At 44.7% G+C, this 288,358-nt stretch overlaps 2 protein-coding genes across 4 annotated transcripts; both read left to right on the forward strand.

The window, feature by feature from the left end:
* Window positions 1–8,767: 8,767 nt before the first annotated feature.
* Window positions 8,768–201,228, forward strand: CRYL1 (crystallin lambda 1). Its single transcript, XM_073662382.1, has 8 exons — window positions 8,768–8,939; window positions 25,922–26,029; window positions 55,270–55,396; window positions 137,746–137,907; window positions 138,823–139,017; window positions 172,297–172,402; window positions 179,544–179,650; window positions 199,239–201,228. Exons 1-8 carry the CDS (start codon window positions 8,899–8,901, stop codon window positions 199,350–199,352), a joined length of 960 nt encoding a protein of 319 aa, XP_073518483.1. The 5' UTR covers window positions 8,768–8,898; the 3' UTR covers window positions 199,353–201,228.
* Window positions 201,229–253,105: 51,877 nt separating this feature from the next.
* GJB2 (gap junction protein beta 2) lies at window positions 253,106–268,313 on the forward strand. Of its 3 annotated transcripts, none has more exons than XM_073662403.1 (2): window positions 253,106–253,287; window positions 266,660–268,313. In XM_073662403.1, exon 2 carries the CDS (start codon window positions 266,678–266,680, stop codon window positions 267,422–267,424), a length of 747 nt encoding a protein of 248 aa, XP_073518504.1. In that variant the 5' UTR covers window positions 253,106–253,287; window positions 266,660–266,677; the 3' UTR covers window positions 267,425–268,313. The 3 variants fall into 3 exon arrangements, with proteins under 3 accessions (XP_073518504.1, XP_073518496.1, XP_073518506.1); XM_073662395.1 differs by lacking the exon at window positions 253,106–253,287 and adding an exon at window positions 253,533–253,653; XM_073662405.1 differs by lacking the exon at window positions 253,106–253,287 and adding an exon at window positions 254,312–254,467.
* The last annotated feature ends 20,045 nt before the right edge of the window (window positions 268,314–288,358 follow it).

Genomic DNA, 288,358 nt, shown 5'->3' on the forward strand with positions numbered 1-288,358 from the left:
TGAATACAAGTCACTGACTGGTATAGAAGGAAAGAGGACTCTGCCTGCGAGGGCTCAGTCTACAAGGGATGGGTGAGGATACAGTAGGTGAGGGTAGAGCTGGTCGTGCAGCGGTATGGTGGAACGAGGGTTACTGCAGGTTGTAGGCTTGTCGGAAGAGGTGGGTCTTCAGATTCCTTTTATTTAAACTATACATTTTTATTGAGGATTTAAACAATAACAAAAATGTGCATGTTGAAAACCTTATTACCAATATATGGTAAAAAAGGATACGGGGGGGGACATACATATGGTGGACAGGAGTGTATGAAGGGTAAAGGAGGGGTGAAAAGAGCCCAATTAGATGACTTAGGATGAGTCGGAGGAATCAGGAGCATTTAGCTGAAAAAAATGGTGGAGTGGCAAAGGGGGTATGGTTGGCATATTCCGTCCGAGGAAGCCACACTTTCTCAAATTTACGGACGTTATCTGTAAGAATGGCTGATAGCTTTTCGTTGCTCATATACCATGAAAGACGCCTCTTGACTTCAGATAAATCTAGGCCCAATTTTTTTCTATGGTTTGTTTGGCTGCTAAGAATAGAAATTAAATGAGGACTTGGGTGTGTTTAGGGGTGTTGGGGATACGTTTATTAAGTAAAGCTTCCCAAGGGTTTTTTCATTTTAGATTACTATTTGTGACTGAGAGAATAAGGTAGTATACCCTAATCCAGAATCTGCGAACTAAGGGACATATCCACTATATGTGGAACATATCACCGGTAGAGTTACAACCCCTTAAGCAGTTGGGAGAATAGTTAGGAATTGCATTGGCCACTCTAACTGGGGTCAGGTACCATCTAGTTAACACCGTATAGTTTGTCTCCAACATTAAGGTGCTAAATTGTATTAGATACTAAATTCCTTCAGTTGAAGAGGACCAAATCTGGGACCATTCTGAGTTGGATAGAGTAATGCCAATGTCAGATTCCCAACGAGAGGTATAGGTTAGATTACGCCTGTGTGAGGTGTAGTTAATGTGGGAATAAAGGAGTGAAATGGTACCTGGAGCATGTGGGTTTTGATGGCATCTTTGGTTCTTATTAGTGAGGTGATAAAGTGCTTAAGTTGCAGATAACGAAATATTTCTCTAAAGGCCCCGTCACACTAAGCGACGCTACAGCGATCCCGACAACGATACAACCTGTCAGGGATCGTTGCTGCGTCGCTATGTGGTCGCTGGTGAGCTGTCAAACAGTCAGATCTTCCCAACGACGCAGCAGCGATGCAGCGACCCGTAAAGATCTGTATAACGATGCACGCCTATGTGTTTCTGTGTCTGAGTCATCAACAAGGTCGTTGGTAAGGTGTCAAACACACCGATACATGCTACCCAGCGGGGCATCACCGATCAAAGAAATGTCCTGACTATTCCGACACGACCAGCGATCTCACAGCAGGGGCCTGGTCGCTGCGAAGTGTGAAACATAGCGAGATCGCTACTGAGGTCGCTGTTGCGTCACAAAACTTGTGACTCAGTAGCGATCTCGCTAGCGATCTCGCTTAGTGTGACGGGGGGCTTTAGAGGGAGATTGTATTTTTCTTGGAGGGCTGGGAATGGAATAATACCATTGACATTAAATAGGTGGTGGACTCTTGTGATCCCTGCTGCGACCCATGAGCGACAATTCAAGAGGGACTCGTTACCAGGGGGGAATTGTGGGTTGCCCCAAAGGAGGGCAATAAGGCGGAGATTAGATTCAAAGACTATTTTAGGGAGTCACACGTTTTGAGTGAATGTGAAATGATAGGGTTCGTAAGTTGTTTGTGACGACCAGCTGTGCTTGGTATCACAGATCCTAGAAGGGTGTATTGAAGGATTCCTCCACAAGAGGCCCCCATAACCATTCACACATCTCCACCTTCCACCTCAGACCACCAGAGGGAGCCCGTTAGGGATAGATAAATAGGGAAGCTGGAGCCAGGCAGCAGTTAGTTAGTCTATTCTGGTTTAGCAGTGAGTCCAGTGCAGTCTGAGAAGAGTTACGTCAGAGGACAAAAGCCTGTTTCAGCTCCTGCAATTGCTATTCTGCAGTGGATCTTATCCAGATCAAGACTCCGTGTAGCTCAGAGAGGTGAGCTTTAGGTGTGCCGGCGCCATAAGATCGGTGAAGCGCGGCAAGCTGCCGTTAGTGTGAGTAGCCTAGTGAGGGCCCGAGTAGGCCGAAAGCAAGAGGAGAGTTAGTACATAGGGGGCAGAGGAGCTTAATTGGCTCACCCCGAAGAAGTTACCGGACACCGGGTCCGAAGCTTACCGGGATCTCCACGACCCAGTAAGATAAACCGGAATCCCTGGAGAACTACCAGTCCCAGGATCGCTAAAGTGCTGATACGTAACAGAGCCAGGAGACACATAAGCCCCGTAAGTTGGGAGCGTGCACTCCAAGGAAAGGCCCTACCACAAGGTCAGCCAGCGCAGGACAGAGACAAAGTTAGGCCTAGCTCCAGGCAGGTCAGAAACTTACTACGCAGAAGCAAGAAACAGGAGGCCCAAAAACCCGCTCATTGGGGAGGATCCTGACATGCACCCTTCACCCTACAGTGCTCCGGGACGTGCCTGAATTTCCATCAGTAAAAGGTACTGAAGTGACTATCGTGTCTGTCCCTGTTCTTGCTCTGACCCAGCTGGGTCTCGCATGTCCTGCATATCCCCGCCATACACTGCCCTGAGGCCTAGCTCTACCTGTGGGGAGCTGTATCATCTAGCTGCCTTATCATCGACCTCAGTGGACTGCGCAGCGCTGGTGATCCTCACCAGAAGCCAAAGGTGGCGTCACAAACTTTTATAAACTTAACAAATTATCCACCCTTTTTAAAGGAGCGACCCCAGGGTACGGGCCCGGGAGCCGACCACCGCGACATCCCTACAAGGCCAGGCTAAAGGCCCGAGTACCGAGTCATCCCCCATTCCCCTGAGTGAGTCATTTACGTTGGGCTGTAAGGGCATGGAGGGTTACTGGATGGCACTTCCAGGGAAAGCCACAGGGGGGATTCTGTGTAGGCATGATATAAAGTTAGTTGGGCTGCTTGGTAGTATTTGGATAGGTTAGGAACTCTTAGGCCTCCTTTTAGGCGATGTCGATATAGAGGAGTTGCTCTGTTTACCCTGGGGAGGCCACCCGTCTTCAAGTTCCTTTTGAAGGTCTCCGTGGTGGGTGAGAGTCTGATATGTTGGGGTAGAGAGTTCCAGAGTAGGGGGGATGCATGGGAAAAATCTAGTATGCGATTGTGGAAAAAGGAGATAAGAGGGGAGTAGAGAAGGTGTTGGATATGTGTTTTGAAGGAGAGATCAGACTCAAGGATTACCCCGAGGCAGTGAGCTTGCAGCACTCAAAAGAGTGAGCAGCCATTGAGTTTGATGGATATGTCTGTTGGGGGAGTTGAGTGAGATGGGGAAAGATGACTAATTCTGTTTTGTCCATGTTAAGTTTTAGAAATCTAGCAGAGAAGAAGGATGAGATAGCGAACAAACATTGTGGGATTATTGGTAGTAAGGAGGTTATATCGGGTTCAAAGAACTAGATCTGTGTAGATGGAGAAAAGCAGGGATCCTAGAACTGAACCTTGGGACACCGACAGATAGAGGCCGAGATGAGGAAGTGGTGTGTGAGTGGGAGATGCTGAATGTTCGGTCTGTTATGTATGAAGAGATCCAGGATAGGGCCGGGTCTGTGATACCAAGAGATGAGAGAATCTGTAGTATGAGGGAATGGTCCACTGTGTCGAAGGCAGAGGACAGGTCCAGGAGGAGGAGGACAGAGTAGTGTCGCTTGGATTTGGCAGTTAGTTGGCGGTTGATGATTTTAGTAAGGTCGGTTTCAGGGCAGACTGTGGTGAGGTTTGCGATGAGGTTGGATGGGATCGGGTCACGTCCACAAGTGGTGAGATGTGATCTGGAGAGTAGAGAGGACAGTTGATCTTCCATAATGGCGGAGAAGCTGGTTTTGGAGGAGGAGAGCTGAATAGTTATGAGGAGGGGCTATAGGGAAAGGTTGGTCTGATGTTATTAATCTTCAGCTTGAAGAATGAGGCAAAGTCTTCAGCTGATATGAGAGGAGAGGGAGGAGATGCTGGGGGATGGAGGAGAGAATTGAAAGTGTTGAATAGCTGTTTAGAGGTGAGACAGGGAAGATATGAGAAATGAGAAGTAGGTTTGTTTTGCGGCAGTGAGGGATTGTTTGAATGTGATGAAGGGCTTGTTGGAGTGGGATCTTTTCCATCTCCGCTCAGCAACCCTGGAAGCCCTCCTCAATTCTTTAGTCAGGCTGGTGTGCCAGGTTTACCTGTTGATTGTGTGAACTTTAGTGTGTGTGAGGGGACGACCGATTCGAGAGCTGCAGCTGTGGTAGTGTTATATAAAGTGACAGCAGCATCTGCATTGTGTAAAGAACTTACGTCTGCAAGAGGGAGAAGGGATTCAGAAAGTGAGTGTAAATCAAGGTGTTTGAGATTTCTGCGAGGGGGTGTGCTATTTTGTGGACTGGGGATTGTGCACTTGGAGAGGAGAGAGAAGAGAACGTATGTAGGTTGTGGTCAGACGAAAGGAAGAGGTGAGTTGGAGAGGTTAGATAGGGAACAGAGGCGGGTGAAGATTAGGTTCAGTGTGTGGACCTCTTTGTGAGTGTCTTCCGAAGACCATTGAGCAAGGCCGAAGGAGGAAGTGAGAGGTAGAAGCTTAGAGACAACTGAGTGGGAAGTGTCAATAGGGGATGTTGAAGTCACCAATGATGATAGTGGGGATGTCAGCGGAAAGGAAGTAACGTAGTCAGGTGGTGAAGTGGTTTAAAAAGGTGGTGGCTGTCCCTGGGGGGGGGCGGTAAATGACGGCCAGTTGGAGGTTGGAGGGTGAATAGATGCACACAGAGTGCACCTCAAAAGAAGGGATAGTAAAGGAGGGTGGCAGTGGAATTGAGGTGAAGGAGCATTTATCTCACAGGAGAAAACCAACTCCTCCACCATGCTTGTTGCTAGGACGGGGGTGTGTGAGAAAGATGAAATCCACCATAAGAAAGTGCAGCTGGGGAGTCTGTGTCAGAAGGGATGAGCCAGGTTTCAGTGATGCCGAGGAAGGAGAATTTTTAGCAATGAAAAGATTGTGGATGTATGAAAGTTTGTTGCAGGCAGAGTGAGTGTTCGATAGAGCTCCTGTTAGACGGTCTGGGGAAGCAGGGGCTGGGCGGATGGGTATTTTTGGTTTTATGTTAGTTTTACTACACTAATATTTGTATGCTTGTCATCACATTTGGCAAGCTGTATTGTTATTAGGTAACCGATCTACAATTATAATTCCTCTTGTAAGCAGATCAGGCCAAAGAGGCAACAATATGTTACACTCTGAGGTGTTAGTTTTATTTGTACCTGAGAATTTATGATTGACTGACTAAATGTGTTAATTTTAAACACTGTTCTGTGTTTAGTACTATTCTTCACAGACTGACAATCCTTATTTGTATCCATCAGACTATACGCCTATTTATTCAGTAGAATTTTATGTACAACAAAGTTAGACAAGCATTTTCAGGGCTACTTGCCTAATTTCATTCTTATTTGCTTAGTAGTATAATAGAGAACCTGGAGGAACATATAGACTGCTTTTAAAATAGACAAGAAATAAATATCCAAATTTACGTTAAAATGCTAGATGTAGAGATGATTTGCATCTCCATCACTGACACCTTTAATTTTCCACACCACATAAAAAAGAGACGCATGCGCAGTGTAAAAAAGCAGCTCACATAAAGGCTGTAGATACCTTTGAAATTGGTAAAATTATTTTTACATGCTAGTGGTTACCTTTAGTTAATACAATTGCACTAAGTCTCAGGCTGCAATCTTTATTCTCAGACCCCCTGCTATGCAGTATGCAGTCTAATCCAAGTTTCAGATTTTTTTCTTGCGGGAGTGTCTCTTCCAGTAGTATAGGCTGGATGTGAGTGACGTCTGTGTGTACCCAGTATGCTGCTGTCTTCACATATCAGCACAGCGTTATGTGATTCTATCCTATAGGTTATTTTTTGCTCTCCCCGAGAATATAGATCCTTTCTCTCCAATCTCCATTCTGTAGAGATCTGTGTACAACTCTCTCTGGACCTGATGCTATCTCTAGCACTCAGAGAGGGAGGGGTAGAGCAGAGAGGGCTATCAAAACTAAGCAGGAGATTTGACCAATTAGCTAGCACTGGGCTAGATAAAGAACCTACAAACACCATGCTGCAAAATGGTAGACTTTTTTATATGAAGACTATTTAGAAAGTTGATTAACTTGGCATTTAGGAAGCAAATGAACAAGAAAAAATATTCTGTGCAGTGGTGGGCTTAGCTTTTATATTATTATTCCTAATAAGCATCCATATATGCATCTACCTAAAGAAGACCTCTCCCCATTCCTGATACGTCTATTTTAATATATTCTAGTATTTTCCATAAAATCAGAGTTCTGGAGCATCTTTTCATAGAACTTTTTGCTGAACTTATGCACTGTGATTCCTCCTAGAAATATATTGACAACTGGGTGTTACCATTGTCAAACAACATTGTCAAAGATGTGTTTCCCTACAAAGATATGCAAATTGTCTCTTCAGAGAGGAAGAGTACTAGAACTCTAATGTCACCTATAGGAAGTAGCAATGCTAAAAGTCAATATCGACTCTCTAACGAGCCTTGTCACATGACTTAGGATAAAAGCCAGAACCAGAATCTCAATTTGCAGACACTGTGTTTCGGGGTAGTGCACCTCATCAGTGCAAAGTGTGAGATCTGGTTTGGCACTGACAAGGGGCAGTACCCCTAAACACAGTGTCTGCAAATTGAGATTCTGGTTCTGGCTTTTATCCTAAGTCATGTGACAATACTCTTTAGAGAGTTGATATAGATTTTTAGGATTGCCACTTCCTATAGGTGGCACTAGGGTTCTAGTCCTCTTCCTCTCTGGAGAGACAATTTGCATATTTCCCAGAGGAGCAGTGCGGCTTAAAAATCTCCTCATCTTGACATGTTTAACTTGTCACTCTCTGCAAGGAGAAATGTTAACCCTTGGATTCCCTACAAAGATAGGCATATATGAGGCTGTCGAGTTCGGGTTGGGAGACCCGCGGACAGTCCGTGCATTGCAGTCCATTCTCAGACAGAGTTTTACAGATTTTTATATGACGCTGTCATGCTCGTGTCGAGAGACCCTCAGACAGTCCATGCATGATTGGACTGAGTTTCACAGATGTCTATATGAGGCTGTCACGGTCGGGTTGGGGGACGTGTGGACAGTCCATGCATTGCAGTCTGTGCTTGGATCAAGTTTCAAGGATGTTTATATGAGGCTATCATGGTTGGGTCGGGAGACCAATGGACATTCCTTGAATTGCAATCTATGCTTGGACCGAGTTTCATGGATGTCTGAAGCAGCCGAGAGACCCGCACATATTCCGTGAATTTCTATCCATGCCCGGACCGAGTTTCATGGACGTTTATATGAGGCTATCACGCTTGGGTCGGGAAACCAATGGACATTCCGTGAATTGCAATCCATGCTCGGACCGAGTTTCATGGACGTTTATATGAGGCTATCACGCTTGGGTCGGGAAACCAATGGACATTCCGTGAATTGCAATCCATGCTCGGACCGAGTTTCATGGATGTTTGAAGCAGCCGAGAGACCCGCAGACAGTCCGTGAATTCCAGTCCATGCTCGAATGGAGTTTCATGGATCTCTGAATTAGCTCTTACACTGGCAACACTGATTGGACAGTGTCATTCTGTGTTGGAACATCCCCTACTGGTAACACCCAGCTGTCAACCTAAGAGTAACAGCGGAACGTAACAACACAGACTTATAATAAAATATGCTCCAGCATTGTCACATTATGGGAAATACATTTATTACTCGGAGTGGAGATCAACTATGAAGAAGGTCTCTCTGTGGGATCCAGCACATAGGCAAATTACATGTGACAGACCTTTGCTTTCAGTGGGCATCATGCCACACTCCATTTTTACTGTAGTAGCGATGTATGGGGATTGTACATTTCCCTGCAGACTACAAATGATCAGTCTGAGGACACTTTGAGAACCGTTTATCTTAATAATAAGATGCTGGAATAGATTGCCAGCATTCGGTGTTTACTGATGAGAGATGAACACAATCCGATGGGTAGCACGGTGGCTCAGTGGTTAGCACTGCAGCCTTGCAGCGCTGGGTTCCTGGGTTCAAATCCCACCAAAGACAACATCTGCAAGGAGTTTGTATGTTCTTTCCGTGTTTGCATGGGTTTCCTCCGGGTTGTCCGGTTTCTTCCTAAAGACACACTGATAGAGAATCTAGATTGTGAGCCAATTGGGACAGTGCCAATAATGTCTGTAAAGCGCTGTAGAATTAATGGCTATATAAGTGAGTAAAATAAATAAAATCTGATGTCTTATAAATCTAATTATATAATGGACATACACGCATTTAGGAATTGCTGTCTATGCAAGGGCAAATGTACACTTTGAAATCTGATTCAGGTGGATCTTCAGGCCACTCAGGGGTTAACTGACTGGCTCAGTTAGCCTACTTTTTATACTATGCCTCTCATAGTTTGCGTCAGGAAGGGCTGCCCTACAACCATGGAGAGCAATCCTGAGCACTTGTGTTTGCCATACCAGATCTGTATGAAATGAAGGTGGAGCACTGGACTGAATATCAGCACCCAATCCCCATGCACATGTCATGTTTCAGGCTGGAGCCTTTCAGGACAGCCAATCAGAGCACAGATTGTATGAGAGGTCGTGCAGACACCACGTAAATAGTCAGGGTTGTGAAACTGTGCTGCTAGTCTGGATCCTTTCTGCAATCTGCACTTGTAGTCAAAATACACTACCGGTGATCATGCCTGACCCAAAGGAAGGGAGTATTGTGATTATTGGAAGGTAATTATATAAAGCATACTGCTAGAACTGCAATTCCTGTCTGCATTCAGCTTATATTGAAACTGTTTGAGTTTACTGCAGAATTAAGCAATTTTAACTTTTCACAAGCTGCTGTAGAAATTTCTAATTCCAAAAGTGACAATCTGGGTTTTGTAGTCCTACAATATTTTAAGCACAAGAGCCTGTTTATACCCAATGCGGGATAACCTGATATCAAATTTAATACAGGAGCCCAAAGGAAAAACTAATTATTTTAAATATACTTGTAAAACATAGATATTTTAGAGATATTATTTATAGATATTTATGATTTATAGATTTATTATTTTAACTGAATTTATTAATTATTAAAATGATAGTTTTAGATTATACAGAGAATGATATATTGCTTTTGTATGACTCTTGTAAAATTTATTTTAAGCTCAGAGATTCAGTTTTCCAAAATTCCCACCCCCCTCCAAAAACAGGAAGCAAAAACTGCTGATCCTGGCTAATTTTCCACATAATAGTATACGTGTGCCTTTCCATACAGATAGGTTGCGGAAACACATTCTCTGATTTCAAGTTATTCAGCAAATTGAAATTACATTAATACATATAATTAGTATATTGTATTAATGGCAATTCCCTGATATATTAAGTGCATTGCATTTGCTCTTTTTAAATGCGAACATTTCCAAAATAAACTTGAAAGATGTAAAAGAATTTAAATTCCATCATGTTGCCGATGTGTCAGAAAACTGAAGTGTGCCATACCTTATCTAAGGCTAAGTACACACTGCATATTCCTGGTACTTAGACCCCCCCTATTCACATGTATGATTTTTGCATGTTCTATCTGGTTTTATATTGAGGATGCAACACATACTGATTACGGTATATTCTACAGGGCTGTCAGCCAAAAAAAGGACATCCGCAAAAAAATGGACGCTATCCATGTTGCATCCGCGTGCTGTATATTTTCCACCGACATACTTGGAAACGTTTGGGAAACCTTAATCAGTTTCATTCTCTATGAGAAAGATCCTAGTTACTTACCGGTAACGGGATTTTACAGAGCCCATGACAGCACCACCTGAGAGAGGGTATCTGCCCACCAAGGACAGGAACCTTCTGAATAAAAAGGCGGCTCCTATCTTACGCATCAGTTTTTGTTTCAGAGCATGAGAGGGCCTCCGAAAAATAGGTTAGTACACAACTACCACCAAAACATTACTTTATAAAAACATCCTTAGAAGTGCACACCATAAGTGATAGAGGAGAGGGAATTAATAGGGTGCTGTCATGGGCTCTGTAAAATCCTGTTACCGGTAAGTAACTAGGATCTTTTCCCCTTCTCCCATGACAGCACCACCTGAGAGATTTAGAGAGATCAGACACCGGAGGGAGGGATCACCGCTTGCAACACCTTCCTCCCAAAGGACAGATCAGTAGAAGAGGAAAGGTCAAGACGGTAATGCTTGTAGAATGTAGAGGGGGATGACCAAGTTGCCGCCTTACATATGATGTCGATGGGCACATCCGCCCTCTCAGCCCAGGAAGCAGCTACAGCTCTGATGGAGTGGGCCTTCGGGTTCTCTGGAACTGGCAGATTGCTAGAAGAGTATGCTAAACCAATGGTGTCCCTGACCCACCTAGCTATGGTCTCCCTTGTAACCTTAAGCCCTTTCCTAGCCCCCTGAAATGAGATGAATAAGGCGTCACTTTTCCTCCAGGCCTTCGTCACCTCCAAATACTGGACTAATACCCTCTTTACATCTAAAGTGTGAAGCCTTTGTTCCTCAGAATCTCTAGGATCAGGATAGAAGGAAGGGAGAGTAATTACTTGTGTCCTATGGAATTTGGAGGCTACTTTTGGAAGATAGGCCGGGTCTGGTCTTAACGTTACTCTATCCATACACACTTGAGTGAACGGATGGTTTACTGACAGCGCGTGCAGGTCACTAACCCTACGAGCTGATGTTAGAGCTACCAGCATGACTGTTTTCAAGGTGAGAATTTTCTCCGAAACCTTCTCTAAGGGCTCAAAGGGAGGCTGGGTTAGCGCCTCTAGAACCAGATTAAGGTCCCAAGGAGGCATCCTTGGAGTAGGAATGGGTCTAGATCTACTGCAAGCTTTAATGAATCTGATGATCCACCTATTTGCTGTCAAGACGCAATTATATAGTGCCCCCAGAGCTGATACTTGTACCTTAAGGGTACTGGTGGCTAACCCCATGCTTAAGCCCTTCTGAAGGAACTCCAGAATGGTCCCAATAGGAACCCTCCCTTTGGCGGACTGACCCAAGGTAGACAGAAATTTAGCCCAGGTTCTGCCATAAATCCTAGTAGTCACCGGCTTCCTACTCGCCAGTAGAGTAGCATCTAGATCTGGAGAAAACCCCTCCTGTGTTAGTAGTGAATAATACAAAATACAGGCCGTCAAATGCAGGCCCGATCATTGGGGATGGAAGACTGGGCTCTGCCTGAGGAGATCTGGGGTGTCCGGAAGGACCCATGGTTCCGCTTGGGACATTCTCTTCATCCAAGTGAACCATGGTCTCTTGGGCCAAAAGGGGGCGATCAATATAACCCTCGCCTGTTCTTCTCGGATCTTCCTCAGGATAGTAGAAATCAGCATTAGAGGGGGAAAGGCATAGGCCAGGGTAAAGTTCCAGGGAATTTGCAGCGCGTCCACCGCAAAAGGCTTCTCCTTTGGATTCAGGGAGCAAAAGATTTTGGTTTTCCGATTGCATTTGTTTGCAAACAGATCTATCTGAGGTTGTCCCCATCGGCCGACAATATGCTGGAATACCGCTGGATTCCATTCCCATTCTCCTTGTTTCAAGATGTGCCGACTTAGAAAATCGGCTCTTACGTTCTCTTCTCCTCTTATATGCAGCGCCGAGAGCGTGAATAGATGACTTTCCGCAAAATGAAGGATCTGATCTGTCACTAACATCAGAGGAAGGGATCTTGTTCTCCCCTGATGATTGATATAGGCGACTGTCGTTCAGTTGTACGACATTATCCGGATGTGTTGACCCCGAAGAAGAGAACTGAACTCTACTACCGCGTTTCTGACTGCCAACAGCTCCCTCATGTTGGAGGAGAGACCCGTCTCGCTGTCTGACCAGAAGCCCTGTATTGAATGATCTCTCAGGTGAGCTCCACAGCCTTCTGCGCTTGCGTCTGTCGTAATCGTATCCGACACCTGGAAAGACCAAGAAACCCCCAGAGATAGATTTACCGGATTCATCCACCAATCCGGCGAATTGATTACCAAACTTGAAAGGGATATTCTTCCATCCAGGTGACCTCTGAGACGTCTGTCTGCTGTCAGAATCTCCTGCTGTAGACGTCTGGAATGGAACTGGGCCCACTGTACTGCTGGGATACAAGATGTCATCGTACCCAATAGAGACATTGCATTTCTCAGGGTGATGGATGGATTGCTGATTACGCGTGAGATGAGGAAGCTGATCTTCAATTTCTTGTACTCTGGCAGAAGACAAGTCTGGTTTTCTGAGTGTAAAATGAGACCCAAAAAGGACTGAACCTTTTTTGGTTCTAGTCCCGATTTTTCTAAATTTAAAATCCATCCCAGGCTATTTAGACTGGCTATGACTTCCGCCAGAGCCAGTGCACAGAGATGTTTTGAACTGCCCACCACTAAAAAATCGTCCAGGTAAGGGATGACTAGGATATCCTTCTCCCTTAGATGCGCTGTGACTTCCAGGTTAATCTTTGTGAAAACCCTTGGATCCATGGAGATGCCAAAAGGAAGAGCTGCAAACTGTTTTCTTTATTAGGAAGAGAGTAAAACCCTCTCCCTTGCTCGGGTACTGGTGTTTCTACTAGAACCCCCTTCACAACCAGAGCGAGTACTTCCTGCTGCAGGGCCATCTGTTCTCTTAGGCCTCTGGGGGCTGAAATCCTGATGGTGTCTCTGGGAATGGTTTTTACTCCAACTTCAGCCCCCTCCCGATTATCCCTAAAATCCAGGCACTGGACGAGATCTTTTCCCAGGCGGGAAGGAAGTGGGACAACCTTCCGACTACCTGGAGAGGCCCATCACTTAGAGGCTTTTTTATTCTGGGAGGATGGACCCCCAAACATGAAGCCTCTGTTATTCGGCTTCCTGTCTCTCCAACTACTTTGGTCTCTGGAAAATTTGCTCAGATTATATTTCCTCTTCCGAAAGGAGCTCTTATATCGGGGAACAGATACAGTAGGAAACCCATGTTTCTTGTCCGCGGCCTTATCCAGAATGTCATCTAAGGCCTTTCCGAAAAGAAAGTCTCCTTCAGCTGGGATTGAGCAGAGTTTTGATTTTGAACTGTTCTGGGAGCCTTGGCATTGGCAATACCCATAGTTACTCTAATAGCCTTGACTAATCTTTCAGTATTGTCAACCGAAAAACATGGCCTACCCCCTCCATCCTGATGAAGACGATGACGAGAGGTCAGAGGGGGAAGGAGATTCCCTCGCGATACGGGACTCTACTGATTCTTCTGAGTCCGAGGTAACCCGTTTCTGCTTTCTCCTCTTACGTGAGGTCAAGTTCTTTAAAGAATCCCTGACCTCTGTCTGGATTAAGGTTTTTAAATCCATAGAACAGCTAGGGGACTCCTCTGCTACAGTTTTCTGGATACGTCCAGAGCACAAGTTCTTAGCGTAGGAGTTGGGAAGGCTAACTTTACATAACGCACACTCTTTATTCTTATTCTTAGAACTACTCTTTTTAGGTTCCTAACAACCAAAAGAAATGAAAAAGAGAAAAAACAGAGAAGAGCACATTACTAAGGTGAGCTTCCACGAAGATCACTCACCACATTGCCGTTCAGACTAGGGTACTGGAGGCGGTGGTTGTCGTTCACATGAACGCTCCCATCTGGCGGAGGTGGACTCTCGAGATTTCTTCTGACCGGTTCGGCCGGCACTCGTACGACCCCCACTGCTGTGGCTCTGATGATGGGAAGACTCCCGTTGCTCCGGTTGTCTCACATTTTGCTTAAGCTGTTTACGCTTTTTAGGCGCCTGTGGCTGCTGCTGTTCCTCCTGCTGCAGCGGTGACAGCTGCTGCCCAGGTGACTGCATTTCCTCACTCATGATGACGGGGATGCAGACACCGCCATCTTGACTCCTTCCCATCTTTTTAAAGCATATAGGGGCTCCACCTCCTTTGGGCCCCTCCCCTTCCGGCGGCAGCGTGCTCTCTTCCTCTCTTTTTATTTTTTTTCTTTACTTTTTTTTGCTTAGCCTGCTGGCGCGCTACGCTGCAGGATCCCTACTGTCGGTGTGCAGACCCAACGGCTCCCGGCGTTCTTGTGAACGGGGATGTATCATGGTGATCGCACCCCGGGCATGCGCAGACCTGGACTTCCGGCGCACTCGTGCAAGGGCGCGACGTGACCCCGCGCGTGCGCAGCTCGAACTTCCGGCGCACTATGTCACAGGGCGCAACGCGACCTGCACGTGCGCAGACCTGGAAGGCCTGCCTGCCAGCGTGCCCAGCCACGGACCTCCGTGCGTGCGCAGTCCCGGCCTGCTGGCGCGCTACGCTGCAGGATCCCTACTGTCGGTGTGCAGACCCAAAGGCTCCCGGCGTTCTTGTGAACGGGGATGTATCATGGTGATCGCACCCCGGGCATGCGCAGACCTGGACTTCCGGCGCACTCGTGCAAGGGCGCGACGTGACCCCGCGCGTGCGCAGCTCGAACTTCCGGCGCACTATGTCACAGGGCGCAACGCGACCTGCACGTGCGCAGACCTGGAAGGCCTGCCTGCCAGCGTGCCCAGCCACGGACCTCCGTGCGTGTGCAGTCCCGGCCGCAAGACCTGGTGCACGCGGGAGAGAACCCTGGAAGGCGCCCCCCCCCCGCACGCAGACCCAGGCACCAGCAAAATGGGGCTGAGAACAGAGCTGCATCTTCACAGTCTCCAGGCCGCATCGATCACGGGATCCACTCTCCAGACCCCACGATCAGGTAGGCGAGGCACCACCTAGAGAGGCTCCCATCAAGGACAGGAACCAAAACTGATGCGGAAGAGAAGTACCGCCTTTTTAATCAGTAGGTTCCTGTCCTTGGTGGGCGGATACCCTCTCTCAGGTGGTGCTGTCATGGGAGAAGGGGAAAAAAATTAATGACACATAAATGGTAAAAAATGGACACAGGAACTTAAAGCAGGTAGAAATTGAATCTAGCACATTGATGAAAGCTGGTCTGTTTTGTTTGCATACGATAACTTATCTGATGTGTAAATCCTGCTTAGGCTAAATATATACACCAGGAAAAGGTTCTGGCATATACATTAACACTTCTATTACCTACTATTGACCAGAGGAAAAAAAAAACAATGTGAAACCACGAAGAGTATGTCCAACGGGAAAATACAGACAATTTACAGAAAAAGAGCAATGGAAATGGAATTATATTTAGCAGTTTTTATAAATTTTTAGTGCATGTGGAATTATAGTATCCACTATTGGTGCATGTGTTTGAAACAAATCGGTTGCAGAGTAATGTGCACTTCATTTTAAGGCCGGGTTCACACAAGTGTATTTCACGGTTCGTATATGGACTGCAATACCTGGTCTGTGATGGGTCTCCCAACACGAGGTCAGAGGGAAGATCCGCGATCAGTCCAGGTATTGAGGTTCATATAACGACTGTCAAATACAATTGTGTGAGCCTGGCCTTAAGGATATCTTTATTGTGTTCAAAATGTTTTTATTGAAAGTTTTTTCAAATATTATGGGGGAAGGATATCTTTATTGAGCCATCATGTTAAAAAAAATAATAATTTTGTGGCCCTCTCTCCAATGAAGAATCACTGACAGTCAAGTGGTTCATCATAATGGGGGGAAAAAAAAGGAACATAAAGCTAGGAAATTTCTGAAGGTGGTACCGGGAAAAAGGTGGGCCATGAAATGCAGAACCCTGTTGAAAGAAGCCACACCAATGCTTGGGGTAATTTTTCATTAATAGTATTGCTCAAAGGTATCCATGTACCCAGCTCTGTCTTCATGTGCTTTGAAGAATAATGGATCCACACTCCTAATACCAATAGCAGCACGCTAGTTCCAATTTTTTTCAATCATGAAGTAGCTGTTTGTGCAGGTGATGTGAATTTTCTGTGTGTTCTAACAGATGTACATTCATCAGACATGTTATAGTGCAACGTGGCCAAATAACTACCGCAACTCATATCCAGTAACCAATTTAAATACACCACACAGTTCTGCTAATTCTACTCCTTTAACACTTGTGCAACTGACACTCGATATGGCTTCAGGTGAAGTGATTTCCGGACATGTTGAAATGTTGTTCTGCTAATGTCCTGGGATAATATTAGAGTTGAGTTCACCAGGCTTCATGTAATTCTACCCTAGATGTCTGCAATGACAATGTGTGTTGCGTTACACCACTTCTGCACGAAAATATTTAAACTAATAGGACAGGAAGACCTTGAAATTAAATATCAAAATAGTCCTATGTTTCTGTGAATGAGCCTGTGTGTACATCGGCCTCCATTATCACAGTTCTTTGGAGAATCGAATATGGCATGTTAGTCATACAGTGTCACTCTCACCACTGCTTCCAGTCAAGAGTACCACTTGGTTAGCATGGAAGAATACGATGGATATCATTCATTTATACTGCTCTGATTGCCTTTTAAGACCCTACAGAGCCACAAGAACATCATAGCAACTTTAGTGGCGGCATTGTGATGGTATGCTCATGCTTTTCTGCCTTAGAACCTGAGCAAGTTGGCATAATTAATACAACAACAAATTCTGTTTACCTATTGGATGACATCTGGTCATCAATTCATAGTCTGAAGCTCAAGTACTATTGGGTTATGCAGCAAGGCAATCATCCAAAGTATAAAACTCAAATTCCATTTTTTTGTAACTCGAAAGGAACAAATTCAAGTCTAGTTGAAATCTCCTGTTGAATCCAATTCAGTCACTGAATAAAACAATTTTGCAAATGAGAGTGAAGCAGAATGACTCCATAGAAATGTGAGTGTTAACTTCAGCTATTAAAAGTTTTTTGGTTGCATGCAGTCTTTGATGCTAAAGGTGGCACAAGAGGTAAAATATGTATCCTTTTCTTACAGAGTTAGTGCCGTTCACTGTTCACTGGTTTTACCTGGTAATGGGTTGCGCAGCAACACCAACCACAATCTGTGGACAGTGCTGTTATAAACCTTTTGAACACCTTATTTATTACTGAAAATATTTTTACAAACATGAGATTTTCTATTTTTATTAAACATTTTATTTGACTTAGAGAGCTTGCATGTAAGATAGTACTGTGCAGGCTGCTAGATCCCATACTACTGTACTGTCAAAGTATTTCTCTGATGGTAATGCCTGCAGTCTCTTTCTTACCTCTTCTGCAGCCAAGCGAAAATCTTCTTTGATTTATATTTTCTTTTTCTAAAATAGAGCTTAGATTAATTACAGATTTGATGACAAAACTTTGTGATCCAATATCACATGTCTGTGAGTGGTAAATGTATGCAAACCATTAGGATTAGCAGATAATTTGAAGGTGAAATTAGAGCCTGGTGTTTTCAATCAATAGGATGACATTCAAGTATTTTTGTTTAAAGAACAGGGATCTATGAAAGTTTGATCTTCACAATACATTTGTGGAAGTTATGGAGCAAACAAAGAAGATTTCCAAAAACCTCAAAAGAAGAAGAGTTGTTGATGGTCATCAAGCTGGAAAAGGTTATAAATAATCTCAATCTCAGTCAGATTGTTATGGATCAATTTCAAGATCAATATCGCCTTCCCCAGGAGTGTTTGACAAACAAAGATCACTCAAAGAGCAAGGCGTATAATAGACCGTGAAGTCACAAAGGAACCTAAAGTTAGCCTCTAAGCGACTATCAGCATCTCTCATGCTAATGTTATTTTTCAGGAGTCCACCATCAGGAGGACACTGAACAACAATGATGTGGATGACAGGATTTCAAGGAGGAAGCCACTGCTCTTCAAAAATTAACATTGCTGTCTGTCTGCAGTTTGTTAAAGATCACCTTAACAAGCCAAAAGGCTATTGGAACAATGTTTTGTGGTTGAATGAGACCAAAATAAAGCTTTCTGGTTTTAATGAGAATTGTGTGTGTAATGTTAATGAGAATTGTGTGTGTAATGTAGCTCTGTTTGTTATGTCATTGCAGATCTTAATAGGCCTTCCACTGATAGGTTTTGCACTAGCCACTATGTCTATTGGGTCAATGAGGAACCCATGCCTTCACATTTTAACTCCTGTACAAGGATCTGAACTTAGGGCTCCCTGGGTTGGGTCCACAAAGAGGCTGCTGGTGGGTGGAATGGGCTGGTCCGAGAAATGTCGCCTAAACCAGTTCTAAACCAGAGAAGGCATAAAACAATTCAGAATCCTAAGATAAAGGTCAGACAATTCAAGGTCAGAAACTAAATTACCGGGGATTAGGGCATTAGAGGTAAGGAAAAGATCCAGAGTCAGGTATAACCTTCTTTAACTGGTGATTAGAGGCAGAAAGCTAGAGACTTTTATATAGTGAGATAATGAGAAGTCTTTTAGCTCCCTGCCTGGAAAGCATCACAAGTCCCAGAATATTAAACAGAGCTGTGGCATTCTCACCTGCAATAAATTCATGGTGCTGAACAACAATATACACAGAGGGAGCAAGCACACACAGGGAGGTAACAGTACCACCTCCCCCTTACGAGGGGCCTCCAAACCCTTGGGACTAAGATTAGCAGAAAAAGAACAAGAGAGCCTCCTGATTAGGTTGTCAGCATTGATATTAGCCGAAACGCAAGATGAGATATGCTTATTCTGTATTGTCTGTATAAGTCCCCCCCCCTAAAATTTGTAAAGTGCTGCGGAATATGTTGGCGCTATAAAAAATAAAAAATTATTATTATTATTCCTCTGGCCCATAAACCCTCCAATGTGTAAGATATTGCAGGAACCCTCTCACAACCCCACAATCTAGGATTTTTTTGTACATCATACTCTAGGATTGCCTCTAACACAGCAGTAGGAGGGTTACTAACTGGGTGCACAGGTAAATGGTGTGTTTTGTGCAGGAATTTATGGAAAACATTGGAATTCAAAACGAAGGGGGAAGATTCAAACAGATGGTTACTGCATTAATTGCCTCATTTATGACGGATCAAAGAATGAACTTGGGACCAAGTTTAGCAGTAGGGACCTTGAGCCTTAATATAACCACATCTTGTTCCCAGCATCGATGTTTGGCCCACCCATGCGTTTCCTATTCGCAGAGGAGGCCTGTTTGCCTGGTGCCCTTATCAGATTTTCAATGACCTTAGACCAGATACGTTTCAACTTGTTTACGGATTTCCCAGCCTCTGGAGAAAATAATTCAGAAAAGAACTAAAACGAGGATGATTACAGAAGAACACGGAGGTCTTAATTGACTTTTGATGCTAATTATTAATAGCAAGCTCACCTAAAGACAAATATTCTTCCAGTCAGACTGATAATCAGAAACGTAACATTGAAGATGACCATTGGTCTCTGAGTGGTAAGCAGGTGAATTCAAAATTGATTCGATTATAGAATGTCCTCCAGTATTTGGAAACAAACTTGAGTTCCTTGGTTAGAAACAATATTTATTTATTTTACTCACTTTATATAGTGCCATTAATTCCCCAGCACTTTACAGACATTACTGTCCCCATTGGAGCTCACAATGTAAATTCCCTATGTCTTTGGAGTGTGAGAGGAAACCGGAGTACCCAGAGGAATGCCACGCAAACACAGGGAGAACATACGCAGTCCTTGCAGATGTTGTCCTTGGTGGAATTTCAACCCAGGACCCCAGCACTACAAGGCTGCAGTGTTAACCACTGAGCCATCATGCTGCCCTCTAACAATGTTTTGGAATCCCATGTAAACGCACAATGTGTTTAATAAATAACTTAGAGTTTGAGAGTTAGACTTTCTAGCCAGAGTAAAAAAATTACAGTTTACTGAGTCTGTTCAATACCACCCAAATAACAGTCCTACCCTCGGAGGATGGTCGGTCAGTAATAAAGTCCACAGAAAGAGATGGGTGGTAGGACCTGAGCTTTAGTAGTAGGTAAGGACTTGCGAATTCTGGCAAAGCGGGGACGTGACATTTTGGCTCGGGGGCAAATTTCACATGCCATGACATATTCCTTACAATCTCAAACAATGGTTTGCCACAAAATTTCCTAGATGCCAGATGGATAGAATTCTTAATCATGAGATTCCAAATGACTTCCATACAAAACAGGCAAAACAGGGAGAGCGGAAATAATTTTTGAGTAGATGTTTTGTCAGGGACTCACTCTTGAGATCTACGGATCTCCTCCACAAGTTCCACTGACTCAAAAGACACGACTATACCCTTGACCAGTATAGGAATTTGATTATAGTCCTCAGTTTGAGATGGACAGAAACTATGAGACAGACAACTACGAGCGGCGACTTTAATGTTTTTGGCACCGGTTCTAAACAAAACAACATAATCAAACCTAGAAAAGAATAAAGCTCATCTAGCTTGCCTAGTGTTTAGTTTCTTGGCTGATTTGCTATACGTAAAAGTTTTGTGGTATTTGTTAACAGAGACTATGTTTGGCAACTTCTAAAAAGTGACACCATTATTCAAAAGCTCATTTGATTGCCAACAATTCATGATTATCGTTAGCATAATTTCCCTCGACAGATGAAAACTTTAGTGAAATGAAGGCACATGGTCAAAGTTAAGTTATGACAACACCACTCCAACTCCAACATTTGAGGCATCTACCTCCACTACAAAGGGACGCTCCAGGTTGAGTTGGACCAATGCATGGCCAGATAAGAAAATTTCCTTTAACTCAGGAAAACCAGGAACTGCCTCTTGTTTCTAGTTGATCACATCAGATTCTAACAAATTGACCTAAGTAATTAGCGAGTCCAAACAAGGGCTTCAAACGTTTCAGAGATTTCTGTTAAACTCAGCCTTTAATAGTAGCACCTCAGAGGAGTCTATTCATATCTTTAGCAGAGTAATTTTTAGCGTCCCAATGGATACACGTAACGCTCACCACCTTCACAGCAACCAGCCAAACTCCAAAATCCAATAGAGAATAGACCAGTCACTGATACTGAACATGCATATGGCACCTCACCAGGTTACGGGTCAGCACTCCAGGCAGGGTATGCAAAATTTGAGCAACGCTGACCTATGCTGCAGTCCATTGGCTCGGTGGTCGTGGGTCAATGGGCGGCTATCGAGCGTGACACCTCCAACAAACCATGTTGTTAGATGGGGCCTTTGGCAACAACTCAGACGCTTCCTGGGCCCTTGGACTTCCCCCTTAAGTATGGCTTTAGTTCCCTTATTTTGGGAGTTAACCCCCCTTTGGCAACCCCAGTATGGAGATGTTAAGACTCCTTGTTTCCCCAAGGAACTCCCAACCACCTGGTATCTTTCCACTAGGCCCACCAGGTCATCGTCATTCTGGAGATCTCCCTGGGCAACCCTTGGTCTTCACTGACCATGGAATGAAGTGTATGAACCTTACCATGAAGACCCGCTACACCATCTGCACTGGGGAGAAGGATTCTGGTTTCAAACACTTTTGTAATAGGCCGAACATTTTGCATCGGGGAGGTTTGTCATCTTATAAGTTTATAAGGCCGAAAAAAGACAAGCGTCCATCCAGTTCAGCCTATTTCTTGTGCACTGCAGCTATTCCGCAGCGTTGATCCAGGGGAAGGCAAAAAAAAACCATGCAGTATAGGCCAATTTACATCATTGAGGAAAAAATTCACTTCCCGACACCAATCTGGCAGTCAGATTAAATCCCTGGATTAATTAACTAAGCATAAGATGTAATTTTATTGTTCTCAAGAAAGGTGTCCAGGCCTCTCTTGAACTCTTTAAGTGAGTTGGACATCACCACTTCCTCTCCCAGAGAGTTCCAGAGTCTCACGGCTCTGACCGTAAAGAATCCCCTTCTATGCTGGTGCAGGAACCTCCTTTCCTCCAGATGCATAGTGTGCCCCCTCGTCTTTGTTACCATCCTTGGTATAAACAGGTCATGGGAGAGATCTCTCTTGATAGGCCCAGTGATGCACCAGTTGCAAATTGACAGTCACAGTTAATCCTAATTGCGCAAAGATCTCCATTTTCAACTATTTTGTGTCTGGCAAGGCCAGGTCATAATAGTTCTTCTGCGGTTCCCCCATTAGATATGGTGCCAGGACCCACACCCACTGCTGTTTCTTCCATTCCACGGCCATTTCGCACACCGTCAAGAATGATTCAATATCACCAAGGGTCATCTTTTGTAGCGCCCCCCTTATCGACTTCCTTGCCAGGTCTTGCCACTTCTGGTTGGAGACAGTGCGACTTCCTTGACATGGACAGCCTCTGCCAGGCGCGTCATCTGCTGCTGCTGTTGTTGCTGCTGATGTATTTGTTGCTGCTGTAACTGCAACTGCTGCATCAACAGTTTATTCATCTCCAGCTGGCCTTCCTACTGCTGCATATTAGCCTGAACCAGCTGCTTGATTAGCTACTCCTTGGCTTCAGACCGCGCTTTGACTGCTACAGCTGCCATGACCCAGAAAATACAGTTTCCAGGCTGCAATCACCCGTGCTCCTTGGGAATCTTGCCTGCATTCTGCACCAATTGTAAATTTCTGCTCACTCGGCAGTGCTTGAGGTATATATGAGAAGCAATTTCTTAAACAATTTCCAGGCAGGTTTATTCAAACTTTATAAACCGTGCAGTTAATAAATCATATCATGGCCCTAAGGAAAACAAAAATAGTCCAAGTACAGTGGCATCAGTTCACCCAGACAGCGTAACATCCAGCACAAAAATCTCTGGCAAGAGACTTAACATAGGAGGACTTCTCAGCTCCACTCTAAGTCACTGAATGAGACAACTGGTCTCCTTTTTAATTGCCATACCGAACTCCGGGATGGGGATATGTGAGCAGCCAGTCCCACCCATCTCTCTGACTGCTCGTAAATCTGGTGCTTCACATGGCCTATTAACTCTCTTAGCACTATATGTGCTGGAACCTGCTTTTCCGGGCTTACACCACCAAGGCTACCAACTTCGATGATACATATCTCCCCTCGAGGACCTTTCTGGCATTGATCTTATGCCCTTTATTAAGGTTTTGCTATTTTTTTAAGCATTGTCCCCTTTTTTGAGTGTTCTTCGTGCAGATATAAAACAGCATTTTTTTTTGTTTATTTTTGGCTTTATAAACTGTATAACAGTAAAAATTTTTATTCCCTCCTTTCCCCAGCATATTCACAAAGGCTGATAATCAGTAACTATAAGATTGTTATTGTTGTGTGTTTTTATGACCCGGTGGACTTTAGCGATAGATCACAGTTTAAGCAATTAGTAATATAAAGTCTTCATTCAAGTGTCGGCTACTTGCGGAACAAAGACTCTGAAAAGTTCACTTCAGTAATTGAAAGTTTATGTATTCGTTTTATAAATTGCTGGTAGTTTATGACCAAAGTATAGCTGTAAATTGGTTAAAGGGTAGCCAGCAAAACGAAGAAATGTATTGCTGAATTTATATAAGGAAGTGACATTTTCTACTTATTGCTCCTTTACTCACTATAAATTACAGGAGATGAGCTGCAAGATCTTTTCCTGATGGCACAGGATGCCAGATAGACTACATATATTCATGGATCATATATTTGGTGGTCCTGTCTTGGGATTCAACTTCTGTGGCTATCCATTTTGCTCTGTAAAATACTCTTTTTTCAATTAATATTGAATAATGCATTTGACTTATGCATCCCTGATTTAAAAGGAACCTGTCGGGTGATTCATGCTGCCCAAATCGCTGGCACCATGAATTAGGGACTGACTGCACGATTACTGCTTTGTATATTTTTCTCCAAAGTGTTACGGCATTCCAGAGAAAGTATAATTTAAAGATTCTAGGGACCATAGCGAGAAACAAATCCAGTCCGGTGCACCATCCCAGGCCAGCTGCTCCCATCGCTGCTACAGGTCATTGTCTCTTCCATAGGGAGAGACCTGTCAATCACCTAGAGCAGCACTGGGAGAAGCCGGCCAAAAATTGTATCCTCAGAGAATTGTACAAAGATTGCAATTTCCCACCTATTACCAAAAGAGGTGATGTGTCTAAACACTGGGGGGGGGGTCAGCTGATCGCCGTCTGCTCTGTGAATGAAAAAATTTGTCATGCATGCACACTATTTCTCCATTCAAAGTCTATGGGACTGATGGAGTTAGCCGAGTACCGAGTATTCAGTTAACAGGTGAAAAATGTGACCTTGGTACATTTTTAAATCACTTAGTAATAGATTAGTAATCCCTACCCTGTGGAAACTTCTTTCATCTTATGATGTGTGAAGACCCAGTTTTTGTGAGGCCACTAAATACGTTAAGGTCAACCATACACGTAAGATGCCTGTCTGCCAAGATATCGTTTGGCTGACAGCCCTCTCAGCCGACTCTCCCATACACAGGATCGCTCATTCTGCCAAGCGATCCCGTGTTCTCCATGAGAAAGCCATTGACTGACATATCGGCCATCGGCTTATCTCTGGGAGAACAATGCGATCGGCAGTCAGAAATCGGACATGCCTGATCAACATCACTCCCGACCATCATTTTCTCAGCGCCCCCATATACATTAGATGATCGACTAAACCTGTCGATATCAGCCAACATAAGTCTAATATATGGCTAGCTTTAGGCCCCTTTGCCCCTGTTTTTTATCTTGTTTTGTGTGCTTTGCGCATTCTTTTTGTTTATACACAATTCTTCATTCTATTTGTGCCTAATAACATTACAACATCTGAACCTACTTCGACTTGTTTATTATAGAGTCCGTCCCTTGTACAACACCGCAGCGCTTCATCATAACGATAGGTATATCTATGATTCACTTCCAAACTGTATTCTCTGCTGTGTGCCCCCTCTCACTTGCTGTAGTAAATGTAATAGTCAGTGCCCATAGAAATCATAGTAATGCTTTGTCTCCTCATGTAGCCATAGAAACGTTTTCCCCAATAGTCACAGCAGTGCTTCCCCCTTCCTCCTCCTAGCAGTCACATCAGAGTTTCACTCTACCCTCTCACCCCTGTCCCACCACATACCCTCCTTCCCTACTCCCATAATTCAGCCTTAAACTGAATGTTACTTCCTGAACTGGCATTGAAATCTTTTAAAGGGATTGTCCAGGCTTCTAATTCAAGGCTGCAGTCACTCTATGTGACTTGCATACTTCCGACCACATTCTGACTAGACTTATCCGGCCTCGTTCAATTCACTTGTATTGAGCGAGGCTGAGCACGTCTAGTCGGCATGTGACCGCTTGTAATCAAATGACATACTTGCAGTCACGCTCTTGGTGCCAGGCATTGGAGAAATTTGTCAGCGCCCACACTGTGTGCCTTGAGGATTCACAATTCTGCTGTCACATACAGTGACGGCAGACTTACGCTTCAAGCCTGGATAACCCCTTTAATGTTCTTATTATTTAACAGCAGCTAATGGCCCTTTGACACATCCGTGTCCACTCGTGCTGCGGATAGAGGGTTATTGCATATGTGTCTGTGTCGGGGTGAAAAAAAGACATATGGTGAGAATGCAGAAGATTTTCTGCTCCATATGCACTTGAGGAAGATCAACTGCATTTTTCAGTGCCGGCATATGCATTCAGTGGAGAAAATATCTGCCGCGTAAATTGACTAGAACTACAAGTTTCAGATTCTTAGCATCTCAATTTATGCCGCAGATGAGTGCGATGCAAAGGGTGGAATGTGGGCTTTCTCCTGTATCTTCACAATAATCCACTGCGGTAAATACTGCTATGAGTTTTTCTGCAGGACCTCTGCTGCGGGATATTATAAATAGGTTCAATGGGAACATAGTCTTAACATAACTTCAAAGTTTATGGAATACATGAAAATTCGTAATAACTTTTTTTTTTCTTTTTCAGTGGTCTCATTGGTCGCAGCTGGGCCATGGTGTTTGCAAGTGGTGGCTTTAAAGTCAGACTATATGATATTGTGAAAGAACAAGTCACTGCCGCTCTGGAGGATATACGGTATGATGGGATAAAATTTGGGATTTTATAAATACTAGAGATAATCTTTGCTATGTTGTCATAAGTCAAATATATAGAAGCCTACAAAACCGCTTTGGTAAAATCAAAGGGGTGTTGGATCAATATATGGACGAGTTATCCTTATGTAGATAATCATTATCAGATTTGTGGTTATCAGTGTCAGATTGGTGGGGGTCCGGCACCCAGCACTGCCACCAATCAGCTGTTTCCAACTGCAGCAGCCGGGTGTAAACAGTTATGTTGCTGAACAGCACAGCGCCATCTGGGTACTGCTGGGTACTGCAGATCAGCAACTCACTGATCTCATTTTAATGACCCACCCTATAAGGAAAAGTCATCAATATCATAGGAGTGAAGCAAACCTTTAAACTAAAAACAGTTTCTCTTAATGCATGCTGTATGACTTGAGGATTTTATGCTGCCAGGGTATGTGCGTATATGCAGGAGCTAGGGCATGTCTGGCACACCTTACTGGAGTTAAACAAATGCCTTCAATTCCTGCCTCTCTAAACATGCCAGCATTTTGGGTGAGTTACAAGAAAGCCCAATAATACTTTTTGCTTTTGTTTCCATTTTCCAAGACCTGTAACGTTTTCATTTTCTGGGATCTGGGACTGTGTGATGACGTTTTTATTGATTCCATTTTGGGGTAGATACGATGTTTTAATCGCCTCTTATTATATTTTATTGCAATGTTGCAGCGGCCCAAACAATGTAATTCTGGCGTTTCGATTCTCCTGTTATGCCATATACCGATAGGATTAATTTATTTTATATTTTGATAGATCGGACATTTACAACCGCATGATACAAAACGTGTGTTTTTTTTATTGTTTTATTTTTAATGGGTAAAAATGGGGTGATTTTGAACTTCTTTTGTGTGCCACATAAACAAGCCCTCATACTGTACGTCGATGTCGACAGAAAAATGGAAAAAGTTATGGCTCTTGGAAGAAGGTGAGGAAAAAATGAAAGCGCAAAATCAAAAAATTCCCTGTTCCTTATGTAATGTGGGCTTTAGCTGTGGGCAAAGTACTCGTGTCTTACGCTACATGAAGATGGAGGTCCTGGATGGGTGTGTGGGCTCCGTCTATGGGGGCGCTACGCCCTTGCAGGCAGCGTGATGCCGGTGACTTCAGCTGGCCAGGACCGGATCTTGAACAGTTCAATGAGGGAGGTCACCACTCGAAAATAAACAGTCTTTTACTTAACATTAACTTGGGAACTCTGTACAATAGATAGCGGATGTATAATTTCACTAACAATTCCTTTTATAATATAGAGCAATTTCACGCACTGTCTCTCTACCTCTTCCTGGCTTACTTGTTTCTGCCTCAAGTTCCTCTTTCTTCACCACAACCCAGCACAGTACTACAGTCCAGTAAGTGAAACTCCTATACTTAAACCCTCGGTTCTGTGTCCTTTTTTTCTCTCAGGGGAACAAGTTTGCCACTATAGCTGTTACTTAGTGTAACGGGTCCGGGAGGCGGAACCTCTGAGCTACTATACAAGGGGGCGGCCCTTGTAAGGGAGCGGGTGGCAGTCTCTGGATGAACGGACAGGGAGATACGGCAAGTGATCAGGGCAGTCTCTGGGTAAGGGGTAGGTACGACCTGTGATGGCAGAGCCTCCGGGTAGGCTAGCAGGCAGATGGTAGATGGGTGCTCCCAGGTGAGCAGGCGAGAGTCTCTGGAATAGCAGGTGGTCACGGCACGTGACGGCGGAGCCTCCGGGCTGGCAGGCAGGCAGGTAACAGAGAAGCGCTCCCAGGTGAGCGGGCAAGAGTCTCTGGAATAGCTGGTGGTCACCGCAAGTGACAACGGGACCTCCGGGCTGGCAAGCAGGCAGGTAACGGAGATGCGCTCCCAGGTGAGCGGGCAAGAGTCCCTGAGATAGCTGGTGGTCACAGCACGTGACAACGGAGCCTCCGGGCTGGCAAGCAGGCAGGTAACGGAGAAGCGCTCCCAGGTGAGCGGGCAAGCTGGTCCATAGACAGACTGACCGGAGTAGTAAGGCAGACCGTCGGACCTCAGGCAAGCAGGCAGGTAACTGATATGCGCTCCCAGGTGAGCGGGCAGGCTGGTCCTTAGACAGACTGACAGGAGTAGTAAGGCAGACCGTCGGACCTCAGACTGGCAGACAGGTAACAAGTATTCAGGCAGGAATCAGGCAGGTAACTGGCAGGTAACTGGCAGGTAACTGGCAGGTAACTGGCAACGGGACCTAAGGGCTGAAGCACAGGTGAGAGACAGGTGCAAACAACATTGCTCGGGCACCTCCATTTTGGAGGAGGTGCCTTATATATGATGAAGTCCTCCGGCCATTGGCCGGGGACTCTTTAGGGCGGCGTGCGCGGCCCCTTTAAGAGGAGGGAAGCGCGCGCGCCCTAAGCACAGGGGCCGGGAAGGAGCGCGCGCTGAGAGCAGAGCAGGAGGAGGACGCCGGGACGGAGCGCGCGCTGACAGCAGAGCAGGAGGGGGACGCCGGGACGGAGCGCGCGCTGACAGCAGAGCGGGGAGAGGACGCCGGGACGGAGCGCGCGCTGACAGCAGAGCGGTGAGGGGAGCAGCGTCCCTGCCTAGCAGAGGGCAGGGACGCCAGCGCTACAGTACCCCCCCCTTTAGGCCCCCCCTTTTTTAGGCCAGACAGAAATTTAGCTAGGATGAGAGGGGCATGGATATTCTCCCGGGGCTCCCACGTTCTCTCCTCAGGACCAAACCCCCTCCAATCTACCAAGAAAAAGGTCTTTCCTCTTACCCTTTTGGTGGCAAGAATGTTCTCTACCTCAAACTCGTCCTCAGCAGAAACCGGAGCAAGAGGCGTACCTGTAGACTTAGAAAAAGAGTTAAGTACCACAGGTTTGAGGAGAGATACATGGAAGGAGTTAGGGATCCGTAAGTTGGCCGGGAGTTTCAATTTATAGGCCACCGGGTTGATCTGACTGATAACCTCCAGTGGGCCGATGAACCGAGGCCCCAACTTATAGGAAGGGATCTTGAGCCGGACATATTTGGACGAGAGCCAGACTTTATCCCCAGGACGGAATTGAGGAGGATCCAGACGTCCTTTGTCAGCGTGCCTTTTCATACGCTCGGATGACAGAAGGAGTGCGGACCGGGTACTCTCCCATATGGAGGAAGACTCGCTCTTGTGATTGTTGTACGAGAATTCGGCCCTTGGCAGGAGATCCACCCAGTCAGAATGGTGAGCATTAACGAAGTGCCGGAGGTAACTGGTCAGGTTCTGATTGATCCGCTCCACTTGACCATTAGACTGTGGGTGGTAAGCGGAGGAGAAGTCCAGAGTGACGTCTAGCAATTTACAAGTGGCTCTCCAGAAACGAGAAGTGAACTGTACTCCTCGATCCGACACGATGTGACGGGGCAGGCCATGAAGACGGAAGATGTGGCGGATAAAGACTCTGGCCAGCTCGGGTGCAGACGGAAGACCTGGCAGGGGAATGAAGTGAGCCATCTTGGAAAAGCGGTCAGCGACCACCCAAATGACCGTACAACCGGCAGAGACGGGCAGATCAGTTACGAAGTCCATCGCTATATGCTGCCAGGGGGCAGCAGGTGCTGGCAGAGGAAGAAGGCGGCCGGCCGACAAGTGTCTCGGAACCTTGTTGCGGGCACAGGACACACAGGCAGAAACAAAGTCCATAACATCCTTGTGCAGGTTAGGCCACCAGTAGTGCCGGGTAATAAGCTGGAGGGTCTTTTTCTGACCGGCGTGGCCAGCTAGTTTAGACGAATGACCCCAGTGTAGGATCCTCTCCCGATCAGGTACCGATACGAACGTCTTACCAGGAGGGAGACAATTTAGACTCACGGAGGCCACCTGCATTACTCTGGCGGGATCGATGGGGCAGTCACATGGTCTACGAGGTGGTAATGTCTCTGCCTCCTCCATATCAAAGACATCAGCACAAGACCAATAAGGAATCGGAAGTCCAGGTAGATTAGCTGGGATAGGAGAGGGACGGACGGAATGGACGGGAACCAGACAGGTTTTATGACAGTCTTGTCCCCAGCGAAGGACTTCTCCGGTTTGCCAGTCAAGCACGGGTGCATGTCTCTGGAGCCAAGGCAGACCTAGCAAGAGGGCGTGAGAGAGTCCAGGCAGAACGTGAAGGGAGATACTCTCTGAATGCAGCATACCCACTTGCAGAGTAATGGATTCGGTGATGAATTGGATGGGGCGAGATAAGAGGCCCCCATCCACGGCAACAACAGACAAGGGTACAGCCAGAGGTTTGGTGGGGATGCGGTATTTCTCCACCAGGGACAGTGAAATAAGATTTCCGGCTGCTCCAGAGTCAAGTTGGGCTAGTTCGGAATAACGATTCTCCCCGCAGATGATTGAGACAGACAGCAGCAGGGATGGAGAGGATTTATTTTTGTCTAGATCAAGTCCTCTGAGCGAACCTAGACACAGGCGTTCTCCCGACCTCTCCGGGCAGGCACGGATCCGATGCTCCTTACTGCCACAGTAGAAGCAGCTCCCCTCGGCACGGCGAAAGTCCTGACGGGATTTGACCATCTTGGTCTGGTCGACCTGCATAGGCTCAGGAGAGTGTACCTGGGGAGAAACGGAAGGAGTGACGGGTTTCAGAAAAGTAGGACCCAGACGTGGAAGCCCCTTTTCACGGGTGACCTCTTTGGCACGTTCCTGGAATCGTAGGTCAATCCGGGTGGCAAGAGTTATTAGGTCATCGAGAGTGGTAGGAATGTCCCGACCAGCAAGTTCATCTTTAATACGGCTGGACAGACCCTCCCAGAAGACGGATACCAGAGCTTCGTTATCCCAGGCCAGCTCCGAGGCAAGGGTGCGGAACCGTATGGCATATTGACCCACGGTGAGGCTTCCCTGACGGAGGCGTAGCAGAGATGATGCGGATGAGGTCCTCCGTCCGGGTTCGTCGAAGGCTTTCCGGAAAGCCGTGAGAAAGGCAGGCAAGTCGGACACCAGGGGGTCTCCTCTCTCCCACAGAGGATTTAGCCAGGCCAGAGCCTCCCCGGTGAGATGGGACATGATGAATGCAATTTTTGCTCGGTCGGAGTTAAACTGGTGGGACAATAGTTCAAAATGCAGGGTGCACTGATTTATGAAGCCCCGAGCCAGGACGGAGTCGCCTCCGAAGCGAGGAGGTGCAGAGAGCCGGGGTCCGGAAAAGGATACCATGGTACTGGCCGTAGTTGCAGGATCAGACAGGGTGTTCAGGCGAGTATTAACATTCCGCAGATGACCCAGGATGGCCTCCTGTTGGGACTTCAGACGGGACAGTTCAAGACAGAGGTCCGAGAGCGAGGGAGCTTGGGTGCCACCGGGTTCCATGGCCCGAGCAAACTGTAACGGGTCCGGGAGGCGGAACCTCTGAGCTACTATACAAGGGGGCGGCCCTTGTAAGGGAGCGGGTGGCAGTCTCTGGATGAACGGACAGGGAGATACGGCAAGTGATCAGGGCAGTCTCTGGGTAAGGGGTAGGTACGACCTGTGATGGCAGAGCCTCCGGGTAGGCTAGCAGGCAGATGGTAGATGGGTGCTCCCAGGTGAGCAGGCGAGAGTCTCTGGAATAGCAGGTGGTCACGGCACGTGACTGCGGAGCCTCCGGGCTGGCAGGCAGGCAGGTAACAGAGAAGCGCTCCCAGGTGAGCGGGCAAGAGTCTCTGGAATAGCTGGTGGTCACCGCAAGTGACAACGGGACCTCCGGGCTGGCAAGCAGGCAGGTAACGGAGATGCGCTCCCAGGTGAGCGGGCAAGAGTCCCTGAGATAGCTGGTGGTCACAGCACGTGACAACGGAGCCTCCGGGCTGGCAAGCAGGCAGGTAACGGAGAAGCGCTCCCAGGTGAGCGGGCAAGCTGGTCCATAGACAGACTGACCGGAGTAGTAAGGCAGACCGTCGGACCTCAGGCAAGCAGGCAGGTAACTGATATGCGCTCCCAGGTGAGCGGGCAGGCTGGTCCTTAGACAGACTGACAGGAGTAGTAAGGCAGACCGTCGGACCTCAGACTGGCAGACAGGTAACAAGTATTCAGGCAGGAATCAGGCAGGTAACTGGCAGGTAACTGGCAGGTAACTGGCAGGTAACTGGCAACGGGACCTAAGGGCTGAAGCACAGGTGAGAGACAGGTGCAAACAACATTGCTCGGGCACCTCCATTTTGGAGGAGGTGCCTTATATATGATGAAGTCCTCCGGCCATTGGCCGGGGACTCTTTAGGGCGGCGTGCGCGGCCCCTTTAAGAGGAGGGAAGCGCGCGCGCGCGCGCCCTAAGCACAGGGGCCGGGAAGGAGCGCGCGCTGAGAGCAGAGCAGGAGGAGGACGCCGGGACGGAGCGCGCGCTGACAGCAGAGCAGGAGGGGGACGCCGGGACGGAGCGCGCGCTGACAGCAGAGCGGGGAGAGGACGCCGGGACGGAGCGCGCGCTGACAGCAGAGCGGTGAGGGGAGCAGCGTCCCTGCCTAGCAGAGGGCAGGGACGCCAGCGCTACACTTAGCTTCTCTGCTTGCTGAAATCTTGAAACTCCTGCCCGGGGCACTCTCTTCATCTCACGTTCCCTCTTCCGTCCTGGCCCGTTACCTCTCTGTCTTGCAAACTCGGGGCCGTACTGCTATTCCAGGACCCGTCTCCAGTGCATCACTTTGTCCTTTGATCACTTCTCCTTTCTTTACTCCAGATCACGCTATCCACTGCCTGGGTCTCCGCTCATGTCAGGGACACCCACGTCATGCGGCTCTGCTGACTAGTCAGAATTTAGTCTAGGTCTGCTTCTGTTGCACTCTGGGCCCTATATGAATTCCTTATGGGAAACTGTCTCTGTCCCTTTACCTTAGCCCCTCCCACTCTGGGCTAGTACCAAGCATTAAACCTACCTCTCCCTACTGTTGGGCAGAACACAACGCTGTTACCAATAACGCATGTCAAAATACACATTATACATTAAAATAGACTGCAACAATACATGTGTCTTCAAGGGGGAGAGTGGGCAGTTTGTCCATCTCCTTACACTGAAGGGGTTAATCTATATTAGCAATTCTTTTGCCGACATGTTTTATTTCTTTTTCGTAGATTTTCCATGTCACTTTTGTAAGAGGCTTCAAGCCTATGAAAGTGGCCTTCTATTTCCTGCCTAGTAGTCATCATGGATAGGATATGAACTTTCCAGTCCTGTTCTTCCGTTACTGAATGTTGAAGAGGATTGCTATCATTTTTGTTAGTAGTTGAAGGGCGAGCTTTGTGGAGCATATCTGATGAAGACCTGGTGGGGCCGATATTGTTTTCTAAATCAGATGTTGATGCAGGGTAGGATGTCCGCTCCAGGGACAAGAAGAGAGAGAAGCCGCTTGTGTCATCATAGTAATGGGAAGTGGCGATGAGCCACCTCGGATATCGGAGATGAATGAGATGGGAAACTTTCAATAGGACTAGTTTCAGCCATGAATTAATGTTTGGTGGCTGAGTATCTCCTTGTACAGACCAAGCCCGAAGAAGCCAGCTAGATTACTGTGTGTGTGCCTTGTGTCAGGCCGTGGATTTCAGGAGCTGGATAGAATAGTACTCAACGTAAAGTCCACTAAAAGGGGCACAAATAAAAGATTGTCCTGTCTTGTCTTTAAGCAAGTGACACCGGGCCTGATGGTGGGTGGCCCTCCTCTCAGTATTGTTAGATGAGTAATTGTATGGGGCGAGCAGAAACCCTCCCCCCCAAAAAATGCAGATAGCAGAAGCTATGGCTGGTATATCACTAACAATCAATAACCCCATATAATTGTTAAAAATATGTGCACTACCAAGTATCAGCAAAAGATGGCAGAAGAGTACTGCTTATATTGGGCACTATTACAGAAAGCATGGTGGAGGGTTTGTTTGAATTATTTGAAAGAAAGAAAAGGGGTTTGGTACCGTGTTAGCCAGTTGAAAAAAGATTGCTCTCAGTGGGAAAAACAAGATAATCTCATAGTTATGATACCTTTTAATGGCTAACAAAAATAAAATAAATGATGTTGCAAGGCAAGCTTTCGAGACAACTTAGATCGCTTCATCAGACATATTATGGCAAGGTTTATGAAGAAACACAAATATATGTACAGAAAGGAAGAAAAAAAAAGTGAGAAAGCAGATGCAGGGCATAATAAATTGACATTTAAATAAACAAACTGAGCTCAGAGAGGGAATCCTTAATTGGATTAGATTAGTGGTGTGAAAGTTTTATGGTCCCAATATCCATGTAAGATCAGAGGCCTGGTGCCTTCACTGTCTCTGTTTACGGGACACCACGGACCTTTTAAGAAAGCTATCTACCTAAGAGTGCCATCTTAGCCACCATGGCTGTGGAATCCCTATATGCAAACATCCCACTTGAAGATGGATTATCCGCCTGCCAAATGTTTCTTGAAGCTCCCTTCCGAATCGGTATTAAGACTCACCAGTAGTGTTGAGCATTCCGATACTGAAATATCGGGTATCGGCCGATATTCGCGGTATCGGAATTCCGATACTTAATTCCGATACTTTTACAATATCGAATACCGGAATCGGAAGTTCCCATAATGCCTGCGCTCTGCAGTGTCTCTGAAGGATGACAAGCTGAATGGCAGTGCTCAGCTGAGATCCAGCCTGTCATCAGAATGCCATCCCAGCGTGGGAGAATTCTCCTGATCGTTTAAAAGCCGGCGGGCGGTAAAAAGCCGCCGGCTTTTAAACAATCACACAGCCCCATACTGCTTCCCCGCAGCCTCCCACCCCGATCCTCCGCTCCCCTCGCCACCTCCCATCCCGATCGTAAGTTAGGACCGGGCGGGGAGCGCAGCACCAAGGAGCGGGGAGCGAAGGACCCGGGCGGGGAAGCCGGCAGTGAAAAGACTTCACCGCCAGCTTTCCCGTTCTGTGCTTAGCTTTCCCGCCGGTTATTTCAAATGAACAGCTGAGGTATCAGGTGATGCCGATCAGCTGTTCATTTGAAGTAGCCGCTGCCCTCAGAGGGTTCACGTGAGTTCATGCTTGACTGCATTGCATGAACTCACATGAACTTTCCCACGGCCGCACAGGTCAGCCTCACCTCCCAGACGATCAGCCCGTCATGATTGGTGTGTGTGGGTGTCTGTGCGTGTGTCTGCGAGTGTGTGCGGGGTGTCTGTGCGTGTGTCTGCGAGTGTGTGCGGGGTGTCTGTGCGATGTCTGCGGGTGTGTGCGATGTGTGCGGTGTCTGTGCGATGTGTGCGCGGTGTCTGTGCGATGTCTGCGGTGTCTGTGCGATGTCTGCGAGTGTGTGCGGTGTCTGTGCGATGTCTGCGGGTGTGTGCGGTGTCTGTGCGATGTCTGCGAGTGTGTGCGGTGTCTGTGCGATGTCTGCGGGTGTGTGCGCTGTGTCTGTGCGATGTCTGCGAGTGTGTGCGGTGTCTGTGCGATGTCTGCGGGTGTGTGCGTGCAGGCAGACATAGGCCGATGTGACACTACTACTCCCATCGGCCTATGTCTGTCCCCCGTCCACTCGTGCCAGCAGGATCAGCTCGATGGGAGCAGTAGTTCCCATCAGCCTGATCCTGCTATTTAAATTGCCCTACTGTGTCCCCAATAAATTTTAAATACATGTCATTGGTGGCCAGTGGTTGCCTACAATAAATTAGTTTATACATTACCTGTCCCCGCCGATCGCCACCTAAAATAAAGTAAAAAAAAAAAACTACACCTATACTCACCTAGACACCTAATTCCCCGAAGCCATCGATCTCCTGTAATAAAATATAAAATAATAAACCACAACCTTATCCTTACCCCTCCGTAGTAGTCCACGAGTGTCCCACGAAGATCTCCAGTTTAGAGCAGCCACATAGAATGTGACCTCTCTGAACCGCTGCCACCGCTAGAATGACTGGACCGTAAAGCAGCCCCGTCATTGCATAAGCGGGTTCGCCGGAGTTCAGGCAGCGCTGCTCCGGTTAGCTCCTTTACGGCCCTGCTGTATCGTGAGAAATTCCCACGGTACAGCAGTGCCGTAAAGGAGGTCTCCGGAGCAGCGCTGACTGAATGCACTCCAGTGACCTCAGTCAGTGGCTCCCTTCTGCTGGGAGCGGACGTGTTCCCGGCAGCGTGAGCTTACTGTTAGAACCTTGCTCTTAGTTTTTTTCCTTTGCTGGTCACATGACCTTGTTGGCCTATTTAATCCTGCTCCGCCCTTCTGGCTTTGCTGGACTTCATTGTATAACTACTTTCTAGCTAGCCTGTGCTCTGTATCTAACTCTGTTTGCTTGGTCTACGGACCTCTATGTTCTATATATTTTGTTTGTTCGTCTGTCTGCTACTATTTCTGTTAGGAGGTGTCCCATTTTCCTCCCAGTCCTTAGTACTTGTAGGGATTCCTTCCCCATATCTATAGGTCTCCGTACAGACTAGCTTAGGACTTTAGCAGGTCTGATCGCAGGATCAGGTCCCCTGTTACATCGTAGGGATAAAGCTGAGTTCTATCGTAGGGACAGATCTCCTCTCTTTCCTTAGCTCTGGTAGCAAAACATAACAGTAAGTCCAGCCTGCAAATTCTCTAAGGAAAGAGTTTTCTGTTCCATCATGGTGTCGGTTCTGGATTTGGCTAAACGCCTGCAGGGACTCTCTCTGGAGGTGACCGAGCTCCGTCAGCACGTGAGTAACTGTCCTGGAGCACATTTCTTGGAGCCTAAGGTACGTTTGCCGGATTTATTTTTTGGTGAACACCGAGAATTTTTTTCATTTAAAAATGCTTGCTTATTGTATTTTCGTTTGAGACCCAAGTCCTCTGGGGATGAATCCCAGCGCATAGGGTTCATAATGTCACTTTTGCGCAAAGAACCTCAGGAGTGGGCCTTTTCTTTGTAACCTAGTGATTCATGCTTCAGATCAGTGGATAGTTTTTTTTCTGCTTTGGGGCTATTATATGATGATCCTGACCGTGTCTCATCAGCTGAGACTGAGTTAAGACGTTTGAGACAGGGATCAGGTAATGTGGAAAAATATTGTACTCATTTCCGTCGATGGTCTACTCAAACAGGGTGGAACGATTCTGCTCTGAAAAGTCTGTTTCTTGCTGGGCTCAATGAAAGGGTTAAAGACCTGCTAATTGCTTATCCTACACCTGAAGATTTGCAACAGGCTATGCAATTAGCTATACGGGTGGATAGGAGACTGCGTGCAAGGGTTAATGAGAGCAAATCCTCTGCTATGTCAGTTTCTGGTTATGAGAATGTGTGTACTAACAGTGGTGAACCGATGGAGATTGGATCGGTGGCACCTCGCTCTCAAGAAAAAGACCGTAGATTTTCTGAAGGCTTGTGTTTCTATTGCGGAAAATCTGGTCATTTGATTAAAGGCTGTGAGCTTCGTATGAAGAAAGAAAAAAAAATGGTCAGTCATGCCCGTATTGCCTGTTTAAATTCCAAGGGTGTATTTTTAGCTGCTTCCACTATTGCTCAGGAGAAATTAATGGAATTTCGGGTGTTTGTTGATTGTGGGTCTACTCTGAATGTAATTGATGGGGGATTCTTGGAAAGACTCAATTTAAAACCCGAACCTTTATCATCCCCCATTGCTGTGGTTTCTGTGGATGGTTCCCCTTTGAAGAATATTACTCTCAAGGTCTGTGAATTTCCTCTCACTATTAATGGTGTTCACCATGAGAAATTGGATTTGGTAGTTTTGAATAACTTGCCTTCTCCAGTAATATTGGGATTGCCCTGGTTAAAATTTCACAATCCTGTACTGGATTGGTCTACCAGTGAAATTAAATCCTGGAGCCATAAATGTTATGACAAGTGTTGTAACGGGCGTATTGCAGCTTTGGATAGGGGAGAATTGCCTGTTCCTATTCAGGATTTTTGGAGAGTTTTTTCTGAGAAGGAATCGCAGGTTTTGCCTCCCCATAGAGACTATGATTGTTCTATTGAATTTGTCCCTGGAGCGACTCTTCCTAAAAGTCGTTTATTTAACCTTACTATTCCTGAGAGGAAGGCTTTGGAGGAATACATACAGACAAGCTTGGCCGCCGGTCACATTAGGCCCTCTAAGTCTCCTGTGGCGGTTGGATTTTTTTTTGTAAAAAAAAAGGACGGCGGTTTACGTCCTTGTCTGGATTTTCGTGAGATTAACAAAATTACTGTACGCAATCCTTACCCACTGCCATTGATTCCTGATCTGTTTAACCAGTTAATGGGGGCCAAGTGGTTCTCTAAAATTGACCTTAAGGGGGCATACAATCTGTTGCGCATGAAGGAGGGTGACGAATGGAAGACTGCTTTTAACACTCCTGTGGGTCATTTTGCGAATCTGGTTATGCCTTTTGGTCTTACTAATGCTCCTGCATTTTTTCAGAATTTTATTAATGACATCCTTAGACCTTTGATCGGCAAAAATGTGGTTGTGTATTTGGATGACATTTTGATTTATTCGCCGGATCTGGAGTCTCATTGGCGGAGCGTACGTGAGGTATTACAGTTATTAATGGACAATTCGCTTTTTGCTAAGCTGGAGAAATGTGAGTTCGCTGTACAGAGAATTAGTTTTTTGGGTTACATTATCTCCAGCGAAGGTTTTGAGATGGACCCGGTTAAAGTTCAAGCTGTACAGGAATGGCCTAGGCCTATTGGTTTGAAATCGATACAGAGGTTTTTAGGTTTCGCCAATTATTACAGAAAATTCATAAAAAATTTTTCTAGTATTGTCAAACCTCTGACCGATCTCACCAGGAAAGGTGCTGATGCGGTTCAGTGGTCTTCTGAGGCCATTGAAGCTTTTGTGTATCTCAAGGAGAGGTTCACCTCTGCTCCCATCCTTATGCAGCCTGATGTGACTAAGCCGTTTTTGGTTGAGGTGGATGCTTCCTCTGTGGGGGTTGGCGCAGTATTGTCTCAGGATAACGGGGATGGATTACATCCCTGTGCCTTTTTTTCCAAAAAATTTTCGGAGACTGAACTGAATTACGATATTGGTAATCGGGAATTATTGGCTATTAAACTCGCATTTGAACACTGGCGCCACTTCTTGGAAGGTGCGGAATTTCCCGTTCAGGTTCTTACGGATCATAAAAATCTGATATATCTTGATGCTGCCAAGCGCCTGAATGCCCGTCAGGCTAGGTGGGCACTGTTTTTCTCGCGGTTTAATTTCTCCGTTACTTACATCCCTGGTACTAAGAATGTTAAGGCGGATGCCTTGTCTCGCAGTTTTTCTCCCATAGTCGGTGCTGAGAAAGAGGAGAACATTTTACAAGAAGGTGTTGTGATAGCTGCTTTGGACTCCGTTTTGGAGGTGAGATTCTTAAAGCACAGGAGAATGCCCCATCTAACACTCCTCATGGGAGGTTGTTTGTGCCTGGGACCTTTAGGAGAGATTTGTTTGTTGAGTGTCACGAATCTCGGTTGGCAGGTCATCCCGGAATCTCTGAGACCAAGAGACTGGTGGGTCGCAGTTTTTGGTGGCCTGGATGGCAGAAGGAAGTCATTAAGTGGGTGCGTCAATGTACTATATGTGCTAGATCTAAGTCCTCACATACTCCTGCTGCGGGGTTGCTTTGTCCTTTGGAGGTTCCCAGTGCTCCTTGGACACATTTGGCTATGGACTTTATAACTGACCTTCCCCCCTCTGAGGGTTTTACTGTCATCTGGGTGGTCGTGGACCGTTTTAGCAAGATGTGTCACTTGGTTCCCTTCATCAAACTGCCCTGCGCTAAAACTCTCGCTAAGGCCTTTGTCAAGGAAATTGTCAGACTTCATGGCGTTCCTACTGACATTGTTTCTGATAGGGGTCCTCAGTTCGTGGCTCGTTTTTGGCGTGCCTTTTGTGACAGGTTGGGAGTTCATTTGTCGTTCTCGTCCGGATATCATCCTGAATCTAATGGCCAGACAGAAAGGAAAAACCAGGATGTTGAGCAGTTCTTGCGTTGTTTTGTGGCAGACAATCAAGAGGGGTGGTCTGAGTTTCTGCCACTTGCTGAATTTGCTCTGAACAATCATACATCTTCTTCTGCTGGTTGTTCGCCTTTTTTTTGTTGTTCTGGGAGACATCCGTCGTTTGGGTCGTTCTCCAAGTTGGGATCTGCCGTGCCTGAGGAGGAGAATTTTTCCGGTGATTTGGAGAGAGTTTGGACGGATGTGCGTGGTAATCTTCAAGAGGCCAACAGAAAATCTAAAGACTACTTTGATAGGAAACGACAGGAGGTTTTGTTCGCTGTTGGTGACATGGTTTGGTTGTCCTCTAGGAATCTGCGGTTGAGGATTCCTTCTAAGAAATTGGGTCCCAAGTTTGTAGGGCCCTTCAAGGTGCTTCAGGTTGTCAACCAATCTGCTGTTAGGTTGGAGGTTCCTACCTCCTGGAGAATTAATCTGGTATTTCATGTCTCTCTGTTGAAAAAAACTGTTGTATCGGATTGTGACGCCTCTGCCTCTGTTCCTCCGGTGGTGGAGGACGGGGAATATGAAATTTCTCGCATCCTTAACTCTAGACGGTATAGAGGTAGTTTGCAGTATCTTGTGGCCTGGAAAGGTTTCGGACCCGAGGATAACTCTTGGGTGAGGTCGGATGATGTTTCCGCGTCCAGACTTATCAGAGCGTTTCACAGGAGATTTCCTGATAAGCCTGGTCCTAGGGGATCCGGAGGATCCTCTTAGAAGGGGGGGTACTGTTAGAACCTTGCTCTTAGGTTTTTTCCTTTGCTGGTCACATGACCTTGTTGGCCTATTTAATCCTGCTCCGCCCTTCTGGCTTTGCTGGACTTCATTGTATAACTACTTTCTAGCTAGCCTGTGCTCTGTATCTAACTCTGTTAGTTTGCTTGGTCTACGGACCTCTATGTTCTATCTATTTTGTTTGTTCGTCTGTCTGCTACTATTTCTGTTAGGAGGTGTCCCATTTTCCTCCCAGTCCTTAGTACTTGTAGGGATTCCTTCCCCATATCTATAGGTCTCCGTACAGACTAGCTTAGGACTTTAGCAGGTCTGATCGCAGGATCAGGTCCCCTGTTACATCGTAGGGATAAAGCTGAGTTCTATCGTAGGGACAGATCTCCTCTCTTTCCTTAGCTCTGGTAGCAGAACATAACACTTACAGCAGCCATGCACAGCTGTCACCATCTCCAGATGTGACAGCTATGCATGGGATATCAGCGCAGGAACGTGGAAAGGTAACTATTTTTTTTTAGTAAACTAAGAATTAAATAAAATGGTGTGTTTTATTTCAAATAAATTATTTTTTTCTGGGTGTAGTGTGTTTTTTCTTTTTAACACTTTGTAGGTTAGTAATGGGGGTGTCTTATAGACGCCCATCATTACTAACCTGGGCTTCATGGCAGCTGGCGCTGACATGAACCCCATCACTATTACCCCCTGCCACCGCACCAGGGCAGCGTGGAAGAGCGAGGCTAAGTGCCAGAATTGGCGCATCCTATGGATGCGCCATTTCTGGGGCGGCTGACGGCTGGTGTTTCTAGCCTGGGAGGGGGCCAATATTCATGGCACCCTTCCTGGGCTATTAATATCAGCCCCAGCTGTCTGCCTAGCCTTTGCTAGCTATTAAATAGGGGGTACCCCACGTCATTTTTTGGGGGGGTCCCCCATTTTAATAGCTAGTAAAGGCTAGGTATTCAGCTGGGGGCTGATATTAGTAGTCTGGGAAGCTCCGTGAGTATTACCCACTTCCCAGGCTTCAAACATCTGCCCCAGCCGTCTGCTTAACCTCCGCTAGAGCCTAAAATTATGGGGGATCCCACGCCAATTTTTTTTAAAATAAATCCTTTATTTTAACACTAAATGACATTTGAGGAGTTAATAAAGATGCAGTCCCTAAATTATTATTTATTTTTTAATTCATTGTTCCCAAAAATTTTGACGTGGGCTTTGCCATATTTTTGTATGCCAGCCAGGTACAGCATCCAGCTTCTATGAACGCGCCATTTTCCGGGGTGGCTGCGGACTGCAATTTTCAGCGGGGGGGGGGGGGGGGCAGAAAGCTTGGGCCTCCCTGCGCTGCAGATTCCATCCCCCAGCTGCCTAGTTGTACCTGGCTGGACACACAAATAGGGAGAAGCCCCACGTATTTTTTTTTTTTTATTATTTCAGGAAATTCATGAAATAATTAAAAAAAATTGATGTGGGGCTTCGCCCTATATTTGTGTCCAGCCAGGTACAGTTGGCAGGAACGGGCTGCCCCCAACCACCAGCTGCCTATTTGTACCTGGCCGGACACAACAATATAGGGAAGCCCTTTTTTTCTTAATTATTTCATGAATTTCATGAAATAATTAAAAAAAAACAAACGTGGGGCTTCGCCCTATTTTTGTGTCCAGCCAGGTACAACTAGGCAGATGGGGGCTGGAATCTGCAGCGCAGGGAGGCCCAAGCTTTCTGGGCCCCACCCGCTGCAAACTGCAGTCCGCAGCCACCCCGGAAAATGGCGCGTTCATAGAAGCGCCATCTTCTGGCGCTGTACCCAACTCATCCAGGGCCCTGGTGCGGTGGCTCACTGGGTAATAAAGGGGTTAAGGCCAACTTGGCATTATCAGCTGGCCCTAAGCCCGAAATTCATGGGGTCACGCCAATATTAGACATGACCACCATGAATTTCTAGTAAAGTATTTAAAAAAAACACAAACACCCAGAAAAAAGTCCTTTAATTGAAATAAACACACAATTCTTTATTGTTCTAAATTAAACCATACTTACCATCACGCCCATTCCAGCTGAAGCCAACGATCTCCTGCAATAAAAGTAAAATAATAAAGCAACCTCATCCTTACCTTTCCATGGTTCCCAGGACAGTTTCAGCTCTGCTACATCGAGATGACAGGCTGGAACGCAGCAGAACGCTGCCATCCAGCCTGTCATCCCGCAGACACTGAGAAGCGCAGGCTTGCTTGTGCTCCTCAGTGTCTCTCTGTGACGGCATAAAGATGAGCCAAGGTCATGTCCAATGAACTCGACTCACCTCATGCACGTCACTGACAGCGTGGGAAAATTCTCACGCTGAAGCGCTGAGTGCAGCAGAATTCTCCCACGCTGTCAGTGACGTGCATGAGGTGAGCTAAGTTCATTGGACATGAACTCGGCTCATCTGGATGCCGTCACAGAGAGACACTGAGGAGCGCAAGCATGCCTGCGCTTCTCAGTGTCTGCGGGATGACAGGCTGGATGGCAGCGTTCTGCTGCGGTCCAGCCTGTCATCTCGATGTAGCAGAGCTGAAGCTGTCCTGGGAACCATGGAAAGGTAAGGATGAGGTTGCTTTATTATTTTTCTTTTATTGCAGGAGATCGTTGGCTTCAGCTGGAATGGGCGTGACTGTAAGTATGGTTTAATTTAGAACAATAAAGAATTGTGTGTTTATTTCAATTAAAGGACTTTATTCTGGGTGTTTGTGTTTTTTTTTTTAACTTTGACTATGGGGTTAGTAATGGGGGTGTCTTATAGACGCCTCTCCATTACTAACCTGGGCTTGATGTCAGCTGGCATTATAAGCTGACATCAACCCCAACCCTATTACCCCACTGCCACCGCTACAGGGCAGTGGGAAGAGCGAGGCTAAGTGCCAGAATTGGCGCATCCTATGGATGCGCCATTTCTGGGGCGGCTGACGGCTGGTGTTTCTAGCCTGAGAGGGGGCCAATATTCATGGCACCCTTCCTGGGCTATTAATATCAGCCCCCAGCTGTCTGCCTAGCCTTTGCTAGCTATTAAATTAGGGGGGACCCCACGTCATTTTTTTGAGGGGGTCCCCCATTTTAATAGCTAGTAAAGGCTAGGTATTCAGCTGGGGGCTCATATTAGTAGCCTGGGAAGCACCGTGGGTATTACCCCCTTCCCAGGCTTCAAACATCTGCCCCAGCTGTCTGCTTAACCTCCGCTAGAGACTAAAATTAAGGGGAACCCCACGCCAATTTTTTTTTAAATAAATCCTTTATTTTAACACTAAATGACAAGTACAGTAACCAACACTATCACTGTACTTCATATATATGTGACTGACATGTTTCTATCTATCTAATCTATGTGTGAAGCTCTATTCTGTCTGTTATAAATTGTCGGGTACCGCTGCTGAATTGCCGGCCGGCTTTTTTAAAGAGACAGTGCATGAAAACACTATTATTTTTTTAAATAAATCCTTTACACTAAATGACAAGTACAGTAACCAACACTGTCACTGTGCTTCATATATATGTGACTGACATGTTTCTATCTATCTAATCTATGTGTGAAGCTCAATTCTTTCTGTTGTAAATTGTCGGGTACCGGTGTATGCCGCTGATGAATTGCCGGCTTTTCGCGTAATACATTCTACATTATTCTTAGTTGTTTTACTTCATGTAGAATTAACCTACAAGGAAAGAAAGGGTTTATTTTCATTCCGATATTTGTGTCCCATTGACTTGCATTGGTTTCCGGTATCGGAATCGGCGATATCCGATACTTTTTGGGTATCGGTCCGATCCAATCCGATACGATATTTCCTGATATCGGAAGGTATCGCTCAACACTACTCACCAGATTTATCCTCACACACAACTTCTTCTCTTTCGGCGAGGAGCTATAGCTGCAGCGACCTGGAACTGCTATGGGCACCAAAATGGCACACCAGTATGCCAACCTCTTCATGGCGAAACTGGAAAATTACTTTTTTGCATCATGCTCCATCAAACCCATGGCCTATTTTCGTTACATTGATGACCTCTTAATAATCTGGACTGAATCTGAATAAGAACTTCTAAAATTCCATGACAAATTCAATAGATTTCACCCCACCATAAACTTAACATTGGAGCACTCAAAAACGGAAATCAACTTTCTGGATACTACCATAAATATTCAAAATGGTTCAATCCAGACATCAGTGTATCGGAAACCAATTGACCGTCACACATACATCAAAAAGTCCATCGTTTACAGCAAAGCCCTTAGATACAATCGCATCTGTTCCAGTCCAGCGGACAGGGATGAAAACTTAACCCATCTTAAAAAGACATTTTTAAACAAAGGTTATCACCCCACCTCCATTGATGACCAGATCATTAGAGCCACAAGGATCCCTAGAAGTCAACTACTTCAGTACGGGAGAAAAAGAGGAAAACAATTGTGTACCTCTGGTGGTGACCTACAACCCAAAACTTGAGCTACTGAGAAAAACTGCTAAAAAACTTCACCACATCCTACACAAGGATGACTGGTTAAAAACAATATTCAAAGACCCTGCCTTGCTGTGCTACAAGCAACCTCCAAATTTAAGAAACATCATGATCCGAAGTTCAATGCCCTCAGATACACCAAGAGGAACTTTTCCTTGCAATATGAAGAGCTGCAAAACCTGCACCCATGTAGAGACCAAAGACAGGATACAGATTCCCAACACACAGCAGGATTATAAGATTCCCGGGACATTCACATGTTCCTCTTCCGATGTGGTGTACTTAATTCTGTGCACTATATGCCCTATTCGGGGTCTCTATGTGGGAGAAACAGGACAGAAATTGAGGGCAAGGATGAGGTCTCATCGCCACACGATTACGGATAAAAAAAACCCATGTAGGGTTGCCAAACATTTCTGTGGTCCAGGACACAACATCAACAATATGAAAGTTGTCATATTAAAAGGCAACTTTAAATCACAAAAACACAGACGAGTTTGGGAATGCAAATTGATTCGTGTCTTTGACCCCCTCCACACAGGAATAAATCTGTCAGGAAGATTTATGTCTCACTACAAAATTTGAGGAATCTGCTCCAGAGACAGTGAAGGCACCAGGCCTCTGATCTTACATGGATATTGGGACCATAAAACTTTCACACCACTATTCTAATCCAATTAAGGATTCCCTCTCTGAGCTCAGTTTGTTTGTTTATTTAAATGTCAATTTATGATGCCCTGCATCTGCTTTCTCCCATTTTTTTTTCTTTCTTTCTGTGCATATATTTATGTTTCTTCATATACCTTGCCATAATATTGTAAGGGGGAAGACCGGGGTGTAAGTACTTTCAGAACAAGGGATCCGGAACTGCTGGGGCCATGCCTCTGGTTGCAGGGGGAAGACAGACTGCGAGCACAGGAGTCAGGTGACCGGGAAGCTGGGGGCGTGTCCAGAGCTCAGGGGTCAGGTGACCGGGGAGCTGGGGGCATTTCTAGGAAGAGGGAGAGAAAGGAGTTTTGCGCGGGAAAGCAGGCAGTTGACAGTGGGAGTCAAGCCCGACTAGAGGGAGAAGAGACACAGGGTCCGTGGAGCCGAGCAATTGAGGTGCAGTGTTATGGACTAGGGGCTCAGCGGGTCAAACCGGTGACCTGCCGCTGCCGTCAGAAGACGTGGAGCCGAGAAAGTGATGTGCAGTGTTATGGACTAGGGGCTCAGCCGGTCAAACTGGAGACCGCTCGCTGCTGCCAGAAGACGGAGCATTGTTTAGGCGGGGAAGCCAGAAGAAAACACCGGCATCAGCCGGCAACTGCCTTGTTGGGAACAAGAGTCAGCTAAGTGTAAAACTGCCGATTACAACCGTGTCGACTCTGCTACATCTAGCCAAACTGTGAATTGTCGGTTATAGTCTGTTACCTGCTACTCCCCTTGTTGTCCCCATATTTCCCCTGTTACTCCCTGCGTGGAGATTGACCTGTACCTGTGTTACAATATGTCTGATGAAGAGACCTAAGTTGTCTCGAAAGCTTGCCTTGTAACATCATTTATTTTATTTTTGTTAGCCATTAAAAGGTATCATAACTACAAGATTATCATGTTTTTCCCACTGAGAGCAATTTTTGAATTATTTGGCATAGCGGCTTGTTGGTTACTGAATTTTGGATAAATCACAAAGGGTATAGGGCTTTCTGGCTCCAATAGGTTATCAGAAATAAGGTTGCGAACAAGAAGTGTTGACAGTATAAGGGTACTTTCAGGCTCCAATAACCTATTAGAATTACTGTAATAGAAGGATATTTATTAAATCTCCAATAGCCCATTAGAATGGATAGTCTAGAGCAGGAGTGGGCAATTCATTTTTCCAAGAGGCCATATGAGAGACTATGACTGTTGTGGAGGGCCGCACTGAACGGCCAAACATAATTCTGCTTATTATTATTGTTTTATATAAAATTTTATCACTTAATATTGAGCAGAATTAAGTATGATGACTTGTTGCTAATGTTAATACATGTTATAATAAGGCTTATTGTAATCTGTATTCATTCTTACCTATAGCAGCGAATTTACACCATGTAATTGACAGCTTTTTATAAAGTGTATACCCAGCAGTAAATCATACAGCTTCTGTTATGCAGCCCTTGTACTTTGATCAACAACTCCCAACACAATATGATGCCCCCACAGTCCCCCCACACAGTATATGGAAGGTATGGGAAGAACCCAGCTTACGACACCAGGAAAAGAGGGAAAGCCCAGCAACTAGGGAAAGGGTGAGTGGAGACTCCTAAGCAGATCTAACAACACCCTGACTCTCCTATCATCCCTAAATAGGTTCCGCACCTATCGCCGAGCAGGATACCTTAACCCTGGCTGACCCTAGATTTAGGCCCTAGGTTGGGAGGGGGAGGGGTGAGCACTAGTCAGCACCACTGCAACTAAAGACAAGCAAGGGAAACAGACAAGGGGATACACTTAGCTTTGAGAAGACGCCAGAGAGATCACGACTACAATCCACAAAGGAACTCCAAGGAGAATCTAGCCGACTGCTAGAATTCCAGACCTGAACAGAGGAATTAACTCTATCACCAGCAACTCTCTGGAGAAACGGAGTGTATTTAAAGATCCAGCAAGGGTGTGTTAATTAGAAGCTGAAGATGGAGATCACCGCTGGGTCCTAGAGAGGGAGGGATGATGAAAGGATCAAGAAGGTGTCTGCAAGGCCAAGTGTAGTGACCTTCCACAGCCGGATCCAGAATGACTGTCTGTCAAACCTGACACACCTGTGACAGTATGATGTCCCCACATAGTATGATGTCACTACACAGCCTCTAAAACAGTGAGCTGTCCCCTCAAACAGTATGATCTTCTCATAAAACTCCATACAGAGTATGTCTTCACAAAGCCTCACTACATAGTATTATATCCCCACACAGCCCCCTTACACAGTATTATGTCCTCATATAGCCCCCATGTGCAGTATGATGTCCCCCACACAGCCCCCATGCAAAGTATGGTGTCCCCAGCACAGCCTCCATGTGCAGTATGATGCCTCCCACACAGACCCCATGGGCAGTAAGATGTAAAAGAAAAAAAAAAATCACCTCACCCTGTTCCCCAACAGTTCCGTTCTGCGCTGTGTTCTGAGGCACAGCTGGCACGATGTAGTGACGTCTCACGCTTATAGCTCTCTCAGACATACAAGTTCCATAATGGAAGAGGGAGCCTGCACACAATCTCTTTTCTTTATTTTTATTTATTGGGTTAAAGAGGATGATTTTAACTTCATCCCTACATTGGGCGTAATTGTACATGCAATGTTGTTTCCCTGACTTTAATGCGGGCTCAGGAGCTGAGCTTGAATCTTTCTTGGTAGATGATGGCTGTATTATTCAGCTATCATCTGTTTCTAACATCAGCGGCTGGTGCTGAGCTCTGACCTCTGCTATTTACTCCTTTATTTCCGCTGTCAATCTCAGACACTGGTATTTACGTTGCATGGCCTGATGGCCATTCTACGTGCTCATTGGCCTTCCACAATACAATCGCTGGGTACAGATAGTTGCTTTGGCAGCTGGGGGTCTTCTGAAGACCCCACCATTACCTTTATAGTACTCCTATAATGACCAACATGTGGAATTGCAATATATAGTATAAGCGATCGGTCGATCACAGGTTCAAGTCTCCTAAGGTTATAAATCATGCAATAAAAAAATAAATAAAAATGTTTTAAAAAAATATAAAAGTTCTAATCACCCCACTTTTCCTCCACTAAAACTTAAGAAATAATAATAAAAAAATAAAATGTGGTATCTCTGTGTCTGTGAAAATCCTATCTATAAAAATATAAAATTCATTAACAAGATCGATAAACATTGTAAAGAGAAAAAAGCTAAACGTCAGAATTGTGTTATTTTTGGCCACAGCAACATAGCAAAAATATGCAATAAAAAATTATCAAAACTTTGTATCAATAAAAAAGACAATGAAATGCCGTTTCTGAAAGTTGAGACATGGTATATAGAGATGATTATATTTTTGTAAAAAACTTTTTCCAGCAAGTGGACTATTTTTTTCCTGATCAATAAATACAAGTTATTTTATCTCATGGATTTTTTTTTTAATCTCAGCTTTCCTTTGCTGCCTGAAGAAGCAATCACTGATCATTCAATGAGAATATTGGATTACAGAGTTAAATGTATTTTATTTCAGCAGTTGTGAAAGTGTCTTGTACCATTGTAACTATTTTGCAACACTGATGATTACAAAGATAACAGTTTACCTGTCATTTTATCCTCAAAAACAGACATTTTTTTGGCTGACCCACTAGTGACCCATGACTAGGGCTTACAAGCAAGAAAGAGTCAAGAGATCCAAGAGTATTCTTGCCTCTGGGACATCATAGTGAGCTAAGGCCGGCCATACACATTAGATAGCTTTTGACCAAACGGTGCTTCTGCCGATCGTTCGCCCGACAGCCATCTCAGCCGACTCTCACATTCACAGAAGAGATCCTGTGTTCTGTCGGCTGTATTCTCTATGAGAAAGCTGCCGCCTGACATGTCAGCCGGTGGCTTAGCTCATGAGAACAATGCAATCGGCAGTCCAAGAGTGGACATGCCTGATCGACATCATTACCGACCATCCGTTGGCCGGTGCTCCCATACACATTAGACCGTTGGCCGAACCTGTCGATATCGGGGGTTCAGTCAATGGTCTAATGTATATGGGGACTATAAGGCTAATTAGGTATTCCTTGAAAAAACTGCAAAATGGCCACTCTATTATGTCAACTTTCCAAGACACATACAGTACAGACCAAAAGTTTGGACACACCTTCTCATTTAAAGATTTTTCTGCATTTTCATGACTATGAAAATTGTACATTCACACTGAAGGCATCAAAACTATGAATCAACACATGTGGAATTATATACTTAACAAAAAAGTGTGAAACTACTGAAAATATGTCTTATATTCTAGGTTCCTCAAAGTAGCCACCTTTTGCTTTGATGACTGCTTTGCACACTCTTGGCATTCTCTTGATGAGCTTCAAGAGGTAGTCACCGGAAATGGTCTTCCAACAATCTTGAAGGAGTTCCCAGAGGTGCTTAGCACTTGTTGGCCCTTTTGCCTTCACTCTGCGGTCCAGCTCACCCCAAACCATCTCGATTGGGTTCAGGTCTGGTGACTGTGGAGGCCAGGTCATCTGGCGTAGCACCCCATCACTCTCCTTCTTGGTCAAATAGCCCTTACACAGCCTGGAGGTGTGTTTGGGGTCATTTTCCTGTTGAAAATAAATGATGGTCCAACTAAATGCAAATCAGATGGAATAGCATGCCGCTGCAAGATGCTGTGGTAGCCATGCTGGTTCAGTATGCCTTCAATTTTAAATAAATCCCCAACAGTGTCACCAGCAAAGCACCCCCACACCATCACACCTCTTCCTCCATGTAGAGTCCATCCGTTCACCTTTTCTGCGTCGCACAAAGACACGGTGGTTGGAACCAAAGATCTCAAATTTGGACTCATCAGACCAAAGCACAGATTTCCACTGGTATAATGTCCATTCCTTGTACTCTTTAGCTCAAACAAGTCTCTTCTGCTTGTTGCCTGTCCTTAGCAGTGGTTTCCTAGCAGCTATTTTACCATGAAGGCCTGCTGCACAAAGTCTCCTCTTAACAGTTGTTGTAGAGATGTGTCTGCTGCTAGAACTCTGTGTGGCATTGACCTGGTCTCTAATCTGAGCTGCTGTTAACCTGCGATTTCTGAGGCTGGTGACTCGGATAAACTTATTCTCAGAAGCAGAGGTGACTCTTGGTCTTCCTTTCCTGGGGCGGTCCTCATGTGAGCCAGTTTCTTTGTAGCGCTTGATGGTTTTTGCAACTGCACTTGGGGACACTTTCAAAGTTTGCCCAATTTTTCGGACTGACTGACCTTCATGGCCATTTATGATGTAGTAATGATGGCCACTCGTTTTTCTTTACTTAGCTGCTTTTTTCTTGCCATAATACAAATTCTAACAGTCTATTCAGTAGGACTATCAGCTGTGTATCCACCAGACTTCTGCACAACACAACTGATGGTCCCAATCGCATTTATCATGCAAGAAATCCCACTTATTAAACCTGACAGGGCACACCTGTGAAGTGAAAACCATTTCCGGTGACTACCTCTTGAAGCTCATCAAGAGAATGCCAAGAGTGTGCAAAGCAGTCATCAAAGCAAAAGGTGGCTACTATGAAGAACCTAGAATATAAGACATATTTTCAGTTGTTTCAGACTTTTTTGTTAAGTATATAATTCCACATGTGGTAATTCATAGTTTTGATGCCTTCAGTGTGAATGTACAATTTTCATAGTCATGAAAATACAGAAAAATCTTTAAATGAGAAGGTGTGTCCAAACTTTTGGTCTGTACTGTACAAAAATACTCACAGAAATGCCTTATCATAGACTTGTGGTATCAGCTGCCTGTCCTTACTCCAGATTGTCAAATTTATGCCAGCTACCTTCTGGCGAACATTTTTGTAAATTTTTCAGACTGCGGTAGGCCTGCCTCTCCCACTAAACTCTGTCCACTTATTAGAAATATGGTGTGAACGTAGAAAAAGTGAAAAAAAATTGTTTTTTTTTTTAACAAAACAGACATATACCAAATCTGTATTTTTTTTTTTTTTTTTTACTCAAGGGAATGCAAATAAATTCGTAAATTTTCGCTATAGTGTATATTTTCAGTAAGTGACATTGCTCGTGTGGGATGAATTGCTGTGCAGCAACATTTTTCAATATTAGAGGGGTAACCCATTAATTAATGATCGCATATTCGAAGTATCTGTTATAAATGGGTGAACACTAGGACCTCCATCATTCATGAGTGTCGGTTCTTTAGGATTCTCATGATTGTTAGGCCTTCACACTACCACTCTATACAGTGTCTACAAGACTGACGGAGATGGCCAAGTGCTGTGCTCATGACTCTCATTCCCTAGACCACACGCGTCAAACTCTGGCTCTTGGGCCAAATCTGGCCCACAGGGTGATTATATTTGGCTCGTGACACCAGAACAACAATCCCTATGTGGGACCATTATTCTGTATGGAGGACTATGTGGGGCCCATTATTCTGTATGGAAAGCTATGTGGGGCCCATTATTCTGTATGGAGGACTATGTGGGGCCCATTATTCTGTATGGAGGACTATGTGGGGCCCATTATTCTGTATGGAGGACTATGTGGGGCCCATTATACTGTATGGAGGACTATGTGGGGCCCATTATTCTGTATAGAGGACTATGTGGGGCCCATTATTCTGTATGGAGGGCTATGTGGGTCCCGTTATTTTGCATGGAGGACTATGTGGGGCCAATTATTCTGTATGGAGGACTATGTGAGGCCCATTATACTGTATGGAGGACTATGTGAGGCCCATTATACTGTATGGAAAGCTATGTAGGGCCATTATACTGTTTGAAGGACTATGTGAGGCCCATTATACTGTATGGAAGACTATGTGGGGCCCATTATTCTGTATGGAGGACTATGTGGGGCCCATTATACTGTATGGGGGACTATGTGGGGCCATTATTCTGAATGGAGGATTATGTGGGGCCCACTATTTTGTATGGAGGACGGTGTGGGGCCCAATATCCTGTATAGTAGTTGGCCCGCGTCTTTGTCCACGTTTTTCATTTTGGCCCTCTGTGTGTTTTGAGTTTGACATCCCTGACATAGAAACTGAATAGAAAGGTTGTGCTCATGTGTGACCGCGCTCCATTTAAACAGGGGGTCTGGAATTCCAATTCTGAAAATCGTTGGGTTTCCAAGCTGTGGGATACCCTGTGAGTAGGTGATAAATCTGATTTTGATACTCCATTCAGCATACATTTCAGGCGGTGTTTCTGGTACGACCTGACACTGCATAGTGCCAAAGTCCATCAAGTTCAGTTTAATATTACTTTTACTTGAGTTGATCTGAGATAAAATCAATTATGACCCCAGTGAGGTAATTGGCCATTTGTCCAGGAATCCTCAGTGATGAAATAAAAAGTACAGGTACTGTGAAAGTAATATGACAATGACATCTATTACTATTAACATAATACCATTCCAATGTTCAGTGAAGTAGCAAAGCGAGAAGATTTCCCGTGTTGCACTGGCTAATGTGGTTTTCCCAATACCTCAAATGCCGTTAATAAATCCCCTTTTAGAAAATAAAACCCCTTTGTAAATTACATCAATTAAAAACTTTGGGCAAGTGATTTCGAAGGCATGATGCCGTCCTGCTCCTGGTCGAGTGCGCGGTTCTTTTTTCCTTCGAGAGCAGTGTAGATTCTCGTCAAGGGTTCGGTTCAACTCGGCTCTGGAGAGAGAAAAAGTTCCTGTAGACTTCAGGTTTTTATAGTGGTTTTGCCTTTCATTCACAGATTACTGCCATAAACTTCAGCCTATATTCTAGTGTAAAGTTGCCATAACACTCCTGGAAACTAAAAGACAATATTGCGTATAACTCTTTTTGAATTGCAATGACTAATATAAGGGTTTGCCATCTTAAGTAATTAATAGGAGTGTGTCTAGTATTTATTTTGAGTGCAACATAATGTAGAGACAGAGATCCTGATTCCACGGATCTGTCACTTACTGGGCTGCTTGCTATAGTTTTAATTAAAATCACTGTTTTATCAGCAGGAGATTATCACTAGAGGACTAGTAAATCTGCTGCCGCATAGTCCTCAGTATTCATGAGCTCTGTATAACTCCCCCCCACCACTGATGCACAGTGTACACAGAATGCAGCCAATCAGTGGTGTGGGCGGGGTTATACAGAGCTCAGCAGTCAGAGAACTGCTAGATCTGCAGCAGATAAAATAGAGAATTTATCTAAACTACAGCATGAAGCTCAATAAGTGTTACATCACTGGAATCAGGATCTCTGCCCCTACATCATATTGCGCTCAGATGTTGTAGCAAAAATCTGGCGCTACATTCCCTTTAATTAAAATCAAATAGTGAAACACAGCTGCAGTTTTTTTACAGCATTCAAAGAGATGCTTTACGGCAGACACATGTGTCGTCTGGAGATGTTAATTGGCTTGTACAGAAGAGTGGATGCTTTGCCATCTGTGCAGAGGTCACTGTGCAGGGAGAGGGAGGAGGTGAGGTGAGCACATCACATATTGTGAATAGAGTGACCCTGTGTCATCTGTATATGGGTTTTACTTTGTATTCTCATCCTCTCTGTGATGATAATGAGGTATTCTGAGTAGTGATCTCTGAAGAGCAGGGAGTGCCGCCTACTATGAGGTGGACACCAACATTTTTTTAAAATACCTTTAACACTAAAATTTAAAATTGTAAACACGTAATCAATTGGCCATTTGCTTATGATTCGTTTCCCTTGTATGTGGTCACTGCTGTTTCAACAAACTTTCCATAACTCAATAGTACGAGCAAAAATAAGAAAGATTCTGATATATCTTATCAGAAAAATATGTTCCTTTCTCCACTTATGAGCCACTTCTTCCCCTGCCTCCCAAATTCACCATCCACTCTGAAAACTGCTAAATTCCATCTGTCTCAAGACAATACCGTCTACCAGATAACTTAGAGATCAGAACAGATATCTACTGAAATCTATAGCGTGGGGGTAAAAATGATGGTGGAGCGTCACGAAAGGAGAAAGACGCAGAGATACACTAAGGCTCTTTTGCTGCATTCTAGTAAATGTTTTTATCACCCCATCACCCAGTGCTGGATTCACAGCTACACTGATCAGTACTGCTGTATAATGTTCTCCATGATTCTACTGCTTCTGAGGGTGAACTACATAGACACAGGTGAGCAGGAATCCCTCATGTCTGTGAGCTGTGTATGGGAGAAATCATAGCTGCTACTCTCCATCCACCAGCTCAGAGAGAGATGATATCCTACATTGGAGAAAATGTTAATACCGTAGCCAGCCATAGGTATCTCTTAGTACATTGCTGTTGGTAGCTATTCTTATCATAAAATAAGCAATGTCTGGACACAAGAAATAAGAAGCTTATTTTTCAATTTTACAATTTTGTGTTTTTCTTTCCCCCTTTTAGGAAGCAGATGGAAGAACTGAGAATATCAGGAACGCTAAGAGGAAGTCTGAGCTCTGAGGAGCAAATCTCTCTGATTAGTGGTTTCAGTGATCTGAAATCGGCATTAGAGGGCGCCATATTCATTCAAGTAAGTTACTAGATCTGCTATGGTGTGTATATCTACCGACATATAGGCCTCGTTTAGACGTCTGTTACTTGGATAGAACGTGTAGCCATTATAATTTATGGAGCTGTTCACATGTCCGTGTTTTTTTGAGGACCGCATGACCGCAAACAAATCTCCTAAACATGATTTATGCCATGGATCAAAATGACCCTTACCAGTCTATGGGTCCGTGAAAGTCATTGACAGCACACGGATGGCATCAGTCAGTGCGCTGTCTGTGATTAACATTGCAGTGAATAAGAGATGATTTGTCATTTAATTATTTTTTCGTGCGTAAATATCACTGATGAAATTCTGATGGGAAAAACACTGACAAACGGATGAAAGTCAGATCCAAAACGCTGATAAGTAACTGTTTTTGTTTTTAGGTATGTGTGAATGAGGCCTTATTGTTCTATATCAGTGCAGCTATAGTTATTGTACTGGAAAGCTAAAAGGTCAAGGCATCTGTGTCTGACTGAATGGCAGCACATTAGTGGCTTGTATTTGTATAGAAAATCCTTGTCTAAAAAAATATCTAGATGTCTATCCATCTATCTAGAAATATATATATATACTGTATGTATATATATATATATATTTCTGCAATAAAAAAATAAATATAGATATATATATAGATATAGATATATACACAGTCGTGGCCAAGAGTTTTGGCACCTTTGAAATTGCTCCAGAAAAGTAAGTATTTCTCCCAGAAAATTTTTGCGATTATACATATTTTGTTATACACATGTTTATTTCCTTTGTGTGTATTGGAACAACACAAAAAAACTGAGAAAAAAAAGGCAAATTGGTCATAATTTCACACTAAACCCCCAAAATGGGCCGGACAAAATTGTGATGCTCGTTCAAACTCACCTGTGGCAAGTAACAGCTATACTCATCTCTGGTGCAGGTGCCATTCCAGCGATATCGTAGCGGAGTCTCCTGTGACGCTGTTATGTCATGTGAGCCCTGCAGCCAATTAGTGGCCACTTGATGCTCTCCTCCTTTGGACATTACTGACATTCGTAGGAAGTCAGACAGTAGCAGCAGCTCTCACTTCTTCCCGGTGTCTGTTTTGTCTGAATGAAATGAGAGTGAGGTGGCCACTGATTGGCTGCAGGGCTCACATGACATAAGGTCACGGGAGTCTCCGCTACAATATCACTAGAATGGCACCTGCATCAGAGGTGAATATAGCCGTTCTTATTTTAGGTAGGAGAAATATAGTAATTGAAAGGGGGTTGACCGAGTAGTGGGCAACCCCTTTAATTTGGCCAAGAATAAGAAAGCAATGACTTTTAAATCCTGTGACAGATTTTCTCTTCTGTTTTCCCTTTTGTAATACAATGTGTTTCATATCCAATTTGCTGCAGATTTATTGTGAGTTTGCTGCTCATTTGTCCTGGAAAATATCTGCTATATATAAATATCTATTGTATGGCCTTACCCTTAGGCCACATTCACACATATTTTCAGTCTGTATGCTGTACATTTGTGCAAAGAATCAATGAAAGTCAAGATGCTAGTGTGTTGCGCTGGCCTCCCTCACTCCTTCTCACCGCGTGTTTCGCTCTGCTCTACCTAGTACCTGACCATCGCTCTGAGCCGCTTTGTGCTATCTTCCAGCTCTGCTGTTTGTGAATCCTAGGGGTGGGCGGACGAACTCTGCAGGACTTTGTATCCATTCTGTACTGCAGAGATGTGCATCCCTGGCCTATCACCGGCCAGCAAGTGATATATCAAGCGACTCCACCCTCCATTCCTTGCCTGAACTTAGGTTCCTAGAGCTCAGTCTCTAGCTTCCTGTATCGGCATATTCCTGTTTTGTCTTCCCTGTTATCGACCCGACTTGCCTTCTCGTTTATCCTGATCTCTCCTGATCTCTGCTACGAATGCTGAATCTGTTCTGCCTGCCTCGACCTCGAACCGCCTGACTACTCTTCTGTCTCACCTGCCTGTGCCCTGTACCCAAGTCTCTGACCCTCCGGTCAGCTGCTTCAGTCTCAGGGACTGCCCTGGAGTGGTATCTGGTGTCTATTGGCGGCCCAGCCTATCCTCATCATCAAAGGCTCTAGTGGATACCCGGTAGACACTTAATCACGCCCCTCCAGGGTAAGCCCGGCACGTGGCGCAGTGGGTCCACATCCACCAGCGTTACATAGTGCACATGACCGATTGTACAAACAGACCTTTGGTCCATAAGGCAAAAATCGCAGCATGTACTCGTCTCCTCTGATTTGCGGATAGTCAGTGCTAGTTTCAATGACCCTGAGCTCCTGCACTCGTCCACAATATGGATGAGCTCACAAAGCAGCACATGAACTCAGCATGCAATTTGCAGATTTGACTGATTTGAGAATTGCAACTTTTGTGTAGACGTACCCTCAGAAGGCTGGAGATGTTTAGTGCTAGTTTTCTGCAACACATAGAGTTTTGCATTTAGCCCAAAAAATTCTACTTTGGTCTCATCTGACCAGAGCACATTCTTCCACAAGGCTTGGAGAAGAGAATGCTAACATGAAGAAGGTGCTCTGGTCATATAAGACCAAAGAAGAACTTTTTGGGCTAAATGCAAAATGGTATATGTGGCAGAAAACTAACACTGCACATCCCCTTGAAAACACCATCCCCACCATCAAACATGAATTTGATAGGATCATGGATGGAGCTAAATATAGGGCAATCCTGGAGGAAAAGCTATTAGAGGCTGCAAAAGACTTGAGACTGAGGCGTAGCTTCACCTTCCAACAGGACAACGACTCTAAATATACTGCCAGAGCTACAATGGAACGGTTTATATAAAAGCATATTCATGTGTGTGAATGGCCCAGTCGCAGTCCAGACCTAAATCCCATTGACAATCTGTGGCAAATATTAAAAAAATTGCTGTTCACAGATGCCTCCATCCAATCTCACTGAGCTAGAGCGAGTGTGCAAAGAAGAATGGGCAAAAAATTGCAAAGTTGGTAGAGACAGACCCCAAAAGACTTACAGCGAAAGGTGATCCTACAAAGTACTAGGGATGGGGCTGAATACAAATGCACATTACAATTTTCAGATATATATTTTTAAAATATTTAGGAAACCATCTATCATTTCCTTTACGCTTCACAAATACTTGCTACTTTGTGTTGGCATATCACATAAAATCCCAATAAAATACCGTATTTTGTGGATTATAAGAAACACCGGACCTAAGACTCACCACAAATTTTGGGGTGGAAAATAGGAAAAAAAATGTTTTAAAATAAAATGGTGGTGGTACGTCTTATAGTCCTTTTTTAACGGTAGCTTACCTGAGGAGCGGCTGCGGTGGAGCGGGGTCACAGGAGGCAGTGTTGCTGCTTCAGGAGGCCAGCGGCGGCAGGAACGGGGCGATGCTGCGGTGCCCGGGCTCTCGTAAGATGTTGGTGCCGGTGAGCGGAGTCTCCTCTCCCAATGATTTCCCAGCTGTGGGCCTTAGAAAAATGGCCGTCGGGGGCGGCGCATGTGCAGATTGAGATCTTGGGAGACAAGATCTTGTCTCCCAATATCTTGTCTCCGGAGATCTCAATCTGCGCATGCGCCGTCTCTTGCGGTAATTTTCCCGAAGCCCACCGCAGGGAAATCTACAGGAAAGGGGACTCCGCTCACTGGCGCCAACATCTTCTGAGAGCCCAGGCACCGCTCCTTCCGCCACTGGCCTCCCGAGGCAGCGACCCTGCCTCCTGTGACCCTGCTCTACTGCCGTCACCCCCCGGTAAGCTCATTTCGGACTATAAGAGGTTCCCCCACTTCCCTCCCAAACTTAGAGGGAAAAAAAGTGCGTCTTATAATCTATAAAAAATACGGTACATTTAAGTTCCTGGGTGTAATGTGAAAAAATGTGGGGAAGTTTATGGGGTATGAATACTTCTTCAAGGCGCTGTATGTGCCACAGCCTTGGAACTTGGTGTCACACACTAAGCTGTGCCCCTTTTTTGCCAAGTTAGACCCCTTTTCAGAGAAAGCATGACTCCCTGAATTTTGGCGCATTTAGTTGGATAAATCTCCCCCAATGTTTTTGAACAGACGTGGAGAACTGTGTATTTACCTTTGTTTTGATATGTAGTAATGTAAAGGACAATTTGTAACACATAATTTAACCTCAAACGTCCTTGACGTCTAGCATAGACAAGCAGGGGCATATGCCATGTTCTGGATTTTCATAATGTGCCAGCTTGTGCAATCAAGTTTACCTGGGGTTTTCATTAAAGCATCTACGTGAGAAGCTTACTGTAACTTCCTTTGAATGAATTTGTGCCAATTTCTATTTGCTTCGCTTGTTGCAATGTGGTGGATTGTGCCAGTCTAAAATCATGACACCCTGATTACTGTCAAGTGATTTTTACTGTACAAGTCATAACATCTGTAGGAATATTTGTGGAGGGCAAGAATCCTAAAATTTGGGGCAAAATAGTAAATTATAGCTATCTGTCTACTTGTTTTGCTGGCAACTAAAATCCCGTGCTTCTGCGTAGAAAGGCATGCTCAGAGGAGCCGAGCATGAGCGCTTATTTCAGTAGGCAGAAAGTATTAATGCCAGGCATTACTAGTCTCCCAGAAAAACAAAGGGTCTGGCAGCTTAAAATACAACATTATTCTTGGTATCTTTACTCATGGGACAGAGATAGATAGCCAACAAAGCCTCAAACTAAAGGGGCACAGCAATAACTATGGCACAGCTAGACTTCAGTGAAGTACCCTGCACAGTGGCATCCCTACGTTTGTGCTACTGCAACTTAGCTCATTGAATTGCATGGGGCTGAGCTGCAATTTGGCAACTCGGCCGCCGCTCGGGGTAGCCACACTAACAAAGAGGTTGTTGAGTTGAGTTGTGGAGTGAGCAGCTCTGCCCTTTTGTTTTGTTCGGTTATGTGCCTTGATGTTGGGCTTCCACAATCATTTATGGATGACCTGCCCTAAAGGGGCATTTACAATAGCCGATAATAAGTCAGGTTCTAACGCTAACAACTCCACCATTCATGATAAGGACTCATGTAGATGTCCATGCAGCATGGTCTGAGTACAGACCATAATACACAGACTGACTGCGGGACTCGCGACCTGATATAATTCAATGAGGATGTCACACTCCGGTCAGGAGATCCTCGACTAGTCCTCGCATTGTGGTCGGACCGTGCCACACGGACATCTGCATGAGCCCTTATTGTGTAATCTGAATGCGTTGAGCGAATGAGCAATGTGTCCAAAACTGCTCGTTATCGTGCATAAAATTATTTAGGCGAGCAAAAAAATTCTCATTCAACTTTTTAAGATTATACAATTATAATGGAGATTTTTCACTCGTTCAATGGTTTAACTGAGAAAAAGGAGAAGTCCTAAATTGGTATCTGTCTGTGTGACTACAGTGCAGTGTGTCCGATGTAATGATCGTTATTCAACCATTCCATTCACTATCATCGTCCTATATAAACACGCGTCTCCCATTGTTTTCTCACCGTGAGTTATGATCGTATCGTTCATCGCTTGAACGATTATCTGCTTGTGTAAATGAACCATAAGGGATACAAAAGTGAAAAACTCTAGGGAATTTGCTGTCCTACTGCAGGTGAAAAGTAGAATAGAATTGCATACAATGACTCAAAAGTAATCAGGCTTGGACTGGACCACAGGAGAACAGGAGAATCCTCCGGTGGGCCACCATGTTCTTATATGAGCAGTAATTGGAACAATATGCTTGAATTGCTATGTACTGTCAAAGGCAGCATCTTATTCATTTAACAATCTACCCATTTCATTGTTATATAAATTTATGATAATGTCACATGTGCATGTAGCTGAAAAGTGGGGCCCTGGAGTTGGCTACTGGTGGGCCCTTGACACCCCAGTCCGACACTGAATGTAACACACGAACGGACCAGAGCCATCAGAGTTCCTTGGTACGAGCGCTCACCCTCGATGATGGGGTCATATGGAAAGATGTTTTTGAGGCAACCTCTTTAAGTGAGACGTGAATACAATTAATCAAGAATCCAATCAATGTTCTACTCTTTCTGTCGTACTTTCTTTCTAATTTGCACCTTCCCTGCGGCGTATGTGATAATAGTCATGATTACCGAGTATTAAGGGAAGATAATGGTTTGAAGAGATGCGGCTATAAACGCTGGCAGAAATGATGACACAGACTGATCTTAATGTAAATCCTTTCCTGCCCCTGTTCCTGAGGTGTGGTATAAGTAGCAGCAATTGCAGAACTTCTTAGAAACCTGCTTTTATGTTTTATTACGACTTAGTTTGGCTGCAATTTTGTCCTGGATAAAACGTGCCATTACTTGAATAAGTGACACAGGACTGGGACGAGTCTCTGGACCAGCTGATGGGTGCACTTATTGCATAATGGCATTTCCATGTAAGTCGTCACTGTGACAGATAGATTTATGTCAGATCTTTATTGGCTAATAAAATAATAATCATTCTTGATAAATGTGACCAGCGACTAGTGAAGCTTTATAATACAGACAGCGATAGAATAACAACATTATTTCTGTGTCAGGTTCAATATATCTAATATACAACAATTAATATAGATAATGTAACTCCGAGGTGACATCTAAGGTCCTAAATAATTTATAGGCATTATTGCATATCGTGGATATCTCATCTTCTGAAGAACATCTTTTTAGGGCTAGCTCACACGAGCGTATAACATATCCGAGCGCTATCCGATGTTTTATCAGATAGCAATCAGGCCAATGTTATGGGGCAGTACAGATCTGCAATTTTTTTCTACAGACCTAATTGGTCTGAGGGAAAGATCGAAGAATGCTAAGAGTAGCTCCGCAAATCATTCAAGTGTATGGGTACGTGTAAAACATCGGACTGCACTCTGATGTCATCTTAGTGCAGTCCGATTTACATGGACACAGACAATGGAGAAGATGGAGACATTAAGTTCCGAGAGAATCGGATCACAGTAAACTGACACTTGGATCAATCGAATCAATTATGGTAACGACACTAGGCTCAAACTCTGATCAAAGTGTCATTACCATAATTGATCCGTGTCTCTCGGAAGAGAGAATCCTCATTCGTGTGAGTGTCGGCACTCGCGTCTTCATAAAAAACTTCTTTATTCAGTCCAGATTTAAAAGCTGCGATGGTGGACACAAGCGGCACAAAAAAACCTAAATGTCAGGAGGGTAAGACATACAAGCCTCCATGCAACGCGTTTCGGACCTGCATGGTCAGAGTTTTTTTTTATCAAGACGTGAGTGCCGACTGTTTCACTTGGTTTATAGTTCTGCGTAATAGACACTACTGCTGTTTAAAGATGTTTTCCAGAGCCTTTCACTTTTGCATCAAGAGGCGAGAGACACTGCTGATGTGGCATAAAAGTCCTGTCAGGTATTGGTAGGTCTCTTGTATGACGGCGGTTATTTTGCACTTAGAATAGGACAAGACCATGATCCTTGCCGGTCATGCACGAAATCTGGCAAAGTCATGGATGGGGAAGTGAGCGGCACCAGATATCCTTTTTAACCTATTCCTCACCACCCACTGTCTTTTGATGGTTAGCAGTCCAGGTCCTGAGTCTGCAGTGACATCTTCTATAGTCTATCAAGAGCAGATTGGGATTCTGGCCATCAGAGACAGCCAGGGAGCCCAGCTCTGTTCACTATGTAGTGGCCGCTCTGCTCCTATTCTCAACAGCGGGCACTACATAGTGAATGGAGCTGGGCTGTTCTGACCTTACTCACTACTTACGTCCGTCCAACACCAGAGCTGATAACAACTGATCAATTTTTGTAAAATAAAATATTGTAAAATTAAATTTTGATATTTAAATGGGTTGTCCACTATTTGGACAACTCCTTCTCATTACTCATGTGTGGCCCCGTTAAAATAAAAACACTTATACTCACCCCTAGTGCTGGCGGCGTTCCATCAGTGTCACCACTCGCGTTCCTGGGGCTCACTTGAGCCTAAAAAAAAGTGTGGCAAAGTTCTATGCAAAGTGATTTTTGCCTTTAGAGATTTTATTGGAAGCAGCAATTAGGGCGCTGATTGGATGCAGGGTTACTTGCAATCCTGGGGCTCACGTGATGTTATGTCATGTGAGCCCCGGGAATGCAAGTTTTGACAAAGCTGGAACAGCACCTTCACTGGGGATGAACCTGCGTGTTTTTATTTTAATGAGACGGGGTTGTCCAAGTGGTGGATAACCCCTTTAATGTCTTGTCCACTCAATTATCAATACAGTTTTCCAATAAGCTTTCTGTTAGCAAAGGTTTTCCTGATATGTTAATATTGCTTTCACTTATCCATGCATGTGTTGCAAAACGTGAGGTTAATTGCTGCTTCCCATGAAATCTCTCAAGGCAAAAATCACTTTGCATAGAACTCTGCCACACCTTTTTGTAATGTTCTAATCTAAATATAAATGCATAGAAACCTTATATATCAGGTAAGTGAAAGTCTAGTTCACAGTAAAGTATGTTCCAAACTGAATATTGAGCTACTTCTAATATACCTGTGCCTAGAGAACTGTCAAAGGACTGAAAGACAATTTTACCATTTTTGAACTTGAACCAAAACTCAGCCAAAAGGTCAGAAATATCAAAGAACAACAAAACATTTGTAAACCCAGCTATATACATTAGATGACTGTCGAATGAATGATCGTTCGGCCGACAACCATCTTGGTCGTCTCTCCCATACACAGGAGTGCTTGCTTGGCTGAGCACTTCTGTGATCTCTATGAGAAAGCCTCTGACCGACATCTCTACTGGTGGCATATCTCATTGTGATCAATGAACAATGTGATTGGCAGTCTGAAATCAGACAATCTGTTGGCTGGCTCCCTGACACACATTATTTATGTCACAGGTTTACCACAACAGAGAGGGGCCAGAAGACCGCAGCGTCAGATTTCCCGTACTCCTGCACTGATCAGAAGCACCTCTCCTTCAAAATATTAAACGGTGCAGGTTTCTGTTGACGGTGCAGGAGTTAATCTGTTCAGCTTGGAGTCTCTGAAACTTCCCAGCTTGGATGATCTCAGCTGTTCAGTATTGACCACTCTCGTCTCCTATATATACTTGCCTCTGGCAATCTGGATTGCCAGTGTTAAGTCTTGTACTGCCTGGTGAGGAGTGGAGGAGTCAATTGTTGGTAGAGGCGTTTGAAGTATTTATCTTTGACTGTTGCTAGGTGTTTCGGCTGTGTGCCAATCCTCGTCCTCTCCTATTTAGTTTACCTTCCTTTTTTCCCTGGTGTTCCTCTCTGTTGTTTGTGAGTGCATATTTGTATGATTGGTATTTTCATTTATCCCTGTACGTCCTTCCTTGTTTGTCTGGTTTGTGTATTGTAGGGATTGTACTCACTCGGGTGCGATGAGAGGCAAACAGGAGACATGTTCCTTTAAATATATACCTTCATTAAGAAATAAAACTATATAGAGCCATACAGTATCGTTTGAATTATATTGCAAAATTTTATTACGTCAAAGGTTCACACACAACAAAATCCCCACATAAAAACGCCCCTAAAAATTCCAAATTTTTCAAAAGATTAAGACAGTGTGGTCTCTATTAGATTGTATATGACAACTGAGCATATAGTATTATTAATTAATAATCAGTGAGCATAATTCAACTATTATCACATGATCTAGAGGAGTCACTAAAAATATCAGTCTGTCCCAATAATTCATATATATAAAGACATAAATGATCATACACCTGTACTATTATGAACATGATTAGAGGTAGAAAAAACAGTCATTAATGTGATTCCAGTCATGTTACATGATTAAAGTTTCACAGCCCAAAAAGTGCCACAGTAAAGTTATAGAGATGCACAGAGTCCTTCAGTGTAGTATCAATACTTCCATTTACAGTACAGACCAAAAGTTTGGACACACCTTCTCATTTAAAGATTTTTCTGTATTTTCATGACTATGAAAATTGTACATTCACACTGAAGGCATCAAAACTATGAATTAACACATGTGGAATTATATACTTAACAAAAAAGTGTGAAACAACTGAAAATATGTCTTATATTCTAAGGTCTTCAAAGTAGCCACCTTTTGCTTTGATGACTGCTTTGCACACTCTTGGCATTCTCTTGATGAGCTTCAAGAGGTAGTCACCGGAAATGGTCTTCCAACAATCTTGAAGGAGTTCCCAGAGATGCTTAGCACTTGTTGGCCCTATTGCCTTCACTCTGCGGTCCAGCTCACCCCAAACCATCTCGATTGGGTTCAGGTCTGGTGACTGTGGAGGCCAGGTCATCTGGCGTAGCACCCCATCACTCTCCTTCTTGGTCAAATAGCCCTTACACAGCCTGGAGGTGTGTTTGGGGTCATTGTCCTGTTGAAAAATAAATGATGGTCCAACTAAACGCAAACCGGATGGAATAGCATCCCGCTGCAAGATGCTGTGGTAGCCATGCTGGTTCAGTATGCCTTCAATTTTGAATAAATCCCCAACAGTGTCACCAGCAAAGCACCATCACACCTCCTCCTCCATGCTTCACGGTGGGAACCAGGCATGTAGAGTCCATCCGTTCACCTTTTCTGCGTCGCACAAAGACACGGTGGTTGGAACTAAAGATCTCAAATTTGGACTCATCAGACCAAAGCACAGATTTCCACTGGTCTAATGTCCATTCCGTGTGTTCTTTAGCTCAAACAAGTCTCTTCTGCTTGTTGCCTGTCCTTAGCAGTGGTTTCCTAGCAGCTATTTTACCATGAAGGCCTGCTGCACAAAGTCTCCTCTTAACAGTTGTTGAAGAGATGTGTCTGCTGCTAGAACTCTGTGTGGCATTGACCTGGTCTCTAATCTGAGCTGCTGTTAACCTGCGATTTCTGAGGCTTGTGACTCGGATAAACATCCTCAGAAGCAGAGGCGACTCTTGGTCTTCCTTTCCTGGGGCGGTCCTCATGTGAGCCAGTGTCTTTGTAGTGCTTGATGGTTTTTGCAACTGCACTTGGGGACACTTTCAAAGTTTTCCCAATTTTTCGCACTGACTGAACTTCATTTCTTAAAGTAATGATGGCCACTCGTTTTTCTTTACTTAGCTGCTTTTTTCTTGCCATAATACAAATTCTAACAGTCTATTCAGTAGGACTATCATCTGTGTATACACCTGACTTCTGCACAACACAACTGACGGTCCCAACCCCATTTATAAGGCAAGAAATCCCACTTATTAAACCTGACAGGGCACACCTGTGAAGTGAAAACCATTTCCGGTGACTAGCTCTTGAAGCTCATCAAGAGAATGCCAAGAGTGTGCAAAGCAGTCATCAAAGCAAAAGGAGGCTACTTTGAAGAACCTAGAATATAAGACATATTTTCAGTTGTTTCACACTTTTTTGTTAAGTATATAATTCCACATGTGTTAATTCATAGTTTTGATGCCTTCAGTGTGAATGTACAATTTTCATAGTCATGAAAATACAGAAAAATCTTTAGATGAGAAGGTGTGTCCAAACTTTTGGTCTCTACTATATATACAGAAATCCAAGTCACCAATAGGTGATAAATACAATCATTACCAACCATGTGCCATCTCCAGAGACCACACTGCCTCGTACCCCTACGCACGTTTTGCGTTCTTGCTTCTTCATCCCCTGAAGAAGTGATTTTAGTGATTCCTCTGGATCATGTGATAATAGTTGAATTATGCTCACTGATTATTAATTAATATAATTACATGCTCAGTTGTCATATACAATCTAAGAGAGGCCACACTGCCATAATCTTTTTTAAAATTGGGATTTTTAGGCGCATTTTTTATGTGGGGATTTTGTTGTGTGTGAACCTTTTGATATAATAAAATTTTGCAATATAATTCAAACGATACTATATGGCTCTATATAGTTTTATTTTTTAATGGAGGTATAAATGTTAATAGGCTGAATCTTCTTGGATACCCACATGAAATATATAGAAAATGACTTTAATGAGTCGAAATATCCTTTTCTGTATATTAAATGTTCCTTTAAATGTCTATAGCGGTTTATTGGCTTCATAAACTGTCAAAAGCAAAATGCAAACAAACAGCCTTTAGTCCAGGCAAAACCAAAAGAAAACAGTCCTTTAGGCAAAGTCTCTGGTAAACCGGACCTGTGGTCACACAGGCTGCTAAGCATCCAGCCCACAGCTCAGTCTGGAATAACACATAGGAGGCCTTTATTATATAGGCTGTTAACCACTCCCGTAGGTGAGGTATGTGGGTAGCTAGACCCTCCCAAACTACCCCTTAACTTGACTCCCAGGTGCACCAAACGATCCTCTTAGTGCTACACGCACTAGAGAAACACTCCAGCCATCTCTGTGACACATACTTCCTATAGACTGTGCGACCATAAGCCACCTTACTGTATATATGTGGCGCCCCTCCGGGTTCAAGTCGCCACAGAGGTACTGCATCTCATCCAGAGGTGTGGTATCCCACTCTCAGGTAAGGATGGAGTACTGCCCGGGACCCACACACTTGCATCCATTACACTCCACGTCAGAGGGAAGGGCGAGATTGCTCCTAAGGGAGAGCACAGTCCTTGGTCCCTGGCTGGAGGGTGGAACCATGTAGTGGTTGTGGGTGGAGGAAGTAGTTTAGGGGAGCACTTCAGTAGGAGTATAAGAAAGAAGGGGAACCATCTAGAAGGAGTTCAGTTGAGTAAGGGGTGAGTCCTGCTCAGGAGATCAGTGGAGGAGGTCCAGGCTCCTGGCTCCAGTGCTTGGAGCAGGAGTTGAGAGGAGTGGGGCCTAGTAAGAGAGGCCCAGGAAAAAGAGAGAGAGAGGACGGGAGCGGGGAAGGCTCCAGGAGGAACAGAAGGGATCCTAGGGGCACGGGAAGTGTGGATGCCACCCGTGCACCCGAATCTTCAGGAATGTGGAGGGATCAGGCCGCAGAGGGGACCGGCCCCTGAACTAGTGGAGAACTACAAGGCTCAGCTAGGAAATCAGAGGCTTCTGTACTTTCAGGGTGCAATTGCTCATAGCCACAACTACATCGCTAAAATGGTAGCCAAATAGGATTCAGGGAATTGCAGGTTGCTTGCCAAGATCCGAGGTTACCGGCTTGGGACACTGGTTGCGAGGCTCAGGGCAGGAGGGTGAAAGCCAGCGCAGGAAGACAACCGAGGAAGGCACATAGAATGGGGCCCCGTTAAGTACTCCTGAAATACCTGAGGGATTGCTGAACCCCTTCCTTGGTGAACACAGGACGACGTGGGAGGTTACCCTGGTACTGGTAGCCTGGAATTCAACAACTGTGAGTAAATCTGAAGACTGCACCCCACTGTGTCCTAGAATTATTATCTGCGCCATCCCCTGCACTACACAGCAACATCTACCTCATTAATCTTCACTACACCGCCCTGGAGCTTAGCTCTACCTGTGGAGAGCTGTACCAACTCTGCTGGGTCACCATCAGCTCCAGAGGACCTGCTCCGCAGCGGCGGCTCCATATAGCCGCATACCACAGGTGGCGTCACGAACATTAAACTATAAAAATTATAATCCCCTTTTATTGACCGCCCTGGGTCACGGACCGGGTCACTGCCACTGTGACATCCCCTGCACCGACCGGCCCGGCTACCGAGTACCCCACGGCCCAGGGGGCGCTTCATATACATACACTATTCCTCCAAACTTCCCTGGGTGGGGGAGGGGGACAGGTATAGGGCTGATTCAGGAGTTCAGCAAGGTATGTGGCTCCAGCATCTTTACCATCAGAAGTGATGTTCGTATCAGGGATAGCTAAGGCGCCCCTTGCATTAGGGACAGGGAAGGAGGAGCCCCTAACCCTGGGTAATCTGACAACAGAATCGTGACAATTTGGTTCCACATTAGTCTAATGTGTATGGAGGCCCTATGTCAAAGAATAAACTTTTCGGGCACTTGTGGAAAATTTGACACATATCTACAATGTTGAATTTATACTAATGTGTATTTCATATGGCATTTCCTTGCAAATAGAGTACACAATTAAAATTAAAAAAAAACTGTATTCAGTGTGGGTGCAGCAAACATTGATGTAACCGGAGTAGGGAATTTAATGTCACGTTATTGTTTCAGGTGACAATGCAATGAGATTAAACAAAGGAAAACACTCTATGTTTTTACATGTCGTGATAATCTCCTGAAATGACCTAATTATTTAGTAGACTGTAAGACTTTTAACAACGGTTTTATTACCGATTATGCGAATGTTGTGTGTCTCCTAAGAATTTACTTGTACTAAGTACTTCAATTACCAGATTAGGCCATTTTTACCATTTGACGCTTATTAAAAGCTTGCATTCACCAAGCCTTCCCCCTTTTGCATTATTTCCATTTTAGACTCCCTATCTGAGGACTTAATTTAAGCATTTGATGGCTTGGAAATCTTAGTATTCCAGCATATGGACTGAGTAACATCAAGCTCAAGATTTAATACAGACTCAAGTGGTAAACTAGAATTCCCTTGATGGGAATTGTAACCCATTAAGGACCAGACGTTTTTTCATTTTTGCTATTTCGTTGTTTCCTCCCCTGGTTCCAGTAGCCATAACTTTTTTTATTTTTCCATCAACATAGTAGCAAGAGGGCTTGCTCTTTTTTTTGATTAACAAGTTGTAGTTTTGATTGACACAGTTCATTTTTCCTTACAATGTACTGAAAAAAAGGGAAAAAAATTCCAAATGGAATGAAATGGTGAAGAAAAAACGCAATTCTACCATTGTTCATTGAGTTTGTTTTACGGCATTCATTCTTTGGTAAAAAAGTCTTTCTGCCATGTGATTCTTCAGGTTAGAATGATTGCGCGATGATACCAAACTCATAGAGTTTTTGTTCATATATACAGTGCAGACCAAAAGTTTGGACACACCTTCTCATTTAAAGATTTTTCTGTATTTTCATGACTATGAAAATTGTACATTCACACTGAAGGCATCAAAACTATGAATGAACACATGTGGAATTATATACTTAACAAAAAAGTGTGAAACAACTGAAAATATGTCTTACATTCTAGGTTCTTCAAAGTAGCCACCTTTTGCTTTGATGACTGCTTTGCACACTCTTGGCATTCTCTGGATGAGCTTCAAGAGGTAGTCACCGGAAATGGTCTTCCAACAATCTTGAAGGAGTTCCCAGAGATGCTTAGCACTTGTTGGCCCTTTTGCCTTCACTCTGCGGTCCAGCTCACCCCAAACCATCTCGATTGGGTTCAGGTCTGGTGACTGTGGAGGCCAGGTCATCTGGCGTAGCACCCCATCACTCTCCTTCTTGGTCAAATAGCCCTTACTCAGCCTGGAGGTGTGTTTGGGGTCATTGTCCTGTTGAAAAATAAATGATGGTCCAACTAAACGCAAACCGGATGGAATAGCATGCCGCTGCAAGATGCTGTGGTAGCCATGCTGGTTCAGTATGCCTTCAATTTTGAATAAATCCCTAACAGTGTCACCAGCAAAGCACCCCCACACCATCACACCTCCTCCTCCATGCTTCACGGTGGGAACCAGGCATGTAGAGGCCATCCGTTCACCTTTTCTGCGTCGCACAAAGACACGGTGGTTGGAACCAAAGATCTCAAATTTGGACTCATCAGACCAAAGCACAGATTTCCACTGGTCTAATGTCCATTCCTTGTGTTCTTTAGCCCAAACAAGTCTCTTCTGCTTGTTGCCTGTCCTTAGCAGTGGTTTCCTAGCAACTATTTTACCATGAAGGCCTGCTGCACAAAGTCTCCTCTTAACAGTTGTTGAAGAGATGTGTCTGCTGCTAGAACTCTGTGTGGCATTGACCTGGTCTCTAATCTGAGCTGCTGTTAACCTGCGATTTCTGAGGCTGGTGACTCGGATAAACTTATCCTCAGAAGCAGAGGTGACTCTTGGTCTTCCTTTCCTGGGGCGGTCCTCATGTGAGCCAGTGTCTTTGTAGCGCTTGATAGTTTTTGCAATTGCACTTGGGGACACTTTCAAAGTTTTCCCAATTTTTCGCACTGACTGACCTTCATTTCTTAAAGTAATGATGGCCACTCGTTTTTCTTTACTTAGCTGCTTTTTTCTTGCCATAATTCAAATTCTAACAGTCTATTCAGTAGGACTATCAGCTGTGTATCCACCAGACTTCTGCAAAACACAACTGATGGTCCCAACCCCATTTATAAGGCAAGAAATCCCACTTGTTAAACCTGACAGGGCACACCTGTGAAGTGAAAACCATTTCCAGTGACTACCTCTTGAAGCTCATCAAGAGAATGCCAAGAGTGTGCAAAGCAGTCATCAAAGCAAAAGGTGGCTACTTTGAAGAACCTAGAATATAAGACATATTTTCAGTTGTTTCACACTGTATATATATATATATATATATACAGTACGGACCAAAAGTTTGGCCACACCTTCTCATTTAAAGATTTTTCTGTATTTTCATGACTATGAAAATTGTACATTCACACTGAAGGCATCAAAACTATCAATTAACACATGTGGAATTATATACTTAGCAAAAAAGTGTGAAACAACTGAAAATATGTCTTATATTCTAGGTTCTTCAAAGTAGCCACCAAAGTCATTATCTCAGTAAATTAGAATAATTAACAAAAACCAACTGCAGAGGCTTCCTAAGCGTTTAAAAAGGTCCCTTAGTCTGTTTCAGTAGGCTCCACAATTATGGGGAAGACTGCTGACTTGACAGATGTCCAGAAGGCAGTCATTGACAGACTCCACAAGGAGGGTAAGCCACAAAAGGTCATTGCTAAAGAAGCTGGCTGTTCACAGAGTACGGTGTCCAAGCACATTAATGGAAAGTTGAGTGGTAGGAAAACGTGTGGTAGAAAAAGGTGCACAAGCAATCGGAATAACCTCAGCCTTGAAAGGATTGTTAAGAAAAGGCCATTCAAAAATTTGGGGGAGATTCACAAGGAATGGACTGCTGCTGGAGTCATTGCTTCAGGAGCCACCACACACAGCTGTATCCAGGACATGGGCTACAAGTGTCGCATTCCTTGTGTCAAGCCACTCATGACCAACAGACAACGCCAGAAGCGTCTTACCTGGGCCAAGGAGAAAAAGACCTCAGTGGCCCAAAGTGTTGTTTTCAGATGAAAGTAAATTTTGCATTTCATTTGGAAATCAGGTCCCAGAGTCTGGAGGAAGAGTGGAGAGGCCACAATCCAAGCTGCTTGAGGTCTAGTGTCTACAAGTTGGCCCCACACATTAAATTTTCCTTTTTTGGTACAGGCATTTGCACTTGGAAATAGAATTATGTCAGTGGTCATAAAATCTATTATTCAGGTCCAGTGATTATATTTTCTTCACTTTTACATACAGTATTATAATTATTTGATATTTATCAGCCTCACATTTCACATGATTGTTCATATTTTTTAGTTGATCACATTTTGATAAAATGTAATACTTTTGACATTTTTTTAGCACATGTATTTCTAAATATGGAATGTATTCCAATTGTTTACATGTACAGTGTACTATAGGAAAGGATAGTTATCTTCACTTAAAATGCTGTCCTTTGCAATTATAATATGTATATAATAGTATGCGGTGCCTTGAAAAAGTCTTCATACCCCTGAACTTTTGCACATTTTTTCACGTTGAACCCGCAAACTTAAAAGTATTTTATTGAGATTTTATGTGAAATACGAACACAAAGTAACAAGTATTTGTGTAGTGTAAAGGAAATGATAGATGGTTTTATAATTATTTAAAAAAATTACAGCTGCAAGTCTTTTGGCTGAAATTTTTGCATATTCTTCTTTGCACACTCGCTCTTGCTCAGTTAGATTGGATGGAGAAGTCTGTGAACAGCAATTGTCAAGTCTTGTCACAGATTCTCAATGGGATTTAGATCTGGACTTTGACTGGCCCATTCACACACTTGAATATGCTTTGATCTAAACATTCCATTGTAGCTCTGGCAGTATGTTTAGGGTCGTTGTCTTGTTGGAAGTTGAACTTATACCCCAGTCTTAAGTCTATTGCAGCCTCTAACAGGTTTTCCTCCAAGATAACCCTGTATTTAGCTGCATCCATCTTCCCATCAACTCAGACCAGCTTCCCTGCCCCTGCTGAAAAAAAAGCATCTCCACAGCATGATGCTGCCACAACCATGTTTGACGGTGGAGATGGATCAAGGCACTCTATATATTATTTTGCTACTCATTATTAGGAGTGCTTCCAGGATGTAGATCATGTTTAGAAAACAGCCTAACAAAAATGATTTTGGTATAGATGTTCTTAAGCCAGGATTATATTAAAGCAAAACCTGCACCGGACAACAACCTGCTGATATTATGTATCACCTTGGTATGAAAAGAACTCCACCTTCAATTTAGGATCCTACTGAACATTATGGATAAGCTGTGAATACTTGTACTAGTGCCAGAAAACAGCCCGGTAGGACCTTATTTGACCTACTTATCTATCGCTTCAAATGATCTATGTAGGGATCACATTGTTCAGAACTTGACCTATATCACTCTGTACACTTATACCTGTTCTTCTACCATAGTATCTTAAGTCCTATAGTGTGTAGTAGCGTATTATCTTGGGCTGCTCACAACAAGAAGAAAGTGTACAGTAAAAAACGCGTTAGGGGAAGTAAAGTTTGTAGCCAGTCTTACCTGCAAACTAAGATGGTTTTGCACTGAAATACAAAGAAATCTTTACTACATGATTGTCCCTTGTGGGTTTGCGCAGCTGATTATTAAGCCATTACTGCGGTTGTGTCTCACACAACTCTATCAGGCGAGCATCTCCTGCACTTTAAATAATGTCATTATACTTGGATAAGATCCCATTGCACTTTACGTTTTTCTCCCCAGCGTATTCCCTACATTGTACATAGACAAAAAGCAGCAAATCAGTGGTGTTGGTGGGGTTATACAGTTTTCATCATTCAGAGAACTGGTAAATGTGCAGCAGATAAAACAGGGCTTTTATCAAAATGACGGCAGGCAGTCCAGTAACTGATACTTCATTGGAATCAGGGTCTCTGCCCCTACATCATGATGCTCTCAGATGGGGTAGCAAAAATCTTGTGACAGATTCCCTTTGACAGATTCACCCATCAATGACAAATGTTATTCCTCTGGAGCCAACAATGTTCTGGATATGTAAAATCTGCGGCATGTTCCAATTGTAGCAAAGTGGATGAGAATTTGCCAAATCGACCTGTGGAGCAGATTTTTAATTCTGCAGCATGTTAATGGAACCCCTTAACGACCTTGGACATATAGGTGCGTCCAAGTTTGTCTCCCTCCCTTTGGTGCAGGCTCCAGCACTGAGCCTGCATCTCTCCCGGCACATGACAGCTGATCCATTTTCCTTGTGAAAATCATACATTTGGGGCTAAGTGAAGTAGAAAAATACATTTTTAATTTTTTTATTTCAATTTATATTAATGCCTGTGTAGCACCTGAAGGATAAGGCTATGTGCCCACGATGCAGAATTGAACCAGAAATTTTCCCCAGCATTTCTGCATGTCCTTGTCAGTAAAAACGCATGTGGATTTCACACGGGTTTTTTAAGCATTTTTACTTGCTGATTTGCCTCACGTTTTTCAAATGCATTGTGTAATCAAATCCGCATGCGGAAATGCACAAATAATGGACATTCTGCGGATTTTTCCGCAATGATAATCCGCAGCGGAAAATTCCGCAGCATGTGCACAGCACATGCGGATTATCATTGGGGACCATGGGGCACGTATTACCAAGCATTTTTAAAGCGTTTCCGCTGCGGAAATTCCACAGCAAAAACGCTAGAAAAACGCATAGTGGGCACGCAGCCTTGAACACTTTCTGACAGCATTTGTGAAAAATTTGAGGGGTGCAATTTTTAAAATAGTATCACTATTGGGATTTTCCAGTATATAGACCCCCCAAAGTCACTTGAAATCTAAATAAATCCATACAAAAATAGGATTTGTAAATAATCAAAAATTGCAGTTAAATTTTAACCTTTCTAACATCGTAACACAAAACAGGAGTTTGGAAAAAGATGCTGCTGTAAAGTAGACATATCGGAAATGTTATTTATTAACAAATTTCTGTGGTACGACTATCTGGTTTAATGGTGTAAACATTCAAAGTTTGAAAATTGCTGATTTTTAAAAATTTTTGTCGAATTTCCAATATTTTTTATAAAAGAATGCAAAAGATATCAACCTAAAATTACCAGTAACATAATATATAATGTGTCACAACGCAAGATGTCTAGTGTGGAGTATAGAGTAAGACATAGGATAGACTCTGGGAAGCATCTTAAGTATAATATGTGTTGTTAGGCGTCGGGCGTTTGCTGGGTTTGAAATGGGTTCAGAACCTTCTGTGGTCTCCCATTCTGGTCCAGATGCTGCTCAGCATCATTGTCAGGCCCAACGCCTAGCTGGTCCACGAGACGTACAGGTTGTCTCTTGGGTCTTTGTTCCTAGCAACATGTAGGATAGGTTGCGGAGGGAGACAGGGCTGTTAAAGCCTAAGTCCAGGATTCTCTGTACTGAGCATGCCCGTGACATGGCGGTCCGTGATTGGTGGTTTGGGAGTCAGCTGATCCGGTGACCTAGCACCGCCTGATTGGTCGCGGGTGACATCACCAATGGTGCGACGGTGGGCAGGGCTTAATCTTTAAAAAGCCCGCCCACAAACATGGCGGCGCGCTCTGATCATTGAGCTGTGATGGTGTTGTGTGGACGCTTGGTCTCTTGGGCTCCACGTGTGCTTTAGTTTCTGGCAGGCAGGTTTAGTGGAAATAGGCAGGCTTAGATGAAATAGGCAGGTAGCTTAATCTGACAGTCTGGCTCCGCCAAAGGGTCGCCTTACACCCCGAGCAGTCTGCAGACACCCTATGCCCAGTACCACCTGTAAGCCACGAGGAGAGATTCTCCTCAGTCCGGTAGCACGCCGGCTGGGAGCACGTATTCGCCGGCGTGAGTCACACACGCATCCTAGCACCAACTGTGTAGTCCCTGTGCTGCAACAAGACTACAGATACATTATTTATCGCACATCTCTCATGCAGTTAACGGAGATAGTGCGAATCCCTATTCCCGCTCCGGTGTGCTGTAACACGGAGGGGATTGTTATTTAAGTTGGTTGTTTTACCTTCTCACCCGGAAGGTGTTCGGCCGCAGTCCACCAGGCTGCATCGCGGACCCCGGGTTCGGTTGCTTTCCATTATTTAATAAAGTTGTTTGCAACCGTCCCCTTAACAGTGTGTAATGTATACAAATGTAATACATAGTGTTTGTGATGGCGATCTGCCCAGCTACATACTGTAAGCACAGACATGGTTAAAGTTTACGACTGGCCTGTAATGGTAGGAACAGGCCTTAGTAAAAGAGGACTACTTCCTGATAGTTAGTCAGATAGGGAAGTACAGTAACCAAGGACAAGTTCAAGTTGCAGTGGGCAGTCAGCTATCTTTCGGGGCAGTGGGAGGCCTTACTGGAATCTCTTGCCGTCATTCCTGCAACGTCTGGAGCCTAGGGCTCGGTACAGGTACTACAGAGAATGCCTTATCTTCTGGTGTACAGAGGAAGTTGGACGTGGGCCTGCGTTAAAGGAAGGTAACTGATCCAGATTGTACTGCGGACTGGATGGGAAATCCCTGGGGGTGACAGAACCAGTAAACGTGGAGATAGTCCAGGAGGGATGGATAACAATTAGTGTTGAGCGAGCACTAAAATGCTCGGGTGCTCGAAGCTCGGGCCGAGCTCGCCGTGATACTCGGGTGCTCGACCCGAGCAACGAGCCCAATGTTAGTCTATGGGAGACTCGAGCATTTTTGCGGTGGCACCCCCGGCAGTCTTTTAAAAGCCTAACAAGTGCCCAAAACGATAGTGACAGTGCTCAGATGACATGGGGACAGCATGGGGATCGCCCCAGGAAGCATTTCTGATCCCCAGGTCACTGCTGTCAACGTGGTCAGAGGTATTAAGCCACTTTTACAGGCTCACAATAAAACGTTCAAAAACGAAAGTGAAACTTTTTTCCTGTGAAATATGTTAAGGAACATCCTTTCCAGGGTAAAGACTTGTGTATAAGTTAAAATAAATGACCAAAAACAAAAAATACTCCTCCACACCTTCGGCTATGTTCACAAGTAGCATTTTTTATGCGTTTTTGCACTTTTGTATTGCTTTCAACTATGACAAATGCATTCACTGTGAAATGTCATTTTAACATTTTACAACCTTATCTGGCCATGTGCTGTGTGACACATGCATAAAGTGCTGAAAAGACAAGGGAACAGCATGGGGAAGACCCCTGGAAGCATCTCTGACTCCCAGGTCACTGTCTAAAAGTGTGCCCATCATAAGTGATCCTTACCGCATCAGAAGATGCAGACTTGCAACTATCTCCATGCAAGTTCTAGTCCCAGGGCAGTGTTCAATTGTACCTCCCCCATTCCTTTCAATACAAGCTCAAGTATGCAGCCTGCCACCCACCCACCCCCAGGCTGCAATGCCATACTGCTTGCTTGCTTGAACTTGAAATTGGGCTTTTTAGGCATGTGGAGGCGGAATCTGGCCACCACGTCATGGCTGTGTTGGCGGCCTGGAATCCATACTCAGTCCCCAGCCGCCTGGTGGCCCGGTGTCCCCGCTTGCTCCCCAGCCTCCAGGGGGTGGCCGGGTGTCCATACTCAGTCCCCAGCCACCCCTATTTGTCCCGGTAACCTTTCCCACACTTTTCTTAGCCTGGCCTGCTTTAGGGCAGCATTGGCCGAGCCCACCGGACTATCAGACTCCTCCGGTGGGCCCTGGCTTCTCCATCAGGGGAGTTGAGAGTGCCAAGGTGAGGAGCATGATGAGGATGATAGAAGTTAGCATCTGCTTTGTTTTGTTGTAATGCAAGCGCATGTACAGTGCCTACAAGTAGTATTCAACCCCCTGCAGATTTAGCTGGTTGACACATGCGGAATTAACTTGGCATTGTGACATTTGTACTGTAGATCAGCCTGGAAGTGGGAAATGCACTGCAGCAAATTTTTTTTTTTTTGTTTGTTTTTTGTTTTTTTTTAAAACGTTAAAAGTTAATTCAGAGTGTCATTTATTATTCAACCCCTCAAACCACAAGAATTCTGTTTGGTTCCCCTAAAGTATTAAGAAGTAGTTCAGGCACCAAGAATAATGAGCTTCACATGTGTGGATTAAAGATCTCTTTTGCCAGCCTTTTCTGACTATTTAAGACCCTCCCCAAACTTGTGAACAGCACTCAGACATGGTCAACATGGGAAAGAGAAAGGAGCATTCCAAGGCCATCAGAGACAAGATCATGGAGGGTCACAAGGCTGGCAAGGGGTACAAAACCCTTTCCAAGGAGTTGGGCCTACCTGTCTCCACTGTTGGGAGCATCATCCGTAAGTGGAAGGCTTATGGAACTACTGTTAGCCTACCACGGCCAGGACAGCCTTTGAAAGTGTCCTCCCGTGCCGAGGCCAGGCTTGTCCGAAGAGTCAAGGCTAACCCAAGGACAACAAGGAAGGAGCTCCGGGAAGATCTCATGGCAGTGGGGACATTGGTTTCAGTCAATACCATAAGTAACGTACTCCACCGCAATGGTCTCCGTTCCAGACGAGCCCGTAAGGTACCTTTACTTTCAAAGCGTCATGTCAAGGCTCGTCTACAGTTTGCTCATGATCACTTGGTGGACTCTGAGACAGACTGGTTCAAGGTTCTATGGTCTGATAAGACCAAGATCGAGATCTTTGGTGCCAACCACACACGTGACGTTTGGAGACTGGATGGCACTGTATACGACCCCAAGAATACCATCCCTACAGTCAAGCATGGTGGTGGCAGCATCATGCTGTGGGGCTGTTTCTCTGCCAAGGGGCCTGGCCATCTGGTCCGCATCCATGGGAAGATGGATAGCACGGCCTACCTGGAGATTTTGGCTAAGAACCTCCGCTCCTCCATCAAGGATCTTAAGATGGGTCGTAATTTCATCTTCCAACAAGACAACGACCCAAAGCACACAGCCAAGAAAACCAAGGCCTGGTTCAAGAGGGAAAAAGTCAAGGTGTTGGAGTGGCCTAGTCAGTCTCCTGACCTTAACCCAATTGAAAACTTGTGGAAGGAGCTCAAGAATAAAGTCCACATGAGACACCCAAAGAACCTAGATAACTTGGAGAAGATCTGCATGGAGGAGTGGGCCAAGATAACTCCACAGACCTGTGCCGGCCTGATCAGGTCTTATAAAAGACGATTATTAGCTGTAATTGCAAACAAGGGTTATTCCACAAAATATTAAACATAGGGGTTGAATAATAATTGACCCACACTTTTATGTTTAAAATTTAATAAAATTCAACTGAGCAACATAACTTTTTGGTTTGTAAGATTTATGCTTCTGTTCATAAAACCTACTCTTGTTTGCAGTTTGAAGGCTGTAACTTATTTGCATCTTATCAAACCAGCTAAATCTGCAGGGGGTTGAATACTACTTGTAGGCACTGTATGTAGTAGTGGCTAGGCCTGAGGTGGTCAGCGTTTTGGCGCATATCCTACCTCGTCCGAGGATTGCTGGATGTTTTCCTGCTACTATCCAAGTTCTATGACTCCCGTTAAAACAAAGCTTCAGGTGATAAATGATGGATGAGGTGGTGGCAAAGTAGAAAGAGCAGGAGGAACAGGGACCATTCACATCAATATCAGGCCAGTCAACCAGATATGTCTTGTAGGATATGTTTCTATAACAAAAGGAGCGGTTCGGCTACACAGTTATAGGGCATACAGTGAGTGCAATGCCTACCAAAAATTTCGAGCCACTCCAATGCCCCTTGGAAATGACATGGAGGTCAGAGGGCGTTAACTAAACCTTTTTTTCCATTTATAGCAACTGGGTCTCCCGTGCACTGTTGGCCTAAGCAGTGAATGGAAGGCTTTCCAAAAATTATGAGGAACTGCAATGCCCCTTACAAGAGCCATGTGTGGCACCCCAGGGGTCTGGTCACCACAGTAATAGAGATATTACGTCGGAGAGCAAGTGGGAGGTTTCCTGGTCAGGATCCCTTAAACATGCAACATCCTCCTGCCCCAATCCTGGGAGGGGAGAATTCTGCCCTTATAAACTGGATCTGGGGCGGGGTTGAGTGAGTCAGAGAACAGTCAGAGTCAGAGTGAGAGCAAGGGAAAGTAACAGCAAGGAGCTCTGTAGGAGCTAGGAGCTAAAGACCAGGGGCTGGAAGCTGAGCAGAGCTCGCCCTGGCAGAAGACAATAGGAACCGGACACAGGAGTCCGAAGCTGTGAGGACTTATATATCCAGCAGCAGAAACCAGCCGGCAGGGGATTTCAGGTCCTCTGGCCATAGAAGCCCGGAGGCTCAGTCACAAGCAAGGGACCAGCACCGCCGTCGTGGAGCGGAGGCTAACAGAAGGCCCCAAGTCACCAGCCATACGGGTGAGCACTACACGGTACACTCAGGGACGTGGGCTACTTCTACCCGCTTACAGCAAGGTAGCCAGGAAGAGTGCAGACAGACGGGGAGGCCTACAACTCCACCTGGCCAGGGGAACTCCTGCTTGCTCACAGACTGACCAGGCCTCTTATGCTAGCCAGTACTCCCGGGAGGGTCTACCTTATAATCATCAGTAAAGACCCTGAACTGCACTGTAAAGACTCTGAGTCATTCCTGCTGCGCTCGTGCACCATCACCCCCATCATCCACACTCACTGCCCTGAGGCTATACTCCTCCCGAGGGGAGTTATCCCATTCTATGCTGCCTCAGCGACCTGCCTCGCAGCGGTGGTACTCCCTGACCGCAATCCACGGGTGGCGCAGTGGGACAATTAACCTCAAAACCTAAGAAAGAATGCCACTGGTTTGACCAGCCTGAGCCATGGGACCGGGTCAGCGCCACGGAGACTACAGGCCCAGAGACCCGGCACCGGGTATCCCACACACGTGTACACACGGCCCAGGGGGCACGTCACATGCTGTACAGCATATTACAAACATAAGTCCCATTATTGGGGAGTGGGTGTCCCATGGTATTTGCTTATGCTTTTGACGCGCCCCCTGGGCCAGTGCTGTTAGGGATACCCGGAGCCGGATCAGATGGGGGTTGTAGTCTCCGAATGGCTGTGACCCGGTCCGTGCCCAGGGTGTCAAACTCAGTGTGTGGCAGTCCTTATAGATGTTACTAGATGTTCTTTTATGTCGACTACGCCACCCGTTGATTTGCGGTCACTACGGCCGCCGCTGCAGCAGGGTCCGCTGAGGCTGGTGGTGTGTGTGCAGCTTTGGGTAGTATAACCCCCAACGGGAGGGGTATAGCCTCAGGGGGTCAGCCGTGGAGGATGGTGGTTGTGAAGGTGCAGCAAGGAGACTCAGAGGCATAAAATGCAGTTCCAGGGTTTTACTTACTGGTGTTGCTCGGGTTACTGTGTACAGCAGTGACCACCCAAGCCGTGCTGCGTCCACCAGGTCCTGGACTCGGTCAACTCCCAGGCAACTCCGGAGTGTGGTCCTGAGCTCCCTTTCTGACTTGTCCTCCTCTCCGGCCTTCCCCACCAGGGATCCACCTAAGTCCGGCTCCCTCGGGCCTCCTGTTGGTAAACCCTTGTCTCTGGGTTCCCTGACCCTATTCTTGGTTTGCCTTCCGGGTGGATTTAGTGGGTGGTCGTGGCAGATCCTGCCCACGACCTCCGGTTCCTGGCTAAGGTGTGCTGTAGCCTCTGCCAGCTTGGGATCCGGTACCCTTTTGCCGACCCTTCACCCTTTTGTCCTTATTTTGGAATCTTGGGGTCCCCTCTGCGCCTCTGGGTCTCTCTTCCTTCTCCTCTGCTCTGCTTCTCAGGCTCTCAGACAGACTGTCTGACTGGCTGACTGACAACCGACTGACGTCTCACAGACTGACCCTGATCTAAGATGGTGCCCACCTTATATACTCCCTCTATGTGTGAGCTCAGGTGACCAGCACCCAATGAGCTCCTAGCTTTACCCAGGCTGCTCCCCCTATCTGCCCCTACACTACTGGGATGTTCCACCCCCCTCCCACTCCAGCCAGGAACAGACACTGTCGTACCTGCACATTTCTCTAGTGGGAGTACCATCGGTCTGTTCCCCGGAAATGGGATGTGTGTAGTGCATGCAGCTAACTGAGCTCAGTTCCACACTCCATCCTTACCCGGGAGTGGAATATCACACCTCTGGGTTGAGGTGCAATACCCCTGTAGCAGCCGAATCCTCAGGGTGCTACACTTTCCAAGCAAAAGCTGCCAAAAATTAGGACGGAGCAACTTGCAATGCCCCTTACAAGAGCCATGCAGTACAGCATATTACAAACATAAGTCCCATTATTGGGGAGTGGGTGTCCCATAGTATTTGCTTATGCTTTCCCAGCAAAAGCTGCCAAAAATTAGGACGGAGCAACTTGCAATGCCCCTTACAAGAGCCATGCAGTACAGCATATTACAAACATAAGTCCCATTATTGGGGAGTGGGTGTCCCATAGTATTTGCTTATGCTTTCCAAGCAAAAGCTGCCAAAAATTAGGACGGAGCAACTTGCAATGCCCCTTACAAGAGCCATGCAGTACAGCATATTACAAACATAAGTCCCATTATTGGGGAGTGGGTGTCCCATAGTATTTGCTTATGCCTTGCAAGCAAAAGCTGCCAAAAATAAGGACGGAGGAACTTGCAATGCTGGCAACCTGGTGGTATAGTGGTGGTGGAGGTTGAGGATAAGGAGAAGAAGATTAAACAGCCGAAACGAGGAAGCGTATACCCATGTGTGGGTGTGAAGCGGTGCATGTGAATACACCTCCCGAAATAACACAGTGGATTTGACTTTGTTACTCTGCTGTCATTTGGTGGTGATGAGAAGTCTGGCCCAATCCAGCCCTTGTTCATTTTGATAAGGGTCAGCTTGTCAGCATTGTCAGTTGACAGGCGAGTGCGCTTATCAGTTATAATTCCCCCAGCGGCACTAAAAGCACGCTCCGATAACACGCTAGCGGCAGGGCAGGCCAGGACCTCCAAGACGTACAGAGCGAGTTCATTCCAAGTGTCCAGCTTGGATACCCAATAATTAAAAGGCACAGAGGAATCACGGAGGACGCTGGTACGATCGTCAAGGTACTCCCTCACCATCTTTTGAAACTTTCCACTCCTTGTGAGAGTACCCCGCGCCTCAGGGCCTGTAAGCTGGGCGGGTGTCAGAAAACTGTCCCAGAACGTTGACAGTGTTCCCCTGCCTCTGCTGGATTGGAGTTGCATCTCTCTTGCCTGTACGCCTTGGTTGGGCAACGAACTGTGACCTCTGCCGCTAGCTTGTTCAGATGGGAATTTTTTTAAGAGTTCTGCAGCAAGGGCCTTCTGGTATTGCCCCATTTTTGTAGACCTATCCACCTCAGGAATAAGAGAGTGAAAGTTCTCCTTGAAGCGGGGGTCTACAAGTGTCACCAACCAGTAATGACTGTCACCCAACATTTTGACAACGCGAGGGTCACGGTTAAGGCAGCGTAACATAAAGTCAGCCATGCGTGCCAGACTGGTAACGGGCATGATTTCCGTGTCCTCACCGAGATGACGACTGACCATGCTCTCCTCCTCCTCCTCCTCTTCCTCCTCCCCCCTGTCCTCAGGCCACCCACGCTGAACCGACGGTATGACACTTGTACAGGTACTACCGTCTACAAAGCATGATAGCAGCTCCTGTTCTTCCTCCTCCTCCTCCTCCTCTCCCTCATTGTCCCCCAATGCACGTTGGGATGAGATGAGGCTGGGCTTGTGTGTAATCGCCCGCTACGGCTTCTTGATCCATCTCATCATACTCTGGCTGCAATGCCTCCTCTTTAATTCTCTGCAGAGAGCGTTGCAAAAGACAGACAAGTGGGATGCTGACACTAATGATGGCATCATCGCCACTCACCATCTTGGTGGCCTCCTCAAAGTTTGTCAGGATGGTACATATGTCAGACATCCAGGTCCACTCCTGAGGTCTTATGTGTGGAGTCTGACCTGAATATCGACGGCCTTGTTGCAGCTGGTACTCCACAACTGCTCTCTTCTGCTCACAAATCCTTTGCAACATGTGGAGGGTAGAGTTCCAACGTGTGGGGACATCACACACCAGTCGGTGTGCCGGAAGCTGCAAACGCTGCTGCAACACAGCAAGGGCGGCAGAAGCTGTAGCCGACTTGCGAAAATGAGCTGACAGGCGGCGTACTTTTACGAGCAGATCTGGCAACTCGGGGTACGATTTAAGAAACCGCTGAACCACGAGGTTAAGCACATGAGCCAGGGATGGTACGTGTGTGATCTCACCTCGCCTCAGAGCCACCACCAGGTTACCGCCATTGTCACACACGACCATGCCGGGATGTAGGTTCAGCAGTCTCAGCCACAGATCTGCCTGCTCTTTCACAGCTGTCCACAACTCACAAGCAGTGTGAGGTTTATCACCTAAGCTTATGAGTTTCAGCACAGCCTGTTGCCGCTTGGCGGAGGCAGTACTGCAATGCTTCCAGCCTGTAACTGATGTGGTGATATCTGAGATGGAGGCTGAACATGAGGAGGAGGAGGAGGAGGATGCGCAGGAGCTGTACACTGTGGGGGCAACTCTGACTGACATAGGGCCCGCAATTCTCGGTGTGGGGAGGATGTGTTCCGTCCCAAGGTCCGACTGGGTCCCGGCTTCCACTATGTTTACCCAGTGTGCCGTCAGAGAGATGTACCGTCCCTGGCCACAAGCACTTGTCCACGTGTCCGTTGTCAGGTGGACTCTCCCAGTAACTGCGTTGTTGAGGGCACGGCAGATGCTTTGGGACACGTGCTTGTGTAGTGCGGGGATGGCACACCGGGCAAAATAGTGTCGGCTGGGGACCGAGTACCGAGGGACCGCCACCGCCATAAGATTGCGGAAGGATTCCGTCTCCACCAGCCTAAAAGGCAGCATTTCCAATGCAAGCAGTCGTGAAATGTGCGAATTTAGGACTGTGGCCTGTGGGGCGTTAGCTGCGAATTTCCGCTTTCGTTCAAAGGTCTGGGATATGGACAATTGAACGCTGCGGTGGGACATGGACGTGGACGTTGATGCTGTTTCTTGAGAAACTGCCATAACAAGCGAAGACTGAGAGGAGGGGGCATCTTTACATGCAGTATGGACAGGGGATTGCCTTGCACACACAACAGGGGGTTCTATTGCACGCACAACAGTGGAAGAAGCAGTGGTGACACCCGCTGACACTGGTCGTGGACCCTGGGTTTCGCCCCACAAAGTCGGGTGCTTTGCTGCCATGTGCCTGATCATGCTGGTGGTGGTCAGGCTGGTAGTTTTGTCACCCCTGCTGATGCTGGCATGGCAGGTGGAACATATGGCCTTTTTGGGGTTATCAGCAGAGTCTTTAAAAAAATTCCAGGCTCTGGAAGACCTACAGCTTGTACTGGCAACGTCCCTCATGTCGGTGTTACGGGGAACGGTTGCCTGCCTTCTGTCTGCGGCCACCACACTGCTTCTTCCTGCCTGTTGGGGTACTCTGCCTCCCTCCCCCTGTGTGCTGCTGGCCTCACTCTGCATGTCCTCCTTCCACGTTGGGTCAGTTACTAGATCATCCACCACCTCCTCCTCTTCCACTTGCGCACCACGATCCTCCTCCTCACTTCCTGGCAATTGTGTCTCGTCATCGTCCACCTCTTGTGACAGATTGCCAACGTCGACTTCCTGTGGCCGTGGCTGTTCAAATATTTGGGCATTTCAACATTGGATCTCCTCTTCCACCACTTCAAGCGTATCAGGCGAGGGGCCCAAATATGGAAATGGACCAGTGAACAGCTCTTCAAAGTGTCCAAGTGTGGGATCACTTGCTGTCTGACGACACTCGGCATGGTGGGAGGAAGGAGTATCAGGGTGAGGAGGAGTATGCGGTCGAGACTCACGGCTACTAAGAGTTGACCGTGTGGAAGACAGACCGGAGGTGGTGGTGCCCAGGTTACTGGAAGTATTATCTGCTATCCAATTAATAACCTGTTCACACTGATCAGTTCTCAATACTGGTGTTGTTCTGTGCTTCCCTAGTAATTCGGTCAAGAAGTGGGAGCGAGAAGATGTGGCTGTTGGTTGTGGCACATTTTCACCTTGGCCACGGCCCCGTCCTCTGCACGAACCATCACCAGAACGTCCACTTCCACGTCCCTTGCCACGCGCCTTACCCATTGTAAATGAAGTAAAATAGCTTACACTTGCACTATCAATGGAAAAAGGGTAACAAAGAGTAGATTAGAACCGTGGAAGAGTAAAACCACAGTTATTGTTTACTGGGGTATACCACACTTTTTTAAATAGAGATATTTGCGGCTGAACAGTGAGCGACACACTCAAACTGCTTTTTTTTTAGATACCAAAGGCCCAAAACTGGATAGTACAGCGATTTAACCCGTGGAACTGCGAAACCACACTGGGATGTCGGGCCTACACAAGACTATTTTCAACAGATATATTTTTGTGTCACAACAGTCAGGAGACACTACTGTTTTTCTTTACGGAAAAAACTACCAAAACCTGAATAATAGAGATTTTTTACCGTGGGATGGCAAAACCACAGTTATTGTTTACTGGGGTATACCACACTTTTTTAAATAGAGATATTTGCGGCTGAACAGTGAGCGACACACTCAAACTGCTTTTTTTTTAGATACCAAAGGCCCAAAACTGGATAGTACAGAGATTTGACCCGTGGAACTGCGAAACCACACTGGGATGTCGGGCCTACACAAGACTATTTTCAACAGATATATTTTTGTGTCACAACAGTCAGGAGACGCTACTGTTTTTCTTTACGGAAAAAACTACCAAAAGCTGAATAATAGAGATTTTTTACCGTGGGATGGCAAAACCACAGTTATTGTTTACTGGGGTATACCACACTTTTTTAAATAGAGATATTTGCGGCTGAACAGTGAGCGACACACTCAAACTGCTTTTTTTTTAGATACCAAAGGCCCAAAACTGGATAGTACAGCGATTTGACCCGTGGAACTGCGAAACCACACTGGGATGTCGGGCCTACACAAGACTATTTTCAACAGATATATTTTTGTGTCACAACAGTCAGGAGACACTACTGTTTTTCTTTACGTAAAAAACGACCAAAACCTGAATAATAGAGATTTTTTACCGTGGGATGGCAAAACCACAGTTATTGTTTACTGGGGTGTACCACACTTTTTTAAATAGAGATATTTGCGGCTGAACAGTGAGCGACACATTCAAACTGCTTTTTTTTTTTTAGATACCAAAGGCCCAAAACTGGATAGTACAGCGATTTGACCCGTGGAACTGCGAAACCACACTGGGATGTCGGGCCTACATAAGACTATTTTCAACAGATATATTTTTGTGTCACAACAGTCAGGAGACACTACTGTTTTTCTTTACGGAAAAAACTACCAAAACCTGAATAATAGAGATTTTTTACCGTGGGATGGCAAAACCACAGTTATTGTTTACTGGGGTATACCACACTTTTTTAAATAGAGATATTTGCGGCTGAACAGTGAGCGACACACTCAAACTGTTTTTTTTTTTTAGATACAAATGGCCCAAAATGGATAATACAGAGGTTTGAACCGTGGAAGTGCAAAACAACACTTCTGTTTCTCTAGCCTACACCAGACTATTTTCAACAGTTATATTTGTGTCTGAAAAATCAGAGACACGCTTTTTTTTGGGGGGGTGGGGGGACACACCGAAAGGTTAATAAGACGGGTGTAACATACCTGGCGGCGTCCTTGCATAGTGGTCCATCTCCCACTGTGCAGGAGCGCGCACTTGATCTCCTGTCCAGAATGTCTCTCTGGCTTCCCTCCATGCTGTCTGTTTGTGTCTGTCTCTGCTGCTTAAGGGCGGCGCCCGATCACTTCCTGCTTTTTGTACCTGCTGTGGGTCACACCCCTTGTGCGTCCTCAGCCTATTGCTGTCTGTCACTTGGTATATAGCTCAGCAGCTCCCTTCTATCCCTGCCTGAGCATAGTGTTTCCTTCAGTGTGTGCTTGCACTCTGAAGGTGCCAGGTCCCGTCTTTGTTTCCTTGTCTGCCTTTCCTGGAGGCTGTATTTCCAGGCCTGTCTGAACTTAGTCCTGTATGTCTCCTGCTTTGCGGTATCAGCTCCCGTGTCTGAACTGTGTCCTGTATGTCTCCTGCTTTGCGGTATTAGTTCCCATGTCTGAACTGAGTCCTTTCTGTGTATCTTGTCTGTCCTGTCTGAACACGCTCCTAGCCTGTTCCTCCCGCCTTCTAGGGGCCGATTACCTAGACCCGCTCCTGTATCTTGTCTGTCCTGTCTGAACACGCTCCTTGCCTGTTCGTCCCGCCTCTCTGGGGGCAGTATTCCCAGACCCGCTCCTGTATCCCGCTGCAGTGTCTGTCTCCTCCGTACACTCAGTTCCAGTCTGAACTCTCTCCTATCCTTTACCTGTTTTGCCTCTATGTCCGTTCCCTTCCTTTTTCTGCAGAGTCTGAACTCGTACCTAACTCCTGCCTGTTGTCTCTGTACTCCCGTTTGTGAGTTTGTGGTCCACTCGCTACTTCACTGCAAGTACCCTGTGGGTGTCTGGCTCTGTCTTTCCCTTCCTGTCTGTTCCGTGTGAACAGAGTCCTGTCCTGCCCTGCTTCTGCCCGCTGCTCCGGCAGTCCTGTCCTGCCCTGCTTCTGCCCGCTGCTCTGGCAGTCCTGTCCTGCCCTGCTTCTGCCCGCTGCTCCGGCAGTCCTGTCCTGCCCTGCTTCTGCCCGCTGCTCCGGCAGTCCTGTCCTGCCCTGCCTGTACCCCTCTGCCTGTATTGTTCCTGAGTCCCGGTGTGTACTGGGTTCTATCCCGCCTGTGTTCCTACCTGCTAGTGCCTCCCTGTCTGCACTCTAGCTGTGCTTGCCTTTACCCCCCTGCCTGCATACCCGCCTGCCTGCATACCAGTCGTGCCTGCCTATACCCTCCAGTCTGTGTGCCAGCCTACCAGCCTGTTCCTGTATTCCCCTGTGTGGGTCAACAGCCGTGTCCGGGGTCTGTCCTGGAGTAGCACCTGGTCCCTCTGCTCGGTTCCTCCTTGGTGCACTGGCGTCGTATGCCGTCGTGCGACCCTGGTCGGATCGGGTGAATACTTAGTCACGCCCCTCCAGGCATTCACTCTCCGGCACGGTCCAGTGGAATCACTACCAATCCCACGCACACGCCGCTTAGCCCGGGCGTGTGCATAACAGCATGCTCAGGCCATGGTTCCCGTTGAGCCCCACGGCCTTCGCTCTTTGAGAAGTTTTTCCAGCGAATACATGCATTAAAATAAATAAATAAATTTTTTTTTCCCTTAGCTGAGTTCCAGGCGAATTACGCACCGTCCAGATGGATCTATCAGCTCTCGTTCCTGCGGATCCGCCACGTTACTATGGGGATCCAAGACAGTGTCGTGCATTTGTGGAGCAATGCATGCTACACTTTAAGGCCTACCCTCTTTATTTTCCTTCCGATTGGGCTAAAGTGGCCTTTATGATGTCTTACCTGGCGGGTGATGCCTTGGAATGGATCAACCCCCTATATGAAACACAGGATCCGATCCTCCGGGACCTAATGGCCTTCCTGGTGGCCTTTCTAATGGTCTTCGATGATCCTAACCCGGAGGCTCCTGCTGAAGCTTCACTTCCCAATATCCCGGAGCAGCCCCAATGGGTAATGTGTGTGGGTAGCGCAATAGTCCTCCAGCCCAATGAGACTACTGCCCACCCAGAATCCTCACAGGGTGACTACGCTTTCCGGAATACTTCTCTCAACCTCAAGAGGCAGTCCAGACGTGCTAGACTTAGAGGCAAGCCGTCACGCCAGGGTCTGTCCTCCCTGAGACCTCCTGACCCCAACCTTGAAGTCCCTACTGAAGCTTCATCTCCCTGTATCCCGGAGAAACCCCAATGGGTAATGTGCGTGGGTAGTGCACCAGTTCTCCTGCCCGAAGAGACTTCTGCCCATCCAGACTCCACACAGGAGAACTTCCTGCACCCGGCATCAGTTGCTTCTCTCTCTTTAACCGGTGTGCATGTCCAAGGATGCTCCAAAGCTGTGGTTACCTCAGAGTCTGTGCACCTCTACTACCTGGCGGAGGATCCCCTGTTGCCTCCAGAATCCTCCGGGATACCTCTCGATGACAAATGGAGAGAGACTTCTCTACACCCGGTACTCAATACTTTGTCCGCTTCGTCCTGTGAGCCTGACAATGGGTACCCCAAAGTGGTAGTTACTCCCGAGTCTCTACACCCCTCCGACCAGGCGGAGGACCTCCAGTTGTGTTCAGAACCCTTCGGGGTGCCACCTGGTGGTGAATGGACAGAGACTTTCCTATACTCGGTACCCGATACCTCGCCTGCTTCCTCCAGTGAGTCCAACCTAGTGTACTCCGAAGCAGAGGTTACTCCCGAGTCTCTACACCCCTCCGACCAGGCGGAGGACCTCCAGTTGTGTTCAGAACCCTTCGGGGTGCCACCTGGTGGTGAATGGACAGAGATTTTCCTATACTCGGTACCCGATACCTCGCCTGCTTCCTCCAGTGAGTCCGACCTAGTGTACTCTGAAGCAGTTGTTTTCTCTGAGCCTCTGCACTCTTCTGACCCGGCGGAGGACCTCCAGTTGTTTCCTGAATCCTCCGGGGTACCACCAGATAACAAAGAGACAGTGACTTTTCCTCATTATGTACCTGATAACCCGTCTATTTTTTCCTGTGAGCTTGACAAGATGTACCTCGAAGCAGAGATTACCCTCAAGTCTCTGTCCCCCTCCAACCCAGTGAACGACTGGTCCTCGAATTCCCTGCGGAAGATTCTGGCAGGCCTGAAGAAGAGGGGGCGTAAGGGGGGAGGTACTGTAACATACCTGGCGGCGTCCTTGCATAGTGGTCCATCTCCCACTGTGCAGGAGCGCGCACTTGATCTCCTGTCCAGAATGTCTCTCTGGCTTCCCTCCATGCTGTCTGTTTGTGTCTGTCTCTGCTGCTTAAGGGCGGCGCCCGATCACTTCCTGCTTTTTGTACCTGCTGTGGGTCACACCCCTTGTGCGTTCTCAGCCTATTGCTGTCTGTCACTTGGTATATAGCTCAGCAGCTCCCTTCTATCCCTGCCTGAGCATAGTGTTTCCTTCAGTGTGTGCTTGCACTCTGAAGGTGCCAGGTCCCGTCTTTGTTTCCTTGTCTGCCTTTCCTGGAGGCTGTATTTCCAGGCCTGTCTGAACTTAGTCCTGTATGTCTCCTGCTTTGCGGTATCAGCTCCCGTGTCTGAACTGTGTCCTGTATGTCTCCTGCTTTGCGGTATTAGTTCCCGTGTCTGAACTGAGTCCTTTCTGTGTATCTTGTCTGTCCTGTCTGAACACGCTCCTAGCCTGTTCCTCCCGCCTTCTAGGGGCCGATTACCTAGACCCGCTCCTGTATCTTGTCTGTCCTGTCTGAACACGCTCCTTGCCTGTTCGTCCCGCCTCTCTGGGGGCAGTATTCCCAGACCCGCTCCTGTATCCCGCTGCAGTGTCGGTCTCCTCCGTACACTCAGTTCCAGTCTGAACTCTCTCCTATCCTTTACCTGTTTTGCCTCTATGTCCGTTCCCTTCCTTTTTCTGCAGAGTCTGAACTCGTACCTAACTCCTGCCTGTTGTCTCTGTACTCCCGTTTGTGAGTTTGTGGTCCACTCGCTACTTCACTGCAAGTACCCTGTGGGTGTCTGGCTCTGTCTTTCCCTTCCTGTCTGTTCCGTGTGAACAGAGTCCTGTCCTGCCCTGCTTCTGCCCGCTGCTCCGGCAGTCCTGTCCTGCCCTGCTTCTGCCCGCTGCTCTGGCAGTCCTGTCCTGCCCTGCTTCTGCCCGCTGCTCCGGCAGTCCTGTCCTGCCCTGCTTCTGCCCGCTGCTCCGGCAGTCCTGTCCTGCCCTGCCTGTACCCCTCTGCCTGTATTGTTCCTGAGTCCCGGTGTGTACTGGGTTCTATCCCGCCTGTGTTCCTACCTGCTAGTGCCTCCCTGTCTGCACTCTAGCTGTGCTTGCCTTTACCCCCCTGCCTGCATACCCGCCTGCCTGCATACCAGTCGTGCCTGCCTATACCCTCCAGTCTGTGTGCCAGCCTACCAGCCTGTTCCTGTATTCCCCTGTGTGGGTCAACAGCCGTGTCCGGGGTCTGTCCTGGAGTAGCACCTGGTCCCTCTGCTCGGTTCCTCCTTGGTGCACTGGCGTCGTATGCCGTCGTGCGACCCTGGTCGGATCGGGTGAATACTTAGTCACGCCCCTCCAGGCATTCACTCTCCGGCACGGTCCAGTGGAATCACTACCAATCCCACGCACACGCCGCTTAGCCCGGGCGTGTGCATAACAACGGGTATTTGTACAGTGTGAAGGAGGAAAAAAAAAGGAGGATTTAGATGAAAAAAAAAGGATTTTTCCTGGCCCCCGACACCTGGTGCTAAGTCCAGCAGTTTCAGCAACAGGAGCACACAGGACTGTAATGCAGCGTTTGCTGGTATAACCACTGTGTCTCCTGTACAGCCTGCCTGCCTGGTATCTGGGATGGATATTAGTCCTGAAAAGGACTGTTTGTTTGTTCTGGCAGCCTTTACAGACCCTACACTAACTATTTCGCAGTTTATATCTCTCCCTAAATCAGCAGCGCTGTCCCTACACTGTCTAATCCGGAGCGACTGTGTCCAAGATGGCGGCGCCCCGTTTTAAATACTCGAGGTGACGCTGTGCGGCCAGCCAATCACTGTAATGCCCACAACCAACATGGCTGCAGCATTACAGTGACTGGCTGGCAATCCCTGCATGTTCATTGGCTCTGTAAAGAGCGCCAAACATGCAGGGCGGAGACCCGAGCTCCCGCCCGAGTAACCCGGAAATGCTCGGTGCTCGCCGAACATCCCGAGTAGCGTGATGCTCGGGCGAGTACCGAGCAGTGTCGAGCATGCTCGCTCAACACTAATAACAATGCTAGGAATGTCCCGTACTATGTAAACAAGAAATAAGAAGTGTTATTCTAGAAACTGCGTGTTACAGTCTGGTGAAGTTGAACTGTCCAGTAAACGTTTGCTTGTTACAATGAACTGCATGTCCCCTGAGTTGTGGAGGTGGCTCCTGAGGATGGAGACCTGGATATAGTGGAGGCCTGCGCCTACAAGTGTGATGCACCCCACACTTACCTGTGCACTGGGACATGATTTTCCTGTAAAATGCCAGGGCGTGGGGGAGCAGCAGCTTGACCTCTGCTACCGCCTTCGGTCAGTTTACACAGCAAAACAATGTTAATGGTTGGTTACTTTCTCTATTTTTTTTTAATCACCACTTAACAGTTTGTGAGTTGCTTTAAAAAATTATTCAAAGGTGAAAAACAAATATGGCTTCACTCTTGTGGCCTGTGTGTAGGGGGAAACAGAAAAAAAGCCACATTTTGGTAATTGCTCTAGCAACTAATTTTACAATGTGCATATTTTTAAATTGTGTGGTGCAAATATTTTGTAAAGGAGTTTTTCATATTTGACTTATATGGCAATACCCAGTGGTCGTGACATTTTAGTTATGAACAACATTTAAGCTAGTCAACCATTTGAAGTCCTTAAATCAAACTCTTTGTTATGTTATCTGTGTAGCTATAAGTCGGTATTTCAGCTTGGTGTATACAGTATACATTTGTGATTACTAGCAGCTCTCGTTGCAATCACACTTCTGACCAATCCGGGCTTGATGTAGGCTGTGTTGTCCTTTTCCTGATGATTTCAGTGGGATTGGGTGGTGAGGGGTTATACATGATAGAATAGGAGGGTCCTAATAAACAGTTCCGTATGTACTATTAGAGACCACTCATGACTTCTGTCTATGATCTAGAGTAGGGCATCGATGACACAGACTGGCTGGAGCTCTGGCAGCCTTGTCCCATTCTGATTTGCTGCAGTTGACCACGGTATCCACCCATAACTGATCGCTGGGGCTTTCTGATTCTAGACCTGCCGCTATCAGCTATAGGATGGGCTAGCTTCTGTTCAAAAAAATGGTTATCTTCAAGTGATAACATGTTTTACTATCTAAGTTATGGTATCTTTATTGAATAAAGCACAATTCTACTTTATTGAAATGATCACTTTAAAACCGTATGATGAAATGTGCTGGGAATCCAGGGCATGCCGAACTGACAAGGTGTTCCTGCCTTCATTGTCTTTAGATAAAAAATTATGTAAGATCAGATTTTGTCATTTGATAGAAGCCCAAAACTCACACTGTTCTTCTTATCCCAGGCTGGAGTACAAGTATGTCTAATGAAGACATTGCGACATTTTAAAAAAAATTAAAAGGCAGATATCATCAGAAAATGACTCATGTTTCTTTCTAGGCTACGATACAAGTTATGATATTTTCATATTTTCACTAATATTTCAGGTAAAACGAAACGTCCTATGACTAGTTGTATTGGCCAATATTACATAGTTGACGGTTGAAAAAAAGACAAATGTTCATTAAGGTCAACCAAAGGAAGGGAAAGGACAAGGGGAACGGTCATAAGCACAATCATAATACATGATCCAGTCCACTCCAAAAGAGCTAATCTTTCCCTCATGATCCCAGTTGTCGATCCACTGGACCAAATGTTCAGAAAAGAACTTTACACATTTACTTGAGCATTTATGTCATCCAAGTCTTTTTTGAAACCATCGGCGGTGTGACCATTTATGTACAAATTAATCATGTTCTCCTTAGATGCCTCTTTTCATACCTAAATAAGGCTGTGTGCCCACGTTGCAGATTTAATGCGTTTCCGCGGTGGCATTTCTGCCGCGGAAATGCATTAAAATTGCTGGTTAAGACGTCTGCCATGTTTCCCTATGATAAACCGCATGTGCTATGCGCATGCTGCGGAAATTGCCGTTGCGGATTATCATTGCGGAAAAATACACAGCACAACCAATTTGGGCGCCATTTGACTTGCATTGAACTGCATAACATCAGTATGTATACATGTGGATTTTATGCGGTTCAATGCGCGGATGGTACCCAGGTTAGGAGAAGAGGAGACTCTCATCCGACCCGGGTACCATCGTACCTGCAAGTTAAAAAAGAATTATAAAGTAAAAAATATTCATACTCATCTCTCCTCCCGGCAGCGATCCTCTCTCCTCGGCGGCCCGCGGTGTACTGGCAGCTGGCCGCTGATGTCGGCGGTCACGTGACCATCAGCTGACTAAATGACGTCACCCCAGGACCTGCCAGTACACCATGGGCCGCCGAAGAGAGAGGATCACCACTGGGAGGAGACCGGGGGCCGCCAGAGAGGTAAGTATAAGGTTCTGTTTTTCTTTTTACTTTTTAATTCTTTTTATTTACACTAGATGCACGATTTGAAGCAGAAATCTCCTCATAAGTTGGTCACACAATATAAATCCATGCCAGTTGCATGGATTTATATTGTGTGACCAACTTGTCAAGCCCTTTTCCAAGTGATGCTAAAATCGCTTGGAAAACGGCTTGAAAAAAATCGCATGCATAAACGCATGTAAAAACGCTTGAAAAACGCTGAAAAACCGCATGTAAAATCCGCATGCGTTTTTTCTGCCAAGGAGATGCAGAAATGCTCAGGAAATTTCTGCTTCAAATCTGCATCTGGGCACATAGCCTTAATGTAATTATTTTACTCTTTCGTAATAACTAAGATCCTCAATGCCTCTTATCAGTTTTGTGGCTCTTCTTTGTACCTTTTCTAACTCCAAGGCATCTTTTCTTTGAACTGGTGCTCAGAACTCAACTACTATTACATCCCTGGTCCTTAAGTCCATGTCTCTTTTTAATGCATGACAATATCTTCCTGGCCTTAGAAGCCTCTAATTGACATTTCATGCTGTTATTTAATCCAGTATGTTCTACAAGTACACCCAGATCCTTCTCTACAAGTGGCTCTCCTAGTTTTACTCCTCTTAGAATATATGATGTCTGGATATTAATAGTGCCGAGATGCGTAACTTTACATTTATCCACACTGAACCTCATCTGCCACGTGGATGCTCAAAGACTCAGTTTTTCCCTGTAATTTATAAACATATTACTTAGATTACCCTATACTAGAGAGCTTGGTGTCACCGGCAAAAACAGAAATAACCCTATTAGTCCCATCTTCTTTATCATCAATAAATAAGTTGAATAATAGCAGACAAAGCACTGAACCTTGGGGTATACCACGTATAACCAAATCTCAAGTCTTGATGTGAAGTACAATCACCAGAAAATCATATTAAACACAAAATAAACTGAAGAGTTTTAGAATAACAGTGGTACTAGCATGACGGACTTAAACCCTTCAGCTTGTACAAAAATTAAAAACGAGCCCATATAAAGCTCCGTTAAATTTATGTGCATCTTATTAACAGAGGCAAAGATTAACTTGATATGTACATTAGGTAAACTAATGGAATTGATAGATAAAACCCTTAAACAGATTCAGATTTTAGTAGAAGGGAAACCAATCCTGAAACTCTGGTGGAACAATACTAGATGTTAATTAAGGAAAAGAAACACAAACAATTTCTTAAGGAAGTGTCTGACTTCAGACATAAAAGGGCTTTTACTGTTTTAATGAGGGGATAAGGAAGAGGAGGGGACCGATATGTCATTGACCGATACTGACCTCTCAGATACAGAAAGGGATCTGGTAAATAGAGACAAAAGGAGACACAATACTAGATATAGATCAGATGGGAGGATTAAACTCAAGACAACATGGGGAAGACCGAACTACAGATGGTTCCCAAAATAAGAAGAAATACCGTATTTTTCGGACTATAAGACTCACCCCAAATTTTGGGATGGAAAATAGGAAAAACATTTTTTTTATAAGATGAGGGTCCGTCTTATAGTCTGAATAGGTATCTTACCTGGGGGAGGCGGTGGAGCGGGGATCACAGGAGGCAGGGTCCTTCAGGAAGCCGGGCCTGGATCTTGTGGCTTGGGGCTGGGGGCCTGGTGGCTTGCGCTGGGTGCCTGGTGGCCTGGGTGACTGACGCTGGTGGCCTGGGGCTGGAGGCCTGGTGGCTTGCGCTGGGTGCCTGGTGGCCTGGGTGACTGACGCTGGTGGCCTGGGGCTGGAGGCCTGGTGGCTTGCGCTGGGCGCCTGGGGGCTTAAAACCTACACGGTTCTGAAGAAATACCTCCCCCTACATGTTTTATTAAACAATTGAAGGTATTACTCATTGAGGCCTGGGACATTAGGCTTATATAAAAGGAATGAAATTAACTTTATATATACAAAATTACCAGTTATTCTAACTTTCTACACTCTTCCAAAAGTGAACCATTTGTATCTGGAATTGACTCATTAACACAACACTGCGGTTTACCTGGATAAAGTATTGAGACAGTTTGTTACATCACTCCCATCTTAAATTAGAGACATTATAGTGCTGGCGTACCTGCACGCTTCCTCCCTCCCCCGGCAGGGACCCTGACGCCGTCCCGCTCTTCCTCCTGCTGCTGCTGCCCGGGGTCTGTGCATGGCTCGAGGATCCCCGGGCACTGTGCTTACGGTGCGCGCACACCTGCGTCAGGGACAGCGTGCACTGTCCTAAAGTGTCCCCAGCCAATGGCTGGGAGACACTTATTATTTGTGGTACCTCCACCTGTTGGGAGGTGCCTGAGCAATGTGTATACTTTGCCTGTTGCATACTTGCTAGTTCTCAGGTCCCCTGTTCTAGTTTTTCGTACAGTGGATGCCTGCACCTGCCTGTGCCTGCCTGCATACCAGCTATGTTTCCTGTACCTTCTTGTGCCTGCCTGTATATCAGCCGTGTTTGCCGTACCTGCCTGCACCTGCCGTGCCCACCTGTATTCCAGTCGTGCCAGCCTGCATCTGCCGTGCTTACCTGTATACCAACCTACCACTCTGCACCAACCTGTGCCTACCTGTATACCAGCCTGCACCTGCCAGTGCCTACTTGTATATCAGCTTTACCAGCCTGCACCTGCCGTGCTCATCTGTATACCAGCCATGCCAGCCTGCTCCCGCCAGTGCCTGCATGTATAACAGCCATATCAGCCTGCACCCGCCAGTGCCTTCTTGTATAACAGCCATTCCTGCTAGCACCTGCGGTTCCTGTGTTCCTGCCATGCCTGCCTATTCATGCTGTAGTCTCCTTCTGGGCCTTTCCAGCTTCCTTCCCCTTGGGGGTCATCTGCCGTGCATCCGTGGTCTGACCTGGTGTAGCACCTGGTCCCCATCTGGAGCGAAGTCTAACCCCATCATCAGGGGCTCTAGTGAAGAGTCAGGTGTTCACCTAGTTACGCTCCTCCAGGCTCTCTTCGGACCTCAGCACAGTGGTTCCACCACTCCTGTTACAGGCATCCTTGGATTTCCTCCTTAAATTAAAAGTTGTGGTGATTGATAATGAAGCCCTTTTAGCCTTGATCAATGTAGAAGCCCTCTACAGCAGTATACCGCATGTAGGGATACATGCACACGCGGTGCAATATTTTTTAAAGATAAGGGGCATTCATTATTCTGCCTACATTGCTTTCCTGCTGAGACCACTGTTTCATACTTACCCATAAATATTTTGTCTTTGATCATAAGTTTTTCCACCAGCTCAGGGGCACTGCAATGGGGGGACATAGTTATCTTTAAAGAAGACGTATTTTCGTGGTGGTCCTCCCGGATATTGTACTGGGGGCGATCATCAATCATGTGCTTGTCTCGTGGTTCAGGAAAGTCGACTCTTTTTACAAATTTGTGAAACATTTAAACATCAATGACATATGAATCATAGTCACAGGGAAATCAATGAAAAGTTTATTCCCTTCTTTGAGACCATCCTTGAAAGGGATTAGACAAACAGCTGACCACTTAGACTTTCCGAAAACCCATTGCCTATAACAAGCTTTCACATTGGGAAACCCACCACCCCCATAATCTAAAGAAAAGCATTCCTAAAGGCAATTATCTGGTGAGAAGGAATTGTTTATCATTTACAACTTTTCACCTTTAGGCTTGTGACCTCAGGAATAAGTTTAAGGAGATAGGATACCCTTTACCTATTTTGAATGAAACATTCAAATGTGCAGCAACAAGTGTGAGCATGCCGCAGCCTACAGAGAAGGGTGGGCACATAAAAAGACTAATTGGTAATGACTCGCCCCCTGGGCCGTGGGGTACCCGGAACCGGGCTTCTATGCGATGATGGGGGTAGTAGTGGCAACCCGATTCCGTGGCTCAGGGTGGTCAGACCAAATGCTGTGGAAGTCTATTTGTAGAGTTATGAATGTCCGACTACGCCACCCGTGGATTGCGGTCAGGGATGACCGCCGCTGCAAGGCAGACCGCTGAGGCTGATGTTGGTGTGCAGCCCAGGGGTCGGATAACTCCCCACGGGAAGAGTGTAGCCTCAGGGCAGCGTATGTGAATGCTGGGGGTGATAGTGCAGGCCGCAGTAATAAGAGTTCAGAGTCCGCTTCAAACAGTCCAGGGTCTTTATTGTAGGTATTACTACTGACCCAACAGGAGTACCGGGTAGGAATGGGCCTGGGTGAGAGCATTCGGGCGAGCCCCACTGGTCAGGGTGAGTGTGAAGGCCTACCGTTCTCTCTCTGCCCTTGCTGACTATCCCCCTTTTCGTGGTGTAATAGCCCACGTCCCTGAGCTGGCCGTGTACTTCGCCTGTATGGCTTGCGACTCGGGCCTTAGGTACCTTTTGCTTCTCCGTGCTGTACTGGTCCCTCTGTGTGGCGGAGCCTCCAGGCTTCTTAGGCCAAGGGACCTGAAATCCCTCGCGGGTTGGTTCTCTGCTGCTGGGCTTACAACCCTGACAGCCTCGGACCCCAATGTCCGGTAGTGTAGTTCTCTCAGCCAGGACCGGCTCTTGTCGTCTCTGTCCCTGGCTCGCAGCTTCTCCTCTGCCTCACGGACTCCTTGGCTACAGCTGAACTGTCCCTCCTTCTCTAGGACTAGTCTCAGTCCTGAGCTAGGTCGTCCAGTTCTCCCTAACCCTGCCCTCAGTTCTAGCTTTTATAGGGGCAGCCTGCACCCCCTACCGGCCTGGGACAGGAGGTGCTGTATGCTAATTGTCCCTGACCAGGGAACCTCCCTCCTGCTCTCAGACACAGCCTTTAATATTTGTGGCATCCAGGCCTGGGGTGACACAGTAACTTTGGCTATAGATCACAGGAAGTCAAGAAAGTACTAAGAAGAAGTTGCAGCATTTTAATAGCGGACAGACCTTACTGAGTTAATAACCCCCTATCTATCACCTTTAGAAAGGGGAGGTTAATAAGGGACCAATTAGTACATAGCCTCTATAATGAAAAAAGCCCAGTTGGGAATTGGTTGGAAAATGGGAAACGTTTAGCTGTAGTAAATGTAAATTTTGTAGGTTTGTTATCACAACAACAACATTTGCCAGTGATACAACAGGGAAGGGATATGAAATGTTGTCACTTTGCCAACTGTAAGACCGATGCCAGATTCCATGCCAGAGACATACCCATCTTGTGACATATTAGAAAAGTACATTGAAGTGAGCTCATTCCTTAAGTTTTTGTCTAATTGAAGTTATTGCACCGTCTTCAAGGGGAAGTGACTGGGACGAAATTTTTTTTACAAAAGGAAACTAAATGGCTATATTGTATGAACGCGGTTAAGCCACACAGTCTTAAAGGGAACCTGTCAGTAGGATCCACCCTCCTAAGCCTTCTCTATGAGAATGTAGGTCATAAGAATCTGAGTAAAACATATTTACTGTTTTACCCATTCTAACTCCTGGTCCCCAGGATGATCATGTGAATTAATCCATGGATCACCTGGTGATTATTATTAGTATATATATATATAAATACACATTAAATAATGGAAACCTTTTTGTTGTACCTTTCCTCATCTCCTTTAATATTGTCCTTACCAATCCATGGGCTGCCGGACAAAATGCTACTAATAGATTGTGGTGTTCCAGAATGGTTTTCTTAGTATCCGCCTGCAGTAATCTGCGAGTCGCTGGACAGAATGCATAGAAAGGATGTAGTGATTTAAATCACATGATCCATGATTGGAAAACACAATACCCAGTGATGTCATCAGAAAGTACTACAGCGAGTGTGGAAACATCAATGAAGAGAAATACTGGAAAGGACGAAAAGCGCAAATAGGGTCTTATCTGGGTATAAAGATACAGTATAAGAACACATGCACAATGGCGCTCCCACTGGTTCGGTTGTGTGCACACAACCGCTGTTGGAGCTTGAGGCTGCTGCAGACCTACAAAGAAGTTGGACAAAATAGGACTGGAAACCAGTGGTTTTAATCTGCGTTGCCATCGAAAAAGAATGAAGGATGCAAAATCCAAATGTAAGCACTTACATTTGGATTCTGCATCCTTCATTCTTTTTCAACAGCAACGCAGATTAAACTCATTGGTTTCGAGTGTGGAAACATAGCGCATACCGGAGCTGCAACCTGTATCCATACGGGTGGTGTGATGACAATTTAGAATGCATACCCTAAACTGTACCCCATTACACCTTGTGTGATCCCCTGAAATACCTCCAAACCAAGTTCTCCTATTTTGCTTGCTTTTTTGGCATTTGTGAACATACGCTTTAAAAGCGTTGTCCGGGCTTACCACTCTGTGTGAGGATTCTCTGGTGCTGGCGGTGTGCTCAATTTTTTATTATTATTATTATTATTATTATTTATTATGCCTTACTTAAATAACTTGCTGTTCCAGTTGGGGCTCACAATCTATATTCCCTATTAGTACACACGTGGTCAAAATTGTTAGTACCCATCGTTTAATGAAAGAAAAACCCACAATAGTCACAGAAAAACCTTGAATCTGACAAAAGTGATAATAAATTAACCACTTCGCGCCAGAGCCTGTTTTTGCCTTCGTGACCAGGCCAATTTTTTCAATTCTGACCACTGCCAGTTTATGAAGTAATTACCCTGGAACGCTTCAACGTATTCCCCTGATTCTGAGATTGTTTTTTCGTGACATATTGTACTTCATGATAGTGGTAAAATTTCTTCGATATCACTTGCGTTTATTTGTGAAAAAATCAGAAATTTGGCGAAAATTTTGAAAATTTTGCAATTTTCAAACTTTGAATTTTCATGCCCTTAAATCCGAGAGATATGTCACACAAAATAGTTAATAAATAACATTTCCCACATGTCTACTTTACATCAGCACAATTTTGGAACCCAAATTTTTTTTGTTAGGGAGCTATAAGAGTTAAAAGTTGACCAGCGATTTCTCATTTTTCCAACAAAATTTACAAAAACATTTTTTTAGGGACCACATCATATTTGAAGTCACTTTGAGGGGTCTTTATGACAGAAAATACCCAAAAGTGACACCATTCTAAAAACTGCACCCCTCAAGGTGCTCAAAACCACATTCAAGAACTTTATTAACCCTTCAGGTGCTTCACAGGAATTTTTGGAATGTGGAAGAAAAAAATTAACATTTAACTTTTTTCACAAAAATGTTACTTTAGACCCAAATTTTTTATTTTCACAGGGGTAACATGAAAAAATGGACCCCAAATTTTTTTGTGCAATTTCTCTTGAGCGTGCTGATACCCCATATGTGAGGGATAACCACTGTTTGGGCGCACGGCAGGGTTCGGAAGGGAAGGAGCGCCATTAGACTTTTTGAATGTAAAATTTGTCTGAATAATTAGCGGACGCCATGTTGCGTTTGGAGAGCTCCTGATGTGCCTAAACAGTGGAAACCCCCCACAAGTGACACCATTTTGGAAACTAGACCCCTTAGGGAACTTATCTAGATGTGTGGTGAGCACCTTGAACCCCAAGGTGCTTCACAGAAGTTTATAATATTGAGCTGTAAAAATAAAATTTTCACATTTTTCCCACAAAACCGTTTTTCATCCCTTAATTTTGCATTATCATAAGGGTAATAGGATAAATTGCACCATGAAATTTGTTATGCAATTTCTCCTGAACACGCTGATACCCCATATGTGGAGGCAAATTACTGTTTGGGCACATGGCAGGGTTTGAAAGGGAAGGAGCGCCATTTGACTTTTTGAATGTAAAATTTGTTTGAATAATTAGCGGACGCCATGTCACATTTGGGGAGCCCCTAATGTGCCTAAACAGTGGAAACCCCCCACAAGTGCCACCATTTTGGAAACTAGACCCCTTAGGGAACTTATCTAGATGTGTGGTGAGCACCTTGCACCCCCAGCTGCTTCACAGAAGTTTATAATATTGAGCCGTAAAAATAAAATTTTCACATTTTTCCCTCAAAAAATGTTTTTCATTCCCTAATTTTGTATTATCATAAGGGTAACAGGATAAATTGCACCATGAAATTTGTTGTGCAATTTCTCCTGAACACGCCGATACCCCATATGTGGAGGCAAATTACTGTTTGGGCACATGGCAGGGTTTGAAATGGAAGGAGCGCCATTTGACTTTTTGAATGTAAAATTTGTTTGAATAATTAGCAGACGCCATGTCACATTTGGGGAGCCCCTAATGTGCCTAAACAGTGGAAACCCCCCACAAGTGCCACCATTTTGGAAACTAGACCCCTTAGGGAACTTATCTAGATGTGTGGTGAGCACCTTGCACCCCCAGCTGCTTCACAGAAGTTTATAATATTGAGCCGTAAAAATAAAATTTTCACATTTTTCCCATAAAAAATGTTTTTCATTCCCTAATTTTGCATTATCATAAGGGTAACAGGATAAATTGCACCATGAAATTTGTTGTACAATTTCTCCTGAGTACGCCGATACCCCATATGTGGGGGAAAACCACTGCTTTGGTGTACGGCAGGGTTCGGAAGAGAAAGAAGCGCTATGTTGGCTGGGATAGGCAGCAGACACCATGTCACATTTGAAGAGTCGCTGACATGCCAAAACAGCAGAAACCCCCACAAGTGACCCCATTTTCTAAACTACACCTCTCAAGGAATTCATCTAGGGAAGTAGTGAGCATTTTTTAATTTTTAAATTTATACCATTGGGCAGTGAAAAAAGCATAATTATATTTTTACCACAAAAAAATGTTTTACCCTCAGATTTTACATTTTCACACAGGGCAATGGGTAAAAATGGTGCCGAAATGTGTCACAATTTCTTCTAAAAGTGTCAATACCCCATATGTGGCTGTATCGTACCACTTAGCCATACGGTGAGATTTGAGGGGGAAGGAGCGCTATTTGACAATTGGAGAACAAATTATTGTAGAATAGGCATTTGGATTTGGGAGCACAAAATTTTCTGAATTTCTTTTGGGGGGCAAGGACCATTTTGCTTTTCCAGAGCCTTTCTGCTACCAGTAACTTGGAAGTCCCTTATATTTTTAACAGATGATGGACCTGAGTGGGGACTAGCTTTTTTTGAGGACTGAGTTGAAGCTTTTATTCGGAACATATTACGTAACATTTATCCGGCGCTCTAGGCTGAGCACTTACATCGGGGTTTCCATCTAATTTTCCAAGTGATGTAATTCAGATGAAACCCCTGCAGGATCCATTCACTGTAATGAGGCAGCAGAGTTACTCTGGACTCCGTCTGGCCTCTGTTTAGTGGTGTCCTTTTTTTCAGAAGTGCACAAAACTGTGGCCAACCGCACTTTTATGCACGCCTAAAACAAATGACACCGTGGGATCCCAGGCTAGACGGCATCCACAGTGGCCTATATCTGCCTCATTACAGGGAATCTTCCATCATGGGTTCTGGCTGAATCACGTATTTCAGAGATTTACACGGAAACTCTGGTGTAAGTGCTCAGCGCAGAGCACAGGATAAATGTGAGCAGAGCCTTACTGGGATCTTTGGGAGACATAATAAACAAATCAGTAGCAGGTGAATAATATTTGTTTTATTTATTTTTTATGCCGTTCCTAGTGTGATATAACTGATTAGATTACTTTATTCTTCGGGTCGGTGCGATTACAGAGATACCAGATTTATATTGGGTTTTTATGACTGACAGCTGTCACACACTAAAATACGCTTTTTTTGCTAAATCTAGTTTTTGCATCACCATATTTTGAGAGCTATAATTTTTCCATATTTCGGCCGATAGAGTCATGTGACGGCTTGTTTTTTGCGGGACGAGTTGAAATTTTTATTGGAACCATTTTTGGGCACGTGACATTTTTTGATCGCTTTCTATTCCGTTTTTTGGGAGGTAAAGTTAACAAAAACAAACACTTCAGGAATTGTTTTTTGAGTTTTTTTTTATGCCGTTCTGCGTGTGGTAAAAGTGATCAGGCAGCGTTATTCTTCGGGTCAGTACCTTTACAGCGATACTACACTTACTGTATTTTTTTTATGTTTTGGCGCTTTTACACAATAAAACAATTTTATAGAAAAAAAAATATTTTTTTTGCATTGCTTTATTCTGAGCGCTATAACTTTTTTATTTTTTGGCTGATGGAGCTGTATGGCGGCTTTTTTTTGCGGAACAAGATGACGTTTTCAGTGGTACCATTTTTATTTCTATTCTGCTTTTTGATCGCATTTTTTTCCACTTTTTGTTTGGCGATATGATGAAAAAGCATATTTTTTTGCTCCGTTTTTTATTTATTTTTATTACGGTGTGCACAGAAGGAGTTAATTAGTGTGACAGTTTTATAGCTCGGGTTGTTTCGGACGCGGCGATACCAAATATGTGTACTTTTTTTGGTTTTGTAATAATTTACGGATTTATTGGTTTAATATTTTATTTATTTATTTTTATTTATTTTGTGATTTTTTTTTTTAATAGTTTAAAAACTTTTTTTTTACTTTTTTTTACATTTTTACTTATTCCCTGTATGGGACATTAATTTTTATTTTTCTGATCACTGATCTCATGTAATGTAATACACATATATTACATTATATGAGATCTTCACTGACTGTTTCAGTCAGAGTCTCCTGTCTGACTTCAGCTACATACAGGCTGAAGTCAGACAGGAAGGACACCATATATGGCAGAGCTGGAGGCGGTCATGTGACCTCCAGCTGCCATAGCAACCCCAGGTCCTCAAACGAAACGGAGGTCTTCGGAGGTAAGTAAGACGACCCCCTCTCTTCCTGCTGTCTCCTATATGCCGCGATCACTATAGATCACAGCATATAGAAGACAGCAAAGGGTTAACATCACTGGGACCTGATCTAATCAGGTCCCGATGATGTACCCTGTCAGAGCTAACGCTCTGCACCGGAATCGCAGTGCTTGCAGGACCCTGGGGGTCCTGAGCACTGCGAGACCACCCACCGTTTTTAAACGTCGGCACTGCACAGAGCCCGGCAAGCGCCGACGTTTATCTACAGTGGGCGGTCGGGAACCGGTTAAAAATCTATGAAAATGAACAAATGAAAGTCAGACATTGCTTTTCAACCCTGCTTCTACAGAAATGTAAAAAAAATTAAACTCATGAAATAGGCCTGGACAGAAATGATGGTACCCCTGAAAATAATGTGACAAAAGGGACATGCTAAACCAAGTTGTGTCCACTAATTAGCATCACAGGTATCTCCAATCTTGTAATCAGTCAGTGTGCCTGTATATAGGGCCACAGATACTCACTGTGCTGTTTGGTGACATGGTGTGTACCACACTCAACATGGACCAGAGGAAGCAAAGGAAAGAGTTGTCTCAGGAGATTAGAAAGAAAATTATAGACAAGCATGTTAAAGGTAAAGGTTATAAGACCATCTCCAAGCAGCTTGATGTTTCTGTGAGTACAGTTGCACATATTATTCAGAAATTTAAGATCCATGGGACTGTAGCCAATCTCCCTGGACGTGACCGCAGGAGGAAAATTGATGACTAATCAAAGACACGGATAATACAAATGGTAACAAAAGAGCCCAGGATAACTTCTAAAGAGATTAAAGGTGAACTTCAAGCTCAAGGAACATCAGTGTCAGATCGCACCACCTGTCGTTTGATCCAAAGTGGATTTCATGGGAGACGACCAAGGAGAACACCATTGTTGAAAAAAATCATAAAAAAGCCCGACTGGAATTTGCCAAACTACATGTTGACAAGCCACAAAGCTTCTGGGAGAATGTCCTATGGACAGATGAAACAAAAATGGAAGTTTTTGGCATGGCGCATCAGCTCTATGTTCACAGATGGAAAAATTAAGTATATCAAGAAAATAACACTGTCCCTACTGTGAAACATGGTGGAAGCTCTGTTATGTGGACTGGGTGGATCAGGGAAATGCTGTAGATATAGTATGTCTTGACTTCAGCAAAGCATTTGACAAAGTATCTCACACCATCCTTATTGAAAAAATGACCAAGTATGCAATGGACCAGGCAACTGTTAGGTGGATTCATAACTGGCTTAGTGATCGGACTCAAAGGGTGGTTGTAAATGGCTTCACATCCAGCTGGATGAATGTCTCAAGTGGGGTACCACAGGGCTCCGTCCTGGGACCTGTATTGTTCAACATCTTTATCAATGATTTAGATGAAGGAATTGAGGGTAAACTGATTAAATTTGCTGATGACACAAAGCTAGGAGGGATAGCTAATACTAGAGAAGAGAGAGAGAGGATTCAAAAAGACCTAAATAAACTGGAGCAGTGGGCAGCAACCAACAGAATGGTTTTTAACAGGGAAAAATGCAAAGTACTACATCTGGGCAATAAAAATGAAAAAAGCATATACAGAATGGGAGGAATAGAGCTAAGCAACAGTACATGTGAAAAAGACTTAGGTATACTAATAGATCATAGACTAAACATGAGTCAACAGTGTGATGCAGCAGCAAAAAAGGCAAATACAATTCTGGGATGTATTAACAGAAGCATACAGTCTAGATCACGTGAAGTCATTATCGGTCTTTACTCCTCTTTGGTCAGACCTCATCTGGAATACTGTGTACAGTTTTGGGCACCACATTTTAAAAAAGACATAGACAAACTGGAGCAAGTTCAGAGAAGAGCGACCAGAATGGTGACTGGTCTGCAAACCATGTCCTATGAGGAACGGTTGCAGGATTTGGGAATGTTTAGCTTGCAAAAAAGAAGACTGAGAGGAGACTTAATAGCTGTCTACAAATATGTCAAGGGCTGTCACATTGTAGAAGGATCATCTTTATTCTCATTTGCAGAAGGAAAGACTAGAAGCAATGGGATGAAACTAAATGGGAGGAGACACAGATTAGATATTAGAAAAAACTTTTTGACAGTTAGGGTGATTAATGAGTGGAACAGGCTGCCACGAGAGGTGGTGAGTTCCCCTTCAATGGACGTCTTCAAACAGAGGCTGGACAGACATCTGTCTGAGATGATCTAGTGAATCCTGCTTTGAGCAGGGGGTTGGACCAGATGACCCAGGAGGTCCCTTCCAACTCAACCATTCTATGATTCTATGTTCTGGGGCTGCTTTGCTGCATCTGGCACTGGGTGTCTTGAATCTGTGCAGGGTACAATGAAATCTCAAGACTATCAAGGGATTCTAGTTAGAAATGTGCTGCCCAGTGTCAGAAAGCTTGGTCACAGTCACAGGTCATGGGTCTTGCAACAGGATAATGACCCAAAACACAAAGCTAAAAACCATGGCTGTGGAGTCGGTAAGCCAAACCTGCGACTCCAACTCCGACTCCTCAATTTCCATGACTACGACTCCGACTCCCTCATACATGGCTCATGTTTAAGTTATACATTTATTGTAGTACAGATTAGTCTCAGCTAAAAGTCTAGACCCTTAGATCAGGAATAGGACAGACATTTATAGGACATTTCATAACTTTCCCAAATTCTTATGAAAAAATATTCCCCACAAACTGCATTGAACTACTGAACCCAATTTATTATATATTTTAGGAGTCGGAGTCGGTCCATTTTATACCGACTGCAACTCCGACTCCACCAAAATGGACTCCGACTCCACAGCACTTCTAAAAACACCCAAGAATGGCTAAGAGGAAAACATTGGACTATTCAGAAGTGGCCTTCTATAAGCCCTGACCTAAATCCTATTGAGCATCTTTGGAAAGTGCTAAAACATGTCGTCTGGAAAAGGCAACCTTCAAACACGAGACAACTGGAGCAGTTTGCTCATGAGGAGTGGGACAAAATACCTGTCGAGAGGTGCAGAAGTCTCATTGACAGTTACAGGAATTGTTTGATTGCAGTGATTGCCTCAAAAGGTTGTTAAAAAAAATATTAAGTTAAGAGTACCATCATTTCTGTCCAGGCCTATTTCATGAGTTTATTTTTTTAAAAATTCTGTGGAAGCAGAAAAGCAATGTCTGACTTTCATTTGTCCATTTTCATGGATGATTCAAGTTAGTTCTGTGACCATTGTGGGTTTTTCTTTCATTAAACGAGGGGTACCAACAATTTTGACCACGTGTGTAGGTCTTTGGAGTGTGGGAGGAAACCGGTGAACCCGGAGGAATCCCACGCAAACACGGGGAGAACATACAAACTCCTTGCAGATGTTGTCCTTGGTGGAATTTGAACTTAGGACCCCAGCTGCAAAACATAGAAACAGTGCTAACCACTGAGCCACTGTGCTGCTCTGCACTATGTGAGGATTCACAAGTCTGTAGTCACATAGAATGACTGCAGACTTTCGTGATAAGCCCAGACAAACCCCTTTAAGTTTCCATCCAGTTTTCCACATCCACTTTCAGAAATGCTAATTCCTGAAACTTTGTAAACACGTTTATCTTCATTGTTTGTAACACATAAATCTTCCTATACACTGAGCTAATTTTCCCCACACAGTCCACTTTTCCACCCTCCAATATAGTCTGACCTATCTCTAACCTATCTACCTCTTTATTTTCTGACTTGTCCTCCACCCCTTGTCCCTAGTTTAAATATACCGCCACCCATGCTAGAATTCTCTTCCCCAGTACAGCAGACCGCCTTCCATTCTGGTGTAATTTTTCTGCAGAATTCAGATTGTACCCCAATGAAAAGTCAGCCCGCTGTTCTAGGAACCCAAACCCTTCTACTCTGCACCAAGACTTATCCCATCCCACGCATCTAACTCCCTAAGATCAATCTCTCTCCTGTCAAGTGCATGGTACAGGCAGTATTCCAGAGAATACTACCTTGGTGCTCCTTCCCTCCAGTTTGCAGCCTAATTCTTTAAAATTATTTTTCAGGATCCTCCACCTACCACTTATTCTGTCAATGGTTCCACGTGGACAACAATTGCTGGATCATCATCAGCTCTCCGGAATAATTTGTCAACCTGTTAAACCACATGACGAAACCCTGGCACCAGGCAAATAGCAAATCATTATTTTGATGCAGTCTTGGGGACAAGTTATTCTATCCTACTTCCTAAATATAGAATCCTCTATAACTGACAACTATTTAACCCTATTTACAGTACATTACAGTACATTACTTTTCCACCGGTTATTAGGTGATCTGTTAGGAAGAGCAGTATCCACTAGGGTTGCCAGTTTAAAAAATTCCCCATCCTAAGGCCAGAAGGCCTGGAAAAGGGTGTGTGGATGAAGGATGAAATAGTGAAGTGCAAGTACACATACCAAAATTTCATGTGGGGTTCCCAATCCCAGTGAATTAAGGCACCCCAGGGTCACCACTCCTGGGGCACTTCGTACTTCAGGCTTTCAATCTTCCCCGACCTAATGGTGTCGATCCTGGGGGGTCATGCTTTCCACTGGATGACTATATAAGTCACCCGGCGTACTAACAAGAGCACCAAACCCAGTGTGCATAACATATCAATCTACAAGGGTGGCTGGTCCTAAACCGCCTATTTGAAAAATACTACACGGTCATTATTAAAGGGGTTCCCTCATAAAGAAAACTCCAGCTGGGGAGCTTCTCTATGAGTCAGAATGGAGAGCTGCCTATCCTGACAACATCAAATATTCTTGTATTACATAGTCTGCTTTAAATCTACAGGGGAAGTACTTAGCTGGCCACTGAATCAGCTGTTTGGGGTGCTGAGTGAGACCGCAGGGTGATGTCAGAGGGTTGCATTTTGAAAGGGGTTTTCTCTGACATCCGCGTTAACCATATTACTGTACAATTTCAGTCAGTAATTTGTGGCTGCTAGGCAGGAGCCCTGAAGACCCCATCTTATCTGATGACATCCCTGCCTGCTCTTTTGATTAGTTGGCCTGGCTACTCAAAAGAAGACCAGCGGATGCCTTCTGGTATTAGGCGGTTCTCAGGAATCCCGTCCAGCGGGCACAGGTTACCAATATTGCTGCTGGATTGGGTCCTGTTTATCAATTTTCTCCATCTCTACTCTGGCCATTCTATGCTGCTCCATTCATATGGTGGAATTTCAGAGACCTGTTCTCAGCAACGGTGGGAGTTCCAGCAGTTTGACCACCAATAATCCGCAAATTGCCATCTACATTGTGAATAAGTGATAATTTTAATAGTTGGGAGTAATCCTTTAATTATTTGGTGGCCATTCTGCTTGTTATTTATGCAAAAAGTAATGCAACTAAGAAATGGCTTATGTGCAGTAGGTCACTATTGTGCCTCCAAAACAGTTGACCCATCGAATCATGGACTCCACATGTCTTTGTAGATATCCTGCAGTATTTGGCACCAAGATGTTAGCAGTAGCTCCTTAGTGCTAAGGTAAGGCCTCCATGATTCAGACTCGGCACTTCCCTCAGATGCTCGATTTGACTGAGATCTGGTGAATTCAGTGGCCAGGTCGATGCCTTAAAAACTTTGTCATATTCCTCAAACAATTCTTGAACAATTTTTTCAGTATATAATATTGCGCATTATCCTGCAGGAAGAGGGCACTCCCGTTAGGGAATATGACCGGGGAAAACACTGGCTCGGTATTCAAAAGAATAACTATCAATGTGATTCATAGAGAAGACTGGTCCACCAGAAAAGGGACAGTCCTTGTTAGTAATTCAGGCTCATAGACTTATAGTTTTAAGGTGGAAAGAAGACAAAAATCCATCAGGTTCAACCTATAACCTAACAAGTTGATCCAGAGGTAGGCAAAAGCCCCATTAGGACAAGATCCAGGGTTGGGGCCCTTTCTCTCACTGAGGACCATATGCCTTAAAGGCGTTATTCGGCCTTAGGGTACAAATCTGCAGTCACTCTATGTGACTGCAGACTTGTGAATCCTCACAGCGCACATGTGACCGCAGGTATGTGATTTGCATACATATGGTCATGTCGAGATGGTCACAAGACCACCGGCTCCCGGCGCCGTAGAATGCTCACATAGAGTGACTGCAAACTTGTAACCTAAGGTCAGAGAACCCCTACAATAAGGCATTTGGAAAAGGTTTGTCTTGATGAGACATCCCCTCCTAAACATTATTATCTAGTACTGTGTGCTTGTCATCCATAAAACCGGACTGTCCTAGTTACTGAGCCAGACGCTCTAGTTGAATTTCTAGTCACATTTGGATATGTTATTGTATTCCCCTATATTTAATCAAAGTGGTTTAGAAGTCTTCATCTCATAAGAAAACGACTCCATTGCACTTTCATTTGAATCTTTTTGGACAATAAAAATAAAACCTTATATCTTGTGTTAAATATTTGAGTTTTTGTCTTTTAACTTGAACAAATATTGGACTTTGGTGTTGATAAATCTGTCAGTTTTACTGACGTGATAACACCTTTGTGAAAACCAAGCTTCTGGTGCCCAATCTAATCTTCCTGGCGGCTGTGATAAACCCTATGTAATCTCACAGATACACAGGGTTACAATCTAATACAACTAAACTGAGTTTCACCTTTAGTAAAATCTCCGTTTTACAGCAGTAGTTCTATTGTGATTTAATGTTAATTGTCAACCATGGGCCGGTGCATTGTTAAATGGCACAATATTGTCAATAATGTTACATGATGGTGATCACATGAAATAACACAAAAAAAAATCACATAAGTGAATGGCCACTGTAGCAGAACTGTCTAGTTCCAATTTTCAGTGCCCCTTTTTTAGGGCACTGGCATAAAAAATGGCAATTCTAAGGGTATTGCCTGCTTGGCTGTGGTTTTCCACATGAAAGCCCCACAGTTCCTTTTGGAAAAGGTTTGGGCATAGGCAGAATTGGACTGGTTCACTTGAGAGCTAAAGGATCCTCCAGTGGTCTCAGGCTTTTACACAAAAGCTTCAAATTGAAGCAACATTATTTGTAGCTTTTGCAAATAGGGTCTAAGTTCTTTTGAGTTGATTTACACATACTATTTAGACTTGTTCACACCCTGCATTTTGCAGTATGTCTTTGCAACAGAAAAAAACGCAGCGTTTTACAGTGCCAGCAAAGTGAATGAGATTTCTGAAATCTCATGGACACGCTGCTTATTTTTTCCTTGCAGATTTGGACCACCAAAGAATTTTTTCAAATCTGCAACATGTCAGTTCTTTCATCATTTTTTGGGGGAAAAAACACATAAACTCTTCAAAAATGCGTATTTTATGCATTTTTTTTAACGTACTTTTGTTTTTGCTGCAGAAAAATCTGCAGCAAACAATCAACGCGTGCACATTCCCTATCAAATTTGTCCATTTATTTAAAGCACCACTTCGGCAGTTTTTTTTTATTTCAGCGCTGGAGTGGTGCCACTAATGTAAGTTCCTTGACACTAGTATTATACACCCCAGCCGCCGTCTTCAACTGTTCCCGGTGCCGCTCTGGTCCCGATCCGCTATCTTATGACCGCAGTATCTGACTGCTCGGAATTCACAGGAAACGCTCACAAGCTCTCAGTGTAAGTCTATGAGAGGTTTTTCTGGCCTTGTTCTTGCTCTCATACACTTACATTGAGTTTTGACTTCCGGCTTGCCCAGCAAATACTGGAGCGATCGAGCAGGTCACAACTTGGAGCGGCACCAATAGCAAAAGAAGATGGCGTCTGGTAAGGATATGACATGGGGCAGGGAACTTAGATTAGTAGCACCACTCCAGCGGAGCAATAAAAAAATCCCGCCAAAGTGGTGCTTTAAATGCTGCAGTCACCTGTATAAAATAAAGAAAACCTTAGACTTACCTTCACCCCCACTGCTCCAGCAATGTCGGTGCCAGTCTCCTGGTATGCTCATGGGGCATTGTTATACCACATGAGTGCTGCAGGCTATCAGTGGCCACTGATGGCCTGCAGTGCTCACACTTGCCACAGACGAAGCGTGGAAGTCCGACTGAAGTGTGAGCGCAGCTGGACATCAGCAACCACAGCGTTAACATGTAATAACAATGTCATGCAAGTGATTGGAGACCCGGCGCTGACATAGCTGGAACTGAGCTGATGCAGGTGGTGAATATAAGATTTTTTTATCTTATACGGGAGACTACAGCATTTAAGAAAGTGTTGTCCCAGTAATGAAAAGCCTCTTTAAGCATGAATCTCCAAGTACCGGAGAAGTATGTATTGTTCTGCCTAGTGCTAGACTATGCTTCCTCAGCTCCTCGTAGGGTAACCGACGCCTTTCTCCAACCTTGATTTAAAGCACCACTCAAGCATTTTTTTTATGTAAAGCACAGCTGGAGTGGTGCTATAAAGAAGTTGTCCACTACTTATACACTTATTGCCCTCTCCGTAAGATAGGGTGTCAATGTTTGATCAGCCGGGGTCCAGAACTTCCACCTGCCAGCTGCAGCTGTTATTGGATTCGGCGGCAGCCGCCGGCCAGAAGTACTTGCATGCTGAGCTTGGCCGTCTAGTTGTAGTGGCCGCCTCTGGGTACTACACATCCTCCACCCATTGAATTGAATAGGAGGCGGATGTATAGTACCCTGCAACGGCCACAACTAAACGGCCAAGCTCAGCAAGTAAGTACTTCCGGCCGGCGGGGGTGCCGGGTGTCGGACCCTGGCCGATCAGACAGATCAGTTAGGGCATCAAGAGTATTAATGTATAAGCAGTGGTCAACCTTTTTAAATATAAGTCCCCTGCCCCCTGTCTCATACTCACCTTCCGGCATTTTCATCTTTTTTTGACGCTGCTCCCTTGGGTCCAGTGTTTCCTGGAGCTGTGCAGAGGTCACTTTACAATACAAGTCTGAGAGCCTCGAATCTGGCCTCGTTCTGGCTCTCAAAGACTTGCATTGTCCTCTGATGACGTAGCTTCTGACTTCCGGCCAGTCAGAAGCTGCACTTACAAGATGGCGCTGGGGGACCTGAGCGGCGCCAAAATAACTGTGAAGACGCCAAAATAACTGTGAAGACGCTGGAGGTTGAGTATATGACCGGGGCAGGAGGCTTAGATTTAAAGCGCCACTCCAGCGCTGAAAAAAACCCCGCTGGAGTGGTGCTTCAAGTATACCCTAATATAAATTAAAAATAACAACATTTAAAGTGTATTTTTTAAGGGAATCTGTCACCAGGATTTTACTACCCCATTTTAGGGCAGCATGATGTAAGGCCACAGACACTGATTCCAGCTTAATTGCTACAGTTTTGATAAAATCACTGTTTAATCTGCTACACATTTCGCAGTTCTCTGAATGCTGAGCTCTGTATAGTTCCACCCACACCACTGATTGGGAGCTTTCTGTATACACTGGGCATAGGCAGAAAGCTGTCAATCAGTGGTGGGGGCAGGGATATACAGATCTCATGAATATGGAGGACTACCTGGCAGCAGGTTTACTAGTCCTCTAGTGATAATCTCCTTCTGACAAAACTGTGATTTTATCAAAACTACAGTAAGCAGCCCAGTAAGTGATACATCGCTGTAATCAGGGTCTCTGCCGCTACGTTATGCTGCTTTCAGTTTACATATCAAAAACCTGGTGACAGATTCCATTTAATATGGTACGTATTGAAGAATATATAAGAAAAACCTCAGTGAGCTCCATGAAGTATGTCTTATTCTTTTGAGATATGTATTTATAAACAAAATCTAAGACTGAATTAAAGGGGTTTTCTAATATTTTAAAGTTATCCTTAATTTATAGGGTAGTAGATAACTTACTAATCACTGCGGGTCTGACTGTTGGGTCAACCAGTGACCCTGAGGACACAACTCTGCAGAGCCCCATCTGAATAGAAGTGAGGTGCTCATGTTCGACCTGTGATTTTTTGTCAATAGGACTGTTGGAGATAGTGGAGCGCTGTTCTTGACTTTCTCTGCCAGTCCCATAGATAAGTAATAGAGCGGAGATCAAACATGAGCACCTCTGCTTACATGGGGCTCTGTATAGAGTGCCATTCTCAGGATCATGGTTGGACTCTCAGCAATCGAAAAGGAATGTACTATACTATGGATGGGGTATAGATTTTAATTGTGGAAAAAACAGTCATACACATTAGGATAATGTCCACCAAACCCAACAATTTAGGCTAGACTGACCAACTGTCTAATGTAAAATAGCCAATTAACCGAAAAGCGTTTGTGTCTGCTTCTCTATAAAGCTGGTCATATACAGTTATATGAAAAAGTTTGGGCACCCCTATTAATCTTAAGCTTAACGTTCTATAAAAATTGGTGTTTTTGCAACAGCTATTTCAGTTTGATATATGTAATAACTGTTGGACACAGTAATGTTACTGCCTTGAAATAAGGTTTATTGTAATAACAGAAAATGTGCAATCTGCATTCAAACAAAATTTGACAAGTGCATAAGTATGGGCACCCCACCAGAAAAGTGACATTAATATTTAGTAGATCCTCCTTTTGCGATAATAACAGCCTCTAGTCGCTTCCTGTAGCTTTTAATGATTTCCTGGATCCTGGAAGAAGATATTTTTGACCATTCCTCTTTACAAAACAATTCCAGTTCAGTTAAGTTTGATGGTCGCCGAGCATGGACAGCCCTCTTCAAATGATCCCACAGATGTTCAATGATATTCAGGTCTGGGGACTGGGATGGCCATTCCAGAACATTGTAATTGTTCCTCTGCATGAATGCCTGAGTAGATTTGGAGTGGTGTTTTGGATCATTGTCTTGCTGAAAGATCCATCCCCTGCGTAACTTCAACTTTATCACTGATTCTTGAACATTATTGTCAAGAATCTGCTGATACTGAGTGGAATCCATGCGTCCCTCAACTTTAACAAGATTCCTGATGCCGGCATTGGCCACACAGCCCCAAAGCATGATGGAACCTCCACCAAATTTTACTGTGGGTAGCAAGTGTTTTTCTTGGAATGCTGTGTTTTTTGCCACCATGCATAACACCTTTTTGTATGACCAAACAACTCAATCTTGGTTTCATCAGTCCGCAGGACCTTCTTCCAAAAAGAAATTGGCTTCTCCAAATGTGCTTTTGCATACCTCAGCTGACTCTGTTTGTGGCGTGCTTGCAGAAACGGCTTCTTTCGCATCACTCTCCCATACAGCTTCTCCTTGTGCAAAGTGCGTTGTATAGTTGACCGATGCACAGTGACACCATCTGCAGCAAGTTGTTGCTGCAGCTCTCTGGAGGTGGTCTGAGGATTGTCCTTGACTGATCTCACCATTCTTCTTCTCTGCCTTTCTGATGTTTTTCTTGGCCTGCCACTTCTGGCCTTAACAAGAACTGTCCCTGTGTTCTTCCATTTCCTTACTATGTTCCTCACAGTGGAAACTGACAGGTTAAATCTCTGAGACAGCTTTTTGTATCCTTCCCCTGAACAACTATGTTGAATAATCTTTGTTTTCAGATCATTTGACAGTTGTTTTGAGGAGCCCATGATGCCACTCTTCAGAGGAGATTCAAACAGGAGAACAACTTGCAAGTGGCCACTTTAAGTAGCTTTTCTCATGATTGCATACACCTGGCTATGAAGTTCAAAGCTCAATGAGGTTACAAAACCAAAAAAAGTGCTTTAGTAAGTCAGTAAAAAGTAGGTAGGAGTATTTAAAACAAGAAAATGATAAGGGTGTCCATACTTATGCACCTGTCAAATTTTGTTTGAATGCAGATTGCACATTTTCTGTTAGTACAATAAACCTCATTTCAAGGCAGAAACATTACTGTGTCCAACAGTTATTACATATATCAAACTGAAATAGCTGTTGCAAAAACACCAATTTTTATAAAACATTAAGCTTAAGATTAATAGGGGTGCCCAAACTTTTTCATATAACTGTAAGTCAGAAACCTATCACTCTCTCTCCCTCCTCTCAACACATGCACTCTCAGTTCAACAGAGTGTGCATGTGTTCTATACAGAGAGAAGGGCTTCAGCAGCAGCCAAACATTACTGACTGTGGATTATCTCCCCTGGCGGAAAACGGACTATAAAACTGACTATCCGGGGGTGTTGAAATTAAATAAAGTAATGCAGTTTGTAGTGTAAAACTTAGTGCAATGTTTTTATAATTGTTAACCACTTATTAAAACAATAAATACGAAATGTTAAAAATACATAATTTTTTATGTGTCCCACATCACCTCTGCCTATATGTTTAAGACTTAATACATAAAGGTGAGCAGAAACCACAGTGTGTGTGCCAATGTAAATATCTGCATGTTTAGAAAAAGAAAAGCAAGACACGTCAAACTACATGTAACAGACATAATGTACTGAGATGATAATGTATCTGTTAACAGTCATTTTACATAGTGTGTTAAAATCCCTATGTTTTCCCCCAGTAAAATAATAACACTTACATTCACTTTCTGTGCTGTTCCAGCAGTGTGAGCACTGGCTCTCCCAGGGATTGCGTGACATTGTTATGTCACAAGATCACTGTGGCTGATCAGTGCTGGTTTCACTCTCCTCTCCTTTGGACTATTCAAGACATTCAGAGGAAGTGGGAATGCTGCCATAGCTCTCACTTCCTCTGGATGACAATTACATCTGTAAGAGAGGAGAGTGAAGCCAGCGATGATCGGGCGCAGGGACTGTCATGCTTCTGGATTCGAACCCTTGATTCTGTGGTCGGTGTTTCTTTCCGCTGAGCCACAACAGATACACCTTTTCTTTGGGTGTTTTAGTTCTGTTATCTTTCTTTCTGTCGGTTTTGGGTAACAGGTGCGTTTAATTTACTCTGTTTGTCTGTCCTATCACCTTTCGGGTGCAGCTTTAAACACCTTCCCGTACTGGTGTTTCCTGCTGGTGATAGACTTTGTTGGATTCATTCACTGCTACTCGAATGATTCTAGGAGCTGCTAAGAACATTCAGGGTAGGTCGCCATCGAGTGAGGGTGCCATTGCGTTACCTTTGGGTGCCAGCCTCCTCGGTCAGGCAGGGATAGACCAGGGTCAGAGAAGGGCTTTTCCTAGTCAGAATAGGGATCTGTCAAATACTGATTCAGGGCCAGTGCTGACACCGCTGGAACAGCACCAGAGGTGAGTATAAGTGTTATTATTTTACTGAGAGGAAACATATGGATTCATTAGAGGTCGTCCAAGTATTGGACAACTCCTTAAATGAAGGTGTTGCTTAGTAGGTCTCAGATTTTCTATGGGAAATTTTGTAAACTAGGATGAAAGTACAACAGTTTAAAGATTATACACTCCATCTAAAGAAGGCCTTGACGATCAACTAGGTCTTGTACAGATATGGACTTGGCACTTTTCAACAGTTTGGATATTCTGGTTGGTAAAAGCAATGCATGAGGGGGCTTCAGTGATAGATCAGTTTGGCTATAGAGGTTGCTCTGTACAGGACTGTTATTATAAATCTGAAAACATATTGGATATTGCCATGGAATTACTTCATTAGATGCATGTAGTATCCTCCCTGTTCCAAGTGCTGGAGACTGGCACTGATACCAGTACAGAATGATCTGAGCACAAGCAAGACCAAACAAGTCTTTTGCTTCATTTAAATTACACAGTGCGTGTTACATTGATTGTATCATTTTTGGATTGATCTTAATGTTTATCCCAAAATTAAATATTTTCAAAAACTTGGTATGATCACAGATCAGAATCTCATGCTCAGGCACGGATCCTTACTGCCAGTGCCGGATTACTAATTAGGCATAGAGGGCCCTGCACCTCTTGGAGACCCCCTTGCAACAGATGTAGAATAATGTTATTTTAATATTGAAAGAAATTTGCAAACAGCGTGACTTCCCGGAGGCCAGCTGGAGCAACAGAGCTCTGACTTGAGCCTCACAGCAATCAGCAGTGAAATTATGTTTCGGCTGTTATCGGGTATAATCAAGAATTCACGAGTAGTAGAGGATGAGCATCTATGCGATCGGGCTTGACAACTTTGTGATTGGCCAGAACAGGGAGTGGGAGTGGAGGAGGGGTAAGTGGCCATGAGTTCTCTAGATCGTAATAGAACATTCATGCATAGAAGATATATAAGCCTACCTCTGAGGTCCACGTTAGTTAAAGAGTAATCGTTGTTTTAATTTTTATTTAAAAAATTCAATAGAATATGTGAAAATAAAAAACTTTGTAATATATCTTCTATTAACATTTACTATTGATTTATGAAATAAAAATTAAAACGATGGTTACTCTTTAATTACTTTTTCTTAGTTATAATGAAGTTTGATTAACTTAATTTTTGTTCTTTTTTAATAAAATGTAATTGATGTACTAAAATTGTTGTTAGTAAATATAAAAACATATTTGGAAATAATTTGCTTGAGGGGCCCCAAGATTTCGACTGCTTAGGAGCCTCCACGGGGTTTCTTCTGGCACTGTTTACTGCACTACATGAATGCATTGGAGCTCGTTACTATGGAGCCAACTCCGTGCCTTGCCATACAGGCTCCATTCCACTTGGTATGTACAGAGATATTCCTCCCTTAGATATATGTCTTGGTATTTTTCAGAGTTGTATAGAATCAGACCGAAATATCTGTGAATGCCACTATATGAAATCAGCAATATACCAAATCACTGTTGAGGCCACGTGGCTCTGTGCATGAACAGTCTCAGAGTAGTGTAGTGAGGCTCCCTGAATCCGTTCATTTTGTCGTCCTGATTCTGAATCAACAATTACATTTTCTTTTAAATATCTACTTAGAGAAGATGTTACCAATTAAGGCGCTGTTCACATATCACTTTTGGGGGGGTCAGTAAGTCAACTGTATTTATAAGCCAAAACACAGAACTAGTGTCATAATTTCAGTTATACTTTTTTTTTTTCAAGGCTTTGACTTTCAAATACTGCTGAAACTCCAAAATTTGTAAGTAGCCCATTAGTTACAGATTTCTCTAAGAAGACAATAAAAAATATATACAGTACAGACCAAAAGTTTGGACACGCCTTCTCATTTAAAGATTTTTCTGTATTTTCATGACTATGAAAATTGTACATTCACATTGAAGGCATCAAAACTATGAATTAACACAAGTGGAACTATATACTTAACAAAAAAGTGTGAAACAATTGAAAATATGTCTTATATTCTAGGTTCTTCAAAGTAGCCACCTTTTGCTTTGATGACTGCTTTGCACACTCTTGGCATTCTCTTGATGAGCTTCAAGACGTAGTCACCGGAAATGGTCTTCCAACAATCTTGAAGGAGTTCCCAGAGATGCTTAGCACTTGTTGGCCTTTTTGCCTTCACTCTGCGGTCCAGCTCACCCCAAACCATCTCGATTGGGTTCAAGTCTGGTGACTGTGGAGGCCAGGTCATCTGGCGTAGCACCCCATCACTCTCCTTCTTGGTCAAATAGCCCTTACACAGCCTGGAGGCGTGTTTGGGGTCATTGTCCTGTTGAAAAATAAATGATGGTCCAACTAAATGCAAACCGGATGGAATAGCATGCCGCTGCAAGATGCTGTGGTACCCATGCTGGTTCAGTATGCCTTCAATTTTGAATAAATCTCCAACAGTGTCACCAGCAAAGCACCCCCACACCATCACACCTCCTCCTCCATGCTTCACGGTGGGAACCATGCATGTCGAGTCCATCCGTTCACCTTTTCTGCGTCGCACAAAGACACGGTGGTTGGAACCAAAGATCTCAAATTTGGACTCATCAGACCAAAGCACAGATTTCCACTGGTCTAATGTCCATTCCTTGTGTTCTTTAGCCCAAACAAGTCTCTTCTGCTTGTTGCCTGTCCTTAGCAGTGGTTTCCTAGCAGCTATTTTACCATGAAGGCCTGCTGCACAAAGTCTCCTCTTAACAGTTGTTGAAGAGATGTGTCTGCTGCTAGAACTCTGTGTGGCATTGACCTGATCTCTAATGTGAGCTGCTGTTAACCTGCGATTTCTGAGGCTGGTGACTCGGATAAACTTATCCTCAGAAGCAGAGGTGACTCTTGGTCTTCCTTCCTGGGGCGGTCCTCATGTGAGCCAGTTTCTTTGTAGCGCTTGATGGTTTTTGCAACTGCACTTGGGGACACTTTCAAAGTTTTCCCAATTTTTCGGACTGACTGACCTTCATTTCTTAAAGTAATGATGGCCACTCGTTCTTCTTTACTTAGCTGCTTTTTTCTTTCCATAATACAAATTCTAACAGTCTATTCAGTAGGACTATCAGCTGTGTATCCACCAGACTTCTGCACAACACAACTGATGGTCCCAACCCCATTTATAAGGCAAGAAATCCCACTTATTAAACCTGACAGGGCACACCTGTGAAGTGAAAACCATTTCCGGTGACTACCTCTTGAAGCTCATCAAGAGAATGCCAAGAGTGTGCAAAGCAGTCATCAAAGCAAAAGGTGGCTACTTTGAAGAACCTAGAATATAAGACATATTTTCAGTTGTTTCACACTTTTTTGTATATAATTCCACATGTGTTAATTCATAGTTTTGATGCCTTCAGTGTGAATGTACAATTTTCATAGTCATGAAAATACAGAAAAATCTTTAAATGAGAAGGTGTGTCTAAACTTTTGGTCTGTACTGTGTAAGGCAGCGCTAGTCATCATCCTGGGGGATACTCGCTGCGCCGGGTCAATTAACGCACACCAGCCATATTTTCCCATATTTCACCCACCACAGTTTATTAATCTTCATAAGCTGCTGATCACACAGTCCATCTTAGTGGCTCACCGGCATATTACACATATAATATCCAGGAGCCCTGCAACTAGCAGACAGGCCCTCTTGGCTCCAGCTACATCCCTCAACAAAGTCACTTATATCAATGTCCACATCAATGTCCATATCAAGCAGTGGTTTACCTTTGAGGGGTTGTAGCTGCTTCAGTCCGCTTTGTTCCGCCACCACTGTGGCTATAGGGCTTACCACACGTGGTCTCCAGCCCTTATCCCGTCCAAGGCCACTGGCATCTCTCATACGCACAGATCCAGGCTCTGCCTTCCAGGACGCTTATTTTAGTAAGCCTCTGGCCCTCCAAGGCTTACTGGCATCGCTTCACCCTCCAGGAGTCCACCAGGCTTCACCAGGCCTCTCACTCACCCACGGTGTCCGCACGGGAACAGGCGTCATGCCTTTCACGCCGGAGCAGGTCTCATGCCTTTCACAACACGAACAGGCTTCCTGCCTTACACAACACACGTGTCTCAAATCACCCAGGGTTTATATATCCTGTAGCACACACACAGACGGGACCTTGCAGATGTCACAGTCATGTGATCAGACAGACATTCTGTGCGCACAGGACCTGAGCTATGTCACAATCATGTGACCAGTCACCTGAGGGAAAGGTACATGTTCAGCCAAAATACACACTGGATCATTACAATAATGCCGCTGCATTACAACTGTATATATATAATGTGCAGATCTGCTCCCCCATCTTTCTGAGGGGGATCAAAATGAGGATCTAATTTCTGCACGAGAGAGAGAGTGGAAACATTCTCAAGCATTTCCTTAGAAAACGGTTCTCCTCATTGTGCCAGAAATTGATCCTCATTTTGATTAAAAAAATAAGACGTATCGGAGAGCGGATCTCTTGATCCAAATGGGCCTAGCTTAGATAGCAAAAAAAACATTCATAGCACATATTTCAGTGGAAGAACTTGAAGATAATTCCAGTTCCAGCTAAAACCTCTGAGTGCCAACGAAAGTAGCCACCACAGGATGTGCCAGTTAGACCTGTTGGGCAGGTTATTTTATGCAATGTGCATTTGACCATTGACTGTAATTGTTAGTATGCATTTTGTATAAGGACTTAAAAGCCCTTGAGATTCCAGCAGCTCCATTTGCGATTCTAGCTCCGGGAATGGTCCAACTAGCTCATAAAGTCTACATTGTACTTAGCAGAAACTAATGTACAGCGTAAAAGGATTTTCTCACAATAGACATTATCTGTCACCACCACAATGCCACCACCAGTCACAAGATCTAGGAGCCTGAGCCCCCTATTACTCATCAATGCACGACCTTAGCAAGAAGTTTGAAAATCGCGGTTGAACAAGGTGTGGTGCCTCTCCATATGAAGTCCATATGAGACTGCCAAGTACAAAGAATGACTGCATTGAGGAGGACTGGAGGTCTTGGAACTGTAGTTCTAGTCATCAGACATTTATCTCCTGAATGCATCCGCCACATGACTCTGGGACGCCACTTCTCCTTTGTGAGGGCCAGGGCTGTGGAGTCGGAGTCGTGGAGTAGGAGCCCATTTTGGTGGAGTCGGTATAAAATGGACCGACTGAGACTCCTAAAATATATAATAAATTGGATACAGTAGTTCAATGCAGTTTGTGGGGAATATTTTTTCATAAGAATTTGGGAAAGTTATGAAATGTCCTATAAATGTCTGTCCTATTCCTGATTTAAGGTTCTAGACTTTTAGCTGAGATGAATCTGTGCTACAGTAAATTCATCACTTAAACATGAGCCGTGTATGAGGGAGTCGGAGTCGTGGAGTCGGAGTTGGAGTCGGAGTCATGGAAATTGAGGAGTCGGAGTCGGAGGTTTGGCTTACCGACTCCACAGCCTTGGTGAGGGCATAACATCTTGTCTATACGTGTAGCTATGTCTCACACTGTTCACTTATGGAAATTAGGAATACTATTGACTTTATGCTGAATAGGGATGGATTAATTATGTACATAAGTTATGGCACCTTGGTGCATAAGTGAACAGTGTATATCCATAGAGTGATAAGGGGATATCTTATACATGACCACTTTCTGTCGTTTGACGTCTTGATTGATTGGGATTTGGTGCAATAAGAGATTAATATCTAAGAATTGTTTTTGAGGGCTAAGTGCCATATTGATACACCTTTTTACATGTTGTTTTTTTTATATGACCTCTATGTCTACCTATGAATTTTTGATCTTGTGTGCACCTAGCCTTATAATATAATAATAATAATTTTTAATTTTATAGCGCCAACATATTCCACAGCACTTTACAATTTTAGTGGGGACTTATACAGACAATACAGAATATCTCATATCGAAAGGAGTGAGGGCCCTCCTTGCAAGCCTACAGTCTATGAGCCTTGTGGTTCTGTACGTTTATCTAAAATACATTGAAGATCTATTAGCAACTGATCCTCTTTACCCTATTTCCTCACTATAAACTGTTAAAAATTACTTGTTACATAATTGAGTTAACCCATCTCTATGGTTAAAAGAGAGTGACAATATTTGTACTAATGTTCATTGTCCAGTACATTATAGGATATAGCATATCTTTTTCTTGTACATTTGTTATTCTTCTTGCATTTCTCCCTTTTCAGGGCCTTATAGGGTCAGATAGGGAAAGTCGACGTAGAGCGGGGTCGCCACTGCGCAGGTCTAGGGTGCCAACCTCCGCAGCAAGGTAGGGTCTTTTTAGGAAATTATAGGTGTTACGATCTTTTGGTTGTCTGATAGCTATATTGAATTGACTGTCTCCCTATGATACTAATCAAGACAATATAAAGAGACTCTGATAATTAATATTGGATCAGTCTGATTAAGGGACTCTACCAGTATATGTATGCAGTGGGTTATCTCACATTTTTTCTTCTTAGACAAAGGTTTTTATACTTTAAAAAGCCATTGTTGGTTTTGTCCTACCTTCTTCTCTCTGTAGGGCAATACAGGGTCAGACAGGGAGAGTCGACGTCCGAGCGGGGGGCGCCATTGTGTAGGTTCAGGGTGCCAACCTCTGCAGTAAGGTAGGGTAACACTAGAGTTATTATAGAGATTTATCTATCGTTTCACACCTTCGTTGCATGATCTTGAATAACATTTGGCCATTTGATTATAGCAGCTATAGTTGATACTCTAATATTTTAAATAATTGTAATAAAAGAGATTTTATAAGATTAGAATCCTTATATAGTGTTTATGTTGGAATAATACATATTAATCTGTATGTGTATTGCAACAACTACTGTGTGCTGTTTCATATGTTGTGCATATTGTGAGGTTGTTAACAAAGTTGTGTTTTAAAAAAAAAAACTCACACAGACAGGATGCCCCCTCCTTCTCTTCCTGTATTGTTGTTATATGTTTTGATTTCTCCTCATGCTGCAGTAACACCAGACTCCATGCTGTGCCTATGCTGGATATGAATAAACCTACATTCTGTGTTCTAAACTCTGGATGTCACGCGGATTAATCCTCTGCTAACAGTTTAAGTCGGTGATAAATGTTTTTCTTACACGAAACTATTTTTTTGCAATTTCACCGCACTTGGAATTTTTTTTCCTGTTTTCCAGTACACGATATGGTAAAACCAATGGTGTCATTCAAAAGCACAACTCATCCTGCAAAAACAAGCTCTCACACAAACATATTGAGCAAAAAATAAAAAAGTTATGGCTCTGGGAAGAAGGGGTGCAAAAAACAGAAATGCAAACATAGAAAATTCCAAGGTCATGAAGGAGTTAAAGATATAAATCTGAAAATTGTGACTTGCGTTTGTATTCAGCCCCCCTGAGTCAATACTTTGTAGGACCTCTTTTTGCTGCAATTACTGCTGCAAGCTGTGCCCTCTACATGGCATGTGGAAGAAGGTGCACTGTTCAGAAGAGACCAAAGTAGAACCTTTTGGGCTAAATGCAAAGCACTTCACAAATACTTGCTACTTTGTGTTGTTATATCATATAAAATCCCCATAAAATACATTTAAGTTTGTTTGTGTAACATGAAAAATTGTGGAAAAGTTCACGGGGAATGAGTACTTTTTTTCTAGGCACTGAATCTGTAGTTTTCAAATAGTTATTTCACTTTGTAGGGAACTTTATTTTCAAAAATGCATATTATTTCTGCAGCCGGAGACGTGAGGCTGATTACAGTTTTTTATTATTTTTCTTACCGTAAGTATCTCTCTATGAAAATTCTTGTAATGTATTTAATTTCCTTTTGTGCAATGAACTTTCCCAGAAAACAGAGAAACAGGTCGTGACATTTTCTGTAAAGTGCAAGGTTCATATTGTCTATAAGGACTTGGTGTCCCTGATCGGGATGGATGATTTTGTGCCTGACAAAAACTTTATTGGAGTGTTCCAAAACCACACGACAATTATACCTGTGTAAATGAGCCTTTCAGCAAATGGCCCATTCATGCATCCTGGATAATCAGAGCTGGTTGGGTTTCTTGCAACTTTGAGGTTTCTTACTTCAGGTTTTCATACGATCCGGGCTGAAGGGCATTACCTTTCACTATTAGCTGACACAATGGCTCTATTCTTTGGACTCTTTTATGGTTTTGCATAGAAACTCAAACTTTTGATGCCTCTCTTACCATCCCGAAAGTAACTGTTTACACTTGCCTAGTACACACGTTGTCATTACCAAAATGCAAACTATTTTTAATGGATAGCTGTGATTTGAGAAGACCAGTAAAGTAAAGAGTAAAAATACATTTTTCATCACAATGCATTATGAATTTACAGCAATTAAATAATGTTATATTTGATGCACTCAGGATCCTCATTTATCAACCAGAGCAGCATAAAAATATCTTTCCGTATGTAAAATTCAATAATTACGGTGTAATGTCCAAGAAAAAGTAAAGTTGAACGGCACATCCAAAAAATCTATAACGTCTTCAAACTTTATTCCATAAGTGTCAAACAATTAAAATCCACATGTTGGTGATAGAAAAACACTTTAATGCATTTCTGGCTCTTAGTCATATGTCATATGATATGACTAAGGGCTTATAGAGCGCCAGAAACACGACGGAGTGTTTTTCGATCACCAACATGTGGATTTTATTTGTTTGATATTCATGGTATGGATGTAAATACTTGTATGCCAAAAATGACAAAAGTATTCTTGGGGTGATACCTTTATTGGCTAACCAGAAAATATATATATATGCAAGCTTTCAGAAAGCTTGCATATATATATATTTTCTGGTTAGCCAATAAAGGTATCACCCCAAGAATACTTTTGTCATTTTTGGCATACAAGTATTTACATCGATTTTTCTGGCTAACACGGTACCACAATATAACTTTGTATTGTACATCATATTCATGGTATAAAATTTGAAGATTTTATCTACTTTTTGGATGTGCCATTCAGCTTTACTTTTTCTTGGACTTAATTTCCTGACGGTCAGCAGCATTCGAAACGGCATACAAAGGAGAGATTTGGTTGTTTACTGCACGGTAAGCGATTTATTCACTCTTTGTTTAAAATTACTGTGTAATTCTTCATTTTTCCAGGTGTTTCGCTGTAGATGAATTGAACATGAATCGAAGCCCGATTCATCATTTGCATTTTTTTTTTAATTCACTTTTCTATTTTCACCTTGTGGTATTCACTGATGTTTATTTTGCTAAATTCTTCAAAATCGTGGACGTGATTCATGAATTTTGTGCAAATTAAAAAAATGATCTTTTTTTTCAGTCCTTAACCGTTTTTGCTCAAAAATTTCTGGTGTACAAAAAAATCTTTCCAGAGGGTACTGGAGAACATTTGCAAAAAATTTTGCAAGTAGTAAATAATGAATCAGAAGAAAGCATCTGGAAACCATAAACCCCATTCACACTAGAGAACTAAAAAAAAAAAAACTATAGGTGAACACATATAAAATAGACGGCAAAAAAGACGCAAATGGAAAGATGAATTTAGTACAAATAAAAAAAGCCACAAAACAATAAGAACTCAACAAAAAAACAGGCGCAAATGCAGTAATGAGTCAGGCCATTGTTATAATATAATAATAATAATAATAATAATAATAGTTTATTTTTATAGCGCCAACATATTCCGCAGCACTTTACAAATTTTAGGGGGGACTTGTACAGACAATACAGAATAAGCATATCTCATATCGAAAGGAGTGAGGGCCCTGCTCGCGAGCTTACAGTGTATGAGGAAGTGGGGGAGACACAAAAGGTAAAAAGTACATATATTGTATAATGCAGCCTTGATATACTGAATAGGATAAATAATAATACATGGACTGGTCGCCAGCCAGTATGTGTGCAGTCCTGACAGAGGCTTTTATGTGCATGGTTGGTTTGAACCCGAAGTTGAAGAAGATTTTAATATGGGGGAAAGCTGGAATGGACAGAGTGTGTTTAGGCGATACGCCAGTCTAAAGAAATGTGTTTTTAGGGTTCGCTTGAAACTGTGGGTATTGGGAATTAATCGAACTGTCCTGGGTAGTGCATTCCAGAGAATTGGCGCAGCACGCGAGAAATCTTGGAGACGGGAGTGGGAAGTTTGGATTATGGAGGATTTTAGTTTCAAGTCATTTGCAGAACGGAGGGCACGTGTAGGGTGGTAGACTGAGACAAGGGAGGAGATGTAGGGGAGTACTGAAGCATGGAGCGCTTTGTGGGTAAGCGTGATAAGTTTAAAACGAACTCTATATTGGATGGGCAACCAATGTAATGACTGGCACAGGGAAGAGGCATCTGAGTAGCGGTTGGCGAGGAATATGATCCTGGCTGCTGCGTTCAGGACGGATTGGAGAGGGGAGAGTTTAGTAAGAGGGAGACCGATTAGTAGAGCGTTGCAATAGTCAAGACGAGAATGAATAAGAGCGACAGTAAGAGTTTTTGCCGAGTCAAAGGTGAGAAAAGTCCTGATTCTTGAGATGTTTTTGAGGTGTAGATGACATGAACGAGCGAGTGATTTGATGTGAGGAGTGAAAGAAAGATCTGAATCAAAAATGACCCCAAGACAGCGGGCTTGTAGCTGGGGAGTAATGGTTGAGCCACAAACGGAGATGGCAATATCGGGCACAGGTAGATTAATGGATGGGAGGAAAGACGAGTAGTTCAGTTTTTGACAGATTCAGTTTTAGGTAGAGGGAGGACATAATGTTAGACACAGCAGAAAGACAATCACTGGTCTTTTGTAGTAATGCAGGGGTGATGTCCGGAGCAGAGGTGTATAATTGGGTGTCATCAGCATAGAGATGGTACTGAAAACCGAATCTACTGATTGTTTGTCCAATAGGAGCGGTGTATAAGGAGAAAAGAAGGGGGCCTAGGACTGATCCTTGAGGAACCCCGACAGTGAGAGGAAGTAGGGAGGAGGAGGAGCCGGCAAAAGACACAGAGAAGGAGCGGTCAGAGAGATAAGAGGAGAACCAGGAGATAACCGTGTCCTTGAGGCCAATAGTGCGGAGCATAGTGAGGAGGAGCTGGTGATCCACAGTGTCGAATGCTGCAGAGAGATCCAGGAGAATCAGCAGGGAGTAGTGACCATTAGATTTAGCTGTTAGTAGATCATTAGAGACTTTAGTGAGGGCAGTTTCAGTAGAATGTAAAGAGCGGAAACCAGATTGTAAAGGGTCAAGAAGAGAGTTGTCTGAGAGATAGCGGATTAGACGGGAGTGGACCAGGCGTTCCAGGAGTTTAGAGATAAAGGGAAGATTGGAAACAGGTCTGTAGTTGGCCGTGCAGTTCTGGTCGAGGGATGTTTTTTTAAGTAATGGTTGTATGCTGGCGTGTTTAAAAGAAGAGGGAAAGATACCAGATGAGAGGGAAAGGTTGAAAATTTTAGTTAGGTGAGTGGTGACAGCTGGAGCAAGGGACTGAAGGAGATGTGAGGGAATAGGGTCGCTGGTGCAGGTGGTAGGGCGAGAAGATGCAAGGAGCCTGATCACTTCATCTTCCGTGACTGGTTCGAAGTCAGAAAATGAGCAAGATACAATGTGGCGGGGGGGAGCATGCATAACATTTGGGGATTGGGAGAAAATTTCCTGTCGGATATGGTCAATTTTTTCTTTGAAATAGTTAGCCAGATCGTCAGCGCTGAGGTCGGTGGTCGGGGCCTGTGCTGTTTGATTGAGGAGAGAATGAAACGTGTCAAAGAGTCGTTTAGGATTATTGGAAAGTGAGATGATGAGGTTGTTAAAGTAGGTTTGTTTGGAGAGGTGAAGGGCAGAGTTATATGTTTTCAGCATAAATTTATAGTGGAGGAAATCTTCGGGCAGATTTGATTTTCTCCACAGCCGTTCAGCGCACCTGGAGTACCTCTGGAGAAGACGTGTTTGAGGCATGTGCCAGGGTTGTCGCCGTCTATGCCGAATTGTTCTTTGTGTAGGAGGTGCGGCTTCATCCAGGGCGCATAGCATTATTTTGTTATAATGCTTCAATGCAGAGTCGGGACATGAGAGGGAGGAGATTGGGGCCAATGATGATTGCAACCTTTTTATAAATTTCTGGGTGTTAATGGCGCATAAATTTCTATAAGTGTGGATGGTGGGAGTGTCTTGAGTAGAGTCACAGTTCTTGACAGAGAATGAAAGAAGATTATGGTCAGAGAGTGGAAGGGGAGAGTTAGTAAAGTCATGTACTGAGCAAAGCCGGGAGAAGATCAGGTCCAATGTGTTCCCGTCCTCATGTGTAGGAGAATTAGCAAGCTGTGAAAGGCCGAAGGAGGAGGTTAATGATAAAAGATGCGTGGCAGATGGGGAAAGAGGATCGCCAATTGGGATGTTAAAGTCTCCCATGATTATCGTGGGGATGTCGCAGGATAGAAAATTTGTAAGCCAGGCAGCAAAGTGATCCAGGAATTGACGGGGGGGACCTGGGGGGCGATAGACAACCGCCACTCGCAGGGAGAAGGGCCGGTAGAGTCTGACTGTGTGGGCCTCAAAAGAAGGGAAGATAAGGGAGGGTACAGGGGGGATAACCTGAAAAGTACATTTTGTTGACAGAAGCAGACCAACACCTCCACCTGATCTGTTGTCAGGTCGCGGGGTATGAGAGAAATGTAGGCCACCATAGGAGAGAGCTGCAGCGGCGGTGGTGTCCGACTGCTGGATCCAGGTTTCAGTGAGAGCCAGAAGGTTGAGGGAATTAGAGAGGAAAAAGTCATGGATGTAAGAGAGTTTATTACAAGCTGAGCGTGCATTCCAAAGGGCACAGTTGAATGAGACAGAAGATATGCAGGGAATATTAATGAGATTAGCAGGGTTTCTGAATGTAACAGGGAAAGAGTTAGTGTTATTATAACTGGAGGGTCCTGGGTTGGTAGAAATATCACCTGCGACTAATAGAAGGAAGATACAGAGAGTGAGCAGATGATTGAGTGATTTGTGAGAGCGTTTCCTGCGTTGTATGGTGGGAATGAATGGATCTGCGTGGTATAACATTGTGAAGAGAGCATGACAACTGTACATAGGAGAAGAGAGGAGTGAGGGATTAATATGGATGAAGTGTGCCGCATTTGTGGGAGAACGGTGAATGTGGATGATTGTAGCAACCAGAAAATAAATGGCACAGATAGAAATGGTGAATACTGTTTGCCAAAAAGATGACCTGGAAGCAAGTTTGTTGGTTTGTCTTGCATGTCTTACCTGTCTCCTGCCCTGTCCAACTGCCATTTTCTAACTGCCAGGGCACTTTGATAAATTATGGCACTTCGATAAAGTATGCATAAATGCCCCCGCATAAATGCTGCCCCTTAACTAAGTCTCAATATATAGGGACGTATCTGCTTAGATCTACACAGATTTAACTCATTAACAATCAATCACTAGCTTAAAAGACAACAGGAGACCATAAAGTCCAGGGAAAAAAAAAAAAAAAACAGACTAGCAAACTCGGCATGGATCATAAACTCTTAAAGTAAGTGTGATGACCTTTAAGTATCATGGAATAAAAAAGGTAGAGGAGTGAAAAAATATATACCAGAAATTGATAGGCTGCAGAGCATTGCATGGAGATACAAGGCAGTTTTCAGGACAGATCACACAAGCAGTGAAAAATATATACCAGAAATTGATAGGCTGCAGAGCATTGCATGGAGATACAAGGCAGTTTTCAGGACAGATTGTTGTTAGGTTCCCCCAATATTGATAGGTAATTACTGGTGTTCCCAGTGACCTGTGATTGGATGTTGCAGGTCCAAAGCAGATAGTTTTAATAGGAACCAGTGATGAGCGAGTATGCCTCATTAACCCTTTCGGCGAGCACGCTCGGGTGCTCGCCGAGTATTTTGGCTGGCTCAGCATTTCATTCATTGTCGCCGCGCCTGCAAGTGTCACGGCTGTTAGTCAGCTGTGACACATGCAGAGATAGCCTGTTCGCCACTTCAAGAAACTCTCCTTTTTGGGGGTTTGAGTTTTCGGAGGAGTTTTTCTTGAAGAGATTTCCTGAAGCAGTTTCGAAGAGTTCTGAAAGTTTTTTTTTTTCTGAAACTTTCTTTGCAGCCTTTGGTTGGACAGTGCCTAGTTTGGCAAGGTCTCCTTCAGGATCCACTACAAAGACGTGATATACATAATGGTCAGCACTCAATTGAAAGTTGTGGAGGTGCCAGTAAGGAGCATATACTCAGATAATGTCCCAATGATACAGCATTTTCCAGTTGTAGAATGTTTGCAATTAGGAATTAATAGCAAAGAATCTACAACTGGAGACCATTTCAAAGAAGTGACATACACTTTTTTTTTCCATTAGGCGTTTTTCAGAACTCTTGCAAGAAAAAAACATGAAAACTAAAAAAACTCATATGAATAGCAAAGTGGATTTCCCATAGAAGTTCCCAAAAGTTTTTGAAGAGGATACGTTTCCAAAAACTCTTTCAAAAACTCAGTCTGAGCCTTAGGCTGCATTTACACTGACCATTCTTAATTAATGGCCTATCTAAACAATCCGCCAATCACCCAGCAAACTTGCAAAAAGACTTGTTCGTTGGCTGAAGATTTTTAAACTTGCTTAAAGAAGATCGTTCTCTGCTGCACATCAGCTGCACATTCTCAGCTGCAAAAAAATTAACATAATGTACAGTAATGTGAAAACGACATTGCTGTGTACTTTCAAGTCTTATGTCACTTATTTGAATAACTACAGGGTCCAGAAACACTGGAGTGTTTAAACGAATTTACATTTTCATTTTTTGTATGGCTTCCACTCTCTTAATAGCAGAGGCAGGCAAAAGATGCTGGCACTGGAGCAGCTGTGAAAACAATGGCTTAACCGCCGGTGGAGCCACTTCATGAAAAAAGACACCAGCATTTTCCTGAAGCGGTTTTGAAAAGGAACGTTTCAGCGGCTCCAGCATCAGATTAGAGACGCCGTGTGCACATAGCCATTGAGCGGAATGTTTTTGAGGAGTTTTGAGATTTGGAGGAGGATTTGGAGCATTTCCGCTCCAAAAACTCCTTGAAAAATTCTGTGCATGTAACGTGACACGGGGAGGTATTCATCTTTTATACCCAGGTATATTACATGAAGGTGGGGGTCCTGGCTCGGTGTGTGGACTTGTGCTGTGGGGGTGCTATGCCCTTGTAGGCCGCATGTTACCGATGGCTTGTGTTGGCCAGGACCAGGTGTTTGACAGTTCAATGAGGGAGACCACCATTCAAAAATAAACTCTTTATTCAACGACAACATGGTAGGGGTTATATACAGTAGATAGCAGGTATACAGCTTGATGAATGTTTCCTTTATAATACGGAACATTTTTTGCACACATATGCCTTCCTCTTTTATCACTTGTCCTCTATGTTCACCTTTATTCTTTACTTCACCACAGCCCAGTTTGAAAGAGTCCTATTCTCAATGGTTCCACATCCTTTTCCCCTTAGGGTAGCTACTTTGCCAATGTGGCTGTTAGTCATCTCTTCTGTCTTTGACGCTCTGGAACCCCCACCATAGGAACTCTCTTTGTCTTATGTACCAGGCCCGTTACCTCTTGGAGTTATAAAGTCTGAGCTGTACAGCCTGGTGTCCTCTCCTAGAACCTGTCTCCAAACGATCACTCTGTTCTTTTGGTCATTTCTCTCCTCTAGGATCTGGCTATCCTCTGTATCTGTCTCCTCTCTCGTTAGGGACACTATCATGTGTGACTACTCACATTAGCCCTTAGGTCTTTTCTCTACGCACACTGGGCCCTTTTTTACCACTCTGAAAGTAACTGTCTCTTGTCCCTTTAGCCTTTCCCTCTCTCGCAGGGCTGTGGAGTCGGAGTCGGTGTCCATTTTGGAGGAGTCGGAGTTGGAGTCAGTATAAAATGGACTGACTCTGACTCCTAAAATATATAATAAATTGGGTACAGTAGTTCAATGCAGGATGTGCTGGAAATGTTTCCATAAGAGTTTGGGAAAGTTATGAAATGTCCTGATCTGATCAAGACTTTTAGCTGAGATTAATCTGTGCTACAGTAAATGTATGACTTGAACATGAGCCATGTATGAGGGAGTCGAAGTCGCGGAGTCGGAATCGGTGTTATGGAAACTAATGAGTCTGAGTCAAAGGTTTGGCTTACCGACTCCACAGCCCTGCTCTCTCGTTCTAGGCTCGTCCCAACTATTAACTAACTTTTCCTACTGTAAAACAATTCACAATACCAACATTGTTAGTGCACATCACAATTCACATTACACAATATAACAATTCACATGTTCTTCAAGGGGGAACGTGGGCAGTATGTCCATCTCCTTAGATGTACATAGCCTTACTGTTGCCAAATCTGTGTTTTCAGACTAGATAGTATGAGGTGAAAGGTAAGATGAAATCCTTTGTAAAATGCTTTGTGCAGGAATTGAAACTATGGTCAAGTGGGAAAAAAATATGAGAAGTGCCACTTCTGGAAACTAAAAATAATTTTTCAAAAGAGAGATCGAGAACAATCCAGTATATGAACCACTTATGCAAGAACATTGGATGACAGGACACCAAATATTTTTAAGTCGGAGTCGATCATCTAACTTTGTAGGATTTAGCACTCCTAATGAACTTATCTTGAGATCTGGTGAGAAGAAGTAGGTAGAAATGAGAATAAACAGTGCTCACATATCCTAAGTTAGTCCACCATAATCACCACTGTTTGGTCAATTTACTACTGTGGTCCAAGTTTCTATGTGCATTGTATTTGACGCGCCCCCTGGGCCGTGGGGTACTCGGTGCCGGGCCGGTTGTTGCTGGGGGTGATGTCACAGTGGCGGTGACCCAGTCCGTGACCCAGGGCGGTCAATCAAAAGGGGTATATTACTGGGGATTTCATAGTTTTAAATATATAGTTCGTGACGCCACCTGTGATATGCGGCCATATGGAGCCGCCGCTGCTGTGCAGAACCTCTGGAGCTGATGTTGGGGCAGCAGAGTTGGTTCAGCTCTCCACAGGCAGAGCTTTGCTCCAGGGCAGTGTAGACATGTTGTAGATGTTATAGGAGATGCTGGGCGCTGTAGTGCAGGGGTGATGGCGCAGATAATAATCACAGAGACAGTGGGGTGCAGTCTTCAGGGTCTTTACTCACGGTTGTTGCAATCCAAGTTACAGGTACCGGTGTAACTTCCCTCGTCGTGCTGCGCTTACTCAGGGAGGGGTTCAGCCAGCCCTCAGATATCTCCGGCGTACTTAGCGGGACCCCCTTCTGTGTGTTCTCTCTCTCTGGCCGTCTTCCTACACCTCACACCTAGTGTCCCAATCCAGTAGCCGCGAGCCTTCTCGGGCGATGTCTGTTCCGTCCCCTGGGTCCTCTATGGCTACCTTCTTGATGAGACTGATATGGACTATTGTCTGCAGGACTCGAAATACTGCAGCCTCCGGTTTCTAGTTGAGACATAAAGTACTCTGCTAGTTGAGGGACCGGTCCCCTTTGTGCGGCCTGACCCCTCCACCTCCTGGTAGGTTCGGGCATACGGGTAGCCTCCAGCACTGCCCGTACCCCTGCGGTCCCTTCCTTGTTCCTGGAACCTTTTCTGCTCCTTTCCTTCTCCTTCAGTCCTGGCCCTCTCCTCAGGCCCTCCTCCTGAGCAGAGCTCCTACAGAGCTCCTGCTCCCAACTCCTCTCACTGTAGACTGTTCTGACTTCTTCTTTCTAGAATGTTCCACCACCTTTTTATATCACTTCCTTTCATGTGCTCCCCTAACCTGCTTCCTCCACCCACACCCTCTACATAGTTCCACCCTTCAGCTAGGGACCAGGGACTGTGCTCTCCCTTAGGAGCAATCTCGCCCTGCCCCAACTGAAGTGGAATGTGTTGGATGCAGGTGTTAGGGTCCCGGGTAGTAATCCTTCCTTACCTGAGAGTGAGATACCACACCTCTGGGTGAGATGCAGTACCTCTATGGTGACCGAACCCTCAGGGGCGCCACACATTATTTCACTTTCTTTGGTTATCGGCTCCACCTCTCTCAATATATGTTTACTTCATATTGTGAAACTATAACACTGCAAAAAAATATTCTTGCCAGGGCTTGATGGTTCATCTAATAAAAATAATTGAGCTTCTGGTGATTATTTTTATTGTTTTTAGGAATGCGTCCCAGAGAATCTGGAATTAAAGCTGAAGATATTTTCTGACATAGATCGTCACATCAACGATTCAGCCATAATAAGCAGCTCAACATCTTGCCTCTCACCAACAAAAATGTTTAATGGACTCCAACATGTCAAGAACTGCATAGTTGCACATCCCGTGAGTTCCAAACATTTCAACTAGTTTGGGAGATAATCCCTGAGATTTTACATATATTAAAATGGTATAATTTTGTTTAATAGTCTGTCTAGGAGCCGGCGAATTGCTTGATGCTGGGGTGTTTGGTAGAACATCCCAGTGTTGGCCCTTAATGAGTAAAAGGTTAGAATTTAATCCCTGCTAAACCTGCACTGTATGATGTCTAAAGATGCCCATTGAGAGAACTTATACACATTAGATAAAACTCTAATAAAATGATGACAATAACGAACCATCATCGACTGGATCAGTGAAACCGATGAACATTCACAATTGTTTAAAACATTGGTTGGGCTTGTTGTATTTTTTTGGTTGATGATCAGAACTAAAAACATCATTGGCCAAAAAAGCTAGTATTGCTTCATGTAGACTTTAATTTGAAGCCATCGACTAATGTTTGTTTGATCGACAAACGATCATTTATTGGACAATTTTCATCTAGTATATAAGGGGCAATTAAAGGGACATCATGGCAACTTCTTTAGGCGAGGCCGTACTATATCAAGATGCATGTTGCACTTAATACAGTAGGAGTTGATCTACAGTACTCGGCAGCGGCTGCTATACATTAAACTGAGCTATATTGGTCAACTCTATTCAATGTTTACATCCAGCTGCCTCCGCAGCTAATGGCTGCCGATCGGTAGGGGTTCTAGTTGTCGGACACCCTCCAATTTGATATTGGTGACCTAAGGATAGGTCATTAACATTTTATGCCTGGGCAAATCTTTAAGTTAATCCTTAGGGGCTCATAATTATGACAAAACATAGGCCAACAAAGGGGATCCTCTGGTAGTTTAATCTGGCGCTGTGCAAATATGGATAATGAATTTAGAATTAATAACTTGTCTTTTTATTTTTTTTTCTGCTTAACAGGTAAATCCACCGTATTATGTTCCTCTGGTTGAATTGGTTCCCCACCCACAGACAGAACCAGTCACTGTGGAGAGAACATATTCTCTCATGAAGAAAATTGGTCAGTCACCTGTAAAATTAATGAAAGAGACTGATGGGTTTGCGTTGAATCGACTCCAGTATGCAGTGATTAGCGAGGCATGGAGACTTGTCCAGGTACAATAGGTGCACAGTAGACAACATTCAGCGTGTTGCCGGAAGTCATATGTAATATCTCCTCTTACACCGCTCTATGAGGACATATAAGATACTGTAGATGTTTGCTACATGATCCAAAAATATTTGCAGTTCATAGTCATTTTCCAAAGTGATTAATCTGGTATGATTTATTACTGTTGGGTTACAATAGTGGGTTTCTGAGATTCCATCTAGGAACAGCAGCTGAATGTAGTTTGTGTTCTCCTCATGCTTCCATGGGATTTCTCTATGTACTGATATATTTTTATGACATGAATGCCGGAGTTAAGCTCTCTCCTGGCGCCATGCCGGTCTGTCACAGGTCGCACATGTGCACTTGAATGGAGTGGCACTGCACATGCTTGATCGATGCTCCACTGATTCTCTATGGGACGACTGGAGATAGGCGAGCACAGCTGTCCCCCATTCTGGCAATTATTGGGGCTCTTTGTAGTCGAACGTTCAGCTGTCATATTTTGTACTCTCCTAGCTCTATGCCAGACCAGGTGACACATGTGCATTTGAATGCGTATGCTTGATCGCTGCTCCATTGATGCTCTCTCGGATTGCTGGAGATAGCTGGGCACTGTACTTATCCATGGCATGCCCATACAGACTGAATACAGTAGTTGGAAAGCATGTAAAGTATCCCTCTATTTCAATGGGGGACAGAAGTCACTCGGCACATATACAACCTGCAAACAGTCTGGCATAGTGCCAAGGGAGCGCAGAAGATGACAGCAATCTTTGAGGATTTCAGTAGTCGAACCTCTACTGATCTATGAGTTATCATTTATCCTGTGGATTGGTGATGTCTTTTTAATGTCTTTATGGGTAAAAAATGCACAATCCCTTATACTTGAAGTCCTGGTTTAGCCTTAAAGGGAATCTGTTAGAAGGTTTTTGCTATGTAATCTGAGAGCACCATGATGTAGCCGAAGACAGCCCGATTTCTTAGATCTGTCACTTACTGATCTGTGTTTTGCTGTTTGAATGCAAAGAATGTTTTATCAGCAGGAGATGATCACTACAGGACAGCTGGTCTCATGCATCCTAGTCCAACCAAGCCTCAAGCACTGATTAGCAGCTTTCTGTCACTATAGATTCTGTGGTGTTGGGGGGTTACACAGGGCTCAACAGCTGAGCTCTGCTAGATCTGCGGTAGAGAAAACTGTGATTGTATTATAACTGCTGAACCCAGTAAACTAAGTGATACATCACTAGAATCAGAGCCTCAGTCCCTATATCATGCTGCTGTCAGATTACATAGCAAAAACCTGCAGGCATATTCCCTTTAAATTAAATCCATCAGTGAATTAGTAGATGTACGTGTCCAGGTGGTCATTGTTAAGATTTACTCAGCTGATGCTCTACAGTCTGATGTCTACCGAACTCATTCATCAACATTCATGACAGGAAGAGATTTTCCAGCAAAACATCACCGCTCATTTGGAAGCCTTGTCTTCTCCTGATCCTGAGAATTCTGTGGTTCCACCTATTCCTCTTCTGACTTCATTAGTTCTTGTCCATCTAATCATCAACAGTCTATGTTTTCACTCGTCTATATCTTCACATTGAGGGCAATTCCAAAACCTACCAGGAATTCCTGAACCAGTACATCATTCATCCCAAAGTTCTGTCTCCTCATTTTTCTTCTGACCAAGCAAAGATCGCTTGTATCATTTCTTCATTATTTAGTGAAACGTTTGGCTGTTTTACTCACCTCTGGTAATGTAATGATCCAATGATGTCTACACAGTAGACCACTATGCCATACAATTTTGTTCTTTGACCTCATTCGTTGGTGGCAATTTTTTCTCCCTTTTGTAGAATCATTTTTCAGTGTTCCTGGCTTCCCAGAAGTCTCTTGTTTCAGTACAAGCTTTCCTGGACTCTGTTTCTTTCATCAAACCTTTATCTCTGAACACCAGATCCCAGTGACTCTTCTGGGCAAGTCAATCATCCATAAATACCGTCTGCTTTATTACCGTATATTGTTGCTGCAAGTAGAAACAATCCATCAAATTTCTTTTTGCATAATTTAAAAATCTATTAATCCGCTCTTAATTTGGCTCATTTTGGCTTCGGAAACATTCTCCTGTCATCAACTAAACAGTAGAAACTATTTCTTGGGATACTTCCTCTCATTGGAGATGCCTACCTGTCATCTGGCCACTTTTTCAATGTCCTGAAGCTTAGTCGCTGTCCTAGCCTGCCAAAAGTTTTTGCTGGCAATATCTCAAACAACCTTATATAACATCAAAAAAATGGATTCCCTCAAGACCAGCCAATCAAAGGACAGATATCTATGGCAGACAACCTAAAAGGCCAATTGCAGCTGCAATAAAGAAGCCGATCAGTTATAAGCAATTGATTATGAAAGCTGGTCTGTCATACATGTTTAGAGCGCCGAAGAGGATATGCTCTAAAGGTGCGTTTTACGACCCACAATCTGCTACGTACAGGCCAGTTTGAGGTCATGTAATGGCTTTTTTGGACCACGATTGTTTTGTGCGCATAGGGTATCAATGTTAGGCCACATTCACACATTCAGTATTTTGTCAGAATTTTACATCAGTATTTGTAAGCCAAAACTAGGAGTGGAACAATCAGAGGAAAAGTATAATAGAAACACGTCACCACTGCTGCATTATTCACCCACTCCTGGTTTTGTCTTACAAATACTGATGTAAAATACTGACCAAATACTGATAGTGTGAATGTGGCCTTATCAGCGGCTTATCAAGATGATGTGTTGCTGATTATTATTTTAATGCCAAAATGAACAATCCAATCACCAGACGAACAAGTAGTCAGCTTATCTAAATGAGTCTAAACAAGTGGTCTGGGTCTTTAATATTGATGGGTTATACTTAGGATAGGTGGGGTAGGGGTTATACCTGGCACCCGAGCTGATCAACTGTTACCGGTGCCGGCAGCTGCCATAACTGCTCAGTTGCGGAGCTGCACTGCACAGCTCCATCAACGGAATAGTGGCTGTGGTCAGGTACTGCACATCTGCCCTCTATTGATTAGAATAGGGGGCGGATATGCAGTACCCACCTATGGCCACTATACAGTTGACGGAGCTGTGCTGTTCAGCTCTGCAACTGAGCAGTGCATCGGGAACAGCTGATCGGCGGGGATGCCAGGTGTTGCACACCCACCGGTCAGACATTTATGACCTATCCTATCCTATTTATGACCTATTCTAGGCCATCAATGTTAAAGTCCTTGACAGTCCCTTTAACACTAACATGTGAAAAGTATCAGTAATGATGATGCATCTGCGTCCGATCTTTAAAAAGGGAAGGATTTGCTCTCATTGAAACACGTTATTGGCAAAACAGTCATTAAAAAGAGAGTTTTTTTTAAATACTAACTTTTGAAATTACAAAACCAGTATAACTACACAGGGAATATCAATAAATACCAATAAATGCATGTTATTGATCTGTAGTTTGTTCTTCTGGGTTCATAGATCTGCTATAGCAATAAGTCTTTTTAGTTAATAGAAGCACTGATGAGGAAAGCATAAGTGAGGCAGAGAAATATCATAAAATATACAGGGAAGTCTGGTGAGAGCCGCCCAGATGACTAGTTTAGTTCCTTCTTCCTGTCTCATTGATACATTGTTTATGTTGCAACATTTTCAAGTATTAAAGTTGTTCTATGTTGTTCACTTATCTTTGCCTATACCGTAAAAGTGCAGAAAACATAAAATATCAGCCTGTTGTATCTGCTCCATGTGAAAACTGCAATATTTCAAGAGTTTCTTGAATGGATAATCAGATAAACCATGTTTAGAATAGTAACAGGATTTCATTATGTAGTTTCCTAACAATATACAGTACAGACCAAAAGTTTGTACACACCTTCTCATTTAAAGATTTTTCTGTATTTTCATGACTTTGAAAATTGTACATTCACACTGAAGGCATCAAAACCATGAATTAACACATGTGGAATTATATACTTAACAAAAAAGTGTGAAACAACTGAAAATATGTCTTATATTCTAGGTTCTTCAAAGTAGCCACCTTTTGCTTTGATGACTGCTTTGCACACTCTTGGCATTCTCTTGATGAGCTTCAAGAGGTAGTCACCGGAAATGGTTTTCACTTCACAGGTGTGCCCTGTCAGGTTTAATAAGTGGGATTTCTTGCCTTATAAATGGGGTTGGGACCATCAGTTGTGTTGTGCAGAAGTCAGGTGGATACACAGCTGATAGTCCTACTGAATTGTATTATGTTAGAATTTGTATTATGGCAAGAAAAAAGCAGCTAAGTAAAGAAAAATGAGTGGCCATAATTACTTTAAGAAATGAAGGTCAGTCAGTCTGAAAAATTGGGCAGACTTTGAAAGTGTCCCCAAGTGCAGTTGTAAAAACCATCAAGCGCTACAAAGAAACTGGCTCACATGAGGACCGCCCCAGGAAAGGAAGACTAAGAGTCACCTCTGCTTCTGAGGATAAGTTTTATTTGAGATCTTTGGTTCCAACCACCGTGTCTTTGTGCGACGCAGAAAAGGTGAACGGATGGACTCTACATGCCTGGTTCCCACCGTGAAACATGGAGGAGGAGGTGTGATAGTGTGAGGGTGCTTTGCTGGTGACACTGTTGGGGATTTATTCAAAATTGAAGGCATACTGAACCAGCATGGCTACCACAGCATCTTGCAGCGGCATGCTATTCCATCCGGTTTGCATTTAGTTGGACCATCATTTATTTTTCAACAGGACAGTGACCCCAAACACACCTCCAGGCTGTGTAAGGGCTATTTGACCAAGAAGGAGAGTGATGGGGTGCTACGCAAGATGACCTGGCGTCCACAGTCACCAGACCTGAACCCAATCGGTTTGGGGTGAGCTGGACCTCAGAGTGAAGGCAAAAGGGCCAACAAGTGCTAAGCATCTCTGGGAACTCCTTCAAGATTGTTGGAAGACCATTTCTGGTGACTACCACTTGAAGCTCATCAAGAGAATGCCAAGAGTGTGCAAAGCAGTCATTAAAGCAAAAGGTGGCTACTTTGAAGAACCTAGAATATAAGACATATTTTCAGTTGTTTCACACTTTTTTGTTAAGTATATAATTCCACATGTGTTAATTCATAGTTTTGATGCCTTCAGTGTGAATGTTCAATTTTCATAGTTATGAAAATACAGAAAAATCTTTAAATGAGAAGGTGTGTCCAAACTTTTGGTCTGTACTGTATATACATATATATAGTAAACAGGAGGAAACAGAGTCCATAATGGTTTAAAAGGTAATAATGTTTATCAGATAGGTGAGGTGTGTGACAAAGACAATTGCTCAGTAAGTCAACCATAAGCAGTCAACACCACATGAAATACATGATATACAGTATATCTAGCATGTGCTAATATGGCAGGCAGCCTACAAAAACCCATAGTAAATATATTGCAAAGTGCTCAAAAAGCCAGTAGTCAAGGCAAAAATTGCCTGAGAGGTATGGGAAGAGGGAGTAAGCCTTACCACTGTGGGGTTGAGAGCTCAGGTGGACTGGAGGGGAGTATGGATGTAGAAGGAGGTGTCATTCTCACTTGCAAGTGCCCACCTTCTGGCAGTGAAGTGGAATGACAAGAACGACCTCTACATGTCGACCACTCTGCATGCAGACACCACTGTGACGGTCAGAGACAGGGGTGCCACCAGGGACAAACAAAAACCAATCTGCATTACAGATTACAATAAATTCATGTCAGACCAGGTGCTTCAACCATCCCTGGTGAAGTGGAAGACCAGGGCGTGGTACAAAAAGGTAGCAATCTACCTCATTCAGATGACTACATACAACATCTTTGTCCTGTATAAAAAAATCCCACGGAGCACTCACATTTCTCCAGTATCAGGAGAAAATTGTTCAGTGTCTCATATTTAACTCGACGGTACAGGAGGAAGCCTTCAAGTCCAAGGATGTCCGGAGACTTGCAGAGCGTCATTTTATTTGTCCCGTCCTTGCCACTCCCACCAAAAGTATTCACAAAAAAGATACCGGGTTTGTAGTAAGCACGGTAGAAGGAGTGTTTCCCAGTACTATTGCTCCATGTGCCTATCCCAACCAGGCCTTTGCATGTCCCCCTGTTTTGAGACCTACCACACATATTACAATTATTAGGTTGTTTTTTTCAAAAATTTATGTTTTCTTCTTAGTGGGCTTAGTAGAGTAATTTTCTTGGAACAAGTAATGAAGAGAATATTTTCATCAGTAAATCACATTTTACCCCATTTCCACAAATGTTCTTGAAAAAAGTCAGGTCATTTTGTGGGGGTCGTGATGACATTCCACTCGTCCTCCAGTCACTCCAAATTCAAACTATGAGCATGGGTCAACCATTCAAAGAATGAGTCAGACAACAAGCTGGTTCAAGCTCAGAGCATGCTCAGAAGGCTACTACAGACAACGTCCTCAGCAATGTTCTGAGTTTATTTTTTACATGCACAAATCTAAATACACTACATAATGGGAGGGGAAAGGGGTTGTCCGGGGCGGGGTAAGCCATGAAAGTCCAATGTCTGGCCACTCCTGATTGGTCCACATCTCCTTATCTCAGTCTCTGGGCAGATATTGCAGCCGTCAGCTTATAATCTTGTTTCGTTTCTCTGAAATAAGTCTTGGCAACGCTGGAAATGTCTTAGTTTAAGTTTCGATTTGAGTATTACGTAGCAAGGAAAGCTTATTGTTATATGACACAAAATGGTGGTTAGTACATTAGCAAAAAAGCGTATAAAAGTTACAAAAGTATAAAAGTTACAAATATATATATTCTCTTTTTCCCCGACATTCCCCCCTAAACACTAAGCTTTCCTTTGCTTCGGGGCCTTTGAGACTGTCCATGTGTGGGGAGAGGGGAGGTGGATTTCTTCACCCAATCATCTTAGAAGCTGCCCCCTTATGGGACGCCCCCAGACAATCGAGCCCTATCCTGGGTGACACATGGAGTTCTCCCAACTGATCCTAAACTGAATCTTTCAATTGGACTTTATCATGGGGGGGGGTCTGGTCAGGCTTGTTCAAAGGAGTATATTTCTCTATATAAGGGGACTGTGCAGCACAGGACCACCAGGCCCAATACTAGTAGGCCTCCCATTACTAGACAAACTTGTTGGAAGAATCCCTTGAGCCCTCCCAACCAACTTGAGAAGAAGGAGGTATCTACCCCTGTGTGGTAGCTGTCCACTCTGGGACAGACAGTAAGCATATGGAAAGGATATAGAAGAAGGTAGTCATCTTTTATAGACTCGTTCTGTCTCTCTTGCAGTGGGAGGCGTGAATCCAGGTGCTCTTGCCCTCAAGCTTCAGAGCCGTCGGGGTGGTGAGAAGCACAGTGTACGGTCCCTCGAACCGCGGCTGGAGGCAGTCTTTCCGGACAAACTTCTTCACATACACTAGATCGCCTGGGATGAAATCATGTACTGCATCACCTGTAGATTCTGGGAGAGAAGCAGATACTGGAGAGCGGGTGTTAGTCAATTCTCTAGACAAGGCAATCACAAATTTTACCACTCTATCATGTGTTTCAGACAACTCTTGGGGCCTAATCTCTCCTATCTTGGGTGGGGTCCCAAACAAAATTTTATAGGGAGTCAGCCCATGTTTGGCCTGAGAAGTGTGTGTGATGTGATGCAATACTATGGGGAGTGGGTCGGGCCAGGGGAGGGGATGATCTTGGGTCATTTTCAAGAGCTGGGTCTTGAGTGTGGAATTCATCCTTTCCACTTTGCCTGAACTGGCAGGATGGTATGGAGTGTGGAGGCCCAAATCTGTTCCCAACATGTTCCAGAGTTCTTCGTAGATATTTGCTGTGAAAGCTGGTTCTTGATCCGATTCTATGACTTGGGGAACTCCAAATCTGCAGGCAATTTCGGTGATCAGTTTCTTGGCTGTGACTTTAGCAGTCATGTTGACAACCGGGTAGGCCTCGGGCCAGGCTGAGAACATATCCACGGCTACCAAAACGTACTCCTATTTTCCTGCTTTAGGCATTTGGATATGGTCGACTTGTATTCTCTGCCAAGGGTAGTCTGGTTTAGCCAGGTGTTGGAGAGGGACCCGTGCCGTACACGTTGGGTTGCAGGTAGCGCAGACAGAGCAGAATTTTGAGTATGCAGTCACAGTGGAAGAGATTCCGGGTGCAAAGTACAGTTTCTTGATACATGCCAAGGCTTGATTCTTTCCTCTGTGTGTAGGCCCGTGAGCCCATGCTGCCACAGCTGAGTACATGCGTCTAGGCAAGCAAGGCTTCCCATCCACTTGGTAAAGAGTCGAGTTGACCTTTGAATCTTTGCGACCTGCCAGCACGGCTCCTGCCGCTTTCCATTGCTTGACTTCTTCAGTGGGGGGTCTTCCTTTGTTCCTCACACAATTTTTCTTTAGGCATCCTGACCCCCCTGGATTCCACTCGTGTCTCCGCTGGACTTGTATGGTCTTCCGCCGGCTGTTCCTTGGCTCTTGCTCTAGTGAGCGCCACAGCTACGGTTTCCAGAGTCTCTCCCATCTCTTCTTCCTTTTCCTGCCACTTTGATGACACATTCTCCACTGCTGCAGTCTTGGCTGCTTGGTCAGCTAGGTGATTGCCCCTGGCTTCTCTGGATTCTAGTCTTCCATGAGCCTTGACCTTCATAACAGCAACCTAAATGGGTAGTTCCAGGGCCTTCATTAGGGCCTTAATCCATGAGACATGTTTCACTGGTGTACCTGCAGCTGTGATGAATCCTCTAGACTTCCACAAGAGTCCAGAATCATTGCAAATTCCATGTCCATACCTGGAATCGGTATATACATATTCGCCTTTGTTCCTGCTGCCAGGTGGCAGGCCTCTGTGAGAGCCACAAGTTCAGCCTCTTGTGCAGACATGTATGGTGGTAGAGCTTCAGCCTTGAGGACTGTTAGGTCCGTTGTGACAGCATATCCCGTGTGGAACCTCCCTTGAGGGTCTGCGAGCGGATGTGCCACCATATTCTCTGGAGCAGAAGTCTCTTCCTGCAAAATTTTTATACAATCATGAGGTTCCACCAATGGATCTTCACCCTCTTCACCTTCCCCCCTAGAAGGTGGAAGCAAAGTGGCAGGATTGACAGTCAGACATCTGGTCAGCTGACTTGTCAAAGAGGATGTGAGCAGCGTGGACCGCCTTAAGGCACGTGGAGGCAGTTCGGGCGACAGGGTCCAGGCGGGCTGAGTAGTAGCCCAAAGGCCGATACTTATGATCATAGCGTTGTGCTAGAACTCTAGAGGCATGACCTTCCGATTTCGAGACAAAAAAGTGAAATGGCTGAGTATAGTCTGGTAAGCCCAAGGCCGGGGCAAAAACAACAGCCTGTTTAAGGCGGTCAAAACAAAGTCTGTGTTGATGAGAAACACGTGGATCTTCAGCATGAAGCCAAACTGAGCCTTCATCCTTGAAACAATCGTACAGGGGTTGCATGAGCTTTGAGGCATCAGGGATCCATTGCCTGCAGTAAGTGATGAGGCCAAGGAAAGTCTGCATAGCGGAGTAGGTGGTTGGGAAGGTGATATCCATGATGGCTTGTTTTCTTTCTTCAGTCAGATGTCTAGCACCTTGTGATATACAATGTCCGAGGAAAATGACCTTGGGCAGACACCATTGGACTTCGCCTTTCGAGACTTTACAGTTAGCTGAGTGAAGAAACCAGAATAGGGATGCTGACATCTCCGGCAAATTTTCTTCAGTGCCACAGAGTAAAAGATCATCTACATACTGTAGAAGGGTGACCTGAGGGTTCTCTTGAACCCATGGCTCCAGAATAGACTTCATAGAATAAGTGAATTGGTTAGGAGAGTTCTGGGCTCTTTGCGGAGTCCTGGTCCATATAAGCTGTGCTCCTTGAAAGGTGAAGGCAGAAAGAAACCACGAATCTTCATGTAAGGGTATACTGAAGAAGGCGTTGGCCAGATCTAACACCGTAAACAAGGTGGCCGTTGGAGGCACCTGAGACAAAAGGGTGTTTGGGTTGGGTACCACTGGAGTTTCTAAAATGGTAGCTGCATTGACGGCTCTGAGATCCTGAACCAACCGGTATCTTGGAGGCTCTCCCGGAGCGGTTTTCTTTTTTACAGAAAAAAAGGGGTGTATTGCATGGAGATACACATCTGACAAGGACTCCTGATTCCAGGAGGGAAGCGACTTGGGTACTCAAGCTTTGTTCTTGTGCAGCCTTGAGGGGGTATTGTGGCAACCGTGGGTACCTGTGTCCAGGCTTGAGGTGTACTCGGACCGGGGGAACCTGCAGGAGGCCGACGTCCTCTGGCCCACTGGACCACAGAGAATAAGGGAACTGTGAAATATCAAGAAGAGTGTGAGGTTGTATGGTCATCATCATGAGAGGGAAGGCTTTAAGAACACAGCGGTCTTCAGTCCCTTGTTCGGAATGAGGGTCCCGCAAAAGAAGCTCCATACCATGGTTTCCGAAGGTAATTGTTGCCTTCATCCGCTCTAAGAGATCGGCTCCCAACAGATTGACAGGGCAAGTTTCAGAGACCAAGAATCTTGTGAGCACTCCGGTGAACGGTCCTGCAGACACAGGGACTGTGAGTGGAGAGGAAATATGTTGGCCTTCCACCCCAACACAGGTGAGGGTATCCGGTGATAGGGATATAGAAGGAGGGAGCTGTGCAGAGGAAATGACAGATGTGGCCGCCCCAGTGTCCACCAGGAACTCCAGTGGTTGATGGTCCACCTGTAAAGTGACAGTCTCTGAGGATGTGGTCAAGGCTACCACACTCCCAACATAACATTCATCCTTCAGAATCACGAGATTGTCTTCTGTTTCTAGATGATCCCTTGTCATCTCTTCTGTCTTGTTTTCTATATGTGGGAGGAGTATCATCACCTGTGCCTTTAACCATTACCCACTTGATTCCATGTTGGTTGCCAGGGGGTGGGTAGCTTTCTTGAGCTTGATATACCATGGCAGGAGCGGCTTTCTTCTTTGGCTTAGTATCCTTTTCCATTTTTAGCATTGATTTTTGGAAAGCTTTAACGATATCCACCGCGTCGTTGAAAGAAGAAGAACGAATCTCGGGCCGTACTCTCAGGACTGCATCTCTGAGAGCGTCTTGTAGGCCATCTACTAGGGCCTGAACCAACAGAGCGGCCTGCGTCTTGACGTGAAAACTGTATCCGAGATCCTCAAAATGCATGCTGAGTTTTGCAGCATATCTTTCCACAGATTTAACAGGGTCTTGTTGAACATCTTGTACAGACCCAGCTTGATCTGACAAACGATTCTGAGCCCAGGCTTTTAACTGTTTCATGTATTCTAGGCCGGATTCATACGTACTAAGGGGTCCTGCTTTTGTGGAAACCATGGCCTTTTGAAAGCTCTCCGTTTTCGGCTAAGTGAGCCTGGCATTCTGCAGCCAGAGTAGAACCAACAGCAAGGGAAATTTTGCGAGCCAATCCTCCAACATGGCTCATACAGGTGTTTGCAGGGTTGACCATGGCCCCCACCCGATGTGTAAGGATGTCACCATAGCCTATTGACAGAGTGACAGGGCGTCCTGATGGGTCTACTAGATTACGGGAGCGGCAGGGGTCCCAGACTTCTGAGGGGCTGAGGGGTGGTGCTCTTTCAGCAGTTGCTTGGAGCAAGGGCCGGAGTACGGGTAATGGATATGGGGTGGAGGATGCCATAGGAGACGTATGGGGTAAAGGAGGGGGGGGGCTGGAGTATCTTGAGCCCATCCCTCATCTGGCTCCGTATCGTCTTGAGTAACAGTATGTTGGCGGAGGGAGAGCAGTCTGGCCTGAAATTCTGGGGAGTTGAGGAGGATATCCCCAGGGTTGTGGGTGACTCCCATAGGAAACAGGGGAAGCGTCTCAGCATCGTGGACTGGAGCAGAGGGTGTCACATTAGTTTCAGATGGGTGCTCTGGGACTACGGGCTTTTCCACCTGTGCTGGTGGCTGGTAATATGCACCGGACGGATCTAGTAGTGGATATAGGCCGGATTGGGGCTTTCCGGGCCTCCCACAACAAGTAAGAGGTGTAGCAAGATGGCTGTGGGAGGGAGGAGTTGGAATGGAAATGGGATAGTTCTTGGAAGCAGGAAAAGGTGTAGTAAGATGGCCGTTGGAGGGAGGAGGGGGGAGTGGGGGTGGGATTGTTCTTGGGGGCAGGCTGGGCATCGTGCCATGGGCGGCCCCCCCCCCACAGACACAGCAGAACTTCGGGTTCTGCTGTCAGCACATACGACACATCCATCCTTCCGATGATTTAGCGTCGGCGCCATTATAGGGTGGTGGCTGAGGGCTCGGTGTAGTGACAGACATCAACGGGGTTACGGCCAATTTAGGGTCACATAACAAATCACATTCTGCAGCTTTCATGTATCCGAGCAAAGGCTCGGCATTCTCTGTTCCCCCCTGCACCATCTACTCTAAGATGTGCTTGCAGAAATCCTCACCCAACTTTCCCAACTTGTGTGTAACACATTCTTTCTAAACTGAAGACTAAAGCCTGCCTGTACTGGATAAGCTTATCATATTCTACAAATTCCTAACATTCTTCTTGCCTTCTTGCCTTCCCGTAACTCCACTAATTGGCTTAACTCCCACAGCAGCATTCCACAACTTACGAGATCTTTCAAATTTGAATATACTCAACATTTTCTTATAGAATGCAATGATCTGTCGCGACTCAGATCACTGGTGCAGTCCACAGGTCGCCATTCCTCAGTGTAGAGACACCTCAATACACTGATGAGATAGAGAGACACCTCAATCTAACTCCTTTCCTAGCCTTGAATGGCGACTTTACAGTGCGACTCACCACGGCACCCTGACTACAGGTCACCACCCGTCAGTGTAGAGACACCTCGATACACTGATGAGATAGAGAGACACCTCAATCTATCTGCTTTCCTACCACGGTACCACCCGACAGTGTAGAGACACCTCAATACACTGTTTCCTAACCTTGACTTTACAGCAGTCTCTGTGTTAGACGAAGAGCACACCTCAATTCGTCACAGATTCTTTCTCCCTTACACTACAATTCAGGAATGCTTTGTAACCTTGACTATCAGTTACGGGAGGCAGCTATCTAAGAAAAGTACAGTGACCGGGGGAGGAGGAGGTGGTGTGCACACGAGCACGCGCAGGCATGCGACGTCACTCGTTTTAACACTTGCAGGTTCAGGACGTGGTGCGGGACGCCCAAGGTCTCACCACTCGACCGGTCACCCACCCAGATCCAACCCGACAACCCAACAGGAACCGCTGCGGCTGACACACAGGCAAGTGAGACATATAAAATACATCTCAACTTACCGTGTTCGATGGAGGTTGATCAGGCCTCAAATTCAGCCACCGCGGTCACCACCAGGGAAGTCAGCAATATGGGTCCGGGAGGGCGGCGTACCGCTAGCCACGCCGCACGTTGAGCGCCATTTGTGGGGGTCGTGATGACATTCCACTCGTCCTCCAGTCACTCCAAATTCAAACTATGAGCATGGGTCAACCATTCAAAGAATGAGTCAGACAACAAGCTGGTTCAAGCTCAGAGCATGCTCAGAAGGCTACTACAGACAACGTCCTCAGCAATGTTCTGAGTTTATTTTTTACATGCACAAATCTAAATACACTACATAATGGGAGGGGAAAGGGGTTGTCCGGGGCGGGGTAAGCCATGAAAGTCCAATGTCTGGCCACTCCTGATTGGTCCACATCTCCTTATCTCAGTCTCTGGGCAGATATTGCAGCCGTCAGCTTATAATCTTGTTTCGTTTCTCTGAAATAAGTCTTGGCAACGCTGGAAATGTCTTAGTTTAAGTTTCGATTTGAGTATTACGTAGCAAGGAAAGCTTATTGTTATATGACACAAAATGGTGGTTAGTACATTAGCAAAAAAGCGTATAAAAGTTACAAAAGTATAAAAGTTACAAATATATATATTCTCTTTTTCCCCGACAATTTGACAATTCCAGGACTTGATTACTCACAAACATTTTTGACCATTTATTTTAGCTTGACTGTTTTTACGACTATGTCTTACTACACAAAACTTTTGTTTCCATTTATATGACTTATATATTCATGTTGGTGATACGGGCATTTTCATCTTGGAGAATCTCTAATAATGAGGCTGTTCCGTACTTATACACTATGGGCTTTACTGCATGGTTCTTGCCGAACCTCCTGTACCAGACAATACTTTCAGGAGTCAGTAGGGGATTGGTTGTTTTGTGCATATAGCGGTTCCTACCTTGGCGGGCGGGAGCCTGTTATGGTGTACCACGTCTATTGGCACATTCGTCTCTCATATAGGGATTGATGGAGCTAAACGGACATTGTACAATCAGTCTCTGAAAGACAAACCTGTGATTCTAGCCCTGCTGGTGTTGGCTCAGGTTTACCAGATAGTTGGCAGAATTTTCCTCCACATTTTGCCATTCACTCCAGTACAGTTTGTTCTTCCTGCTATAATATACGCAATTGCAGGACAACTGTTTTGTTAGCAAGACTACCTTTTATAATCAGCAAATGCATTTTTAGGGGTATGCGTCCCTCTGTGAGTAATAACTCTTAGAAAGATTTTCTTGTTTGGTAGCTCAAAGTCTCTAAGCTTTGTATGGGTCCTGGAATTCCATCAATTTTAACCTAAAGATCTAATGGTGTACCATCTATTATTATAGGCACAGCCGTGTGTCCAGTACTCACTCGCATTGGTGCCGTATTGGATGTACTTTCAGACACTGAAAAACTAGTGAACTAAAATTTGAGGTGTGTTCCTCAGAACATATGAAAAAAAGATTCATAAAAGAGACAGTGAAAAAAATGCAAATTGTAAATTTTCAAACTAGTGTTGCATCAACTGCATAAAAAATGGTGGTATCAAACTATTTACTACCTACCTAGATAAATACATTACTGGGTATAATTTACAAAAAATATATTTATGGGGGATTTTTGTTGCTCTTGAACCACACAGGCTCTGTAAATATGACAATCTATTCCAAACAGAGCCAAATTTGTGCTCCAAAATTCACATTTGTGAAAAAAATGAACTTTTTCAATATGATGACCTAATGTTATCAAATTCTGTGTCGTACCTGTGGGTTCCAAATGCCGTTCTCGATACCCCTGGATAAAATCCTTGAGGGGTCTAGTTTCTAAAATGGGTTCAGTTGTGTGGGTTTTCCACTTTTAGGCACCTTAACGGCCCTGCAAATACGACATGGTGTCCGCCAAATTTTTGTTCCAAAATTCAAATATTGCTCTTTCTGCTCCGAGCTCTGCCGTTTCTACAAACAGAACTTTTGACAACACGTGGGGTATCTCCGTGCTCGTAAGAAAGTGGGTAACAAATTGTGGGGTCCACTTTTTGGTGTTACCTCTGGAAAAAGTGAGATATTTGGGGCTAACGTAAGATTTTTGTGAAAAATTTAACTTTTTCAACATGATGACCTAATGTTATCAAATTCTGTGTTGTACCTGTGGGTTCAATATGCTCACTATACCCATGGATAAAATCCATGAGGGGTCTATTTTCCAAAATGGGGTCACTTATTGGCACATCTGGGGCTCTCCAAACCCTACATGGCGTCCACTCTTGATTCAAGCCAATTTTGCATTTAAAATGTCAAACAGTGCTTCATACCTTCCAAACAGTGTTTTTCCCCCACATGTGGGGTTTCGTCATGCTCAGGATAAATTGCACAACAAATTTTATGCTCCATTTTTTTCTTGTTACCCTTGTGAAAATAAAAAAAATTGGGGTCTAAAGTAACATTTTTGTGAAAAAAAAGTTAAATGTTAATTTTTTCCTTCCACATTGTTTTAATTCCTGTGATGCATCTAAAGGGTTAATATACTTCTTGAATGTGGTTTTGAGCTCCTTGTGGGGTGCACTTTTTAGAATGGTGTCACTTTTGGGTATTTTCTGTCATATAGACCCCTCAAAGTCACTTCAAATGTGATGTGGTCCCTAAAAAAAAACAAGAAATCGCTGGTCAACTTTTAACCCTAACGAAAAAAAAATTGTTTCAAAAATTGTTCTAATGTAAAGTAAATATGTGGGAAATGTTATTTATGAACTGTTTTGTGCGACATGACTGTATGATTTAAGTGCATAAGAATTAAAAATTTGAAAATTGCAAAATTTTCCCCAAATTTACGTTTTCTTCACAAATAAACGCAAGTGATATCGGAGAAATTTTACCACTATCATGAAGTACAATATGTCACGAGAAAACATTCTCAGAATCAGAGGGATCCGTTGAAACGTTCCAGAGTTATTACCTCATAAAGTGACAGTGGTCAGAATTGTAAAATTTGGCTTGATCATTAAGGACATAATTGGCTCGGTCACTAAGGGGTAAAAACAAACAGCATATGAACCCATAGAGCTTCATTGCTCCATACACACATCAGTTTTAAAGCTGGATCCTAGTGTCGAATCCGTGAGACTAAGAGCAGGTCCTGTTATCATTCATTTAGCAGATCAAACTTAGCCATTAAAGTCTATGAGGATCCATGTAAAATAGAAAGTGAAAGACATCTTTTATGCTTCAGTTTTTCATCCGTATTTCATCGATTTTTAACAGATCCTTAAATTAATTAAATAAATACAAGTTCAGACAGTCTACCTGCTTCAGTTTTTAAAACAGATGAGAAAAAAATCAGATGCATGCAGCCCTGCAGCTCTGGGGTCCTTGGTTCAAAACCCACCAAGGAAAACATCTGCCAGGAGTTTGTATGTTCTCCCCGTGTTTGTGTGGGTTTCCTCCGGGTTCTCCGGTTTCCTCCCACAATCCAAAGACATACTGATAGGGAATGTAGATTGTGAGCCCCAATGTGGATAGTGATGATAATGTATGTAAAGCGCTGCAGAATATGTTAGCGCTGTATAAAAATAAAGGTTATTATTTTATTATTATTAGATGCGGATGAAACGGATGACATGAGAAAAAAATGGTCCATTTTACATGGATGTAAAACTGAAAATGGACATATAAGTGTGAATGTAGCCTTACTCTGAATCTCTACAAAGAATGTCAAGATTTGTATTATAATAGTACTCTATATGTAATGCTTCTAAGAAATAGTAAAGTGACCCACATCCCAGTACTACAGATCGTATCGTGCTCCAATACAGCCCAGAGACAAAGCTCTGTTTTCTTTCACGTGATCTTCCCCACAAAGTTTCTAGAGAAACCGTTTCTACTCATGGAGAATGCTAAGTTGGCATAAGGAGACATAGGCAAGGCGATGATGCCTGGGGAAAAAGATATGCAAATCATCTTTCTTCCCTTTGGAAGTGCATTTCCACGATGTAAAACGTAGCTTTGTCCAATTATTAGTTATATCATATTGACATCAAAATTATTCCAATTCTACCACAGTTCCTATAAAATAATGCTGATCACCTTGTACATTACACAATTTATTCTGCCGAAAACTAGTACCTGTGACTCCTTGCACCCAGTCCCTGCCCTGCACTTTGGGCATGTGCTCTGCCAGCCTGTCTTAGTCCACACCCTGGCACATTTCCATGCACATAAACCTTGGAGAGAAAAAAGTATGACACTGCAAAAATACACACACGCACACACGCACACACACATACACTATTGAGACACGTGTCTTAATAATTTAATTTTTCATTCAGTCCCTCCACTATGGATGCATAAAATCCAGCCCCTCGCCAAGCCGTCTGCCCGTCTGCAATTGTGAAAGAAAGTCATTCTAAAGAGCTCACTGAAGTTGCACACGGTCCTGTAATAGGATGTTACTGACGCGCCCCCTGGGCCATGTTGTTAGGGATACCCGGAGCCGGATCAGATGGGGGTTGTAGTCTCCGAGTGGCTGTGACCCGGTCCGTGCCCAGGGTGTCAAACTCAGTGTGTGGCAGTCTTTACAGATGTTATTAGTTCTTAGTGTCGACTACGCCACCCATTGATTTGCGGTCAATACGGCCGCCGCTGCAGCAGGGTCCGCTGAGGCTGGTGGTATGTGTGCAGCTTCAGGTAGTATAACCCCCAACGGGAGGGGTATAGCCTCAGGGGGTCAGGTGTAGAGGATGGTGGTAGTGGTGGTGCAGTGTGGATGGTAAGAAGACTCAGAGTCGGGCTGTGCAGTTCAGGGTTTTTACTTACTGCTGTTCTGTTGGTCACTCTGGCCTTGAGTGACCGCCAGAGCCGTGCTGCGTCCACCAGGTCCTGGACTCGGCCAACCCCCAAGCAATTCTGGAGCGTGGTCCTGAGCTCCCTTTCTGACTGTCCTTTCTACTGGCCTTTCTCACCAGGGGTCCACTTATATCCGGCTCCCTCGGGCCTCTTGGTGGGTGCACCTCTTCGGGGTTCCCTGACCCTATACCTGGTGTGCCTTCTTAGTGGACTTAGTGAGGGGCTGCTCCACATGTAATGACGCAGCATCCGGTTCTTAGCTGAGGGTTGTTTCTCTCCTCCACTAATTTGGGATCCGGTTCCCTTGCGTGCCAACCCTTCACCCTTCTGTTCTAATTCTGGGTTCTTGGGGTTCCTTCTTCTCCCCCTCTGGGTCCTTCTCTTCTCCTCTCTCTCTCTTCAGGCTCTCCTGGACCTCTCTCAGGACTGACCAACCCTCTACAGAAGACTGACTGACTGACTGACCCTGATCTAAGATGGTTCCCACCTTATATACTCCCTCTATGTGTGAGCTCAGGTGACCAGCACCCAATGAGCTCCTAGCATTACCCAGACTGCTCCCCCTATCTGCCCCTACACTACTGGGATGTTCCACCCCCCCTCCCACTCCAGCCAGGGACAGACACTGTCGTACCTGCACATATAACCTAGTGGGAGTACCATCGGTCTGTCCCTCGGAAATGGGATGTATGTAGTGCATGCAGCTAACTGAGCTCAGTTCCACACTCCATCCTTACCCGGGAGTGGAATATCACACCTCTGGCTTGAGGTGCAATACCCCTGTAGCAGCCGAATCCTCAGGGTGCTACATTCCCCCCTGGTAAATCACAGCACGTCCTCGGGCTGTAAGAGAATAAACATCCATAAACATACAAATTTTTCAAAACAACATCAACATATAAAACATTATATATATATCATAAACTTTCTTGTGCCTCCGGCCACGGTGCTACTTGTGACCGGGTAAAGTGCGACAGTCTCTTGTAACACAGCTTTCCTATAAAACCAGTAGGGGGCGCCTTAAAAAGCGCAACTATATACAAGGGGAATATGGCCGCTCTCAGTCCTCGGCCAGGTATTAGGAAAGGAATGACCGCTCTCAGTCCTCGGTCAGTGGGAATAGGGACACACGGGTTTCAGTTCAATTTGCTGGTCCCAACGGGGACTATATTTTAACTAGCAGCAGTAACAGTTCCTGTACCCCGACGGGTAACTATGTACAGTTTCACGATACCGTACTCTAATGACGGCGTCCTCCTGCTCCTTCTTCAGACCCGTCCGGGTCCTCTTGCTCCTCCTCACACCGCAGCTCCTCCTCCGTCAGGCGATGCACATGGAGGGCGTAGGGTCCTTTGGCACACTTGTGCCGGGTGAACGTGACCTCGTCCCCTACATACAGGTCACGACCTCTGTGTCCCTCCGGCAGATGGCTTTCTACGTCTCTGCGAGTGACAAAGACGTCGCCGGGGGTATGATGGTCTCTTATGAAGCCCCACCCATGCTGCAGGTTGAATTTAATCACAGTCCCGGTGGTACGGGGACCGTGGGCTGCACGGGGGTTCCTCCTGGTCCGGCTCTTCTGCCCTGCGCTCTGTTCCTGCAGCCGCTGCTCACGGATCCGCCTCTCTTTCCGCTCTTGCTCGAAGGCTGCCAACTGCTGGCGGCAGCACTACACTCGCTCTGCTGCGGCTGCCCGCGTTTCTTGAGTGAACCCCATGAGGTCTCCTCCGGTGGGGTCCCACTCGAATTGTGCTTCTTCTAGCGGGAGCGGGGTTCTCCTGACGGGCTTCGGAGCCGGAATCAGGGGCTCGCACAGGGGCCTTGCTCTTTGGAGTTCCAGTTGGTAGTACTCCTGGGGCCATACAAAGGGCTGCCCATCCGGGCACGTGTGCTGGGCAAATAGATCTTCGCCCAGGTGCGGCACTCTAGATGTTGAGGGCGCGGTGGTGGAAGCGGCGCCCGGATTGACCAGGCCTTGCGACCAGGCCTGGGGCACCCTAAAGGTAAAGGGCACCGTGAAGACGGCGGCGCCCGGGTGTTCCTGGCCTTGCGACCAGGCCTGTGGCTCGGCAGAGGTAGAGGGCGCTGTTGGTACTGCGGCGCCCGGGGGCACTCGGCCTTGCGACCAGGCCGGTGGCTCCGCGGAGGTAGGGGGCGCTGTTGGAATTGCGGCGCCCGGAGGTACTAGACCTTGCGACCAGGCCGATGGTATTTCCTGCTTCGCCGCGCTCAGGATTGAGGCGCGTGACGTCACAGGGGTCGCGGCCGCGGCTTCTGCTTGAGGCCTAGTCTGGCACGGTGACGATGCAGCGACGGGCACGGCAGGGGGAATTTCGGGCTCTGCGACGGGGAGCTGGGACAGGTACTCGGTTTCTCGGCTCGGGGTAGAGACGTCCCCTTTACCTGCCTCCGTCCGTTCAGCTCCCTTCTCGGCGCCGTCTCCGGCCTTCATTCCTCCTGCGCCATCCTCAGAGGCGGTCTGTCTCCTCGTCTCGGGCGGCGTGCTCCGCTGACGGGTTCCGGTCTGCTGGGCCATCTCACGGCTCCACTCCGTCAGCGTGTCTTGCTGCACCTGGGCCATCCTCCGTGCGAGGCCCTCCAGCGCGGTCTGTGCACACTTCCGGTCTCGGGGGAGCTGTGCTAGGATCTCCACTAAGCCTAGTGGGGTTGTTGCTTGCAGCAGGCTCCTGACCACTGGGTCGGTGCTGCCTGTCTCTCCCTCCATCTCCGGGTACGCTTTCTCTGGACTCTCCTCCAGACTTCTTGTCTCCGGGTGCGATCTCTCCAGACTCCTCCAGGCTGCACCCATCTTCGCTCTTTTGTTCTGTCTCCGCCCACATCGAGGGTGGTCCCGGGGCAACTTAGTGATTGTCAGTTCCAGGGGCAGTTCTCTCACGCTGATGGACACTTCCAGCATCACAGTCTCTGTTGGTGGGCGCGGTTTCCGCTTTTGGCGCCATTCTTCGACCTGGCCCACGATGGGAGGTGGCCTTTTGCCACCCTCTGGCACGCCCATAATGGCGTCCGCTCTTCCAAGGCGGGAAATCTTTGGAAATGGCGGGAATCGTCTCCCAGTGGCGGGAAACTCCATGGATGGCGGGAAAAAGCTGCAAATGGCGGACAACCGGCGGGAAACGACCTATGATGGGGTCCGTTGGCGGGGACCCTCCGGAACCGGCAGGAGACTTCTTTTTGAGGTAACGGTGAACTTTTCTTCAGGCACGCAGTACCCGGTTGTTGCGGGCACGTTATCCTGCCGACTACGCCAAAGTTGACGCGCCCCCTGGGCCATGTTGTTAGGGATACCCGGAGCCGGATCAGATGGGGGTTGTAGTCTCCGAGTGGCTGTGACCCGGTCCGTGCCCAGGGTGTCAAACTCAGTGTGTGGCAGTCTTTACAGATGTTATTAGTTCTTAGTGTCGACTACGCCACCCGTTGATTTGCGGTCAATACGGCCGCCGCTGCAGCAGGGTCCGCTGAGGCTGGTGGTATGTGTGCAGCTTCAGGTAGTATAACCCCCAACGGGAGGGGTATAGCCTCAGGGGGTCAGGTGTAGAGGATGGTGGTAGTGGTGGTGCAGTGTGGATGGTAAGAAGACTCAGAGTCGTGCTGTGCAGTTCAGGGTTTTTACTTACTGCTGTTCTGTTGGTCACTCTGGCCTTGAGTGACCGCCCGAGCCGTGCTGCGTCCACCAGGTCCTGGACTCGGCCAACCCCCAAGCAATTCTGGAGCGTGGTCCTGAGCTCCCTTTCTGACTGTCCTTTCTACTGGCCTTTCTCACCAGGGGTCCACTTATATGCGGCTCCCTCGGGCCTCTTGGTGGGTGCACCTCTTCGGGGTTCCCTGACCCTATACCTGGTGTGCCTTCTTAGTGGACTTAGTGAGGGGCTGCTCCACATGTAATGACGCAGCCTCCGGTTCTTAGCTGAGGGTTGTTTCTCTCCTCCACTAATTTGGGATCCGGTTCCCTTGCGTGCCAACCCTTCACCCTTCTGTTCTAATTCTGGGTTCTTGGGGTTCCTTCTTCTCCCCCTCTGGGTCCTTCTCTTCTCCTCTCTCTCTCTTCAGGCTCTCCTGGACCTCTCTCAGGACTGACCAACCCTCTACAGAAGACTGACTGACTGACTGACCCTGATCTAAGATGGTTCCCACCTTATATACTCCCTCTATGTGTGAGCTCAGGTGACCAGCACCCAATGAGCTCCTAGCATTACCCAGACTGCTCCCCCTATCTGCCCCTACACTACTGGGATGTTCCACCCCCCCTCCCACTCCAGCCAGGGACAGACACTGTTGTACCTGCACATATAACCTAGTGGGAGTACCATCGGTCTGTCCCTCGGAAATGGGATGTATGTAGTGCATGCAGCTAACTGAGCTCAGTTCCACACTCCATCCTTACCCGGGAGTGGAATATCACACCTCTGGCTTGAGGTGCAATACCCCTGTAGCAGCCGAATCCTCAGGGTGCTACATTACCATTGTAGCAAGTGGTATTATAAGGAACCTGGGAGAATTTAGAAACCACACAAAAGTGGAGACCACATAATGTTACAGAGCAGGGTCAGTGAGTGCTGAAGAGCAGAGGGCAGAAAAGTCACCACCGCTCCACTAACTCCATAACTGCAGAGTCCAGACCTCCTCTGGTATTAACATTAGCACAAGCACTGCGCACCAGGAGCTTCATGACGTGAATTTTTCACTACCCAAGAGCTGCATGCAAGCCTTATATCACCAAGCCCAATTCTAAGTGTTAGATGCGCTGGTGTAAAGCTACCACCACTGGACTCTGGAGCAGTGAAAACCTATTCTGTTCAGTGACTTCTCTATCTGGCAGTCTGAAGGATGAGTCTGGGTTTGGCAAATGCCAGATTGTAATACTTTGCCAACTTTGGTGGAGGACAAATAATGCTTTGAGTTGTTTCTTAGGTGGTGGACCCGGCACCTTTGTCCCAATGAAGGGAAATCTTAATACTTCAACAAGAGATTGTGGACAATTGTAGCTTCAAACTTTGTGGGAACAGTTTGGGGAAGGTTCTTTTCTGTTCCCTTTGACTGCGCCCCAGTGCACACATCAAGGTTCATAAAGATTTGGTTGGGGGACTTTGGTGTGGAAAAATATGATTGGCCACATAGAGCCCGGACCTCAGCCCCATCCAACACGTCTAGAATGAACGAGAATTGAGATTGTGAGCCCAGCCTCTCCTCCATCATCCATGTTGGAACTCACAAATGTTCTTATCGATGAATGGACAAATATTTCCACATATACACTCCATAATCTAGTAGAGTGAAAGCCGTTTTAGTTGCAAATGGAGGACCAACTCTATATTATCCACAATTTTTTCTGCCCTTCTGTTTTTTCTTCTCTTTGTCCAACTTTTTAATTTTTCCATCGACATAGCCTTGAGGTTTTGCTTTTTGCAGGACATTCTGTATTTTTGAATAACACTATTCATTTTACTATACAAAGTACTGAAAACAGGAAAAAAAATCCAAATGCAATGAAATGGTGAAAAAAAATTATTGCAGTTCCGTCATTATTTTTATGCTTTTGTTTTTACGTCTTTCATTGTGATGTAAAAATAATCTTGTAATATCATTCTCCAGATCAGTATGATTATGGCGTTATCAAACATATAACATTTATTTTTTTCATATTTTAGTGATTTAAAAAATTCTGAACTTTGTAAAAAGTTAGTTTGGTTAGTGCTACCATTTTCTGCTAACTATAACTTTTGTATTTTTGTGTCCATGGACCTGTGTAAGGTCTTATTTTTTGTGCGTTGATCTGTTGTTTTTATTAATACCATATTAGGATATACATGACGTTTTGTCTCTTTTTAATTGTATTTTTAGGGGAACTGCTGTTTCCATTCAAAACACGTCAATTCTAGTATTTCAATTTTTTTTCCATTTTGCCATTAATTGTTTGGGGATAAATATTTTTATATTTTAGTAGTTCATGCAACTACGAATGCAGTAGTACCAACTAGATACAAAAAACATTTTTTACAACTTGCTTTTCACATTTGGAAAAAAGGAAGGTGATATAAACTTTTATATTTTTTTTTCTAAAGTTTTTCTTATATTTTTTAAATGTTTTTTACATTGTTGGTTAGTCCCCTTAGGACACTTAATCCTACCATATTGCATTGTATTGTCAATTCATTAGTTTTCGATGAGGTCCACCCATTGGATTGGCTTCATAGTAAATTTCACATGGTAGGCACAGAGGCCATCAGACAGCCCTTGGCTGCCATGGCAAGCGATAAGCCTTCCAAAATTACAAGGCTGAGGGTTCAGTGGCCATCACAACTGATGGCTGCCGTGTTAAAGCCTAATAAATGCTATTGTCAAACTTGACAGCGACATTTAAAAACTAACTAATCAAACTAACTAAACTAACCCGATGGGAGATAGCTCCGATCGCATCATTTACTGCCGGTTGTTGGCTACTTAACAGAGCAGGCACTCGTGCTACATGGATGCCTATAGAATTAGAATAGAATGTCATTAAAGCTCCTGTAGGTATAATGTGAAGGTGTCCCAATACTTTGTATAGCTTATCATATCCAGTCTATATTATATTTGTCATTTTCTAAACAAAGGCAACATTCACCCATCTCTGACAAATGGGAATGTGCAAGTTTTCATTGTGATGTATCAGAAGCTTGAACACAAAACCAGAATTATGCAACATCAAATGATTCAAAGAAGAGACTGATAAAAAAGGAAATCACACCCACTATTGTCCTTTGTGTTAATTTTTGGAAGTGTTATAATAACTGCTTGTCTGTATTTTATTTTTTCCTTACAAATTTTGTAACTCAGAACTGTTAGAAAGTATCTTTGTCAATATGATGAAATGCATAATATGTAACACTGTTCTACATATTTTCAAAAGTTGTCGGGTTCAGTAATGAAATGAGCCATTTCTTAATGATTTTGACCTCCTGACTTCAAATCTGACAATGAAAATGTTTAGTTGTTTCTATGATATCAAAGAGTTTTCCTTTTACTGCTACATATAATTAAAGCATAAATGTTTCAGTACTTTGAAACATTATTATTTTTGCAAAGATAAATATGCAGAATATTGTAGCGTCGGAGTCTCCGCCTCCTGCCGGGCAGAGACGCCGTTCCCCTCACCACCGCGATACCGGTCCGGCGTCCTTCAGCCTTCCTGCTGCTGCTGTTGCGTGCACCGCGCGCAGCTTCCCGGGTATTGTGCTTAGGGCGTGCGCGCTCCCTCTTAAAGGGGCCGCGCGCGCCGTCCTAAAGAGTCCCCAGCCAGTGGCCGGAGGACCACTCCTATTTAAAGCACCTCCTCCAATATGGAGGTGCCTGTGCAAGGTTGTTGTTTGTGTGCTAACACTCTCCTCAGCCCTCAGGTTCCAGTGCCCGCCAGTCTGTCTATCAACCGTGCCCGCCAGCCTGTCTATCAGCCATGTCCGCCAGTCTGTCTACCTGCCATGCCCGCCAGCTTGCCTACCCAGATCACCTGTCTGGCTACCTACCATACCCGCCTGCTTGCCTACCTGGATCACCAGTCAGGCTACCTCCTGTGCTCGTCCGCTGTACCTGTCAGCCTCAGCCACCTGACCCATGGGAATCACCTGCTCTCACACAAGGTCGGTCCCAGAGTGGCACCTGGTTCACCTGCCCGGTCCCTCCTTGGTTCACGGAGTCGACTAAGCCACTGTGTGACCAGGGTCGGTCCGAGTTGGCACTTAGTTACTTCCCTCTGGTCACTCCTTGCATTGCAGCACATAGGTTCCACCACCCGGATCCGTAACAGTTTGCACAGGCCATGGAATCCGGTGGCTCCCAGGCTCCTTCGCTCTCAGACTTGTACCAAGAGGTCTCTCGCCAGAGATCCCAACAGGATATAGAACATCAGATCCGCTCTTGCCCGATGAGACCGGGAGCTCGGAGAGGTCGTCCTAGGCAAGAGTTCTTCCTCTCCGCCTTTGACTCTGTCCGTTTCCGTTACCAGTGGTCAGCCCCTCTTCTTCGACACCGCCCATCTGGATTCCGGAGCCGCTGGGAATCTCATCCAACAGGCCGTTGTGGAGCGTTTTTAGATTCCTACTATACGTCTGGCGGATCCTTTAGTGGTTTCCTCTGTGGATGGAAAGCTTCTTCCTTTAACCATCTTGTTTGTTACTGAGCCAGTAACTCTTCAGGTGGGAATGCTGCACTCGGAGAAGATCTCCTTTTACATACTGTCCGGTCTCTCTCATCCCCTCTTGCTTGGCCTGCCTTGGTTACGGAGACATGAGCCCGTCCTGAATTGGAGCTTGGGTGAGGTGCTCCTTTGGGGTTAGGAATGCCATAAGACCTGTCTGGTTCCGGTTCGTCCTGCTCGACCCAGTCTACTCCGGCTAACCTACCTGACCTGCCAGCACCCTACTGGTCCTATGCGGACATCTTCGATAAAAAAGAAGCAGAGACACTACCACCTCATAGGCCGTATGATTGCCCCATCGACCTAATACCTGGTGCTTCACCCCCCTCGCGGGCGAATCTACCCCTTGTCGCTGGCCGAGACCCGTGCCATGTCAGAATACATAGAAGAAAATCTTGCTAAGGGATTTATCCAGAAATCCACCTCTCCGGCTGGAGCAGGATTCTTCTTTGTCAAGAAGAAAGACGGCTCTCTTCGTCCTTGTATCGACTATAGGGGCCTAAACCAGATTACCATCAAGAATAAGTACCCCCTGCCTCTCATCTCGAAGCTGTTTTACCGCCTAAAAGGCGCTAAGATCTTCACTAAGCTCGACCTGCGTGGGGCGTACAATCTGGTCCGGATTTGCCAGGGAGACGAATGGAAGACGGCATTCAATACTCGGGATGGTCACTACAAGTACCGCGTGATGCCCTTCGGTCTCTGTAATGCTCGAGCCGTCTTCCAGGAGTTAGTAAACTATATCTTTCGAGATCTCCTGTATTCCTGCGTGGTGGTGTACCTAGATGATATCTTGGTGTTCTCCCCTGATCTGCCCTCTCACCGGAGGGATGTTCGTCAGGTCCTACTGAGGCTCCGGAAGAATCGCCTCTATGCTAAGTTTGAGAAATGTCTCTTTGAGCAGACCTCCCTGCCGTTTCTGGGGTATATCATCTCTGAGACCGGACTGCAGATGGATGCCGAGAAGGTATCTGCCGTTTTAAAGTGGCCCTGACCGGAGGGCTTCAAGGCTATTCGGCGTTTTCTGGGATTCGTCAACTATTACCGCCTCTTCATTCCTCGTGTGTCCTCCCGGACAGCTGCCATCTCTGCTCTTACCCGTAAGGGAGCAAATCCCAGGGAGTGGCCTTCCGAGGCAGAGAATGCCTTTATCTCTCTTAAACAAGCCTTCTCCTCCACTCCTGTGCTTCACCGTCCGGATTGCAATAAACAGTTCTTCCTGGAGGTTGATGCCTCTTCCTCCGGAGCCAGAGCAGTGCATACCCATAAATCCTCGTCCAGGCGAATGGTGACCTGCGGCTTCTTTTCCAAACTCTTCTCTCCGTCTGAGCGCAATTACTCCATAGGAGATCGAGAACTGCTGGCCATCAAATTTGCGCTGGAAGAGTGGTGCTACTTGCTGGAGGGGGCTCTGCACCCAGTGGTCATCTACACTGACCATAAAAACCTTGCTTATTTGCAGATCGCCCAAAGACTAAACCCATGTCAGGCCAGGTGGTCTTTGTTTTTTACTCGATTCTGCTTCACTCTCCATTATTGCCCGGCAGACAAGAACATTAAAGCCGAATCTCTATCCCGCTCTTTTCTGTCCTCTGACCTAGAAGAGGAGCCTCTACACATCATTGACCCCTCCAGAATTATGACTGTTGCTCCATTTGATCTGTCTCATCTACCTCCTGGTAAGACCTTTGTGGCGGCCCAGGATCGGAAGAGGGTCTTACTCTGGGGCCATTCGTCCAAACTGTCTGGCCAAGCCGGTCAGAGGAAGACGCTTCTGCTCATTACCCGGCATTATTGGTGGCCCACCCTGCACTAGGATGTTGCGGATTTTGTCGCGGCTTGTTCCTCTTTTGCCCGTAGCAAGACACCTAGGAAACCTTTCAGCCGGTCGTCTCCTTCCTCTTCCTGTGCCTTCCGCTCCGTGGCAACATATTGCAATGGACTTCATCATGGATCTTCCTGTATTGGCCGGTTGTACTGTCATTTGGGTGGTCGCCGACCGCTTCTCCAAGATGGCTCAATTTATCCCTCTGCCTGGTCCTCCGTCTGCATCTGTGCTGGCTAAGAACTTCATCCGTCACATCTTCCGTCTTCACGGCTTGGCCCTCCACATTGTCTCGGACCGAGGAGTTCAGTTCACCTCCCGCTTCTGGAGAGCCACGTGCAAGCTGCTGGATGTCTCTTTGGATTTTTCTTCGGCTTATGATCCTCAGTCTAATGATCAAGTGGAACGTATCAATCAGATACTTACAAGTTTTCTTCGGCAAATGTCAACACTCACCATAGTGATTGGGTTGAGCTCCTGCCCTGGGCCGAGTTTTCCTATAACAACCATGTGAGTGAGTCCTCTTCTAAATCTCCGTTTTTTGTGGTCTACGGTCGACACCCCCGGATTCCGGTTCCCGTCTCCTCTTCAGTGGACAATCCGGCCGCGGAGTCTCTCGTCAGTGAATTTTCTGCGATTTGGGAAGACACCAGATCTGCGCTTCTTCAGTCCTCCCGACGGATGAAGAAGCATGCGGATAAAAGACGTCTGGATCTGCCTCAATTCCGTCCAGGAGATAAGGTCTGGCTTTCCTCCAAATATGTCCGCCTCAAGATACCATCTTACAAGTTGGGTCCACGGTTCATCGGTCCATTCGAGATTCTGAACCAAATTAATCCAGTGGCTTACAATCTGAAACTCCCGGCCTCCCTACGGATCCCCAACTCCTTTCATGTGTCTCTCCTCAAACCGGTTGTCCTTAATTCTTTCTCTGACGATCCAGGTACCACTCCAGCTCCAGTCTCCGCCTCTTTGAGTTGGAAAACATTTTGGCCATCAAGAGGGTAAGAGGAAAAACTTTCTTTATTGTGGATTGGAAGAGGTCTGGTCCTGAGGAGAGGTCTTGGGAGCCCAGGGAGAACATTCATGCCCCTCGTATTCTAGAGAAATTTCTTGCGGGCCTAAAGAAGAGGGGGCATAAAGGGGGGGTACTGTAGCGTCAGCGTCTTTGCCTCCTGCCGGGCAGAGATGCCGTTCCCCTCACCGCCGCGGTCCCAGTCCAGCGTCCTTCAGCCTCCCTGCTGCTGCTGTTGCGTGCAGCTTCCCGGGCACTGTGCTTAGGGCGCGCGCGCTCCCTCCCACTTAAAGGGGCCGTGCCCGCCGTCCTAAAGAGTCGCCGGCCAATGGCCGGAGGACCACTCCTATTTAAAGCACCTCCTCCAATATGGAGGTGCCTGTGCAAGGTTGTCGTTTGTGTGCTAACACTTTCCTCAGCCCTCAGGTTCCAGTGCCCGCCAGTCTGTCTATCAGCAGTGCCTGCCTGTCTATCAGCCGTGCCCGCCTGCCTATCAGCCGTGCCCACCCGCCTGCCTATCAGCCGTGCCCACCTGCCTATCTATCAGCTGTGTCCGTCCGCCTGTCTACCTTCCGTGCCCGCCGGCTTGCCTACCCAGATCACCTATGTGGCTACCTGCCGTACCCGCCTGCTTGCCTACCCGAATCACCCGTCAGGCTACCTGCCGTGCTCGTCTGCTGTACCTGTCAGCCTCAGCCACCTGACCCGTCGGAATCACCTGCTCTCACACAAGGTCGGTCCCAGAGTGGCACCTGGTTCACCTGCCCGGTCCCTCCTTGGTTCATGGAGTCGACTAAGCCGCCGTGTGACCAGGGTCGGTCCGAGTTGGCACTTAGTTACGCCCCTCTGGTCACTCCTTGTATCGCAGCACAGAGGTTCCACCACCCCGATCCGTAACAAATATTTTGTTATGCCAATTTTCTGATAACTAAAATCTGGATAAACACTATTGTGAATTATAAACAATTACAGAAATAGCTCTACAACATTTGGTCCTCATTCAGTGACAACTCTTTTTTGCTTGTCTCTTGTACTTCTGCATCGAATCATCTCTTACAATTCTCCAACAGTAATCTACAAGCATTGATGGGTTCCATTCTCCTTGATATTTTTTCTCTATAGCCGCAATATCTTGGTGAAATCTCTCACCATGCTCGTTGCTTACTGCTCCGCAGTTTGGTGGAAAGAGAGTCTACATGCGAATGTAAGAAATGAATCTTTAAGGACATGTTACAGTCCACATCCTTATATGTTTTGAGTATATTTTCCACCAACTCTTCATAGTTATCTGCTGTTGAGTTTCAGAAAAATCAGTTATCACTAATGCAAGTGCTACCCATGCAGCCTTTTCCTTGCCCTGCTACAAACGGAGAAACTCCTCATCTTGAAGAAGCTTACGAATCTGAGGTCCAATAAAGACTCTTTCCTTTATCTTTGCTTCACCCAACCATGGAAATTTATCAATGAGATACATAAATGATTTTGCATTTTTATCTATTATTTCAAAGTTCTGTATTAGGCCCAACTTGCTATGCCATGGTGGTAACAAAATCTTATGGGGGTCAACAAGTGCTGGATGCAGGACACTTTTACTCCCTGGCTGAATTGAATGTTGGAGAGGCCAGTCTCTTTTATTGTTGTGATATTCTCTTGCAAAACTATCCCACTCAGACAGAAAGCAGCAGTACTTTGTATCTAGAGACCAAGTAAGAGGGCAACCACCTTTAATTCACCACACAGGGGCCACAAATGTTGGTCGTAGTTCAGGCACCTCAACAGCTGTTTCATGTTGTCATAGGTTTCTTTCATGTGGACGGCATAACCAACTGGAATTGAAGGTAGCGCATTGCCATTTTGCAGCAAGATGGGTTTTTGGACGAATCAACGAAATGCCTCCATTCCTATGGATTATGACTTATCTTCAGAGCTTCCATTAAACTATTGATGTTGTTGCATGTCACAAGATCGCCCTCCATGAAGAAGTATTGGACAAGATCTTTGTCATGGTTGCAGAGCAAAGAAATCCGAACATCGCCCGCTAGGAAAATTCACTGCTGTAGCCGGGAACCTAAGAGCTCAGCCTTACTTTTGGGCCAATCCAAATCTCTAACAAGATCACTCAGTTCACTTTATGTTATAAGGTGTGGTTCAGTTGAGGTTGCGGACACCAAGCGCCCGCTTCTTCCTTACGTGCCTAGATTGAAAATGTTTCTTGTGCTTTTGAAACCAGCAGTTCTTCTGTTTTTGGTACTGGACGTATTGGAGATGGAGTGTTTGGATACTGTAAAGTCCACTTCTTCTTCCTTGAAACTCCTTTCCCAATGGGATGGACACCATGCGGAAATAGCAAGTAGTAGTGTGATCTGTTGGCTCTCTCCAGATCATTGGGATTGCAAAAGGCATAGACTGCCTCTTCCCATGCAACCACTGAGTAAGATGTGATGCACATCTATCGCAGCATATGTGTGGAGCCCAACTCGTGTCCTGATCTCCTATTCTGTAGCCAAAATACATGTTGTAGGCTTTCCTTATCAGGGTAGTCAAGTTTGGCCTTTGTGACGCAAAAGTGACTTCTCCGCATATGTAGCAAAAATTATCTGCTTTGTTAATGCAATAACAACGCATATCAGAATAAAAAAACACAGAGAAACGTCAATATACTAAGAAAGTAAGGTAAGAAATCCTAAAACTGTATACCTTACACAAAGCGCTTTTATAAACATAGGTGAGGCAACTGTAATTAGGATTACGTCATCGGAACCAAGTTGGTATTTTTTGATTGGTCACCATAAGATGATAAAATACTGAAGGCTAAATAGAGGATGTAATACACAAGCTACTAACAATGCAATAATGAGGATGAAATAATAAAGATGCAATTTTACTATAAGTCTGCATGAAAGGTGTCATAACTAATTACAACCTCCTTTGGGTCTTGAAAATTAGAGCATCATATTCGTTTTCAGCACCACAAAATTATGTTCCAGCAGCATCCGAGAACTTCAAGTCGGAGATTCTGGGTATCACACCTCCACCAGTCAGATATTGATGTCCTATCCTAAGGCTAGTACTTCACATAATAGATAAAAAGAGAAAGAATGCGGCACTCACCATAAATGCAAAAGAAAAGGCTTGTCAACATGAACCGGCCGTCGTGCCGTGTCAGGAGAAGTGAGCCTGCTCCAGACCTATGTCTAGTTACTCCAGTTTGGACTAATAAAAGCAGTAGTTTTTTTTTTGCATTTATGGTGAGTACCGCATTCTTTCTTTTTTTTCTACTACGTGAAGTACAATTATTTCACTGTTTACTTGCTGAGCACCAATGATTAATTGATTGCCGCACCGACATCATATCACATTTTTTGCTTAAATATTGCATGAGTACTGCCGACTTGGTGGACTCTTTTGAAGCTTATCCTAAGGATTGGTCATCAATAAAAAAGTAGTGGGCGACCTCTTTAAATAAGAAAAACACACATTACCCCGCTGGTAAAAAAAAAAGTCAACATTTTATTTTCATAACCTGCACGTACACAAAAATGTTACAACTTTTAGCATATTTAAAACAGTCCTCCTTTTTTCCAAAGTGGGTGGGATATGGTCAATGGTGGCCTATAAGCTTTATTATAATTTATGCCAGAAATTTGCAGAAATTATACTGGAAATCTTCAACTAATTCCAGATTGGGGTGCACAGACAGCCCAAACATGCTCCAAAATTTATTAAGAGGCATACATCTCCTCCTAATAAATTTGCTACATCTTTCTCCAGCGGGGTTTGAATTAAGAGCGATGTATGAAACTCCAATCTTGATGAATTCCCCCAACTGTTTTCAATTGATTTTTTTTTTACTGGAAAGTATGCATGTCTGAGATGGGAGGCTAGATTGTGAGCAAACAGTGGTACTGTTGTAAGATAATATAATTAGAATACCTTGGTGCAATCTTATATGCATAAAATAATAGAAATAATTGCATAAAAATCTAAAATAAAACCCAGAAGATTTAAAATTGTTAACAGGTTCTCTTTCTTCAATTGCTGTGTTCTTATTAAACAGGATGGAGTGATATCAGCGAGAGATGTGGACACTGTCATGTCTGAGGGTCTTGGAATGAGATACGCTTTTCTTGGTCCCCTGGAAACTGCACATCTCAATGCAGAAGGTAACATCGTGAATCTAATTACAATTAAACCATACCATTCTATAGCAATGCAGCGTCATTGACTTGTTAATACCTTTTCTTTACATCTGGGCTGTGTGTCTCATTATAAACGCTTTTACTACAGCTTTGTAAGTCATAATGTCTAGAAATGAAGATTTACTTGCTCATCTCCACCCACAGTAAAAAATGCAGAGTATTAGAAACCTAATTTATAATGAATGATTGTAGGTATATATATACTTGACTCTTTCTTAGGATATAGGTGTCTGCCCTTCCGTAAAATATATGAGTAAGATTCTTTGTCTCATGTAATGTTTTTATAGAAGTGTATCATTCCCTGTGTTGTCTCTTTTCCTGTTATCCTGTCAAGTCCATGTAGAGCACGTATATAATATACTCCATGTAGCCGAGTCGTATAGTATCACAGGATCCTGAAGATACGAGCATTGTATGTAGATCTTATAAACAGAAAATGCATTTTATAGGGAATCTGTCAAAATGAAAAGGCCGCCCAGTCTGCAGGCACCACGTTATAGAGCAGGGGGACATGAGTAGATTGATATTTAGTTTTGTGAGAGAAGATTCAGTATAATTGTTGTTTTCATTATTTAATCCTCTGCTCTTTCTGGGATTTTTGTTCCAGTGGGCGGTCCTCTCAGTGATTGACCATCCTCAGTCCAGTGGGAGGTCCTATCAGTGATTAACCATGCTCAGTCCAGTGGGCGGTCCTATAAGTGATTGACCATCCTCAGTCCAGTGGGTGGTCCTATAAGTGATTAACCATCCTCAGTCCAGTGGGAGGTTCTATAAGTGATTAACCATGCTCAGTCCAGTGGGCGGTCCTATCAGTGACTGACCATCCTCAGTCCAGTGAGCGGTCCTATCAGTGATTGACCATCCTCAGTCCAGTGGGCGGTCCTATCAGTGATTGACCATCCTCAGTCCAGTGGGAGGTCCTATCAGTGATTGACCATCCTCAGTTCAGTGGGTGGTCCTATCAGTGATTGACCATCCTCAGTCCAGTGGGAGGTCCTATCAGTGATTGACCATCCTCAGTCCAGTGGGAGGTCCTATCAGTGACTGACTGTTTTCTCTGTTGCACACTTATATAAAGAACATTTACCATATGTTACTATAACTTAGGTGATAACTTAGGAAGGGGTTCTGACTACTGAGGCCCCCACGAACCTGAGATCGGGGCTCCAAAATGCCCTGTCTGAATTGAGTGTCAGCCAGAAACGCGTTCCACCTCTCCATTTATTCTCTATGGGACTGCTAACTGTAGCCTAGTACAACGCCTTTTTTTCCGGCAGTCCCATAGAGAATGAATGGAGCAATATTGCACAAGTCTGACCGCCACTCCGTTCTGATAGGACATTTCACAGCTCCGTTCTTGCAATCAGTGGGGGTCCCATCGGTCAGACGACACCAAACAGCAAGTTATCACCCATCCTTTAAGGCTCAATTGACATAATATTTATGGTGTATTGTCAATGAAAATCTCTCAATGTGTGGTGACAAGCCCATAGAATTGGTCAAATATAGTCCTAAATATTGTATTTTTGGCATAAATTTGGGTGAGATACTCCTGACTTCTACAGACCTGAAGTGTTTAAAATAGCAACTGATTGTGCTTTTATTTACAAGTAAAAAAAGTATCCCTTTTTTTTAATAGTGATCAATGGCATTAAAGCGGCAACGTGTAGGTATCTCGGTAAACACATTATGCATATGTCTGTCTCCATATTTGAAACAGTCCCACCAAATGTAAACACAAGGGGTGTAAATCTAGCCAAGAAGTTGTCAAGTACGATCGGAGAATAGATCATATCTGGATCATAGACAGAAATGTCAGTAATATGTCACCACGATGCTACAGGTTGTTCTCCTTTCTTCCTCTTAGTTCAAAAGGTGACCTAGCGAGAAAATCCTGTACATCCTACAGGACCTTTTGGCTAAAAGGTAAATTGGACTGAATCCTAAAGACAAAATAAATAAGACAACGAGAGCACCAGACTCTAGTGAGACGGAAACCTGAGTGCTGAATAGACTATAATGCGGCAACTCACGGAAAGAAGAATCTGCCCATTATTTTAGCAAGAATGGCAGCAGAACATGATAGTAGTGTGAACGTATTCCAGTACTGATGTTGTCTGAAATCCATGTACTGTACAAGTTCCAGAGCTTTTCATTCATGTAACTCAGAAGCACTGATGATCAAAACTGTGTGCTGCACTTACAGGTAATTATACTGAAAGATTTATTTCTTGAATGTTATGTTCACCATTGCAATATTTTATTTTTTACTCCAATGTGTCTAAAGTAAAAAAGTAGAGAAGAGCAGATCAATTCTCGAAGGATCAAGTTTGAGTCTAATTTCCTGAAATGTGCGGTTTCATGTGAATTCAGACACTTTGAGATTTGATTTGTGGTCCCCCCAAAAAACTTGCCCTGCACCATTTCTCACACTGTTACAGCATCAGAGACTAATGTCTTTTTGCATGGCTGCTTGGGCTTCGCCATAATGCTATGAATCTATGACATCTTACAGTTATCATACATTATACAATGGTGGTCAGTACGGGGGCCATCACAGATGAGCATCTCCCAGTGGAGCACAGTTTGATGGCAGAGTCATTTTCCATCTTCATAGTCACTGGGTAAGTCTCTCTCTCCTGTTGAGTATAAGCTCTTATGGTCAGTGGGGTTCTTACTCTTTTCTGTAGAGTGTAAGTGACTCGCCCCGTGGGCCATGGGGCACCCGGAACCGGGCTTCTGTACGATGCTGGGGGTAGTATTGGCAACCCGATCCCGTGGCTCAGGGTGGTCAGACCAAGTTGTGTCAGTCTATCAATCAGTGCTTTAAATGTCCGACTACGCCACCCGTGGATTGCGGTCAGGGATAACCGCCACTGCGAGGCAGACCGCTGAGGCTGGTGTTGGTGTGCAGCACAGGGGTAGGATAACTCCCCACGGGAAGAGTGTAGCCTCAGGGCATTGGAGGTGGATGCTGGGGGTGATAGTGCAGGCCGCAATAGTAAGAGTTCAGAGTCCGCTTCAAACAGTCCAGGGTCTTTATTGTAGGAATTATTAATGACCCAACAGTAGTACCGGTTAGAAATGGGCCTGGGTGCCTGAGAGCATTCGGGCGAGCCCCACTAGTCAGGGTGAGTGTGTAGGCCTACCATTCTCTCTATGCTCTTTCTGACTATCCCCCTCTTCGTGGTGTAATAGCCAACGTCCCTGAGCTGGCCGTGTACTTCTCGCCTGTATGGCTTGCGACTCGGGCCTTGGGTACCTTTGGCTTTCTCCTCGCCTTACTGGTCCCTCTGTGTGGCGGAGCCTCCAGGCTTCTTAGGCCAAGGGACCTGAAATCCCTCGTGGGTTGGCTCTCTGCTGCTGGGCTTATAACCCTGACAGCCTCGGACCCCAATGTCCGGTTAGATTGGTTCTCTGCCAGGACCGGCTCTCGTCGCCTCTGTCCCTGGCTCGCAGTTTCTCCTCTGCCTCACAGACTCCTCAGCTGCTGCTGACCTGTCCCTCTTCTCTGAGAACCCTTCTGAACACTTCAGAAGTGGGTTCTGGTCTCTCTAACCCTGCCCCAGTTCCAGCTTTTATAGGGCAGCCAGCTCCCCCTACTGGCCTGGGACAGGAGGTGCTGCATGCTAATGGTCCCTAACCAGGGAACCTCCCTCCTGCTCTCAGACACAGATTATTGTTTGTGGCATCCAGGCCTGGGGTGACACATAAGCTCTTATGGTCAGTGGTATTTTTTCTCTCTTCTGTAGAGTGTAAGCTCATATGGTCAGTGGGGTCCTCTCTGTCCTGTAGAGTGCAAGCTCTTATGATCAGTGGGGTCCTCTCTCTCTTTGGTAGAGTGTATGCTCTTATGGTTAGTGGGGTCCTCACTCTCCTGTAGAGTATAAGCTCATGTGGTCAGTGAGGTTCTCTCTCTCTTCGGTAGAGTGTAAGCTCTTATAGTCAGTGGGGTCCTCTTTCTCCTGTAGAGTGTAAGCCCTTATGGTCAGCGGGGTCCTCTCTCTTCTGTAGAGTCTAATATTTTATTGTCAGTTGGGTCCTCTCTGTCTTGTAGAGTGCAAGCTCTTATGGTGAGCAGTGTTCTTTTTCTCTCTTCTCTCCCCCAAGTGTATTGTCTGAGAAATTAAAAGTTTTTCAGTATTGAGATTCATGTAAATTTATTTGCCACACAGTGAGGCAAAAGCTTTTGGAGGCTTGCCTTGGGTCAAGGGTGGCAAAGAAGCCACTTCTCTCCAATAAAAACATCAGGAACAGACTGACATTTTTCAGGAAGTACAGGGGTTGGACTGCAGAGAACTGGAGTAATGGTATTTCTCTAATGAAGCCCTATTTAGGCTATTTGGAACATCTAGAAGAATAATTGTCTGGAGATGAAAAGGCGAGCGCCACCACGAGTCCTTTGCCATGCCAACCCTACAGCACCCTGTGACCATTCATGTATGGAGTTGCTTTTCTTCCAAGGCTGTGGGCTCACTCACAATTTTGCCTATCAGCATCACCATGAATAAAGACTGGGATATCCAAACATCTTCCAACATCTTCCAAGAGCAAGTTCACAAAGTGATCCCCAAAAAAAAATTGTGCTGATGTTAAGATACTTGCTAAAATTCTTGCAACTTGGCTTATGTCTGTTAATACTTCAGTAATTCACTGAGATCTGGCTGGCTTCATGCCCTCAAAATCAACTGCTCTAAGTTTGCGTAGGTTGTTTTTACATTTGAAAGCCTCACAGACAGATCCCAGTAATAAAGCTATGCTTTCCCTAGACGCCACAAAGGCATTTGATAGTGTGGAGTGGAAATATATCTGGGCTGTGCTAAGGTAAATGGGGTTTGGCTTCAATTTCATTAAATGCTTACGCTTTTGTAAAAGGCCCTAACTGCTAGAATTAGAGCCAACGGTAATTTATCAGAGAGCTCAGAGCTCTATAGGAGAACAAGACAAGGCTGCCCTCTATCGCCATTATTTTTTGCACTCGCAATAGAACAGCTAGCTTGCACTATTAGAAATCAACCTGGGATTGAGGGTTTTAAAAATGGAGTTAGAGAGGAGCGGATTGCTCTGTATGCGGACGACCTGTTGATATTTGTAGAAAAGTTTGGGGTTTTCTCAGGTTTAACTATTAACTGGTCAAAGTCCACTCCACTTCCCTTGGATAATAGAGATACTTCCCTATTAAATAGTAACTTGGAAATTCTGTGGTACACAAATTTAAATATCCAGGTATTTATATTATGAGAGAGGTTAACGATTATATCCCTTTAAATGTAAGCCCTTTGTTGTCGAAGTTGAGGAATAAAATCGGTGCATGGGATAAATTACTTCTTTTTGCTCCTGTAAGAGCGAATCTTATTAAAATACAGTATGCCTTATGTCCTGTATTATTATTTATTATTATAACGCCATTTATTCCATGGCGCTTTACATGTGAAAAGGGGTATATTACAAGAACAATTACAATAATCTTGAACACAATGTGACAGCGACAGGTACAGGAGGAGCGAGGACCCTGCCCGCGAGGGCTCACAATCTACAACTGTAGATTGTGTATTCTCTATGTCCTTCATAATTCTCCCATTTGGATTCCCAAGTATTGGTTAAAAAGATGCATAACATTTTTAGAGATCTCATTTGGTAAAAGGTATCCCTAAAATAAAATTAGAAAAATTACAGTTATCTAAAGACCAGGGAGGTTTAGCCTTGCCACATATCTGGGTGTATTTCTTAGCCTCTCAGTTCCAGAATTTTAGAGGGTGGGCACTGAAGGAGCCTATTAAATTTATGGTTAGGCAAAAATTTGTTGATCGAACTTAAGGAAGTTCATAAACTACAGGAAAACTACAGAAATGGGGGTGACTTGGAAATTCAAGTACAATTTTTAGCAATCTGTAAAAAAAAAAATTGGCCTCATTTATCAAATTTATTTGAAGCAATGCTTGTCTAAAAACCAGTGTTGGTCTATGTGGTGTGACAAAGTCACTGGCAAAGAAATATGTAGCACTGAGATTAATAGATTATGTAGTTATACATAGGAAAAAGGTTCCAGCACACGAGTGGGTTAAACAGCCATCTTAATGCTAGAGTGATTAAACACCTGTAGAAAGGGAGAAATTCAGATAAAATCACAGCCTTTCAGAGCATTTGGTGTGGGGACGGCCTGGAGGCACAAGCTCTGGAGCTGTGGTGTGCATGTTAAGGAAAGCTAAACCTTGGGTTGTTTTGTTCCTGAAGCGGGTGGTTACCCGTAGAAACAAGGACTGTGCCATGAGTTATGTTTTGTTTCTCCTGTTAGGCCAGGAAGGCCGTGTTTGTTTTTGCTAACATTGCTGTAGTTTATGCAGTGTTCTTAATAAACTCAGCAGAAGATTTAAAGAGACCGTGTTTCTGTGCACCTCTATGTGCAACCAAGTGAGCCGATCTACCACAGTGGTAAAGCAGGAATTGTGCCATTTTACATTTACTATCATTGTTTAGTTAATTGTGCTTCTAACTATTAAATCACATTTTCTTATCTAATTACATTCTCTCCCTGTTGTAAAATTAATAAACTAAAAGTATATAATTTTTTTAAAATAATATTTATACAGCGCCAACATATTCCGCAGCGCTTTACAATTCAGAGCTCATATACAACAGTCATAAGTAACAGTTAAAGATAATACAATAATTAAAGCAAAAATAATGACGAATCTGCTCGTAAGAGCTTACAATCTACAATGAGGTGGGGGGTGACACTAAATACAGGGGCTTATTTACAAAGATGGTCCATCCATCTAGAGGGGATGAGGGATAGTTAAAGGCTCCATGAGCTCATCACCAGCCAGTATCTGTAGTGCTTTTCGGTTATGTGGAGTTTGATGGAGAATTATGTTTAGAGAAATAGTGAATGGGCTATATATAAAAGGACTTTGATTAGGGAACGTGATAGTCCTAATTTCTTTGAAATTCCAAATAATAGGTGCAGCTCGGGAGAAGTCTTGGAGCCGGGAGTGGGAGGTACAGATTAGTACGGATGTTAGTCGAAAATCGCTTGAGGAGCGTAGAGAATGACTTGTTGTTCTCCAAAATAAAATGATGGTATATATTCATTGATATGTTCCAGGCTTTAAAAGTTACTGTGAACGCTATGGAGAAGGTATAAAACGAGTCTTGGGGACTTTTGGACCAATTCCAACTTTTTCGGGTGAAGTTGCAGAGAAAGTTGACCAGGTATGTATAAGGTTCTGAATTCAATGGCTTCCTTGGTCTCATGTTAAACGTAAACATAATGACCACCACTAAACCACAAAAAAATTGTGACCAAATTTCTGTGCCAATTCTTTTTATAATATGCACTAGATATGGACAGAAGTATTGGGACATTTACACATTAATATGTATCAGCTACAGGAGCTTTTATGACATCTCATTCCAAATCCATAAGCATTAATATGGACCCCATCCCTCATTTTCAGCTGTAACAGCTTCCAGTCTTTTGGGAAGGATTTATACAAGATCTTAGTAGTGGGTGTCTGTGGGAATTTTTGCCCATTCATCCAAAAGAGCATTTGTAAGATGAAACACAAAAACCTAAAGAGATGAACTGGAGTATAAGTTGGTGTGCATGCAGCATGTAGACGCATGTTCACACTGGACACTAAACAGACAAAACCTAAGACAAAAAATAAAATAAGCAAATACCCCGCAGTAAATAAATAGCAATAGTGTATGAAAATATAGAGCTCTTTAGTTAACATCACTTTGATCAAAAAATTGTAAAAGCCATCCCACCACATCAATATGACACTATTCAGGACGGTCCTAACCTCTAGTATTAAAACCTTAACATATGTCAAGGTTTTTGGTTCTGTTTTTTTGCGCTCTGTGCAAATAAGGGTGTGGCCTCCCTTTTCCTTGAGCTGGATATTACATTTATATTTATATAGCTGTTATTCACATTACGCCACTTGCCATATGGTAAGGTTTTAATGCTAGAGGTTAGGACCGTCCCAAATAGGGTCACCTTGACGTGGTGGGATGGCTTTTCCATTTTTTTGATCAAAATTATGTTAACTAAGCACCCTTTATTTTCTTGCACTATTGCTATTTATTTTCTTATTTTGGTTTTCGTCTTAGGTTTTAAATGTTTGTAATGAGGCAAACTTCACTTCTGCTGTACTGTGTTAGTTCTGTTCTCACTACAAGGCTGTGTATGATTATGAGAGTCATTCTTTACTTGCTTCACACTAGTAATGCCTCCTTTAATTTAAAATTAGCAATCTTTACCCTCTCTGTCTTGAGGTAGCACTCCAAATATGTCCGATTGTGAGGATATCTCCTATGTAGAGCGCCCTCTTCAGGTCAACCCACAGATTTTCAATTGGATTCCGGTCTGGGCTCTGGCTTGGTCATTCCAAAATGTACATCTTCTACGGTTGAAGCCATTCTTTTGTTGATTTGGAAGTATGCTTAAGGTCGTTGTCGTGCTGAAAGATTAAATGGCTCTTTATCTTTAAGTTTTTACCAAAGTTCCAGCTGCCGAAAGACATCCACAAAGCATAATGCTGCCTCCACCATGCTTCACTGTGGGAGCGGTGTTCTTTTTGTGATGCACAGAGTTGGATTTGTGTCAAACATACCTTTTAGAATTAAGGCTAAAAAGTCTAATCTTGGTCTCATCAGACCATAACACGTTTTCCCACATGCTTCAAGTAGCCTTTGGCAAAACAAAGCTGGGCGATGTTTTTCTTTGTAAGAAAATTCTTCTTTCTTGCTATTCTACCCAACAGGCCGGCACATAAAGAATGTAGGAAATTATTGTCATATGCAGTACACAACCAGTATTTGCCAGAAATTCCTGCAGCTCCCTTAATTTTTCTTGGCAGTCTCCTGGCCCAATTTTTTTCTTAGATTTTCATAAATTTTTGAGGGATGTGCAGTTCTAGGTAATGTCACTGATGTGCCAAATTTAAGTTGCATCTTGATGACCATCTTCACAGTGTTCCTTGCAGCACTGGTGTCCTGGGTTCAAATCCCACCAAGAACAACATCTGCAAGGAGTTTGTATGTTCTCCTAGTGTTTGCGTGGGTTTCGTCCGGTTTCTTCCCACACTACAAAACATACTGATAGGGAATCTAGATTGTGAGCCCCAATGGGGACAGTTCCGATAATGTCAGTAAAGTGCTGTGGAATTAATAGCGCTATATAAGTGAGAAAAATAAATAAGTAAATGCCTTGCAAAAATAAATGATACCCTTCCCCTGACTGATAACTTTCAACAATGAGATCCCTTTTCTGTGTTGTAAGCTGTTTATGGACCATGGCTTTTGCTGTAAATTGCAACTAAGAAAATGTCAGGAAAATCCTGCTAGAACAGCTAAACTTTATATGGAATTAATCAGAATCACTGTAAATTATGACAGCTGAGTACTGACCAGGGGCTAACTTGCAAATTTTAGCCTGGGGGTCAAGCACTGGCCCACGAGTTGCGTCGGACCATCTTTAACCTGCTTACCTCTGGCTGCTGCATAAAACTGCAGGGGTAGCAAGGCTTTAAAAAATGGTGGTTAGTGCTGTTTTCATATTGGGATCATACACATTTGTGATTCTATTACATTATGGAGCTCGATCGTTTAGAAGGACTAAGAATTAGTATTGTCATTTATATCACTTTAGATGTAGTTGGTGCAGCGTATTACAGTGATATAAGACATTACTAATGACTCGCCCAGGGGGGATATGGGGGAAACTCGGTACCCGGGGCTTTGCCTTCTTGGGAGGTCACAGCAGTCGGCTCCCGGGCCCGTACTCTGTGGTCACTCTTTAAAAAGGAGTTTGTTTGCAGTTTTTGTCTCGTGACGCCACCTGTGGTTCCCGGTAATGAGTACCGGCGCTGCTACAGACCTCCGGGGGTGATGGGATGGCAGTACACATTCAATATCATCACTGCTTAAAGCACGGTGCAAAAAAATTGTTTTATTTGGTCATTTAACCAAAAACAAAGATAATTAAAGAAAAACTAGATAATTTAGATAAAGTGGTTTGCTATCTCTGGCACTCGCATTGAGAATGGATGGAGCAGAGGTGCACATGCTCAACCTCCGCTCCATTCAGATGGGGCTCTTTTCAGCACCGTTCTCAGGATTGGTAGGAAGGAGTCCCCAGTGGTCAGTCAGGTGGGGTGGGGAAGGGAGGGCAAAGCATATGAGTGGACCCTAAACCGGGAAACCCTGACTACAACTACAGTGGTGCCCCCTAAACGTGGGAACATCAGCAAATGTTACTGAAAGTAAATTTTTGTACAAAGGCCAACACTTGTATTATAGCCATGGAGATCATATAGTTGTAGATTCCAGTTCTGCAGATCATGTACAGGTATAGATGGTGACTTACAGCTGACGTTCTTTCCCGTCTTTTCCATCTGGCCCAGACCGACTTGGCAACTTCTCCATCCATGATTCATCTGTAAAGATTACAAGAGACTCCTCTGACTTCTCACATTTCCAGCAACCTCCCCATCTATCCATAACCTGCACAAACTCCTCATCCTGCTGATACCCCAATACTGAGCCGCTGCTGCTGTATGTGTTCCTATTACTGCACCTACTGTGTGGTAAAATAACAGGGCTCCTCTTACTGCCCCATATTATAATGCCACCACTGTGCCCCTTACATAGTAATAATTCCCTCTAGAACATATTAATGCCCTGTGCAAGTGTCCTGGAAAACAGTATCCACATTTTGCCCCTAGCATGTAAATGCCCCATGTGCACCTTTGACTGTCGTATGATGGGCCCACAGCTCCCCTATACACAGTATAATATCCCCACAGCTCACCTATACACAGTATAAAGCTCCTATAGCTTCCCTATATGCAGTATAATGCCCCCACAGCTTCACTATAAGCAGTATAATGCCCCATAGCTCACCTATACACCAGTATAATGGGCCCACAGCTCACTTATACGCAGTATAATGGGCCCACAGCTCCCTTATACACAGAATGATGGGCTCACAGCTCCCCTGTACACAATATGATGGGCCCTATACTTACAGTTGTGCTCAAAAGTTTACATAAACCGGCAGTATTTTTCCTTTCTTAGCCTTGTTTCAGAGAATATAAATAATAACAAAAAAACCTTTTTCTCTACTCATGGTTATTGGTTGGGTGAAGCCATTTATTGTCAAACTACTGTGTTTTCTCTTTTTAAATCTTAATGACAACCAAAAACATCCAAGTGACCCTGATCAAAAGTTCATATACCCCATTTCTTCTAACATCAGTGACAGCTTGATGTCTCTTTTGTGGTAGTTGTGGATGAGGTTCTTTAATTTCTCAGATGGTAAAGCTGCCCATTCTTCTTGGCAAAAAGCCTCCAGTTCCTGTAAATTCCTGGGCTGTCTAGCATGAACTGCGTGCTTGAGATCTCCCCAGAGTGGTTCAATGATATTGAGGTCAGGAGACTGAGATGGCCACTCCAGAACCTTCACTTTGTTCTGCTGTAGCCAATGACAGGTCAACTTGGCCTTGTGTTTTGGATCGTTGTCATGTTGGAACGTCCAAGTGCGTCCCATGCGCAGCTTCCTGGCTGATGAGTGCAAATTTGCCTCCAGTATTTGCTGATAACGCGCGGCATTCATCTTTTCTTCAACTTTTACCAAGTTTCATGTGCCTTTGTAGCTCACACATCCCCAGAACATCAACGATCCACCTCCGTGTTTTGCTGTAGGAATGATGTTCCTTTCATCATAGGCCTTGTTGACCTCTCTCCAAATGTAACGTTTATGGTTTTCCCCAAAAAGTTAAATTTTGGTCTCATCACTCCAAATTACCTTGTACCAGAAGTTTTGAGGCTTGTCTCTGTGCTGTTTGGCGTATTGTAGCATTTTGCGCAGTAATGGCTTTATTCTGGCGACTCGACCATGCTGCCCATTTTTCTTCAAGTGCCTCCTTATTGTGCATCTTGAAACAGCCACACCGCTAGTTTTCAGAGTCCTGAATTTCAGCTGATGTTATTTGTGGGTTTTTCTTTGCATCCCGAACAATTTGCCTGGCAGTTGTGGCCAAAATTTTTGTTGGTCTACTTGACCGTGGTTTGTTTTTTACAGAGCCCCTGATTTTCCATTTGTTAATCACAGTTTGAACGCTGCTGACTGGCATTATCAATTCCTTGGATATTTTTTTGTATCCCTTTCCTGTGTTATACTGTTCAACTACCTTTTCCAGTAGATCCATTGACAATTCTTTTGCTTTCCCCATGACTCACAATCCAGAAACGTCAGTGGCTGGATGAAAGATGCAAGAGTCTGTCTGGATCCCAGAAACTCACTCAGTTTTTATGCACACACACTGATTACAAGCAAACAGGTCACAGGTGAGGATATTACCTTTAGTAGCCATTCAAACCCATTTGTGTCAAATTCTGTGCATGTTATCAGGCCAAAATCACCAGGGTATGTGAGCTTTTGATCAGGGTCATTTGGATGTTTTTGGTTGTAATTAAGATTTAAAAAGAGAAAACACAGTAGTTTGACAATAAATGGCTTCACCCAACCAATAACCATGAGTGGAGAAAAAGTTTTTTTGTTATCATTCATATTCTCTGAAACACGGCCAAGAAAGGAAAAATTCTGCAGGGGTATGTAAACTTTTGAGCACAACTGTAGTATGATGGGCCAATACTCCCCTATACATAGTATGATGTCCTCACTGCTCCTCAAAACAGAGTATAATGCCCCCAAAGTAGTCCTCACACTGTATACTGGCCACCAAACTGTATAATGGCCCTCAAGCTGTATGATGGCCCCCTCTGTAGTTCCCACATTTTATGATGGTCCTCACAGTGGTTCTGCTTTAAGGGCCCCCACATTAGCTGCCATATTGTATGAGGGCCCCCACTTCAGTCCCCAAACTGTATATTGGCCTCCACATAATCCTGCATACTGTATGAGGGCTTCCACACTATATGATGGCCCACACATTAGTCCTCAAACTGTATATTGACCTCCAAATTAGCCCCCATCCTATACGAGTTCTCCCACACTATATGATGACCCCCACTTTAGTCCCAAAACTGTATATTGGCCCCCACATTAGCCCCCATACTGTATGAGGGCACACACATTAGCTCCCATGCTGTATAATGGCCCCCACACTTTGAGGGCCCCCAACAGTAACCCCTAAAATTTATATGAGCCCCCCTCCCAACTGTATGAGGGTCTGCCACACTATGATGCCCCAACAGTCACACCAAAAGTTTTAAGTAAAATAAAAAACATATATTCACCTAATCCAGGATCCCAATATGTTGATGTCCCTGCACTACTGCTCTCTGCTATGGCAGGTTGATTTCATCATCCTGCCGTGGCTGAGAGCGGTAGTGCCGGGAGATCAAAGGTAGCGTAGCTCTGAGTGGGCCCCTCTGAGCACGGGGTCCAAGGCAACTGCCTCCTCTGCCCCCCTGGTAGCTACTAGAGATGAGCGGTGTTCGACTAGAACTGTTCGCCAATCTCAAATTCGAGCTGTTTTGGGCGGTGTTCGAGTTGTTCGACGAACCCGAACGATTTGCAAAAAATTCGGCTGTTCAAGGTTATGTTCGATAACTGTTCGTGCACCAAAAGCGTGTCCTGCATGTCTGGCGCTATTTAGAGCACCAATCATGCAGGGATTGTCTGCCACTCACTGTAATGCCACAGCCATGGTGGTTGTGGCATTACAGTGATTGCCCAAATCGATGGGAACAGTGCCAACAGTGAAACATGAAAAGCCGGCAATTCAGCAGCGGCATACACCGGTACCCGACAATTTAGAACCGAAAGAATAGAGCTTCACACATAGATTAGATAGATATAAACATGTCAGCCACATATATACGAAGTACAGTGAAAGTGCTGCTTACTGTACTTGTCATTTAGCGTAAAGGATTTATCAAAAAAAATAATAGTGTTTTCATGCACCGTCTCTTTAAAAAAGCCGGCCGGCAATTCAGCAGCGGTACCCGACAATTTATAACAGACAGAATAGAGCTTCACACATAGATTAGATAGATAGAAACATGTCAGCCACATATATACGAAGTACAGTGACAGTGTTGCTTACTGTACTTGTCATTTAGCGTAAAGGATTTATCAAAAAAAATAATAGTGTTTTCATGCACCGTCTCTTTAAAAAAGCCGGCCGGCAATTCAGCAGCGGTACCCGACAATTTATAACAGACAGAATAGAGCTTCACACATAGATTAGATAGATAGAAACATGTCAGTCACATATATATGAAGTACAGTGATAGTGTTGGTTACTGTACTTGTCATTTAGTATTAAAATAAAGGATTTATTATTAAAAAAATTGGCGTGGGGTTCCCCTTAATTTTAGGCTCTAGCGGAGGTTAAGCAGACGGCTGGGGCAGATGTTTGAAGCCTGGGAAGGGGGTAATACCCACGGAGCTTCCCAGGCTACTAATATCAGCCCCCAGCTGAATACATAGCCTTTACTAGCTATTAAAATGGGGGACACCCCAAAAAAAATGACGTGGGGTCCCCCCTAATTTAATAGCTAGCAAAGGCTAGGCAGACAGCTGGGGGCTGATATTAATAGCCCAGGAAGGGAGCCATGAATATTGGCCCCCTCCCAGGCTAGAAACACCAGCCGTCAGCCGCCCCAGAAATGGCGCATTCATAGGATGCGCCAATTCTGGCACTTAGCCTCGCTCTTCCACGCTGCCCTGGTGCGGTGGCAGGGGGTAATAGGGTTGGGGTTGATGTCAGCTTATAATGCCAGCTGACATCAAGCCCAGGTTAGTAATGGAGAGGCGTCTATAAGACACCCCCATTACTAACCCCATAGTCAAAGTTAAAAAAAACACAAACACCCAGAATAAAGTCCTTTAATTGAAATAAAGACACAATCCTTTATTGTTCTAAATTAAACCATACTTACCGTCACGCCCATTCCAGCTGAAGCCAACGATCTCCTGCAATAAAAGAAAAATAATAAAGCAACCTCATCCTTACCTTTCCATGGTTCCCACGACAGCTTCAGCTCTGCTACATCGAGATGACAGGCTGGACCGCAGCAGAACGCTGCCATCCAGCCTCTCATCCCGCAGACACTGAGAAGCGCAGGCTTGCTTGCGCTGCTCAGCGTCTCTCTGTGACGACATCCAGATGAGCCGAGTTCATGTCCAATGAACTCGGCTCACCTCATGCACGTCACTGACAGCGTGGGAAAATTCTCACGCTGAAGCGGTGAGTGCAGGAGAATTCTCCCACGCTGTCAGTGACGTGCATAAGGTGAGCTCATGTCCAATGAACTCAGCTCACCTCCTGCACGTCACTGACAGCGTGGGAGAATTCTCCTGCACTCAGCGCTTCAGCGTGAGAATTCTCCCACGCTGAAGCGCTGAGTGCAGGAGAATTTTCCCACGCTGTCAGTGACGTGCATAAGGTGAGCTCATGTCCAATGAACTCAGCTCACCTCCTGCACGTCACTGATAGCGTGGGAGAATTCTCCTGCACTCAGCGCTTCAGTGTGAGAATTCTCCCACGCTGAAGCGCTGAGTGCAGGAGAATTTTCCCACGCTGTCAGTGACGTGCATGAGGTGAGCCGAGTTCATTGGACATTAACTCGGCTCATCTGGATGCCCTCACAGAGAGACACTGTGGAGCGCAAGCAAGCCTGCGCTTCTCAGTGTCTGCGGGATGAGAGGCTGGATGGCAGCGTTCTGCTGCGGTCCAGCCTGTCATCTCGATGTAGCAGAGCTGAAGCTGTCATGGGAACCATGGAAAGGTAAGGATGATGTTGCTTTATTATTTTTCTTTTATTTCAGGAGATCGTTGGCTTCAGCTGGAATGGGCGTGACTGTAAGTATGGTTTAATTTAGAACAATAAAGAATTGTGTGTTTATTTCAATTAAAGGACTTTTTTCTGGGTGTTGTGTTTTTTTTAAATACTTTACTAGAAATTCATGGTGGTCATGTCTAATATTGGCGTGACCCCATGAATTTCGGGCTTAGGGCCAGCTGGCCCTAACCCCTTTATTACCCAGTGAGCCACCGCATCAGGGCCCTGGATGAGTTGGGTACAGCGCCAGAAGATGGCGCTTCTATGAACGCGCCATTTTCCGGGGTGGCTGCGGACTGCAATTTGCAGCGGGGGTGGCCCAGAAAGCTTGGGCCTCCCTGCGCTGCGGATTCCAGCCCCCAGCTGCCTAGTTGTACCTGGCTGGACACAAAAACAGGGCGAAGCCCCACGTCAATTTTCTTTAAATTATTTCATGAAATAATTAAGAAAAAAAGGGCTTCCCTATATTGTTGTGTCCGGCCAGGTACAAATAGGCAGCTGGTGGTTGGGGGCAGCCCGTTCCTGCCTGCTGTACCTGGCTGGACACAAATATAGTGCGAAGCCCCACGTCAATTTTTTTTAAATTATTTCATGAAATAATTAAAAAAAAAGTACGTGGGGCTTCGCCCTATTTTTGTGTCCAGCCAGGTACAACTAGGCAGCTGGGGGCTGGAATCTGCAGCGCAGGGAGGCCCAAGCTTTCTGGGCCACCCCCGCTACAAATTGCAGTGGTTCCCACGACAGCTTCAGCTCTGCTACATCGAGATGACTGGCTGGACCGCAGCAGAACGCTGCCATCCAGTCTGTCATCCCGCAGACACTGAGAAGCGCAGGCATGCTTGCGCTCCTCACTGTCTCGCTGTGACGGCATCCAGATGAGCCGAGGTCATGTCCAATGAACTCGGCTCACCTCATGCACGTCACTGACAGCGTGGGAAAATTCTCACGCTGAAGTGCTGAGTGCAGGAGAATTCTCCCACGCTGTCAGTGATGTGCATGAGGTGAGCTCATGTCCAATGAACTCAGCTCACCTCCTGCACGTCACTGACAGCGTGGGAAAATTCTCCTGCAATCAGCGCTTCAGCGTGAGAATTTTCCCACGCTGTCAGTGACGTGCATGAGGTGAGCCGAGTTCATTGGACATGAACTCGGCTCATCTGGATGTCGTCACAGAGAGACGCTGAGCAGCGCAAGCAAGCCTGCGCTTCTCAGTGTCTGCGGGATGACAGGCTGGATGGCAGCGTTCTGCTGCGGTCCAGCCTGTCATCTCGATGTAGCAGAGCTGAAGCTGTCGTGGGAACCATGGAAAGGTAAGGATGAGGTTGCTTTATTATTTTTCTTTTATTGCAGGAGATCGTTGGCTTCAGCTGGAATGGGCGTGATGGTAAGTATGGTTTAATTTAGAACAATAAAGGATTGTGTCTTTATTTCAATTAAAGGACTTTATTCTGGGTGTTTGTGTTTTTTTTAACTTTGACTATGGGGTTAGTAATGGGGGTGTCTTATAGACGCCTCTCCATTACTAACCTGGGCTTGATGTCAGCTGGCATTATAAGCTGACATCAACCCCAACCCTATTACCCCCTGCCACCGCACCAGGGCAGCGTGGAAGAGCGAGGCTAAGTGCCAGAATTGGCGCATCCTATGAATGCGCCATTTCTGGGGCGGCTGACGGCTGGTGTTTCTAGCCTGGGAGGGGGCCAATATTCATGGCTCCCTTCCTGGGCTATTAATATCAGCCCCCAGCTGTCTGCCTAGCCTTTGCTAGCTATTAAATTAGGGGGGACCCCACGTCATTTTTTGGGGGGTCCCCCATTTTAATAGCTAGTAAAGGCTATGTATTCAGCTGGGGGCTGATATTAGTAGCCTGGGAAGCTCCGTGGGTATTACCCCCTTCCCAGGCTTCAAACATCTGCCCCAGCCGTCTGCTTAACCTCCGCTAGAGCCTAAAATTAAGGGGAACCCCACGCCAATTTTTTTAATAATAAATCCTTTATTTTAATACTAAATGACAAGTACAGTAACCAACACTATCACTGTACTTCATATATATGTGACTGACATGTTTCTATCTATCTAATCTATGTGTGATGCTCTATCTTTCTGTTCTAAATTGTCGGGTACCGCTGCTGAATTGCCGGCCGGCTTTTTTAAAGAGACAGTGCATGAAAACACTATTATTTTTTTAAATAAATCCTTTACACTAAATGACAAGTACAGTAAGCAACACTATCACTGTACTTATTATATATGTGACTGACATGTTTCTATCTATCTAATCTATGTGTGAAGCTCTATTCTTTCTGTTCTAAATTGTCGGGTACAGATGCTGAATTGCCGGCCGGCTTTTTTAAAGAGACGGTGCATGAAAACACTAATATTTTTTTTAATAAATCCTTTACACTAAATGACAAGTGCAGTAACCAACACTGTCACTGTGCTTCTTATATGTGTGACTGACATGTTTCTATCTATCTAATCTATGTGTGATGCTCTATTCCTTCTTGTCTAAATTGTCGGGTACCGGTGTATGCCGCTGCTGAATTTGCCGGCCGGCTTTTTTAAAGAGAGTGTCTTCTGAGCAGTTTGTCAGCTTTTGGACACCTTTGCAGGTGTTTTCTATGTGTTTCTATGTGTTTTTGTTTGCCTGCCATTGGTTTTAACGGTGTTCGACGGTGTTCTAAGGTGTTCGACGAACAGTTCCTCGAACATCCCGGTGTTCGACGAACCGAACCGAACCCGAACACTACGGGGGTGGCTCAACACTAGTAGCTACACTCCCCACACACAGTATACATTGTAACACCCCCGGTCCATCAAAGTTCACAGCAGCTCAGGGTGTACAATGATGATGATGTGATCCCCATGCCTCTCACAGTATAACACACACCAGCACAGAAGTATTCAGTGTCACATGCAGTGCTCAGGGTAATATTGGTAAAACTCTCCCGTTAGTTTTTTTTCTATTTTGGTCACGTGACCTGCTGCCTATTTATTCCAGCTCCGCCCTTCTGGCTTTGCTGGACTTCAGTGTTATTTGACTCTCTATCTAGCCAGGTGCTTTTGTACCTATCTCTATAGTTTGTTTGGTCCTTTGGACCTCTAAGTACTTTGTGTCTGTTTGTCTTTTCTCCGCTACAACATCTGCTAGGAGGTGTCCAATTCTGTCCCAGTCCTTAGTTCTTTTAGGGACCCCTCCCTTTATTCTATAGGTCTGCGTTAAGACTAGCTGAGATCGAAGGCGGGTCTGTTCACAAGGAACAGGTCCCCCGCTGCAACGTAGGGAATCAGCTCAGTCTTATTGTGGCAATGGATTCCCTCTCTTTCCTTAGTTCTTGTAGCAGATCATAACAATATGTCCCCAGCCCCTAACCATAAACAGTGCAACACCCCCCTTCATACACACACAGGCATAAAGTGTAGCACACCCCAGGCCCCTCATAATTGATATGGTAGCAGGCCACCAGTCTCATATAATATACATTGCAGCTGACCCCAAGACTTTCATAATATACATACCAACAAACCCCAGCAACCCTCATAATACATGTTACTGCAGACCCCTCCCCCAGCCTGTCATGATATAGATTACTATAGCCCCCCCCATAATATACATTGCTGCAGCCACCACAAAAGTATACACTGCTGCAGATCCCCCCAAAAAATAAATTTCTGCAGACCCTCATAATATTAGCCCTCCAACCAGCCCACCACAGTTCTCAGTATATGCCCTAATCATGGCTGTGACCACCTGACACTACACATCCATTTTACTATTAATTTGCCGTGCAGGAGCTTTTTGTGCAGCAGGAGTGAAGCCTTGAAACATAGCACAGGAAGTGGGAGGCAGAGCCAGCAGTCGTGCCCCGCACAGGGCGTGGACTGCAGAGAGAGGCGCAGCCGGGAATCCCCTTCAACCAGCCGCTCTGACGGGACGTGGCCACGCACAGCGTGCTACGTCAGCACCTCTGATGCAGCCGGGCAGTGACACCTAAAGATACAGTCCGCCCAGCAGCTGCTGAAGCAGCAGACGGCCCTAAATAGCTCCTGAGCGACCGGCCAGGGGGGCATTTGCCCCTCTTCCCCCCGGCCCAGCCCGCCCCTGGAACTAACTACTATTTAACATGAGTTTGAATGGGATTGACTAATTCAGAATACAAACACATCCCCAATTATAAAAGGGTGTTCACACTTATGCACCGCCATTATTTCTCAATAGATTTATACAGATTATGGGTGACATTAAAGGTGGAAAATGTTCTTAAATGATTCTTCCTGGTATGATTTTTTTTACATGACAAAAATCTGGCATTTTAACAGGGGTGTGTAGACTTTTTATAGTGCACTGTAGTGTATCTTGATAGAGGATTGAACTCATTTTGTTTGATGCAGAATTCCAAAAACGCTAAAGATAAAGTTCTGTCTCTCGGTACTTACTATTTGGGGAGCTTATGAGTTTACTTCATATGGATTTCAATGGAATCAGTATTTCTTAAAGAAACAATCAAATGAAAAATGTTATCTTTTATTCCTTTTACAAACTTTATTGTGAACATTGTACAAGTTTTACTTATCAAACGCCTGCTTCTCCCATTATCAGTGCTGAAAGGGTATTTCCACATGGTCTGGATTTGCTGCGGTTTTGACACTGCAGAATTTCTGCACCATTTCCGCACCTAATATGCAAATTAGGTTAATTGCGTTTTTTTGTGCGTTTTTTTACATGCGGTTTAGCCGCATACCTTTTTTTATGCATGCGTTTTTCATGTCTTCATGTCAGTTCTTAATAAAGGCTATTGAAATTTGCAGAGTTTCAAAGAATAGGGTTTTTTTAAACAAACTTTATTGATCACCATGTAGCGTTTTTGTGTGCGTTTCCGCTGAAACACACATGCGGTTTTTACGCATGTGGATTTTTGTCATCTCTTGCAAGTCTATGTGGATAATCTGCATGCTTTTCCGCAAGAGAAATTGACATGCTGCGGTCTGGAAAGACGCGCCGCATGTCAGTTTCCGCGGGTGATCCGCAGGTGCACGGAGACACATAGTGGGCATGGGATTTCTAGAAATCCCATCCACTATGCTGTAACATCTGGCCGCTGCCGTTTTGATGCTGCATAAAAACGCAGCGTCAAAACCGCAGCAAATCTAGACCGTGTGCACATACCCTAAGGGTCTGTTTCTGCACCAAATATCTTCTGTGTGGCCAGGAAGTCACTTTCACAATGTAAGCCTATGAGACTCACATGGAATTTCTTATAGGACTGCATTAAGAAAGACACTTTTGGTCAACCTATTTAGACCAATAGACATATATTAATTAAATCTGCTCACACCCAAATCCAAGAAATAGGCACATTTTATTTCACAAAAATAGAAAAAAAAATATTAAAAACATTTAAAAATAAATAAAAAAAAAACTCCACACAATCAAAACTAATCTGTGATGATTTCCTTCAGTAATAGCCCGTGAAATGTAAGGCAGTGATCTCAAACTACCCAACTTAACAAAATATGATAAAAAATATCATGTAAAGCAATAAATACACAGTAATAAGAAAAAATAATAATTTAATATATAACAATGATTAAGAACAGCAATAGCCAAAAAGAACAATGCTTACATGTACACAGTTTGTAAAGACTGAGCCGTTTTGCTGTTCCCCTGCAAAAGAAAGTAATTATTTTTCAAGCAATTAAAAGACTGAGCTACTAATTGCTGTTGCACACCACAGCAGCACCACTTGGCCTTACCTTTATTTCTTCAACAAATGAGCCAATTTGAATTGAAAACAATCTTCAGGCAAGGCACAACCACAATTTCCACAATCTAGACATCTACGTAATCACTGCTTGTTCTCCTTAATTTGCCGGCTGCCTGACCACTGGGTGTGCATGGAACAGCAGAATCGTGATGTTTATGGAGCGCAGCTATGCTAAGAGGAAAAGAAATACATAGAGACTTGAAAATTAGTAATATCTATCAGGAATTAAAAGCCTTTAGATTTTTGCATAAACTTAACCCCTTAATGAAACAGCCAATTTTCATTTTTTGCACCTTCCAAGACCCATAACATTTTTATTACATTGACATAGCCATGCAAGGTGTGAGAGGAGAGAACAGAATCCATTTTGAGTATGTGGTATTTATTTTGTTTTGTAACTTCTGTGTAATGATGATCAAATAACTCTGATGGACGGGGAAGTTTCACATTTGTATTCACGTCCCTAAAGTTCCTATTGGCGCATAGTTCGGAGGGAACATTTCCTTTGTCTGTGACCCTGCCTACATGTGGTAATCAAGCAGAAGTCCTGAGTACACCATACAAGGCTGTGCTGTATTGATTTCCCGAGCCCTCGTAAAACAAATCTTATTAATTTGAATTTCAAAAGGCATAGAAGAGAGTGTATTTAACTCACACAAGGGCTTGTATTTGATGGACAAATTGTATTTTTGAATGCCTTCATTTATTTTACCACATAACATACTGAAAAATGGGCGGAAAAAAATCCATGTAAGGCCCGCTGCAGACGAGCGTGTGAAAAATTGTCCAAGTTTCATCCAGAAAACATGGCCGATTAACATCCTATTTTCATCCGTGTACCATCCGAGTGTCCGCTTTTACGTCCGTGTGACATCTGTGTGTGGTCCGTGTGATGTTCATGTGTGATCTGTTTTCATACATCTACATTAAAAAATGTGCATGATCAAATACAATTTCTTAAGTTTATAATAGAAATGTATCCTTAAAAATTGGATGCAACATGGATGTTCTATGTGCGATCCGATTTTTTTTCGCACCCATAGACCTGAATGGGTGAATCTCATCCGATATACGCAGGAAAGTAGAGAATGCTGCATTTTTTTTTCTCATGGACAGTGGGATATAGAGAAAAATCATTCATCTGAACAACATTCGTGTGCTATCTGATCAAAACTCAGAATACGTCCAATTTATACGTTTGTCTGCACGAGGCTAAATTCCCACAATGAGCATTTGGAGGTTTTCTGCAGCCTTTTTGCCCCTATTATATTAATTAGGTTATTTGCTTTTTTTTTCATTGTGTTTTTGAGTGTTTTTTTTACATGCGTTTTTTATCGCATGTTTGACACTGCGGTTTTTGCCTCTTTTTGATGTCATGCTTTAACCCCTTCCCGACATGTGCCGTACATGTACTGTGCTGCAGGAGCTGATTTCCCGCAAACCGCTGTACATATACTTCTTCTCTATCGCTCGGGCTCATGCTGAGCGCCACCGCGATCAAGCACGGGTGTCAGCTTTATATGAGAGCTTACGAGCAAACGCCCACAATTGGTGCTAGCACCAATCAGGGGCGTTTATCCGCTCTGATACCGCTGTCAATAGTGACAGCGACATCGAGGAGCATCGCAGAGGGAGTGAGCTCCCTGTCTGCTCCCATCGGCACAACGCGATCGCAATCGCGTTGTACCGATGGTCTACATGGTGATCCCAGGCCGCAAGGTGGCCTTTCAGCCCTTGCTCTGAGCAATAGTTGACACGGCTCCTCCCTGTGTGAGAGACACTGATATAATGCTCTGCAATGCTTAAGCATATTTGGTATCATTCAAATTCCATCAAAATCTAAATTCTAAAAAGTCACTCCTTCCTTTCTGAGCCCTGCCGTGTGCCCAAAAAGTAGTTTTCACCCTCATATGGGATATCTGCGTACTCAGGAGAAATTGCACAACAAATTGTATTGTGCAATTTCTCCTGTCACCCTTGTAACCGGAGCGTGAGCCCACACCATACACATTCAATTATGTCAGGGAAGGGAATTAGCTTAAATCACTGTTGGTGAGGTGTCATCAAATTGTGGATGTTGAAGACCTAGAAGGAAAAAGGGTAAGTTAGAATAAAGTTGGTATCATTATGAAAAATATCTTTCCAGTTTTAGGGACTTGATTTGAGATGTGCCATTAAGTTACTAAAGTTAAGTTCCCACAATGAGTTTTTGGTGACTTTTTTAAGCTGCGTATTAGAAAAAATGCAATTGATCTGTTTTACTTAATAGGTGCAGAAATCGGGCAGAAAATCTGCAACATCAAAAACGCTCATTGTAAGGTTTGTAGCCTAATAGGTGGTGATAGCTTAGACTAGACTGTCTTCAGGTGCATAAACCACTTTGATAAATTGGGAGATTTTAAGACTATCTGATCTAAGTTCACACTAACTTCAATTTATGTATTTATTTATTTTACTCACTTATAGAGCGCCATCATATTCTACAGCGATTTTACAGACACCATCACTGTCCCTATTGGGGCTTCCAATCTATAAATTTCCTATCAATGTCTTTGGAGTGTGGAAGGAAACCAAGAATAAACTCCTTGCAGATGTTGTCCTTGATAGGATTTGAACCCAGGACCCCAGCGCTGCAAAGCACCAATGCTAACCACTGAGTCAAAATTAGGCAGCTTTAGTAAACCGTCCCCAGTGTTCATGGGTAAATGAGAAGCCGAAGATCTCTGCTCCCTGTAGAATTGTTATACCTGTAATACATTGCCTGGATACATACTGTGTGTCATAATGAATACATGTAAAAATTTACCTTAGCATATAAGTAGAAGCGGGAGTTTTAGGATTCCTGCACATGGCTATTTTATGGCTCTATTTACTATAGAGCTGTAATAATGGTGACCCTTTACTGTACTAGATCTTGGTATGCTTCTGTTTTTTTTATGTGACATGCTCTGTTTGACTCCATTAGTACGGCACTACTCCCCTTACTAAAACTACTTCTAATTATGAAGATCACTGAAGCCTGTACAGAAGTGCACAGAGGCTGAATGTCTCTATACTAAGGCTAAGTTCACAGGTCCAGTAATCATGTTTGAAATGGATCCAGTAAGCAAAAAAAAAAAAGGGATCCGTTTCAAATGGATCGTAATTTAATAATTCTGATTTCCATTAGACTTTAATGTTATAAAAAAAAGGATCCTGTTGCAGTACTTTTTTTTTTAGCCGGACAATGAAGTTGTATCTGCACAACTTTTGTTTTTTTTATCTTGCTAAGATAACTGATTGCAGCTGTATCCATTTCCAATGGATGATCACTGGACATGTGAACTCAGCTTTAGGCCAGAGTCACAGGACAGTTTCCTCTCCATTCGATAAAAATGGTCCAATTATGCTGATCAAACTCTGATCAGAGGTTGATTAGAGGTTGATCAGAGTATGAGCCAATTTTATCAGAGGTGGAAAGAAAAAAAAAAGTTACTCCACCTTCTCCATGCAGTTAACCATGCACTCAGTCCGATTTTTTTCACAGACCCATAGACTTGAATGACCCCATAGAATAACATGTGTACGAGGGTTCTCTGTCAAAACCACAAGCCCTCAAGATGGCCATACACATTGGATGGCTTTCAGTCACTTGTTCGGCTAACACCCATCTCAGCCGACTCTCTCATGCACAAGAACTTTCGTTCGACCGAGTGCTCTTGTGGTCTCTATGAGAAAGCCACCGATTGACACGTTGGGAGAACAATGCGATTGCCAGTCTGAAGTCAGACATGTCCAGTCAACATCTCTCCTGTTTATCCATTGACCTTCGCCCCATACACCTTAGTCGGTCGAAGCAACCGTCAATATCAGCAGGTTCAGCTGACATTAGTCTAATGTGTATCGGGGCCTTAATGGGGTATTCTCATCTCCAAGATCCTATCCCAATATCTAGTAGGTGTAATAATAATAATATTAGCAAATACCTCCAATTACAAATGTAGTATAGTTTTTCTGATTAGCCAACTCGCTTTCCCCATGAAGGGCATTGCAGTAGCAGCTTAGATATCCATGGTTATGGCCACTGATATAGTGACATTTAGTTGTTAGTGGTTGAAACCATGGATTCCTAAGCTACTGCAATGCCCTACGCAAGGGGAAAGCGACATAGCAAATCAGAAGAACTATACTACATTTCTAATTGGAGGTGTTTGCTAATATTATTATTATTATTACACCTACTACATATTGGGGTAGGATCTTGGAGATGGGAATACCTCTTTAAGGCTATGTTAACGTGTTGCGTTTTTTTTTAAGCTTTTGTATGCAAATTAAAAACTGCTTTTTACAGTGCCAGCAAAAGCTATGAGATTTCAGAAATCTCATGCACACAATTGTTTTTTTTTCTGAACGAACTGGGAAACTGCAGCGTTTTTACAATCTGCAGCATGTCACTTCTTTCAGCTTTTTTCCAGGATATTTTCACCCATAGAAAGTAATGAGAAAGTGCAAAAACACTGCAAGAATGCTTCAAAAATGTAAATGAAAGTTTTTTGCAACTTTTTTACTGCAAAGAAATCAGGTTTTAGCTGCTGAAAAAAATGCTGCAAATAGACTACATGTGAATATAGCCTAAGAAGCCAAACAGGTTTTGTTCATTGTCGTATAATGTGCAAATGAGCCCTTATCTTTAGTAATCTTGTATGTTTCTCAGTGGCACAACATCAAATACCGACCAGTGTTCATTAGTGATTTTTATGGTGTTTTTTTATGGTGTGCTCAGGCTAATAGTTGTCACTGAAAGAATTTTTACTACAATGCAATGAAGGGAAATTATAAAGAACTCCAATGAACACAGTTTGCCACTAGAACCCTGAAGACCGTGATTCAATATGGTAATACTCGAAAAGACCTGATGGTGACTTTTGATCTTCGCAACACTTGGATTCAATGGAATCCACCGGTGCCCTGCTAATATGTTTTTATGTGTGGACCAAGTATTAGCATCTACATTGAGTTACGTAAAAATGTGTTGCCCACCTTCTTCTGTTGAGTTGCTAATATATGTTCAGATGAAATGTGGATTACTTGTTGCGTCATTCTCTTAGGCGTTTAGGTTTGGCTACTACTCATAAATAGGTTCCACCATGGAGGATGGAGACAGCAGCCTGGGTTGTATCCCTATGAAACAACTTAACAAGGGATGATTCAATCCATATTTCATTCTTTTGCAGGCTTTGTGGGAGGAACAGACTGATAAACCTGACCAGCTTAAGGCACGGAGAGAATGGAGAGATGCCTGTCTGAGTCACCTAGCCAAGCTGAAGAAAGAGCTGAAAAAGAATTAATTCATGTTTGCGTCCAGATGATTCAAAATGTCATTCAGTGCACAACTTGTTAATCCCTGCCCATTGGCTGGAATACATACATGTGCTGCCAAAAAGACACTGTGCTGTTTTAAATTGCAGAGTATACAATGAATATAACTCGAATGAGAAGATCTTATGTTTCTGATATGTTGCTACCATGATTTTATGTGCTCCATGTCTGATTATGTGCTATATGAAGAGGCTATTCCTGTATATTAGCTTATACCCAGGGATCAAATATCAAACTTTTTTTTTTTTTCTGATAGAATTTTTTTCACTGAATTTGTATTTTCTTTACTGGAAAAATTGGTTTTCTCTTTGGAAACCTTCTTGAGCTAGAGCATGACTATGCAAGTGCATTCCCAGCTGGGTGGATAACATCTATCGCTATCACAAGGTGCTAGATTTCCTGACCTAACCTTTTCATAGCTACCAATTGGATTTGGCAATTTAGGGATACTTTAGTCCAGTCCCCAATCCCACTTAGAAACCATTTGTGGGCAGGATTTGTGTAAACTCTGTCTCCAAAAAGCCTTGGACAACACGGATTTGTTGAAACTGTTTCTGAAAACTCTCAACAGTTCAAGCAAATTCGAGACAGTTGGCATGTATTCCTTTCCTGTGGTCAGATAGGGCCCCAATTGTACAGAATTTACCTCTGATAACAGATTATTTGCCCAAGGACAGTGAGAAAGGGCAGTTGAAACCCAACAGCACGATTCTTATTTCTCCCGCTATCTGCTGTCGGTAGCAAATCAGGAGGACCTGACAACTTAGATGGTTGACCAGTTCTGCCCATATCTGAGGGTTCATCCTCTATTTTTGGATTTTTTGGAGTGTGTATCTCTTTCTTCAGATTACACTTTCTCCAAACTAGATGATTAGTTAAACACCTCCCCAAAACACAGTATGATCAAATAAAAGGAATGAATTTCATCTTCATCCATCTGTAATTCTTCTTGATCCGAGAGTACAGCCTCGTTGACAATTTTCTTTTTGAACCTATTTTTTTTAAATTGGGTCAAACATCTACTCACTGTCGCCCCCGGTGGAGTAAGATCATGTTTACCATTTGAACCATGTTCCCACGAGAGAGATTTTTTCCAAAGACATTACCAAATCCCAGTAAAGAAAAATGTAATACCTTCCCTCTTCTGCAATCAAGTATGATTAAGAAAAAAAATATGGTTTACTAAACAATACATAATAGACCTTGCATGGCTTTTAAGAAGATTCGGGAAATGGAGGTGAGCACTGCTCATGACAGATTTTTTGATTTATAAATATTTTAGAGTTTATTCAATTCAAATCTCTTAAATTAGAATGTGTTATCAGAAAATGATCTATTGTCTTAATCAAGTTTTTATGTGAAACACATTTTTACGAATTTTTGGTGCTTTTTCTTTTTGATGTCACTATATTGAAAAAAAAAATCATGAAATCTTGCAGTTTTCGCTCTGGCTCTGAACCTCATATTAGGTTGAATCTTTCTCTTCTGTGGAGATTACATCTCAACAGCAATCTCTTTATCATCTGATTAAAATGATGGGCATAATCTATATACAGATAACACAGATTCCACCATTTACAATAGGTGACAGCCATAGACCATCGCCTCCACCATACTAAGTTTTCGGGAGATTGCAGGACATGACAACACATCTCCCATAAATGTCAGTGAGATCCAGTTATCTCCTATTGTCCATGTCTTTGCTGTAAACCATATCTCTGAATGTTAGCAACTCAGACAAAATTACAGCCTCATAATCAATTACATTCCCTTTGAAATATCGCATTAACTGTATACATTTACTGTATATTGATAACTCTTCCATTAAAGACGAATATGATTTTGCCCTTGTTTGACCTAATGTTTCTCTGCAGCTCACAATTATATGTTCTGTTGTATGTGCGCCTGTGTGACAGTGACAAGTTTTCACTATTTGTTGCACATGATGTGATCAACTGGATCTTCGTCATTTTTGGCCAACAAGTATAACAAGTATAAAAAACAAAATGAATTAAAAAATCTGAGCCTACAGTTTAGCAAGATGCAACCTTTCAGATCCATAAAGTTGAGTTATCTTCTCTCGTTCGAAAGATGGACTGGTACACTTGTGTTTTGTTTTTTTCAGATTTAAAGCAAGAAAAGAGGCTGACTTTTCTCTTCAGGGATAAGATTAAAGTTTATACTGTCCACTTAGGAAGCAACACTGATTGACAATCAATTTCACATGCTGTTGTGCAAATGGAATAGACAATAGATGGAAATTATTGGCAATTATCAGGACACCCTCAATAAAGGAGTGGTTCTGCTGGTGGGGACCACAGACCACATCTCAGTACCAATGCTTTCTGGCTGATGTTTTGGTCACTTTTGAATGTTGGTTGTGCTTTCACACTCGTGGTAGCATGAGACGGACTCTACAACCCACAGAAGTTGCTTAGGTAGTGCAGCTCATCCTGGATGGCACATCAATGCGAGCTGTGGCAAGAAGGTTTGCTGTGCCTGTCAGCGTAGCATCCAGAGGCTGGAGGCGCTACCAGGAGACAGGCCAGTACACCAGGAGACGTGGAGGGGGCCGTAGGAGGGCAACAACCCAGCAGCAGGACCGCTACCTCCGCCTTTGTGCAAGGAGGAACACTGCCAGAACCCTGCAAAATGACCTCCAGCAGGCCACAAATGTGCATGTGTCTACACAAGCGGTTAGAGACTGACTCCATAAGGGTGGTATGAGGGCCTGACGTCCACAGATGGGGGTTGTGCTCACAGCCCAGCACCGTGCAAGACGCTTGGCATTTGCCACAGAACACCAGGATTGGCAAAGTCGGCACTGGCGCCCTGTGCTCTTCACAGATGAAAGCAGGTTCACACTGAGCACATGTGACAGACGTGACAGAGTCTGGAGATGCCATGGAGAGCGATCTGCTGCCTGCAACATCCTTCAGCATGACCGGGTTAGCAGTGGGTCAGTAATGGTGTGGGGTGGCATTTCTTTGGAGGGCCGCACAGCCCTCCATGTGCTCGCCAGAGGTAGCCTGACTGCCATTAGCTACCAAGGTGAGATCCTCAGACCCCTTGTGAGACCATATGCTTATGCGGTTGGCCCTGGGTTCCTCCTAATGCAGGAAAATGCCAGACCTCATGTGGCTGGAGTGTGTCAGTAGTTCCTGCAAGATGAAGGCATTGAAGCTATGGACTGGCTCGCCCGTTTCCCAGACCTGAATCCGATTGAGCACATCTGGGACATCATGTCTCGCTTCATCCACCAACGTCACGTTGCACCACAGACTGTCCAGGAGTTGGCGGATGCTTTAGTCCAGGTCTGGGAGGAGATCCCACAGGAGACCATCCGCAACCTCATCAGGAGCATGCTCAGGCGTTGTAGGGAGGTCATACAGGCACGTAGAGGCCACACACAATACTGAACCTCATTTTGACTTGTTTTAAGGACATTACATCAAAGTTGGATCAGACTGTAGTGTGTTTTTCCACTTTAAGTTTGGGGGTGACTCCAAATCCAGGCCTCCATTGGTTAATAAATTTGATTTCCATTGATGACTTTTGTGTGATTTTGTTGTCAGCACATTCAACTTTGTACAGAACAAAGTATTCAATGAGAATATTTCATTCATTCAGATCTATGATGTGTTATTTGAGTGTTCCCTTTATTTTTTTGAGCAGTGTACATGTACCAGATTAAAAATAGGAGTGATAGTCTTAATCTGTGAATAGAAATCCAAGATTCAAGTGATATATAGGGAACTGTTGTAGCTGTATAGTCACCCAATGTAGCAGGGCAAAGTGTGGCCCGCGGGGCACATCCGGCCCTCTGGCTGTTCCTGTCCCGCCCACGGACTGAGACAGCTGAGGGGTTGGAAAACACTGGCCCACAGGCCTCATTGTGCCATCCCACACCCGCTGTCTCAATGCGCGCCGACTGCATTGGTGCATCCTCCACCAATCAGTGTGTGAAACAGCTCATGCAATGACGTCATTTCATCGCGTTAGCTGTGTATTGCGGAAAGTCAGCACATTGATGACAGGAGCAAAGGCAGAGCACCAGGGGAACGGGACCGAAGTGAGTATGTAGTGTTCTTTTTTTTCATGTGTATGGGATGTTTGGCTGGACATGGAGAGGCTGTGGGGCTGTCATGCTGGACATGGGGAGGCTGTGAGGCTCTCATGCTTGACATTGTGAGGCTGTCATGCTGGACATAGGGTGGCTGTGGGGCTCTCATGATGGACATGGGGAGGCTGTGGGGCTCTCATGTTGGACATGGGGAGGCTGTGGGGTTATCATGCTGGACATGGGGAGGTTGTGAGGCTGTCATACTAGACATGGGGACGCTGTGGAGCTCTCATGCTGGACATGGGGAGGCTGTGGGGCTCTCATGCTGGACGTGGGGAGGCTGTGAGGCTCTCATGCTGGACATGGGGAGGCTGTGAGGCTCTCTTGCTGGACATGTGGAGGCTCTGTGGGGCTCATGCTGTATATGAGGAGGCTGTGTGGGGCTCATGCTGTATATAGGGAGGCTGTGTGGGGCTCATGCTCTATATGGGGAGGATGTGTGGGGCTCATGCTGTATATGGGGAGGCTGCATGGGGCTCATGCTGTGTATGGGGAGGCTGCGTAGGGCTCATGCTGTGTGTAGGGAGGCTGCGTGGGGCTCATACTGTATATAGGGAGGCTGTGTAGGGCTCATGTATATATGGAGGCTATTTGGGGCTCATGCTGAATATAGAGGGGCAGTGGGGAGGCTCATACGATATATAGAAGAGGCTGTATTTAGGTTCAAACGGTAAATAGGGGATGTCAGCATACTTAATTCTTCTCAATATTAAGTGATACAATTAATATTAATATAATTATTAATAATCTAATAATTATATATTGATATGAATATTGAGCAGAATTAATTTCAGCCTATTGGTTCGCCCCTCCACAACAGTCACAGTCTCTCATGTGGCCTCTCGGGAAAATTAATTGCCCACCCTTTCTCTATGCCGAATAATGGACCCCATATAATGCTTCATACAGAATAATGGGTGCCATATAATGCTCCATACAGAATAATGAGCCTCATATAATGCTCTATTCAAAATAATGGAACCCATATAATGCTCCATACAGAATAATGGACCCCATATAATGCTCCATACAGAATAATGGGCCCCATATAATGCTCTATACCGAATAATGGACCCATATAATGCTCCATACAGAATAATGGGCCCCATATATTGCTCTATACCAAATAATGGACCCATATAGTGCTCCATACAGAATAATGGGCCCCATATATTGCTCCATACAGAATAATGGACCCCATACAATGCTCCATACAGAATAATGGACCCCATATAATGCTCCATACAGAATAATGGACCCCATACAATACTCCATACAAAATAATGGACCCCATACAATGCTTCATACAGAATAATAGACCCCATATAATGCTCCATACAGAATGGGCCCCATATAATGCTTTATACAGAATAATGGGCCCCATATAATGCTCCATACAGATTAATGGGCCCCATATAATACTCCATACAAAATAATGGGCCCCATATAATACTCCATAAAGAATAATGGGCCTCATATAATGCTCCATACAGAATGGGCCCCATATAATGTTCCATACAGAATGGGCCCAATATAATGCTGCATACATAAAAAAATAAATTGTCAAATACTTCCCTCTCCTCGTTCCTCGCTGGGCGCAGCTTTGGTCTCCACAATGTCTTCTGGCTCTCTGCACTGCTCTGCGCAGAGGGCGCGCTGTAGTGACGTAATTGCCCTCTGCCCTGAGACGTCACACAGAGTCAGAAGACGCAGAAGAGACTGGGAAAATTCTATTGCAACAGCAAATATCCATCCCTGATTGTGTCGCAGAAACAAGCGTACGCTCCATGTCATCTACTGGTTTTACAACTAGACTCGTATCTTGTCAAGTTGCTGATGGTGCAGTCACTGCCTTACCAGCTTGTGGATTCTGTTGCCTTTCAAGAAATTATAATGTGCGCTCATCCTCATTGGAAGATACCCAGCAGCCATTATTCCTTGCAGAAAGCAATGCCCTCTTCCTTGTTATCATACAGGAGAATAGGCCCCTCTCTGGGCTTAACTTTGATCTCCAAAGTGCATTGCACTCTTGATACATGGTGCAGTAACTATGGTCAGGGACAATACATGAGTTTCATGGTCCACTGGTTGACAGGCAGGAGGATCCGTGACCAGGCGGTGGTTAGTTGTCTCCTCCTACACCTTGTCTTGACTGTGTTCAAGTAACATTACTCCATCCCCCAACAGCCACAGGATACACTAGTGGAACATTTATTTTATTAATATACAGGCTTGAGGAAGGTACTGGCTATGGCCAGAAAAGTGCCAGCCCAATTCAATACATCATATGCAGCTAAGTATTTCCTCGTGGCTTTGTAAAAAGAAAACAGGCGTCAACCTGGTTTTTGACATTGCAGCCTAATGGAATTCAACTATGTATGTGTTGTAGCATTTGTACAAACAGCGTAAAGCCGTGACAGACTACATCATGCAACAATCAAACTGAACATGGGTTACTTTGAGATACGACATTGGCAGCTAATGAGGGATGTGTGCAGCCTACTGAAGCCCATTAAAGAAGCGACAAATTTTGTCAGTAGAGACGTGTAGAATCATTGATGTATTCCTGCTAATATTTGTCCTAGAAAAATATCACTCACCAGCATGCAAATGGGATAGAAGAAGAACACCAATTTGTACCTGTTTTGCACTGCCCTGTATCTATTGGGACCCTCAAGGTCCATGTCTCTTGCTGCAGGATTTGGAGGGGGACAACTGTGAGTGATATTATTGAAAAGTGGAAGGAACCACAGCAACTTGGCCACAAAGTGGAGACCACATAAAGTTAAATACTGAGGTGCTAAATGCATAAAAGTCACAAAAGCTTTGCTGACTCTATAACTGCAGAGCCCAAACCTTTACTGGCACTAACATCAGCACAAAGGTTAGCAACTGGGAGTTTCCATGGTTTAGTAGATGCATGCAAATTTTACATTAGCAAGCTCAATGCCAAGCATTGAATTCGAAAAGCACGCCACCACTGAACTTTGGAACTGTGAAAATGTGTCTTCTAGAGTAACAAATCACACTTCTCAATTTGGCAGTCTGATGGACAAGTCTAGGCTTGGCGAATGCCAGTAAACACTACCTGCCAGACTACATTGAGCCAAATGTGTAATTTGATGGAGGAGGGATAATGCTATAGGGTTGATTTTCAGGGGGTGAGCTAGGTCCCTTAGTTCTAGTAAAAGGAACTTTTAATGTTTCAGCCTACCAAGTCACTTTGGACAATTATATACATCTAACTTGGTGGGAACAGTTTGGGGAAGTACCTTGCAGATATTTTTGCGATGCTCACCCAGTCTTCAACATACACCCGAATTGACCAGTGATGCCTGCTTAGCCAATCACTGACTGTCAAAGGTCACTGCTGTGGACTCTGATTGGCTGAGCAAACATCTTCATCCATTTCTGGTCTGTCGAAGATGGGACCAGCTAGGATTTAGCAGCCGGGAACAGGGAGGTGCCAGAACAGGATCTTTGGAGAATTCCTTCTGTTTTTGTTTTAAAGTCAGTCTTGGGGCAATACAATATAATACGTTTTCTTAACCCCTTTAATGTTGGAACCTTTTTATGTTTTATATAGCTTCCTTACCTTGAAAACCTATAATTTTTACTTTCTGACCTTTAAGCATGTATGGTACGTACCAAAAAGATAATCCTTAACTAAAAACATAATTGTAATAATATTAATTTGTACCTGTCACATCATGTACTATGCAGTTATTCCCATCATAAAGATTTATTTTAGCCTTTGTTTTACATCAGTTGTCAGTGAGAGGTTTTAATATCCAGTATTACCAACAATGTTAGATAGGAATACTGTGTCTGAACAATGTAATATTTGCCGAGAAATTCAATTCGCAGGAATATAATCCCTTTGTCAACTTTTTAAAGGTAACTGTGATGCACATTGTGTTCACTTGTACAAATAGTCCTCCCTGTTCAGTCACGTTCATCAGATTGAGACAAATGATAAAATCTACACGGGGAAATGGATTCAATGTACTTTAAAGTGAACATGTCACTTCCAGAAACGCTATTTACCTGCAGATATAGTGGTAATATGAAGGTAAATAAAATTTAAATCATGTCTGGTAGGTTTACTGGAGCAGTGACTACAAGGAGAAAATGAATTATATCCTCCCTGCAGCTGCTCACTTAGGGTATGTGCCCACGATGCAGAAATGAAGCAGAAAATTTCTGCAGCGTTTCTGCATGTTCTTGGCGGTAAAAACGCTTGCGGATTTTATACGTGTTTTTGACCCGTTTTTACATGCGGATTTGACTTGCGTTTTTCAAATGCATTGAGACCTCAAATCCGCATGCAGAAACGCACAAATAATGGACATGCTACAGATTTTTCTGCAAGGAAAATCCGCAGCTATGTGCCCACGTTGCGGAAATGAATCAGAAAATTTCTGCTTCATTTCTGCATGTCCTCTCCCGGATAAATGCATGCGGAATTCCACACGCGTTTATCGTGCGTTTATCGCGCGTTTTCGACATGCGGAATTGCCATGCGGTTTTTATTGCATTGCAAAGGCAATTCCGCTTGAGAAAACGCAAAATTAATTGACATGCTGCGGATTTTTGCGCGCATCAAAAACGCTGCGGAAAAATCTGCAGCATGGGCATAGAACTTGCGGATTCCCCTTGGGGACCATGGGGGGAGGATTACCTAGCGTTTCACAAGCGTTTACGCTGCTGAAATTCCGCAGCATACACGCTGGTAAAACGCTACGTGGGCACATACCCTTATAATGCTTATTTAGGTAGAATGTAATCTTTTACAAAATTTACTTCATTTGAATCAACAAACGTTTTTCCTTGCTTTATATAGATGTCACATCAGTATTATCTCTGTTTACTTTTGGAAAGACAAAGTTTGAAGTCTAGTGCCAGTGCTTGCCAACCCCCTTCCCCCTTGGACGGTGCTGTTCAGCTGTTTGTTTGTAGCTGCAGGACACTATTCCAAACTCATTGGCTATGTAGATCGCACTATGTGTGCTTTAACTTTTAAAGCACTACTCCAGCTACTTAGTGATTGACAGTGTTCCCTGTATAACTGTGTATGCAAAGACAGCTGTCAATCACTGACTAGTATCACCCACTGGACTTACATGCATACAAACACTAAGGATTTCAGTGAATAAAATACAAGTTATGGCTCATTCAGATGTCCGTTTTTCTCGTACGAGTTCTTTCTGTGTTTTTCACGAATAGCACGCATGCCTATTATAGTCTATGGAGTTTTTCACATGTCCGACGATTTTTGAGGACCAGGAGGTCCAAGCAAAATTGTGGATCCATGAGCAATATTAATCCGTGTCGGTTGAAAATCACTAATGCAAGTTTATGGGTCCCTGAAAAAAAAAACCAACTAAGATGCCATCCGTGTACTGTCTGTTTTTCATGGCATTAGAAGTTAGAAAAACTTTTTTCTCACTGTATGAAACTTGGATGACGCTGATGAAAATCTGAACAAAATAACTGATGAAACTAGGACCGTTTTTGTCGTACAGGACGTGAAAAAATGTACATCTGAATGAACTCTTATGCTGAATCTTTTCCAACAAACCGATGTACGGTGTCCATAGGCGGATTATAATGAGGGCAATCTGGGCTACTGCCCAAGGCCTGAGTCTCCTCATTATGTTTTGTGCGCCACTGTAATCAAAAATCCGAGGACTTCTTGGCTTAAGCCCCGGATCTCCTGTGACTTAACGGTGCCCACCAGAGGGGGCTGCGCCGCTCCCCAACCAGGTGTTGAGGGGCCTGCTGTCTTAGCAGCAGCCGGCTGGCACTGTACATCTGCATGCTGCTGTGCCTGGCCAGCGGCATCATGGACAGTATAGCAGATGCAGTAGCGTGACGCTCCACACTGTGGGCGGTCACATCTGCCTGCCGAGCCTCCATGTCACAGAGCGCGGGAGACTTGAAGAACAGGATCCCAAACAGAAGTGTGGGCCGGACCGAAGGCAAGCCACCCAGCAGGTGTGTGCTATATGTCTTGTATGTATCTGAGGTTGTATATATCTGTAAATGTATGTTTGTGTGTATATATGTGAATATATCTATGTATGTTGAATTGTGTGTATGCAGAATTGTAAGTATGTGTGGCGCCCCCTGCGGGTTCAGTCGCCACAGAGGTACTGAATCTCACCCAGAGGTGTGGTATCTCACTCTCAGGTAAGGAAGGAGTACTGCCCGGGACCCTAACGCCTGCATTCAACACTACACTACTCCAGACCGGCACGAGGGGCAAGATACGCTGCTCCTCTGCTGAGCCCTGTCCCTGGCTGGAGTGGGGGGAACCAAAGCAGGGGGAACCATGTAGTGGGTGTGGGTGGAGGAAGAAGTTCAGGGGAGCTCAGTAAGAAGTGATATAAAAAGGGATGGAACCATATAGAAGGGTTCCAGTCAGAAGAAGAAGTGAGAGAGAGTCAGAGGAGGAGTTGGGAGCAGGAGCTCTGCAGGAGCTCTGTTCAGGGGAAGCGCCGGCCTGAGTGTGGAGGCCCAGGAGAAGGAGAGGAGGAAGGAAAGGGAGCAGAGAGAAGGCTCCAGGAGTGAAGAAAGGATCCTAGGGGTACGGGCAGTGCTGGAGGCCACCCGTACGCCAAATCTACCAGGCAGTGGAGGGATCGGGTCGCAGAGGGGACCGGCCCCTAACTAGTGAGAATTGTAACGTTCAAGTAGGGAACCGGAGGGTGCAGCATTTCAGGTGCTGCAGCCAAAAGCCACATCTATCTCACCGAAAAGGTGGCCATAGAGGACCCAGGGGACAGAGAAGACGTCGCCCGACAAGGTCCGCGGTCACTGGATTGGGACACTGGGTGTGAGGTGCAGGGAGAAGGCCAGAAGGAACACACAGAAGGGGGTCCTGTTATGTACTCCAGAGGTACCTGTGGGTTGGCTGAACCCCTCCCTGAGTAAGCACAGGACGACGTGGGAAGTTATGATCTGCAGTTGTAACCAGGAGCAAAGTGAGAACTGTGAGTAAATCCGGAAGACTGCACCCCACTGTCTCTGTGAATTATTACTGCTGCGCCATCATCCCCTGCACTACACTGCACACCAACATCTATAACATCACCATTTCCTGCCCTGGAGCTAAGCTCTGCCTGTGGAGAGCTGAACCAACTTTGCTACATCAACAACAGCTCCAGAGGACCTGCTCGGCAGCGGCGGCTCCCTTTAGCCGCATACCACAGGTGGCGTCACAAACATTATATAAAAACTATAAATCCCCTGTAAATAACCCTTTTCATTGACCGCCCTGGGTCACGGACCGGGTCACCGCCACTGTGACATCTCCCCTAGCAACGACCGGCCTGGCACCGAGCACCCCATGGCCCGGGGGGGGCGCGTCAATTTGGCGTCACGAACTGGATATGAACCCACCCATTATCACCGGGTATTGTGCGCCTAGAGACTGTGTTGTATACTGAATGTGGCGCCCACCCCAGAAGAACGGGCGCCATTATGTGCGAGACCAAAGACAACAAGAAACCACCTCCCATCGTGCGCCGGGTTGCAGAATGGCGCCAAAAGTGGGGCCCGCCCAGAGCAGCAGTGGTCATGTATGTAAATGTGTCCATCAAGATGGGGGGGCCGCCCCTAGGTGTGGCCGACAGCAAGCTGCCATGGAACCGCCCCCGAAAGGGGAGAGGAGAGAAGAAACCTGGGAGACAGGGCAGAGTCTCCAGCAGTCTAGACAGACCGCACCCGGCAGGCAGCATAGAGAGGAGTCCGGAACAAGCTCCCGTCCGTGGCATGCAGCACGCCGAGATGCCTCTCACCCTGGAGGAGGCAATCTCCAAATTATCTCTGGAGGATACAGAGTTCCTCCACGCTGAAGTACAAGAGATAGGCCGGAGGATGGAGAAGGCCCTACAGGATGCCATCACTAGCTGGAAGGAGGAGCTGCTGGGGAAGATCGTGACCCGGCAGCCGCCAGCGCTGTGTTCCACCAGCAGCGCCCCAGCCCCGGAGTAGCCTGAACGGAGCCAGGAGGCAGAGAGCAGCACAGGAGCGGCGGCGGGAGCAGGCAAGAGGAGTCTCCCTGTCCCGGGCGCTGAGAGTGCTGACCTGATCCTGGGCCCCCTGGCGGAGCCTCCAAACCCGGGCGCCGCCTCCGCAGACATACTTCTAGGCCCCCTACCGGAGCCACCTGCCCCCACACCCGAGTGGGTGTATGGAAGCCCCGTCTATGACTGGTCCGCCAAGTTTGAGGACCAGCAGGGACCCCCGCTGATACCCACACCCGCACCCCCGGTTGCCTGCCAAGGAGGAGAGGAGTTTAGAAGGGACAACCGGGAGGGGAACCTCATGGGGTTCCCGTGGGACACCCAGACCCAGGCCCTCAGGAGGGAGGAGCACTGTAGGCGGGAGCTCCTGCAGTTAGAAAAGGAGAGGCACGACCGGCAGGTGCGTTGGGAGCAGATGGAGGCCCGGAATATGGCGGCCAAAACCCGGGCCCGCAAGATAAGATCAGCCACGTCTAGTCCCCGTCTGGAAGGGATAGTGGTAAAATTTGACCTGGAAGCCAGGTGGGGCTTCATTAGAGAGCTGCAGATGGCCCGGGAGGTCTTCGTGAATCGGCGGGACGTTGAACCCCATCTTCAACAGGGACATCCCGGCAGAGACCTCTACCCCGGTGACGGTGTCACCTTTACCCAACACAAGGGAGAGCGCGGGTGGTATGCCCTTCTGGTGTACAGAGTAGTGAAGGAGGAAAAGGACATGCCCCCGCAGTACAAGGCTGATGACCCGGCTGGGTCAGCCTGCAGGAATCAGATGTTTCCCAGGAGGGAGCACCACTACTAAGCGCAGTATGTGGAACTGAACTGTAAATAGTTACCTGGAGGGGTATAGCAGAGACACTGCAAGTTTGAAAAGTTTTGTGTTTGTTTGCATAGTTACCCGGTAAGGGTAACAAAAAAAAACCTGACAGGCTAAGGACTGTGAGCAGCCAAAAACTTTTAAACTGTATATAGTTTGCACTTATTAAAGTGCCTCTTATTGGTTTTATATTAACAAAACCACTGAACAAAAACCCGTTTGGCGTGGCCAAAGATGTGGTCCAACAGCTGGATCACCTATGCCCTGCAGCCACGTCCAGGGCCTACGTTGAGGGTTTGCGGATGGGTCCTTCATGTTCATCAGAATTGCATCTTGTTTAGTGGAATGGACACCCGGTTACAGATCGCACTGTAGCCTGCTAAAAATGTTTTATATGAGACATGTTTTATATGTGTGAAGAAAAATGATCTTTAAAAAGTTTTATATAGTAACCTGTAACATTTAAGAAAAGTGCCTCCCTTAAAGGGAAGAAAAAGTTTGTTTATAATCTTTACTCTGTTCCAGCCTGCGGACGTGCTGTGTTTTACCAGAGGGGTATGTGGCACCCCTGCGGGTTCAGTCGCCACAGAGGTACTGAATCTCTCCCAGAGGTGTGGTATCTCACTCTCAGTTAAGGAAGGAGTACTACCCGTGACCCTAACACCTGCATCCAACACTGCACTACTCCAGACCGGAAGGAGGGTCAAGATGTGCTGCTCCTCTGCTGAGCCCTGTCCCTGGCTGGAGTGGGGGGAACCAAAGTAAGGTGAACCATGTAGTGGGTGTGGGTGGAGGAAGAAGTTCAGGGGAGCTCAGTAAGAAGTGATATAAAAAGGGATGGAACCATCTAGAAGGGTTCCAGTCAGAAGAAGAAGTGAGAGAGAGTCAGAGGAGGAGTTGGGAGCAGGAGCTCTGCTCAGGGGAAGCGCGGACCTGAGTGAGGAGGCCCAGGAGAAGGAGAGGAGGAAGAAAAGGGAGCAGAGAGAAGGCTCCAGGAGTGAAGAAAGGATCCCAGGGGTACGGGCAGTGCTGGAGGCCACCCGTACGCCCGAATCTACCAGGCGGTGGAGGGATCGGGTCGCAGAGGGAACCCTAACTAGTGAGAATTACAACGTTCAACTAGGTAACCGGAGGGTGCAGCATTTCAGGTGCTGCAGCCAAAAGCCACATCTATCTCACCGAAAAGGTGGCCATAGAGGACCCAGGGGACAGAGAAGACGTCGCCCGACAAGGTTCGCGGTCACTGGATTGGGACACTGGGTGTGAGGTGCAGGGAGACGGCCAGAAGGAACATACAGAAGACAGAAGGGGGTCTCATTATGTACTCCGGAGGTACCTGAGGGTTGGCTGAACCCCTCCCTGAGTAAGCACAGGACGCTGTGGGAAGTTATGATCTGCAGTTGTAACAAGGAGCAAAGTGAGAACTGTGAATAAATCCGGAAGACTGCACCCCACTGTCTCTGTGAATTATTACTGCTGCGCCTTCATCCCCTGCGCTACACTGCACAGCAACATCTATAACATCACCATTTCCTGCCCTGGAGCTAAGCTCTGCCTGTGGAGAGCTGAACCAACTCTGCTGCATCAACAACAGCTCCAGAGGACCTGCTCTGCAGCGGCGGCTCCATATAGCCGCATACCACAGGTGGCGTCACAAACTGTATATAAGAACTATAAATCCACTGTAAATAACCCCTTTTATTGACCGCCCTGGGTCACGGACCGGGTCACCGCCACTGACATGTCCCCTAGCAACGACCAGCCCGGCACCGAGTACCCCATGGCCCAGGGGGCGCGTCATATGCAATTCAAAGTTCAGCAACCAGCGCCACGTATACAGCACATACCTCTTGCCGGGGTCTTGGACTGTGAGTCAATAATGCAACGAAAAGGAGACGAACAGGGTGGCACCCTGTATGAGGTAAAATTCTTCTTTATTCACACAACTTTAAAACCATGGATTCGGGGGAGCGGGTCACAAGTCAGACATTCAGACGACGTATCATAACTGGACTCGTGGAAGCGTTTTTAGCACTCGAAACGGCCATCGTCCGAATGTCTGACCTGTGACCCACTCCCGTGCATCCATGATTTTAAAGTTGTGTGAATAAAGAAGAATTTTACCTCATACAGAATGCCACCCCGTTCGTCTCCACTTCGTTGCAGAATTGTACGCATGTTTGTATTTGTATATGTATTTGTGTATATGTACATGTCTTTGTACCTGGAATTATATGTATGTTTGTAAGATGTGTGTGCATTTAATAGATGTGTTAAACATGTCCACATGCATGGCATTATTGTCACTATATTTAGAGTCACATATTATGCCCAGAATTCTGCATGGATATACCATACTGTAGCGTCGGTGTCTCTGCCTCTTGCTCGGCAGAGACGCCGATCATCTTACCGCCGCGGCCCCGGCTCGGCGTCTGCCTCTCCTCCGCTTGGCTCACATGCTTCGCCTGCCCGGGGTGCGTGCACTCCCTACGTCTTAAAGGGGCCGTGCGCGCCGTCCTAAGATGTCCCCGGCCAATGGCCGGAGGACATCTGCTATTTAAGGCACCTCCCCAAAATGGAGGTGCCTGTGCAAAGTTGTTGTTTGTGCGTTAAACACTCTCTCCAGCCCTCAGGTCCCAGTGCTGCCTGCCAGCCTGTCTGTCAGCCGTGCCCACCAGCCTGTCTGTCAGCCATGCCCACCAGCCTGTCTGTCATCTGTGCCCCCCAGCCTGTCAATCAGCCGTGCCCGCCAGCCTATCAGCTGTGCCCACCAACCTGTCTATCAGCCGTGCCCGCCAGTCAGCCTGCCAGCCGAGCCTGCCCATCTACCAGCGCCGCCTGCCTGCCTACCAGCTGTACTCATCTGCCGTGCCTGTCTGCCTCGGCTGTCGGTCCTGTGGGAGTCGTCTGCTCTCACACGAGGTCGGTCCTAGAGTGGCACCTGGACCCACTTCCCGGTCCCTCCTTCGTTCACGGAGTCAACTAAGCCACCGTGTAGCCAGGGTCGGTCCGGGTAGGCTCTTTGTTACGCCCCTCTGGTCCCTCCTTGTAGCACGGCACAGTGGTTCCACCATCCGGATCCGTAACACATACAGTTCCATACTAGGGAATACTCATATCATATGAAAAAAGGTGTACATCAGAACAAAGACTAAAACAGATATATATTATATATCAAAAACTAGACTTTATTAGAAAAATTAAACACAGTTGAAAAATGGGAAACCACCAAATGGCACCACCATCTGCACCATCAGTATTACAAAATTTTAGAGAGCAGTACTCACTACCATCCAATATAGACTAACTACTGTGCTACCAGGGGAGACCTCTGTATATGTATTCATAGATGTTACTATATCTAAACCCATTCAATCACTGGTTACTATAGAGTATATATTAAAGATATAATTCCATTACATCACCCAAAAAAGTATAACAAATGACTGGTTTACCTGGTGGGAATAGGGGGTGCCACAGCCCAATGCACGTTGCGGCTTGTTATAGCCTTCTTCCGGGGTTTCAATGTACATGTGTGCATAGGTGGATTATAGTGAGGGCAATCTGGGCTACCACCCGAGGCTCCATGGGGGCCCATGGTCAGATTGCCCTTCAATATGTTGTGTGCGCCCCCTGTGCAGCGTACATATCCAGGCAGGGTCCAGCTGGAGAAGGGGCCCTGGGCCGCTCCTCCAGCAGCTGTGCAGGGCCGCCTGCTTCTTCTTTGGTCAGGCCAGCACTGCACCTTTAAACTTGTTTGTGTGCTGGCCTGGCCGCGTCACAGCTAGCATACACAGCCCTGTGTGCAGCCGTGTCTGCTAATGTGACGTCATGCAGTGTGTCCTGCACTGCTGCACAGGAGAGGAGCTGGACAAGAGCTGAGCCGGGGGAAGGTAAGTGACATGTGCGTGTGAGACACAGTGTGTCTGTGTGTGCATGTATGATTGTGTATATCTATCTATGTGTGATATGTCTGTTTATATGTATTTTTGCGTATGTCTTCAAATGTGTTTATGCCTGTATGTACCAGTCCTCGCTCCCTTCAGGTTGTACTTGACTTTTATTGCACTGATTACCATATTGATATACAGCTGCATCTCACTTAATTAGAATATCATCAAAAAGTTAATTTATTTCAGTTCTTCAATACAAAAAGTGAAACTCATATATTATGTAGAGTCATTACAAACAGAGTGATCTATTCCAAGTGTTTATTTCTGTTAATGTTGATGATTATGGCTTACAGCCAATGAAAACACAAAAGTCATTATCTCAGTAAATTAAAATAATTAACAAAAAACACCTGCAAAGATTTCCGAAGAGTTTAAAAAGGTCCCTTAGTCTGTTTCAGTAGGCTCCACAATCATGGGGAAGATTTAGTGAGATGCACCTGTGTATGTATATATATGTATGTTCTGCCATATATAATACCCATATGTATGCCTGTTATGCACTAGCACCATATGATTAATATAACAGCATACTCTTATTTAGGACCTTGTCCTGATTCATAGCAATTTCTTGCCTATATTTATGAATTATACTTGTATACATGGTGGCACTGATCTTGCAGATATATATCTATATGTGAACTGATTATCTAGCTATTTGGGACATGATGTTCTGTGTATGTGCATTTTCTACCTCATTTGCCAATTGCCTATAGACTTTTTGTATACTTACATCTTCAACAGCATACTCCATTAGGATTTTTCCTGCATAAAGTACCTCTTTTGCTGCCATTATTGAAGTTTGTATGTGGCCGCATAATGGTCTTGTTCCTATAGGCTTATGTCCCTATGTGTAGTACAGACCAAAAGTTTGGACACACTTTCTCATTTAAAGATTTTTCTGTATTTTCATGACTATGAAAATTGTACATTTACACCGAAGGCATCAAAACTATGAATTAACACATGTGGAATTATATACTTAACAAAAAAGTGTGAAACAACTGAAAATATGTCTTATATTCTAGGCTCTTCAAAGTAGCCACCTTTTGCTTTGATGACTGCTTTGCACACTCTTGGCATTCTCTTGATGAGCTTCAAGAGGTAGTCACCGGAAATGGTCTTCACTTCACAGGTGTGCCCTGTCAGGTTTAATAAGTGGGATTTCTTGCCTTATAAATGGGGTTGGGACCATCAGTTGTGTTGTGCAGAAGTCTGGTGGATACACAGCTGATAGTCCTACTGAATAGACTGTTAGAATTTGTATTATGGCAAGAAAAAAAGCAGCTAAGTAAAGAAAAACGAGTGGCCATCATTACTTTAAGAAATGAAGGTCAGTCAGTCCGAAAATTGGGCAAACTTTGAAAGTGTCCCCAAGTGCAGTTGCAAAAACCATCAGGCTCTACAAAGAAACTGGCTCACATGAGGACCGCCCCAGGAAAGGAAGACCAAGAGTCACCTCTGCTTCTGAGAATAAGTTTATCCGTGTCACCAGCCTCAGAAATCGGAGGTTAACAGCAGCTCAGATTAGAGACCAGGTCAATGCCACACAGAGTTCTAGCAGCAGACACATCTCTTCAACAACTGTTAAGAGGAGACTTTGTGCAGCAGGTCTTCATGGTAAAATAGCTGCTAGGAAACCACTGCCAAGGACAGGCAACAAGCAGAAGAGACTTGTTTGGGCTAAAGAACACAAGGAATGGACATTAGACCAGTGGAAATCTGTGCTTTGGTCTGATGAGTCCAAATTTGAGATCTTTGGTTCCAACCACCGTGTCTTTGTGCGACACAGAAAAGGTGAACGGATGGACTCTACATTCCATGGAGGAGGAGGTGTGATGGTGTGGGGGTGCTTTGCTGGTGACACTGTTAGGGATTTATTCAAAATTGAAGGCATACTGAACCAGCATGGCTACCACAGTATCTTGCAGCGGCATGCTATTCCATCCGGTTTGCGTTTAGTTGGACCATCATTTATTTTTCAACAGGACAATGACCCCAAGCTGTGTAAGGGCTATTTGACCAAGAGGGAGACTGATGGGGTGCTGCGCCAGATGACCTGGCCTCCACAGTCACCAGACCTGAACCCAATCGAGGTGGTTTGGGGTGAGCTGGACCGCAGAGTGAAGGCAAAAGGACCAACAAGTGCTAAGCATCTCTGGGAACTGCTTCAAGATTGTTGGAAGACCATTTCCGGTGACTACCTCTTGAAGCTCATCAAGAGAATGCCAAGAGTGTGCAAAGCAGTCATCAAAGCAAAAGGTGGCTACTTTGAAGAACCTAGAATATAAGACATATTTTCAGTTGTTTCACACTTTTTTGTTAAGTATATAATTCCACATGTGTTAATTCATAGTTTTGATGCCTTCAGTGTGAATGTACAATTTTCATAGTCATGAAAATACAGAAAAATCTTTAAATGAGAAGGTGTGTCCAAACTTTTGGTCTGTACTGTAAATCCACTGTCCACAAAACCAGGACATCACACCCTATAGTGCATAAATATACGTCATCACTTCATAGATTTTATCCATTTTAGGATTCATTTTTCTGTATTAATTACCTTCAATTGTACTTCCTGAATGAGTGAGGTCTCTTTGTCATATTTATTCCCCTTTTGTTGGTTTACTAGTTTTATTGGTTTTTAACCCCTTAAGGACAGAGCCAATTATGTCCTTAATGGCCAAATTTTACAATTCTGACCACTGTCACTTTATGAGGTAATTACTCTGGAACGCTTCAACGGATTCCCCTGATTCTGAGAATGTTTTCTCGTGACATATTGTACTTCATAATAGTGGTAAAATTTCTTCGATATCACTTGCGTTTATTTGTGAAAAAATTTAAAATTTGGCGAAAATTGTGAAAATTTAGCAATTTTTAAACTTTGAATTTTCATGCCCTTAACTCAGAGAGATATGTCACACAAAACAGTTAATAAATAACATTTCCCACATGCCTACTTTAGATCAGAATAATTTTGGAAACATTTTTTTTTTTGTTCGGAAGTTAAGGGTTAATTTGATCAGCGATTTCTCATTTTTCCAATAAAATTTACAAAACCATTTGTTTTAGGGACCACATCACATTTGAAGTGACTTTGAGGGGTCTATATGAGAGAAAATACCCAAAAGTGACACCATTCTAAAAACTGCACCCCTCAAGGTGCTCCAAACCACATTCAAGTTTATTAACCCTTCAGGTGCTTCACAGGAACTGAAGCAACGTGGAAGGAAAAAAATTAACATTTAACTTTTTTTTTACAAAATGTTTACTTCAAACCCAATTTTTTTATTTTCATAAGGATAACGAGAGAAAATGGACCACAAACTTTTTTGTTCAATTTCTCCTGAGCACGTCGATATCCCATATGTGAGGGAAAACCACTGTTTGGGCGCACGGCAGGGTTCGGAAAGGAAGGAGCGCCATTTGACTTTTTGAATGTGTGGAATAATTACCCTTTATGACCGCCGTAAAAATGCGTTACAGCGGTCGTTAAGGGGTTAATATTGTACCTAATAAAAATCATGATTTTATCTTAAGAGCTGTTTCAGCTTCCTGATTTTTTTGGACCGTCTTTAAGTTGGAAGTGCAGCAATATAGGCTATATATTTATTGGATTTCTTCTGTATGTGTCTTTGTATATCTCTGTATATGTTTGTGTGTGTGTGCACATTTCTGCAACCTGTATATGTGCTAGTCTGCATGTGTATATGTGACTGCGTGTGCGACTACATGTGCCTGACTGTGTGTGTGTGTGTCCGCGCCCGCTGGTGTCTGACTCCGTGTGTGCGTGACTGTGTGTGTGACTGCATGTGTGAGTGTGTATGTCCTTGTGTGTGACTACATGTGTGTGTACAAGACTGCGTGTGTGTGCCTGCTGGTGTCTGACTGCATGTGTGCGTGACTGCAATTGTGTGTGTCTGTGACTGCATGTGCGTGTCTGCTGGTGTCTGACTGCATGTGTGTGTATAAGACTGCGTGTGTGTACTGTATCTAGGAAGCTAAGTGCTGGCTCATACTGTATCTAGGGATCTATTCGGGGCTCATACTGTATCTAGGGAGCTAAGTGCGGCCTCATACTGGATATAGGGAACTACAGTACAGACCAAAAGTTTGGACACACCTTCTCATTTAAAGATTTTTCTGTATTTTCATGACTTTGAAAATTGTACATTCACACTGAAGGCATCAAAACTATGAATTAACACATGTGGAATTATATACTTAACAAAAAAGTGTGAAACAACTGAAAATATGTCTTCTATTCTAGGTTCTTCAAAGTAGCCACCTTTTCCTTTGATGACTGCTTTGCTCACTCTTGGCATTCTCTTGATGAGCTCCAAGAGGTAGTCACCGGAAATGGTCTTCCAACAATCTTGAAGGAGTTCCCAGAGATGTTTAGCACTTGTTGGCCCTTTTGCCTTCACTCTGCGGTCCAGCTCACCCCAAACCATCTCGATTGGGTTCAGGTTTGGTGACTGTGGAGGCCAGGTCATCTGGCGTAGCACCCCATCACTCTCCTCCTTGGTCAAATAGCCCTTACACAGCCTGGAGGTGTGTTTGAGGTCTTTGTCCTGTTGAAAAATAAATGATGGTCCAACTAAACGCAAACCGGATGGAATAGCATGCTGCTGCAAGATACTGTGGTAGCCATGCTGGTTCAGTATGCCTTCAATTTTAAATAAATCCCCAATAGTGTCACCAGCAAAGCACCCCCACACCATCACACCTCCTCCTCCATACTTCACGGTGGGAACCAGGCATGTAGAGTCCATCCGTTCACCTTTTCTGCGCCGCACAAAGACACAGTGGTTGGAACCAAAGATCTCAAATTTGGACTCATCAGACCAAAGCACAGATTTCCACTGGTCTAATATCCATTCCTTGTGTTCTTTAGCCCAAACAAGTTTCTTCTGCTTGTTGCCTGTCCTTAGCAGTGGTTTCCTAGCAACTATTTTACCATGAAGGCCTGCTGCACAAAGTCTCCTCTTAACAGTTGTTGTAGAGATGTGTCTGCTGCTAGAACTCGGTGTGGCATTGACCTGGTCTCTAATCTGAGCTGCTGTTAACCTGCGATTTCTGAGGCTGGTGACTCGGATAAACTTATCCTCAGAAGCAGAGGTGACTCTTGGTCTTCCTTTCCTGGGGCGGTCCTCATGTGAGCCAGTTTCTTGGTAGCGCTTGATGGTTTTTGCAACTGCACTTGGGGACAAATTCAAAGATTGCCCAATTTTTCAGACTGACTGACCTTCATTTCTTAAAGTAATGATGGTCACTCATTTTTCTTTACTTAGCTGCTTTTTTTTTGCCATAATACAAATTCTAACAGTCTATTCAGTAGGACTATCAGCTGTGTATCGACCTGACTTCCGCACAACACAACTGATGGTCCCAACCCCATTTATAAGGCAAGAAATCCCACTTATTAAACCTGACAGGGCACACCTGTAAAGTGAAAACCATTTCCGGTGACTACCTCTTGAAGCTCATCAAGAGAATGCCAAAAGTGTGCAAAGCAATCATCAAAGCAAAAGGTGGTTACTTTGAAGAACCTAGAATATGAGACATATTTTCAGTTGTTTCACACTTTTTTGTTAAGTATATAATTCCACATGTGTTAATTCATAGTTTTGATGCCTTCAGTGTGAATGTAGAATTTTCAAAGTCATGAAAATACAGAAAAATCTTTAAATGAGAAGGTGTGTCCAAACTTTTGGTCTGCACTGTACGTGCGGCCTCATACTGGATATAGGGAGCTGCGTGCGGCCTCATACTGCATCTAGGGAGCTACGTGCGGCCTCATACTGGATATAGGGAGCTACATGCGGCCTCGTACTGGATATAGGGAGCTATGTGTGGCCTCATGCTGTTGTAACACGGGTACTTTAGATGCAGCGGCACAGAAACACAGAGCAGCCAATACAGGGTTAATAAATAGGAGAAGTTTATAACAACAGGTCAATCTCCACTCAGGGAGTAACAGGGAAAAATATTGGGGAAAACAAGGGAAGTAGCAGGTAAAAGTCTTTAACTGACAGTTCACAGTTTAACTAGATATAGCAGAGTTGAACCCGTTGTAATTGACAGTTTTTACACTTAGCTGACTCTTTTCCTCCACAAGGCAGTTGCCAGCTGATGCCGGGGTTGATTTCTTTGGGCTTCCCCGCCCAAACAATGCTCCGTCTTCTGGCGGCAGCGGGCGGTCTCCGGTTTTACCAGCTGAGCCCCTCGTCCATAACACGGCACCTCACGTGCTCGGCTCCACAGACCCTGCGTCTCTTCTTCCTCTAGTCGGCTTGACTCCTCTGGTCCACTGCACTCGGCTCTTGCTCCCAGTACTGGAGCCAGGAGCCTGGACCCTCTCACACTGCTCTCCTGAGCGGGACTCTGCTCTCGCTTTCCCGCGCAAAAGTCCTTGTCTCTCCCTCTTTCTAGCCACACCACCAGTTTTCCGGTCACCTGACCTCCCAGCTCTCACTCTGGACACGCCCCCAGCTTCCCAGTCACCTGACTCATGTGCTGGAAGTCTGTCTTCCCCCTGCAACCAGAGGTACGGCCCCGGCAGTTCCGGATCCCTTGTTCTGAAAGTACTTACACCCCGGTCTTCCCTCTTACACTGTATCCAGGGAGCTATATGGGGGCTTATACTGTATCTATGGGACTATGTGCGGCCTCATACTGTATCTAGGGAGCTACGTGCAGCCTCATACTGTATCTAGGGAGGTTATGTGGGGCTCATACTGTATCTAGGGGGCTATATGGGGGCTCATACTGTATATAGGGAGCTATATGGGGAATAAAACTGTATATAGGGGATGTCAGTGACGCGCCCCCTGGGCCATGTTCAAGGGACACCCGGAGCCGGATCTGGATAGGGGTAGTAGTCCTTGTGGCGGTGACCCGGTCCGTGCCCAGGGTGGTCAAACTAAGTGTGTGGCAGTCTCTTGTAGATGTTGTTTAAGTGTCGACTACGCCACCCGTTGATTTGCGGCTAGGAGGCCGCCGCTGCAGAGCAGACCGCTGAGGCCGGTGGTAGGATTGTGCAGCAAGGATGGTATAACCCCCAACGGGAGGGGTATGGCCTCAGGGCAGCAGATGTGGAAGATGGTGGTTGTGATGGTGCAGCAAGGAAGCTCAGAGACATGCGATGCAGTTTCAGGGTTTTTACTCACAGGTGTTGTTCCGGTCACTCCGGCCTTGAGTGACCACCCGAGCCGTGCTGCGTCCACCAGGTGTGGGACTCGGCCAACTCCCAGGCAGTCCAGAGCGTGGTCCTGAGCTCCCCTCTCTTCCTTCCTACTGGCCGTTCCCACCAGGGATCCACCTTTGTCCGGCTCCCTCGGGCCTCTTGGTGGTAAAACCTTCTCTGGCTTTCCTGACCCTATTCGTGGTGTGCCTTCCTGGTGGATGTGGTGAGGGTCGCGCCAAAACTTGACCACGACCTCCGGTTCCTGGCTGAGGATCATTAGCCTCCACCAGTTTGGGTTCCGGTACCCTTTTCTGCCAACCCTTCACCCTTTTGGTTTACTTCTGGGATCTCAGGGTTCCCTCTTGTCTTGCGTCTCTGGGCCTTTCTTCCTCCTTCTCTCCACTACAGGCCTGGCCCTGGAGCTGGGCCCAGCCGGAGCCACAGCTCCCTGTCAGCCCTCCTGGCTGAACTCTCCCTCTGACTCCCTCAGCTCTGCTCTTCCTGTCTCTAGATGGTGCCCACCATATATACTCCCTCTATGTGTGAGCCCAGGTGACTAGCACCCAATGGGCTCCTACCTCTATGCCCAGAGTCCCTCCCCTATCTGCCCCTACACTACTGGGATGTTCCTCCCCCCCTCCCACTCCAGCCAGGGACAGACGCTGTCGTACCTGCACATCTATCTGGTGGGAGTACCGTTGTTCTGTCCCCCGGAAATGGGATGAGTGTAGTGCATGCAGCTAGCTGAGCTCAGTCCCACACTCCATCCTTACCCGGGAGTGGAATACCACACCTCTGGATCGAGGTGCAATACCCCTGTAGCAGCCGAGTCCTCGGGGTGCTACATTCCCCCCTGGTAAATCACAGCACGTCCTCGGGCTGTAAAAGAATAAAACATACCAAAACATACAATTTTTTTTTTTTTTAAAACATACTAACATATAAAACATTATAAAACATTATCAGAATATAATATGACAGGTAACTTATATATTATTCTTGCAATATAAACTTTTTCATATAAAACGTTCTTGTTCCTCCGGTCACGGTGCAACTTATGACCGGGTAAAGTGCAACAGTCACTAGAAGAAAATCAGTTCTTCCTATAAAACCGGTAGGGGGCGCTTCAGGAAGCGCAACTATTTACAGGGTATGGCCGCTCTCAGTCCTCGGCCAGAGGGGAAAAGGGATGGCTGCTCACAGTCCTCAGCCTGTGGGGAAGAGGGATGGCTGCTCACAGTCCTCAGCCTGTGGGGAAGAGGGATGGCTGCTCACAGTCCTCAGCCTGTTCAGGGATAGGGACACACAGCAAACAGTTCACACTAGTCCCAACGGGGACCACACTCTGATTTGCATCATATAAAGTACCCCTACGGGTAACTATCTACAGTTTCAGTTTATGCTACTTCCCTTCAGCAGCGGTGTCCTCTCCTTATCTCCTCCTGAGGGTAATCTTCAAACCCGTCCGGGTCCTTTTGTTTCTCCTCATACCGCAGCTCTTCCTCCGTCAGCCGGTGCACATGAAGGGCGTATGGTCCTTTTGCACACTGATGCCGGGTGAAGGTGACCTCGTCACCCAGGTAAAGGTCACGTACGCGGTGTCCCTCCGGCAGGTGAGATTCGACATCCCTGCGGGTGACAAAGACGTCGCCGGGGGTTTTGTGATCCCTGATAAAGCCCCAACCGTGCTCCAGTTGGAACTTGATTACAGTCCCGGTGGCGCGGGGTCCGTGGGCTGCACGGGGGTTTCTCCGGGTCCGGCTTTTCTGCTCCGCGCTCTGGACCTGCAGCCGCTCCTCGCGGATCCGCCTCTCTCGCCGTTCTTTGTTGAAGACCTCCAGTTGTTGTCGGCAGCACTCCGCACGCTGGGCTGCGGCCGCCCGGGTCTCTTGGGTGAACCCCATGAGGTTTTCACCGGTGGGGTCCCATGCGAACTGCGCCTCCTCCAACGGGATTGGGGTGATCTTGGCGGGTGCCGGAGCCGGGATCAGGGGCTCACACAGGGGCCATTCCTTCCGGAATCGGGAATTGAGGTATTCCGGTGGCCACTCAAAGGGCTGCCCATCCGGACAAGTATGTTTCGCAAATAGGTCTTCGCCTAGGGGCAGCACTGTGGAGGTCGAGGGCGCGGTGGTGGTAGCGGCGCCCGGATTCACCAGGCCTTGCGACCAGGCCGGTGTCACTTTAAAGGTGAAAGGTACTGTGGAGACGGCGGCGCCCGGGGGCACTCGGCCTTGCGACCAGGCCGGTGGCATTTCCTGCTTGGCCGCGCTCAGGGTTAAGGCGTGTGACGTCTCAGGGGGCGTGGCCGCGGCTCCTGCCGCTTGAGGCCTAGTTCGGAGCGGTGGCGGTGCAGCAACGGGCACGGTCGGTGGGATTTCGGGCTCTGCGACGGGGAGCTGGGGCAGGCTTACGGCTTCTAGGCTTGGGGTAGTAACGTCCCCTTTACCTGCTTCCATCTCTTCAGCTCCTTCCACGGCGTCGTCTCCGGCCTTCGTCCCTCCTGCACCATCCTCAGAGGCAGACAGACTCCTCGTCCCGGGTGGCGTCCTTTGCTGGCGGGTTCCAGCCTGCAGGGCCATTTCTCTGCTCCACTCTGTCAGCACTTCTTGCTGCACTCGGGCCATCTTCCGAGCCAAGCCCTCCAGCGCGGTCTGTGCATGCTCCCGATCTTTGGGGAGCTGTGCCAGGATCTCCACCAGGCCTTCTGGGGTGGCGGCCTGCAACAGGCTCCTGACCAGAGGGTCGGTGCTGCCTGACTCTCCCTCCATCTCCGGGTGCGATCTTTCCAGACTCCTCCAGGCTGCACCCATCCTCTCTCTTTTGTTCTTGTTCCGCCCATCCTGAGGGTGGTCTCGGGGCAACTTGGTGATTGTCAGTTTCAGGGGCAGACCCCTCGCTCTGATGGACATCTCTATCATTGCAGTCTCTGCTGGTGGGGGCGGTCTCCGCTTTTGGCGCTCTTCTGGGACTAGGCCCACGATGGGAGGTGGTCTCTTGCCACCCTCTGGCACGCCCATAATGGCGTCCGCTCTGCCAGGGCGGGAAATCGTCTCAGATGGCGGGAATCGTCTCCTAATGGAGGGAAACTCCGTGGATGGCGGGAAAAGGCTGCAGATGGCGGGCAAACGGCGGGAAACGATCCGAGAAGGCGTCCGATGGCGGGGACCCTCCGGAATTGGCAGGAGACTCCTTTTTACGGTAAATGTGAACTTTTCTTCAGGCACGCAGTACCCGGTGGTTGCGGGCACGTAATCCTGCCGACTACGCCAAAGTTGACGCGCCCCCTGGGCCATGTTCAAGGGACACCCGGAGCCGGATCTGGATAGGGGTAGTAGTCCTTGTGGCGGTGACCCGGTCCGTGCCCAGGGTGGTCAAACTAAGTGTGTGGCAGTCTCTTGTAGATGTTGTTTAAGTGTCGACTACGCCACCCGTTGATTTGCGGCTAGGAGGCCGCCGCTGCAGAGCAGACCGCTGAGGCCGGTGGTAGGATTGTGCAGCAAGGATGGTATAACCTCCAACGGGAGGGGTATGGCCTCAGGGCAGCAGATGTGGAAGATGGTGGTTGTGATGGTGCAGCAAGGAAGCTCAGAGACATGCGATGCAGTTTCAGGGTTTTTACTCACAGGTGTTGTTCCGGTCACTCCGGCCTTGAGTGACCACCCGAGCCGTGCTGCGTCCGCCAGGTGTGGGACTCGGCCAACTCCCAGGCAGTCCAGAGCGTGGTCCTGAGCTCCCCTCTCTTCCTTCCTACTGGCCGTTCCCACCAGGGATCCACCTTTGTCCGGCTCCCTCGGGCCTCTTGGTGGTAAAACCTTCTCTGGCTTTCCTGACCCTATTCGTGGTGTGCCTTCCTGGTGGATGTGGTGAGGGTCGCGCCAAAACTTGACCACGACCTCCGGTTCCTGGCTGAGGATCATTAGCCTCCACCAGTTTGGGTTCCGGTACCCTTTTCTGCCAACCCTTCACCCTTTTGGTTTACTTCTGGGATCTCAGGGTTCCCTCTTGTCTTGCGTCTCTGGGCCTTTCTTCCTCCTCCTCTCCACTACAGGCCTGGTCCTGGAGCTGGGCCCAGCCGGAGCCACAGCTCCCTGTCAGCCCTCCTGGCTGAACTCTCCCTCTGACTCCCTCAGCTCTGCTCTTCCTGTCTCTAGATGGTGCCCACCATATATACTCCCTCTATGTGTGAGCCCAGGTGACTAGCACCCAATGGGCTCCTACCTCTATGCCCAGAGTCCCTCCCCTATCTGCCCCTACACTACTGGGATGTCCCCCCCCCCCCTCCCACTCCAGCCAGGGACAGACGCTGTCGTACCTGCACATCTATCTGGTGGGAGTACCGTTGTTCTGTCCCCCGGAAATGGGATGAGTGTAGTGCATGCAGCTAGCTGAGCTCAGTCCCACACTCCATCCTTACCCGGGAGTGGAATACCACACCTCTGGATCGAGGTGCAATACCCCTGTAGCAGCCGAGTCCTCGGGGTGCTACATCAGCATACTTAAATGTGCTCAATATTAAGTCATACAATTAATGTAAAAAAAAGAGTTATAAGTAATATAATATTATTGAGCAGAATTAATTTCAACCTGTTGGTTCGGCCTCCACAACAGTCACGGTGTCTCATGTGACTCCTCGGGAAAATTAATCTCCCTCCCTGCTTTATTTTATATAGCGCTCTGTTATCCATAGTGCTGTACACAAGGGGAAATTTGCGTGCCGCTATCTCTGTCTTTTCCATCTACAGATGTGCACCAGAGCACCTGTATGATAATCACATGACCTATCAAAAAGGGATCATGTAACACGTCACGTGATCCATTGGGTACCTGGGGGGGGCCCACGCCTTCTAAACTGCCCAGGGCCCTGGCTACTTTTAATCCATCCCTGATGGTGTCCACAGATCGGACTGCATGTAGTACATCATAGGTTCACGTTAAGTGTGATTCCAACCATGTATGAGGACTTCAAGTTGCATTCACTATGGCAGTCACACTACAGAACCTCCAACACCCTTTGTGTCATCTAAACTCAGCCACCTTAAATATCATTTACATTTCCTGCATATAAAAGGCAGCGTGCAGGTATATTTTTCATGGATGTCATAATACAGGGAGTTAAAAAGGAACATTACTATATAATGTACTTAGTCATTGACTAATTTCCATGAAATGAAGAAATATTGCACGGTTGCAAGTGTTGAAAGTGGTGTATCACAAACAATTTGACAGAATTACTTAATGAGTTCACATAACAGGTTCCTGATTTTGCTTCAGAAAAAAAACAAAAACATTTCTGTGCTTGTAGAAAAAGATTTTTTTCTGGACAGCTTATCAAAAAATCATAGACAGATAATATTTGTTATGGACACATTGTAAAACCATAATAAATCATTATGATTATAAGTGATAGATGGCTACAGCCCATAATTCTGATATGAAGAGATCAGCTAGATTAGAGGAATATTCCCATCTCCAAGATCTTATCCCAATATGTAGTATGTGTAATAATAATAACAATAATAATAATAATAATAATAATAGCACATACCTCCAATTAGAAATGTAGCATAGTTCTTCTGATTCGCTATGTCGCTTACCCTATGTGCAGTGCATTGCAGTAGCTTAGGTAACCATGTTTACGGCCACTAACAGCTAACTAACTGTCACTATGAGAGTGGTCATAACCATGGATACACAAGCTACTGCAATGCCCTGCACATGAGGTAAGTGACATAGCGAATCAGGAGAACTATACTACAATTCTAATTGGAGATATTATTATTATTATTATTACTGTTGTAAAGATACAGAAATTTGTCCTTATCACAGCTGTTTGATACTGGCTTTAAAGGGAATCTGTCCATAGGTTTTTGCTACGTAATCTGAGAGCAGCATGGTGTAGGGGCTGAGACCCCCATTTGAGCAATGTGTCACTGGGCTGTGTGTTGCTGTTTCAATACAATCAGTGTTTTATCAGCAGCAGATTATCAGTACAGGACTAGGTGCCTCCTAGTCAACTTGTTCTGTATAACCCCACCCCTACCACTGATGAGCAGCTTTCTTTCAATATATAATGTACACAGAAAGCTGTCAATCAGTGATGTGGGCGGGGTTATACAGGGCTCAGCATTCAGAGATCTGCTAGATCCGCGGCAGAGAAAACGGTGCTTGTACCAAAATGACAACATGCAGACCAGCAAGTGACACATCACTGGAATCTGGATCTCAGCCACTACCTCATTTTGCTGTAAGATTACATAGCAAAAATTTGGTGACAGATTCCTTTAAGAAATCTCATCTGCCAGTGAGGCCCTGGAGTTCAGCAGTAGAATTTATTTGCAGCTCCATTCAAATGGTTACAATTAGTTTACTATTGGTTGTTTATAGTAGAATCAGCATAAAATACAAGAAACTCAATATCTTTCAATGTTCTCTGCTCTCAGTACCGGTCTCCGATTAGCACATTTTTTATTGACTCTTCACTCAGAATCTTGGAACGACAAGAAGCTCAATATACAAACCAACTTCCACACCCAAACCACAGGCTACGTCACTTCTTCCAGGAACCTGGTTTAGATGATGTGCTTTTGTTGTTTTTTCTTCTTCTTACAAATGATTTAACAAATGAAGTCTAATTTGACCTTTTTGGTCATAAAAAATCTCAAACTATTGTCACCCTAAGGGCGCAGTCAGATGGCCATATAAGATGGACGATGATCGCATCGCAGTGTACGGACTGGCCGGCAGCTCTCCTGACCCAAGCATGGCAGCTACATCGAAATACAAGCTGTGATGCTCGGGTCAAGAGAGCTGCCGGCCAGTCTGAGCATTGCAATGCGATCGTCGTCCATGTTATACGGTCGTCTGACTGCGCACTAAGGGTATGTGCACACTGAAAAAGCACAGCAAAAAAATCCCCCAATGAACATGATGCACAGCAATGTCAAAACGACATTTTCGGTCCAAATGGTGTCCATGTAAAAAATGGACACAGACAGCACTCGGACCAATATTAACTTCTGTGCTAGTGCACACGGGCTACTTTTAAACCAGACCTCAGGTCCATGTAAAGAAAATTGCAATCTAATGTACGGAGCAGACTAGTGCACGTAAACTGCAGGCAGCTCCTACACCAATCCGCTATGCAAATGGGCAGAGGGAGCTGCACACAAAGCCAGTCACAAACACAATTTGTGGACAAATATCCATTGGGTGTTTTGATACCGTATACAGAAGATTTATAATACAAATTTTAGCAATCGAAAATTTGTTCCATACATGGCACTGGTGTTGATTGTCCAGCTTGTGCATGAAAAAAATGAAAGAAAGAAAGAAAGAAATATATATATATATATATATATATATATATATATATATATATATATATATATATATATATATATATATATTTATTTATATAAAAATTATATAAATTAAAGACAGCACCATTTCATATTACTCACTAGTGGGTGCCAAGCCTCCAAACAGTCTGTCCAAACTGCTGCATGTCAATAGAAAAAATATAAAGAGGCAGCACACCAAGAAATTTTTGAAAAAAATGGACTTTAATGAGCCCAAAGGCTCATTAAAGTCCATTTTTTTCAAAAATTTCTTGGAGTGCTGCCTGTTTATATTTTTTCTATATCTATATATATATATATATATATATATATATATATATATATATATACATACATATGTTGGATTTGGATTTTATCCTTTCCAATTAATTAAGTAAAGACTGTATAGAAAAATGCATTTAATCTTTGTGCACACAGGGTCTCTTAGACACCACTGCAGCCACCGAGTTTTCCCAGGCAGTTTTGGCTCCTCCGCTGGGGTCTCTTTCTTGAATACTGTTAAATATAGAGAGCATGTCCCTTCTTTTAACCGCTTCAGGGTTCAGAATAATACACATTATGTCCATTTTATGGGTGCTTTTTCAAGGCTTTATCAGGTGGATTCTGAGCAGAATCCACCTGAAAATGACATAGTGTGCACATACCCTAAATCACACTTAGGCTGTGTGCCCACTATGCGATTTTTAAGCGTTTCCGCAGTGGCAATTCCACTGCAGAAACGCTTAAAAAACTCATGGTAGAAGGCCTGCCATGTTCCCCAATGATAATCCGGATGTGCTGTGCACATGCTGCGGAAATTTCCGCTCCGGATTATCATTGCGGAAAAAAAACGCAGCACTACCAATTATTTTGCGTAATCGCGGCTTTCTCTCCGCCATTGACGTGCATTGGAACGCATGGAATCCGCATCACTGCATCTGTACATGAGGAATCCATGCGGTTCAATGTGCGAATGGTAACCAGGTCTGGAGAAGAGGAGACTCTCCTCCGGACCCGGGTACCATTGAACCTGTAAAAAAAAGAATAAAATAAAAAATAAATATTATACTTACCTTCTGATGGCCCCCAGTGTCCTTGTCTCGGCTTGCTGGCATCTCCCGGTACCCTAAAGGACCTGCGCTGACGTCGGCAAGTCCTTAAATCTACCGCGAGCTGCCGGCAAGCAGAGACAAGGATACCGGTGGTCATCAGAAGGTAAGTGTAATATTTATTTTTTACCATTCTTTTGATCACACTATATAAATCCATGCCGGTTGCATGGATTTATATAGTGTGACCAAGTTGTCAAGCACTTTCCAAGTGATGCTAAAATCACTTGGAAAGCGCTTGATAACCCGCATGCGGAAATGCATGTGAAGAACGCTTCACATCCGCTTGTCCCTGGCAGGAAAAATGCATGTACAATCCGCATGTACAATCCGCATGTGCAATCTGCATGTACAATCCGCATGTACAATCCGCATGTACAATCCGCATGCGTTTTTTCTGCCAGGGAGATGCAGAGACGCTCAGGAAAAATCCGGAGCATTTCTGCTTCGTGGGCACATAGCCTCTATCTCTTATTCATTTTTGGATCTGATGTCAATATTGGCTAAAGTATCTGCATTTAAAAACGGTGTCAAACCTGCACTGTGTGAATGCAGCTTGAGGCCGAATTCAGTCGAGCCTATGAAAAATCGTTAGATTTTTAACCATATTGTTATCCGTGTGCCATTCATGTGTCCGTACTTTACATCCTTGTGCCATCCATGTGGCATCCATGTTGATACATAAACATTTTAAAATGTACATGATCAAATATAGTTTCCTAGGGTTAATAATGGCAATGTATCCATAAAAATCGGATGCGTACCAATAGACTTGTATAGGCGAGTCTCATCTTAGAACATTGCAGTTGCATTTTTTGAACTTTGCTGAAAGAATATAGTTCTTGGGCAAAGTTTCCATTTATTTTATTAAAACCATTCAACACAAAAAATGGCAATGTTACAGACAACTCTGGTGTCCTCAAGGGTATGCTCCCTATGGGCAAGCACAAATAATTTTACAGGAGGAAAATCTGCTGCGGATTAGCTTCATTTTGGATGAGATTTGATGAAATTTAATTTCAACTCAATTGAGAATATCTGCATTGTCAATTATTATTATTATTTATTTATTTATATAGCGCCATTGATTGTAAATGGACCAGCACTGCCGATTTAAAGCAAAAGCTATTAACCTGAAGACATGGGGTTAATCTGCAGGTAAATAGCGTTCTGAAGCCGTGCGGCGCCGGCATTGAGAGCCCGGCTGCTGGGAGGAAATGAACTCCGGCTTTAAGTCATAGAGGCACGGCCGGCACGGCTTCAGTCATTGCTCAGTATACAGTCAGCAGCAGCTGTGACATGTCCTAGCACATTGACTGACAGCCGTCTCTGCAGCGTATCAGTGCAGTGTCTGCTGTCAGTCAATGTGCCGAGCATTTTTACATCCACTGATCTCTCCTGGATCAACATGTTAGGCTATGGGTTGAACTAGATGGACTTAGTCTTCCTTCAACCTTAAAAAAAACTATGTTACCATGCACTGAGTGGTAACTGAAGCCGCATCGGCTGCGCCTCTATGATTGAAAGCCGGAGGCTGACTGTAGGAATAAATATCGCATGCTTGCAGTTACATGACCGCTGTTCCTGGCACTGACACCGGAGAATCCTCAAAGCACACAATGCACGCGATGTGAGGATTCACAAGTCTACAGTCAAATAGAGTGACTGCAGACTTGTTGTTTCAGACCAGACAACCCCTTTATGAATAACACCAACAAAGGACAAATGCATGCTATAAATCTCGTAATATTTATTTGAATAATTTAAAATACTAATTGAAAAAAAGGCGAAAAATAAATAAAACAGAGTAACCCAATGGAGGACCACATTTATAATTACTATTATCGACCATATGAAATAAGCTTACCAAATAAATATAATAAATAGAAATTGCTAATCAATACCTAAAGTAATAAACCAGTGAACGAACAAGTGTTCAGGGGAAGTATAGACACAAGTACTTACATTGTGATGAAAAAAGAAGCTAATGTAACATGTGGTCCTTGCGCCCCAATGCGCGTTTCACCCTAGCTTTGTCAGGGGGCGTGTCAGAAAAGAAGCATGAAGGTAAGTATGTGAGTTAATTAACCAATGGTGACTATCAACTTACTATATGTGTGTTTACTAACCCGTTTAACCCCTTCACCCCAAAGCCTGTTTTCACTTTCCTAACCAGGCCAATTTTTTTTAATTCTGACCAGTACCACTTTATGAGGTAATAACTCTGGAACGCTTCAACGGATCCCGTTGATTCTGAGATTATTTTTTATGACATATGATAGTAGCAAAATTTATTTGATATGACTTACATTTATTTGTGAAAAAAATCTAAAATTTGGTGAAAATTGTGAAAATTTTGCAATTTTCAAAGTTTTAATCTTTATGCCCTTCAATCAGAGAGTCATGTCACACAAAATAGTTCATAAATAACACAATTTTGGAAACATAAATATTTTTGTTAAAAGGGTTAAAAGTTGACCAGCGATTTCTCATTTTTACAACAAAATTTACAAAACCGTTTTTTTTAGGGACCACATCACATTTGAAGTGACTTTTAAGGGGTCTATGTGTCAAAAGTGACACCATTCTAAAAACTGCACCCCTTAAGGTGCTCAAAACCACATTCAAGAAGTTTATTAACCCTTCAGGTGCTTCACAAGAATTAATGGAAGGAAAAATAAACATTTAACTTTTTTTCACAAAAATTTTACTTTAGTCCCAATTTTTTTTACTTTCACATGGTTAAAAGGAGAAAATGAACTCCAAAATTTGTTGTTCAACTTCTAATGAGCATACCAATACCCAATATCTGGGGGGAAAACACTGTTTGTGCGCACAGAAGGGCTCAGAATGGAACGAGCGCCATTTGACTTTTTGAATGTAAAATTTGCTGCCATAATTAATTAAAATTTGCTGACCATGTCGCATTTGGAGGGCGCTGATGTGCCTAAACAGTGGAAATCCCCCACAAGTGACACAATTCTTGAAGCTAGACCCCTCAGGGAACTTGTATAGTTGTGTGGTGAGCACCTTGAACCCCCAGGTGCTTCACAGAAATTTATAACATTGAGCAGTGAAAATAAAAAGAATCACATTTTTCCAGCAAGAATGTTTTTTAGCCCAAAATTTTGCATTTTCAGAAGGGTAACAGGAGAAAATAGACTCCAAAATTTGTTGTGCAATTTCTCCTGAGTACGCAGATACCTCATATGTGATCAAAAACTACTTTTGAGACATAGTGCAAAGATCAGAAGGGAAGAAGCACCATATTGGGGTTTAGATTTTGCTGGACTGGTTTGAGGGTGCCATGTCACATTGGCAGAGCCCCTGCGGTGCCAGATCAGGCGAACCCTCATAAGTAACCCCATTTTACAAACTACACTTCTCTCTGAATTCATCTAGGGGTGCAGTGATCATATTGACACCACAGGTGTGTCCCAGAATTTTATACCATTGGGCAATGAAGAAAAAATAATTACATTTTTACCACGAAAATTTTGTTTTAGCCCCAGATTTTAAATTTTCAAACTGGGAAATGGGTAAAAATGGCACCAAAATTTGTCCCACAATTTCTGCTGAATGTAGAAATACTCCATATGTGGCTGTGCAGTACTGTTTAGCAATACGGTGAGTCTCGGAGGAGACGGAGTACTTTTTGCCTCCATCTGCCTTATTACAGGGAATCTTCGGCAGGGGGTTTCGTCTAAATATTTTAGAGATTTACACGGAAACCCCGGTGTAAGTGCTCAGCGCAGAGCACAGGATAAATGTGAGCCAAGCCATACAGCAATCTTTGGGAGGAAGAAAGAACCAATCAACAGCAGGTGAAGGTGGTTTTATTTATTTTTTACACTGTTCCTAGTGCTGTATAAGTGAGTAGATGACTTTATTCTTCGGGTTGGTGTGATTACAGCAATACCAGATTTATATCGGGCTTTTATGATTGGCAGCTGTCACACACTAAAAGACGCATTTTATTATAAAAACAAGTTTTTGCATCGCCATATTTTGATAGCTATAATTTTTCCATATTTCTGCCGACAGAATCATGTGATAGCTTGTTTTTTTGTGGGACGAGTTGACGTTTTTATTGGTATGACAGTTTTTGATCGCTTTCTATTCCGTTTTTTGGGAGGCAAACAAACGGAGTAAATAAAAAACAGCAATTCAGGAAATGATTTTTTGGGATTTTTTTTATGCAATTCCGCGTATGGTAAAAATGATAAGGCAGCTTTATTCTTTGTGTCAGTACAATTACAGTGATACCACATTTACATATTTTTATGTTTTGGCGCTTTTAAAAAAATAAAAACAATCTTATAGAGAAAAATTATTTTTGCATCGCTTTATTCTGAGATCTATAACTTTTTTTTTTCACTGACGGAGATGTATAGCGGCTTGTTTTTTTGTGGGACAAGAAGACGTTGTCAGTGGTACCATTTTTATTTACATTCGTCTTTTTGATAGCGTTTTATTTCACTTTTTGTTTGGCTGTATCATGATAAAGCATTGTTTTTGCCTTGCTTTTCATTTATTTTTTTACACTGTTCACTGAAGGGGTTAACTAGTGGGACAGGTTTATAGGTCGGGTCGTTATGGACGCAGTGATACCAAATATGTGTACTTTTTTTTTTTTACACAGATAAATGTATTTATTAGATTAATATTTTTTCCTTTTTTTGTTCTTTATTTCGTGATTTTTTTTTAAACATTTTTACAATTTTTATTAACTTTTTTTTTTCACTTCTTCAGATTGTCCCAGGATGGGACATCAACTTTACACAGTCAGATCAGCAATCTGATACTCTGCAATGCATCTGCACTGCAGAGCATCAGATCAGCGTCTGACAGGCAGGAAGGAGGCGTCTGACACAGCCACCTTCCTGAAAGCCCCTGAAGGACCCCGCGGCCATCTTGGGACCGGGGGGGGGAGGGGGGTCGCCATGGAGACCATCAGCACAAAGCGATCGCATTGCGTTGTGCTGATGGAATCACAGAGAGAGTTCACTCCCTCTGCGATGTCGAGTTCACTCCCTCTGTGATGTCGCTGTCACTATTGACAGCGGCATCAGAGGGGTTAAACGCCCGCGATCGGTGCTAGCACCATTTGTGGGCGGTGCTGTGGGGTGTCCGCTTTCACATAGCGCTGACACCCGCATGTGATTGTGGCAGCGCTCAGCGTGAGCTCGCGTGATCACTGCGCCGTACATATACTGCACTTTGCTCCTGTAGAGCAGTATATATACGGCGCATGTCGGGAAGGGGTTAATGAGTAGTAGTAGAAGTTTGTTTGTTTTTACTTTTTTTTTTGCATGCAAGTAAAACTACTGCCACACTGACCAAAAACTGAATGAAAATGTGAATCAGCATACGGATTTTGGGAAAAAAAAAAAAAAAAGGATGTGTGAAACTGGCTTTAGGAGCATTTGATTGTCAGACTGCTAGATCTTTACTTTTCTTTTACTGAAGCAGCTTTCTCTATCCTTTTGCTTTACGCCGTGTGCACACATGGTAATAAACCAAATAGGTTTTACTTCCATTGTTAATTATGCCTATATTATCACTTACTCATTGACACTCTATTGTAAGAGTTTGTACAGCAAAGCCCCATAAACCACAATCGGGTGACAAACCATTATGTATGTAACCATGCAATCTAACCGACCATGTGTGATGTGTAAGGTGGCATTGTCTGGTCCATACTTTCCTGTTGACTCTCATTGTTTTTCATTGATTCTCTTCAAATACTAAAGTCTCTTAAATCCTGGATATTCTGTCACTGATTTCCTGGACTGCTTACTTATCAATGCATTTAAATAGCTGAAGCCCAATTTCCTGAATACTTCTAGAGAAGTGCTATTGTGGAAGAAAGAAGATATCACTATTTGTAGTTATTTGATGACTAAGATTACTAAACCATGTTTTAAATGCAAGGAATCCTTAAAGAAACAATGACACCTGACCTGACCATAACAACCTGCAAACAGATGAGTATTCAATGCATGCCAGGCCCACTTTTAGGTTGTGTGTTCTGCCCCATTGTTATGTAAAGGGAATTACTTTGTCTTGTGCAATCTACCTATTTTATCCTTGGGATCCATGCTGCTATTAGGACGCTGAAGGGCCAAATTTCTTATTGCATTTGTGCCTGTTTTTTTGCCTATTTTTCCTTTTTTACACTGTTTTTTTTTGTTTTGCACCATCTTCTTTTAAGTTGCACCTATTTTGAAGTCTATTTTCTACTTGTTCACCTGTTTTTTTTCCTTTTTTTTTGCCACTTGTGAGAGAAATCAAATATCTGTGAACATAATATTTGCTGCAACACAATCTCAATTTTGTTATATTTGACTTCTTACATACATCTAAACTTTGACTATTCATCTGATTTATTTTTCTTTATTCTCACTTCGGCTATTAAAGAAGCACTCCTCCTACCATCAAAGTTTTTATCTTCTTAATATATTGCAATCATCATTATATTATACAGCACTGTGTACTTGCAATTGCTCATTTTGCCCTTCTACCCAGATAATTCTTCTCTTTTCTCTGCATGTGTCACCCCCCTTTAACTCCCGACCCAGCTGCTCCCTCCTCCCACCCTGCCAGGGCCTTTTGCAGTCACCTATGATTTGTGCAGAGAAAATTGACCTCCTGTTTATATAGAGCTTAGAAGGATTCACCTAGTCAGTTTTTAATCATGTAATGTCATAGACCTAATGGAAAAAAGAAGAATTAACTGGGTAGAAAGGCAAGATGAGCAATTGTAAGTACACAGTGCTATATAATATGATGACTGCAATATATTAAGAGGATAAAAACTTTGCTGGGAGGAGTGTTTCTTTAAATATTATAACCATTGCTCTCATTCAGCCATCTTAAACAATTACCATATTTTTTGGATTATGATGCACTCCCCCCCTTCAAATTTTGGAGGAAAATGTAGGTGCGTCTTATAATCCGAATGTAGCTTACTGGAGGAGGGCGGTTGCAGTGGAGGGGAGGCAGGGTCGCTGCTGCAGGAGGCCGGTGGCGGCAGGAGTGGGGCGATGCTACGGGCACTGAGCTAGGAGGAGGAGGGGGTCCTGGCATATTTTACTGTTGGCATGATGTTCCTTTTCTGAAATGCTATATTACTTGTACGCCAAATGTAATGGAACATACACCTTCCAAAAAGTTAAACTTTTGTCTCGTCAGTCCACAGAGTATTCTCCCAAAAGTCTTGGCGATCATCAAGATGTTTTCTGGCAAAACTGAGACGAGCCTTTATGTTCTTTTTGCTCAGCTGTGGTTTTCATCTTGGAACTCTGCCATGCATGCCATTTTTGCCCATTCTCTATATTATGGTGAAGTCATGAACAATGACCTTAACTGAGGCAAGTGAGGCCTGCAGTTCTTTGGATGTTGTTGTGGGGTCTTTTGTGACCTCTGGATGAGTCGTCGCTGCGCTCTTGGGGTAATTTTGGTCAGCCGGCCACTCCTGGGAGGGTTCACCACTGTTCCATGTTTTTGCCATTTGTGAGTAACAGCTCTCACTGTGGTTCGCTGGAGTTCCAAAGCTTTAGAAATGGCTTTATAACCTTTTCAAGACTGACTGATCTCAATTACTTTGTTTCTCATTTGTTCCTGAATTTCTTTGGATCACGGCATGATGTCTAGCTTTTGAGGATCTTTTGGTCTACTTCACTTTGTCAGCCAGGTCTTATTTAAGTGATCTCTTGATTGAGAACAGGTGTGGCAGTAATCAGGCCTGTGTGTGATGAGGGAAATTGAACTCTGCTTCCCAAAGATGTGATAAACCACATCTTTGCAATCACTTTTTTCACACGGGGCCCTGTAGGTTTGGATTTCTTTTTCCCTTAATAAAAAAAAAGACCTTCATTTTAAAACTGCATTTTGTGTTTTCTTGTGTTATCTTTGTCTAATATTTAAATTTGTTTTGTGATCTGAAACATTTAAGTGTGACAAACATGCAAAAGAATAAGAAATCAGGAAGGGGGCAAACACTTTTTCACACCACTGTAAGTGATTTCAACATATCCGAAGCTTTGAACATTGGGTAACTAATTTTGCTATTACTGAATCTCACTAATATGTAGTAGTAAGATGTAGTAGAACATCATTTTGATTGTACAGACCATAACACTGGCACAGCATCATGGCTTGATTATGAAATGAAGCATCAAAGCGTTTGTGAACAAAGCCTAAATTGTGTGCTATGCCATACTCATCAATGCATAGTGCTCATAACAATATCAAACAGTTATTCAAGCAAGTATTATTATTACCCAATTATTATTTTTTTGTCTTTTGAGGTTCCTTTAGCAGACAACTAACTTGGCATTCCCGAGGTAGGCCCGCCACCTATCTGATATTTATGGCATATCCTACAGTTATGGCATAAACGTCTAAGGTCAGAATTCCCGTAATACGTGCTTTACTCTGGCACAAAGTATTGACATCAAAGTTAGATCCACAGCCAAAACAACCCACAAAAACCTTCAAACCTTTATATCACAACACAGAGGTCAGATGGGGGTTTTCCAAAAACACAAGATCGACTTTTTAAAAATGCTGTTGGGTCACTCGTAAAATCTGGACATTTTTCCCAATGTACAAAAATGCAGTTAAAAATTGCACCAAAAAAATAGGTTAGATGAGAACAAGTAATTTCAGCTTAAATAACTGGAAACTGTACCTTCTAATATAACCTCCACAGAGAGCCCATAGTTTTGGTTTCTAGCAGCTGTTCTACATAGAGAAAGACTGGTTCCTTCTCCCTGATATTTCATCCTCATAACAGCTAGTCAATATCCGTGTCATGAAAACTTCTTGGCGCGTAGAAGTTAAAAAATAGAGTAGCGGAACAAATGGTCTTTGTGTCCAATACCATGGAAAGAGTAGATAATTGTGAGCACTCACTGATTCTGGCTTGAGTATAATAACCTGGAGGCAAAGGAAGGGACATTTGATCGCTCGCCTTCAAAACAGATGACTGAGATTCACTGCAGCAAAGACAAATGGAGGATTGAACTGATGGGTACAGTCTGGAAAGTCCTTCACTATTATGATACACATTCATCTTGGCAACAACTAGTCACAAATGGTAACATCTCCCTAATTAAAACTTAGTTACTAAAAGTCTAACTGCACTTTAAAAAAACTTTTCGGTAGGGATCCTGATACTGAGATCTCCCATCGATCGCTAAAATGAAGGAGCAAAATCTCTCCTGTGAGACTGAAGATGGGCTCTAGCGAATGTCTGTGTTAAATGGTCACTGTTATTTCCACGAACTATGTATGAATGCATAGTACAAGCAAACATAAGAAACTTTTCAGAGAAATATGCTTTCTAAGTAAACATATTTCTAAACGTGCTATTAACATGAAATTCTCACCAGATGTCGGTAACAACCCATCCAGGTATAGTAACATAGTAACATAGTTTGTAAAGCCGAATAAAGACTTGCGTCCATCAAGTTCGACCTGTTAGTTCTGTAATTGCTAAAGTTGATCCAGAGGAGGGCAAAAACCCCAAATGATTTGGCCAATCTTCACCTGAGGAAAAATTCCCTCCCGACTCTGAAACCAGCAGTCAGAATAAATCCCTGTATCAACTTACTATTTTATTTTATTTTTTAGTATATGCTGAAATCTGCCTGGTATCTAGAAATGCATCCAGTCCCCACTTGAACTGGTGTAGTGAATCTGACATTACCGTCTCCTCACTCAGTGAATTCCATATTCTCACTGCTCTTACCGTAAAGAACCCCTTCCTATGCTGGTGCTGAAACCTTTTCTCTTCCAGTCTTAGTGAATGCCCTCTTGTTACCGTAATATCTCTCACAATACCATAATATCCACACAAGCAAAGACATCAAACCATAGATGTCCGTAAATTAAGTTATGTGTAATAATGAGAAATGATACAGGAAAAAAGTATTGAACACATGAAGAAAGAGAGGTGCAAAGAGCCATGGAAAGTCATGACACCAGCTGAAATCTATCAGTAATTAGAAAGCAATACAGTCACTTAGTGAAAAATAATATCAACTGGTTCAACTGATGGCCTATAAAAAGGCGTCTCATTACCAAGGTACTGCACAAGCCTGTGAAATACTGGGAGAATATAGTCTGGTCCGATGAGACTAAAATTTAACTCTTTGAATGCCATAATGCACACCATGTTTGGAGGCCAAAATGCACTGCATATCAACCCAAAACACTATACCAACAGTGAAGTTTGGAGGTGGGAACATCATGATGTGGGGCTGTTTTTCAGCATACGGCATTATCAAACTTTATATAATTGAAAAAAGGATGAATAGACAAATGTACCGAGACATTCTTGATGAAAATCTGCTGCCATCTACCAGGATGATGAAGATGAAACAAGGGTGGACATTTCACCAAGACACTGATTCCAAACACACAGCCAAGGAAACTCTCAATTGGTTTCAGAGAAAGAAAATAAAGCTGCTAGAATGGTCCAGCCAATTACCTGACCTAAATCCAATAGAAAATGTATGGAAGGAACTAAATCTCAGAGTTCATAGAAGCAGCCCACTGGACCTTCACGATTTGAAGTATGTTTGTGTGGAAGAATGGACAAAAATCACACCTGAGCAATGCATGTGACTAGTTTCTCCATACAGGAGGCGTCTTGAAGCTGTCATCACCAATAAAGGCTTTTGTATGGAAGATTACCGTATTTTTCGGACTATAAGACGCACTTTTTTTCCTCCAAAATTTTGGAGGAAAATGGGGGGTGCGTCTCATAGTCCGAAAGTTGGGGGGGGGTGTATATTTATGTGTGGTGTGGGGGGAGCGGTATCGGTGGAGGAGCGGGGCACAGGAGGCAGCAGCCGCTTGCTGCAGCCTACACTGTCCCCGCTGCTAAAGAAAATGAATATTCACTGCTTCCCACGCCCATGGGGCGTGGGGAGCACTGAATATTCATGCTCCTTAATAGCGGTATACAGTGTAGCCGTGCTGCGGCTGCTGCTGCCGGCTATCTCCTGTGCCCGCTGTTAAATGGCATGAATATTCAACCTCTCTCTACGCCCATGGGTGTGAGGACGGGGTGAATATTCATGCCCTTTAATGAGCGGGCACAGGAGATAGCTGGCAGCAGCAGCAGCCACAGCGCGGCTCCGCTGTGTGCCGGCTATAAAGGAGAGTTAAGTCACTTCTCCCTCCGCACACAGTCCCGGCGTGGGGAGCAGTGACCTCCGGCAGCTGATCTCTCCTTGTGAGCCACGCATGGCAGTGACGTCATGCACGGCTCACATGGAGAGATCAGTGCAGGCAGACAGGATGCAGCGCTGGAGGAGAGAAGAAAGGTGAGTAGGAGTGTTTATTTTTTTTTAATGTGCAGCATGATGGGGATTAGGGGGACCATGCATACTAGGACAGGGATTAGGGGTGCCATGCATACCAGGACAGGGATTAGGGGTGCCAAGCATACCAGGACAGGGATTAGGGGTGCCATGCATACCAGGATAGAGATTAGGGGTGCCATGCATACCAGGACAGGGATGATGGGTGCCATGCATACCAGGACAGGGATGAGGGGTGCCATGCATACCAGGACAGGGATGATGGGTGCCATGCATACAAGGATAGGGATTAGGGGTACCATGCATACCAGGACAGGGATGAGGGGTACCATGCATACTAGGACAGGGATGAGGGGTGCCATGCATATCAGGATAGGTATGAGGGGTGCCATGTATACCAGGATAAGGATGAGGGGTGCCATGCATACCAGGATGGAGGGATGCCAGGCATACCAGGATGGGGATGGGGACCACGTATAAAAGGAAGGGGGGTGGCATATATACCAGGATGGGGGATATTGTCAGAATTGGGGGACATTACCCCTATACCAGTGTCAGCAGAAGACCCCCTCCCCCTTAAAATCATGACCACATTTTTTGCTTAAATTTTTATTTTTTTATTTTCCTCCTCTAAAACCTAGATGCGCCTTATGGTCCGGTGCATCTTATAGTCCGAAAAATACGGTAATTAAATTTCAGTAAGCATCTTCAATACTTTTTCCCTGTGTCATTTCTCATTATTACACATAACTTAATTTATAGACATCTATGGTTTGATTTCTTTGCCTGTGTTGATTGGAAGGTTTGTTGTCGACATCTGGTAAGAATTTCATGTCAATAGTACCTTTAGAAATATAATAACTTAGAAAATTGGTGACGTGTTCAATACTTATTTGACCCGCTGTATATATTCAGTACTTTATAATATATATATTTAATATATACATAGTATATATTATATATACAGTATATATATTCTATTAGATATTATAGATTTTTAATTCTGATGCAATGCTTTTATTATATGCTTCCAGTCATCAGCGTGTAGAACGTGCTGCTGCTTTGCATCTTCACATGAACTTTAGCACGTAGTGTATAGAATATTATCGTGACTATATTATAATTGTACGCTACGTAAAATCTCAATCATTTTCCCTGATTATGTGGACTTTATAACATGTTGTTGAACTGTAGGTGAGCTTTTTGTAAGTTCATAGTCTCATATATCCACCATATATCTACTAATGAGAATATTTAATCCCCACTGTCTCCATACGCTTCTCTTCTTTGGGCCTACGGCTAAGTAATGAAGATTTTGTGTTTGTATGTGAGAGTGTTATTACTTTAATGACTGTAATATCGTCAAGAAGATATAAAATAATGGCATGGAAAGGGGCGTGATGGGGCCTGAAAGATGCATCATTCCTGCGGATAAATCCGCTTGTCGTGTCTCAGTTTAGGACAATAAAACATTCAGTCATTTAAGTAATCCTAATTATCTGTTTTAGGTGTTGTCTAATGGACCAAAGAAGATACTCTTTGTAATATGTCTACACTGTAAATAGCATTGTTGTAACTGATCAAATGTATCACAGTGGGAAATCACAACAGGACCACCAAGCTGACTTATATTCAATATGTTACGCTATTTATTTAGTATTCATGGAAATGCAGTGTATTTTTGAAGGCTACATCTGGGGCTGTCCAACTTTGGGGACAACTTTTTTTTAAACTTAAGTGCATGTACTTGGGGCTAAAAATCTTTTTTTGCAATTGAGTTTTATAAAGAATTGCATCACTTGACTCTTACAGGCTATTTGCGCCCCTGCGCATTCAACTTTGATGTGATCTATGGTCATAAATCAGCTGAGAGGGGCTCAGAAAAGACAGATAAAAGAGTTTCAGATAGTTATGAGCGAGTATGTTCGGATAACCCTTTCGGCGAGTATGCTCGGGCGAGTACCGAGTATCTTCATCGTACTCGGTGATATGTTTGAATCATTCCCGTGTGCACGATTTGCGACTGTTTGACGGCTTTAATACATGTGAGGAATGCGAAAGAAACAGGCATTCCCTGTCATACCCTTCTCCAGTCATAGTTTTACTCTATTAGATCTTCTAATTAATTGGCAAATAATTGTATTTGGACTGATGCAAGAGACTGGGTAACAGTTGCTTATTGTGATATTTGTATATTAAGTGCACTGGTTGCCTTTGATAAAGGAAACCCCCAGATGAAGCATTTCTAGCGAAGTGCGTGTCGGTGCAGCTGATCCCTGGTTCCATGTGTGTTCATTTCTTCATCACTGATTTCTCTGTACCTGGTATACACAGAGCAGATCTATGGTTGCTTTCATGATCTACTTTCTAGTATTGTTTGTGTACTACTTGGTGTGTGTGGGATATTTGGTGTATATATCAGTGATCCACTCCTCCACACCATATCTCCCACCTCATTAACACTAATATATTTATTTGTATCTCCTGGCTCTACGTTGACATATTTGAGGAATGGTTACAAGGGATGAGTGAATCTTTTGAAATTCAAATTCTCCAACTTCGCTGAATTTTCCCCCAAAATTCAATTTGCAACAAATAAATTGGCGTGAATTTCAATTCTGGAAAGCTTGTAATTGCTCATAAAATACATATGGAGGAAAAGAGAGAGAGAGGACCCCGCTAGCCATAAGAGCTCAAACTTTACAAACTAGAAAGAGAGAACCCTGCTGACCATAAGAGCTTACACTCTACAGAAGAGAGAGAGAGAGGACCCCACTGACCCTAAAAGCTTACACTCTATAGGAGAGAGAGAGAGAGAGAGAGAGAGAGAGAGAGGACCCTGCTGATCATAAATGCTTACACTCTATAGGAGAGAGAGGACCCTGCTGACCATAAGAGCTTACACTCTACATGAGAGAGAGGACTCTGCTGATCATAAGAGCTTACACTCTACAGGGGAGAGAGAGGAGTCCACTGACCATAAAAGCTCACATTTTACAGGAAAGAAAGAAAGGACCCTGCTGACCATGAGTGATTACACTCTACAGAAGAGAAAGAGAGGGGACCCCACTGACTATAAGAGCTTACACTCTATAGGAGAGAGAGAGGACCCTGCTGACCATAAAATCTCACACTCTACAGGGGAGAGGACCCTGCTGACCATAAAAACTTACACTCTACAGGAGAAAGGACCCCGCTGACCATAAAAGCTTACACTGTATAGGAGAGAGAGAGAGGACCCGTTGATCATAAAAGCTTATACACTATAGGAGAGAGAGAGAGAGGATCCTGCTGACCATAAGAGCTTACACTCTACAGATGAGAGAGGACCCCACTGACCATAAAAGCTTACACTCTACAGGAGAGAGAGGACACCACTGTCCATAAGAGCTTACACTCTACAGGAGAGAGAGGACCCCGCTGGCCATAAGAGCTTACTCTCTACAGGTGAGAGAGCAGACCCCACAGATCATAAAAGCTTACACTCTGTAGGAGAGAGATAGAGAGGACCCTGCTGACCATAAAAGTTTACACTCTACAGAAGAGAGAGAGGACCCCACTAACCATAAGAGCTTACACTCTATAGGAGAGAGAGAGAGGACCACACTGACCATCAGAGCTTACAAAATGATAATATATGGCACTCTTGCAGTGACTGATTCTCCTCAAGCGACGTCTGTCGCACACACAAGCGCGTTTTTCTGGGAGTTCCATACCTAAAGCATTCAGTTCTGATGAAGGTCTGTATCAGGACCGAAAACGTTTAACGCTATATGAATGCGAATAAAAGGAACTTAGTTTCAAAGAGTGCCCAGTTTTTCTGCTCTACATAAGAGCTTACACTCCACAGAAGAGAGATAGAGGACCCCACTAGCCATAAAAGTTTACACTCTACAGGAGAGAGAGAGGACCCCACTGTCCATAAGAGCTTACACTCTACATGAGAGAGAGAGGACCCCGCTGACCATAAGAGCTTACACTCTACAGGGGAGAAAGAGTACTCCTCTGGCCATAAAAGCTTACAATCTATAAGAGAGAGAGAGGACCCCACTGTCCATAAGAGCTTACACTCTATATAAGAGAGAGCGAGGACCACGCTGACCATAAAAGCTTACACTCTACAGGAGAGAGAGAACCCAACTGTCAATAAGAGCTTACACTCTACAGGAGAGCGAGGACCCTGCTGTCCATATAAGAGCTTACACTCTACAGAAGAGAGAGCGAGGACCACGCTGACCATAAAAGCTTACACTCTACAGGAGAGAGATAGGACCCAACTGTCAATAAGAGCTTACACTCTACAGGAGAGAGAGAGAGGACCCAACTGTCAATAAGAGCTTACACTCTACAGGAGAGAGAGGACCCCGATGAGCATAAGAACTTACACTCTACAGGAAAGCGAGAGAGAACCCCACTGACCATAAAACCTTACTCTCTTGAGGAGAGAGAGGACCCCACTGACCGTAAGAGCTTACACTCTACAGGAGAGAGAGAGAGAGAGAGAGGACCCCACTGATCATAAAAGCTTACACTCTACAGGAGAGAGAGAGGACCCTGCTGACCATAAGAGTTTACACTCTACAGAAGATAGAAACGTACACAGTGACTCTGAAGTAGGAAAATAACTCTGACGTACAAACTGTGCTCTACTGAGAGCCGCTGATCTGTCATGGCCCAGGTACTGACCACCACTGTACAAGGTATGATAAGCTGCTAGATGTCATAGCTGCAGGGCATTATGGGGAAGCACGCGCGGCAACGCAAAATCAATAGTGTTGAACGAATGTGCTCGGATAAGGTGTTATCCGAGCACGCTCGAGTCCTGAGGTCTTCGGCCTGCTCGTAAAATATGTTGGCGTCGCTGCGGCTGCATGTCTCGTGGCAGTTAGGACTTGAGCGTGCTTGGATAACCCCTTATCCGACCATGTTCGCTCAACACTAAAAATTACATTTGACTGTTCTCTAAAGCTTCTGCAGTGTGGGAAAGTTTTTTTTTTGTGAACCATGAATCAAATCTCAAAGTGCTCCAATTCATGTGAAACAGTGAATTCCAGGAAATTTGACTCAAACTCGATCCTCCGCGAATCGATCCGCTTATCGCTAATGCTTATTTCTATATATGTATCTATTTACACTTGTGCTGAGCATTCGGCATAGTTACTAGGAATTTCAGATGCTGTTTCCAGGTGTATCCCCCCACAACCCAATTTTTTTCCTTGATTCCTCATTTTGTGCTTGTCTTGTTATTTTTATGATGTATTAGTCTTCCATATTTACATGATGTAATAAAGTGATTGATTCACTTAATGTTCTACTTTGCCCTGCAATTTCTTTTGCATTATATGTGCTTATATTAGTGTTACTTATGGGCTATTGGCATATAGATTGAGGCTATAGGTGCTGTCTATTGATTAATTGGTAAATAATTGGATTTCAACTTGTGCAGGAAACAGAGCAACACCTGCTAATTGTGATATTATTTGCATATTAGTGCATTGGTTGCCTTTGGTCAAGGAAAGCAGGAAATTAAAAAAACATTACAAATCTAATTATGTGTAGGAATCAGTATATTGAATGCATTCAATATGCATCAATCTCTTACAAAAACAAGACCTGATTGGCCTCTCAAGCTTTTTTAGTCCTTATTTTTCCTTTTTTTTTTACCACAAATCTGGGCCCAGATATTAGTTCACAGTCCATAATAAAGTAATAAATTGTTGACATAAACAGTTTTTTGCTTTGTGGTTCTTTAGTTCCATTTTTTTTTAATGTCAATTGCATTATTTATCAAAATGCAGCATGCGCTTAGTGTGAAGTTTTTTCTCCATAAGCTTCACAATAGAAATGTAGAAATCCTTAGAAAATGTTTCCACAAAATGTCATAAACTGAAAAATGCCATTAACAACTCTTTAATCTGCTTTTTTTTTATATATATATATTTTAAGAAACGGGAATACAACCTTGTATGAAGAAGAATTTATCCAAAATAAGAAAAATCTGCCACTTTTTCCTGACTGGGTAAGCAGGATCAGAGGTCTCTGACAGCAGCCCACCACCCCTCCACCACGTTCCAAATAAAGCTCTATAGCTCTATGCATGCTTGGCCAAACCATTAGGATGATAGGGAAATTAGGGAATATCAAGAAATGTATTTATTTATTTATTTTACTCACTTATATAGCGCTATTAATTCCACAGCACTTTACAGACATCACCACCACTGTCCCCATTGGGGCTCACAATCTACATTCCCTATCAGTATGTCTATGGAGTGTGCGGGAAACCGGAGAACCCGGAGGAAACCCACGCAAACACAGGGAGAACATACAAACTCCTTGCAGATGTTGTCCTTGGTGGGATTTGAACCCAGAACTCCAGCGCTGCTTAGAGAACACCCATTTCTCCTAGTGGGTGGGTGGGTCTCTGTTTTAATAGACCCTTGCAGGCAAAGTTTTATGAAAAGCCACATACACTCCCTGCCTATCTATACTATATATTAGAGCATCTTATGTAATATGGTTACATTTTGTAGGTGTCTGTATCATCAGACATGCCAAAGTCAAAAGGCATTGCACCCCTTATCACCATCTTCCTTATACTTGCTCCAAAGTTACTCACAAGTTTTGATTCCCATTTACCGATGCAACATTAATCATGCCCAGTGTGCCAAAGAGGCTTGGGAATGTACACCTTGCTTACTGGACATTGCCATGGAGGCAGAGAATTGCAAAAAGCCAGCGGTGGTACCGCTTTTGCAAATCATGTCACTTGCACAAAAATGATTAGTGGGAGGATTAGTCGGAAGAAAGCAACCCTCCCACCCCCCACAACAAGTCACCCACTAATTAGCAGTGTTATAAAATAGATTTTAGGCATATTCAAAAATTAATAATGGGGCTTTTTAGAAAGTATACAAAGGGATCAGTAAATACAGAATGACGGTTTGAGGGGCCTGGGGAAGCTGACAGGTTGCCTTTAAATATGGAATTTTTAAAAGGTGAAATTTGCCCTATTCATGGAATTGTCAAATCTGTAAACAGAACATGACAAAAATGATCTGTTATGTAGGACATTTTTCAGCTTACTAAAGTCCAGGAGTCTCACTTTTATAGTGCCCCCTATCAGAAGAAAGTTTTTACAAGCTTTTAGAGCCTAAAGCCCCTCATACACTTTAAATAGGTATTTATATAGCTATTGTTTGCCTGGCTGAATATAGGTGTGGCATTTGCATTTGGAAGCTGTTGCTGTGAACCCACAACATGAGGTCAAAGGAGCTCTAAATAAAAGAGAACCAGACTATCATTAGGCTGACAAAAAAAAGAAGAAATCCATCAGATAGCAGAAATGTTAGGAGTAGCCAAAATGACAGATTGGACTTTGACTAAAAGAAAAACATCTAAAGAATCCAGCTGAGTTATGGAAAAGCATCCTTTGGATAGATGAAACTAAGATTAACCTACTAGAATGATGGGAAGTAGAAAGCATGGAGAAGGCTTGGAATAGCTCATGATCCAAAGCACACCACGTCCTCTGTAAAACATGATGGATGCAGTGTGATGGATGGGCATGCATGGCTTCAAATGTCACTAGTGTTTATTGATGATGTGACTGAAGGCAGAAGCAGCCAGATGAGTTCTGAAGTGTACAGGGCGATACTTTCTGTTCAGATTCAACCAAATGCAGCAAGGTTGATTGGACGCCACTTCACAGTACAGATGGACAATGATCCAAACCAAAAAGCAACCCAGGAGTTTAAGGCAAAGAAGGGGAATATTCTGCAATGGTCCAATCAATCACCAGATCTCAACCCCATTGAGGATACATTATACATGCTTAAGACAAATCTTAAGGCAGAAAGACCCAGTATTGGCGTGACAAAGCATCACAAAGGAGGAAACCCAGTGTTTGGTGACATCCATGGCTTCCAGACTTCAGGCAGGATATTTTTGTTCAACCTCTTAAATTAAAGCTGAAAGTCTAAAATAAAAATAGTGGCCTGCAGAGCTGAAATCACAAAGATTCAGTCACTGTCCAAATATTTCTGGAGCTAACTGTATGGGCATGATTGCCTTTACTTGAAACGAAGAACTGCAAGGTGAAAAAAAACATTACACAATGCATTAAAATTGAGTGCAACATTTTTCACATAGTATGCCAACCAATAGGTGGTGTAAAAAAAAGATACACTATCTAGCATGAGCAACTTTGATAAATTTGGTGAATTTTTAGAGTCTAGTCTACACAGTAAACATTTTTAGACCATTTTAGTAAATCTGCCCTTGTGTGCCAAAAGTAGCAGAACAATGGTGGTTAATGAACTATTGCTTTGTATTGTAAATTTACTGCACTAAGTTGGAGCTATTAAACAAAAAAAAACCTTCTTCACCCTGGGGTCATCTGTTCCTAAAAAAAAACAACGAATACATTCAATGCAGGAAAATTAAAATATATTAATACATAAATAGTTGTTTTTTTAAATCTTTTGCCAGTTAATATTTTGAGAAAAAAAATGATGTAGAGAAAAGAAAAAAGAAAATCACGAGTATATTTCAAAACTACTCCTCCTAGAACTACCGCTATTACTGTAATAACTGGTAAATATATAATTCTTAATTTATTGATAGCACTGGTGTGCGCCAGTCCTTGTTTGGTTGTTGAGGCACTACAACTCCCAGTCTCAGCCTGCTGTGGATTGGTGGTCTCACAAAGAGGTTACAAACCATTTGTCTATATCATCAAAAAAGCTCAAAACAACCCACATAGATTCACTCTAAACGCTCATTCAGACATTTGTGCAAAGCGTGCAAGATCAGACCGCAATGCATGGACTGGTTGCGTCTCTCCCGACCTGAGCGGGGCAGTCTCATAGAAATACATGAAGCTGTCACGCTTGAGTCGGGAGACCCATGGCAAGTTTGTGCATTTGCGGTCTGATCTCAGACAGATGTGCACGGACGTCTGAATGAGCCTTAGGCTACGGACAGGTGACCATAGATTTTCTCATCCGAGAAAAACGGGCTGATTATGCTAAAGACACTGATCAAACTCTGATCGGAGTTTGCTCAGTGTCAGCTTAGTTTGATCCGATTCTATAGGATGAGAGAATCAGAGCAGACTGTAAGGAGAAGATGGAGAACAAAACTTCTCCATCTTCTCCATTCTGTGAGTCTGTAGAAATCGGACTGCACTCAGAGGTCATCCAAGTGCAGTCCGATGATTTTCACGCACTCATAGACATCGTAGAACGCTGCAATTTTTTTCACTGAGAGTCTGTCAGCGCTGCCCCATAATGTAACATTGTTCCGAGTGCTCTGTGATAAAACATCGGATAGCGCTCGTCCGATATATACGCTGGTGTAAGCCAGCCCTCAAGGTTATATTCAGACAGTGCTTTATTGCATAGTTTTTTTTTGCTGCATGAAAAACACAGTGTTGGCAGGAATGGTTGAAAAAACATGCTGAAAATGCTGAAAGAATTGATATACTGCACTCGTAAAAAGCAAGAAAAAAAATGCACCTTGTGAATGACATTTTAGGTATATAATTTATTTTGCTGCTACTGTAAAAATGAAAGAAAAAAATACTGCAAAAATGCTACGTGTGAACAAGCCCTGGTTTACGAAAATCACATCGGCATTCATTATTTTATCAAACGTATTTTATTCATGTCATTCCGTCAATGATAGGCAGCTAGGGGCCAACGGATTGTCAACTTCTACAAACTTGTGTCTTCCCTTAGTCAGGATAAATGATCAACTGGGTCTGGTGACATAGGTGAATAACTTATGCTGTGTAAGCAAATGGGCGGGCGGGACCAGAGAGGCCGTAATAAATAGTCTGAAGTTTCCAGAGAAGTATCAGATTGGAGAGTGGAGGTGTGACCTCCTACCTGAGCTCCTGAAGCAGGCAGTCATCCTGGATTTCTACTAGATCTCACCTGTGGGACAGTCCGGTGCCCTGTGCTGTGGGCACAGCTTATTGGATACATTAGCCACCCATCTGTGTACAGGTGAGTCCTTCATCTTCCTCATTCCGTTATCATCTGTCATTACTTTGGACTGGTGCTGTGTACCTTATGCTGCATAGACATTCCATTTACAGAAGACACGCTCTACTGGGAGTAAATGCACATGCTATACATAAATATGTTGTGATTCACTCCTTCACGCACGGGGAACAAGATTAAAAATATGATATAATCATTCAAAACAAACAAAGCCTCCAGCACAAAAGTATTTGATGAATATATGGGCTGAAGCTTCTATATAATTCACATGGAAGACTAGCTTCAGAGGAAGAACATCTAGCATGAGGAGGTAGCTGCTAACATTGGGTCTGTGACCATTTCAACCTTCTCAGCATGGACTCCAAGCAGGTACTGATGGTAGAACTCCCTGGAAAGGTCCAGATTATTGGGAAAGGTGGTGGGATTATACTTTTACTGGACTATGTTTCTCTTCTGTGGGTCTACCTAGCATATGATACTTCAATCTCCACTAGCCAATGGCTAGTGTCTTCAGAAAAGTCTTTGCCCATCTAGTTGGAGGCTGTACAAAATGCTGTTGTTTGGGCGAGCTCTACACTGGTCCATAATAGATGGAAATCCTAGATGAGGGTTAATTAAAATATTAAGCTCAATTACTCTTAATTACTCATCACCATCTTAGAAGTCTACTTAACATAAAACTGGTCTACTGAGAAGGTTTTCTTTACTACTTCAAGAAGAGGAACAACAGACCTAAATGTTTTTTTTGTAGGGGCTTTAAGGATCTTTCAATTTTGAGTCCTGGTTGGGGTCTCTGGGACAGTTATCGGTTTATGCACACTGCATGGTTTATAGAATATCACTTTTGGTTTGTATAGGGATTTATAACCTGTAGATCCTTTAATACACGTGATGTAGGGACAGGGTTCATTGCCATTAAAATAGCATCTACACCGGTTCCAGCCTGTGTTCTTCAGCTATATCATACATCCTGTGTTGGATATGGCTGATCCTATTACATGTTTCAACAGAGCTCAACTACTGATTACAAAACTCGCACTCATTAAGGGTGTATGTTGACACACCTGGATTATAATATATAAGTACCATCCTATTGAGGTCACATGGAATTGTCCGTCGCAGATCAGTGAAGTTTTAGTTTTCAAAACTCAGCCCATAACTTTCTTCAGGAAGAAGATCTCAGGTGTGTATGACTGATTCTGGGATGGTGGTGGGTTATCTTCCAATCACTTTTACGTATCTAGGAGATTAATCAAAATCTGTAGATGCCTCAATCCGTGAACAGAAGCATAAGAAGATTTCATCATAGTTACGGAAGGGTGGTTTACACTGTAAATTGAGTAACATCAGTTTCTATCTTTTTAGTAGTATTTGAAGTAGGAGGAAACTAAAGGAGGGCTCTGCTCATGCTTAAATTTTAATAATATGGGAATGTTATACAGTTTTGTCATATAGGTTTTAGAGACTATTCGTGATTGGCATGTGACAAGCCTTTGTCATAGGCATAAAGACTGGACTCTAATAAGATGAACATTTTGGTACTTTACTGCTGTTTACACATGTCAGAATTTATGCAATTTTTGGAGTGGATTTTATTCCTAAATCTCCAACAAAAATCTGCATCAATTGCATATTCTATAGGATTTTTGCAATCGCATTCACATGAATAGAATAGAATAGAATCATGTCACTCAGAAACCCATTGTGGGGAAAACCCTTGGGGCTGATCAGCTGCACATCTGCATCAGAAATCTGAGGGTACATCCTTGGATTTATGTTTCGGAAATGCTCATACATTTTAAATAGATATCATCTTGCGGGCATGTTCACATAGGGATTTTAATATGTCTTTTTTGGAGCGGATCTGCCTCTATATTTGCCACGAAATGCATGAAAGACCCTTCCTATTCGTTTCAAATCCACTTTGTTTTTGATATAGGAATTTTTTTCGTCTTTAAAAAGTTTTTGAAAAATGCCTGTTTTTAAAAAAAATAGATTTGCATTTCTCTAATTTGAAGTGGCTTACTCCTGGAATCTGCTCCAAATTTGAAGGGGTATTCGTTTCCTATCTCCAAGATCCTATCCCAATATGTAGCAGGTGTAGTAGTAATAATAATGATAATATTAGCAAATACCTCCAGTTAGAAATGTAGGATAGTTCTTCTGATTCGCTATGTGCAGTGCATTTCAGTAGCATAGGTATCCATGGTTATGACCACTAACTAGCTACTGCAATGCCCTGCACACGGGGTAAGCGACATAGCAAATCAGAAGTACTATACCACATTTCTATTTGGATGTATTTGCTAATATTATTATTATTATACCTACTACACTGGGATAGGATCTACTACACTGGCCCGACTTTCAATACGGCCATCTGAACCTGGCCTAATAGCGATAATGTCTATTGATCAGCAACATTTTTGTAATGTAAAGAAGACTTTTGTTTCTACAGGCTCATCGATTATATATTTAAAGGGATTGTCCGTTGAAAACAAGTTATCACCTATCTGCAGGATAAGTAGTAACTTGCTGATTGGTGAGTGTCCCACCGCTACAATACGCACTGGGAAAAAGCCAAGTGTGGCTCCATAGGGAATAAATGGGGCATAGTTCACACATGCGCACTGCCATGCCATTCTAATGGGATAATAGTTGGACCTGCATCAATTAACAAGTTATCATCTACCCTGTGGATAGGAAATAACTTGTTTTCACTGGACAATCCCTTTAAGTGCTAATTATCAGTATTTTCGGGGTATTATTGAGTTGTTCATAGCTGTACAAAAGTGTGTATGGGTGTAAAATATGAGGCTGACATAGAACACGGAATTCTGTCTCTTTAACCCCATGAGGAAGCCATTTCCTCCTTCTATAGGGCAGAACAAAGGCTTTAAAGAATTTAAACACCTCTAATAAAACCACAAGGCTTCATAAAGCGACAAGTACGGTAAGTCATATCATTACTAAGCTGTGGGACTTTTTCAGATAAACTGTTTATTGGACTCCTCATGTTGAGCTTGCAAGATAGAAGGCTAAGAGGAGACTTAATAGCTCTCTACGAATATCTGAAGGGATGTCACAGTGTAGCGGGATCATCCTTATTCTCATTTACATATGGAAATGACGTGCCCCCAGGGCCGTGGGGTACTCGGCAGCCGGGCCTCTGCGTATGCCGGTGGGGGATATCACGGTGGCTGGCCTGGTCCGTGACCTAGGGCGGTCAGTGAAAAGGCGGATTGATTTATAGGGGATTGGGAAAGTTCGTGACGCCACCTGTGGTGCCTGGTGAGGATCACCAGCGCTGCAACAGTCCTCTGAGGCAGATGTTAGGGCAGCTTGTGATGGGACGGCTCCCCACAGGTGGAGCAGGCCTCAGGGCAGTAAAGTTAGAGAGCGTGGGTTGCGCTGGGCATTGTAGTGCAGGGGGAACAATGGCGCCGATGAAAGAATGGGCGGAGGCAGTACAGTGCAGTCATCCGAGTTTTACTCACAATTCTTAAGACAGTCCACAGGTACGCTGTACAGGTGAAGGCCTCCCGCGTCGCACTGCATTCACCGGGCAGGGGTTCAATCCTTCCTCAGGCAGCTTGAGAATACCTGGCAGAACCCCACTTTCTCATGTTCCTATTTTGACCGTCTTCACACTGGGTCTTTCTCCCTCCTGCCCTGCGCTGCCCACTCTGAAGTCCCTCCTGTCCATCGGAGTTACACAGACTTGCTTGACCCTCAGGGGACAAGAATGCGGCTACGATCCCTCTGTCTTCTGACAGATGCGGGGCGTACCGGTGCCTTCCTGCACGCGCCGTACCCCCTAGGATCCCTTCTTAGAACGGAGCCTACTCCCTGCTCCCCTCCGGGGCCTCTAGACCAGGCCCTACTTGTGGAGCAGAGCTCCTAATGAGACTTTGCTCCCGGACTGTTCTTCTGAACTGTCCCGAGCTGTTCTTCTGATCTGCTCTCCAGAACTATCTAACCACTCATTCTGTTCTGAAAACCCACCACCCTAAGATGGCTTCCCTATTTTATACTCCTACCAAAGTGCTCCCTCTAACTACTTCCTCCACCCACACCCACTACTGGTTCCCCCTACCTCTGGGTTCCCCCCGCTCCAGCCAGGGTCAGGGCTCAGCATCTGCGCTCTGCATGTTGCCCCTCCAGCTGGCTTGGAGCAGTGTAGTGTTGGATGCAGGTGTTTGGGGTTCCGTGCAGCACTCCCTCCTTACCTGAGAGAAGGGAGACACCACACCTCTGGGTGAGGTGCAGTACCTCCGTGGCGACTGAACCCGCAGGGGTGTCACAGAAACATGAGAAGCAATGAGATGAAACTGAAAGGGACAAGATACAGATTCCATATTAGAGAAAACTTCTTAACAGTGAGGGTGATCAATGAGTGGAACAGGCGGCCACAAGAGGTGGTGAGTTCTCCTTCAATGGAAGTCTGCATACAGAGGCTGGACAGACATCTCTCTGAGATGATTTAGTGAATCCTGCATTGAGCAGGGGGTTGGACACGATGACCCTGGAGGTCCCTTCCAACTCTAACATTCTATGATTCATCACCGCCCCTCTAAAGCATGGTAGCCATACACATTAGACTAAGGGGCCCCACACACAATAGGTAGCTAACCATCATTCGTCCAGCAGCAATCTCTATGGGATTCCTCCATACCCAGTCATCGTCATTTTACTGAGCGTTCCTGTATTCTCTACGAGAGACTGACTGCCAGACTCTTCTGGTAGCTTATTTCAGCAAGAACAAAAGGATCGGCAGTCCCGATCTTTAACTACCCCCATATCAACTGTCAGGATACCACTTTGCCCATTATTCTGTCAGCAAAACCAGCAGATATCCGTGGGTTTGGCCGACAATAGTCTAATATTATGGGGTCGTCCGAACCTGAACATTTTGGTGGGACTAATGTGTATTTGATGTTCGGCTGAAGTCGCTTTAGCCTCAGTGGAGGTTAAGAAGGATCGGCCAAGCTGGGTATCAACATCTCAAATACTTTGTTCTCAAGCTATCAGCTATGGTGTCTGGCCACCTCAAGTTTCCCCACTCTGACCAAATAAAAGTCCTTACTTTGTCTGTCATCCATTAATTACACATTTAATAAGAGGAAGAGCAGAATCTTTAAACGTAGACTGGTTGTATCCAGTTATTACTATTATTAGTCACATTGTGTCACGTTTAGTCACACAGATTATGTACGTAATATATGTTACACACCGTCCGTACACCTTGTTATGTTATTTTTGTTGTGCTACACTTTATTGTTGGCGGAAGATTATTCACAGATGTAGACCACACTATGAGGTAGATTGAAGTATGACTGTCTTTGTTGTCCATAGCAACCAATCACAATGCTGCTTTTATTTCTTATGCTACTCAGTTAAAATGAAAGCTGGACTGTGATTGATTGCTATGGGCGCCCAAGACAGCTTTCATTTTTGCGGTTTTAAATACATCTGCCTCAATGTGCAGAGATCACTGATGGCGTAAAAAGTAACTTTTGTGGTAGAAGCAGATTTCTCACAGGTCACGTTTTACTACAGTGAAGAGAAATCCCTTTTTTTTTACAATGTAGTTACTGTTTTTGCCTGATAGGTTTTCTTCAGTTGTACTATCACCTGTTACCCTGACTCAGATGAAAGTTTTCATGCATCATGTGAATAGTGGGCGTAGAAAGCTTCCCAAAAATCGAAAGTCAATAAGGTTATCAGTCATTTATAGATCTATAGGATAAGTCAGATACTGGTGGAAAATACCAGTAACATTCCTACACACAGGAACATCATTGGCTGTGATGTTGTAGCGCCACCTAGTGGTTAATAGATCGGCACTCTCACTTTGACCCTTGGACTTCCAGCGGCAGCACAATGCACAAATCTGGATGAAACATTAATCCGGAGTGTTTTTGCTCACCAGATTAGCGCAAACAATGAACAAAATGTGTTTTACAATACTTTCTAGTATTGTACGGTGTTTTCCAATACTTTTATATTGATGACCTATCCCTATAAGGTCTAACACCCAGCACTCCCACCTATCAGGTGCTATCACCTTCGTCAGCAGCTCCATACAATGTTTAGTCGCCGCTGCTGGGTACTGCCAGGAAGGTCGTATTAAAATGAATATGAGCAGTACCCCTCAGTGGACACAAAGCAGTGTTCTACTCCGTATACTATTTACATCTGGGTGCCATCAGAGGTCCTACCAGCTGACTGCTGGGAGTGGCGGATTTCAGACTCCCATGATCTTTCAAATCCCCACCGATCATGAAAAGGGGTTTTCAGGGCTCTCGACAAACTTCTGAAGTCTGTTTGAATACATGTTGCCAAATCGTGACAGTGTGCAATGTGCACACTGTCACGATTCCCCTGTATTGCCAGTGTATTGCCAGGAAGTATTCCTCTGCATTGCCAGCACAAGTGGATGGTCATGTGACCACAAGTGTGCGTTTTGCAAAGTTGCCGTCACATGCTGATTATATTCTCCTGCACTTATTTCAATAGATCATTGAAAGAAATTGATGTATCTAGTCGGGATGTGACTGAAAATCACATTATTATGGTCCCTTAACCGCCCACTTGCACTAAAATAACTGCACGTGTCTAATCTTGTATGCATGTCAATAACCTACATATTCCTTATCTGTAGAGATGAGCGGTGTTCGACTAGAACTGTTCGCCAATCTCAAATTCGAGCTGTTTTGGGCGGTGTTCGAGTTGTTCGACAAACCCGAACGATTTGCAAAAAATTCGGCTGTTCGAGGTTATGTTCGATAATTGTTCGTGCACCAAAAGCGTGTCCTGCATGTCTGGCGCTATTTAGAGCACCAATCATGCAGGGATTGTCTGCCACTCACTGTAATGTCGCAGCCATGGTGGTTGTGGCATTACAGTGATTGCCCAAATCGATGGGAACAGTGCCAACAGTGAAACATGAAAAGCGGCAATTCAGCAGCGGCATACACCGGTACCCGACAATTTAGAACCGAAAGAATAGAGCTTCACACATAGATTAGATAGATATAAACATGTCAGCCACATATATACGAAGTACAGTGAAAGTGCTGCTTACTGTACTTGTCATTTAGCGTAAAGGATTTATCAAAAAAAATAATAGTGTTTTCATGCACCGTCTCTTTAAAAAAGCCGGCCGGCAATTCAGCATCTGTACCCGACAATTTATAACAGACAGAATAGAGCTTCACACATAGATTAGATAGATAGAAACATGTCAGTCACATATATATGAAGTACAGTGACAGTGTTGCTTACTGTACTTGTCATTTAGCGTAAAGGATTTATCAAAAAAAATAATAGTGTTTTCATGCACCGTCTCTTTAAAAAAGCCGGCCGGCAATTCAGCACCGGTACCCGACAATTTATAACAGACAGAATAGAGCTTCACACATAGATTAGATAGATAGAAACATGTCAGTCACATATATATGAAGTACAGTGATAGTGTTGGTTACTGTACTTGTCATTTAGTATTAAAATAAAGGATTTATTATTAAAAAAATTGGCGTGGGGTTCCCCTTAATTTTAGGCTCTAGCGGAGGTTAAGCAGACGGCTGGGGCAGATGTTTGAAGCCTGGGAAGGGGGTAATACCCACGGAGCTTCCCAGGCTACTAATATCAGCCCCCAGCTGAATACATAGCCTTTACTAGCTATTAAAATGGGGGACCCCCCCAAAAAAATGACGTGGGGTCCCCCCTAATTTAATAGCTAGCAAAGGCTAGGCAGACAGCTGGGGGCTGATATTAATAGCCCAGGAAGGGAGCCATGAATATTGGCCCCCTCCCAGGCTAGAAACACCAGCCGTCAGCCGCCCCAGAAATGGCGCATTCATAGGATGCGCCAATTCTGGCACTTAGCCTCGCTCTTCCACGCTGCCCTGGTGCGGTGGCAGGGGGTAATAGGGTTGGGGTTGATGTCAGCTTATAATGCCAGCTGACATCAAGCCCAGGTTAGTAATGGAGAGGCGTCTATAAGACACCCCCATTACTAACCCCATAGTCAAAGTTAAAAAAAACACAAACACCCAGAATAAAGTCCTTTAATTGAAATAAAGACACAATCCTTTATTGTTCTAAATTAAACCATACTTACCGTCACGCCCATTCCAGCTGAAGCCAACGATCTCCTGCAATAAAAGAAAAATAATAAAGCAACCTCATCCTTACCTTTCCATGGTTCCCACGACAGCTTCAGCTCTGCTACATCGAGATGACAGGCTGGACCGCAGCAGAACGCTGCCATCCAGCCTGTCATCCCGCAGACACTGAGAAGCGCAGGCTTGCTTGCGCTGCTCAGCGTCTCTCTGTGACGACATCCAGATGAGCCGAGTTCATGTCCAATGAACTCGGCTCACCTCATGCACGTCACTGACAGCGTGGGAGAATTCTCCTGCACTCAGCGCTTCAGCGTGAGAATTCTCCCACGCTGAAGCGCTGAGTGCAGGAGAATTTTCCCACGCTGTCAGTGACGTGCATAAGGTGAGCTCATGTCCAATGAACTCAGCTCACCTCCTGCACGTCACTGACAGCGTGGGAGAATTCTCCTGCACTCAGCGCTTCAGTGTGAGAATTCTCCCACACTGAAGCGCTGAGTGCAGGAGAATTTTCCCACGCTGTCAGTGACGTGCATGAGGTGAGCCGAGTTCATTGGACATTAACTCGGCTCATCTGGATGCCCTCACAGAGAGACACTGTGGAGCGCAAGCAAGCCTGCGCTTCTCAGTGTCTGCAGGATGACAGGCTGGATGGCAGCGTTCTGCTGCGGTCCAGCCTGTCATCTCGATGTAGCAGAGCTGAAGCTGTCATGGGAACCATGGAAAGGTAAGGATGATGTTGCTTTATTATTTTTCTTTTATTTCAGGAGATCGTTGGCTTCAGCTGGAATGGGCGTGATGGTAAGTATGGTTTAATTTAGAACAATAAAGAATTGTGTGTTTATTTCAATTAAAGGACTTTTTTCTGGGTGTTGTGTTTTTTTTAAATACTTTACTAGAAATTCATGGTGGTCATGTCTAATATTGGCGTGACCCCATGAATTTCGGGCTTAGGGCCAGCTGATAATGCCAAGCTGGCCCTAACCCCTTTATTACCCAGTGAGCCACCGCATCAGGGCCCTGGATGAGTTGGGTACAGCGCCAGAAGATGGCGCTTCTATGAACGCGCCATTTTCCGGGGTGGCTGCGGACTGCAATTTGCAGCGGGGGTGGCCCAGAAAGCTTGGGCCTCCCTGCGCTGCGGATTCCAGCCCCCAGCTGCCTAGTTGTACCTGGCTGGACACAAAAACAGGGCGAAGCCCCACGTCAATTTTCTTTAAATTATTTCATGAAATAATTAAGAAAAAAAGGGCTTCCCTATATTGTTGTGTCCGGCCAGGTACAAATAGGCAGCTGGTGGTTGGGGGCAGCCTGTTCCTGCCTGCTGCACCTGACTGGACACAAATATAGTGCGAAGCCCCACGTCAATTTTTTTTTAATTATTTCATGAATTTCATGAAATAATTTAAAAAAAAATACGTGGGGCTTCGCCCTATTTTTGTGTCCAGCCAGGTACAACTAGGCAGCTGGGGGCTGGAATCTGCAGCGCAGGGAGGCCCAAGCTTTCTGGGCCCCCCCCCCCGCTGCAAATTGCAGTCCGCAGCCACCCCGGAAAATGGCGCGTTCATAGAAGCGCCATCTTCTGGCGCTGTACCCAACTCATCCAGGGCCCTGGTGCGGTGGCTCACTGGGTAATAAAGGGGTTAGGGCCAGCTTGGTATTATCAGCTGGCCCCAAGCCCAAAATTCATGGGGTCACGCCAGTATTAGACATGACCGCCATGAATTTCTAGTAAAGTATTTAAAAAAAACACAACACCCAGAATAAAGTCCTTTAATTGAAATAAACACACAATTCTTTATTGTTCTAAATTAAACCATACTTACCATCACACCCATTCCAGCTGAAGCCAACGATCTCCTGCAATAAAAGAAAAATAATAAACCAACCTCATCCTTACCTTTCCATGGTTCCCACGACAGCTTCAGCTCTGCTACATCGAGATGACTGGCTGGACCGCAGCAGAAAGCTGCCATCCAGCCTGTCATCCCGCGGACACTGAGAAGCGCAGGCATGCTTGCACTCCTCACTGTCTCGCTGTGACGGCATCCAGATGAGCCGAGGTCATGTCCAATGAACTCGGCTCACCTCATGCACGTCACTGACAGCGTGGGAAAATTCTCACGCTGAAGTGCTGAGTGCAGGAGAATTCTCCCACGCTGTCAGTGACGTGCATGAGGTGAGCTCATGTCCAATGAACTCAGCTCACCTCATGCACCTCACTGACAGCGTGGGAGAATTCTCCTGCACTCAGCACTTCAGCGTGAGAATTTTCCCACGCTGTCAGTGACGTGCATGAGGTGAGCCGAGTTCATTGGACATGACCTCGGCTCATCTGGATGCCGTCACAGTCAGACACTGAGGAGCGCAAGCATGCCTGCGCTTCTCAGTGTCTGCGGGATGACAGGCTGGATGGCAGCGTTCTGCTGCGGTCCAGCCAGTCATCTCGATGTAGCAGAGCTGGAGCTGTCCTGGGAACCATGGAAAGGTAAGGATGAGGTTGCTTTATTATTTTACTTTTATTGCAGGAGATCGTTGGCTTCAGCTGGAATGGGCGTGACGGTAAGTATGGTTTAATTTAGAACAATAAAGAATTGTGTGTTTATTTCAATTAAAGGACTTTATTCTGGGTGTTTGTGTTTTTTTTTAACTTTGACTATGGGGTTAGTAATTGGGGGTGTCTTATAGACGCCTCTCCATTACTAACCTGGGCTTGATGTCAGCTGGCATTATAAGCTGACATCAACCCCAGCCCTATTACCCCACTGCCACCGTTACAGGGCAGTGGGAAGAGCGAGGCTAAGTGCCAGAGTTGGCGCATCCTATGGATGCGCCATTTCTGGGGCGGCTGACGGCTGGTGTTTCTAGCCTGGGAGGGGGCCAATATTCATGGCTCCCTTCCTGGGCTATTAATATCAGCCCCCAGCTGTCTGCCTAGCCTTTGCTAGCTATTAAAATAGGGGGGACCCCACGTCATTTTTTTGAGGGGGTCCCCCATTTTAATAGCTAGTAAAGACTAGGTATTCAGCTGGGGGCTGATATTAGTAGCCTGGGAAGCTCCGTGGGTATTATCTCCTTCCGAGGCTTCAAATATCTGCCCCAGCCGTCTGCTTAACCTCCGCTAGAGCCTAAAATTATGGGGGACCCCCACGCCAATTTTTATTTTAATAAATCCTTTATTTTAACACTAAATGACAAGTACAGTAACCAACACTGTCACTGTACTTATTATATATGTGACTGACATGTTTCTATCTATCTAATCTATGTGTGAAGCTCTATTCTTTCTGTTATAAATTGTCGGGTACAGATGCTGAATTGCCGGCCGGCTTTTTTAAAGAGACAGTGCATGAAAACACTATTATTTTTTTAAATAAATCCTTTACACTAAATGACAAGTACAGAAAGCAACACTGTCACTGTACTTCATAGATATGTGACTGACATGTTTCTATCTATCTAATCTATGTGTGAAGCTCTATTCTTTCTATTCTAAATTGTCGGGTACAGATGCTGAATTGCCGGCCGGCTTTTTTAAAGAGACGGTGCATGAAAACACTAATATTTTTTTTAATAAATCCTTTACACTAAATGACAAGTTCAGTAACCAACACTGTCACTGTGCTTCTTATATGTGTGACTGACATGTTTCTATCTATCTAATCTATGTGTGGTGCTCTATTCCTTCTTGTCTAAATTGTCGGGTACCGGTGTATGCCGCTGCTGAATTTGCCAGCCGGCTTTTTTAAAGAGAGTGTCTTCTGAGCAGTTTGTCAGCTTTTGGACACCTTTGCAGGTGTTTTCTATGTGTTTCTATGTGTTTTTGTTTGCCTGCCATTGGTTTTAACGGTGTTCGACGGTGTTCTAAGGTGTTCGACGAACAGTTCGACGAACAGTTCCTCGAACATCCCGGTGTTCGACGAACCGAACCGAACCCGAACACTACGGGGGTGGCTCAACACTACTTATCTGTGAATTCTGGAAATGTCTGTCTGTGTCATCTTGTAGGTACAAATAAAAGCAATATTCATTTTCACTGACGGCAGCCATACAAATCACATGAGTGTCAGTAAATTGACCTTTGATATGATCTGTTAGCTTTGCTATTAGGATGTTCTTTTTTTAGGGCTTAAAAAAATCATTAAAGATATATATTTGATCACATTACATAAAATAGATCACACTACATATGGTGGATCACATATAGATGCGAGTGGTGCAAGGATTCTCTTTAATAATTTATTAATCTCTGTCATGCACAGCCTTCTCATAAAATATTCAACAGGTATTCTGTGTAAATTTTATATTAAAGAGGTTAATGTAAAACAGCCTTAACATTTCTGATTACCATATCACATAATTCGCATCATTTGGCATCTGGGAACCAATCCATTAAAAGAACTGATTCAATTCCATTTTCAATGCAGAAATTAAGTACCGTAGCTTTCTATTCCATCCAAATAATTTTTAGTGAAAGACTGTAGATGCATGCCAATCTTTCCATTGAGATAAGTTCTGGACTAAGATCAACTTGTTTTTCAGAATTAGGGCAGAGACAGACTGCCGTATAACTCGTTCGATGATCACATCGCACTACACGGACTGGCCGGCACCTCTCCCGACCTGAGCATGACATTGTGATGGATGTCTATGCAGCTGTCAAGCTCAGGTCAGGAGAGGTGCCGGCCAGTACAAGGTTTATGATCCTCGCACGAGAAATACGGCAGTGTGTCTCTGCCCTTAAAAGAAGTTCTATTTGCTGGACCTCTTTCCATTTGGGCTGTTATGATATGTCTTATTTATGGGTCATAATACTATGTTTTCTGGGCCTTGTTGTTTAAACACTTAGGCCTTAACAAATAAGGTTAAAAGGGAAGTCCAATATAAATAATTTTCCAAGTGTTTAAAGATATAAATATATATACATAAAGCTTCCTTATATATATATTATATTTCCTGTGTTGACACATTGACTGGTAATTTTAACAGCTAAGCCATTCTCTGTCTATATTTTGACCTGTTGAAATAAGTCAGTCAGCCAGCCCCCTTTACATATGGCAGTGATGATGTGCCGACATAGGAGAAAGTTTCCTATTTTGAGCACAAGCCAGAAATGAGACCAATGCTGCGACAAAGATATAAGTGAAGATTGTTGCATGTGTTTATTAGTAAGATATATGTGGACAACCCTTTTCCTGTCTATATTTAATATATATCTTTTTGCTCATCAAATGCTTTCTATTTTCCAGAAACGGTCTACGAACAACATGGATTGGGGAACACTCTATGAGGTCATTGGAGGAGTCAACAAACATTCCACCAGCATTGGCAAAATCTGGCTCTCTGTGCTCTTCATATTCCGTATTATGATCCTGGTGGTGGCTGCAGAGAGTGTTTGGGGTGATGAACAGGCAGATTTCACCTGTAACACGTTACAACCTGGGTGTAAGAACGTTTGCTATGATCACCACTTCCCAGTGTCGCACATCAGGCTTTGGTGCCTTCAACTCATTTTTGTAGCCACGCCAGCTCTGCTGGTTGCCATGCATGTAGCCTACTTAAAACATGAAGAGAAAAAGCAACTACAAAGGAAGGGACAATGTGATGAAAAGAACCTGGAAGAACTGAGGCAACGTAAAATTAGAATTGTAGGCACCTTGTGGTGGACTTACACCACCAGCATCCTGTTCAGAGTCATATTTGAAGCTGCTTTTATGTACCTCTTCTACTTTCTCTATACTGGTTTCCATATGCAACGTCTGGTGAAATGTTCAAACTGGCCGTGTCCCAATCTTGTTGACTGTTTCATTTCTCGGCCTACTGAAAAGACCGTATTTACCTTCTTTATGATCACTGTGTCTGGCATTTGCATGGTCCTCAATGTGGCAGAGTTATGCTATCTCATCATCCAGGCTTTTTTCAGAAGATCTCGAAGAAACGCCAAGAAACACGTCAACCACGTTACTGGGAGAGAAGAAAAGCAGAACATATTAAATGAGCAGAAGGAGCAATGATCCAAAGACCCAAATGAAGCTATCATTTATGGGTTTCTTTTTGTCGAACCCAGCCTGCCAAAATGATGTGTTTCATGTAGTACACCAGCAAAATAGCTCTGAAACAAATAAGAGTTGTATGACTAAATGGGAAAACTTGTGGATACAGAATAAGAAACTATAGATTATAAATGACAGTCAATAGTATTTTTTTGCATTTTCTGTATTTTTTTGGAGGGTATTATTTTTACTATTTATATGTTACAAATGTTACTTTAGCCGGTAACATTAATTTTGAAAATTTTATGACTATGTCGAAGAAAACACTGCCACTTTTCTTGAGAGGTGAATATGAGGCCCGTGCAATGCGATGGTGACTGATGGGAGTCTGGACTGGAATATATTGCCCAGTTAACTTTTTTTTTGGCCTTGGAATATTTTGTACAAATACGTGTTAGTGCACGATTTACTACTACAAATACTAACATATGAAAAGGATTGTCCTAATCCTACTTAGAACTGCCTTGCAGTGTGCATAGTGCTGCTTGCAATACATTTGCTGCTGAGGTGGACCTTAGCAGGTTAGACGTTTCTTTACTCATGATGGAACTTGAAACTTGGCATCCAAAGTATAGTGTTTATGTTTTATTTTACTTTTCAGAATGAAATAAGGAAAGGTACCTGCTAATTTGACCACTGCATATAAATGGATTTATATTGTTTTTCTGCCTTGGAGTTACACATGCTTGTATTTTGGATTTACAGCTGTAATACTTTTTGGAATTGTTCACAGCGGTATTTCCGGCAATAGGTCACTAGAGGGAGTGCCGAAAGTACAAATGTCAGAATGTCAAATTGTTTTTTTGTATTATTGTGTATGTTTTAGTTTGAATAAAGAATTTTTATTCTCTTTTTCTTATTCATTCTAGATAAGGTTTGTTGAAAATTAGGCAAGACTTTTAAGAGTGGATTTCTACTGCCAGGGAATAATAAAAAAACAAAATAACATTTGATAGAGAAATAAATAAAAAAATAATAATAATAAAAAAAAAAAAAAAATGTGTGTGTGTGTATATATATATATATATATATATATATACACACACACTCCACAATATTAAAGAATCGTGGAAATCACAATAGACATGTTAATGATATGCAAAAAAAAAATGGAAACAAAATTTTCAAAACCTCTATTCAGTCTCGAGTATGAGCGCCACACAGAATTCCTAGCACTTAAACACCTTGGCTACTATCAATGAGGTTATTATTGGTTATCTATGGGATGTTCTGCTACACTGAATGGACATGGGCAAATTATCAAGATCCACTGCTGGCAGATCCCTTTGCAATTGCCGACCAATGATGTCACAGATATGCTTGATAGGAGACAAGTCTGGAGACGCTGCAGGCCATGGTAGCACTTTCACATCCTGCAGGCTGCTCACAATAGCATGAGCAACATGCAGCCTGACGTTGCCATGTTGCAAAACAGCTTCTGGAATATTCTGGAGAAATAGCCGTACTACTGGCCCCACTACCAAATTAATGTAACGCCGAGCTGTTAGTGTACCTGGAATGAAGACTAGAGGGGTTTTGCTACTGTACATTATGTCACCCCACACCATAATCCTGGGAGTAGGACCAGTGTGACGTTCTCTCGTGAAAGTCTCTTTAGGATGTTGTCCATTTGGTCTCCAGATCAATGAGTCCTACTTTTGTTGAAGGTAAAAGTGGGACTCATCCCTGAAGAAGTTAGACCTCCATTCCAGCCTCCATTGCCGGCTTGCTCTGCACCATGATAGCCTTTGACAGCGGTGGCGTGAGGTCAATGGAACACCTGTAGCTGAATATCTGGCTCGTAGCCAATAGTGCAAACGCCTTTTGATGTTTTGTGTAAACACTGTTTGATGACTCAGGCTTGGAATGAGACATCCAATTAGCCCTGCAATACAGAATAGATCATTTGTGGAACCAGTGGTACGGCCATTTCTTGAAAGTGTCCCAGGAGCCCTTTTTTAACAGAACTTCGCCAGGCAGCATGTTGCTTGTGCTACTATGAATAGCCTGGGTGACCTATGTGTCCAACCATAGCCAGCAGCATCTCTGGGCTTGGCTCTCATCGATGTACAGTGTATCTTGGTGATTTGGTTGCCCAATTTCATTCAATGTGGCAGATGATTCCTCAATCATTAGTAACCTCACTGATTGGACTCCAAGGCATGAAAGTATGGGTATTTCTGCGCTTGGCACTGATACTTGAAACTGACTAAATCGAGATGTTTTAAAAATGTAGTTTCCATTTTTTTTTTAAACAATTGCATATCAGTAAAATGTCTATCAGTCCTTTGATTTCCAGAATTAAACGATTTTCCTTCTTCGTGTTGCAATTTCAATGTTGAGGATGTATCAATAAACAAAATGCAAACTAAATGAACAAAAGAGAAATCTAAAAAAATATATATATTTGGTGTGAACATCATTTATCTTCAAAACTGCATCAGTTCTTCCAGAACACTTGTACAAAGTCAGGGATTTTGCAGAATTACAGTCCGGTGTACGAGTAACCACTCATATCAGATAATGATCACCATCTTTAGATGTACACTACCGTTCAAAAGTTTGGGGTCACCCAGACAATTTTGTGCTTTCCATGAAAACTCATACTTTTATTTATCAAATGAGTTGCAAAATATAGTCCAGACATTGACAAGGTTAGAAATAATGATTTTTATTAGAAAGAATAATTTTCTCCTTCATACTTTGCTTTCGTCACAGAATGCTCCCTTTGCAGCAATTCCAGCATTGCAGACCTTTGGCATTCTAGCTGTTAATTTGCTGAGGTAATCTTGAGAAATTTCCCCCCATGCTTCCTGAATCCCCTCCCACAAGTTGGACTGGCTTGATGGGTACTTTTTGGGTGCCATACGGTCAAGCTGCTCCCACTGTAACGGGTCTGGGAGGCGGAACCTCTGAGCAACTATACAAGGGGGCGATCCTTGTAAGGAAGCGGGTGGTGACCAGGGAAGACGGGCAGGTAGTCACAGCAGGTGACCGGGACAGTCTCTGGGTAAACGGGCAGGAGGTCACGGCAAGTGACCGGGACAGTCTCTGGGTAAACGGGCAGGAGGTCACAGCAAGTGACCGGGACAGTCTCTGGGTAAACGGGCAGGAGGTCACAGCAAGTGACCGGGGCAGTCTCTGGGTGAACGGGCAGGAGGTCACAGCAAGTGACCGGGACAGTCTCTGGGTATAGGGTTGGTACGACCTGTGACGGCTGAGCCTCCAGGTAGGCTAGCAGGCGGATGGCAGGTGTGTGCTCCCAGGTGAGCAGGCGAGAGTCTCTGGATAAGCAGGTGGTCACAGCATGTGACGGCGGAGCCTCCAGGCAGGCTAACTGGCAGGTAGCAGATGAGCGCTCCCAGGTGAGCGGGCAAGCTGGTCCATAGACAGACTGACAGGTGTCGGAAGGCAGACCGTCGGACCTCAGGCTAGCAAGCAGGAAAGCGGATGACAGGCAGGAATCAGGCAGCAAACTGGCAGGAAACTGGCAGGTAACTGGCAGGTAACTGGCAGGTAACTGGCAACGGGACCTGAGGGCTGAAGCAGAGTAGTGAACAGTGCAACAACATTGCTCGGGCACCTCCATTTTGGAGGAGGTGCCTTATATATGGTGAAGTCCTCCGGCCATTGGCCGGGGACTCCTTAGGACGGCGCGCGCGGCCCCTTTAAGAGGGGGGGGAGCGCGCGCGCACGCGCGCCCTAAGCACCGTGGCCGGGAAGGAGCGCGCGCTGCCAGCAGAGCGGGAGGAGGACGCCGGGCTCGGAGCAGAGAGGTGAGGGGAACAGCGTCCCTGCCTAGCAGGGGGCAGGGACGCCGACGCTACAGTACCCCCCCCTTTAGGCCCCCCCTTTTTTAGGCCAGACAGAAATTTAGCAAGGATGAGAGGGGCATGGATGTTCTCCCGGGGCTCCCACGTTCTCTCCTCAGGACCAAACCCCTTCCAATCTACTAGAAAAAAGGTCTTTCCTCTTACCCTTTTGGTGGCCAGAATGTTCTCTACCTCAAACTCGTTTTCAGCGGAAACTGGAGCAGGAGGCGTACCTGTAGACTTGGAAAAAGAGTTAAGTACCATGGGTTTGAGGAGAGATACATGGAAGGAGTTAGGGATCCGTAGGTTGGCCGGGAGTTTCAATTTATAGGCCACCGGGTTGATCTGACTGATAACCTCCAGAGGACCGATGAACCGAGGCCCTAACTTATAGGAAGGAATCTTGAGCCGGACATACTTGGACGAGAGCCAGACTTTATCCCCAGGACGGAATTGTGGAGGATCCAGACGTTTTTTGTCAGCGTGTCTTTTCATCCGCTCGGACGACTGAAGGAGTGCGGATCGGGTACTCTCCCAAATGGAGGAAAATTTATTAACGAGAGATTCCGCAGCCGGATTATCCACCGAGGTGGAGACGGGAAATGGGATCCGAGGATGCTGACCGAAGACTACAAAAAACGGGGATTTGGAGGAAGATTCGCTCTCGTGGTTATTGTACGAGAATTCAGCCCATGGCAGGAGATCCACCCAGTCAGAATGGTGGGCATTAACGAAGTGCCGGAGGTAACTGGTCAGGTTCTGATTGATCCGCTCCACTTGACCATTAGACTGTGGGTGGTAAGCGGAGGAGAAGTCCAGGGTGACGTCTAGCAGTTTACAAGTGGCTCTCCAGAAGCGTGAGGTGAACTGTACCCCACGATCCGACACGATGTGGAGGGGCAGGCCATGAAGACGAAAGATGTGGCGGATAAAATCTTTAGCCAGCTCGGGTGCAGACGGGAGGCCTGGCAGGGGAACGAAATGAGCCATCTTGGAAAAGCGGTCAGCGACCACCCAAATGACCGTACAACCAGCAGAGACGGGGAGATCAGTTATGAAGTCCATAGCTATATGCTGCCAGGGGGCAGCAGGTACAGGAAGCGGAAGGAGGCGACCGGCTGGCAGATGTCTCGGAACCTTGTTGCGGGCGCAGGACACACAGGCAGAAACAAAGTCAATTACGTCCTTGTGCAGGGTAGGCCACCAGTAGTGCCGGGTAATAAGCTGGAGGGTCTTTTTCTGACCGGCATGGCCAGTTAGTTTAGACGAGTGACCCCAGTGTAGGATCTTCTCCCGATCAGGTACTGATACAAACGTCTTACCGGGAGGGAGACGATTTAGACTCACGGGAGCCACCTGCATTACTCTGGCGGGATCGATGATGTGTTTAGGTTCCTCCTCGAGATCAGACACCAGAAAGGATCGGGACAAGGCGTCCGCCTTGATGTTTTTGTCAGCCGGGCGAAAATGAAGAACAAAATCAAAGCGAGCAAAAAACAAGGACCACCGGGCTTGGCGCGGGTTAAGTCTCTGGGCATGCTGGAGGTAAGCCAAGTTCTTGTGGTCAGTGTAAATTATTACCGGGTGAAGAGCCCCTTCGAGCAGGTAACGCCACTCCTCCAATGCCAGCTTGATGGCCAATAACTCTCGATCTCCTATGGAATAGTTGCACTCCGAAGGGGAGAAGAGTTTGGAGAAGAAGCCACAAGTTACCATTCTCCCGGAAGACGATTTTTGGGTAAGTACCGCTCCGGCTCCAGAGGAGGAGGCGTCAACTTCCAGGAAGAACTGCTTGCTGCCATCTGGGCGATGCAGCACCGGGGCGGAAGAGAAGGCCTGTTTTAAGGAAAGAAAGGCCTCCTCTGCTTCGGGCGGCCACTCTTTGGGATTAGTGCCCTTACGGGTGAGCGCAGAAATTGGGGCAGTCCGGGAAGAGAAGTGCGGTATGAAGAGGCGGTAGTAGTTGGCGAAGCCCAGGAACCGCTGAATGGCCTTCAACCCCTCCGGACGAGGCCACTTCTCGATGGCAGACAGCTTCTCAGGATCCATTCGTAGGCCGGTCTGAGAAATTATGTAGCCCAAAAACGGAAGCGAGGTCTGCTCAAAAAGGCACTTCTCATATTTAGCGAAGAGGTGGTTCTGCCTGAGCCTGAGCAGGACCTGACGAACATCCCTCCGGTGAGTCTGGAGATCCGGAGAGAAGACCAAGATGTCGTCCAGGTACACCACCATGCAGGAGTAGAGAAGGTCCCGGAAGATGTCATTGACCAACTCTTGAAAGACGGCGGGAGCGTTACAGAGACCGAAGGGCATTACCAGATATTCATAGTGGCCGTCCCGGGTGTTGAATGCCGTCTTCCATTCATCCCCCTGACGGATACGGACCAGGTTGTACGCCCCACGAAGGTCCAGTTTGGTGAAGATTCTAGCCCCCCTCAGACGATCAAATAATTCCGGAATGAGCGGAAGGGGGTACTTATTCTTCACCGTGATCTGGTTTAGGCCTCTATTGTTATGTTCTGCTACCAGAGCTAAGGAAAGAGAGGAGATCTGTCCCTACGATAGAACTCAGCTGAATCCCTACGATGTAACAGGGAACCTGATCCTGCGATCAGACCTGCTAAAGTCCTAAGCTAGTCTGTACGGAGACCTATAGATGTGGGGAAGGAATCCCTACAAGTACTAAGGACTGGGAGGAAAATGGGACACCTCCTAACAGAAACAGTAGCAGACAGACAAACAAACAAAATATAAAGAACAAAGAGGTCCGTAGACCAAGCAAACTAACAGAGTTAGATACAGAGCACAGGCTAGCTAGAAAGTAGTTATACAATGAAGTCCAGCAAAGCCAGAAGGGCGGAGCAGGATTAAATAGGCCAACGAGGTCATGTGACCAGCAAAGGAAAAAACCTAAGAGCAGGGTTCTAACAGTAACCCCCATTCTAAGAGGATCCTCCGGATCCCCTAGGACCAGGCTTATCAGGAAATCTCCTGTGAAACGCTCTGATAAGTCTGGACGCGGAAACATCATCTGACCTCACCCAAGAGTTATCCTCGGGTCCGAAACCTTTCCAGGCCACCAGATACTGCAAACTACCTCTATACCGTCTAGAGTTAAGGATGCGAGAAATTTCATATTCCCCGTCCTCCACCACCGGAGGAACAGAGGCGTCACCATCCGACACAACAGCTTTTTTTAACAGAGAGACATGAAATACCGGATTAATTCTCCAGGAGGTAGGAACCTCCAACCTAACAGCAGATTGGTTGACAACCTGAAGCACCTTAAAGGGCCCTACAAACTTGGGACCCAATTTCTTAGAAGGAATCCTCAACCGCAGATTCCTAGAGGACAACCAAACCATGTCACCAACAGCGAACAAAACCTCCTGTCGTTTCCTATCAAAGTAGTCTTTAGATTTTCTGTTGGCCTCCTGAAGATTACCACGCACATCCGTCCAAACTCTCTCCAAATCACCGGAAAAATTCTCCTCCTCAGGCACGGCAGATCCCAACTTGGAGAACGACCCAAACGACGGATGTCTCCCAGAACAACAAAAAAAAGGCGAACAACCAGCAGAAGAAGATGTATGATTGTTCAGAGCAAATTCAGCAAGTGGCAGAAACTCAGACCACCCCTCTTGATTGTCTGCCACAAAACAACGCAAGAACTGCTCAACATCCTGGTTTTTCCTTTCTGTCTGGCCATTAGATTCAGGATGATATCCGGACGAGAACGACAGATGAACTCCCAACCTGTCACAAAAGGCACGCCAAAAACGAGCCACGAACTGAGGACCCCTATCAGAAACAATGTCAGTAGGAACGCCATGAAGTCTGACAATTTCCTTGACAAAGGCCTTAGCGAGAGTTTTAGCGCAGGGCAGTTTGACGAAGGGAACCAAGTGACACATCTTGCTAAAACGGTCCACGACCACCCAGATGACAGTAAAACCCTCAGAGGGGGGAAGGTCAGTTATAAAGTCCATAGCCAAATGTGTCCAAGGAGCACTAGGAACCTCCAAAGGACAAAGCAACCCCGCAGCAGGAGTATGTGAGGACTTAGATCTAGCACATATAGTACATTGACGCACCCACTTAATGACTTCCTTCTGCCATCCAGGCCACCAAAAACTGCGACTGATAAGTCTCTTGGTCTCAGAGATTCCGGGATGACCTGCCAACCGAGATTCGTGACACTCAATAAACAAATCTCTCCTAAAGGTCCCAGGCACAAACAACCTCCCATGAGGAGTGTTAGATGGGGCATTCTCCTGTGCTTTAAGAATCTCATCTTCCAAAACGGAGTCCAAAGCAGCTATCACAACACCTTCTTGTAAAATGTTCTCCTCTTTCTCAGCACCGACTATGGGAGAAAAACTGCGAGACAAGGCATCCGCCTTAACATTCTTAGTACCAGGGATGTAAGTAACGGAGAAATTAAACCGCGAGAAAAACAGTGCCCACCTAGCCTGACGGGCATTCAGGCGCTTGGCAGCATCAAGATATATCAGATTTTTATGATCCGTAAGAACCTGAACGGGAAATTCCGCACCTTCCAAGAAGTGGCGCCAGTGTTCAAATGCGAGTTTAATAGCCAATAATTCCCGATTACCAATATCGTAATTCAGTTCAGTCTCCGAAAATTTTTTTGAAAAAAAGGCACAGGGATGTAATCCATCCCCGTTATCCTGAGACAATACTGCGCCAACCCCCACCGAAGAAGCATCAACCTCAACCAAAAACGACTTAGTCACATCAGGCTGCATAAGGATGGGAGCAGAGGTGAACCTCTCCTTGAGATACACAAAAGCTTCAATGGCCTCAGAAGACCACTGAACCGCATCAGCACCTTTCCTGGTGAGATCGGTCAGAGGTTTGACAATACTAGAAAAATTTTTTATGAATTTTCTGTAATAATTGGCGAAACCTAAAAACCTCTGTATCGATTTCAAACCAATAGGCCTAGGCCATTCCTGTACAGCTTGAACTTTAACCGGGTCCATCTCAAAACCTTCGCTGGAGATAATGTAACCCAAAAAACTAATTCTCTGTACAGCGAACTCACATTTCTCCAGCTTAGCAAAAAGCGAATTGTCCATTAACAATTGTAATACCTCACGTACGCTCCGCCAATGAGACTCCAGATCCGGCGAATAAATCAAAATGTCATCCAAATACACAACCACATTTTTGCCGATCAAAGGTCTAAGGATGTCATTAATAAGATTCTGAAAAAATGCAGGAGCATTAGTAAGACCAAAAGGCATAACCAGATTCTCAAAATGACCCACAGGAGTGTTAAAAGCAGTCTTCCATTCGTCACCCTCCTTCATGCGCAACAGATTGTATGCCCCCTTAAGGTCAATTTTAGAGAACCACTTGGCCCCCATTAACTGGTTAAACAGATCAGGAATCAATGGCAGTGGGTAAGGATTGCGTACAGTAATTTTGTTAATCTCACGAAAATCCAGACAAGGACGTAAACCGCCGTCCTTTTTTTTTACAAAAAAAAATCCAACCGCCACAGGAGACTTAGAGGGCCTAATGTGACCGGCGGCCAAACTTGTCTGTATGTATTCATCCAAAGCCTTCCTCTCAGGAATAGTAAGGTTAAATAAACGACTTTTAGGAAGAGTCGCTCCAGGGACAAATTCAATAGAACAATCATAGTCTCTATGGGGAGGCAAAACCTGAGATTCCTTCTCAGAAAAAACTCTCCAAAAATCCTGAATAGGAACAGGCAATTCTCCCCTATCCAAAGCTGCAATACGCCCGTTACAGCACTTGTCATAACATTTATGGCTCCAGGATTTAATTTCATTGGTAGACCAATCCAGTACAGGATTGTGAAATTTTAACCAGGGCAATCCCAATATTACTGGAGAAGACAAGTTATTCAAAACTACCAAATCCAATTTCTCATGGTGAACACCATTAATAGTGAGAGGAAATTCACAGACCTTGAGAGTAATATTCTTCAAAGGGGAACCATCCACAGAAACCACAGCAATGGGGGATGATAAAGGTTCGGGTTTTAAATTGAGTCTTTCCAAGAATCCCCCATCAATTACATTCAAAGTAGATCCACAATCAACTAACACCCGAAATTCCATTAATTTTTCCTGAGCAATCGTGGAAGCAGCTAAAAATACACCCTTGGAATTTAAACAGGCAATATGGGCATGACTGACCATTTTTTTTTCTTTCTTCATACGAAGCTCACAGCCTTTAATCAAATGACCAGATTTTCCGCAATAGAAACACAAGCCTTCAGAAAATCGACGGTCTTTTTCTTGAGAGCGAGGTGCCACCGATCCAATCTCCACCGATTCACCACTGTTAGTACACACATTCTCATAACCAGAAACTGACATAGCAGAGGATTTGCTCTCATTAACCCTTGCACGCAGTCTCCTATCCACCCGTATAGCTAATTGCATAGCCTGTTGCAAATCTTCAGGTGTAGGATAAGCAATTAGCAGGTCTTTAACCCTTTCATTGAGCCCAGCAAGAAATAGACTTTTCAGAGCAGAATCGTTCCACCCTGTTTGAGTAGACCAACGACGGAAATGAGTACAATATTTTTCCACATTACCTGATCCCTGTCTCAAACGTCTTAACTCAGTCTCAGCTGATGCGACACGGTCAGGATCATCATATAATAGTCCCAAAGCAGAAAAAAAACTATCCACTGATCTGAAGCATGTATCACTAGGTTGCAAAGAAAAGGCCCACTCCTGAGGCTCTTTGCGCAAAAGTGACATTATGAACCCTATGCGCTGGGATTCATCCCCAGAGGACTTGGGTCTCAAACGAAAATACAATAAGCAAGCATTTTTAAATGAAAAAAATTCTCGGTGTTCACCAAAAAATAAATCCGGCAAACATACCTTAGGCTCCAAGAAATGTGCTCCAGGATAGTTACTCACGTGCTGACGGAGCTCGGCCACCTCCAGAGAGAGTCCCTGCAGGCGATGAGCCAAATCCTGAACCGACACCATGATGGAACAGAAAAATCTTTCCTTAGAGAATTTGCAGGCTGGACTTACTGTTATGTTCTGCTACCAGAGCTAAGGAAAGAGAGGAGATCTGTCCCTACGATAGAACTCAGCTGAATCCCTACGATGTAACAGGGAACCTGATCCTGCGATCAGACCTGCTAAAGTCCTAAGCTAGTCTGTACGGAGACCTATAGATGTGGGGAAGGAATCCCTACAAGTACTAAGGACTGGGAGGAAAATGGGAAACCTCCTAACAGAAACAGTAGCAGACAGACAAACAAACAAAATATAAAGAACAAAGAGGTCCGTAGACCAAGCAAACTAACAGAGTTAGATACAGAGCACAGGCTAGCTAGAAAGTAGTTATACAATGAAGTCCAGCAAAGCCAGAAGGGCGGAGCAGGATTAAATAGGCCAACGAGGTCATGTGACCAGCAAAGGAAAAAACCTAAGAGCAGGGTTCTAACATCTATAGTCTATGCAGGGACGGAGAGAGCCGTCCTTCTTTTTAACGAAGAAGAAGCCTGCTCCCGCCGGGGAGGTAGATTTCCGGATAAATCCCCGGGCCAGGTTCTCCTCAATATATTCGGACATAGACCGGGTCTCAGCAGCGGACAATGGGTAAATACGCCCACGGGGAGGAGTAGTACCGGGTAACAGGTCGATAGGGCAGTCGTATGGTCTATGAGGGGGTAGTGTCTCTGCCTCCTTTTTATTAAAGACATCAGCATATGACCAATAAGGAATCGGAAGTCCAGGTAGATTAGCTGGGGTAGGAGAAGGACGGACGGGATGGACGGGAACCAAACAAGTCTTATGGCAGTCCTGTCCCCAGCGAAGGACTTCTCCGGTCTGCCAGTCAAGCACGGGTGCATGTCTCTGGAGCCAAGGTAGGCCTAGCAAGAGGGCATGAGAGAGTCCAGGCAGAACATGAAAGGAGATACTCTCAGAATGCAGCATTCCCACCTGCAGAGTAATGGATTCGGTGATGAGTTGGATGGGACGTGGTAAGAGGCCCCCATCCAAGGCAGCGACAGATAAGGGTACAGCCAGAGGTTTGGTGGGGATGCGGTATTTCTCTACCAGGGACTGTGAAATAAGATTCCCGGCTGCTCCAGAGTCAGGTTGGGCTAGTTCGAAATAACGGTTCTCCCCGCAGACGATTGAGACTGACAACAGCAGAGATGGAGAGGATTTATTCTTGTCTAGGACGACCTCTCTGAGCGATCCTAGACACAGGCGTTTCCCGACCTCTCCGGGCAGGTACGGATCCGGTGCTCCTTACTGCCACAGTAGAAGCAGCTCCCCTCGGCACGGCGTAAGTCTTGACGGGTTTTGACCATCTTGGTCTGGTCGACCTGCATAGGCTCAGGAGAGTGTGCCTGGGGAGAAACGGAGGGAATAACGGGTTTCTGGAAGATGGGAGCTAGACGTGGAAACCTTCTCTCACGAGAGACCTCTTTGGCGCGCTCCTGGAACCGTAGGTCAATCCGGGTGGCAAGAGTTATTAAGTCGTCGAGAGTGGTAGGAATGTCCCGACCGGCGAGTTCATCTTTAATACGGCCGGACAGACCCTCCCAGAAGACAGACACCAGAGCGTCGTTATCCCAGGCCAGCTCCGAGGCAAGGGTACGGAACCGTATGGCATATTGGCCCACGGTGAGATCTCCCTGACGGAGGCGTAGCAGAGACGATGCGGATGAGGTCTTCCGTCCGGGTTCATCGAAGACTTTCCGGAAAGCCGTGAGAAAGGCTGACAAGTCGGACACCAGAGGGTCTCCTCTCTCCCATAGAGGATTCAGCCAAGCCAGAGCCTCCCCCGTGAGGTTGGACATGATAAAGGCCACTTTGGACCGGTCGGAGATAAACTGGTGGGACAAGAGTTCGAAGTGCAGGGTGCACTGGTTTATGAAGCCCCGAGCTTGAGCGGGGTCGCCTCCGTAGCAAGGAGGTGCGGAAAGCCGGGGTCCAGGACAGGATACCATGGTATTGGTGGGCAGCGGCGCTGCCGGGTTGCGAGTCATGACACTAGCGGTGGTTGCTGGTGGAGCAGTCAGAGTGTCCAGGCGAGAGTTGACATTCCGCAGGTGACCCAGGATGGACTCCTGTTGGGACCTCTGACGGGACAGTTCATGACATAGGTCCGAGAGCGAGGGAGCTTGGGTACCACCGGGTTCCATGGCCCGAGCAAACTGTAACGGGTCTGGGAGGCGGAACCTCTGAGCAACTATACAAGGGGGCGATCCTTGTAAGGAAGCGGGTGGTGACCAGGGAAGACGGGCAGGTAGTCACAGCAGGTGACCGGGACAGTCTCTGGGTAAACGGGCAGGAGGTCACGGCAAGTGACCGGGACAGTCTCTGGGTAAACGGGCAGGAGGTCACAGCAAGTGACCGGGACAGTCTCTGGGTAAACGGGCAGGAGGTCACAGCAAGTGACCGGGGCAGTCTCTGGGTGAACGGGCAGGAGGTCACAGCAAGTGACCGGGACAGTCTCTGGGTATAGGGTTGGTACGACCTGTGACGGCTGAGCCTCCAGGTAGGCTAGCAGGCGGATGGCAGGTGTGTGCTCCCAGGTGAGCAGGCGAGAGTCTCTGGATAAGCAGGTGGTCACAGCATGTGACGGCGGAGCCTCCAGGTAGGCTAACAGGCGGATGGCAGGTGTGTGCTCCCAGGTGAGCAGGCGAGAGTCTCTGGATAAGCAGGTGGTCACAGCATGTGACGGCGGAGACTCCAGGTAGGCTAACAGGCGGATGCAGATGAGTGCTCCCAGGTGAGCAGGCGAGAGTCTCTGTATAAGCAGGTGGTCACAGCATGTGACGGCGGAGCCTCCAGGCAGGCTAACTGGCAGGTAGCAGATGAGCGCTCCCAGGTGAGCGGGCAAGCTGGTCCATAGACAGACTGACAGGTGTCGGAAGGCAGACCGTCGGACCTCAGGCTAGCAAGCAGGAAAGCGGATGACAGGCAGAAATCAGGCAGCAAACTGGCAGGTAACTGGCAACGGGACCTGAGGGCTGAAGCAGAGTAGTGAACAGTGCAACAACATTGCTCGGGCACCTCCATTTTGGAGGAGGTGCCTTATATATGGTGATGTCCTCCGGCCATTGGCCGGGGACTCCTTAGGACGGCGCGCGCGGCCCCTTTAAGAGGGGGGGAGCGCGCGCACGCGCGCCCTAAGCACTGTGGCCGGGAAGGAGCGCGCACTGCCAGCAGAGCGGGAGGAGGACGCCGGGCTCGGAGCGGAGAGGTGAGGGGAACAGCGTCCCTGCCTAGCAGGGGGCAGGGACGCCGACGCTACACCCACTACAGCTCAATGGGGTTGAGATCTGGTGACTGCGCTGGCCACTCCATTACAGATAGAATACCAGCTGCCTGCTTCTTCCCTAAATAGTTCATGCATAATTTGGAGGTGTGCTTTGGGTCATTGTCCTGTTGTAGGATGAAATTGGCTCCAATCAAGCGCTGTCCACAGTGTATGGCATGGCGTTGCAAAATGGAGTGATAGCCTTCCTTATTCAAAATCCCATTTACCTTGTACAAATCTCCCACTTTACCAGCACCAAAGCAACCCCAGACCATCACATTACCTCCACCATGCTTGACAGATGGCGTCAGGCACTCTTCCAGCATCTTTTCAGTTGTTCTGCGTCTCACAAATGTTCTTCTGTGTGATCCAAACAGACAAATCAAAGTTTGAGGTGCCATACCGTCTACAGTGAAGAGGCAATCTGTTGTTAGCTCTCCAAGACGTTTGTAACAATTTTCTTGCCGAGTTCCTTCAAATACCGTGTGCAAGTATACCTAGAAGAATTGGTGATGTGATAATGTTTAAAAGGCAAAGGGCGATCACACCAAATATTGATTTGATTTCTCTTTTGTTCATTCACTTTGCATTTTAATTGATGAAAAATAAACTTTTAAAGTGAATTTGTCACCAGGATCAACACTCTTAAGCTGTCTGTATGGGCATGAAGGTCATAGAAAGTTGAATAAAATGACACCTAGAGATCTGCGATCCGATGTTTTATTCAAAGGAAATCTACATTTTTCTTAATATGTAAATAAGCTGTTAAGATCTATAGCTTGGAATAGATTATAGATCTCCCAGAGACTGCCTCTAGAGCTTATTTTAAATGAAAGTGGGTGTTATCAATGTGAGACTAACAGTCTGCTCTCCTGTTCTCACTGCTCAGCTCTGTGTGATTATAACTGACACAGTACAGCAGAGTTGAACTTTGCATCATTACAAACACATATGCCTCTCTCTTCTCAAAATGCTGTCAGATCTGTTATTCTGCTCTTCCTACCCACTGGCTGCCTGTAAAATCGAAGCTGAAGCACTATGAAAGGACAACTGCAGCTGCAAATGTGTTTGTAATGAGACAAAGTTCAGCTCTGCTGTATTTAGTTAGTTGTAATTCACTTATGTCTGATCTACACAGGGCCGGCGTCAGCCGGGGCCCTGAGCAGGCGGTTGGGTCCTCTCACCGTCGGGCACCCCAGCGTGCCGGCGGCACAATACTTACCTCTCCCCGTGCCTCCGCAGCAGCTCCTGTCTATTCCGCGGCTGCTGCACTGTGACGTCTCAGGTCAGAGGGCGCGGTGACGTCTTTATGTAGCGCCCCGAGGGCTCGGCCGCTACAGGGGTATTGCACCTCAGACCAGAGGTGTGATATTCCACTCTCGGGTAAGGATGGAGTATGGACCAGGGCTCAGTTAGCTGCATGCAGCACACACACCCCATTTCTCAGGGACAGCTCAACGGTGCTCCCACTAGACATAAGTGCAGGCACGACCGACCATGTCCCTGCTGGAGTGGGGAGGGAGGGGTGGAACACCCAGTGCTGTAGGGGCAGATAGGGGGCGGTTCCTGAGTGTAGGAAGGAGCCCATTGGTTGCTGGTCACCTGGGCTCATGGCTAGAGGGAGGTATAAAAGGTGGGCACCATCTTAGTTCTGGGTCAGTTCAGCCAGAGGAGAAGACAGGGAGTAGAGGCTCTGTAGGAGCTCTACTCCAGGAGGGCCTAGTGAAGAGGCCGAGGAGGAGGTGAAGGGGAGCTGAGATTCTGGCTCATCTCAGCTCCAAGAGAACGGAACAAGAAAGGAACAGAAAGGAACAGAGAAAGAGAAGGAGAGACAGAGAAACAGAAGGGCTCAGGAACAAGAAGGTGGAAGGGACCCTAAGAACCCACGAGAATCCAGGGTGAAGGGTCAGGCAGATTAAGGGTACCGGATCCCAAGTTGGTGGAGGAGAAACAACCCTCAGCCAAAGACCGGTCGTCGTGATCATCTATTGGTGCGACACCTCATCAAACCTGCTAGGAAGGCACCATATAGGACAGCGGAGGACGGGGCCCATATTTAACCGCACAAGTCCGCGGCAGCTGGACAAAAGTGGGCCACTGGTGAGGCAGGCCAGAGAGAGGATTAAAGGGGGTCCTGTGCCATGCTCCTGAACTGCCTGGGAGTTGACCGAGCCCCACACCTGGTGGACGCAGCACGGCTCGGGCGGTCACTATCTGTGCACAAGTGACCTGGACTACCTGAACTGTGAGTAAAAGACATTGGACTGCAGTACGTTGTCTGTGTGCTCTTTCGCGCCTCCAGCACTTTCAGCACCGGGACCCGCACTACCATCCCTCCCAACATCCACTACACTGCCCTGGGGCCGCACTCTTCCCGTGGGGAGTCACATCACCTCAGCTGCACCCATCATCAGCCCCAGCGGACTGCCTTGCACCGGCGGTTCCTAATAACCGCAATCCACGGGTGGCGTAGTCGGACATTATCTGAAGTACGTAGCAGACTACCAATGGCCTGACCACCCTGAGCCGCGGGACCGGGCCGCCACTACTACTACCCCTGACGTCTCCCTATCGCCCGGATCCGCGTGCCCCACGGCCCAGGGGGCGAGTCATTTACACCGCACTCTCTCCTGAGCAGTCACAGCGCAGAGCGGGAAGACGCCAGCGACACTGGAGCCCAGAGCAGCGGCAGCAGGTGAGGAGAAGTGAGGTGAGAATTTGATTTTTTTTTTATATGTATGGAGGCATGGGGCATTATAGGGGGTGTGTGACATACTGCATGGGGCATTATATGGGGGGGTGACATCCTGCATGAGGCATTATATGGGGGGTGACATCCTGCTTGGGGCATTATATGGGGGTGACATCCTGCATGGGGCATTATAGGGGGTGACGCAACATCTTGCATGGGACATTATATGGGGAGGAGTGACATCCTGCATGGGGCATTATATGGGAGGTGACATCCTGCATGGGGCATTATATGGGGGGGCACAAGTGACATCCTGCATGGGGCATTATATGGGGGGAGGAGGGGTGACACCCTGCATGGGGCATTATATGGGGGGGGGTGACATCCTTCATGGGGCATTATATGGGGGGGTGACATCCTGCATGGGGCATTATATGGGGGGGTGATGACATCCTGCATGGGGCATTATATGGAGGGAGGAGGTATGACATCCTGCATGGGGCATTATATGAGGGGGTGACATCCTGCATGGGGCATTATATGGGGGCCCGGGGGGAGTGACATCCTGCATGGGGCACTATATGGGGGAGAGGTGACATCCTGCATGGGGCACTATATGGGGGGAGAGGTGACATCCTGCATGGGGAATTTTATGGAGGGGAAGTGACATCCTGCATGGGGCATTTTATGGGGGGGGAGTGACATCCTGCATGGGGCATTATGTGGGGGCACAGCCTGCATGGGGCATTACCAGTATTCTGTATGGAGCGTTATATGGGGGCCAGTATTCTGTATGGAGCATTATATGGGGGCCAGTATCCTGTATGGAGCGTTATAAGCAGGCCAGTATCCTCTATGGAGCATTATATGGGGGCCAGTATCCTCTATGGAGCATTATATGGGGGCCAGTATCCTGTGTGGAGCGTTATATGGGGTCCATTATTCTGTATGGAGCAATATATGGGCCACATAATACTATATGGAGGACTATACTGTCCGGTCTGCACTGTGCACTGTGAGGATTCGCTGGTTTCTGAGCTATTGTAGAATTTACAATAGATATCACTCATGTAATGTAAGAAGTGAAATCTTTGGCATTGTACTATATATATATACATTTCTCTTTGGTATCTGTGAATCATTAATCGCGGTATGTGTTAAAGGGGCCCACTGAGACTCTTTCACCCAGGGCCCACAAAAACCTGGAGCCAGCCCTGGATCTACACCAGGAACTTTGTAATCAGAGACAACTTTGTGAGAGCCGGAGAGCAGAGTGTCAGACATTACATATCTCTCATTTATAGTGCCCTCTTTTATTTAAAATAAAAATCTGGAGGCAAATTCTCGGGGAAATTAGTGTACGGTCAATAGACCTTAACAGCTCATTTACATAGTAGGAAAAATGTGTTCTATAAAATAAGACATCGGAACGCAGATGCCAAGGTATCATTTTATTCAACTTTCTATGACCTACATGCCCATATGGACAGCTTAGGAATGTTGATCCTCCTGACAGATTCCTTTTAACACTTCTATTTTTGAAAGTATTATTACTTTGCAGCATTTTTTCAACACCTGCCTAAAACTTTTGCACAGTACTGTAAATGTGTATACATATTCTGTCTGGGTCCGCCCTATGCTATGTCGGCCCCTGATATACCCATACAACACATAGATAGAGCTGTGTTATCTTGTTAAACTCAGAAATCACTTACAAATTCCAATAAATGGGTCTGACATGAGGGCATACTGCCACCATAGAGAATAGAAATCTTCTCATCATACTCCTTTGTGGAAATCTTCCTATTGCGCCACTAAATGTGTATTTAGACATACAGATTTTGGCCTGTCAATGCATCTGTAAAGAGCACCAAAGGACTATACCAAAGTCTATCAGGGATAACAGCTGGGAAGGGGAGTCACGCGGAACCCACTGCGGTTACCACTTCATCACAGAGATCACACAAATCCCACCGCTGTCACCATTTTGTCATTGATGCAACTCTGCTGCCTCCCATCGTCAGGACAATTCCGTAATTGACTGATGACGGATGTACGCGGCCACGGCTGCTTCCACTACTAGACTAATTATTGGGGGAACTCACAGTGAGCGTATGGTATATACACCTCCAATTCCAACGTATGGACTATACATATATACACAGATACGATCACTTCCAACTCCACAATAACAAAAGGGAACTAGCTGCCACCACCAATCGTTTATACAGGCCAATTGGACACCCATTACAGGTAGCGTATAGCTTCAGTGGTGCGGTTTCCATAGCAAGAGAAACAGAACTATTACATTTTATATATTTAATCCAGAAAGGTAGGCAGTGTTTATAAAAATGGACAAATATGATACAAAATGGGAACAAAACACTTCAATTACATAAGATGAAAATGAATAAAGAAAGAAAATTACTAAACCTGATGTCACGGAAATGGCTCAGAGCTTAGGGAAGCACTCCGATTGGGAAAATGGAACACTCTCATAGCGAACTTATTTCTTCCAGAATGAACAAAGACAGAGATCTAAACGTTCATTTTTATTAGCTACAATACTACAATCACATACCTCCCCTTGATGAGCTCATGTGGGGGCTGATTGTTGAATGTGTTGGGCTCTTTAGAATTTTATAAGATCCCCAACTCACAGGTTATCTTCGGATATTGTCGTCATGATTCTTTTACCTGTCTATGGAAATGAGACATGAAATGGATAGCACCATCCATTGGTCCCATATTAGTTTGGAGGGGTTCTGCCGGCCTTACGATGATAATATATCTATCAAAATAGTTTTTTTTTATTAAAAAATAGGAAATTTCAGTTTCATTTATGAAGAAAGCAAGAACTGCCAAAAATTAGGGACTCAGATACACCCTGTATTAGACATCAAGGAGGGCCTCATACACATTCTGTTCAAATTGTCATGTAGTGGTACTCCTAGACTCATAAAGGCTATGCACTTTTGAGGGTTATATACCAACGAAATGTACTCCAGACCACAGAGTATTCTATAGGTGAGCAATATAATACCAATAACATTTTTAACAATTTTTTTGAGTGTTACATACCAAGGAAATGTACTCCTGACCACGGAATAGTTTATGGGTGAGCAATATAATACCAATAAAATTTTGAACAAGTTTTTTGAGGCTTATATACCACCAAAATCTACCCAAGAATATGTAAAAGTCTATGGATGAGCAATATAATACCAATACATTTTTAACATGTTTTTTGAAGCTTATATACCACCGAAATGTACCCAAAAAGATGTAATACCCTATGGATGAGCAATATAATACCCATAAATTTTGGAACAAGTTTTTTGAGGATTATTTACCACCAAAATAAACCCAAGAGCACATAATACTCTATGGGTGAGCAATATAATGCAGATAAATTTTCGGCCAAGTTTTTTGACAGTTATATACCAAGTAAATGTACTCCAGACCATGGAATAGTCTATGGGTGAGCACTATAATATGATAACATTTTGAACAAGTTTTTTGAGGCCTATATACCACAAAATTTACCCAAGTAGACGTAATACTCTATGGATGATCAATATAATGCCGACAAATTTTGAACAATTTTTTGAGGCTTATATAGCAATGAAATCTACCCAAGAAGATGTAATACCCTGTAGTAGAGCAATATAATACTGATTAATTTTTGAACAAGTTTTTGGTGGGTTATATACCAAGGAAATGTACTCCAGACCATGGAATAGTCTATGGCAGAGAATTTACCCTGATAAAATTTTGAACAACTTTTTTGAGGCTTATATACCACCAAAAACTACTCCAGGCCATGGAATAGTCTATGTGTGAGCAATATAATACCGATAAATTTTGGAACAATTTTTTTGAGAATTATTTACCACAGACTACGGAATAGTTTATTCATGAGCAATATAATAAGGATAAAGTTTTCAACAAGTGTTTGAGGTTTATATACCATTGAAATGGACTCCAGACTACGCAATAGTCTATACATGAGCAATATAATAAGGGTAAAGTTTTCAACAAGTTTTTGAGGGTTATATACCACCAAAATGTACTCCAGACTGCGGA

The sequence above is a fragment of the Phyllobates terribilis genome, unplaced genomic scaffold (genome assembly GCF_046119375.1).
Source record: "Phyllobates terribilis strain yellow unplaced genomic scaffold, ASM4611937v1 Scaffold_2__4_contigs__length_985480577, whole genome shotgun sequence".
NCBI classification, from domain to species: Eukaryota; Metazoa; Chordata; class Amphibia; order Anura; family Dendrobatidae; genus Phyllobates; species Phyllobates terribilis.

Bases quoted from the DNA above. Each gene is read 5' to 3' on its own strand.
- CRYL1 (XM_073662382.1), top strand. From the start codon at position 8,899: ATGCCTGACCCAAAGGAAGGGAGTATTGTGATTATTGGAAG. The intron at 139,018-172,296 runs GTACAATAGGTG...CTTATTAAACAG, and splicing joins AGGCATGGAGACTTGTCCAG to GATGGAGTGATATCAGCGAG. The intron at 179,651-199,238 runs GTATGTATAAGG...ATTCTTTTGCAG, and splicing joins TTGCAGAGAAAGTTGACCAG to GCTTTGTGGGAGGAACAGAC.